A 288,358-nucleotide genomic window follows, 5' to 3' on the forward strand; every position below is an offset into this window, starting at 1 on the left:
CGCCATCCAAGCTGACGTTTGCTCTCCATCTTGATTTTCCTTTACCATCGCCAGAGAGGAGATGCCCCAGCACCTGCAACACCTGCTCCAAGTCCTCCCAGTCCTTCCCTCGCCCTGCCCTCCTCTCTACTGCCCTGACTTCGGACTTCAGACCCCGCTCCTCTGGTAGCAGGATTTGCGATCAGAAGGTGCAGGTGGTGCCCTTGGGTGACCCTCAGTCAGTCATCCATTCACGCTGGCGTGTTTCTCTCCGGACCTTTCCCTTCTACCTCTGTTCGTCTGTGTTAAATTGTCAGTTGGGTAGTTAGGTCAACGCTCCCGCGGTTACCAGAGCAGGGGAGAGAACTAGCAGATGGGGGGCTGTTTGGAGTCGTGAGGTGCCGGGCCTATGAAGCATTCCTGGGGGAGAGGCTTCTGTTTTCTGCGAGTCCCGCTTCTCGCCCCCCACCACCTCCTTTGTCTGGTGTCTGGTGGATACCACACATCCTTTAGGGAGTGATTCCAGTGTCCCACCAAGGAGACACGCTTTCCTCCGGGCTCCTCATTTCCTGGCCCCACCATGACATCTCCGCTCACATTCTATTGCACATTGGTTTTTTGTCTGCCTGCATGCCTCTTTATGAAGGTCTTTGTGTGGCTGTGATCGGTTCTTCTCCAGTGCTGCTGAGTTCAAGGCTTTTGGGAGAGCCGGCATGTAGGCTCTGGCTTGGGTGATGGCGACAAACACATGCAGAAGCACTTTGGGGGGCCTCACTGCAGTATTTTTTATTATCATTGGTGCGTCCTTGGAGACTTCGGATGTTCTGTCACTTGGGTCATTCTTACCGGTGTTTACAGGGCCATTCCTGCTGTGCCTTTAAGACCGAGCTCCTTTTCCCAGCGCCACTGCTTGCATCCTGACCAGTGGCACTGCCAGTTGTTTTTGTCATACTGTCTTCCTTGGTCTCTCAAGTTCCCGGGAATCACCCCACTTTCGCCCAGCCTCCTAAAATGCAGGAGAGAACAGTATTGCCCTGGGGTTCCTCAGCACTAGAAACATTCCGAGTGACATTCCACATAGTCTCAATAAACCCCCACAGTAATCTGCATGGAGATAAGTTAATGTCCTTTTCCTCGCTACCCGGCAATCCTGGGTCCTAAGCCATTGCTCTTTCCCCCAGGCCAGTGGGTCTTAAAGTGTGGTCTCTGGGCCAGTGCCATCAGCAGCACCTGAGAACCTGCTACTCCTCAGAGCTTGCCCCAGACCTACCGAATCAGAAACACTGGCGGCTGGGCCCAGGGTTTCAACGCGTCCTCCGTGTATTCCGGTGCATGCTTAGGTTTGAGAGCCACTTTACGAGGCCAGTGATTCACCACACGTTAGATTTATTTGTGAAGCATTAAAAAAAACCCAAAACTGTAATGCTGGGGCTCTACCTCCAGACCGATTAGCTCAGAATCTTCAGAGGCTCAGACTTCGGTATCATCTAAAAAAAAAAAAATCCCCGAGGGAGTATAATATGCCGCTAGACTTAAGACTCACCGCTCTGGACGATGCAGTCTCTGTTGCCTGTGAATTCCTTCTTAGTCCTCAAGAAGCATCCCCTAGGACATGAACCTAGTCAAGGACACAAATGTTCTTTGGAATTGTGGAATGCTGACAGCCAGCAAATAAAAAGGTTAATACAGCTAATCCACAGATAGGGGCATGCCTCTGTAGATACACACCTTACTCAACAAGCAATGCAATATTCATAGGAACCTGCACGTTTAGGTTTTGGATTCAAGGCACACTTACCATATGCTTAATGTTGCTAGGCATTGTGTTAGCCGCTTCATATTCACTGTTTCACTGACAATATTAGCTAAATCCTCCCCATAGAAAAGCACGAACCACCTGCATGAAGGAAATCACACGTACGCATTTGTTTTTTTGCCTCTCTGAACAAAGTGAAAATCGGCCCTGATACAGGGAAGGATCCTAGCTATGGTCACTCACATCGCTTGAATCCTAACAAGAAAAGGATTTTGCAGGTTCTGAATTCTTTCCACAAGCCAGGGACATTTTTTTTTTTTCTCACAAACAGAGGCAATTAGCTATTTGAGATAAACCAGTTTGGGTTCTCACGTACAGAATAAGCCATGCACAGCGCTGAGAGAAGAAAAGACGGGGAAAAATGAAGTCATCACATCAGACTCCATTTTCTATTTTACAAAGAACTTTCTCATACGTTCCTCCTTGGTCATATACTTTCTTGTGGAACTAAAAGGTTTTCACCTATAATCTTCATGGTTGGCTGTGTATGGTTCCCTTTATAACCAAGAGTAAACTGAGGCTCACAGTGTCTAAGTCACTGGCTTATGGTGACAAAATTAGTAAGTGCACAGGGCATGGGATTGCTGAGCCCAGGGTCTTTTTTTCTGATTGATTTTTTAGGCCATGCTTTAAAGATGGGGCTAGTGACAGCCCGCTTTACACACAGGGAAGCAAAAGTGAAGCAAACCCAGGGAAGCATTATCTTTCAATGATACCGTGGAACCACTGAAAACTACTTTTATGGTTTACTAACTACTGCCCTTAAAAAGCAAATATGCCGCCTACACTGCTAATGTGCAGCCAAGGCAAAGCTTATTCACTCGGAAAGATCCAGCATCAAGTGTTACTATAAATAACCTCATTATCTGTGATAGAAACTCATCTGTCACCATTTTAATTAGAATGTGACTTAAAGAAGTCAGTATTTAACAAAGGCATTTGTAACATTTAGTGATTGTAATAATGGCTTTGAAATTCCAGGGAAAAGTCACTTTTCCAAATTTCTTCCCATTTACGTATCTCTCACTCCCCATTATTCTCCGCTCTAAATAAAATTATTGGTATTGTTTCATAAACGGTTTTTAAAAATACATAATAATGGTGACAGACACTCGATGAAACTGGAAAAATAAAACAGCACAAGGAAGAAAGAAAAGTCACTATATGTGCTGCCTTCAGAGACAGAAAGGCACTGCTACCATTTTGGTATATGTCCATGTGTTTTCTGGGTGTAAACATTTTTACCCACTTAACACCATAATGTATAAGTTGTTTTATCCACTTTTATACTTAACATATTAGGACTATTTCCCTTATGAAGTTTGTATTTTATAATTTTGGCTGGTCGCATAGTATTCCATCTTATGTCGTTTTCATTAATTACTTACAAATTTCCCACTGCTGAGTATTTACTGTCTAAAGTTTTTCATTTTTATCAGCAACACTGAGCTACACATTCTTGTACATTAGTTCCTGTACAACTCTGTCTTGTTTAGGAAAAATCCCCATAAGAGGATTTGCTGGTTTAAACACTGTAAAAAATTTAGGATGTATTTTATTGATCCTACTCCAGACAAGCTACCAACTCACACCTCCCACCAGAAGTGGCTTTTGCTTTGCATCTTCAAACCTGGAATTAAAATGATGCTCTGGCCAAGTGCTTGCTGGTAAATTATACTGTGTTAAAATGTGCATTTCTTTGTCATTGCTTGTCTTCAGAGATCATTTTGACTTATTATTCAAGGGGAATAAGCCTGAAATTCAGGCAAAAAATATTCTAGCTCCTCCTTGTTTGGGGTGCTCTAAAAATCCATATACTATCTTGGCTGATAAGCTCTTCCTTAAGCTTACAATACAAGAACCTGGCCAATCTCTTAAAAGATTACATCTATCTCAAAGAAACATGACAGACTATTGTGTGTTCATGTGCGTGTTAGTAACCACACTTGTCAGGGAGCATTAGCTCCTTTTCTTACCCTTCTTCAATCAGCTCTGATAAACTATTTGTCAAAATGAAATGTAATTTTTGAGAATACAATTGTACATGCACCAATGGCCTGCCACAAAATGTAGTTTTTAAAAAGGGAATAATCCAATTTCACTTAATGAATAAATGCTCATTAAAACATTAGACCACCTCTACGGCAATCCAAGGCAGACACTTCTGACCACGGGTTAATTTACTGTAGTGAGAAAGATAAAAAAGCATTTAATGGAAGGTACATAAAACCCTCATGTGTAATTCAGAAGCAATTTTGGATCCATGTTCCAGAATCTATGTTAATTTTTAAAAAATTGCTGGGGTTGATATTAATAGCAAAATAGCTGTGCTAGAAAGAAGCAGAATTGAAATGGATTATATTAACTGTAAAAAAAAAAAAAAAGGGCTGAATTATCCTACAAGGTGTGCCCAAGCAGAAGGGACATGGTGGCTCTGTGAAATTTGAAAGGAATATAAAGAACGGGATGGAAAAATCTTCTGGGAGAGTGAAACTGCACAAAATCTCCACCTTGTTAGCATTGCCCTCAGCTCTCTTGCGGGGGCAGTGTACGTGTCACCATCAGCAGAAGTCCGTCCATCAATCTCAATGCTAAAGGAGGAAGGTGCCCACACAAGCTGAGGGCTCACCACCCAGGCTGAGCTCCATTTGAAAGCAGGAAGCGTTCTACCTAAAGGAAGGCTATTATCTGGACCTAAGAATTCACTCTATGACTCCAGAGAAAGAATCCTATGGATGGTCCTAAGCTTGGCAACTCCATAACTGATGTTTCTTCAGATCCCAGGTGATCAGCAGGAAAACGCTGGTTACCAATGGCTGCACCATATTGCTTTTAGGTTTGCAAGTTGTTTTTCTGCTCATTTGAGAGAAGCATAGATTCTTGTTTTCTAACAACCTGAATCTTAGAGCAAATTGAGAAGCAAGTGTTTCTTTTCTGTGGGGCAAATAGCTAATTAAGTGGCATTCTTCAGTTTCTGAAAGTGTAATCTCCAGGGTCTTTTTCCACCTAATGCAATGCTGCATTTTTCTGCATTAGTAGTCATGGCTAAAATTCTGAGATTACCTGAGAGCTTAGCAATGAGCATAACCCAATTTCATACATTAGTGGACTCTCTCTTTAAAACTGTTGAGTTAGGGAATGTTAGTGACTAATAATCTCCAAATCTAAATTTTAAATATGTTGGTGCTGTCAAAAGAACCCCATGACTTACTTCTAATCAACAGAATATGGCAAAAGTAATGGGAAGCCACTCCTTTGATTATGTTACGTTATAGAAGATTGTCTGGCTAGCAGACACACTCTAGAGTCTCCCCCTTCACTGCTGGTTTTGAAAAAGCAAGCTTCCAAGGCTCCCACAACAAGAAAATGACTTCTGCAAACAACTATAGAGAGTTTGGAAGTGGATCCTTCCCCAGTCGAGCTAGCAGATGAGACCCCAGTTCCGGCTGACACCTTGACTGTAGCTTTTCAGAGGAGCCAGGAGAACCATGCCCAGACTCCTGACCCACAGAAAGAGGTAATAAATGCATGTGGATTTAAGCTGCTAATTGTGTGGAATTTGTTATGCAGCAATAAAAGCAGATACTGATTTTGGTACTAGATGTGGGACATTGCTGTCATAAATAACCAAGTATGTGGGAGTGGTTTTGGGATCCTCATATAACAGCAGGTGCAGGCAGGAAAAATTACGAGGAGCATAATAGAAGGAAAGAATGCTGAAAATGTGCAACTTCTCTGGTAATGTAATTTTATAAAAATGAATAAGCACTTATTGCTGGGGACAGAGAAACATGAAAACACTAGCTCATGTTTCACTACACATGAAAACTTCAGCTTTGCTTTAAAACCGTGAACACGGACAGCATGGTAACTATAGTTAACACTGTATTGCGTCTTTGAAAGTTGCTAAAACAGTAAACCTTAAAAGTTCTCATCACAAGGAAAAAATCTGTCACTATGTATGGTAATGGATATTAACGAGACTTATTGTGGTGATCATTTCATAATATATACAAATATTGAATCATCATGTTGGACATCTGAAACATGTTATATGTCAATTATACTTATATATTTAAAAAATTAAAACAACAAACATGGGGACAACTTGATGGATATAAACTAAGCAGATTGGGTACAATCATCCTTGGGAGGCTACTGGCCATTTTCATATCAAAAAAGTGTTAATTTTTCTCAAAATTTGTTTTAAGAAAAAATTTAAAGTACAATTAACAGTGTTATATTAGTTTCAGGTGTACAATATAGTGATTCCACAATTCTATACATTACTCAGTGCTCACCATGGTAAGTGTAGTCTTCATCCCCTTCACCTATTTCACCCATTCCCCGCCGCCCCACCTCTCTGGCAACCCTCTGTATTCTATTTTTTGGTTTGTCTCTTTTTTTCTTTGTTAATTTCTTTTGTTTCTTAAATTCCAAACATTTGTGAGATCATATGGTATTTTTCTCTGACTTATTTCATCCAGCATTCTACCCTCTAGCTCCATCCATTTTGTTGCAAATGGCAAGATTTCATTCCTTTTTATGGCTGAGTAATATTCCTCTCTCTCTCCCTATATAAATAATATTCCATTATATACAATTCCAAATCATTCCATTATATATAAATATATATATACCATGTCATTATCCATTCATCTATTGATGGATACTTGGGCTGCTTCCATAATTTGGCTATTACAAATAATCCTGCAATAATCATAGGGGTGCATATATACTTTTAAATTAGTGTTTTCATATTCTTTGGGTAAATATCCAGTAGTGTGATTACTGAGTCATAGGGTAGCTCTATTTTTAATTTTTTTTGAGGACCTCCATACTGTTTTCCACAGTGGCTGCACCAGTTTGCACGCCCACCAGGTGCATGAGGGCTCCTTTTTCTCCACATTCTCGCCAACACCTGTTGTTTCTTGTGTTGTTTTAGCCATTATGACAGGTGTGAGGTAATATCTCATTATAGTTTTGATTTGCATTTCCCTAATGATGAGTGATGCTGAGCATCTTTTCATGTGTCTGTTGGCCATTTGTAGGTCTTTGTAGAAATGTCTCTTCAGGTCTTCTGCCCATTTTAAAATTGGATTATTTGGGGTTTTCTTGGTGTTGATTTGTATAATTTCTTTATATATTTCAAATACTAGTCCTTTATCAGATATGTCATTTGAAAATATCTTCTCCCATTCAGTAGGTTGTCTTTTAGTTTTGCTGGTTGTTTCCTTCGCTGTGCAGAAGCTTTTTATTTTGATGTAGTCCTAATAGTTTATTTTTGCTTTTGTTTCCCTTGCCTCAGGAGAACAGATCTAGAAAAATGTTGCTACAGCCAATGTCAGAGATTCCTGCCCATGCTCTCTTTTGGATTTTTATAGTTCAGGTCTCACATTTAGGTCTTTAGTCCATTTTGAGTTCATTTTTGTGTATGGTCTCAACACATTTTCTGATCAGCTTCAAACACAAAATGACGCTTCAGTACCTAAAATGAATACCCAGTACTGACAGTAAGAGCAACAGGTAACTTCTTCACAGAAGAATATATGTGGGTCAAATCTAATAATTCTTTGGAAAAAAATTAAAATTAGTTTAAAAAAAATCAGCAAGCTAAGCATGACACAGTAGTGTAGGCCAGCAAGTGCAGTTCGGCGTTAGACTGCCTGGCCTGAGGAGTTTCCTGTGAATGAGCTGTGGGAACACACTGAACGGGCCCTTCTAGAATGCTGCAGCCAATCTGTTCCACTGTGGAGCTGACGTGTGTGAGAGAGGTGTCTCTCCAGGAGATTAAAAGCAGCCAGAAACACTGGGTTTATTGGCAAACCTCTTTTCTTATAAAAAACCTAACTTAGAAGATGAGACTCTGTGGTAACTAGTTGTACTTTTTAAGGCCTTCCTAGGCAACCAAACATTTATGTGTATGTATTCTGTTTCCTGTCTCCCATACCTCGAAGGGTCCATATACTGTGTCATGTCACCATAGGCACATTTTGTCCTGTAAAAAGACAAACTCTATACAGTGCAGAGGAATGAGGCCTCCGGTGTCATGCGCATGGCCACCTCTTGGCTAAACACAGACAATACTGAAATTATCACACACGGAGAATCAGAGCTTTAAATGCATTTACCATTTTTATTTTGCTATGCAGAAACATACATTCACCATGGGCTGTGTGATGCAGTTGACAGTGTAATGGAGAATATATCTTTTTGAAGGCTATTTATAACTAAACACTAAACAGTTTAATTACAGTGGAAATTCTGTACAATTTAAGGCTTGGCTCTGAACTAGATTGTAAATATGGACCAGATTTGGAAATAAAACACTTTTTTCTTTTTCAAGTAAAAGAAGTAAAATCAACTTAAAAACACAAGGAAGAAGAAACAAAGAGAGAAAACAAAGCAACAGAAGCCCAACAGCTTTTACTGGAGTGAAATTTCGTAATATTGTAAACTAACAAAAACAGGTTTTCTTCCCCCAAATAATGACAATTTACATATTTAGGACTTGTTAGGGAAATCTTGGAAGCTTTCCAGGTTGGACACAGACCAAAGCAAACAAGGAAGAAATCACATTAATATGCTAAAATCAGTTCTACCTTATAACGAATCAAATTAGATACACAAAGCAGGATTGTAAGCATTAAATATTTCCAGAGGATTGAGAGTCGTTGCTGTGTATGGGTGATAATAATAAAACCAGGTGAAACAAGTACGAGATTCAAGTTGTTTACTGAATAAACTCGGTTATTGGCACATCTAATCTGGGATAAACCTGACACATTGGACCTAGACAGCTTCTAGCATTTTCGGGTAATCTTCATTTGTCTGTAAACAAAAGATCTGTCACCTAAGAAATTGTGATTTTGTTTAGACTTTAATAATAAACTATGAAAGGCATGAACTGTTTGTGTGTTACATGAGATCACGGTTTATACTGTTGGTTATGAACGTGCAGGTATAGCCGGAAACTTAGACACTTGGTGGAAATTAAAAATGCTACTCTTTTGTAATTTTATCGTTGCTTCATGCAATATCAGTTTTGTGATGCTGATTCGGATTGCTTTATTATGGGAAGATCTCTCTGCCAGTGTCTTTATTAATGGTCAAGATCAGTTCTCCTGGATTGAAATTTTCCATGGGCAGATACAAGTCAGTTGGGTTAGAAGAGGGAACTCCATATAGGCTCTGGTTCTCCTAATGGTTTGCATGACTGGATTCATGTGCAGGCTAAGTTATTCCTATAGGAAAGAGATTTGATCAGTTACTCCTTGGAAAACACCTGAGAGTCTTCCACAGATTAAGGCCACAAAAAGAAAAAAATGATCTTGCAGGTTATTACATGCACTTTTTGACAACATACTGTAAAATTCCTGCATAAGTCACTGATATGCGTTCTCTTACGTAACTACATCACCCAAGCGACTGAAGCTCACTGGAGAACCGTTTTTCTGCTTTCTGTCTTCCAAAGAACATGATTAATTTGAACATAATGAGTGACCTTTTTTTTTCCTTTAAGGGAGGCCGCTATTCAATCTATAGTTTCTAAACCAACATTAGAGAACTTCCTTATTTCATTTATACATGTAAAGCGTTTAAGAGACTTTTGTCACATAACCAAGTGTGCAAGTAGCTCGACGGTTGCATTCAGCATTCAAAGGCCTCTGGGGATGCTCTGGGCCCATGAGTTCTTGCACGGCAGGTGGTGTGCATAACAAGTCTGTGCACACAAAGAAGACGCTATCTGCTCCCAATGCCAGCCAAACAGCCGTTGAAAAGGCATGCACACACTTTCTAGAGAAAAGCAGGAACACAAGGCTGCATTTTTGCCTCCTCCTGAGACATGATGCTATACTAACAGGAAAAAAAACCGTCCCAAAGAATACAGAAAATATAAGACATCCAAAATCAAAGTGAATGCCCAGGTTTCAAATTCAGAATCAAAGCAAAATGAGAGCATAAACGGAAGCATAACCAAACATAGTTGCAGAGAAAGCTTACAATTAATGGGGTAATGTTGCTGTCCAAAGGAGAAAGGGGTACCTTTTATTTCCCTGGTATGTGGAACACACAAATTGTACCTTCCAGAACAAAGTGGCCTTCATTCTGCTTAGGCCACATGGCAAGTGAAATCAAATCTGACACTTCGAATTTGGATAATGAAGAGCACAGGGCATGAATGAAAAGGAAACACCAGCGAGACCATGCAAGCAAAGACTGCTTCTTTCTTGATCCTCTACCTGGCAGAATATGTAAAAAGTCCACAGTATGGAACCCCCAAATCTGAAACAAACCAGCACCCACAAACCAATTCTCTACCCCCTTGGTGAGCAGCCCTGCCAATGCCAGTGAGAGAAGAAAGGAGGAAGGGGAGGAGGAAGAGGCAGGGGAAGGACAGAGGGAAGTGGCCCCATGCTACATGCCAGCCAAGGTCAAGCCTAGAGAATCAGCGTTGCCTCTTACCTGGGGTCAATCCTCTCCATCTTCTGGTGTGATCTCTGTCTCTTTATGGACCACTACTTTGGTCACTGACATGTCAGGGTGCTGCTCTTTGGCCTCTTTAATTGCCTGAGCCAGCGCCTATCCCCAGGAAATCACAGAAGGGCAAAGACAAAAAGGAGGTAGAACATGCATGATCAGTAGCAAGGTGGAGACTTACGAGCTAGATCTATACACATAATTTACAAATGAGGTACAATGATTGCAAAAGGAATCGGACATTGCATATTGAAAAGTTACTTCAGAAAACTGTTTAGACTGCATGATGGACTAGAAGAACAACACTGGGAAGAGTGGGGCTGACCAGTGTCCCTGTTTCTCTGCCAGGGTATTGACCATTCTCATGCACACTACCTGGTCATGGTCAATGTCGGCATCTCCTGTGATGACTATCCGCTTTTCAATTCTTGTCTCCGAAATGCCTCCTTTCACAGTCTGCAAGGGACAGACAAACATTACAAAGTTACCCACCTGGAAAAACGATCATGGTTCAGTGGGGGAAATGGCTGGAAATGCTAACAGAGTTTTAACTAACAGCATTCATGAAGAGTTGAAACAATTCTTTGGCAATTACTTAAAATCGTTAATTTCAGAAGTGAAGCTAAAATGGAGTCCTTTGGGTGTGGCTGGCCAGTGTTTCTGGAACACCGACCATATGCTAAGGACTAGAGTCCGTGTTAAGCAAGAGATTTCAGAATGCATATTCCTAAACAGAAATGAGCACATAAGGGCAAATGCCCCAGAGACAGAGTGGGCATGAGATGCAGCTGTCTGGGCGTCCTGGCAGTCACGTAACGCCGCCTGCAGAGCCCAACTGGCAAGAAGTTCCATGTAAGTGCCTTACTTTTATCTGTCCCCACTCCACTTACTTTGGTGATGTGGGTGGTGGTCGTGGTACTGGTGGTTTCAGATGTGATCGTCTGTGCACTCATTAGCACGCCTGGCTCCAAATCCGCACCAGCATCAACCTACAGAAACAAAGGAACAGACACCACACTCAAATACTTATGTTGGGTCAGGGCATCACAATGACTCAGTCATCTCCCACAATCACTGTGTTGTCCAGTCAGCATACAGGAGCTGCGGCCCTCCGGACAGACTCACCCGAACATGGCCAGAGGTAACTGTCGTTAAAAAACTGGGACTTGAGAAATGTCAGTAGGGTATGCTTGAGCTAGTATTTTTCCTTATCTATGGCTAGAGAAATAGGTTCCTGAGCCTTATTCTACATTTTAAGATGTATGAAGACCTGTTTAAGTCACCTGATGTTTCTGGATCGGTAATAAAGTTTTAATTACTACCATTATCACTCTTGATATACACAGTTTAGCTGCTGGGTCCTCTGAGTCTCACGAATTAAATGTCATCTAGTTATACTAGAATGCAGTAAGCCATTTAAGGGGCAAAACAAAGTGCCAGGGCTCTGGCCTTCACAGACTTCTTACCTGTGATGATTCATATGTGATGGTTTTTGTTTCCGTGTGAACGACTGGTACTTCCTTGGTAGAAATCTCTAGCTTTACTCCTCCTGGTGAAACACTGCCCAAACTGATGGTTTCTGTCTTCACAGTTGATGACTGTACCAACGGGAAGTAGGCAGAGCTGCTCTTATAGTTTGCACAAAGACATGATTTTGGTCCCCCCCCCCCCCGGTGGGTATGGATAAGCACAGGTTAGTATGAAATAAATGTTTATGTATAACATGGGAAGGGTAAGTTGAGGAATGAGGCAGACACCAGGTCAGTCTTTCAGAATTCCATAGACTTTTTTTTTTTTTAACATGGGATGTTCCAGGTAAAGGAAAGCATTTTGAAGGAAATGTTTAATGAACTCTTTTTATACTCCCCCTCCTCTATCACCTAAACTAATAAGTCAAAAATCATCAATTAGCCTCTTATTTAATAACTTCTTAGAAAGAAGGAACAAATACGAAGACATCAACTGTTCCCTACTCCATATACTTCAGGAATCTCAGTAAAAGAGATAAAGAAGAAAGTTCTGGCATTTGGTACCAAGGCAAGCATGGTTTTTGGTCCTTCTGGGGAAGTACACTGATCAAATTTTCTATATCTTGGCTGGCCATGCATTCCCCGGGTCTACTGCCAATAATTACAATGAAGGCAGGAACTGTTTCCTGGAACCACACGTTATTAATAATCATTAAATATGTTTGCATGTGACCCCGAAGATGGAGACCAGCATGGAGACCCTATTGCCATGCAAGAGGGAAATGAGAGGAGAAACAAACTGCACTTGGAAAAGGCAGAAAATTAAGCTTAGCTCCCCCTTTATGCTTAACTAAATTTCGGGGACTCATAGATCAGTTCTACATCAGTGCGGAAAGTAATGTCAACTACTAATTACCTCAAAATGAGGTTTTTGTTCCCAAGTTTCAGAAACATGGATTGTTGCACTCTGCTCCTCCACTGGCTCGTGGGAAGCAGTGGCCGTCTCTTCCTGTTCGAGGACAGCTTTCTCGGCCACCTCCCCCTTCTCCTCCTTAGCTCCCTCCATCAGAGCAGAGCCCTCCTTCCCTTTCAAGCTAGAAGCATCAGCAGATGCTGCCTGGGCTGCAGCATCCAAGTCATCTCCAGCCGCGTAAGAAGCATCCCCACTCGCATGCACATTCATCACGTGTCTTTCCTCCACCAACACGGTTTCCTGCACAACCTTCTCGGTGCTAAGTGGCTGGGGGTGCTGGCTTGTTTCTGCCTCTACCTTGCTGGACCCAGTCTTGGTTTCCATTTGCTGCATGGGAAAAGATTGCGGTGTCAGTGTGACTTTCCACAAACCAAAGGTGAAAACACAAAAATCAAAAAAAAGCAGCCACTCACCAGGGCGCCTAAAGCCAGTGTCAAGTGCTTATGACCAGAAATGCTTATAGAAAATATAAATTAGCTTGCATCCCTCCCACCAGGGTCTCGGATGCATGCCCCCTGCCCCGACACCCTTCCCCCACCCCCCGAGCCTGTGTTGCTATGTTGGGATAGCCGCAAATGAAATAGGATGTGGATAAATGAAATAGAATGCGGATAAAATGCAATGAAAACAAAACAAAATAAAAGCACCGTAGTGTGTTCCCATTGGTTCTGGCAGCTTTCTGAGACCTGACAGGTGACATAAAATGTTTAAAAAAATTAAATGCTATGAAACTTTTTCAACACGACTGTTGAAAGCTGAATTTTGAATATCTGAAGTATGTTCTAGTGATGCAACTAAAGGCACATGACAGCTATGCCAAGCAGGCACAAAGGAAAACCACCAAAGATACCTCTGAGGTGTTTAAGGCAAAGCCACTTGAGCAAAACACACACACACACACACACACACACTCACTCGCTCACACATACGTGCACACACCAAAAAGGCTAAGAAAGGCAAATAGGCAGAGTCAGGAACACCAAAGAGGAAGCAATTGGCCACCTGAACCCAGCTTTGAGAAGTAGAAGTAACCCCTCCTATGAATTCTGTTGGTTTTCTTGCAGACTCTAATAAACTGAAGATTTCAGAGCCATCCATGAGCTTTTCAGCAGAAGACTGTTTAGGCTGAGTGAACAAAGAAACGGACAGTCAAGCACAGAGACAGGAACATAGGCGGGCACATTCACATTCACAGCTGCTTAGACAAAACTGTAGGGGAGGAAGGAGGGAGGAGGGAGGAGGGACTCTACCATACAGATTTTGGAAACGGAAAAGAATGGGAAACAAAATAGCAAATTGAGGCGACCATGAGCTCTGGTTTGGGAAAGCAGAGAGAGTTATTAGGATATGGGCGGTGCTGGTTTAAGCAGACCATTCTCCCTTCATTGCAAGCCCCAGGAGCACTACCAACCACACCTCGGGATCGGGGAGCTGGAAATAAAACAGAAAGTGTTTTAATGCTTACACGGTATTGATCTAACCATGAAAAAAAGTAAAAAGCTTGGGTCGGCTGTTCTCAACATAAAGCCAAACAGCAAGAGGAACAGAAAAGTTGAGGGTGGAAGGGCACTGCCTCAAAAAAATGTCATGCTGGAATCTGAAACAGTGGCCCAAACGAAAGGCACTGGTTACCACAGCTCGGGACGTGGCAGACTCAGTAACGTAATGAGCAGTGGCCACGGTGACAGCCGGTTCCTGGGAGTATCTCCACTCGGACAGGCTCTTCTGCCTGGGACCAAAGAATCCCACTCTCAAGACCTCGCCCTCGGGCGGCGGCTCCGTCCTGCCGAGGCACGTGCTGTCCAGCCCCGCGTGGGGCCCCATGTCCCGGCCCAGCTGTGGGGCTTTCTGTAGCTCTTCTTCCTCGGGACTCGGCCACCGGGACTCAGCTTCCTGGATGGGAGCCAGGGATTCGGACAATTTCCGTTTGGGGGTGTGGACCTCGGGTCCTCTTTTCGATTTCTCATCAGGGCGGGTGTCCAGGACCTCGTAATCGGCCATGCCTGAAATGATCTTCACCGACTCTGACAACCCTCTGTCTGTTTTCGGAAAGGCTTCCAGACTGCAGGGCTGCACCCCCTTCTCCCCCTCCTTGGCTTTTCCAGTCATGGTAACAATCTTCCCCGATACAGTGTCGTAGGATTTTCCTAAAGTGTATATTTTCTGTTTGCTCTCTCCTCTCAACTGCATTTCCTGGGCCAAGTCATCGAAGCTCTGCATTTCAAGGGCACCAGATCTTAACAGATCGGCGGGGATGTCACCGCTTCTACTGCTCATGGTCACCACCTTGTAAGTCACAATCTTTTTCGAATCACCATCAACTACCTCAGTGGGTACTTTGTCTACAATAACCCAATCCTCTGTGCCCTATATTTGAAATATAAAAGCTAAATTAGAAATTCTAATGGTCTCATTTCTAAAATAAGAATCCTTTAAGAAAACCAGGGCAAAAGCTACACTGTGATGTGACTGCACAGGGCTGGTGTTAATGTCTAAGGATTACGGTCACAGAGCTCTTCTTATCTGAAATGTACAAACTCTAACCTTCAACTTGGAATACAGTCTGCATGTAGAATTGCAATTGCAGATTTCTTTAAGCAGGAACATACCTTGGTGGTAAGTGTTTGCAAGACTCTATTTGACCTTACACTAACAGTCTGATCATTTTGTATTTCAAGAGTAAATGACATTACTGAAGTTGTTGTACGAGTCATTTAGCTTTATGGCCACAAAAAGACCATTTTCCAGGACAACTATAACACTGCACTTCCTATCTGCTGTTTTCACAAAGAACTCGCCAGCATCCCATGAATTTCTGTGAATACCATTTCTCATGTTTGTAAATTCTACCTCCTCATATAGGAGGATTGAATCCACTACAGTGCTTACTATTCAATAAACACTGAGCGTGCCCTATTCAAGGCACTGCCAGGAAGTCCCTCCTACCGCTGGGGCATTGTTGGAGCCTCTTATCAACAGCTCATGGTGGTCTGTACCGTGTTCCAATCTTATTTACAAGCGAAGTTCATCATCTGAGTAGTTTCTTTGCCACTTTTCTTAGTACTTAGTTCCAATACGGCAGAAGAAATGAAAGCTAAGAGACTTGTATTTGAGAAGGCTACTAGGATGAGACCAGGCAGCGGACTAGTCTAACAGATCAGGAAGGGAAGAAAAATCAAATCAGGGGCAATTGAGTACCTTGATTTACATTTTAAACTACAGCGTTTTCTGCTTGCATAGGAATCTAGAAATTTGTGTACCTTACGAACAAAAATTACAGATCGGTCTATGTGCCGGTGCTGGATTAAAGCAAATGAATTGAAAAATAACCTCTAGGGTCGATGGGACAGTTTTCTGGAAAATGATTTGACGAGAGGTAACCACAGAGCCTGCAGAGTCTCCTTCCTGCATTTTCTTTATCAGACTCGGCTAGTGGGAAAACCAATAAAAGTTCAGAACTTTCAAAATCAGTCAAGGTCATCTAAGTTAGTATCACTCTATGGGTAAAGCAGACAGTAAAAAGTCCAACAATATTATTAGAAAGCATCATCATAATGCTTCAATGACCACACGCAGCTATAGTCACCGAGAAGCAAGAGCCATAAAGTACTGATGGCTAACTGATAACCAAAATAGCAAGAAAATTCCTTTTCCCCTCCCCAGAATCTAAGCAAAAATGACATACCTACCTTAGTTTTAAGCGAGGCAGAGTTAAAAAGGAAAATAAAAACTAAAGACATTTCAATGACACTGAAAGCTGAAGAGCAATTCCCTTCTGGGAAATTCCTTTATGTTTGTTTTTTACCTGAGACTCAAGGAATGGAGAGCTTCCTTGCTGCAAAAATATAACTTTTTCAGAAATTTCTCTTTCTTCTTTGGTCTGTTTGAATAAAGGGGGTTGGGTTGGAGAAGAGGAAGTAGACAGTTTCCAAAAAAAGGCAAGTTAGGAAGAGAGTTCTTTTACTGTGTCGTACATATAATAGTCATTCATTTCTTTCTGAAGAAGTGAATTATTGCTTATGAATTTGAAAAGTGGTCTGAAACCATCTCAAAGTTTCATGATCATGTCCCCAAGTAACAGATTATTTTCTGAAGCTCCAGTGTTTGACTCACACGTTTTCCACTTCTATAAATACAAAACATGCAAGAGCCAAAGAAAGATCTCCTTGGCATTTGCAGTGTCTAGGCCAGTCATGTGCAAAACCGTGGAAGTGAGGAGTAAAAGAAAATGTGAAGATTAAAAAAAAAAAAAAAATTAAGTGAGGGAAAAAACCCTCACTCCTATATCTGACAAACTCTTGACTGCATTCCCCACTGAAGTGCTGGCTTCATCCCGGGCAAGGAAATACACACGGGCCACCGCCATCAGCTACTAGCTCGAGTAAACCCAGACCTAGATTGATTCCTTTATTATCCCACAGAAAACAAAGTATACTCAAAATTTATAGCTTTATTTGAACTTTCATAAGATGGTGAATAACTTTAAAAAGTCAATTTCAAAATATCTTTGTGAAAAATTAAGTATTTCAAGTCACGCTTAACATGTAACATTAAGAAACATTGAAGTAAATATGCCATGTTAGCAACTAGCTTCTTCCTTTTACCTACTTTCTAGTCCTTCCTTTAGTATTGAGTAGGAATAATTCAAGTGGCAATATACTAGCTACTGAGCCGATCTCTGTGCATAGTGTATAGATAGCTCCATGGAGTACTGACAGAAAGGGTATTCAGGAAGAGTAATCTAAAAAATCATAACAGAAAGCCCAAAGTTTCTAAAAGGACAGAGTTTTTAAAGTAAATCCTATTGCAAACAACATAATTTAATGAGAATTATTTACTATTCCTATGTGTGTACAAACCTATCAGTACTACTTTTAATAGTTTGCCTATAAGAGTTTGTAAGGGGACATCTGGAATATTCTCCTGAAGGACCTGCTGGCAAATTTTGATAGCATCGTTTTCCTGTGCCCCTTTTTCAATGAAGAACAAGTAAGATATTTCTGAAGGGGGAAAAAAAAAAATCAACCCTATCCCTCCCCATTTTGGAGAAAGGTATTGGAAAAGACAAAATGTAACGTGGTATCATTAAATATGGATTTTTGTTTTGTTTGTTTTACTTTCAATTGTAGCCTCTTTTTCATAGAGAAATAAGAAACAGGAAGGAAAGGTCAAAATTATAGGTACTTTTCAGAATACCACGGCCAGGCCTCTAATTATAATCACTGAGGTAAATATTATTCCTAAGATGAAAGCCTAAAAAAAAACCAATAGCAGGAAAACAGTGGTTTTTAGCATATCCTGTTATCTGACATCAACTAATTTCAAAATTTTCTTTGTCTATAATGAAAGTATCAACACTGTCTGCATTCTGAACTGTGTGTGTCCCCTGAGAGAAAAGGGTAATATAAGGGATAGGTCTTAAAATAAAATCCTATAGATGGTCAACCTCAATTCAGTTATTTCAGCTAAAGACAAATGAAGAGATGCTCATAAAGAAAGAAAAGCTGATAATCGAAATGTTCACTTTTATCACGGGTTAGAAGAGAGTCAGCTGTATACTCCAAACATTTTTAGTTACTTAAACATTTATCACTATATCATAATTGGGAAACAAGGCTCTTGTACTGGCATGCAAAATGTACAGAGGTATTACTCACTCTCAGGGGATTAGGGATTTGTGCAGAGCCATGGCCCTTGTTCCTCCCTGGGCCAGGGTGTTCTCAAACTGGGCTGTGCATTAGAATTACGTGGAGATCTTTTAAAATAATAGTACTACGTGGGGGTGCAGCTCAGATGAATGAAATCAGTCTCTGATTTAATAACTCCTAGGCCTAGTATTTTTAAGACTTCCCATAGGTAATTTTAATATGTACCTAGAGTTGCATGCACCCCAAGGCCTGATGGAAAGTCACAGAAGTCAGATTCGGAGAATGAAGATAACTCTCCCTATCCACAAACATGATCATAGTGAATGGTTTCCGCTCCCCGCCACCCCCCAATTTGAGACCCATACAAAACCTGACTAGCAAGAGTACAGCTGGAGTAGAAAGCAGACATATGCACAAAGAGAGTCGATTCCACTTATTCATGGTAATCATGTTCAATAAAATCCCCATGAACAGTGAGTTGGTGAATACTGAACCACTGATTTTATGGGAAACACATGGTTAAGGCTCCTGTGAGTCTCTGGTCATGATATTGTCATCAACTGTTCGATACATAACCTTGTTTTGTATGTGTTTTTGTTTAAAGACTCCTTATTTAATACGTATTATTGATCCGTTAACATTGAACTCACGCCCAACAGCACTCTAACTTATTCCTGAATGAGACTTCTCTAACACATATATTTTCCCAAAAGGCAAGTGACAGCCTTCTTGTGCTTAGGAACACTAGCTCACACTTCAGGGCTATGTCTGGGGGTCATCTGAAGTGGCAAAATCACCCAGGGAAACACAAAAACATGGCACTAAATAGGCCTGAAAAGCAATTTATTTACAGTATGGGAACTGAAACAGGAAGGCAGGGCCCTGCCTTGTGCAACTAAAACTGGGAACATGCATGGTTGAGACACAAAGTTTTCACCACTCTGTGTCTGTCTGCAGACGACTGGGAAAGTGCCATTAAGGTTGATTTTAGGGTTACAGTGAATTCCAGTGAGTAGGCTAACGTACAACTATGGAATCTGTGAATTGGGAGGATACCCCGTGCTAAGCTTACGTGCCCTAAGACTACCACCTGCGTTGACAAAGAGGCTGATATTGGCACTGCAGAAGCGCTAATGGGTATTGCATTTTGGTTGGGGTTTGGAAACTTTTAGTATTCAAGTGACCACAAGGGCATATAGCTCTAACATGGACTCAGTGTAGGAGCATCACCAAAGGCTGTCATGGGAAATATCTGTGGACAGAGACATACCCGGAGGCCTTCACGGACCATACATCTACCCTTCCTGTTTGGTGGGCCCTGTATACGGGCTTGTCTATGTTCCAAAGTATGCATTGCTTTGGGGCCTCCTTGCTACTTATCTTCTATTAACTCAGTATTTGAAAGTTGAAACCACTGGCAATAAAATTCCCATTTTATAGTAAACATACACGATAGTCTTAGAATATAATCACTACTACTAGCTCATTATATATTACTCAAGTCATCTGAATGAAACAGATATATAATGGTACAGGAATGCTTTGGCAACAGTACTTTTCATCTATTCTGCATAAAAGGGCCCTTTTCAAAGTAATTCAAATGGATTCATACCTTGTCACGTTTCAGCTGGGATTGGAATTATCATGAATATAGTGATTTGTGATCACTTTTGATAAATAGCTTTCAAGGGAAGTTTAGAAAATGATCAAAATGAGTGTCATTATATTCTTCTTTTCACTGCAAGGACCTAAACATTGCATATAGACTACCACTTAAAGGGTTTTTCTCTCATAAAGGCCTAAGTTTTGATTTTTTTCTGTTCTATCTCAGCTTTCTGGACAAATATGTTAGAACAACAGTCTTGATAAGAAAGAAGTTAATCAGTATAATGCTAGAAAGATGCAGTTATTAAAAAACTACTTCTTTTGAAAGACAGATAAAGCAAGATGATGTCTATCTAATAGCTGACAGTCAGATGAGCACCACTGATATTTGTGGGTCCCACAGTGGGAGCCCCGAAGTAGGATCTGCTGAATCCTCACAGTCTGGCTGTCCATGTAAAGAGAGCTTTCCAGTATGGAACACTCTTACTTAAAAAGACATTCTGGCCTCTACGTTCTCTATTAAAAACCAAATAAAAACTGATTATAAATCAGTTAAAATAATCAGTCATGTATATTTTAAAAAATCAGTTAAAATCGAATCAAACACAAATTATACCAGCAAAAGCCTGGTGTAGTATTCCCAGAGTAAAACACGTCTTGAAATTCTGTCAACTTCAGATCAGTGTTGAGTCAAACATTAGACAATCTCCCTACGCCTCATCTTGCAACTGATGAGAAACACTCATGAGTTTTCAGGGCACTTTTTAATGCAGCAGAAAAAAGCATTTTTCAGAAAAAGTGTCAGTTCATTAAGACAGTATCTCAATTTCTCCCAGCTGTGAAATCTAGGTTCGCAGTTAGAACAAACCAATTTGCATGCACTAGAGTTTCCCTGGGCCTCCTTGTTCATTCCAAGCACCCTGGGATGTAACTACTCACTCCTCAGCCGCCACATCATTTTACTTTGCAGCTTTTCTTGGGAGCCCAGAGTAGGTCAGTTCTGTTTTTACACAGACCAGTGGTGAGACTGCTTACTCAGAAGCTTGCAAAGAAGCACCGCCAGTGAGCACAGGACAGTGACAACCCAAAGCCCGCATACCGACCTCTTCAGGGACGAGCGGCTCGATCATAGGCGCATCCTCCTGCCTGGCGGCTAGTCGCACCGGGGAGGTAGAAAGCCTCTTTTCCCATTCATTCGTGATGGCAGTGTCTGTGGAGGTTTCTAAAAAGGTTCTTTTCAGCTCACTAATATTGGTTTGATGTTTCATCAGGTCATCTTGAGTTTTATCTAGCTCCTATATTCAGAACATAAAGAATCCAATAGTCAACATTTTACATTTGCCTTCCTATCTGTGCTTTTTTTTTTTTTTTTTAAGTAACGTCAATCTCATTAGTAGTCAAAATAAAAGAATTCTGATCAGGGCTCATAACACAACCACAAGCACTTTGGTGAAAATGTGACATTTCTAAGGAAAAGAGAAGAAAAAAAATCTAGTTCACGCAAGCATAAAAATCAAAAGAGTTTTGAAAGGCAAACTATAAAGAGTGTAATTCACATGTAACCAGAAAAAAATTAAAATAAATACACACAGGAAAAAGGATCTATATCTAGGAGAGAGGGAGGACCCAGAGTAGGCTGAGAAGGTATCCCCACTTATTCACAGGTGAGAGCACACAGTTCATGCAACATTGTATGAGCCCACAGGTATGCCACTAAAAGGGATGCCGACACACACAAACATGCACTGGTATATACCAATACCAACCTCTAACATAAGATTACTATGTTTGACATACACATTTTCACCCTTTATTCGCTTAATCAGACTATTCTGAAAAAAGTGGAGAAGAAAGGGAAAGGTAAGGGACACAGTAGTCATGGGCACAAATGCCATCCTCCACACTGCACCGACAACATGGGTAACTGCCTACAGAGCATGCTGGAAGACTGGAACACCGGAGACGCACAATGCTTATCACACGCTGGGTTTTGCTTTTGCTTTATTTTTAATTTTCTACCTGTGCCTTGAGCTCTGCATCTTCCTCCTGGTCCGACTGCCAGCATCAAGAAAGAGTGGGAAATAAAGTCTTACCATGTAATTGACTCTACGACTGAAGAACTATGGTCTATAGAAACTTGCTAGAAGGGGGCACTGGTTTGCTCTTGTATATGGATGCTATTTCTTTCCTATATGCAAGCCACAACACTCTCATGCGCAAATTACGATGCTTATTAAGAAGACAGGAGTAAAAGATTCCTTGCTCGGTGGGTCTTTGACACTTTAACCTGGGACTTCTGAGTGTGATGAGCACACACACATAAGTGGGAGGTGACAGCTAGGGGCTTGGAAGGCTGTCCTTAATGCACAGTAGAAATGGTTCAGGAAGTGTGGGGACCCACACTAAAACTAAAACTCACAAAAATGGTTAGGATTATCCAATAATGAGATCTCCTTTGGAATGTATGAATCTTCATAATCCTATGAGGTTATAGCTATTATTATCCCCAACTTGTAGGCCAGGGAACCGAGGCTCAAAGAATTTAACATAGAGGGTCCCACATTTAAGAATTTCTTGGAACCATGAATTTCTTGAACCCATATACTTAAAAATAAATCAACTTGGGAAGGGAGGAAGAGGATATGTTAAGAAAGTTAAAAAGAAAAAAAAAAAGGAATCAACTACCATCAACATTACCAGCATTTCTTTAAAATGTCAATAGGATCATTGTTGAGTTTTTAAAAAATACAACAGATTTATCTAAAAGCCACTTCATTATCCTGATTTTTCTTTTTCTTTTTTTTTTTTTTAAAGATTTTATTTATTTATTTGACAGAGAGAGACACAGCGAGAGAGGGAACACAAGCAGGGGGAGTGGGAGAGGGAGAAGCAGGCTTCCCACCAAGCAGGGAGCCCGATGCGGGGCTCGATCCCAGCACCATGGGATCATGACCTGAGCCGAAGGCAGACGCTTAATGACTGAGCCACCCAGGCGCCCCTATCCTGATTTTTCTAATTGCAAGGATCTGTTTAGTCCTTGGACTGGTGTCCAGGTACCAGGAACGAGGTAAGTAAGCCCAGCCACATGTGCAGGCAGTAGTAAAGCTGTGTGTCTCGCTGGTGGTACTCAGACCCAGGTCCACAGGAGGCCCACAGTGTAATTACAGGTAAGAAGAGGAAGACACCTGAGCAGGTGGCCTGTAACACATCAGTCTATCTTGGTCTCAGCCTCCTCATCTGCCCATGGGGCAAGACTGCCTACCCAGCATGCCTGACCCAGCATTACTATTGTCCTGGCTCCTGAGAGGAGATAAGGGAAAGTGTTTAAAAAGTGTGGGAGGGCACAGGTAAGTCTAACACAGTGCTGGCAACACACTAATTCTTAAGTGTGTGGGGCATTCACAGCTCTTTGTTTTATTTTTAAGCTTCACAGTAACTTATGTTGCATGTATATGTTTGCATGCTTCAAATGTTATGTAACAACCTTTAGAACTGCTATAGAAATTTAGAGTATTATTAAAATATTTTTCATTTACGGCACACATTAAGATTCTAAGGAAGTTTACTGAATTAACATATAGCTACATGTAACTGATAATTCTTATAAAATCAAGATGTAATTTTGTTATAATTTGACACAGAAAATTATTTAATTTGTAATAAATTTATACGTGATTGCTTAAAAGAATCTGAATAGTTGTTGTTTTACAATATTATTTTTTTAAATTTCTTTTTAAGTAGACTCTACGCACCCAATGTGGGGCTTGAACTCATGACCCCAAGATCAAGAGTCAGAGTGGCATGCTCTACCGACTGAGCCAGCCAGGTGCCCCTATTATAATAATAATAACAATATTATTATTATTATACTTTTCAATGCCAGTGCTGTTATTTTTAACTTTAAAAATTATGATTTCCAAACTTTGAGATGAACTCTGGCATTTCCCAAGGATGAAAACTCCATTTTAAAAGGTTTTTCTGAAGATACTTTCAATTAAGTATTATACAGATACTATTTACATTTTTAGTTCTTCCTGAAGGCCCTACTAGAAAAGACTGTTCTACCTGGATGATGTAAAAGACAACTCCACAAAGTAAAAAATAAATTCTGTGAGCACTTCAGGAAAGGAACATCTTGGCTTCCATTACTACACTGTTTTTACAGAAATTTTAGTTATTTGTAGAGAAGCTTCGAAAAACAACATAAGCACACACGTTTATTTATCCTAAAGAATTCATAAAGGATAAATGATAGCACAGTATGATCATCTTTTTTTTTTTTTGGAATAGAGTATTAACAGTAATTTGCTAATTTTTTCTTCCTTAGAGAATCCATTTCTTTTGAGTGACCTACGTTATATCCATCTTGTCTACAAAAATAAGAGAATTATTATTTTAATAATTATTATTTGACCATTTGGGATTTAAAAATATATCTGTATCTAGTAAATAAGCTAATTAAATTAATTGTGACCCTCCTCCTCACTGATCATGGCTATCACACACAAACAGCCTCTCATTTGGGAAAGGGGAATATATATATATATATATATATATATATATATATAATTATTATTTTTTTTAAGTATTATTGGTTTAGCCAAAGGTTCTCAAAATGTGATCCTAAAATGGCAGAGTCAACATCCCTGGGAACTTGTTAGAAAGGCAAATTCTGGAGTCCCACCCTAGACCTTTTTCTTTTGCACAAGAAACATGAGAAGGGGACCGTGCCAGAGGATTCTGATGCAGGCCAGAGTTTGAGAACCACTGGCTTAGGCAATAGAATATGTTTACTTCCTCCTTTCAAAGTAAGAATTTCTCCCCGCTCTTTAAAAGCTAGTATGCAAAGGCCCTAAAGGCAGAGCCCCGTTCATGAAGCACTTGCGCTGGGCAGCCACCAGCCTCCTGCCCACAGTGATGGTACCAACCTCAGTGGCCGTGGTCTCCCCGTCCGCCGCCGTGTCCGTGCGCTCACTGTCGGTCTATTGATCACAGAAGTGACCAGGGTCCGGGAGGAAGGCAGGAATAGAAAACAAACCCGTTCGGTCAAATAGGGCATGGCACAGGTCCAACAGCTCGCTCTCTTTCTCTGTGATCTGATTCATACTACCTTCCCACAAGAATGCAGGTTCAAGCAAAAGCCAAAGAAAGGCCAGAGCCAGGCTTCATCAGCAGAGCCGCTCGGAGGAAGACCAGAGGCGCACAGCCTGCGGGAACCGCAGGGACTGCATTTGCCAAGCTGACCTGTCTGGTTTCATGTCTCAGGAAAACCAAATTGTCCTTCTCCCCCACACCCCGTTTAACTAAAACCCCAAGAAAGATCTCTTAAGAATGTTCAATGCAAATAAAATTGATGTTTGTATATGTTTGTTATTCTACTGATATGTCACATTTGAAAGGTAAATTAAAATGTAAATTTAAATAAAAAGCTACTCTGTCACTGGACTTTCAGCCCCTCATTTATATCACGTTGATAATTTACACCCATTTATGACCATCAGGCTGTCTGCATTACCTATTACTTATAAAAAGCACATGCCAGTGACTCACAGGCATATGTTTTATATGTGAAAAATGTAACTCAGTTTTCAAGTAGCAGTGTTACCTAGATTTTTTATAGACTAACTGTTATTTTTCCCCACCCTCCAAGATAAAGAAGTATATCAAAGTAGGTATTTAAACATCTCTTTCCAAAACAACCATTCAAATGAAGCAAATTATAATAATAATAAAAAAATGAAGAGAGAAAGAGAGACATCTACTTGTAAACAAATAAAACAAAGCACAGCATTTGACAGAGCCTAAGTTTTTAAGGGAGAAATTATAAATTTCAGGACTGGGTTTTAAGAGGTTTCATAAAGGTTTATGGTTTAAAACAGAAACTATTTTCTTTGGAGTACAACAGAACCACAGCTATTGAAGATGGGACATTTAAATGCCGTAATATATTATTAACTGAATTTCCCTCCACAAATGTCAACTAATCACTAATAAAATTCCCTTGAGCAAAGATACGCGATTAATATTTTGAAAACAAAAATAAAAACTGGGAGCTGTAAGCCTGTGAACCTGCTTCTCCAAATTATCTTTGAATCCTAACAACAAGGAATTTCAAGAAGGATGACTGAGACAGGGATGTGCATATCAACCTTACTCGGGCTAGGCGGATTTCTTGGCACCATCCCAAATTTCCATTTTATATATGCCTAAAAGAAAATACATTAAAATTCATGTTTGGCATGTGCGCCTGAGGTGGCCAGCTACCATGCCTAAGTAGAACATAATTTTCAGTAGTTTGGTAAAGAATGTGCGCTGACACATTTTCATGACCTGACCACCTTCGCAACACCCGGCGGGGGAGGGGTGGCTATTAATTTTCTGATGAGGGTGATCATTGCTATGGTGTTAGCATGGCTTCCCCAACTGACAGCCTAGGGAATGGCCAATTTGACATAGGGGGAGAGAGACAGGTTATTGTTCAAGTGTATAATAACCCAAAGAAACCTTAGGCTTTCAAGAATAAATAGGAATGACTGGTGGTGCCTGGTGTGCTAACTCAATGACTGGTGGTGCTTGGTGTGCTAACTCATTTTGTGAAACACTTCCAAGGTGCTTGAAAGTATTTCTTTTCTTACATAATCTCCCTTACGGCTTTAAATCTACTAAAGCATCTTGGCTTTAGATTACAGTCCTGGTTAAGAATGAGGGCTCTGATGTCAGACTGACATGAGCTCAAATCCTTGCTACTGAAATCTGTGAGACACTGGACATGTTTCATGTTTTAATCCCCATTTCCTTCCAGCAAAATGGAGAAAAAATAACAGCCCTGACTGTATCAGGTAATGGACACTAAGTGCTTTCTATAACGCCTGACACATGCAGACCTAAAAGTGCATTTAATAACTGTCATATGTTGATGTTAATATATTAGTATCACATTATAATATTACAAAATTACTACTACCATTTTTTCTAGCTATATGAAAAAATAGCTTAGGCCTTAAATTCTTACTGGGCATGTAGTCAGTTATTCGACAAATACAGTGCATGATCAATAAATAATGAATGAAGAAAGGCTGAACAAAGTAGCTTTTATATATTATTTATATAATATACTACGACTAATCAAAACTACAAAATGTATAACAGGTCACAAACTATCATATTATTCTATGTCTACACAACTTAAAATTTTAAAAATTGGTTGATCGATTAATTTTTTCCTCCAAATTTGAATCTTTTTTGTATTATGAAAAAATTCCTCACAAACTGACACATAAATACATTCTACGGTATGGTGAACTAAGTTCAGCTTACGTTTCTTGACAGATGATTTAATATTCTGTGCCCCTTCTTATGTGACCATTCTTGAAGGTACAAAAGAAAAAAACATGATTGGTCAACAGTTTTATAGTTTGAAATGATTCTGCCTTTCCACCCTGGGTTTCACTCTTGAGAAAGGCAGGATCTAATTAAATCACTTCAACACGTAAGAAATGCAAGCATCGATGACAAAATATTTGAAAAGAATTACATTCATAGTGATTTTGCAAAATGAACGTAACAGAGCTGAACCTTATGTTACACAAAGTCACCCTGTTTAGCTGCCGAAGTGCTTGAAGCCTAGAGAATAAAACAGGCCATGTCAACAAATGGCTTTTTTTTTTTTTTTCTTTTTAATGAAATGACCTACATAGGAGTCCTCCAGCTCAGCCTGAACTAGAGAGCATAGCTCTTAACACTTGGGGTTAAGAGACGACATTGAACAGATGGCCATGCACGAAGTCTCGTGTTAGGAGAGCTGTCATGGGCGACCGGGGCTGGACAGGAGGGCGAAGACCGCAGTGGCCAGAGCTGGCTCACGGTCTCAGAGGTTTGCAATAACAGGGAGACTTATTGGCTAGGAAGCTCCAGTCACGTGGTCACCGGCTTGCATTGGGTAACTGCTGTGATTTGTTTTGCTGATGTAATGCAGACATGCCCAAATTTAACATTAATTTTCATGCACTGATTACAACAAGATGTATACCCTGGATTAGGCACAAGATCTGTGTGGTTTGCTACAGAAAAGTTCAGTTACTTAGAATTCAGAAAAGCAGAAAATGGCAATCTTTTTGCTTTATGTTAGCTGGATGACTAACTCCATTGCTAAAGGAAAAATAGATGTCCAGGTTGGAAACCAGCTAATGTTACGGGTCTTTGTAGATAATCTTGTGGTCTTCATGTGGTACGTTCTAGTCCTACGTTATCTGATCATATTGCCACTGTGAGAAATGGTGATGTTAAAGCCTAGGATTCATTCTCTTAAAATATTTTCCATGTATGGAAATAGTTTTATATTAGATAAATAAAGTCATATGGACTTTGGAGCTAAGTCATACGGCCCAAGAACCTTGCAAAGGGCTCTTATGCAATATCAAACTGAAAAGGGCAAATTTTTATTTAAAACATCTGAGGCCATTCCCATTTTTTTCCTTCTGCTGCTAAGAAATGGTCATAATATCACTAAATATAGATAAACACAATTCTATATACCCACAGGTGCAGCTCAAATTAGGATTTCCGACTGAGCTGAAAACTGAATAGACTTTTCCCTTTTTTTTTTTCAGTGTTGCTTTGACTTTGTGACCTTTTTTTTTTTTTTTAAATGCTGGGAGTACTGGGCTTGTCTCCTGCCACAAAAAGCCTTGTTTTGTGAGAACAGAAGAGCTGGAGGGGCCTGGGGAGGGTGTGGGCAGAAGGGTGGGTGACGGCCAGGCCCTCTGTTGGCAGCTTCTGTTCTTCTTCCCCTGCGGTCTGTTTGAAGGGAACTGCTGGGCTGTTCACACATCTGGAGAGTGGTGTGAAAGGAGAGCAGTGAAGAGGAAAAGCTACCGGGCTACCATGTCAACTCACCCACTGGCTCAGATGAGGGACAGGAGATGGACAGGTGGCATGTCTTCTCAGACAGAGGCTGAAGGCCCCAATCCTTTCCCCACTGAGCACATGCCTGGCTGAGAGCCGCAGGGGCCTACCCAGCTCCCCTGACCTTTCCAGACTGTCCACACGTGCGTGGATTTTTTGGCTCATGCTGGAGTTGAAAGGATCACTGCCCTCCAATATATACGTTGGCACTGGGACTGATGACCTTTCAGCCCCTTTTTACAGCATGAAGACATCTTCAAGGAGTCTTTTCCCAACAGTGTTTGAAAATTGCAGTTATTTTTGGTCCTCTCTGAGGCCCTTCCAACGACTGAGGTCACATGGGCCTTTTCATCTACTCAAGCGTTTTTTCTGACCCAACACAGCCTTAGGATCTGGCTCGCCTCTGTGAGTAGCAAAGGCAGTTTGGGGATATTTCGGAATCTCCAGGGAGGAGAGGCATCAATATAGCTGGGGGAAAGCTACCCAGCTGATGACGACCCACCTCCTCCGGCTGTTCATTCCCACCTTGCCGTGAGGGTTGTTTATCCACTGGTATCACCGCTGTGTACGTACCATGATGCCAGAAGGTGTTTGGGGAACACCCCATCAATCCGACTCAAACTTATTTCTCGGTCTTATAGGTCCCTTCCTTTATGAACCAGTAACTGACCAGAACCTTTAACCTAGCCCTGATTTTTAACACAGCTAATGGGTTCTTTAAAATGGACTTCTGAGTCCTTCGTCATGGTAGAGTCAGCGGGCGGCCGAACGCTTCTGAGCTGGGCGCAGCCTGCTCCATCCACATGGTGTTGTGCCTAACCCGGGGGCCGCGGGGGGGGACTCCCCGACACACAGAAACCTCTCACATGTCGGCACAGACAATAAATGAGGCTCTGAAAGTAGGACCACTATGGCAGTAGGCGCCTAACACTGTTTCGGACCGAAGCCCCGACCACGACAGGGAAGTGTGCTCTATGCCGAGGTACACACCTCTTCCTCTGAACTGTCACTCGGGTCATTGTCTAGTGAGGCACTCAAGGAGGCCGCCTTGGGCTCCAGGTAGCAGAGGCACATAGCCAGAGGGAAGGAGAGAGTGAGGGCATATGGCACTGAGAAGGAGGCGGAGAGCAGAAAGAAAAAGATGAAGAGGAAACAGGGCACAAGGGAGGGTGAGCGAATCGGGAGGTAATGCTGCAGGCTCTGGGGGAGGAGGTTGGTTTCCGACAGGCTGGGGAAAGAGAGGTACCCATCGTCATCGAGAAGAGAAGGGAATGACTCCGGGAGCTGCAAGGAGAAGGAAAACAGGGTGGTCCCTTTGCCAGTTTGCTGTTTGTAGCTAAAAGCCACATCCTGGTCCCCTAAGGATGGCTTTGCTTTGTGGTCAGAGTCCACGGCGGGCTCTCCGCGCGCACGCATGGTGCCTCTGGCCGGCTCCAAGCCTGGGGCTTGGTGCTCATTCTCCTTACACCTCCTACGGAGCTCTGGGGGGGATGCGGGGGGACGATGGGCTGATGGGGGGGACAGGGGACATGAGTCAGTGCCAAGCCCAGGTGACTGATGTGGAAGAGACAGAGAGAGACAGAAAGCAGCAAACAGAGGTGCAAAAGGACAAAAAGAAAACTGCAATTAGTTAATTTTCTTATGGGTATCAATACAAAATTGTAAAACAAGAATTTTAGCACTAGGGTTGTTCATACTTCAAGTATTAAAGCTGCATGCCAACGCTACCATGAGCGGCTACCAGGTTCCCATTAGGAAATACAGGGCGGGCTTTTTTATAAAGTCAGAACAGAAGATATCACTGGGCAATCTCAAAGTCTACATGTTTCACACCATCCAGAAAGTTTGTTTAGACCAATAACTCTAGAAAGTTGTAGGGTTTTGAGAGCAAATAGGACTCTCTGAGAACTTAAAATCAAGACTTTCAATAACGTCTCCTGATCTCCAGCTAACAGATCTGTTACTATAGTTTGGTTGGATTAAAAAAATAAAAATGAATCCAAATTTTGATTATTAAAAAAAATTTTAGCATTATCTTTCCACGCTTAGTCAATTATATCCAAAACAGGTGGGTTTCCAAATCAAGAAGTTTCTGGCCCCACTCCCATCTGATAAGCAGTGCCACTCAGGGAAGTCAACAATTAGCATTTTAGGAACTCACCCACCCCAAAGAATTGAGGTTCCTTCAAAAACGTCTACTTTGGCTCCTTTCTCCATGATGTAAACGTAACTTAAACTCAAATAAGGGTTTCAACAAGCTAACTAGCAAAAAGAATGTGCCTTCTTGTGATATGGCTCATAAGCATTTAGTTTGTATTATTTGTGGTCCATAAATAATAGAAAGGGACAATTTCCCAGCCTTCTGGTTTTTCTGAGCAAGTAATCGCCATATTTAACTCCCCTGGTTTGAATCCTTCACAGAATGATAAAGGCAGGCCTCGCCACAAAAGTGGTCCCTGTGAGTTCAGGCTTCTGGAGGGAAAGAGAGGCTCCTTCCACTCTCTGGGGCCCTGGCAGCCTCTCTGACCCCAGCCAGTTTGCTCTGCAGGGGGTGGAGGGATGCTGAGCACAAGGGGAAGCAGGGCAGCCAGCAAGCTCCAAACAGGCCCTGGCACAGCTCAGGAGGGCGGCCCCAGGACTTCAATTCAAGGTCACACAGAGCCTAAAGATAAGACTTCTGCTGCTCTCTGGGACTCTCTGCATGTGAGTTCGTGTGTGTGTGTGTGTGTGTGCGCGCGCGCACGCGCGCAAGCACGTACACGTGTGTTTTGCCTAGGGACTTGCTAGCGTGGAAACTACCCACACCCTGCTTTGAAGACCCCAATCCCGACTTGGTAAATATAAAGACAGAGGGTTAGAACATGTACAGGTAAAGCTGTATCGTGGATATTCTAGAATTTAGAAGTGTCTCTTTTTAGGTCTTAGACAAATACGTCTCTTTTCAATACTCGCGTCTGACATTAAGTGTTGTGTTTTAAACATGACCCTACACACATCTCATTCAATGGAGAATAATATAAAAGTTACAAGCTGACTTCTGCATGCAGACTATTGTCCCCTGGTGGTGGACAGCTGCTCAGTCACCTGGGGTGATCATTAGCCTGGGAAACAGGCCTCTTCTCAAAGGAATCTAGGGGACCAGTCTTTTAAGACCTATTTTCAGTGATACACTTTCATTTTGGTTAAAAAATGAGTACCCTCTTTGTTACTTTTTGAAGATGGAGAAGAATAAAATGAAGGTTTAATTTTCCATGCTGCTCATTCAAGTGGTTTTTAAAAGACAGCTGTGTACTGTGGAAAACAAAGACAGCCATCGACCTGCCTGAGCACTAGGTCTGGGCCACAGCCCTTCTGAGGGCATTTGGGTCAAAGTGTTGGCTTCTCAGAGATTCGGACAATGAGAGTCATAGTTTTTTATCTTTTTATTTTCCCATGCCATAAGTGGCAAAAGTGATATGGTTTAGTGCTGTATTTTATATAAATGGTGGGCTTTTCAAATTAAATAAGGAGAGACTGCCTGGGTGTATCTTTTGAGCAAACTAAAAGTCATTTCCTTTATTGTGCCAGTTTAATCACAGTTACACATCCATGAGAATTGTCGGTTCGCATGGGTGATTTCAGGAAATCGTGGAAATCATTAGCTTTTCGGGCATACTACCTTTTCCTTATGTCCTATTTAAACGCTGCCTTGACTTCAGTGGAAAATAAGAGTGTAAAAACGAAATTTAGAACAAAGCACGTTTTCACAGCAAAAATGATCCAAATATCCTTGCTGTCATTTCCTACCCTGTTTTCATTTGTGTTTGGTAAATAAATGATCTTATCCTAAAAAAATGGTGGGTAGGGTTTTATGTGGAATATTCTGACCTAACTACAATATGTTGTGTGTCTACCCTTCACTGTGTAACTCTTATCAAAAGGAGCATTTTTGTTTAGAGTCCCTGTATGTGAGTCCCTGCCACATAATCTATATTTAAGAAATAATATAGATAGAAGAACACTTTTGAGTCAAATCTAGGCAAGTTTTAGCATAATCTGTGAGTTATACAACATGTTTATTCTGTTATTTCTTTTTACTCTGTACATTCCAGGAGTCACTCTGTTTTTCCATTATCATCACACATAAACCTGTCAATATAGTTTTTTTTTTTTTTTAACTTTTAGGGAGATGCTCTGCTACGTATAATAAAACCCTGAACCAGAAGTAGGCTGTCTATGCCTTTTCTGACTTCCATTTTTCTGAAAAGTTGCTTTCTAAGTACCAGATTACCAAAAATAAACATACTGTAAAATAAATAAATAAATACTGGGATGCGATGAAGTTTAAAAATTTAATGAATAAAACACCTTGGAGAAATGGCTGCTAAATTCACTTTCCATCTTCCTTTGCAATGTTCTGCTTTAATATCTCTTTTCAAAACATGTCTGCTCGCTACTTTGATGATTAGATGATAATCCTAAGTCTAAGAGAGGAAGTAATGTATAAATACACAGGCTATGGTCACTCAATTACTTGCAGTCAGAGGAATGGCAATGTGATCACTGTATATCTAGAAAAATATACAGTACTTGGGTAGGAGAATGGGGCCAGAAACAAAGAAAATAGTTTTAGTGATAGTTCTGAAATGTGAGCCCAAACAGAAAAGTGTCATGTGGCACTAAATGTATTTTTAAGATCTATAGACAGGACAGCTGTTGAAAGTCTTACATAGCACATCAATTAAAATAAAAATTTTCAAGTTAAGAAGGAATCTTTCAGAAGAAAAACGTCAACAGAGGAAATCAGAATTTAAAAATTGATAATATGAATGTGACTAATGCTGAAATATGAACTACCTTAAGTCTTTTTTTTTTTTTTTAAGTAGGCTCCGCGCCCTGAGTGGAGCCCAATGTGGGGTCCAAACTCATGACCCCGAGATCAAGACCTGAGCTGAGATCAAGTCAGCTGCTTAACTGACTGAGCCACCCAGGCGTCCCGAATTACCCTGAGCCTTAACACATTCCTGGTTTATAGCCTTGGAATTATTAGTTCTTCAAGGTCTAAGCAAGCGCTAGGAGGGAGCCTGGGAGATGTACCTTTCCCTCGTGCCGTGCTGCCGCGACCGGTGTGACTTCTTCCACCCTTTTTCGCCTGTCCTCTTCCTCGTCCCGCTCCTCCTCGGCCTTTTTCTCCGGAGTCACAGTGGTGATCAAGTTGGTCTGAGAGATGCCCTTTGTTGTGGCGTACTGGCCAGTACCAACCTCTGCAGCAGACACAGAATCCTTCATGTAGATTTCATGGTTTTCATTCACTGACGCTACAAGCAAATACAATGGAAGAAAAACGTCTGAAATAGTTAAGGCAGAAGGCAGAAGAACACCACCGGTTGTCCCATTAGGGAAAAAAGTATCCCTACCCACGTCTGTCTGAAAAGGCCAGTCAGCGCTACAGGAGCCTGCATCTAAGCAGTAGCAGAGACTCATCTTTCTGGAGCTTCTAGACCAGTGTTTTAAAATGATTTAAATGGCTTGAAGCCACCAGAATAGCTCTCGGGCTCCCCGGTGAGGACGAGTGTGAGGGCAGATGCGGTGGAAGGGTGGGAGACCGGGACGCTGCGAGCCTGTTACCCTCCAGAGTAACTGGCTGGATGTCAGTACCAAGCACTGGTGGCAGGTCCCGCAACTAACAGCGGCATTTGCCACAGACAACTGCTCTCACCCACTTGACTCTGAACATATCTTTGGAAGGGCCATTCATCAAGAAGCACCGAATTGGGTTTTTCAATTACTCTTATTAATGATGGTTAAAGAGCCTATCACTCCTACAGTCTTTCTTCAGAAAGATTAGACAATCTGGATGGCAACTCTGTGCAGCTGGAGTGCAGAAATGTTTTAATTTCTACTGCACTTTAAACAGACCACCATGATATGCATAGACTTATTCATCTCTGATATTTTGGGATGATAAGACAAATGTTGCTAATGAAATTCATGCAAATGTAAAGCATGCAAACATAAAAGATATAAGACACAGCCTTTCATCCCAGCTAAAATGTCTTAGTGAAAGATGCTTAATTCAGTTACATTTTTAAAGCCTGGTACTCATTATTTTCGGTTTTAGATACATACAACTCATTTAAACTTATAAATAATGCTTTTCAAATACACAGTGGCTAATCACAGGCAAAATAGCATCAGCTTCATAGTTTAGGAAGTTTAAAGTATAAATGTATGAAAATATTCCAAAATCCTTTTATATTAGCTAAACTGTTTCACTAAAATATCTTCACTAAGATATTTTTATATTTCCTCATATTGATGAAAAAGCTCCTAGGAGATGCAAGTTCCCAATGGGCCAGCGAGGCTGTTCTGTGTAAGATGCAACCTTGCAAGAAGCAGTTGTGTTCCAGCATGCAGCCAGAGCACCCAGCTCAGCAGCACAGAAAACATACTAGAATTGGCAGGACCCCAAAGAGTGAGAGACAACACATACTAACATCACTTTTGGGCAGGGAGGAAGAGACAGTATGGTATTAGTACATTTATTTCACAATTGTCTTCCGTCTTGTCAACAATCATTATCACAAAAAGGTCATGAGGAAAACAACATTCACGACAAATGTGTTCCCTTGGATACACATCACTGAACAAAGTGGATGATGTCCAGGGAAAAAAGGTGTGACTCTACAACAGTCCCCCCAACACTGACTGATAGAATACACAGGTTACAGAGATTCTCTAAAGGAGAAAGAAGAATAAATGGAACAAAGCAGTAAGAAAAGCTTCAATGTTACAGTGAGTTATTTCAGCGTCTTAATTCAACCCAAAATGGTCCTAATAAACATTTTATTCCAAAAGTTTGGCTCCGAGTTAGATATTCCAAAAAGAAGCAACTATTGGAAGATACAGGATGGTAATTAAATTCCTAGGCCAGCTCACAAAAGCCTAGAAGAATAATTATGAATGTAATTATTATTACACCCATCAAGAATGCTGTCACACCTGTCTCATCCACTGTTTACAAATGGCTTTACTCCCATTTTAGAGATGATGACTAAAACCGAGACCTGGGGAGTCTAAATCACTCTCCATCCGCTGCACAGATGGACTTCAGTCTGGATTTACCTACCAGGTAAGTGTTTTTTCACTTCACTAGTAACATACATGATTCAGCACTAATGATACAATTTTGACTTCTATTAACTGTTTAGAAAGTATTTCATTAGAAAAATACAGCCTTCTCAATCAGGGGATTCAGGGAGCACATCACCCCAGCAGCCACGTTGGGGTACGGTGAAAGGGAAGAGAGAACTGGGACTATGGGGAGTGGTGGCAAAAAAGGTAAGGACGAAGGTGATCCCACATATTTGTAACTTTTTGTTATTTTTCCTTTATTTTTATTATTTTTATTTTATGTTTTTGATTATTAAAATTGTACACACATGCTAGAAACGTCTAATTCCTTTTATAAAACAACTAATCTCCAGGTGCTTGGAATGAGAAAACAGAGACTTGGCCATGGCTCACTTTCTAAGTGAAGTGTTGTTATTGTTGTTGTTGTTGTTGTTGTTGTTGTTGTTATTACGGCTGCCATGTGCGTAACTACGGACAGCAACACGAAACTGTTGCTTAAGACAAAAACCCAGGAGAGACTCACTATTATGTCATTCCTTAGAACTGTTATTTCAGTGATTCTCTCCTTGTTGAACTTATACATTTGACTTAACCGTGGAGAACATTTACATGGCAATGCTCTCCCAGGCCATCTGGGGTAGTAATTAATATTAACTATTAATAATAACCATATTATTATTTTAATGTCATCCTTTCTAATGGCTATCATGCATTGACTGGTAACAGTCACATTTTATCCATAAACATTTTGTAGAAACAGATACATTTAACTTACAGTCCTCCTTCTGAAACAAATTGACTGAAACAAACCCGATAATCATTTCAGATCTGCCAGCAAGTGAACCAAATTACTTACAGAGTATGTGACAACTATATTCAGAATGAGAGCATCTTTCTCCAAATTCGGGGTGCCGGCTTATGAACGCTATGCTCTTCATTCCCTAAGTACCATTCTTTTATGGAATTTTATATAAATCTACCAATAACAGACATTAGACTCACAAAGGCACTTTTTTTTTTTTGAGGGTGGGGGTTAAAAACTTGCCACTCAGCCATAGACCAGCAAGTGCTTTTCATTTCATACTATTCAAGAAGATCTACGTTTATTGAAAGCTTGTGATGGTTTCACACTATTTCTGGGTAGCCATTCCCGATTCTTATTACTAAGGGATCTTAAGTAATGCCTACCTCCATCCAAGCTGCGAGACATGGTATAACGTTTGCTGGATGAGCGTTCGAAGTAAGGGGCAGGGCGATCTATCAACGCGCTGGCTCTTCTTGTTTGGGCTTGTGTCCTGCCACTATAACGAAACTTGGAGCCCAAGGTCAGGAATTTCTTTGGAGGTGCTTCTGGTAACAACAGTCTAGAGATATTGAGGAAAAAATACCAGAGAGACGTTTAAGTCAAGTATTAAGAATGTTAACTTTTTTAGTCAAAGGTAAAGTGCTTTGTGTGCTAAAGGTTTAACACGTAACATGTTCAATGAATGTGATTTTATAGGAAAAAAAATCAATTCCCACAGTACATATCAACCAGGGAGTTGCAGAGAGGCTATAAATACCATGTGGGTTGGGACGGACTACATGAACTGAAGTTCATCTCACACAACTGAGGAGTCTATGGTCCTATAAGCCCAAAGAGCAGTTAAAGAGGTGACGTTAGTGAAGAACAACAGTGGTAAGTTGTTATTTTATAGACACAAATCTGGTAGTCTGAGTACTGTACGTAAGCAAAGGAGTCAAGGATGTTGAGAAATGACTGAAATAGTAAGGAATGGACTGAATCCCTGAGGTGGACATCTTATAAAAATAATGAAAAGACACTAAAGATAATAAAGTGGACATACGGCATATAAGCACCAGACAAATTAAGGAAGATACTTCAGTCAAAAGTTTTTAGGATTTCTTATCAAGAAATCTGGTGACCATGAACTTGAAGGAAAAGAAAGGATATGCTTCCATATTCTTCTTCCAAACAGAGTTTTGCAATATAAGTGATTCCAATCATTCTAATTCTTCCTTAGGAAGAAAAAAAATCATCTTTACCTACCTGAAAAATGTATGATGTTCAACACACACTTTCCATAAACGCTTGGCAGCTCGATGGTTTGGCAGCTTAAACCCAATGGTGCTTTCAAATTGTTCAAACTAAATTAAAAAACATATTGAAGAGTAAAGTCAAGTTTGCAATGATAAATAACATAAAAGCAAATAATTTATAAAATCATGTCCCCCACAGAAGTTTCCTTCACTCACAAAAACAAGTGCTATATGCAGAATTCATGCTAAACACCTTCATTCATTAAAAAACCACCCTGTATCTATTCTCCTTAAAATGCTGCAGCCATAGACAACCACACCATGGGTGTAGTAAATGTTTTATGGACAAGTATGGATTTTATGAAAACTAAATGCAAAAAAAGAGGCTATCTGGGTTCCTCCCAGAGACCAATTTGTCCTGATCTCATTTTTAAGCCTTATTTTCATGATGTCTCTGTGACATCATGATTTCAACTGGCATGTACAGGAATGAGCAAAATGTAGCATTCTCAGGGTGATATTTTCTCCCAGGATCTGGTCCAAGATGATGTATCTCCTAGGTATTTGATGAGTTGGTATCAGATATTGCTGATTTTGTTTGTGCATTCTACTCTGGATTATCACATTAGACACTAACATCTTTTGATTTTACATGTATGATCAGAGACTAGGAGAACACAATTTCCTATCTTTCAGCATGTATAGTTCAGATGATAATCTATCAGCCATTTGCATTCTCAAGGTAAAATATCTGACTTCCTGAGTAATGTATTTTAATTATTATTATTGCAAATGTTCGGGATTTTTTTTTTTTTAATTTTCTGAAGACAGTATGCATCAGGCCACCAGAGGGCAACCATTTTAAACAGTAAAAGCTTTCCAAAAGAGCATAAAACAACCAGACTACTGATACAGTCAATAGAAAAAAAAAAAGTAATTTATGTAGCAAAGAACCCAGGGGAGGGGTTCTATGCATGGCATATGAGAGATAACTATGCTTGACTTCTACTTCTTATTTGAGTGGAACTAGCGGGGTTGGCGGCGGGGAGAATGGGAAATATATCACAAGCTACTCCAACTACAACTAACTTTCCCAATTTTGTACTCACTCTGGATGTTCACATGTAGCGGTAGTCGTAGCAATTGCTCTTGGCCAAGAGCCTCAGTCAAACGACAAGCCAGAGTATTACGACTGTGACTAACCCGTCCTCCATTTCTTCATCCTGCATCTAATATGTACCACACACTGTGCTAAGGCCAGGGGTTTTAAAGAACAATCAACTTGCTCTCTGCTGCAAAAAGCTGGGAATATTTCCTTGCTGCTACCCTCCTTAGACCAAAGATGACAGAGGCTTCTGCACTTTTTGAATGTTTATCTATTTCTCTGTGCTTTGTACCAATGTCTTGACCTCTTCAGAGCCTTTGTGCCACCAATGATTTTTTCCTCATTCATTCTTCTCAAGCCTATGTATACGCTTGCAAAAAAAAGGGGGGGGAAGCCCAACTTTCTTTGAGCCTCCTTCTGCCTGAACCACAACCCCATCTTGCTCCTTGACAAATGTCAGGAAGGAGAAGCCATGGCTACTTGATTCCCCACCTCATCGCCACCTGGCAGGTGCTCCTACCACCTGCTTGAATTCTTCAATGTCGCAATGGGATCTGTCAAGCCCGAAGCACTTTTCTCAGGTCTTAGCCCACACGCCTTCCCTGTTAACATCTGGCCCTGCTGGTTCACCACGTACCCAGAGTTTGGTCTCCTTGTCATTCATGACTGTTCTTGCCCCTTTTCTTCTTTCTCTGGTGCTTTTGTTCATCTCCCTATGTTTCTCTTCTCCTACTCCTGCCTCAAAAAGGGATGTCACCCAGAATTTGTTTTAGGGCCTCTCTTCTCTAACTTGCCTTGTTCTTTGGGTAATTTATTTCATGCCCAAGGCCTTGAATACAATGGATACAGCTGATGACTCCTTCAAAACTCTATTTCTTACTATGCAAGAATCACCCCATGAAAATATATCTCAAAAGAATCTTTTTTTTTTTTTCCTGAAATTCTCCCTGTTTTCTCCCCTCATCTAATAATATCATGTCCATCAACTTCACTCGTGCCAACCAAAGACCTCTGATTATCCTGGACTCCCTCCTCTCTTCAGCCCCTTCCTCCATCCTGTGTCCAAGACCTACTGGCTTAGTTTCTGAAACCTCTCTCACATTTGCTCCTTCTGTTCTATTCCCATGGCCTCTGCCCTAGTTGAGGTCTTAGCACATCTCATCACTAATTGGCTGAGTTTCTTTCCAAATTATTCATCTAGTATATCACATCCTCTCTAAAACCCTCCATGGCTCACTGTTGTTTCCTGATGCATTTCTCCAAATTTCCCATCCGGGCCCTCACCACAGCATGCTTGCCCCAGAGTATTATATGTGCAAAATGTATCATGATGACATAATTCTAAGTACATGAGACTGTTTTTTGCTCAACAGAAAGTCCCTTAAGGACAGGAACAAGGTCATATTTATCTTTCTATTTCTAATGCCCACCATGGTGCCTGACAATAAGTAGATGCTCACTTGTAAACGTTTGATGAATCGAATATATATTGGTTATAAGTTTAATATGCAATTTTAGGGAATATAAAAAATTAGTTTCAGGTATTTACATGAAAAGCTTACAGATTATTTCAGTCTTCACAGACAAGTTTGATTTTGTATTTATATTAAACATGATTCCTTGCTTTATAGTATGATTTTTTAAAACTTTTTAAAAATTGAGGTACAACTGACATATAATATTATACTAGTTTCAAGTGTATGACATAATGATTTGATGTTTATATACATTGTGAAATGATCACACTAAGTCTAACATCCATCACCACAGGTTTTTTCTTGTGATGAGAACTTTTAAGATCTACTCTCTTAGCCACTTTCAGATATAATATAGTATTATAACTATAGTCACCATGCTGTACATTACAACCCACATAACCTGATATTTAAATTACATTTTCCACCAATGGAGAGGCTGATTTTGAAGACAGAAAATAATTCTGTACTGTACCAGAAAATGTTCAGAGACACAGATGAGCTGCATGCAACCTTAGAGTTCTGACCGCCTCCATTAGATTAACCATGCTCATTAGAAACTGGATATATTTATTCATCATCTGTTACACAGGTAATAGGAGATATTTACCACCTATTATGTGTAAACCACTATGAAGGATCTAAGATCAGGATGGTTTTGCCTAGGGAACAAGGATTAGTCGACAATTTTTATTTTTTTCACCAGTCTTTCTGATTAAAAGAAAAAGACACAAATGTACTAGGCTATGAGACATTTGCATAATTTATCCTTGGTGTCTCTTGGTCTAATCTTTCTTGTACTTTGATCACATTATCTCGAAGTTATTCATGCTAGGGTGCCAGCAGATTTGGAAGATGAAAAGGGCATGAGCTCATAAAACAGGGACAGACGGGAAGAAATCTATTCTTTATTCACAAAAGGTTTAGCACCTCAGAGTTTCTTTTATACAATGATTTGAGACCTACGAAACATTATTCATGTATCTTGATGTTATGCTAAAATCTGCAAACATAAAAACTTTTCCATCTATGCAGTGGGACAAAATTAGAACCAAACCATTAAAAAGAAGAGAATATTTTACTTATTGTTGCTTATCAAACAAACCTATAATAAATTCTCTTAGGCATGGACACATGACTCTCACCATGTCCTATGATGCTCAAAACCTGGGACTGGCAATTTACATTTTTGTTTGCTACCGGGTACCTTTCTTTCCGATGTCCAAATTGAGGGGCTACTTACCTCTCCCGGCCGAATCTTAATGTAAAAGTTGTTCCGTTTGTATGAAATTTTTAGAACCTTGGGCCAGGCAAATCTGTTGATTCTCAGTCGGTCACGATATATCAACAGACCACTCGCACAAACTCCTAACATAATTTCTACTCCTTCAGAATCCTGGAAAATGGCATCGAGAAACAATGGGTCAGTATTTCACTGATTTCCACTTATGGTGAAGTGTGGCATTTAATGCACCACAGTTTTCCGTGAAGGAACCTGTAATTGACTGCCGACAGCTCTAATTTCAGTACGAAAAATACTGCAGCAATTTTTTTTTTTAAACGTTGCCCCTAAATAATCGGCTTTTAGTGAAGATATTTATCACTATGGAGATCTGTCAGAGTAGAACTGGCTCACCCAATGTCTCATGACGTAAATACTGCACATAGAGACCGACCAGAGGATGTGTTGATGACGGTGCAAACGATAGAGGCAGGTCTCACGACTGAGCACCAGGCACGGCTCTCACCAGTTCACGCGTGTAATGTTAACTCCCTTCATCTTCACTAGGAGACTTTGAGATGGTTGCTATGACTCTTCCTAGTTTACAGATGAGGGAACTTTTAAAGCGTGGAGAGGTTAAGTGTCCACCCCAGTTGAGTATTGGCAGCCTGGTTCCAGAGGCAGGGCTTTCAACTAATACGTGTACTAATAGAGGGATCCTGTCCTTTCTAATGAGTGTTTTGGAGTTTGTTCCATTAAAAAAGAGCCTCGATCTTTTCTATACACCATTAGAGTAGAATTTAAATATAAAATAGGCTTTCAAAGTATGAGCGTACTTCCCCAACATGTCCCTAACACACCACTGCCCAGTCATAATTGGGACAGCTGTGTCACATACATAAATACAGATACATTTTCTATAGGTCTCTAGTTTTCTTTTTTAAGTGGGAGCTTGCTATATTTATAACATGCTTGTTTGCTACTTGCACGTTTCATCTTTAGGTCACTTCCTAGGGATGTGTGATGAGAAGTCTCAGAGGTCATCGGATAGGTCATATAAAGCTCAGGAGACGTATCGTGGACAGCTGATGCCCCTTAAATGCCGTATCGGGGTGAAATCAGGGTAAAAGGAACGTGTGGTGGTGAGGAGGGTAAAGGACAGAAGGCAGGACTGTGTGTGAGGCTCCATCTCCACCTCCTCGTCTTGTGGGTGTTGGAAGCAGGGGCCACCTAGGAGGCAAAGCTGAGGTCTTCTGTCACATTAACTGGCAGGACTGTCCCTGGCACTGAGTGACTCTGTAGCAGCAATGAGGGGAAGGGGAAGTGGAAGAATGCAAACAGGAGATTCTGACTCATCCATATTGTGGGAATTTACTTCCTGAGTCTTGTCAGTGCAAGGCATGAAATGAACATTTCCAGAATAAAAAATAAATACTTTGGTCCATCTCTGGGAAATGTAAGTCCACAAATACAATCTAACTGGATTAAACATGAAATATTTTACCATGGAAATGGATGACTCCATTAGATATGAAATTACTCTACAGAGGTGGAAATACTTGATGGCAGGATATTACAACATAATTAAATTTGAGGAGAATTCAAAGACCAGAAACTGCCCACCATTTATCAAGGGCTTTAATCTGAAAGAGCAATTGGAAGAGCTAGAGTCCGATGCTGACAAGTAGCTGGCACTATTGATCCTTTAGAATGGGCCAATCTGCTCCCAGGGCTGCTCAGAGGTGACCCCCTTGCCCCACGAGCAGAGATGCAGGCATGAGGGAGGACCGTTTGAGTAAAAGCTCCTTGATTCACTTTCTATTTTATCTGATAAATACAGAGGTAAAACCTCTTTCACTATTACCTATTTTAAAATCATCCCTTAGTGTCTTTGGATAATGAGAAGACAGATCCTTCACGGGGAAGAGCAGGAAGCCTCCACTGACCCCTCGTCTTCTGCTTGCCTCCATCGCACTCTTCTCTGTGTCCCCCCATATTGTTCTGTCATTCCAGCACATCCCAAGCAAGTGGTGTGGCAATGAAAACCCACTTCCTCCTCAAGCCTGGACGCTGCTTGAGAGCAGAAGCTCTGTTATATCCTTGTAACCACATGCTCCGCACAGCGTCTACCTAGCATGCCTTAAGCCATTACATATTTGTTAGAAGAGAGGGCAAATGAGGAAAGAAAATGTCAGGAATATGACATTTTAAATTGAATGAACATTTCCATTTCATTAATCCACAGCAACGACAAAAAAAAAAAAACACTTTGGATATCGAATCTTCTGCCACTGCCCATAGTCCTGACGTTAACTTGACAGATCTTTTGCATTGAAAGCTGTAATGGCGGTCTTTCTTGGGGACATGTGTGTTTCCCTATCAACAGACACATTTAATGCTCCCTTTAGTGGGGAGCACGGAAGGAAGATCTGGATAGTCTCAGTCTATCATAATTAAAATAAATGAGTGTATTATTCCCTTAATTTAAAATCACTTCAAACTTTGCCATCCTTCATTTATTACTTGGTCCATGGGACATCCAGTAGGGATTTAGATCTACATTTCAGAATCTTATATGAAATGACTCTGACAGTGCCTACTCGGGCTGACATTAAATGACAAACAAGAAGAGACAGTCTTTCTAAGAACAAAACCAAAGCATTTAGGATAAGTTTTCCAAAACAAGGGCCCTTCATCTAATAATATGTTATTTATTCTTTATACAGAGCCACAGAGTCCAATATCACAATTCAGAATTTCTAAATAGGCCCTAAAGCTTAGGGCCTTTCAAAACATCCACAGAAGAGAATCATCTCACAACCAGAAATTCGCTCTAATTTAATTCAGTAAATTTCCTTCTTGAAATGATGGACTGTGGCTGCACGAGAAAATGGGAATCCACAACGGAATATTCATTATACTTAATATTCAGATGAAATCCTGTAATAGGCTGCATTTGCGCTTCCTTAATTCTTTCTTTTTAATTGGCATGATTTCAAATCATATTAGTGAATGAAAAAGCAGTGATTTATTTGAATTTAGTAGCTACTGCGATGTTAAGTGATTTTATTTGTACTGATAGGAACATTGATAAATCCTGAGTTGCACTTCCCAAATGTATGCCCTAATCTTTTATTTGTTTTTTTCCTGGGCGGTAAGTGAATCATTGTGTATAATGTAACTCAAAAATAGCTTTCAATTCACTCAAATTTTCAGGCTACCTTCATTTCCTTCTTGTCTCCTTATCTGTTGGCCACCTAGGGAAAAACTCTAAGAGAAAAACGATCTTCGTGTGTGTCCTTGTTTTCTTTTTTAAATCCTCATCCTACCTTATACAACATAAAATACAAAACACTTTCTTATCTGAGTGAAAAATAAGTGAAGAAATATAATAACTAACTGGCAAGTAAATAGAGCTACACTTGCTGTTGTAATTACATACAAATGTCAAAGAGCTTGGCATTCAACATACGGGCACATCCCTAGGATGCTCCAGCCAAGTCTCTGAGATTTTGCTTGTGTTCAGACCTTCAGGCCTTGGAAGTGCTCATCCTGTATGATGTACAAAATGATCCACAGACCGTACCCATCAAAACCTTTATTTGTTTGACAGCCACCATTTTCTTGTTCAAACTCAGCGTGGATCAGTCTGCTCCCCAAGAGCCAACCAGCGAGTGGCCCCACTTGCAGTGTCAACAGAGCCTACATATCATAGATTTCCCTCCCATGGGTCCTCAGGGCTGTCAAGATGTTTGCTTGAACAGAGCCAGCTGAAACTCTCTTCATTTCTTGGCCCCAACCTAGACTGTGTCAGATACTCGCATGCCTGGAAGCCTGTAAACTGCACGTTCTTTCGGATCCCAGATCATGCAAGTGGTGACTACTCGGTCCATCAGTAGTAAAGGCACGTTCCTATACAGAAGTGATAGTCTCTTGACAGCCAAAATCAGAAGGAACTGCCCTTGAACTTCAAGCACTGATCTTTTTAAATGTTACTTAAGTACCAGAATCCATCCCTAAGAGCCTAACATATTTCATATGCTTTGGATGGAAGTTTTCAGAAAGTTTGTCTGTGCTTCTACCATACTTTTATTCACAGCTGCTCAAATAATAGACAAACAGTCCATACACTCATTCTCTCACTGCGGAAAAATAGAGAGATTCTGGGAAAAGTGTGATCTGGAGTCAAATGTTTTATGCATCCTCACAACCTCAACCTTACTACAATCCAATTCCAACTTCTTTGAAAGACTCTGTGGCCAAGATATAGCTTTAACATTTTGCCAATCACCAATCAACGAGGCAATCCTTAGCTTCGGGGCTTAATTTTAGTTGAACTTCAAAATCTTATTTCAAAGCACTGATTATGTGTCAGAGAACCTAAGTTCTAGAGAGAGTTATTTAAATTTCACGTGAATTTGCAGAGCGCCTGGTAAGCATCCAGAACAGAGGCATCAACAGTACTTGGCACATAAGAGATGTGTCAATTGGGTCTTGGACAACTGGCCAAGGTTGGACAGGTAGAGAGAAAGGAGGAGGACAGCCCAAAGACGGGCATATTCAGGGAAGAGGCAGAGACAGGATCTGGCAGAAGCAAAGGGCACGTGTTGGCACGAAGTGGGAGATAAAACTGTGACAGGGAAGGGGGCTGAGTTAGGAGCTTGTTATGTGAAGATAAATTTTTAACTGAATCAATGGGCAATCTGAGGCTTTGCCTACCGAGGGCTTTCAGTAGCTGAGGCAGGAGCAATGGGAGTTTGAGACAGGCAGAGCAAACCCTTCAGTAAAATATCAGAGAGCTAAATTTGCCTTATCATTGAGTGGGCCTTAAAGCAAACACAGATTTGAAGTAAAAATCACCAGCTTATAGTAATAACAACACTGAACTAAATAAAATTAAATAGGAAGTCTGGGGTTTAAAAAAATGCATACCTTGGCATGATGTAAATCAACCCCATACATGGACAGTTTTTTGGCATTTTCTAAGAAATGCATCTCTGCTTCTGCTGGCGTCATTCCTCTGATAAGAAAAAAAAAAATATGTTACAATGCTGCTTTTCTTTTACCTGGCAGGGCTGCAGTATTTCCCACTTAGCCTAGCTATCTCATAAGAAAGCCCCATAGAGGCACCAGCAGATTCAGGTTCTGAAGGGGGTGGCAGAGAATAACAAGAAAAATGGCTTTTATTTTTTAAAAAGATTTTATTTATTTATTTGACAGGGCGGGGGGAGAGAGAGAGAGCACAAGCAGAGGGTGCAGCAGAGGGAGAGGGAGAAGCAGGCTCCCCGCTGAGCAGGGAGCCCGATGCGGGACTCCATCCCAGGACCCCGGGATCATGACCTGAGCCGAAGGCAGATGCTTAACCAACTGAACCACCCAGGTGTCCCAAGAAAAATGGTTTTTAAAGAACAACTGAATGGGGTTCCTGGGTGGCTCAGTCAGTTAAGTGTCTGACTCCGGATTTTGGCTCGGGTCATGATCTCAGGGTCAAGAGGTCGAGCCCCATGTCAGGCTCTGCAGTGAGCGTGGAGTCTGCTTAAGATTCTCTTTCACTCTCCATCTACCCCTCCCACTCCTGCTCCCCTCTCCCCGTTCTTTCTCTTTCTCTAAACAACCACCACCACCACAACAACAACAAGAACACCTGAGGGAGAGTGTAACTACCCCAGAACCATACCAAGTACAGAACCTCACTCTGCTACGGTCCTAGCCTCAATGCCACTGAAAGTCGTCCTGGAAGAAGCAGGAAGCACAGGTGGCGCTCACCCATCAAGGCACCAGTAACACGTTCCCAGGGTTTCTGCCACTAACCTGTGGCTCTTGTGCAGCTCGATCACTTTATCTTCCAGTTCTTTCGTGTGGTTTGGCGCAAAGCGGAACTCACTAATGTAATCATTCCCACATTCATCTGGGTCATAGTCTCCAAGTTCGGACTGGACAGTGTAGGAGCCCAGCAGGGCCAGGGTGACAAAGGAGCAGGGCAGCCTTCCGGACACGATGTCATCTCGCAACTGTAGGCAGAGGTAGTACCTTCCAAGAGCCAAAAGACAAAGCAAAAAGCCAGCATGAGGCCATGGGAAAAGCAGGCCACTTGGTACAAACTGTGCTGTAAGCAACTCCTTCCTGTCAAGTAATCTCACTAGAACAAATTTTGTAGCATCTATATTTTGCTTTAGATCTAAGGGGAAAATACTTGGCTATAAAATACAATATTTTGTGTTATACAAATGTATTTTGTATTACACAAATAAGGGCATTTTGAGGAAGTCAATGCTCATAATAAAACAAGGTTTATTAATAAGGCACCGAGAAGAAGAAACCTCAAGACATATTTCCTTAACATCTTTTAAAATAACTAACATTTAAACCCAAATCAATGATTCTCCCCAACATACTCCCTGAAATCTCTGGTTGGGGGAATTATAATACAAAAATGGTGTGGTTAAATGCAATTACTAAGCTTCTTCCAGCCTTAAGGAAGTGTCATTTTGATGTCTTGGTTAAACATCCTGCTGGATGAGCAAGGCAGATTTTGGGTAACTCACTAGCTACACCATCATAAGCTGCTCTCAGCTGCCTGCGTTTCTGACGCAACGGTCTCCTTATAATAACAATTTCTCCTGTTGCCAGGCCTCATTTTTTTATTTGGAGAACTTCCTAGAATCCAACTGATATGAAGACTAACTAAAGAATTACTACTTTAAAACCTGAGAACTTCATCACTACAAGTAAACAGCTTTATACTCAAGGAATAGAAGACATTTTCCATATAATGTGGCCAAGATATCATACAGATATCTCCACTGATAGCTGACTTCTCTTCTCTGCTTCTTGCTTTTCAGGATTTACAGATATAATACTAACTGCAGGAAACTCCAAGGTAAGTGTTAACATTGATGACTCTTAATAATACCTTTCACGGCCCAGCATATAAGTATAATAATAAAATATATTTGCACCTTTCATGTAAGAAATAAATTGTTAATCTGTTGAAGATGAAGACGACGATTAAAGCCTTAAGGTCCCCTCTAAATGTGATTTTAAGCTGATGATATAAGTAAACTCCATGTAATACAGATACAGAAGTTTCTACACATTCCACAGCCCTCTACAAACATCGCACAAATAGAAAGCAACCATGCACTACATGGTAGATGTGGCTCTGTAACCAATAAATTAGCCACAATTAAGAGGTTCTTCAATAGTATTAAAAAGTGTCTTTAAATAAGAAATCATAAATTTTCCTTGATTTAATACAAATATAAAAGAAATCCTTTGTAACTGTTTTTTACCCTTCTCCTAATACGTCTGGTCATAGCCAATGACTGGAGCTTTAGCATGTGAGGCTTACACAGAAAATTCAGCGCGCACTGCACAATGGCACTCTGATTGGCTGTAAACTTACTACCAAGCAGGGCGAGAGAGTCAGCGGTTCCAAAGCAGGATGTGGAGAAGGCTAGAACAAATGGCAAACCCAGCATAGTCTCCTAAAGGCAATCTCCTCGCACACCCAAAGCTCAGTCACCGCACTAGAATATTTTTACATTAGTTTCCTTTCTTCGTGTCTTCCTTCCCCAAAATGAACGAATCATTTTCCCCGTACAGACAGGGCAGGGAGAGTCAACTCTTAGATGAGTCCATGTTTATGTGTATCTGTGTGCATTTTATGTCTGATTTTTTAAATAGCTGTTGAGTATCAGATTGGTTATAAAAAGGCATAAGCATCCAAAGACACATTTTTACTCTGAGTTTTAGAGCAGGAGCACTAGGAATTGCCGGATCATTTAAGGCTGAATCCCATCCAATTTGATGGTGGTGGGTGGATGACAGTATCTCAATTTTGCACATCTTCCCGCCAAGGTCAGACAGACGGAAGTATCAGCTTAGCACCAAAGATTCAACTGTGAACAGATATGATTTGGCAAATCTTCTCATCAGATGTTTGCTCTTGCTCAGTTGCCTTTGGCTTGCCATTTCTGGCATGGATGACTGAAAGGTTACCAGATGTAAGCAAGCTCTTCCCCGGAGAATAAAGAGAAGCCTGCCTTTTTCATAGCCAACTTTCAAATACCTGGTGATATCTTCAGATAGCTGGGCAGGGTCTGGTGGGTAAAATTTCACATTAAATGAAAAGTGCCAAGCACCACCTGCAAAGATGAGAGAAAAAGTAGGATCAAACCTTAGAAAATCCCTTTATACGTATTACTCTGATAGTGAGAACTGCCTTAACTCCAAGTACTAACACCCAAGCAACATTTGCTCCTCAGTGGAAAATGGGAAAGTCTCAAGTTCACTTCATCTAGTCTTTAATCTTTTCCCCAAATCCTTTATTGGTGCTTCCGACTAGCCTGGAAATTGACTAAACTTCCTCCCTTTCTCAGGGACAAAGGTAAGCCTTTGGAAGTGGGGGAAAAACCCCCGCAAATGATAGGGATAAGCCTCAATCAGACCAGTCTGGAATTGACTGGACCTACTGCTCTGAAATTCTGGATAGCTCACATACCAACAGTACAGACATAATCCCATTTCCTTTGTCCTTTCTGCTTTGTTATTACAGGTCAAATCCCATTATAATACATGCCAAGGAAATTTTCAAGATATTTTTATTTTATGGGAAGGTTTGTTGTAGTGGATATTTAAGTGAGCTGCTCTCTAAGCTGCTGAAAATTCTTTTTTTACTTGGCGAAACTACTGACTCAAGAGATGCCTGAATACATGACCTGTGCTTTACAAAGCTGCCCACCTCCTTATGAGCCCACGACTTGGACGGGTGCTCTTTACACGTCGCTGTTCTTTATCCCACAGCCTCTCCTTACGGCCTCCGCTCCAGCAATGGAAACCATCAGCCAGGTGGCAGCTCACAGTCACCTACTCTCCGTACTGCCCACACTTACACTTGAAGCATCATTAAGCTTTGCTAATTAAGCTCTCCATTTTATTAATACTGTCTCTATTGGTGGCTGGTTTATCATTATAAACATGGAGAAACATTTTCTTCTTTTCTACATTTCCTCTCTCTCTACCTGATCACTCCTTTAACTCATATTCACTTTGTTCTGTTCTTCTGTCCGTTTAATGCAGGAACTTATTAAAGTCTGGGTGTTCCTTCACTGGACGTTTGTTCTCCCCATGCAACAACCACAAAAGTGCCACAGCACCGACCCTGCTTGTATTCTGAATGCACTACTGAAACATTCCTCCCAGTCCCCTTGGCTTCTATACCGGAAGCCTTTCATCTATACCACAAGCCGTAGCCACTTCCTTTCACTCTGTGATTCTGTGACCTCATAGTCCAGCCCTTATGCCTCAAATATCCCCCTAAGATGCCCAAACACCCCCTCCTCCCCCTTAAATTACTTCTGGAAACTCCATTTTCTCCACAAGTCCTTTGCAAACATTCAGAAGAAAAGGGCAGTATTCTAAGTACCAGCTTCTTTCTTCAGGCTATTCTCTTGAGTATGAGGCAAATACTTAGCTGCCTTGGTTACCTACATTTCTGTCATAAGCAGCACAGGTACATTTATTAGTTCTAGTTTATTCTCAACACTACCATTCATAATATACTTAAAATCCCACACGGCAGGATCACCATCTGAGGTGCCTTATAAAGAACTGGAATAATGCCAGGTATCACTAGTTGCTTACTATCATTTTTAAATCACTCAGAAAATATTCCTGAAACACAGCCTATAAGAATTACAAGGTATCTCTCAATCCAATATATTTCTAGTGATTATTTTTCCAAGTCTTTTTTGTTATTCAAAAAATGGTCTGACCTGGTTTTACTTTCCTATTGATTCCTACGCACTTTCTGCTAAAATGGATCCCTTTACTGCTTGCCAATAGTGAGGTTCATAAATGAGAGCTGGCTTTCCCCCAAGCAACTGGAATGAAAACTAATGGATTAGTTATGGGAAATGGATTTACTGCTCTTTTATCATTTTTATCCATTTCAAAGTATGCCTTGAACCCAATGAGTAGTTTATCAATGTAATTACACAATCTCATAATAAATTCAAGATAAACTTAGACATAATAAAAGCATAAGAATGAGGGGTGCCCAGGTGGCTCCATTCGGTTAAGTGTCTGATCTGACTCTTGGTTTTGGCTCAGGTCATGATCTCCCGGTTGTGGGATTGAGCCCCACATCTAGATCCGTGCTTAGTCCTCAATCAGCTTCAAATTCTCTCTCCCTCCCTCCGCTGCTCCTCCACTCATTTAGCATGTGCACACACTGTCTCTAAAATAAAATCTTAAAAAAAAAAAAGTATAAGAAAGATATTTCAAAGCAAAAATTCTCATGGCAGGAAAAGAATTTCAAACTATAGTTGGCTGAAGCATCTGAGGTACTTGCTAAAAATGCCCATTTCTAGGCTCTACCCAGAGATTTTTATTCCAGAGATTTGGAATATGGCCAAGGAACTTGTGGTTTTAATAAACCCCCTTGTGGTCTGAGTACAGGTGGGCTTGGGGACCATAGTCTGAAAATCATTAATCCCAAGGAATCCATTTTCATGAGGTTATAACCCAAATAACTGCAAGGTTTTGTGGGGTATTATTTTTAAAGAGTGGGAAGTTTAAGAAACTACAATCTACACCCTAGTCAAGAAAAAAAAATCTAAATAAAGCATAAGATTTGAAATTAACGAGAGGCAGATTAAAGCTCAAATATATATCCCCATAAAGAATCTGATAGAAACAAATTGGGTGGGAAGCCATGATTATGTAATGAATGCGCTTGCAAGCCTGAATCTGCCCAGATGATGGCCCTGGTGAGACACAAGATATGAATGCATTAAAATGATATTCCTATAATGTTGATAGAGGATTTCAAATCACAAATTTATGATGGAAAACTATGAAACTGAAGAGTTCGTTCTTATAAAAAATTCTAATTTTAGTATTGCATGGCTGCCAAATCTTAAAAACTTTAAATATACTGCATTCACAGCATAAAATTACTATACACAGTATATAGATCATATACTTTATATCATGAAATTATTATATCATAAATATAGTATATTTATATCACAAAATACAGCATATTTAGAAATTTAAACATCTGGGGGGTGCCTGGGTGGCTCAGTTGGTTAAGCATCTGCCTTTGGCTCCGGTCATGATCCCAGGGTCCTGGGATCGAGTTCTGCATCGGGCTCCCTGCTCTGTGGGAAGCCTGCTTCTCCCTCTGCCTCTGCCTCTCTGTCTCTCATGAATAAATAAATAAAATCTTAAAAAAAAAATTTAAACATCTGGGTCTGCATAAAAATGACTAGAATTAATTTTTTTCATAAGAGCAAACTTTTCAGTTTCAGAATTTTCTATTTCTCATCAATTTGTAACTTAAAAGCTTTATCAGGTTGACTGACATTCTCTTGAAGACCTAGAGACCATCTATGCACCTACAACATGAAAAGAACAGAAACATCCTTTAATCATTTATATGTGTGTGTGTATCTATACACACACATATTAATCGAAGTATAGTTGACACTCAATGTTATATTAGTTTCAGATGTACAGCATAGTGAATTGACAGCTCTAGACCTTATGCTATGCTCCAAGTGTAGCTACCATCTGTCACCATACAACACTACAATACCATTGACTATATTCCTTTCATCCCTATGACTTATTCATTCCATAACTGGAAGTCTTGTATCTCCCACTCCCCTTCACCCATCTTTGCCCATCCCTCCCCCACCCCCGGCAGCCATAAGTTTGTTCTCTGTATTTGTGGATCTGTTTCTGCTTTTTTTGTTTGTTCAGATTCCACACATAAGTGAAATCATATGATGTTTGTCTTTATCTGCCTCATTTCACTTAACACAGTACACTCTAGGTCCATCCATGCTGTTGCAAATAGCAAGATCTCATTCTTTCTTATGGCTAAGTAATATTCCATTATATATATACCACATCTTCTTTATCCATTCATCTATTGATACTTGGGTTACTTCCATTATCTTGGTTATTGTAAATAATGCTGCAATAAACACAGGGGTGCATACATCTTTTTAAATTAGTATTTCAGTTTTCTTTGGGTAAATATCCAGTGGTGGAATTACTAGATCATATGGTATTTCTATTTTTAATTTTTTGAGGAATCTCCATACTGTTTTCCATAATGGGTGCACTGACTTACATTCCCACCAATAGTGCAAAAGGGTTCCTTTTCTCCACATCCTTACCAACACTTTTTTGTTGGGGGGGGGGGGGGAGGGGAAGAGGGAGATAGAGAATCTTAAGCAGGCTCCGCACCTAGGGTGGAGCACAATTTGGGACTCGATCTCACCACCCTGAGATTGTGACCTGAGCCAAAATTAAGAGTTGGACGCTTAACAGACTGAGCCACCCAGGTGCTCCTGTTGTCTTTTTGATATTAGCCTTTCTGACAGGGGTGAAGTGATATCTCATTGTGGTTTTGATCTGCATTTCCCTGTTATCATTTATATTTAGGAAAAGGAGGTAATGGTACAATAATTCCATTAGATATGATAATAGTTCTCTGCCTTGGTAGAATGTAAATTTTGTGGAAAGAGGGCATTTGGGTGCATGGGAAACAATGAGGAATATAGATAAAAATACCAAATTCAATTAAAAAATTCCAATTGTCCTTGTTTCCTCCTTTATTTGCAGGATTGCCACTTAGTTCTCTTTATGCTGCAGTCACAAATAGTGCCTAATCTACATGATGAAAATATCCTTTAAATCTCATGTTCTGATTGTCCTCTTTCTTCTCTTAGGAAGGTAGGAGGGGCGCCTGGGTGGCTCAGTTGGTTAAGCATCCAGCTCTTGGTTTCAGCTCAGGTCGTGATCTCAGGGTCGTGAGATCGGGCCCGCAGAAGGTAGGAGATAGGATAAATGGGAAGTTGAGGGGGGGGAAAAAAGAATTCCATTAAAAACAGATAAGAAAACTGACATTAATATAACTTTTCTTCCACCAATATTGTGATTTATCCCTGAATTTTTAATATATTTTCAAAGGGCTTTGCTATTATACATCACCCAAGTAAGAAACAGCATTTCATTAATTAGGTGAATACAGAGGACTTTATGTACACAATATGTTAGGATATATATTCAACACATCTGCTTTCAGTAAATCCACAGAAGGAGTCTTAGAACATATTCATCATCTTACATTTTTTATTAGGACTCTTGGAACAAAAAGGAGTGTTTTCACAACTGGAGCTGTCCCTGGTTTCAGTCCCAATTTATTTCTATCAAACTTGATTATCAAATTTCTCTCATAAATATGGTAAAGAGGGGCACCTGGGTGGCTCAGTTGGTTAAGCGGCTGCCTTCGGCTCGGGTTGTGATCCCCAGGTCCTGGGATTGAGCCCCACATCGGGCTCCTCACTCAGTGGGGAGCCTGCTTCTCTCTCTGCCTGCCGCTCCCCCTGCTTGTGCTTGCTCTCTCCCACCCCTCTCTGTGTGTCAAATAAATAAATAAAATCTTTAAAAAATATATGGTAAAGATGTTTTAGTTGTATACAGAATCATCAGTCTGTGTAATATCTAGAAGTAGAGTGGCTTTTTTTGAGATATTATCTATTAAACCATTTCAAACTGCTCACTACTAATTACTTTTTATTAGTACTCAATATATTTTGATATCTCAGCACATTCAAAGGCAATGGAAATACCTGTTCTTTTTTAATAGGAAACTGTTGAAAACTTCCATGGCCATAACATTCTTATTAATGAATTGGTCTTAAATTTATTCTTCAACTAGAATTAGTTGTTTGAAAAATTACCAATTTTATTGACAAAAAATAAATTGCTTTAAAAAATTAGTTATTTACAATTATAAAGACTATCCATGTCTACTATGGTAAAAGAGCTACAGAAAAGGTTTAAAAATAAAAATAAAAATAATTCCTCTTTCTCAACCCCCTACACTATGGTGCCACTTCTGGAGGTATTTACTATTGACAGTTTTTGTGCTCTTCCAAAATTTATTACATATATATGTATGTATGTATGTATGTATGTATGTATGTATGTATATATGTATGTGTGTGTGTGTGTATATTTCTTTATATGTGTATATACATATATATGCATAACTTCTTTTAAACAAATGTCACTTGTCTCACTAATGAGAACTAAGACACATTCTACCTGATTCTATTAATAGTTGCTTAGTATTTCAAGGTATGGTTATTCCATGAGTGATTTAATCAGTTCTTTATAAATGGATATTTAAGTTGCTTCTAGTTTTCTGCTATTGCAAACAATATTATAACAAACTTTCATGCATGTACACATATACACATTTTCCCCTCTAATACATATGCTAGATGAATCTGTACAAGTAAAATTAGGGGTCAATGAATAAGCACATTTTAAATTTTAATAAATACTGACAGAGTACCCTCTTAAAGGGTTGTGCCAATTTATACTTCTACCAGCTGTGTCCATAGTTGCTAGTGTAGTATATGAATAAACTTTTAAATCTCTGTTAACCCGAATACGTGAAAAATGTCTTGTTTTAATTTGCATTTAATGGTTAGTAAGATTCAGCAACTTGTCTCATACTTACTAGCTACCTGTATTTCAGTTTTGTGGATTGCCCTTGCAATTGTTAGGAAACATGGGTTTCTTAACTTGCCTTTAGGGACCAAGGAAAGAGGTTGTTACCAGATAGTAAACTTCAATCTGACTTGTTATTCCTTTTCTAAACCATTCAAGAACTATTACCTTTAGCTTGACTTTTCTACTTTTGTGGCAGTTAGGCTTAATTTAACATTAATAATTAAGTTGGGAGCTTATAAATGGCTGATTGCCAACTGGAGCATCACTTGATTAAATCATATTGCACATTCTGGGTGCAAGCAGGGTAATAGGTCAAATGTCATAGTCATTTCATTCCCAAGCTGTGATGATTAAAAACGGGTATTTAAGCTAGACCAACCTGTCAAAGATAAAATCTGAGAGCTTACTCTGTCTTCTTAAAAAAACTGTATTCACACTAGCCATGTGCGTATGGGCCACCAATTCAGACAATCCGGCTCTCTAAAAATCTTCACACTACCATGCAAAATAATCCAAAAGAACTTACTTCGAATCTGTTTTTTTATTTCCTTAGCAGGGTCCAGCCAATTCTGAAAAGGAAATGACAGTTTGAATTTGAACCAGAGAAGAATAAAAATAACTGGATGATGATCATGCACTAAAGCGTATTTGAAAGTGCATGGTAGCAGGCCCTCCAAGCTGGGTCCTTCCCCCACAGCTGGGAGTCTAATGAGTCTAATGAGAAAATGTGTGTGTGTGTGCACAATTCACGCGTGACAAAATTCTTTTCTTTTACAACACCACCTTCAAAGATTCGAGCTAGTACAGCAACAGAGGAGGGAAAAAAAATAGTGGATTCTATGTTCAAAGAAGTTACTAGAATAAATTAAAGATACATGATGTCCACTGATGTCCTAGCCATTCAGGCCCACAAAGTGACTTCTGTGATTATAGATTCTTAGGCACTTGCCTAACAAATGAATACCTGCTTGAGATTTATTATTTTCCTCATCAGAAAACTCAGATGTTTGATAACAAAGTTAGACATTGTTCAGTGAATTGAGTAGGTATTAAGCATGATTCATTGCACAACATCAAAACAAATAACATCTATGAGCAAAATTTCTGTGACTTAGTTCCTAGCACAAACACAAAGGAAACAGTTTCCTCTTCTTTATTTTTCAGGTACCTGTGGGCATTAGTGAGGCAAAGCCCCAAAGAGACTGCATTACTCAGGTGTAAGAGTCTACAGAAGTATTACATTAAACATTAAGTACCTGCTGAATACATTAGACAAGGGTCTGGTCAGCAAACGACCCATGTCATATTCTGATTTTGTAAGAATATGAAAGCATACTAAGATGATTTAAGAATAGGACAGCAGTCAGGGAACATGTATTCTACGTAAGTATCAATGTATTTGATTTTCATGGGCTCAAATACATTGAAATATATCATCCAAGAAAAGAACCATATAAAATGCTCTCCTAGAACCATAAATAACTCACGCATGAAAAACGGATTTACTCTTTCCAGAATATTCAAGATTAAAGGAAGTCGTCAATATCTTTCATAAGGAAGTAAGGTGATTAACAGCATTTAGGGACTCAAAGGAGTAAATATAGGAGTGGAAGCAGAGAAAATGACTTACCAATTCAGTTTTCATTCCCTTTCTTACAGTAATGAGTAGTTTGAGACATACATTTTGTATTGCTTTTAATCACTCACCTTCTGGTTTTCAGCATCTCGATACGTAAGCCCAAAATAGTCTTTTTCCAGCAAATTCAGATGTTCACATACTTTATCAAACAGCACCTGGCCTCTGGAGCGTTTCTGTGGAAAACAAAGCAGAACAACAAGTCAACACACATAAAGTTCTCTCAGTTGCCACGGATAAGAATGGGTAAAATTTAACATACTGCTTGCTGCAACTTCAAGGTTCAATAAAGTGGGCCGACACCTACAAAACCCTGTCCTTACAATCAACAGACAAACCCAAAACTCGCCTGTGCCACTGAGTAAGTACAGGCAACCCGAGGGTATTTTTTTAATTTTTAATTTTTAAAGATTTTATTTATTTGGGAGGGGGTGGGGCGAACACAAGCAGGGGGAGCGGCAGAGGGAGAGGGAGAAGCAGGCTCCCCGCCAAGCAGGGAGCCCGATGCGGGGCTCGATCCCAGGATCCCGGGATCATGACCTGAGCCGAAGGCAGACGCTTAACTGACTGAGCCACCCAGGTGCCCGAGTGGATGATTTCTAAACAGAAGTAGCTGAGGAAATGATGTGGGGCTTGGAAGTCTGAAACATCTTGTGAAACATAAAAATCTTGAGAGTCAAAGAATACAAAGGACCAGCAAAAGCTGTGTTTCAGAATGCCCTAACTTGGTCCCCACGCAACCAGATTCGGAGCCTGGGAAAAATCAAGCCTATTCCTTAGCTTAGGCAGACTTCCCCTGAAGACTTTCTATTCCAACCCTTACTTAGAAATTCTGTTAACTTCATTATTTTTGGTCACAAATTTCAGTTTTGTATTACAGTGTTCAACTTTATTTCTTTTTGAGAAATCCTTCCTATTAGACATAAAATGTTAAGTTTAAAGATTTTAGTTATCATTTATAAATATAAGATATAGATTCATGCTACATTTTTTACTGTAACACAGTCACTTGCAGAAAGGAAAAAGGTAGTCATCTGAGGAACAAAAATCTATCAGCTTAATTTACTGGAATACCCAGTATCACGTTTTCATGGAATCCTTCAAAGGTCTTTCAACCTGGCCTTGGGGACTGAGATGGATGGGCTGGCAACAATTAAATTAAGCCATGTTTTGTTTGTATCGTACAAACACTTGACACCTAATACAGTAAGCATATTTGTCTTTAAGATTTAATGTAATAACAATGAGAGATGTAAAAATTGACAGACAATGTGCATGCCAAAATAATAAGTATTCAGAAACCTGTAAGTGCTGTGTATTATTATGCAACTGTAATTACATTGGAAGTTAATTGCTCAGCCCCCTGAAGCACGATTATTTAGGAAAAAAGATAAATCTATGATAGAAAAGTAAAGCCTAAACTGTAGCTAGCTAAATAATCAATGATGTGTTTGAAAAAAGTTTAATAATGCACGAAAATAAATTACATATTAGCAAAACTACATAATAACATTGTTCAATGGATATGAATAAGTGGTAGGACAATGAAATGCTGCTCACCGGTTTAAATCTTTTATTTGTAAATAACAACTTATCACATCTGAATAATGTTTAACAGATTATAACGTTGTCATAAAAAAAATTGCTTCTTCTGGGGCGCCTGGGTTGCTCAGTCGTTAAGCGTCTGCCTTCGGCTCAGGTCATGATCCTAGGGTCTTGGGATCGAGCCCCGCATCGGGCTCCCTGCTCGGCAGGAAGCCTCTTCTCCCTCTCCCACTCCCCCTGCTTGTGTTCCCTCTCTCGCTGTGTCTCTCTCTGTCAAATAAATAAATAAAATCTTAAAAAAAAAAAAAATTGCTTCTTCCGATGGCTTCTACTGGTATTATCTTCAGTTTACAGAGAAGAACACAGAGGTTCAGAGAAGTCAGATGAGAGAGGCAGTATTATGTAATCGCGGAGTGGTGGCTTTAGCAGATCAACCAGGGTTTGAATCTTCACTATGTTCTTTGCAGCTATGTGAAGCTCTCTGTTTTTCCCTCTGTAAAATGGGTATGAAACTACCTTCTTCTTTGGAATGGATGACATTAAAATAAAACGAAGTATTCAAACTTGGGTCCAGTGATGGCACATACCAAGTATTCCATAAACATTAGCTATTATAGCCCAGGTGACCAACAAGTAGCAGGATCCGTAATGTAGAACTTACTATGTACGCATTTTTGCTGTTGGAGCAAATAAACAACTCCTCATGGTGCCAATAAGCAGTTCAGTATTAACATGTCCTGCTCTTTCTTTAGATATTAATTACCTGCTTACTACCTAACTGCTTTAGCTAGACTACAGTTTTTACACACACGTACACCACCCCCCGTACATACCCAAACACATACCAGTGTCTGGCCCAAGTACTTTCTCAATGAGTAAAAGTGAAACAAAACAAAACAAATACAAATAAGTAAAGTCTTCACTATTCTCTGACCCAGCAGCCCCTCAATTGTAGAATTCTTTCTGAATATGCAGCAGGCTGCCTTGGGCATTGTTTTAATTAGCTGTCTCCTGGCTGCTATGTTCTTCCCTTCGTCTAACAGGTGGCATGGACTAGCTCAAGCACAGACCACTGTACTGACTAGATCATACTTTTCTGGCTTCTCACAATTTGATTTCTATTAATGATTTGTAGCTCTCTTTTGAATAGACCAGATTTTTTCTTACTGAATATTTTAAACATATTTCGAACACTACAAACAGTTCTTAAGACAATTACATAGTGGTCCATTCTTCACACCAAAATTTGTTTTTTCCCTCCTAAGAACCAAGATCAGTAGTCCAGGATCTACCATAGATGGTTATACGTAAACAATAAAATTCCTACCTGCAAAATATCACCACAACCACCAGCTAGCTGGATCACACTAGAAAAGCCTTTTAAATTACTTGGGTCTTCATTTTCTCATCCTGGAGTGAGGATGTAAGATTCTATGGAGCAAGGCTGTCATGGGCTTGAGGCTATGATTGGGTCCCCTGTGTCACGGCAAACATTATTAACGATTACAAGGCTCTTTCTCATGGAGACTGGATGTGGCTTCAGCACCCTTCTGCACATGTGATGAGAAAGACTGCCAGTGGATGGAGTTGGATCTACTTTCCAGCCCTAGATAGCATCACTCCGAACTCTCCCAAATTCTTGATTCTTCTAACTCAGATTATTATTTTTTTGCACACTGTTCAACTTTTCAAGGCAATTATTTCTACTTATCGACATCTGTGTATCTTTAGGTAACAACATCTAACGTATTTGACTAAAGCTCAACAATCAGACGGAAACTTTTAAAGAATTTAGATTAAATATTTGGTTGCTGAAGACACGATATTCATTAAGTGATCAAATTTAGGTACTTTACTGTCATTGGGCATGTTTATATTATAGCCGTAATGAGTCAAGAACTGAGTAAACAATGTTGACAGAGGTTTTTCTAAATTAACAGATAATTTACCTAACCAGAGAAGATAATAATTTCTAGTCTTGTTTGCTGTTTCATGTGAGTTAAGTCATATCTCTCACTCAAGGACATTCATAGTTCATATATACCATTCACTATTAATCTCTGAACATCTAGAAAAGTCGATTTTGCTTTCCTAGAGTAACAAACTAATGGTAGACCACATTCTTTCTGCCCTCTTTTCTCCACTAAAAAATTAGGTTTCTGTTTCTGATAAAGTAAATGGGGATATTACAGTCCAACAAAGACTTTAAATATCTAAAGAACGGTAAATCCCCCAAGCAATATGAACTCTCCTTCTTAATGTTTTTAATTTAAAAATGTTCCATATTGACTCATGACAGTGTTGAATGTTAGGAAAAGTGTGTCAAAAGAGAAAAACTTTAAGAGAGAATGGGACACAGAATGGGACAAAATATTTGCAAAGACCTATCTGATAAAGGAATGGTACCCAAAATACACAAAGAACTCTTAAATTCAACAATAAGAAAACAACCAAATTAAAAACTGTGCAAAAGATCTCAACAGATACTTCACCGGAGACATAGAGATGTCAGAAAAACATGTGGAGAGATGTTTATCAAATACCATTAGATAATTGCAAATTAAAAGAACAAGGCACCACTACGCACCTATTAGAATGGCTAAAATTCAAAACACAGACAACACTAATTGCTGGCAAGGATGTGGAACAATAGGAAGTCTTATTCCTTGCTGATAGAAATCCAAAATGGCGAGCCACTTTGGAAGGCAGTCTAGCAGTTTCTTACAAAACTAAACATACTCTTAATATATGATCCAGCCATCATACTCCTTGGTACAAAGGAGGTGAAAATTTACGTATATACAAAAACCTGCATGTAGATACTTTTGGCAGCTTTATGCAACACTGCCAAAACTTGGAAGCAACCAAGATGTGTCTCAGTAGGTGAATGGATAAATAAACTGTGTTACAATCTAGAAAATGGGATATTATTCACATTAAAAAGAAATGAACTATCAAGCCATGAGGAGACATGGCAGAACCTCAAATACCTATTACTAAGTGAAAGAAGACAATCTGAAAAGGCTGTAGGTATGATTCCAGCTATATAACATTTTGGAAAAGGCAAAACTATGGAGACAGGAAAAAGATCAGTGGTTGCCAGGGGTTAGGGAGGAGGGAGAGGTCAACAGGTGGAGAACAAAGGATTGTTAGCATAATAAAACTACCCTGAATGGTACTATATGGTGGATATATGTCATTGTACATTTGTCCAAACCCATGGAATGTACAAAGAGTGAACCTTAATGTACACTATGGACTCTAATTAATAAAACGTATCAACATCGTTTCAGTAATTATAATAAATGTAGCACACAGATATAAAATGTTGAAAATATGGAAGGGGGGGCGGGAGAAGGGAGTTTGAGGGGGTTATATGAGAAGGCTCTGTACTTTCTGCTTAATCTTTCTATAAACCTAAAACTGCTCAAAAAAAGGTATATTAATTAAAAAGAGGAACACTGACAAAAATACTCAATGTCTTATTTTAAATTGTTAATAATTTGTTAAATACTTAAAGAGATTAATACAGTTAAGCTCCAAATGATTTTACTTTTATCATGAGTAAATGAAAACTTAAAATTTTTATTGAGAGCAAACATGTTGGAAAAATAAAAAACGTTAGTCGCAACACATACCAATGATAAAAGCGAAATCATTCGAGGAAAAGCTGCTATGCTTCTCATCCTATGTACGTACACACCAGGAACCCCGAGTCTAAAATGCCTGCAAGCAAACCCAATATGATCTGGTAACGAACAGAAGGTGGGTGACGGTTGAAGTGATTGCTCAAGATCTACATCACACAATTAGGGAATCCAAACTATGAACAACATGATGATGGAATAGCTAAGGTCAGAGGCTGTGCTTGCTTTGGGCACTAAATTCAAGAGGATACATCCACCATCACCACTCAAACACAGCAAATGAAATAAGCTTTTCTGTAGCATCAATGAAACTTCCCACAAGTCAAAGGTCATTCAGTATCTTTAACAATACTGTCTGTAAAACATTGGTTTTCAATGTACTGCTCATCAACCAGTATCACCTGGTAAGTCTGTAATAAAATTTGTTAATTTTATTTGTCCATTAGAAGAGTAATTTTAAAAAATTAATTTTGAATGCTTTAGTATGAGGGATTTCAAACATATACAAAAGTAGACAGGACAATATAACGAAGCCCTGCAAACTTGTCACCCAATTTCAACAAATGCCTTCGGAAGACCACAACCTTGGGTCATCTGGAGTTCCACTCAATTCATCCTTCCCCTGGTTATTCTGAAGCATTTCAGCAATAATTTTATCTCTTTATGTCTTAGTATGTAACTCTACTCTTTTTAAAAATGTAATCTTGGGGTGCCTGGGTGGTCAGTTGGTTGAGTGCCCGACTCTTGGGTTCGGCTCAGGTCATCATCTCAGGGTCCTGAGATCAAGCCTGGCGTTGGGCTCCGTGCTCAGCGTGGACCCTCTCCCTCCCCCTTTGCTCCTCCCCACTCTCCCTCTCTCTCTCAAATAAATAAAATCTTTAAAAAAAAATGTAATCTCAATACCTTTATCACATCTAAACAAAACTAGCAATGTCTTTAATATCATCAAATATCTAATCAGTACAGATCTTCCTCAGTTTACAGTGGGGTTGCACCCCATAAACTGAGTGTAAGTTGAAAATATCCTAAATTTAAAAAAGAAAAATAAATATTCTAAGTTTAAAAAAAAAAGAAAAAGAAAATGTCCTAAGTTAAAAATGCACTTAAGGGGCGCCTGGGTGGCTCAGTCTATTAAGCATCTGCCTTCGGCTCAGGTCATGATTCCTGGGATCGAGCCCCGTATCAGGCTCCCTGCTCGGCAGGAATCCTGCTTCTCCTTCTCCCACTCCCCCCTGCTTGTGTTCCCTCTCTGGCTGTGTCTCTCTCTCTGTAAAATAAATAAAATCTAAAAAATAAAAATAAAAAATAAAAATGCACTTAATGCACCTCTGTACTTTCTGCTTAATCTTTCTGTATACCAAACGTTATAGCTCAGCTTAGCCTACCTTACACATGCTCACCACACTCACATTAGCCTAGAGTTGGGCAAAATCATCTAATGCAACGCCTATTCTATAATCCAGCATTGCATTATCTCAGGTAGTTCCGTGAATAGGGTGCTGAAAGTGACAAACAGAATGGCCCTCAGTGTATCGGTTGTTTACCCTCGCGCTGGCCCGGCTGCCTGGGAGCTGTAGCTGCTGCCTGGGCCCAGCATCATGGGCGAGTACCTATCACAGATCGCTAGCCTAGGAGAAGATCCAAACTCAGAATCTGAAGTACGGTTTCTGCTGAACGCATGTCATTTTCTCGCACCATCATGAAGTCAAAAAATCGTAAGTTAAATTAACCACCGTAAGTCAGAGATTGTCTGTACTTTAATTTCCCCAACTGTTTCAAAGATTTTGGTTTCTTTTTCAGTTTGGGAAGTCCACACGCTACAAGTTGCTGACGCATCTCTTTAGCCTCAGTCTGCAAGTTCTCCATTTATCTTGGTTTTATCCTTGAAATTAATTTAAGAGACCAGGTCAATTTCCTGTACAGGTCTCTCAGTCTAGACCTCACTGTCTGCATCTCCATGGTATAATTTAATGTGTTCCTCTGTCTCCTGTATCTCCTGAAACCTGGCAGTTATATCTAGAAGCCTGATCTGATTCTGGTTTGACTGCTTTCCACTGAGTGATGCTGTACAGTTTCATCAGGAGGCATCAAATGACGCTTACTTTTTGTGTGTGTGTGTGATATTGGCAGTCACTGATGATCATTGCCCTAGATCCATTAATTTGAGGTTGCCAGATGAGCATATTTGAATCCTAATCATGCCTCCTGCATTTATTAGTTGGAGTATGTCTATGAGGAGATACTTCTCTTTGTCAGTATTATTTGTTGCATAAACACAGTTTGCTGATGAAAGTCAGGATCAATGCTCACTCCTTTTCTCCTTTATCCAATTTTAAGATAATGAGGTCCTCTCCAGCATCATCCATCCAATGTCACCAACTAGAAATTTTGTTTTATATGATCACTATGAACTCATGGATTTAAACGGGTTTGATGTGTTTCAATTCATTTCGGCCACTCCCCATTCTGATGCGCTCAATGTCCCCATTTGCTCTACCTTGCCTCCTGCCTGTCAAGTCTCGCTCATCTTCATGACGCTTCTCCAGTGCCACTTCTTTAAAGCATTTCCTGGGCGCCTGGGTGGCTCAGTTGGTTAAGCGACTGCCTTCGGCTCAGGTCATGATCCTGGAGTCCCTGGATCGAGTCCCGCATCGGGCTCCCTGCTCGGCAGGGAGTCTGCTTCGTCCTCTGACCCTCCCCCCTCTCATGTGTGCTCTCTCTCTTATTCTCTCTCTCTCAAATAAATAAAAAATCTTTAAAAAAAAAAAATAAATAAAAAAATAAAGCATTTCCTGTCCTCCCGGCCTCTCTCTCTCTCTCTGTCCTTTGGGCATCATGCATTACAGCACGAAGAGGGCACTTCCCATATCCTGCCTTATATCACAGCTGTCTCTCTGTGCATGTACCTTACATCCCTACTGACTATAAAAAAAAAAAGACATTCCCTAGAGGCATCACGCCTCCTGTATTTATCTTTTACGGAGTCTCATTTTGGTCAAATACTGTTAAGAGATTAAAAAGGTAACTTGATAAAACTTCATGAAAAGTTTTTTTCACTAGCATATCATAACCAATGTTGTAGAAGCAATATTTTAAACTCATGGTTTTCAACCATGGATCCTGGAGTATTTAAAAAATGCCAATGCCCAGAAACCCATCTTATCAAACCAAAATTTCTGAAGCTGGGCCCAAGGCATTTATGTTTTCAAGATTCCCAGGTGATTCATGCAGGTACAGTTGAAATGTTCACTTTAAGTTAAATTATTTTTATGACCCAAAACTCTTAAATATGAGGACTCTAAAGCAAGTTTTTTTTTTTGAGAAAATGTGTAACTTTTCAGATTGAGTTTAGCCCCAAAGCAGTGTCTTCTAGGCCTCTCATACTGACACTCATAGCTGCATTATGATAAAATTTATGTATATACACACACAATTAAAATCTAACCCAACATATTTCCTTAAGAAATGTAAGTTCTTAAGAAATTAAGTTCTCAAGAAATGAAAAACCAAAAAAAGGAAGAAATGATAAACCAGCCAAATGCTGAAATAAAACGATGCAAATGAGAAATGATAAACCACAAAACTATTAAGAAAACAAACTTGCATTTTAAGCCATGCATAAAATATGCAAAACAGAAATGTTTGAGTTGATTTTTAAAGGATGGCATTTTCCCTTTTGAGCTAAATATAAACTTGTACTCAAGAACCTGCCACATTACTAAAGAATAAGCCCAGGTAGGTTAACAAAGGTCTTGGTTTCCCCTTTTGCAATAGGGCAGAGGTACTACCCCTTCCCTCGCAGGTGAGGGCGGTAACTGGGAGGAGCAAACACACAGCCCTGAGCCCTGGGAAAGGCCAAGGGAGGAGCTTCTCACACATGACCTTCAGGTGACCTGCAAACAGCTACTTCTGCACGTGTTCCCTGAAATGAGCACGGCCATGATGCTCCGGTCTCCAGAAGGCAGTTCTTAACCTGTGCTTGAGACCACGTGCGCCCAAGCAGGAAGCACAGACTAAGTCTCACACGAGACTTAACAATAGGATTTGTTTTTTGCTTCAGTCTCACAAAGCTATGAATCAGCCCGAGTGAAGCTCTCCTCCAGCAAAGGCTAAATGCTGAAATTAGAGAAATTGGTGAAGTCAAATATAATCTCCTCACTCGGGAAGATGGTTATAGTTATTACCTCTCCGAAGCCGCACAATCATGAAGAAAATGAGGCAGGGCGAGTTGCTTTGCCTGAGAACAGGAGCTCATCATCAGTCCCTCTTTCTCAGGAAGGGGATGGGGACCAAGCCGGCACCAGGGTGTGCATGTACTTTAAGTCTCCTCAGAATTTATATATGCATTTTTTTAAGATTTTATTTATTTATTCATGAGAGAGAGAGCGAGAGAGAGGCAGAGGCAGAGGGAGCAGCAGGCTCCCCGCGGAGCAGGGAGCCCGATGCGGGACTCGATCCCAGGACTCTGGGATCATGACCCGAACTGAAGGCAGATGCTTAACCGACTGAGCCACCCAGGCGTCCCAATATATGCATTTCTTTAAACTACCGCACTGAAAAATGGGGGGGGGGGGGGCCTCTTGTATCGGCTTAGGCTTAAAACCACTTGTGTTAACATAAGGGAAAATGTCTGATATTGAGAACTTTTAGGAAAACTGACACTTTTGTACCTCATTTTAGCTATTTTGAAATTTGAAGGTGTGTCAATGCTAGAAGTACTTTATTCTTTCTACCATACATCTTCCTCAAATAGACCACTAATTTTCTTTTGGAAATTAAATTCTTCCATGTATTGTTACATGTTGTGAACTTGTATTTCCACTCCCAAAGACAGCAAACCGTCCATCTTTTTAATGCTCCTGATAACACTGTTCCCCGATACAGCAGGCATTCAACATATGTGCCTGGTAAGTGCTAATGGCATGATTTGAATAATTTTCCCTCACATTATCTTGGATTAACCATGAAGCAAAATCCCATTTTTTTTTTCATGCTTCCTTCCCTAATTGCATTTTTCTGCACTGAATGCTTTTCTATTTCCCTTCCTTCCAAAGGTCAATTAGAATTCTCTTTATTTCTAACTGACTGCATCACAATTTACCTGAGGTTCAGGACCATCTGAAATGTTCAGCCAGCTAGGCCAGGTCTTGAGCCCAAAATCAGACACCTGGACTCTATGTAAGTCAGCTTTTCCTGGGTTTTCCTTTTCTTCTTTTGAACTCTTGATAGAAAAACACTCTAACACTGTCTGCCCTGAAATTTAAGTGGAGAATGGATTTTTTTTTTTTTTTTTAATCCACACCTGGAAAATACGAAGGGCTGCAGTCAATGTAGGAATAAAAGATTATGGTGTCTGGTCAGTGACAACGGTCTATAAACCCTCTCGAGAGATGTGTGGCTGGGAAGGTCTAAGAACCAAGAGATGACACCAGCTGCCTTATGTGCATCTACTTCCTTTTTGGGCTTCCTGGCTTACAGGTACATTCAATGCCCAGTTTAGTAATTAGTAAGTATTATCCACATTGCTACTGCCAGAATCAATTCCCTCAGAGCAGGACTTAATGGGATCTTCCAGCCTTTGTACTGATCCCACATGTGATTCAGGCAGTATTCTCAGAGAGGGCTGACACAGAATTTCTTCTGTCCGGATGCTGCATATATTGCGAGCCTTTCTTTAAATCCACGAGCAGTCAGCTTTCTCAGCAAGCCATGATGGTCATCTCGTTCAAACCAACGTTTCTCAATTACTGTATCACAATCACCCCATCAGTAATTATTCTGCCACATTCTTGCTCAGTTAAGTTAGCAATGATGACCTGCAGTGTTCTGTTAAAATATGAATATGAAACTCCTTCCTGGTCTTGGTAAGTTTTTAAACAAAATAGTGATTTCCTTCCCTGCCTTGGTTGTCCAGAGATTGGAATTCATCTGGCATTATTGAAACATCTTTAATGTGGGGGCATCCCTAACCTATTTGAGTTTCTTTTCTTGCCATTCTAAGTGAGGAATATTAAGTCAGCCCTGAGGCTGGACCCTGGTTCTACAGAGGCTGGCTCTGCAAGGTTAGACAAGTTATATTAACCTTTCTGAGCTTCACTGCCTTCATCATAAAATGGAAATAATACTGATACTTAAGACAGAACATAGGAAAGCATATTGCCTAGCTCATGGAAAGCAATAGTCAATGAATGCTGGTGACCATGAGTAGACCCTTTTGATAGGGAGCCCAGTACATCTGGGGTTTCTCATGCTGACATTTGGTGTAGAGACTGACATACTGTTGAAAGCCTATTCCTTCTGCAGTGAAATCATCCCATTTGTCTTATGAAAAATAAATCTCATCATACAGGTAAAACTGAGAAATTGTTGAAAAACAGTATCATTATCCATAAGCTGAGCGAACATTCAATAATCACATACAAACACACACAAAATGTTTAATATATATTGGGTATACTGACATATTTTGGTGTATGCTAGGCCGAAACATAAGATAGTTATATATAATCATACACATTGCATATAGTCCTGGCAAGACCAGAATGAATTGTTCAAATGCAACAGAGCTGTCCTGTGTTTTGACTGAGATTCAGTACACAGATACTTTTAGCACACTGGTGACAAGAGTCCCTTTCCTGAACAGGAAGCCTCTCCACTTTTGAAAAAAGAGCCCTTTTTCACTCAGCCACAATCTGTTTCTGCCTTCATTTGTTGAAGCAATTTCAGCCTCTATTTGAAATCAGACTTCTGTGCTCAGAGACATGCACTGTGGTAGATAATAGCTTTCCAGTGAAGCATGCTTCTTCTTGGCCAGCAAAAACATCGGGCTCATTTTTTTAACAAAGAGTTTCACATCGCACATATGAGATGTTGGCAGTGAACTATCAGACCACATTTCCTGCTGTTAATCTGCTAAGGATTCAGGTCACTAAGCCAAAGTGTGCAAAACGAATGCAGGAAAGGAGACCTAAGAAAGAGGAATGTCTGAAAGAGAAACACATCTGAATCATGTAAAATAGCCAGAGGGTCTAATTCTGAATGGTGTGGAACTTTGAGAATTCCTTCCTGTGAGAGAAAGTACTTAATCTCTTTCCTAAGCTGATTCTTGGGGGAAAAAAAAAAATCAAACAAAAACCCAAATCATGATTTATAATTCATGTGGTCAAATAAGCAGCCATAGCAAATGCAAATGTTGACAATGAAAACACGTTTTAACAGTATCAATTTAATGAGTATATATGTGCAGCACGGTCACTAACTTTTCAAATCTAGAAGGCATCAATGATCAAAACAATGTAAGAACATACTGTCACTGCTTTCAACAAATAGGGTAGGAAGTGAACCTGTGTCCCTTCTGTCAACTATTTTAGCCTATTAATAGGGCGAGGCTGGAAGCAGGATGAGGAAGGATATCAGCATTATTATATAAACTACTCACGTAATTGTAAAATGTGATAATATCATTTTACCAGTTAAATACTAGTTTATTTTTTTAGTTTGGTAAATATTAGTTTATAAATTAAAATGATCTCACAATGTATGAAAGACATATAATGAACTTTGAATAAACCTCTGGAAAAAATAAGATTGATGATCTCACTGTAAGTGATACTTAGAGCAGTCTTATCTTCATGTGAGCATGTAATTTGGATTAGTACTTAGAAGCCAGTAAGTGGGGGGGGAAGCCTTTTCAGTCATTAAATATCTTGATTTTATATACATTTCTTTCAACTTTTTCTGCCGTGTAATTGCCACGTATGTAGCACATTCTGGCTCCACGTGTCAAAGGTCGGTACTGCTTTCTGACACCCTCTACCGGGGGCATCCTGCTTTCATACTGCCTGAGCTCACAATCCTCAAAGGCCAGCACTAATCCTCTTTGCCTGTCAGTCACCACTCCTGTGAATGGGGGCGGGGAGGAGGCTGCTCAGCCCAGTTAGGAAGGGAGGCCTGGTCCTAGTTCTAGAACCAGACCAGACGGCCCGTCTCCTCGGGTCTGCAGAGTTAGGAAAAGCTAGAAGGGCAGGAGGTCACCCTCACTGCAGCCGTTCTAAGTGCTCATTTAGCCTCCAAAGAATGCTAGTCACTGCCGTTCATTGAATCGAAGATGATTATTTAAGTTTTGTGGTTTAAAAAAGAAAGTGAGAGTAGTATTAGCAAATGGTAGTAAATAACAATCACATAAAAATTGAAATGATCCGGCAAACTGAATCAAGAAAACTTGTTTTTGTTTTTTTTTTTAAAGATTCTATTTATTCATTTGAGACACAAAGATACAGAGAGAGAGAGAGCATGAGCAGTGGGAGAGGCAGAGGGAGAGGGAGAAGCAGACTCCCCGCTGAGCCAGGAGCCCGATGTGGGGCTCGATCCCAGGGCCCTGGGATCATGACCTGAGCTGAAGGCAGACGCTTAACCATCTGAGCCACCCAGGCGCCCCAAGAAACTTGCTTTTAAGTTGGTACAGCCACTTTGGAAAGCAGTGTGGAGGTTCCTCAAAAATTTAAAAATAGGGCTACCCTATGACCCAGCAATTGCACTACTGGGTATTTACCCCAAAGACACAGATGTAGTGAAAAGAAGGGCCACATGCACCCCAATGTTCATAGCAGCAATGTCCGCAATAGCCAAACTGTGGAAAGAGCCGAGATGCCCTTCAACAGATGAATGGATAAAGAAGATGTGGTCCATATATACAATGGACTATTACTCAGCCATCAGAAAAGATGAATACCCAACTTTTACATCAACATGGATGGGACTGGAGGAGATTATGCTAAGTGAAATAAGTCAAGCAGAGAAAGTCAGTTATCATATGGTTTCACTTATTGTGGACCATAAGGAATAGCATGGAGGACATTAGGAGAAGGAAGGGAAAAATGAAGGGGTGGGGAATTGGAGGGAGAGATGAACCATGAGAGACTATGGACTCTGAGAGACAAACAGGGTTTTAGAGGGGAGGGGGGAGGGGGGATTGGTTAGCCCGGTGACGGGTATTAAGGAGGGCACGTACTGCACGGAGCACTGGGTGTTATACGAAAACAATGGATCGTGGATCACCACATCAAAAACTAACGATGTATTGTATGGTGACTAACATAATAAAATTAAAAAAAAAAAAAACTTGCTTTTAGAGTAGGTATGTACAGGTTTTTGCTCTAATAAGCAACTATAACATCCTTTTTTTTTTTTAAACAGGAAAATGAAAAACATTCTATTCAAGCAAAGAGTAAAATACTACGTGCTCATTCCGATTTTTCTGCTTTTTCTTGAACTCACGAGAAAGCAGCTATGTTTTTTGGAGCTTACCGGCACTCAGGGTTGAACTGGGAGGTCTGGGCTCGAGAGACTTTGAGATGTTCCCAGGGGCTCACATGATGCTGTTCCCCCTTCTTTTACTGTTGGCACTCTAAACCAGCCCCACCCACACTCACCTGGCTTAACAAGGATAGATGAGCAGCAAAACGCCTGCGATCCACAATGCACCGTAGGATGCGAAGTCAAATTCCAGGAGCTCACCCGGGAGATATTATCTCATTTATTTTAACTTCTGTTTTTACGTTAAAAATCTCGGGGAGAATGAGTCCATGTGGGAATACCAGTGTTCGACTATCACATTCAGAAGTGAGTGATGCTCTGGGACACAGCCAGCCCAAGTGTGAAGGTGGTAGGACCCTATCGCAGCCTGGGATGCCCTGCCTGCCTCTTCAGCTTCCCCACCAGAGAGCCCCCCTCACCTCCACACTCCTTCATACAGCCTTCCCTCAGCTCCTTCTCCTCCCAGGCCTCCTCCCGCCAAACGAAGTCTGCCCAAGCCATCTTTGTGTCTTGGAATGTGCTACACGCCTGTCTCTTACTTCTCTTCTCAAGCCCTCCTCTAGGACTCCATCCCTGACCTTCAGGACTAGCTCCAATGCCAGTGGACATGCTCACAGAGCTCCTGCACCACATGGGTCAGGGTGAGAGTTTGAGTCTGGTTTCTTACGATCTGAGTCATATTAACGTCAGCCCCTCCGGTAAGCAGCTTTACCTCATGACTGGATTCCCCGCACATATCACAGTGGCCGGCATGGAGAAGAATTATTTTTTCTTAATAGGAAAGAAAATAAATGAAATAGAACATCTGGGGTTGATTTCTTGTTTCAAAATTCTTCAAAAACTGCTCTGATCTTCAAAATTCGTTCATGACCAATTTATTTATATTTTTCTACCATGTGGGTATCATCTGCTCTGGCCAGACCTTGAGTGTTAGATTTTTTTTTTCCTCCTATTTTTGCATGAAGGCCGTGCTTTATTCCCACAAATGAAAAACCTATCAGTTTTTAAAATCCCCTTCAAATGTTGCAGGTTTACTTGCTAATAAATTTCTCAAGTTTTCCTCAAGAAGCTGTGGATCCACTCCATTCCTTTGATTTGATACATACTTTACCCCTCACTCTGAAACAGAAAAACATAAGGTGGATCATGGTTTCTAGGGACCTCTCTGACTCCACTGTATTAGATCCAGCTATCAACAAAACTGCATCTTCACACCATGTGCACAAGAGGTATGGTCTCGCGATGAATGTGGACAGCAATCCATGCACAGTAGAGGGATGTGTTCTGGATTCTCTTTTTAAAATTTTATTTTAAATTCCTGGAAAAGTAGGAAGTATAGTCTCTTCTCCCTCATCTAACGATAGGAGAGGAGAAAGATAAACGTAAGTAGCAGATTGGAGAGTTCACTCTTAAGTGTGCAATTGGTCTTGCTTTTAGAACAGTTCTAAAAGTGAAGTCAGTATTTTTGTAGCAACTGCAATATTTAATAGGCTTACAGTGAATAATCCAATAAAGGAGATGATTAATATTTACATAGCTGGGCACACAGTTGGCTCTGAGGTTATCTTAAAGAGTGCACAAGAAATTCCTGAAGCTTTCAAGGTTTTCTGAGCTGAAATCGTCGAAGTCATGCTCTGTAAAGTACAGTGAGGGGCCTGGAGCATTTTTTGTCTCTACAATGGCCTAGATCTGATATTAACCTCAAATATTTCCTTAACCTCCGGTACTTCCACGGCCCATGTCCTTGCAGAAGGAGGGCGGTGTCCTCTTTGTGAACACGTTTATGAAGCTCTCCTATCTCCTGAGAGATGTCAATATCACCCCTAGGCCTGCTACTAAAAGTACAGTTCTGCAATAAACTGACAACGTAAAAAGCACTGAATCTGAGAATAATTAATAAGAAGCATAATCTCAAACTGACAAATTATTACTTATTGCTTACTGAAGGTGAGACTGAGAGAAATAGCAATCACTGAGACTTTCCTGATTGGCTGCTCACGATCTACTCCTGGAAGAAGCCAGCAGAGAGCTGCAGTAGAGTTTCTCTCAAACACCTGGACTCGGAAAAAACATACTTCTTTGGAAACTTTTGAAACTGGGGTGTTTTTATTGTACAGACACTGAGCGCCCAGGTTTCCTCCCCAGGGCATGTTAGAGAGCTCAGAACATGTGTTTCTGGACTAACCTCCTTCCTTTCTTGTGCTGCTTTCTGTGAATTTATTTTCTTCTTGTTACATTCTGTGCACTTAAGGGATAAATAATAGAAGCCCCAAGAAAAACGTATCTTTGGGGAAAAAAAATTACATTTCCAATTTTGGTGGTTTTTTCCTCCTTATAATGAATTCTTCACCATTGTACTATTAAAGAAGGTCTGCAGATCATGACATTCTGGATAGTTTTTTCCCTAAAGGAATCATTGGACACATTAACTGAAGCATTCTGCTTGGGGTGATCATTTAAAACCATTCATAAGCTTGACACGCTCAGTCCAATGGCATTTCTCTGAAGAAGGTGGTGGCTCTTTAGTGACTTTATTTGCTGTCACCATGGCATTCCATAAGAAATAACAAATCTCTTTATTCTTTCCAGCTTTCCAAACACCATAATAAGAAGCAATTCCTTGGCCGGCTGTACATCTGCACACCATCACTCGTTTCTATAGGCAGCAGCAGGGAAAATGAGGTGCATTCCTAAGTGGCAACAGGACTGAGAGAGAGGATTTTCTTCCACTCTTATTAGAAAATGATTCTAAATGTACATACCAGTTAAACACAGCTGTCTGTTACACTGAAAAAAATACATTCCCACATGGCAAGGATGTCTTATTTGTTGAAAAGAAGAAATCTCCACTGATCAAAGCATTTCATGAATTAATATCTAATCTGGCCATTTTAATTTGCCATTTGTAGAGATATCCTGGACTAAGATTTCAGGAAACAGTCACCAGGCAACACTAACAAAACAGAGCAGCCTTGGCAGAAGCAGCAAGAGAAAGACCTCCATTTCATTTATCTAGAAATAAAATACTCATAATAGTCATTGCATAAGAGAAATCATGCCAACAAGCTATAGGAAGCTAACTTTATTGATGGAAATGTAATGTGTTCCAATAAAAAGCTCCCACAACTTGGAATCCACGACCTCTTCTAGAAAAACAAATAAAAAGCTTAAAGTGCACTGGCTGGTCAACACAACCCAGAGGTTGGAGAGGAAAAGAATCCTTTGCTTCCCTGCTGTAAAGAGAGCGAAGCCAACCCAGAGCTCAGCAGTAGACGCCCTTCTTCCCTGGACCAGGAGGGAGGGGGCACAGGTTGGGGAGTAGTCGCTGAAGGAGGAGCAGGGCATCACCGCAGTCCCAAATAGGACAACTCCTGGAGGCTGTACGAAAGGGTTTGATTTTTTTCTAATTCGAGATAAAAATTTTAAGAGAGCTTTCTGAATGACACCACTGCCTCACAGTTTATAATTATGGTACCTTTAGAACCACAACTATTCAGCATTCCAGTGTAAAATGACTCCTAATGGTTGTTAAGTTGTTCAAAGAAATCAGGGATCAGCCATTCCTTGTAAGAAATGTAATGTTATGGTTCTTACCACTTTGTGTTAATGGAAAGTCTAAAGTATAAAAGACAGCCAAAAGCCAAATTAAAGAAATAAAAGGAAAATCGACAAAAAATTGCAGGGAGGCACAACAATCAATTGCAACAAATGAGAATCTGAATTTTCTCTCAAGGGATGGTACCTCAGACAGCCTCCAGCTTCCTGTTTTCTACATTCAATAGTGCAACCAATGCCTTAATGGCATTTAGAAAATGATATCACAAATGCTTTCCTACATAGATTCCGTCTTTGGACTATTTGAAGGATACTCAGCCAACCATAATCACGACTTAATGGCCCCGTGGGCTCAGGCATACCCAGTGCATAAGCTAAGGGTATGGCAAAAAGAGATCAGGACTGGGTGTAGGGAAGAACCTGAGGGTGGGGTGAGGGGAGATTTGACAAAGCTCTCCCCACTCCCAACTTTAAATGTTCCCCAGTATTCCCCAGGGCTCTGCTATTCATGCTCTTCTTAGTCATTGACTATCCACACAATCTCATTCACTCCCGTATCTGATTTAGTATAAAAGATAATGGCTCTCACAAAGCCTACCAGTCTGCCTTCTCTTCCAAATGCTGAACGATATATCCAATTGCAGTAATAGACTGCTACTTTCATATTCCAGGCACTTTAAATTCAATAGTTCTGAATTAAATTCATTATCTTCCCCTATAAACTTTTCTCCTTATATTCTACATCCATCTATGCAGTCACTCAATCCAGAAATTTGGAAGTCATTATAAGTTACTGTCTCTTACGGCTATCCCTATCCCCAACCTACATCCAATTAATCAACTCTGCTCGTTTTCAGATAGTTCTTTAAAATCCATTCTCTCCTCTCTATCCCACTGCCCCTGCCTTGGTTCTAGTCCTTAGCATCTCTTGCCTGGTTTGCTGTAAGAGCTGCCTAGTGTCCCTGTTTCAAGTCTCTTCCTCTTCAATTACTATTTCATAGAAGTATGTTTTAAAAACACAAATGGGGCACCTGGGTGGCTCAGTCGGTTAAGCAACTGCCTTCGGCTCAGGTCATGATCCCAGGGTCCTGGGATCGAGTCCCGCATCGGACTCCCTGCTCAGCAGGGAGTCTGCTTCTCCCTCTGACCCTCCTCCCTCTCATGTGCTCTCTCTCATTCTCTCTCTCTCAGATAAATAAATAAAAAATCTAAAAAAAAAAAAAAAAAAAAACACAAATGGCCAAATAGCTCCCCTATATAAAATCCCAGAAACGCCATCACTTCTTGCAAGAGGCAGAATTCTAAGATGGCCCCAAGATTCCCTGTCTCACTGCTGTATACACCTTGCACAATCCCTGGGACCATGAATAGAGTGGATCTCACTCCCACGATTAGGTTATAGTCATCAGCTATATACCACAGTTGACCTTAAGATAGGGACACGATCTGGGTGGGCCTGACCTAATTGTGTGAGCCCTTAAAGGCAGAGTTTTCCCAGGCTGGTAACATAAGGGGAGGCAGACAGATTTGAAGATCCGGGATTCAAAGCGAGGGAGGTTCTCTATTGCTGAGACAGGGAGGCTTCATAGCAAGCACCCAAGAGCAGACTCTAGCCAAGAGTGGTCCTCAGCTGACAGCCAGCGAGGCAGTGGGGACCCCAGGCCCACAACCAGGAGAAAATGAATTCTGCCAAGAGCTCAAAGGAGCATGAAGGTGGCTCTTCCTTCATTCAGCCTCCAGATGAGGATGCAATCAGTGAATAACCTCATTTCTGCTTTATGAGACCCAGAGCAGAGAACCAGCTAAAAAATGTGGGATGAAAAGTATGTGTTGTTTTAAGTTGCTAAGTTTATAGTAATTTGTGACTCAGCCAGAGAAAATCAAAATATCTAAACAATACCCAACCCAGTTAGCACATCAAACCCATCCTCCCTGATGGGTCTTTGGTCTTCCTTTCCAGCCTCATCTGTCTCATGTGTCCTTGATATTTCAACTATATTCGATGCTCACTCTTCACATTTCTTTACCTGCTCAAGCTCTATCTAGAATTATGTAAATATCCTGAGCATAATTAGAATTACATTGGAAATTCAAAAATAAATAAGATAAAATACATAAATGCCATTGGTCTTTCGGTTGCCTTACAATACCACCACAGGGACGGTCAGCCAATATTCTCTAATAATTAGTATCTACCTGCCAAATAGAGACACACATGCTTACCATTTTTTTAAAATATTTTATTTATTTATTTGACAGAGACAGAGAACAAGAGAGGGGACATAAACAGGGGGAGTGGGAGAGGGAGAAGTAGGCTTCCCGCCAAGCAGAGAGCCCGATGCGGGGCTCAATCCCAGGACCCTGGGATCATGACCTGAGCCGAAGGCAGACGCTTAACGACTGAGCCACCCAGGCGCCCCCACGTGCTTACCATTTTTAACAATATGAACCAGCACTGAGAACAACTTAACTCCTAAGGAGGTATTTACAACCAGCTACAGGTTTGCAGTTTTGCTTTTTATCAACAGCCCTGTTTCAAAACCTAGATCCTGAAAGAGAAAGAAGAGTCCAGGAAACATTCCTCAAACAGCCACTCCCAATTTCTTCAAGCAAGAGAGAAGTTCTCGACGGTAGTAGAGGATCTGTCCCAACACGAAAAGGAAGTGAGCTGGGTAGGTTCATTTCTCTCCTTCTTTCTGGCTACTTCTATTGTGTCCTTAGTTATTTAATTAAAACCCAGCATACCACAGAATTCCTAATATGATAAGAAGCAAACAAACAAAAAACCCTCTCATACCCTATACTTGCTACAGAAGGGCAAAGAAAGGATGACCTGAATATTTGAAGACACTTAAAATAAAACTGAACAGTAAAGAAGCCTCCTGAAATACATCACTCAGAGTCACTAGATAAGAAATCAGAAAATACAGTCAGTTGAGGCTTAGTCAAACTAGAAAGAATGTTCTGCGCCAACTTCCAAAGGGACTCGAGATGAAGGAAGAACAGGGTGATGTTGTCAGGCCCCTTCCATAACAGACTTTTCCTGCCTAATTTGAGGGAGTTCATTACCAAAGCCAAGGAACACCACACCTCCTTGCTCACCATAAAATGTGAGTCAGTTCAGGATAAGAGACTAACACTGAAAGCCAGAAATGGAGTGTGTATAATTATTTTCAGAACATATTCAGGCTTGTAAAACAGCTACTGATTTCTGACACCACAGTAACAGCACCTTAGCTGCGTCTTCCATCTATTCTCAGCAGGTTCAAGCCGGGCAGTGGGAGAAAAAGCAAATTTCCTGTTTTCCAGGTCCTTTCTCATTCCTCACAAGCTTCCAGGTAACTGGTTTAGTTGTTCTTGCTGTTATTTAAGACTGGACTTTTTTTAGAGCGGTTTTAGGCTCCTAGCAAAATTGAGAGGAAGGTACAATGATTTCCCACATACTCCTTGCCGCACACAGGCACAGCGTCCCCCGCTAGTAATATCCCCCACGAGAATGGCTAGCTCGTTACAATCAACGAACCTACACTGATTCATTATCACCACCCTGTCCAGAGCTTACATTGGGGTTCACTCTGGGTGTTGTACCTCCTGTGGGTTTGGACAAATGTACAGTGACGTATCATGAGGAATACTCTGTCCTCTGTGCTCTGCCTGTTCATCCCTCTATGCGCCCCTCACCCCACCCCATCCTCTGGCAACCACTAATCTTTTACATTCTCATAATTTTGCCTTTTCCAGAATCTCATATAATTGGAATCATACTGTACGTAGCTCTTCCGACTGGCTCCTTTCACGTAGCAAAATGCATTTAAGGTTCCTCCATGTCTTTTCCTGGCTTGATAGCTTATTTCCATAGCACTGAATAATATTCCATTGTCTGGATTACAACACAGTGTGTTTATCCATTCACCTACTGAAGGACAAAAGCAAATCTCTAAACAGTAGAGAGATTTCCATTTTTATATTAAAGTAACTACCACTCTACAGAGTATTTTTAGTTATATTCTTATAGACAAGGCCTAGAAGGATATACTTTATGCTTGAGGGGGTGGAAGTTCCATAAAGTTAGGGAAGCTTTCGAATCTGCTGACCACTATAGGCCTGACAGGGTCCCTGAAACCTGCAAGCAGTCAGCATCCACTTGTTACCACTCCCAACCACCCTGAGAGTTCTGGTTTGCAGATGAGAAAACGGAGGACTTCAGGGGATGAGTGACTTACAAATGGCAAAGCAAAGATGTCACAGTCTATTGCTAGCTACTATGATATGGTGCTCCCCAAAGTTAAATACCCTTAGGCTCTAAATTCAATTCTTTATAGAGTCGATTGTGAAAGCTTATTCCACAGTACCACAATCCTACAGTCTGATTTGATTCATGATACTTCCACAGATATTCATATGTTCACTACATAGCATCTACACCTTATGCGTTTCACCAACACACTTCTAAAAGCCTGCATGAAAGTGATCCTTTTAACTGATCTGCTGGTTCCACGATTCAGTGAACGGATTCAAAGGAAAATTATAGTTCAACATTTCTACTGTTCTGTCTTTAATGAACCCTCACGTTTTGAGTAGCACAGCATAAAAACTGACAGGGCAAGTTTCTCGGCAAAAGTCCCCAGCTATTTAAGCAAGTTAAAATTTGTCAAGGCTGAATCTAATTTTTCAGTTCACATAAGAATTTTTAAATGGCCCTCTCTTTATTGGAGTGACTTGTACTAGACACCCTGAGCACATCTGTCTGATACGGAAAACTTGAGAGAATGAGTAAATGTGAGAAAAATATAAAACCTTGGCAAGAAGGACGAACAATTTGTTATTCACGTATTGGTAGCCTCAAATGGGGCTTACATTCAAAGCTAAATGCACTATTAGCCTTGAAATAAGTGCCCAAATTGGCTGCTGTAATTTATTAATTGTGGCTGCAATAAAGATTAGCCACAGTGTATGTCACTAACAAAAAAAAAAGAAAGGGCATGTATTCAATATCACTATGAAACATCTTAGCAGAGCTTTCTCCCCTATCTCATTATTTTTCCCATCTCCTACTGAATTATTTAATTGCCATATCCAAACAGCAAACATGACTGAGCTGAAATACTACTGAGATTTTCCCTTCTCCCTCTGCTATAAAAATTAACAAGATCACAACAATAATAACAACACAAAAAGGTATTTATTCACAAATACAACTTAATATCTCCTTTTGAGTTGAAATTCTTCAAAGTAACATGGCACCATATTGACCTCCCTTCACATGCTAATGGGACACTGGACCATAACACACACGTACCAGCCAAACCCTGAAACCAGGCACTGCCTGACCATGTGCTTCATTTTCTGACTGGATCAGCCAACGTGTAGATGCCAGGAGTCATGTAAAAACTAGTTCATTATAAATAATTTACCCTGTCCCTACAAAAGGCCTGCATTCTCATACTGTACTCCAGTCTTCCCTGAACCTACTTCTATATTTTGTTGGAAATGTGGATGGGCACACACACATGTGCACACACTCACATTTTGGGGCACTGAATTAGAGTTCATGTTCTCCTTCTGTACTCTAAGAACCTAGGATTCTACTGGTCTTCAACTCTGTATTCAAAAAGAGGTCACAGGTGCTGTTCTTAGGCCTCTGACCTAGGAGACAAGGTCAAAAGACACCTGCCTCTGAAACTGAAGGTAATCCAGGAAAGTGGTATCAAATTCAAGAGACTATCACACCATGTAGAAATGGTCCCAGGTTATTACCCATCTATGAAAAGATTTTCTAATCTTGTGGCTGATACCAGTAGTCTCCCTCCTAAACTTCCTTTAGGGCCAAGACTATTTCCATGAAAAGAAAGCCATCAATTTAAATGCTAACTAAGGGGAGACGGGCTATAATCTTGAAAATTATAACCTGTCTTTCACGGGGGAAATGCTATAATTATAAAATGAACTGGCAACTGATCAGGAAAATTGAACAAAAATCACAGTAGAATGAAAAACTGCTTCTCTCCGGAAGGGATGGCGAGGGTCTTCAGTTTCAACTGGCCTTTTCACTTTGAGCTGGACTGTGGTAATGGTAGAACTTACCTAAAATTATTCTATATTAAGGCTAAGAGCTGAGCCAAGCCTGAACTTTGTTCCATATACCAATTTAAAGAGCCTCTGTATTATATCTCCAGCTCCTTTCCTCTTCTTCAAAAATGAAACAATGTTGCTTCTAAGTCCTACACTTCACATAGTACCTTATCTCATGAGAGTATAACCAGAAGCAAAGGCTTGGCAATCGCTTTCAGAAATTAGGTTTAAGAAGTTTTGAGAGAATGAATTCTTTCCATAGACTCAACCTGTCTCTCTCGGACAGGATCTGTTCAAAGCCTCAGAGCCCTTTTGCTCCCAGGGAGGCCTAATTAATCCACTCCAGGTCTAGAGTCAAGCTGCCAGTTTATTAAAAGAGACACCTATTAGGGTGTCTATTGCAGATGTGCTTCACGGAAGTTTCAAAGCCTTCCAGCCACCACCAAAGGGGAGGGAAGGAGAGAAAGAAAGGAGACAAGAAAGTGAACAGAGGAAACACTTTGGTGGTCTTGTTTCCCAACTTACCCCAAAACCACATACATTAACTACAAAATTTTAAAAAATCAATTTTGATGTCAAAAGCTTACAGAATTACAAATAAAAGAGATATTCAAGAATCTGATGTATTATTAAATAATTTGAAAAGTAGATCTTTCTCCTTCTTTTCCTCTTTTCATCCCACCATTTCTCAAGCCCAAACTGGAGGTAAATACTATGTTTTGGTTTGCTCCTTCTACAGCTATAGACTTGGAATGTTTTTGAAGCCACAGTGAAGAGATCTCTGGAGCAGAGGGAAGGAGATCTGGGTTCTTGGCCTTCTCTACCCATTCTAGGCTGTGGGTCCCCGGGCACACCATTAACTCCATTAACTGCTCTGGGCCTATTTCCTCATCAGTGAAATGAGGTAGAAGACAAAGTCATTTCCAAGGTCCCTTTCAGATTTAAGATTGTGTGACTCTATGAGTAAGACAATCCTCTTTTAAGCTTCACATCTGACTCATTTGGTTTCCAGTGCCTGGAACATAATAGGCCCTCAAGAAATACTTTATATGAAAGCCTCTGCAAAATTAACAAAACTCCCTGGGAAGGGGGGGCGGTTTGCACACAGTGTGATGTTAGTTTTACAGATTGAAATGGTTATAAACAAACAGAAAAAAGAATTTGCATTAAGGCAAATAATAATTAAAACTCAAATGATTCACTTCCTTTTTTTAAAAAAATACTTCAGTGCCTACTCTGTACACACTGATTAATGTATTCTGGAAAATACAAGGACTTTAATGAGGTATCTAAGTGATATGTCGAAGCTGTAATATAGGTCCACGGCTAGGAAGACCCCTGAAACAGCTGGGCCAGCTCAACCTATGTGAATGGGAGGTTGTGGTCACCACACAAGGGACCGACAGTCCACCATATCGGGAGACTCGTCCTGAGGAGGGAAATGAGCAATGTCTTGGTCTAACGTAAGGAAGCACTTTCTTAGCTTTCAGGGCCAGGACTGAGTTACAGGGGGCGTGAGCTGCACTCAGCATGTGGAAGCACACCGGGTGCTAGGTGGGATGGCTGTCCGTCTGTCACACCCAAGAATGGCACTTGGAGTAACAAGTGTTCTCTCTTTTACATGGTCTTTCCCTAAACCTCAAATAAAGCTTAAACCTAGTGTGCTAAGGGGAATTACTTCTGGAGAAGCAGCGAAGAGAGCAAACCTTCCCCTGAACTCAGAGAAAGGTGTCAGTGGTTGACCCACCATCTCATAAGGGTCTGTGGCCATAAGGCCACAAACAGAATAAAGGAAGTTAAAAGATTCTGTCCAGAGCACATGTGACAACTCTCAGAGATAAAACTGGGGAAGATTCGGAAGGAGGTGACATTTAAGCAAGTAAACTAGACACAAGAACATGAACTATAACCTGAAATTTTAATCACGGGCTGGGAGAAGTAGAAAACTAGGATTATTTTTCAGCCTGAAAGACTGTTTCCTTCATTAAACAACAGGTAATGAACATCTTTGTCAAAATCAAGCCCTGTGGGGTAAGCAGCACAAGATACCCAAGACTGCTCTCCGGAGCAGGTGAACGGCCCGCAGAGTGGCGTGCGTTGTGCTTGTGACTCCCACCTGCCTGCACGCAGAGCAGGCAAGCTTATTTCATCAAATCAGCAACACGAGGGGATCAGAAAACACAGTGGGAACGTGAAGAGTGAGAGAAACAGTAATGTCAAAAAGCAAACCTAGCGTTTCAGCATCACAACATTAAGACCATGGACATGCACCAAACGACTCTCTCGTCAGGCCTTAACTCCACTGACAATGGGCAGTAAAAGCCAAAGAATTCCTCAGTGATTTTTCCCTTTGACACAGCATCAAACCCCCAATGTGTACAGATGCTCAGATTCCAAGATTCACTCAGCTTCCGAACCCCCACCTGGTCCAGTGACATACTGCAGGGTTTGATCACTCGATTTCTTCACATTCATACTCCTAAATTTTAACCTTACTATTGTTTAGAGGGTTTAACAGACCATGTCTACACTGATGATGGACTATGAGAATTTATTACTTTTTAAAAATGAAAACCAGGAGAAAAGATTTAACAATTTTGCAAGCCTCAATGAGGACAAATCTGAACACCGTGGAAACATTTAGTACTGGTTATGCCAGGTAAATGAGAAGGTGTGTGTTAACAGTGCTTGTGTTCCTACAGCTGCACCCAAAAGTCATCACACAAGGAAACCAAGTTAATTAAAGTCTTTTCATCCTCAGGAGTCCCCAGGGGCATTGGTCTTCAAGCAGGAGAGCTGCTGCCCCTGGACTGAGGCCTTCAGTTGCAGCACATGACAGATGGTATGATGTGGTAAGGTATTAAGTTGAACAGAGACCCACTGAGAGGTTAAAGCGGAATTTACACAATTACACAGACTCAAAAATTCTGTGATTTAATGCAGTGTTGAATGAATGATACTTGTATGTACTGGTTTGGAAAAAATCCTTATTTTCTACTTTTTCCAATTAATTATTATTTCTTAAAATCTGTGAAAAGTAACAGGTGCTCTGATCAGCTTTGTTGGATTATGGCAATTCTATTTGCTGTCCAGTCAAGGACTTCCAAAGCAACTATAAGGTACTTTAATCACATAACCCATACAAATTGGAAAATTCAGACCTTGAATTTGTTTTTCCAACCAAATCCCAGTAAGTAGAAATATGAAATAGAAAAATGAATTGGACAGTTAATTGAATCATGGGCAAGACAGAGCATTTGGAAATTTTTTAAACAGTCCCTTCCTGACAAATGGTTAGAGGGTAACAAAAAGCACATTTAGGACATGGTGCCATAAATTTTCTTACCCTCTCTGGTTCCTTAGAAGCATCTCTATGGCATCAAGAAATGCTTGTTGGAGCTAACTGCCCTGTGTCTGTGCTTGCTTGGGATTCTGAACCATTCTGGAGTGACCTGAATGATACTCAGTCATGGAGCCCATTCAACCAGTGGACCTCTGGACACAGCCAAACCTGGGGGGCAGGCTTTTATGGTTTCACCGTTGCACCTAAGTAGCTCCATTTGATTTGCCCCAATCTGGATAGAAACCTCTCTCCAGTGTGGCCGATTCACTGGCATTTTCCCTGGAGGTATTAGTTCTGTGTGGATTTAACTGGGTCCATAAACACTAAGTCTCCCTCACCATTGGATCAGCAATATTTAGGGGCTAAATGGAGTGAGGTGGAGTTTCATATGCATAGAGAAACACAGCAGGTTCCTCGTAAGTCACACCTGCAAGGTAAACCCTCTATAGCTTGTCCAGTGATGCACTAGACTCCTCGCCCAATTGGGGTTTCTTGGGGGAAAACAAATCAAACTACGCCATAAAACAGCTTGAACATTTTACGAAAGGAGCAGCAAACTTGTATTATGAAATATGGTCCCAAATTTCAGATCATGTCTGACTTATTTTCCTAAAACCAAATCAGACTAGATTAGAACGGTGCCCAAACAAGAGAAAACATTTCTAATTGGATGGTCATTAGGAAATACATTGTGTGCTAATCAGTCAGACCGAAATGAGTCCACAGAACACAGAAGCAATGTGACTAAGATGTGGTGAGCACAATTTCCTTCACTGCATGTGACTGGGATATTTTTCTTTATTTTCTCTTTTAAAATTCATGTCCAAGAAATAAACAGCACCCATGATAGTAAACTGGCTACAGGAAGTTGCTGGTGTTCTCTAATGGGCCAACAGTAGTAAGAAGGGAGTAGCAGTATTAGTAATTCTGCTGGGCATACATGAAAATAGGGTAGCATGTAAACATTTGCCAAACATATATATCAAGATGCTTAAAAGATGGTCTTCTCAGAAGATCTTTTCTTCTATTTTACTCATAATAAAATTTTCTTATATTTTAGATGATCAAGACTTAAGAGTTTGAAAAAAATTATTGAGGAAATAGTCAAATGGAAAAACACTGAGTGCTACAATGATCTAAGCCTACTGTTGGAAGGGAAGCATGAAAAAGCCAGCATGATTGGAAAAGGCTTCTATCTCTACATGAAGAGAGAGGAATTGAAGACTTAAGGGTTCAGTCACTGGGGTCAGACGTCAACCAATCCTGTATCTTGCTTTTTCAGGTCGCTGGCTCTGTCCCACTGCAGCACCATGCGGTGAGGGGAAATGCTACCCTGTGGTTTCAAAAAAAGAAGAGAGAACAGGGCTGTGCTAGTCGTGCGTACCCGCATGCATATGAGAGTGTCTGTGTGTGTGTGTGTGTGTGTGTTGACAGGGGGTCCTTTATATGTGACTATAAATTCTCATGATGAAGTCATGGCAGAGGTGAGCTTTGTTGATTTTGATGGTGTAGTCATGAAGGCATCAAATAAGCCATGGGGGAAAACACTTAGGCATAGAGATTTCATTAAAATGCCTTTTTTGATGCCTTACTAAATGCCAAAAAAGTTACATCTGTTACTTTAACATCTGTTAACTTCCTTAATTCACCTACAACTGTATGTGTTGGGGACAGGAATTAGGGAGCAATTCTGCTTTTTCAATTCAGATTTTTGTGTGTCACTTCTCTCCATGAATCTTAGATAGGAAGGGGCACTGGAAGTTGTCTGGTCTGAGATTGCATCTGAGGGGCTGATGGTTTCCATAAATGCACCTACAGTTTCTGCTGGAATCCTCCTACAGAACACACATCACAAGGTTGACAGCAATAATTTAAAACATTTGTTTTCTGTTTGCTTAAAAATCGGACCTCCCATAACTTCTACCTTAGTTTTACTTTCTATACCTTAAACAATGTATGTTAAGACATTCAATGCCAACTTTTCCAACTAACTGGAAGTAGCTATCCTCTCCCCTCCAAATCTAGAAGGGGACAAGTGGAGATTTTTTTATTTAACACGTTCTATTTCTCTAATCATTCTTCATACGAGGTTTCCAGATCACTCACCATGCTATAACTCTCTGCTGAAAAAGCTCAAGAGTTCAGTTATTCCATTAAATAGCTACCACTTATTAAGAATATGTTATGTTGCAGAAAGGGTTTAAATTAAGCACCTGCTTTAATCTTCACAATAATGGCTTTTTGAGGCAAGTATTTCCACCCCCATTTTTCTGGTCAGGAAACCAAGGTTCAGAAAGCTAAAGTTCCTTGAAATCACATGGGTTACAAATAGATAAATCTGTTTTCGCACCTGGGTCTGGTGGCTCCAAAGAGCGCTTTCCCGTATGAACTCATGAACAAGACGCAGGGGATGGGATCTCTCTGGCCCAGGATCTGGGCACTGGCCACATTCAGGGAAACCACATGTGCTGCTTTTCCACAGAAGCCACTGTGACCGCATGGAAGTTTCTGACAGCTACACCACACCGCTGGTTAACGCTGAGTTTGTAATCGACTTGAACCCAAAGATTACTTTCACCCAAGCTGTCATTAAGTTTGACCACCCCTTCCCCCAACACATTTACAGAGTGAAGTCTGGCCTCCCGTCCTGCTAAACATTATCTTGCTACTTTGTTTCCATGTCACACACTGTCCACTTCATGAGAAACCCAGATTTTGGCACATGGCCTCTTAGTCACTTAAAAATACTGTTCAGCGATTTGTTATGCATGTGCCTTCATCCAAGACGTTGATAAAAACTCTGTGTAAAGGGGAGCGAAACTGAAGGACACCTTCCCTAGGGCAATGTTTTTCAACCACCATTTACCTACTATACCCCATGTGCCCTGCCAGCCAAGGTTTTATGTTCCACAGTTTGTATCTAAAGTCCACAGGCACTTTGAATATGCGTTTTCAGCTATATCTTGTTGCCACCTTGAGAACCATATAGCTGATTCACAATCCATTTTTCTTATTCAACCAGTCATTACCATGCCCAAATTTCTCTATTTTCTCCACAAGTATGCCAGTCAGTAGTGACCACATTTTCTTCAACTACCAATGTCTGTTGTAAAACTGAAAATACTCTGCTGGCCAAGGATTTTGTGTCCCAGAAAAAGATTCTTCTATCAACTTTAGGGTGCCTGGGTGGCTCAGTCAGTTAAGCGTCTGCCTTTGGCTCAGGTCATGATTCCAGGGTCCTGGGATCGAGCCCTGTGTGGGGCTCCCTGCTCAGCGAGGAGTCTGCTTCTCTCTCTCCCTCTCCCCCCTGCTCCTGCTTGTGCGCTTTCTCTCTAATAAATAAAATCTTAAAAAAAAAAAAGAATCGGGTGCCTGGGTGGCTCAGTTAGTTGAGCGACTGCCTTCAGCTCAGGTCATGATCCTGGAGTCCCGGGATCGAGTCCCACATCGGGCTCCCTGCTCAGCAGGGAGTCTGCTTCTCCCTCTGACCCTCCCCCCTCTCATGTGCTCTCTCTCTCATTCTGTCTCTCAAATAAATAAATAAAATCTTAAAAAAAAAAAAAAACCTTAAAAAAAAATCTGTAAACTTTATAAAAAATTATTATAAAAGAAAATAATACACACAGAGCAGAAGAGGTGAACTGTGTAGACATGTGATGGGAGGGGCTGGTGGGAAGGGCTGCGTGATGTCCCCGCGTGATGAAGGGCAGGCGGCTGAAGCAGGAGGAATAAGCTCTTGCAATGAAAACGTTCAATCTGAAGCTGAATCACCTTGCTGAAAGAGCAAGCTGCCCCCTCCGAGCTGTGGAGAGAAGGCGCCGTGGCTCCTGCACACCCAGACCCACTCTTGTGGTTTCAGTTCACGCCCTGTGTGTGTGTTCTCCGTGACACGTGGAGAATCCACCCGTCTCCACTGCTATGGACAGGTTCGTGTTGTTCTCATCTGTTAACTTGGTCTTGCCAAGCATTTCTGACAAAAGTCATTCAACTGCTCCTTCTCTGAGAGGAATTTTAGTTTTCTTTACGAAAAGAACAAAGGATAGTAGACCCCTTTACACTCAGGCTGCAATGCCCACCGTGATGTACATTTAAAAAATTACTCTAAGAGGAGGACATTCACCGTTCAAATGATCCTACCAATCTACCAATGCTATGTACAGAAATTTACAAGTTCATACCAATTAAAAGTTGCAATGATTCAAATACAAAAGATATTAAATAATTTAAAATAGAAAGAGTAAAATTATTTGAATAGAAAAAGTAAAACTACTCAAGTAGAAAAAGTAAATTCATTTAAATGATAGCTCATAAGATATTGAAGAAAAGCCTGATTTTTAAGGCCCCCAGCTTTTTTTCCTACCATGGAAAGTGTTAGAGATTTTTTTTTTAAATTAAGATCACATTTTTCTTTTGATTGTAACATTTTGGAGACATTATAAGTACTTTTAGTAATTTGATCTCCTGTTAGAGACTTTGGAAAGAATTTTGTATTTAGAAACTGGGTCTGAATAACTTTCCAGAGTTCTGAAAACAAGAACGCATCTTGTATGTCTCATACCAACATTCTCCAGTTCTCAATACCTGGGACAAAAAAGATTTTTAAATATGCGCTCACCTCCACGTCACAGGTATATTCTGATCCATCCAGAAGTATCACTTTGCACTGCATGCTTTTAGGCTTTTTGACAATCTTTAATGGAGATCGAGATAGTTTACTGCTAGATGATTTCTGAGAAAGTTTATCGTCTTCCAATTGCTGATATTCGAGCTGTTTTGCAGCCCCAGCAGCGAACTCCCGTTCCTTGTCAGTGACCTGTGAAGAGCAAACAATGAACAGTTTTCACTGCAAGACAGGAAATAAATATTGCATTGCTCAGGCAAGAGCAAAACCCTTCAGACATAGGCTTTCCTATTTGCCAGAGCAAGAGAGATGTCTGCATCAGGAGACTGAATGGATAAGTATGCATACATGGATATTTATAATGCTAATGGTTTCACCTAAACAACTTCTGCCATTTAAATGTACCAACGGGGCTGCATTTCAGTTTGACTTGAGGGTTTAATTTAGAAGCACGGAGTTAGCAAATGCCAAGACTTCACTAAACAAAGGAGGATACAAATGGACTCCTGACATTTGTAAAATGTAAAAGGCATTAGACAGTACAGGTCTTTAAAATAAATCATTTAGATTTTATCTACTGTACTCTATTTTCTTCATTCACTGGATCCTTCTGTATTCTATGACCCACAACACCCCATATACATATAAGGTATCTTACAAACTTTAAGGCCTAGAGAGCTTCAAGTATTAATCTTCTCAGTAATTTTACAACTGTTACAGCTCTAAATCAATTCAATGAAGCCAGCAGCACTGAAATTCATCACAAAGTAATCCCCTTAATCTGTTTCCCCCCTCACTGTAATGAGCCAGTGTAAGAGCAGATCACATCTGTCCAAAAGCTTTAATCTGCTTTCAAAGCACAACAATGTAGTCCAAGCTAGACTCAGAACTGCAGAATATGTCCTGAGGAACAGTTAATTCTCCCTTGAATCAATAATTACTTGGAAATCTCTCTGTGCAACTATTCTCTTTATACCCCCCTGGCTTTATATATGTGTGTGTTTACATACATATATTTCATTGAAGTACAGTTGACACGATATTACAAATAGTTTCACCTGTACAAAATAGTGATTAAACAACTCAATACATTATGCTGTGCTCACCGCAAGCGTAGCTAGCATCTGTCACCATACAATGCCCTCTTCTATTAAATGACCACCAATGGTATTAATGTGCAAATTCAACTCATGGACCAGACTATCGTTTCCACTAGTCTGCAAATGCACACTGACAGACCAAAGAAAGACATGTTGCAAAATTCAGTTTAGGCCTCTTGAGTGAGCATGAAATTTCTTCTCTCACAAACATACTATCTTCCTAGTAGCTAAAAGCACATGACCTTGACAATAAAGGTTTATTTAGATTTATCCCTTCAACTTTCCTTTCTTATTAGTGGCTACAATTTTATGACACTCTAATCACAAGGTTATCTTCTGATATATTTATTTTGGATTTTAGGTATGAATTTCTGCTTTTATAAAGTCATTTTCTATCTGGTTTTCCCTCCAAATTATAAATACAGTCCTTTCCTCCACTACTTTACACAGGAATTCAGGGCAAAGTTGTGAGACATTCTGCAGAATAAAAAGACCAATTTGCTGAGTGAAGAGACCATGAAAAAATTGAAAAAACAACTTCAAAGGCCAAAATAGTTGAGAAGGCTAGAGGTAACTAAAACAAATAAATAAAAGAAAACCTGCTCTGGCAACTTGGTCCAACTTTTTTTTTTTTTGACTATTAGTTTTTCATATCAAAGTATTAAAATGGTGCTGCAAAAAAGTCAAACAATTCTGGTCTTAAGCTAGTTGAAGAAGTTTAGTAACCTTGGAATTTTTTTTAAGATTTCTTTATTTTACTGAGAGAGAAAGAGAGAGGGAGCGTGCATGAGCAAGCATGGGGAGAGGGGCAGAAGGAGAGAGAGAATCTCAAGCGGATTCCCCACTGAGGGCAGAACAAGACACAGGGCTCAATCTCAGGACCCTGAGATCATGACCTGAGCCGAAATCTAGAGTCGGCCGCCTACCTGAGCTACCCAGGCACCCTGGTAACCTTGGAATTTTATATGATATATTTGCTAAGTGCTTATAACTCTTTAGCTCTTTTTTTTTTTTTTTAAGATTTATTTATATTAGGGAGAGAGAGTACAAGTGGGGGTAAGGGCAGGAGAGGGGGAGAGAGAATCTCAAGCCCCAAGCCTGGGGGGGTGGGGGCTCGATCTCAGGACCCTAAAATCATGACCTGAGCCGAAACCAAGAGTCGGATGCTTAACCAACTACAGTGCGGTGCCCTAAGACTTTTGCACTTTTAATTCACATTTTCATTTCATTACAGGCAAAGTCAACAGAAGCTACGTTTTTATTTAAATCTCACTACCTGGAATCAACTTTTTCTCTGTATTGAGGAAGATGAAATTTCATTTTTCCTCTAATAAAATAAAAGTATCTGTATGAGACTAAGCTTTCTGGGCTACTTAGAGGTCAACTCCAGACACCCCTGAGACCACCAGTATTCAAAGGAAGGTGTTGTTTCCAAAACATTTAAAGCAAGAACCCATCAATGAGCCTCTCATGCACATATTTTCAACAACTTCAGAAGAGCAGACCAAGGACCTCAAATGAAACATCCATTGTAGTCACATATAATTCATTACAATTTAAAAATATCAGTATCGGGGCACCTGGATGGCTCAGTCGTTAAGCGTCCGCCTTCGGCTCAGGTCATGATCCCAGGGTCCTGGGATCGAGTCCCGCATCGGGCTCCCTGCTCTGCGGGAAGCCTGCTTCTCCCTCTCCCACTCCCCCTGCTTGTGTTCCTGTTCTCACTGTGTCTCTCTCTGTCAAATAAATAAATAAAATCTTAAAAAAAAAAAATCAGTATCAACCCTTTTGGTAAATCCTCTGTTTCACTGAATCCTCATGACAGCTCTGGGAGGTAGGTATCTAGGTCTCCTTACCCTCATTTACACATGGGAGAGAAAAGGACAAAGGGTACAGTCTCCACAAATTTCCTCCATAAAACTAGTACCCTGGAATTCAAATCCAGCCAAGCCCATGTTTTCATCGTCATGGACTACCAAAATGTACTTCATTTTACCTCCAACATAACTGGGCTCCTAGCCTGAATCAAGGAGACAAGAGCAGAAGAACCTGAGAAAACGATCTTTTCTGATCTCTTCATCTTGTGAACAAGGAAGCTGAGGCTCAGAGGCTGAATGTGTTCTTGGAGATCCCTAAAATATCTAGGGAAGAGGCAGGATTAAATAGTTCTCCTGGCTCCGCAGCCAGTTACCTTTCCCTCAAAGGGCTTTAGTATCATTTCTCTCATTTTGTTTCAGACATCTGATTTCCAGAAGATAAAACACATGTATCACGTCTCGGCCCAGAAACTCTTTCTTCTGTACAATTATCTCCCACTCTCACATTTATTTCATTTCAGAGTTAAGAGGAAAGAACGGGGAAAAAAAAATCCAGTCTAGTAATTTTAAATTGCTGAAGGTTTAAAAACAAAACACCACAATCCTCACATCTCCAAAAAAATAAACGGTGAAGGAAAACCATGATGACAACAATGGCCCCTTAGATTTTGTTTAATAAGCTGGAAGGATAACCTCCAGCTCCCCATCATGAAACATTTTATATCAGACACAGCATCTATTTACAGAACATGAAAATAAATGTTATTTTTAATACTGCTTAAAAGCAGAACATAAATACCATGGGAAAAGAAATGATCAGGTTGTAAACATAGTTTAATGTTATAATAATGTGTTGTGCCTTCCAAAGAATTTCACTAACATGCTGATTTCGTGTCTCTTCTCTCAACATCCTGTACAATTTCTAGCTTGACACATATACTTCCAACCTAGAAAAAGGTCAATCGTTTGCAGGGACTCCCAGATCTGCTTACCATAGCATGAGTTGGTACCCTAACACACGTTGATTTCAGTTTGAAGTTTCAAGCCAAAATAATTTAAACATGGATTCATTCAAAGCCCAAGTATAAACCATGCTTTATATTTTGTATGAAAACTTTTAAAAGAAACAGTCACATTACATGTGACAACTTAAGTATGTCTAGATAATGGAGCTGAACATACACGCACATCAGGGAGGGAAAGAGACCCACCTGAACATTCACTAAAAGTAGGGGGCAACATTAGGATCAGAGTGACCCCTGGGAAGAATCAAAAGAGCTCTAACGCCTAAGCATGAATAAAAGTTAGGAGCCTAATTAAAGCCACTGGTGTGGTGTCTAGCCTTCCTGTAAACCCAGATAAAACCAATAACCTGCAGTACAGATTTCAGGGTGGGTGTAAGTGTTTTAATCAAATGAGGGAGTTACCAAGCAAGGTTGTGGAATGTCATTCACTGAAAGTCTTAAAATAGCGTAAATTTCCATCTGCCTGGGACCAGAAGGGGTAAACAGATGACCCCTCATAGTTTCCTCTAGTGCTAAGAGACCAAGGTCGGCCCCGACCCTGGAAAAGGTCAGTAAACATTCCTGAATTGGGTTTCTGGGTGATGCTAGCAGGTGCGGGGGAGCCGGTGGCGGCCTGGGTCCTGGGGCTCACCTCCTTCCTCACAGGGGTGCTGTGCGCCGCGGCCTCGAACTGCTCTAGGGCCTGGTGCTGCTCCTCGCCGCTGGGTTCAGGCCCTGGGCCCTGCGGCGCCCCCGCGTGCCCCTGCGCCCCCGCCGCCTCCTGGGGCTCGGCCTCCTGCTCGGGCTTGGATTCCGAGTCTGAGCCAGATTCGGTCGTCATGGTTGATTGTTCTGCAAACAGAAAATGGCAAGGTCCCATCACTCGGTGTAATTACCTTCGCTAGGCACAAAAACTAGGATGCTACCTATGGTGAAAGGCTGCACAGAACCACAGTAAAAAAAAAAAAAAAAAAAAAGGGAAACGTGCATGCAATCCAAATACGGTCCGACTGCACGGCCCTAATAGGCGACTTCCATTTACCACAAAGATGGTTCAAAGTGAACATTTAACTAGAAGCCAAAACTTATTTGTAATGATCACAGGTTTTATTCCTATTAGGTTTTTTGCCATAGATGGCCATAAAATGACATTAAAGTAACGGCCTAATAATTACATAACTTAGACACATTTAATTTCAGAAAAATGAATCTTCCGCATCAGCTGGATCTATATTTTAATCTCTGGGAAAGATGATCTAATAATGGAAGTGGATTTTTTTTTTTTGTAAGTGGATTTTTTTTTCTCCTTCCCTCTCCCTTCCTATCTCTACCCAGGGCCCCTGCTCCGCCTCCGGAACCCCTGAATCTATCCATTCTTCCATGAGCAAGAGCCCTTCCTCTGCTTTCTCAGAATCCTGTTAGCCCCTTTTGAGTGAACAGTGACAACTACATTAGAGGCTTCCTCGGTGACGTGGGACGGGTCCCACACTGGACAAGCCCTGGGCGGGGCTGGAGGGAGGCTGGGAGCCTCATCTCTCCCTCCTTCACCAGTGAAAAGTCACAGCTTCTTGCTGGCTTCCTCCTGTTTCCCCCTGACAGTTGAAAGAGGAGTTTGTCTCGGCTCATAAGGGACTCACACAACAGAGTTTAATATATAATAGTCTTCTCTTACACCTAAAAACACCTTCTAAAATAGAACCACCACCTTGTAATGGTTTGCTAGTCAAGACACGTAAATATTTTGTGCCTTAGTTTCCACAGCTACCAAATGAGGGAATTGAACCTGACCATATCCAAAGAACTTAGTCTTTCTCCCCCTCCTAATGGGCATGCTGCTATGCTTAAAGCAGTTTTGTGCTCGAAACAGCAAAAGAGGAGCTGTGCCAGCTGCTACCATGGCATTTTAAGTAATTTCTTATCTTAGATAGATGGTAAATTATCTCAAACCAAATATCCCAGCCTGTCCTATGATTTCCCTTCCTAATTCTAATTTTATGGTAAAAATACCAGGAACAAAGGGCTAGTGTAATACTCTAAAAATGATATGCCCGTTAGTATAATACAGAATTATGCAAACTACTACTCCATAGTAAAATCACCATTTAGTTCTATCTTCACAGCACGCGCTGGGAGTATGTTTAATAACTTGAAGAAGAGGGAACATACAAATACCAATCTATGTTATAAACTAAATGCTACATCCATGTTTCCTATCTAGGGTTCCTTTTTACAATCACCAGCTATTCTTTCTGTTGAATAAAAGACATATCAACTTGGCATGTGCTCAGGTGCCCAAAGCATATGTAAATATCAAGACCAAACACTGAACAAGATAGTGATCCAAATAAAAGGAACACCTTTCCTTTTTTCCTCTTACATTTTAGATTTTTAAGCAAATCTTGAAAGTAAATACTATATTCTCTTTTGTATGATTTTACTAGAAAGTGTTAAGTCCAGAGAAAAGACAGAGAGGAGGAAAGGTGGTGTTATGGTGTAATCCAGAGCCTATAATCAAATTCGACCTTTTAAAGGGAGAGGGTCAATTTTTATTTTATTATGTTAATCACCATTTTTGGTGTAGTGTTCCATGATTCATTATTTGTGTATAACACCCAGTGCTCCATTCAGTATGTGCCCTCTTTAATACCTATCACCAGGCTAACCCATCCCCCCATCCCCTTCCCCCCTAGAACCCTCAGTTTGTTTCTCAGAGTCCATAGTCTCTCATGGTTCGTCTCCCCCTCCAATACCCCCCCTTCATTTTTCCCTTCCTACTATCTTCTTTTTTTTTTTTTAACATATAATGTATTATTTGTTTCAGAGGTACAGGTCTATGATTCAACAGTCTTACACAATTCACAGCACTCACCATAGCACACACCCTCCCCAATGTCTATCACCCAGCCACCCCATCCCTCCCATCCCAACCCCCACTCCAGCAACCCTCACTTTGTTTCCTGAGATTAAGAATTCCTCATATCAGTGAGGTCATATGATACATGTCTTTCTCTGTTTGACTTATTTTGCTCAGAATACCCTCCAGTACCATCCACATCGTTGCAAGTGGCAAGATCTCATTCCTTTTGATGGCTGCATAATATTCCATTGTATATATATACCACTTCTTCTTTATCCATTCATCTGTCGATGGACATCTTGGCTCTTTCCACAGTTTGGCTATTGTGGACATTGCTGCTATAAACATCAGGGTGCAGGTACTCCTTCAGATCCCTACATTTGTAGCTTTGGGGTAAATACCCAGTAGTGCAATTACTCAGTCGTATGGTAGCTCTATTTTCAACTTTTTGAGGAACCTCCATACTGTTTTCCAGAGTGGCTGGACCAGCTTGCATTCCCACCAACAGTGTAGGAGGGTTCCCTTCTCCACATCCCCACCAACATCTGTCGTTTCCTGACTTGTTAATTTTAGCCATTCTGACTGGTCTGAGGTGATATCTCATTGAGGTTTTGATTTGGACTTCCCTGATGCCGAGTGATGTTGAGCACTTTTTCATGTGTCCGTTGGCCATTTGGATGTCTTCTTTGGAAAAATGTCTGTTCATGTCTTCTGCCCATTTCTTGATTGGATTCTTTGTTCTTTGGGTGTTGAGTTTAAGAAGTACTTTATAGATTTTGAATACTAGCCCTTTATCTGATATGTCATTTGCAAATATCTTCTCCCATTCTGTCGGTTGTCTTTGGTTTTGTTGACTGTTTCCTTTGCTGTGCAAAACCTTCTTATCTTGATGAAGTCCCAATAGTTCATTTTTGCCTTTGCTTCCCTTGCCTTTGGCGATGCTTCTAGGAAGAAGTTGCTGTGGCTGAAGTCGAAGAGGTTGCTACCTGTGTTCTCCTTTAGGATTTTGATGGACTCCTGTCTCACATTGAGGTCTTTCAACCATTTGGAGTCTATTTTTGTGTGTGGTGTAAGGAAATGGTCCAGTTTCATTCTTCTGCATGTGGCTGTCCAATTTTCCCAACACCATTTGTTGAAGAGACTGTCTTTTTTCCATTGGACATTCTTTCCTGCTTTGTCGAAGATTAGCTGACCATAGAGTTGAGGGTCCATTTCTGGGCTCTCTATTCGGTTCCATTGATCTATGTGTCTGTTTTTGTGCCAGTACCATACTGTCTTGATGATGACAGCTTTGTAATAGAGCTTGAAGTCCAGATTGTGATGCCGCCAGCTTTGCTTTTCTTTTTCAACATTCCTCTGGCTATTCGGGGTCTTTTCTGGTTCCATACAAATTTTAGGATGATTTTTTCCATTTCTTTGAAAAAAGTGGATGGTATTTTGATAGGGATTGCATTAAATGTGTAGATTGCTCTAGGTAGCATTGACATCTTCACAATATTTGTTCTTCCAATCCATAAGCATGGTATGTTTTTCCATTTCTTTGTGTCTTCCTCTATTTCTTTCATGAGTATTTTATAGTTTTCTGAGTACAGAGTCTTTGCCTCTTTGGTTAGATTTATTCCTAGGTATCTTATGGTTTTGGGTGCAATTGTAAATTCTTCTGTCTTGTTGTTGGTGTATAGGAATGCCACTGATTTCTGTGCATTGATTTTATATCCTGACAATTTACTGAATTCCCGTATGAGTTCTAGCAGTTTTCAGGTGGAGTCTTTTGGGTTTTCCATATAAAGTATCATATCATCTGCAAAGAGTGAGAGTTTGACTTCTTTGCCAATTTGGAAGCCTTTTATTTCTTTTTGTTGTCTGATTGCTGTGGCTAGGACTTCTAATACTATGTTGAATAGCAGTGGTGATAGTGGACATCCCTGCCGTGTTCCTGACCTTAGGGGGAAAGCTCTCAGTTTTTCCCCATTGAGAATGATATTCGCTGTGGGTTTTTCATAGATGGGTTTTATGATATTGAGGTATGTACCCAGGAGAGGGTCAATTTTAATAGTCAATTCAATTTGCTGAACTCTCAATTAAGTGCCAAATTTAAGTCACGTATTGCCCATGGTTTAGAAACACAAATAAGTATGTTGTAACCCCCCTCCTCACCCCAAGGAGTGGAAGAAATGGACTCTTCTCAGAATCCATTTTCTCCTTTTTCTTTTTAGTAATTAAACTTTGTTTTAGCTGGTATTCCTTCACCCAGCTTGAGACCACAATGAGTTGAGGCCAGGTGATGAAGTCTGGACCAATGAGAAAAGACAGAATATGTATCCAGTATTTAGGTCATCTTCATAAAGGCAAGTACACTTGCCCTAGGCTTCCTCTTCTCATTGGCTAGGGAAAAATGATCGACATGGTCACCACAGACTCAGTCATGGAGGCCCCAAATTCAGGAGGATGCCAGGGTCACCCCTTCCAACCTGGGCCCCTGCTGTGCTGCTCCAGATTGTTCCACGAAGCAGAAATTCATTTCTGTCTTCCTGGAACCGCACTACGCTTGCTCAGGGCCATTCTAATACATATTCTTCAGACTAAAATTCTACCAAAATATAGTCATGCTCTAGCGGTTCCCATCTCAGTAAAACAAGGTAGCCTTCCCTCAAGCCCACATCCTCCATCGCCTATGACCATATTTCTCTGCTTTCTACTCCTAGCTTCTCAAAAAATTGTGTTGACCCTCACTGTATTCTACTTCCTCCCTTCCCCTCTCCCTGCAAGGACTCCAGTCTGACTCGCACTGAGGTGGACAGTGCCACAGACTACGCACTCTCTTCTTTTCCCATCTCATCTCACCTCTTAGCAGCCCCACCCCAACTTGTCAGCATGTTTCCCTCCCTTGGGGTTCAGAACACACCACACCCTACTGCTTTTCTCCTATCTCTCAGGCTACACCTTCTCGTTCTCTTTTCCAGGCTACTTCCTACCCAACCTCTACATGTGGGATTCTTCTGGAAAATTCAGTTCAGGCTCTCTCCTCTTCTCACTTGACATTTTCTCCCAGCTATTGCTATGCTTTCCCAGGGCTTTAAATACTTCCCAGAAGCCAACTGCTTATAGACTCACATCTCTGGTCTGAACCTCTTCTCTGGGGTTTCAAACCCAACTGCCCACTTGACATTTCTCCCTGATAGCTCACAAGTACCTCTAGAATTTTCTGTCTCAAGTCTGTTCCTCCCCTCCCTCTTCTTCCTCACCCCAATAAATGGCAATGCCATTCTTTCAAGCCAGAATTCCAGAAATCAGCCCTGACATTTCCTTTTCCTTACTTTCTCTAATAGAGGACAAATATGTATTTTGCACATACATATACAAATACCTATATAAAAACATATTTCCAAAATATATCTTCAATTGGTCCCCTGCCACTATGCAAGCTATCACTTGTTTCCTGAACTCCCTAATAAACCTCCTCTTCCCTGTCTATTCCTGCCCACTTCTATTCTGATCTTCATAACACATAAATCTAGTCCTAGCACTCATGTTAATACCTTCCTGATGTGCTTGAAGAAAAATCCAATCTCTTAATTGCCATGGCCTTCCAGCACAAGCCTAGGCCTCAACACCCAATCCATGCCCAGTGGCATTGCCTACCCCCTCTCCCACGACGATCTGGCCACGTGATCTCCTTTTGGTTGGCAAAGCCCAGCAAGGTTTTCTGCCTCCAGGTTTTTTAGACATGCTGTTCTCTGTGAGAACATTCTTTCCTCTGCTCTTCAAGTGGCCAATTCCCCATTTCTCAAGTGTCAGCTTGAGAAAGGCATTCCCTTCTTACATAGCTACTCTATGCGTGGTACCAGTACCAATGTAGTACCTGGGCCACAGTAGGTATTTGAATAATTATTTGAGGAACAACTAATAAAATCAACCCCATTATTATCATATCCACCTACATATGTGAATGTGTAAGAACTGTTCCTTATAGTCTTTAGCAATTGTGAAATCTCTCAAGTGAGGAAAACGTAGGTATTTCTATGTTTAATGGAAAACAGAACTCAGTTACAACTTTCAGAGCTGATATCTCCCTACAGGTAATAGATGCTATCGGTCTAATCACACGCTTTTACCAGTGGGTCAAAGGGTTTTCCAAAAACTCAAAAAGAAAATGTTTAAGTGGTTTAGATAATCTCTGTAAGAGTAACCAGAATTACTAGATCATGAAATCAAAAATAAAATACAAACGACTACTAAAAAAAGTACATTTTTAAAAGATGCTTAGGGGCACCTGGGTGGCTCAGTCGGTTGGGTGTCAGCCTTTGGCTCGGGTCATGATCCCAGGGTCCTGGGATTGAGTCCCGAATTGGGCTCCCTGTTCTGCGGGGAGACTGCTTCTCCATCTGCCTCTATCTCTCTCTCGCTCATGAATAAATAAATAAAATCTTAAAAAAAAAAAAAGATGCTTAATTTTCTTCCCAGGCAGGGCAGTTCTTATAAATATATAAATATAAATCATATTTTAAAAATGTTGGATACCTTCAGTATCTATTTTCTATGAATATCATATTTAAGATTCTCTATTATCTGTGTTTCGGCAAAGAGCTCTAACTTAATAATGAGATGTCAAAATGGTTACTGAAGCAAAACCAGAATCATATCTCAAAATATAAACATTTCAGTTCATTTCACTTTAAAATCTATGTACAATCTTTATAGATCTAATACATGAAAATAATTAGCAGCAAGTAAGCTGTCATGTGTGAGCCTGGACGACAGACTTAATTTCTTTGGTCTCCTGCTTCCTCTTCCATAAAACAAGGGGTTCAGCCTAGAAATTAGTGATGAAGGAGTGAGGTGGGTGTGGGGAAGGGAGTGAAAAATGCCAAACTTCAGATCTTCTTACAGTTTGTCTTCTTACAGAAGTCTCTCACCTCTTTCACCACCTTCTTTCAGACTCCTTGTCTTTGTAAACATAAGGAATTTTTACACAAATGTAGTTTTAGTATAGACTCCATTGGAGTGGACATATCAATGCAACCCAAACATTAAAAAGTTGTCCAATGTGTGTTAAAATAGGAATCTTTCTAAACACATGACCTTAGCCCCTCGATAAACATGAACTAAAAGGGAAAAATTAGTATAAGAACATCCCAATTTTGGGTTTCGGTGTTATTATTCTGGTCATGAAACCATTTTGCGGCCTGCTTTTCTCTTTGATTTCATGATTTGTCCCTAAGGCAGAGAGCCAGCTCTACAAAAACCGAATAAAAATGCAAAATAGAACCCAGCAACCACCTATCAACTATTTAAATAATAAAATAACCTACCATTATTTTCTACCTACAAATATACCATATGATACCTTACTTGTCATAGATCACATAAATCACAGAACCTCAAACCTTGAATAAACTCCTATGCATTTGTCAAATATTTCTGAAGCATATTATTTTCCCCAGCACTACATGCATAATATAATGAATGAAAATTGTTGCTGTTTCTTGACTAATTGTAATAAAATAAAACTTTCATTGCTGCTGAAAGATAGTAGAGCAATAGACCTTAAAAATGTAAGGCTTTGTAGTTCTGGAGTCTCACTAGAATCAATATATAACTCCACATATCTGAAAGGGCGTTAAGTTCAACTGTACCTACGAGTAAACAGCATTGACAGCTTACATCAGTAAATCCAGCTTCAAAACTTTTAAGTCTTCTTCCCTACCCACATTGCCAATACAAGCGAGTGATGAACTGATTTTTAAATGGCAAACAATTAAAAGCATAAGCATCTAAATATAGTACTTCTAACTTTAACTCCTATTTTCATAATTTTAGAGTGTGCACTCACTTCTGGTCTTGTACCCAAACGCCAAAACATTTTCTTAAAGCAGATTTGTAGGATATTTGCATTGCTTTGGCTTTTCTTTTTTCTCATGCTCATTCCTTGCTTTCCTGGATGAACCCTGCCCCTTAAAGTTGCACACTTCCCTTTCCATCTCACTAAACTCGACTATTGTCCAACACTCCCTCCTCTTCTGATATATTCACTTCGGACTAAACATAGCTGTCAATGATTTCAGTTACTAGAAGTGAACACCATCACTTGCAATTCTAAACAGAAAGCGACACAAAATGCTTTGGCTTAAACTCTGCCCTTTCTTGAAACTAAATTTACCTTATCAGCTGTGTTCTACTTCAGCTAAAAAAACAAAGGCTTAGACTTCTAGAAACTCTGAATCCTAAAAGTTGAGGTAAAGACTTTCATTTGAGTATTCCAGTGGAATGGCAAGAGGAATCCTCCATCTTTTCAAGCAACAGGAACTGCATTCATTACGCCTCTCCCAGGGAGAGATTTAGTAAATGACTAAGAAATTAAGAAATAGTGATGAGCCTCCAAGGAGGCCCCGTGCAGGTATAAATGAAGTCACGGTCCCAATCCCCAGTCCGTTTCACCTATAAAAATTGGTCATGGCTTTGTTCCTTTTCAGCTACAATTTTCTATTCCATAGAAGAAAAAAAGTCAATTTATCCTCATCTTTTCCACTTTTAGAACTAGCATTTTAAAATCTCCATCTCCTAACTAAATGACTGCTTAATTAGCTTCTCTATTCAAATTTACCTCCCTCTCTTGCTGATATTAAAATTCAGTCATATTAAAAGACACCAACCTACCAAGGACTTCATGCAGGAAAATGCTCAATGTAAATCTCTGTCATTTACGCATAAAACAGGATTCCTACTGAATAACCAAGCACTTTGTTAAAAAACACACAAAACAAAACAAAACAAAAAACCCTTTATACCATTTACCTACCTTCAGGGATGTAAGACTAAAATGGACAATTTTTTTCTAAAAAAAAGCAAGTTTTTTTCCACTTATATTTCAAATATAAATTCATAGGAGAAGAGAAACTAGTATATAAATGTCAATATTTGTGACTATGGAATAGTATCCACCATCAATTGTGAGCAAACTATAAGATGGTAATATCTCCTGGCGTTTCTACTGGATTCTGCCTATTTGCATTAGAAGAAGGGGGGGAAAAAGGCCCTAGTACCATCCATCTTAGAAAAAAACAAAAAACAAAACCAAAAAAAAAAACAAAACCAAAACAACACAGAAAACCAAGTCAGCCTGCTCTAGGGCTCACTCACACTCTGTTCTTCCACACCCACCATCCCTCCCGCTCCAGTACGGTCCTACCTATTTAGAGCCATGCTTACGGAAGGAATCGTCTTCCCATGTGGTCACCACACTCTTCCTCCCACTCACTCTTCAGGGTGTCCCCCGTTATTCTAGTACACCTCACCAAGGTTACCAATGACCTCCCTACAAGCCAATAAATCCCAGGTGACATCCCTTCTCATCTTTGGATTCTCTGCTTTGGGCACTCTTGATTTTCCTCCTATCTGTTCTGGCTACTCTTTCTAATTTCCCTTGGCTTCTTCATGGCCTGTTTCCTATTTTCTCTTTCTAAACTTGTTAGCTCTCTAGGAGTCCATCACACGCTCTAAACCCTCTTTCTTGGAGAGCTCCTCCATCTCACTTCAAATAAAATTACAGCTCCAAAATAGAAGTTCCTCAGTTTGGAACCTCCCTAAGCTACAGATCCTTATATAGCATTCGACTTCCCACCTTGCTTACCTGGATATCTCAGAGGCACCAGAACTGAACATTTTTCCATCCAAACCCTTGATGCCCCCACGCTCCCAGCCCATCTGTTCTACTGCGGCGGTCTTCCCCATTTCAGTAGGTGGGCTTCCATCTGTCCAGCTGCTCATGCTAGGGACTGGAACAGCACCCCTCTCCTCACTCCCAACTCAGTCTGTGTCATGCCAGTCTACTGCACCTCTTGAGTTGTGCGCAAAGGAGGAAGGCAGCAGAGAGTTCTATCCAGAGGTTACTCATCAGACAAGGGCAGAGCAGTGTGAAAAATCAGCTGCACTTACTTGTGCAAGAGCATGCAGTCTGCTGCAGCTGGGAAATAAGGGGTGTGCGGGGGGTGGCGAGGGGCGATGAGACGAGCCAAGCAGAAGTCAGGTCCCGTGAGGCTGTCTGAACAGGCCAAGGAGACTTCGTGGCATTGCAGAGACCACCACGCTGGTGGCCACAAGGACGACTAACACCAGAAGGGGTCAGCTGGACTTTTTCATTGTTTTGGCTCAAAGTTAGACCAACCTGATAAAGCAAGGAGGCCTCGATGGGGCAGCAGTGGACCGGTTACTCCTCAAAGCACAAAACAGGGGGATTCGGGACCGGTCATTACCAAATATCTTTGAAAACTTAACAACAGAAAGTTGAGATGCTAAGTATTTCTGACCAGCAGCAGGGACGATGGATAGTTTTGTTTTCTTTTCTTTTTTTCAAATAAGCTTCTGGGCCATACTAACTTCAACTCTTATAAGGCAATATACCAACCCCTATTGGCTGACTTTACGATTACAGAAGCAGAAAGCTGGAATTTCTACGAAGATGACGCGATCATTCAAAATTTACTTTCACCATGACGACTGTAAACCTGCCAGGATTACCGATCCATCTTTATGGAGACCAAGATTTCATGACAGCACAGCACATCTACAATTCAGAGTTGGGAATTTAAAAAACAAGACCAAAAAAAAAAAAAAAGACCACAGTCTCCTGCTTCAAAGAGTGTACATCTGACAGGTGACCCTGAGAAGCAAACCAACCACAGCGCCCAGGATGTGAGAAGCAAGCCCAGAGAAGGGGGCTTTCAACAAGCCTGCAGGGGCACAGAGGGCTTCCGCGGGAAATAACCCTCCTTTGATGGAAAAATCATCAGGGCAAACCTTCTGTCGCAAGTGAAATGACTCGTTTTAAGCATTAGGTGCAAGTAAAAATCACTGGCTACTTCAGGAGGACAAAGGGAAATCAGGGATAAATCAAAGTGCAGGAGAGGCACCCTGCTGGGCCAGAAGGACACAAACCAGACTCAAGTGGGCCACGTGCTCTGTGACCTCAATGGAATGCATCTCCTCTTCTGTTCTAAAATTCTGAAATTCTAGTCTTCCTGAGGGCCAGAGATACTGTTGTATTAATAGCATGAAATCTACAGAAATTCTGTCCTTTAAGATAAAAGACGACGGATACTGATTTTCCCCACTGGCCCCCAGGGCATAATGCAACTAGGGCAGGCAATCATGGCGTGCTAGCAAGAAAGCCGGCCTCCCCACCACCACACGGTCAGCTGAAGGCTTCATTAACTGACTCAATTACAGTTTTATGTCACGGAAGCAATACTTTACCCAGATCATCCAAAAAAGCTGAAGGAAAAACTCTTAGTTTATGTAATACATTGGAAAAACCTGGTTAATTTTTGGTAAGCTTTTAGCTTTTCAAGCTTAAAAATGTTTAGAGCTATGTGTGAAGCAGAATAGTTAACAAATGCAGTTTAGAATATAGACAGAGATGATGATTATGAGTATGCTCACCTTAACAATATATATTCGTATTTTCTAATACAAGGGGTGCCAAACACCAGGGCATAAAATCCCACGTATCTTTGAAATAACAAGAATATTTGGTTGTTCCCACAAGCCCCCCAAATACTTTTCAATAAACCAAGGAAGCAGCTGATTGCTATATATATGGGGGCTTCAGTTGGTGAACAGAGTTCAGTGACAGCACTAATAAGACAGGCAAGTTCCTGAGGGGACAAACCACTTGCAAATTAAATCAATAAGAGAGAGTGGCAGAAGAACCAGTTCAGGCTCTGTTCTAGGACATCTGCATTATGATCACTCTGATAAAAGAAGCTGAGTTCCCAGACTGGGTTTCCTGAACTCCAGAGGCTGGGGAAGAGTACCTTATAGGTCTGAGAGTTTGTTCTGCTATTTTAAAGGAAAGTATACATTTATGGCAATGACACAGCTGCACACACTCACCAAATTTCCTTACTTTTGGTTGGAAATTTATTGGTTAAGGCTAGTAATACTGGCTACATCATTTCTTCATGCATTAATACATTCCTCTGACAACATTTCCTAAATAACTGTTATGAGGCCTGGGGATACATCAGATAAAGACAAATGGGTCTCTGCTCTACTGGAGCCTATATTCTAATTGAAGGAGAAAAAAAAAAAACCTGTCAACTACAGACAGATGTTATTAGATAATTCAATCTAAAGTAGATGGCAGCTGCTTACATTGGGTGGTCAGGGAGGGCTTCTCCAAGGAGGGGATATTTAAGCCGACATTCCAACATCGAGAAGCATCTGCCCCATGAAGGCGCAGGGGTTGGGATAATACCTTCCAGAAAAGACTCGTGTCCAGGTCTGAAGAACAAAATGAGCTTGGTGTGGTCAAGAAATGAAAAGAAGGTGGAAGTAGCTGGGACCCAGCAGGTGCAGGGAAGAATGTAGTAGAAGATGTGAGCAAGGGCCAGACTGTGAGGGTCTTGGGTAAGCTGGTTTATGTAGCTGGATTTTATTTTAAATGCAATGGAGCATTTCAAGGTGAGGAATGATCAGGTCTTACTGATATTTTAAAAGACCACTCTGGCCTCTAAGCAAAGGAGTAAGGGTGGGAGGAGGGAGAGTACTTAACAGCTCTGGCAACAGTCCAGGCAAGAGAACCCGGAGCAGGAGAGGAGATGGTGAGGAGGGGCACCCTTCTAGTGCCAGCTGAAGCTCTGACTGGAGCTTTGAGAAGACAGGGGAAATGGATTATGCAGGCAGGAAAACTCTCTTAGAAGCCTTAGGTCTCTTAGAAACACAGGGATCCCTAAAGGTGAAAAGATCACACAGAATGCATTCCCCAGCACGGAGGGAGCCTGCCAACCATCCCGTCAGGTTTCCATCATGATTCCTCTAGGCGGTGTTCCGTCACCTTCAACAAGGGAAATTCTGTCCTCTGTCCTCTGAACCCCATACCATCAGCAATCATCTTTAAAAACATCTCATTCAGGTGAGAAGCAATGCCTGGCTTTCCTTACAACTCAATGTATTCTAGTGGTCTAAGTGACAGCTCCAGTTGAAAAAAGGAAGGAAGGAAGGAAGGGAAGAAAGAAAGAAAAGGAAGGAGGAAGAGGGAGGGAGGGAAGAAAGAAAGAAAAGGAAGGATGGAAGAGGGAGGGAGGAAGAAAGAAAGGAAGGAAGGAAGGAAGAGGGAGGGAGGAAGAAAGAAAGGAAGGAAGGAAGGAAGAGGGAGGGAGGAAGAAAGAAAGAAAGATAAGGAAAAGAAAAAAACAAACAGATGAACGGAAAATCTTTGGCCTTTATGGGTACAGAATGTGTTTCTAGACTTGATCTGAGAACCCAGCTAATGGCTAAATGGCATTTGTACCTATACGTTCTTTTCACACCCAATCTGCCAGAGAATTTTAGTCTCCATGAAACTTTAACATGATCACCACTGAGATGCTGTTATTATCAGGAACCTGAAGAGGTGCCGGTAGAGTTTTTATAGGATTTATACAAGAATTCTGCTAATGCTATGAAAGGATTTTATTTAAGTTTCTAAATTGTGCATCCATGAATTCTAACTTGGTCTGGGTTGTACGGAGAAAACAGCCACCTTACAAAACACAGGGTAGTGTTCCCCCACAGCATATTTACATGTTTGTCACTTTGACAAGAATTTTGTTTTTTTTTAAGATTTTATTTATTTGAGAGAAAGAGAGAGAGAGAGCACACATGCGCACAAGTGGGGGGAGAGGCGGAGGGGGGAGGGAGGGAGAGAGAGAGAGAACACCCTGGAATCATGACCCGAGCTGAAGGCAGACACTTAACTGACTGAGCCACCCAGGCGCCCATTGACAAGCATTTTATTTTTTCTTTTTTTTAAAGATTATTTACTTATTTATTTGACAGAGAGAGAGAGAGAGAGAGAGCACAAGCAGGGGAAGCGGCAGGCAGAGGGAGAAGCAGGCTTCCTGCTGAGTAGGGAGTCCGATGCGGCGCTTGATCCCAGGACCCTGGGATCATGACCTGAGCCGAAGGCAGATGCTTAGGCATCTGAAGGCAGACTGAGCCACCCAGGCATCCTGACAAGCATTTAAATGTATTATTTGCTATCCACCGAAAACACTCTACAGAGCTGTCCCTGGGATAGGAAATTGCCAAATACCTATCTGTTTTCAGGAGTTAACATGAATACTTGAATTCAGTTTCCTGATAGCTATGTTTATAGCAGTTCATTAGTGTTCCCTATCACTAAACTAGAGTTCAGAATGGATTATGACTTCATTTCCCTTAGCCAAAGGCATTCCCATAGTATTCTTGAGGTTTCAAGCAAAAAATTAAATCCAAAATGAACTTTCAGATCACCAATGAAATACAAAAGAGCATAGTGTTCAGCCTTTATGGCAAACTGAATCCTAGACAGTGGGAGGGAATAAGCTAACCATAGGAACTATTCTCTCCACTTTCTGTTAAACATAAATCACTCTTTTGGGGCGCTGGGATCCAGCCCCACGTCAGGCTCTCCGCTCAGCATGGAGTGTGCTTCTCCTTCTCCCTCTGTGCTCTCTCTCAAATAAATTAAAAATAAAAATCTTTAAAAACATAAATCACTTTTTTTTAAAGATTTTATTTATTTATTTGAGAGAGAATGAGATAGAGTATGAGAGGGGGGAGGGTCAGAGGGAGAAGCAGACTCCCCACCGAGCGGGGAGCCCGATGTAGGACTCGATCCTGGGACTCCAGGATCATGACCTGAGCCGAAGGCAGTCGCTTAACCAACTGAGACACCCAGGCGCCCCCATAAATCACTCTTCCTTAGGAAGAAACTGTCATTATGTCCTTAACATGTATATCATAATTCAAACACAGCATTTTTGCTTCTCAAATGAACACTCCACAAAATACTGCCTATATGGCTTCCAAAAAGCAAAGTTTATTTTCTAAAATGCATAGGATCTTCATGAGTTTGACAGCTGAAATAATTTCTCATAAACGTTTTGTGCTTTCACTTATTATTTTTTTAAATTAACAGGGTATGGTGCTTGAGAAAGTAAGGAAAGCTGGTCACAGGTCACCCACAGGCGTGTGGCACTAAGCTCCTCCCTTACGTTCTCTCACACAAACTCACCTCTGACCACAGAACAGGCGGGCCCAGTGAGGTTAGTGCATACCTTGCCCAAAGTCATATACCAATAAACACAGAGCCAAGCATTAAATCTGAGTTTCTGCCTCTAACAGCAAAAGCTCTTTCTTCCACACAAGTTTATTGGGTACGCCCATAAAATCTGCTCTTAACTTCTTATTCCAGAACTGTACAGCTTTCAAAGTTATTATTCTTTATGATCATCTATAATTCCATATTGCTAATATGCTATTTCTACTTAACGTAAGTCAAACAATAAACTATAAAATTATATTTTGTTTTAAAGACTATATTTCCCACTATTTATAATTAAATACATATATATGTGTATATATATATATATATGTATGTATGTATAATGACAGTACTACTTTCTTCCTTAATAAGAAGAGGTTTCTAATCTAGTATGAGCCTTCAGGATTTAGTCCCAGGTTGCATTTTATTCCTGGAAAACCAAAAGTAAATGATCATTGTCACTTCTAGAGAAAATGTGAATGGTACTGACTCTGCTTCTCTAGATTCCTAACTATTTATAACTTCCCACTGATGGTGGCTAAATTTAAGCCTCAAATGGACAAGCCTAAGTTTTAATCAGTTTCAACTTTGCAAGTGTTGGTGCAAGGCCTCAAACTGACAAGAAGACAGTAACATACGTTTCAAGTGTATAAACGTCCAATGCCACTGTTTAAAATTTTCAAGAATTTCACAGCTCAAATCAAAAGAGAGTAAAGGAGATAGTGTATTTCTTCTGCACTGTTGGCCAATTCTATCTCTGGAAAGAACATATTAGCAAAGAGAGATCTTTGGCACCTTAATGCAGGAGCATATTTTTCTATTACCCAACATCTGACTCTGCAACTGTGAGAAATGAGGTGTGAACCATATAGACAGTGAATAAATTAAAACAGTCAGATTCCATACAGTCATCCACCAGCAAACAGCTCTCCAACTCCTTCTGAAATGGGTCTCTCTCCCACAGTACCCACAGAACCATTCATTTTAAAAACTAAGGAAAAGGTTACAGCAAAAAACTTCCAACCTTTGCACCTTAGTAAGGGGCAAGATAGCCCCTGACATCTGGGGCTACCGGCCAGGAATCCACACTTCAGGTTTCTCTTTACAGGTGTCCATGCCAGAGGTGTGAGGACAGCCAGAGCAAGAAGAATGGCAATCTCAAAATGACCCAAGAACAAATAACCTGTCCTCCAATTCCCTGTCTGTCCAGAGAAATGTTGCATACAAACGGATGGCAAATAGTGAGTGAACAGTTTGCGTTTCTGAGTTTCACGAATACAAGACAGAACAGCTCGTCTCACTTCTATCTAGGAGCCCTATAAATTCAGAGGAATGGCAGAACAAAGATCTGGCCAGTCCATTTTCTGTAACTGCATGCAGGACTCAAGGCTTTTCTCCCTGTGGTTCACTCCTTGCAGCAAGGTTCATGTAGGCACCCAAAACTCGTCACAGAAGGACATGTGGTGAGTGTGAAAAAGAAAACAAAGGGGGAAACGGACCTTTCAAAAACCCAGAAAGGTAGACTGCCTGTAGATATTTGTATCTTTACAAACAAACATCTTCAGATAAGCCCTGAAGACTCACACAACAGGAATCACATATGATCAAATCAATAAAGAAATATGGGGTGAAAAAAGGCATTTCTATTGCTAAGAAAAAGAAATCAAATATATGGGAAAATTCTAGGAGCTTTCTATTATTGCTCCCATTTAGTACTTACAAAATCATACAAAGTAATGATTATTGGCAACCTAGTGTATATATGTATACATGTATGAATGGTTGAAAACATCAGCCTCATTGAACATAAATGCGCCAAGTCACAAATTTACAAATGAGGTCTTGGAAAATCAAACCCAATTGAGTCTGACCCCTAAAGCCCTTGGCCGTTTTGTGGTACCGTATCTACTGCACTGAACAGAAATGACCATTAAGTTAATAGCTCTCAGCTTCTCCACATAGAAGATGCTAAATTTGATCATTTTCCCTTTTTAATCTTGACATTTTCTAGGACATTTCGTACTCCAAAACCAAATAAACAGAATTTGTTTTTTTCCCATAGTTAGATAGCACGGCATCTCTGCCACCCCACAATTAATTAACTAAACATTCAGAGACTCTTATCACAGGTCCTACAGAGACTGGAAATGGGAGCTCCTCTGGAAGTCTGGATCCTCCTATACTTTGGGGTTTTGACAGACTGAATTTTTTCATCCTTCAATACAAATGCGAGGCCAAGTATTTAATTATTCTGTTTTTACTGTAATGCATCGGTTTTATCCCTAGGCTGGTAATGGATGAAGACCGCAAAGAATGTTCCTAGAAGATCTCACTGGCACACAAATGAGCTGCTTGAGAACAATGCCTCACCACGTTCTTTGAAGGTGCCTTATGCCAGGGCTGTTCACTGGGTGCCTGAAGCACTGATAGATTTTCCATTTGCTACTCAAATTCTTTGTAATGGAAGCTTTGGGGCCCAGCTCAGCCACCATCTTGCCTCCTGCCTCCGAGGTGACTCAGCAGATAAAAATGCAGCAGCGGTGGGAGCTGCCTTCAGATATTCTGATTACGGGGGTTGAATTTCCCACACAATGTACTAAAAATGACTGAACGGCTACAGGTGTGATGTTCCATTTATATTCTCTTTCTCTAATGGGCAACTAAACCAATAAACAGCTCTTTCAATTTTTAAATCCACATATTTCCAGTTCAATGGAGATTAGCTTAAAACCCTACAGACAAAAATAAATTTGAAGAAAAACTGAAAGGCTGAAATGCAATTCATCTTAAGAAAATGTTTACAGGTTCTTTATGGTCTAAGTTTTTGGGTTTTTTTTAAGGGGTTAACTACAGCAATACGTGCTTCACTTCCTATGTTGACAATTTTTTTTTAATTACTAAACTTCTCACAATAAAATTCATTTTAAATCCTTCAACCTGTCCATTTAAAATGGGAGCAAAATAACTCTAGGTGAAAGCTTTCTCTGTGAAGAAGCCATACTAATTCCTTTGCTTTCAAACTCCTCGGCTCAGAGGGGTCCTCAAACAGGCTGGGAGAGGGGCATCTGCTCCCCCAAAGTGGATTTGGGCAGTCAGGTGGAGAAGATGAGAACAAGTTGCAAAAGCAAAATTGGGACCGATAAGAAGAGAGAATGATGTTGATCCTGACATGTTTACCAGGGGAACTCCTTCCTGGATAGGGTCACAAAGATTCAGGACAGATAGTTTCCCGGACACTCACTGGTGTTTCTGATCTAGAGGAGGACAGATGAGGACAGACAAAACTATTCCCTGAGAGCAGGGAGGCCATTCTTCCCAATGGAAGGGATGGGTGACTATCAACAGGGGCCAGACAGCTGGAGAGAGGAGCGCTAACTATGAACTCCAGAAAGGCTGTGGATTCAAGGGCCAGACTCACCATGAGAAGACAAAATATAAGTGATGAACCAAAACATTAAGAGTGATCATTTCTGGAGGGTTGACTCTCTTTTTTTAGATTTTCTACAAAAATATGTTTTAGAAGCAGAAGGCAACAAATCAATAAAATAATCTCTTCGTAAAGACACATTTATCACTTCTTTAAAATACTCTTTCAGCTGGGTGACTTCCCCATGCTTTGCCTTAAAATTTTTTTACAGAAAAAAAGGATTAATTCTAGTATTACACTTCTGAAATGCACCTATTTATACTCCACTAATATAACTTGGTGCCACCACTCAATGGATGGAACAAACCAGTGAAGGTTTCAGGTTGCAGAGAATGATACTCAGGCCACTTGGATCAGAATCACCTGGGGCTCTGGTAAAATTGCATATTCCCCAGACCTAGCTACAGGTGTGGAGAACCTCTGGCACAGATGCCTGGGCTCCACCCCCACCGATTAAACCAGAATCCCTGGTGGCAGGTCACAAGCATGGGTAATTGTTAAAAGCTACTCTGGATTGAGAACAGTAAGGGACAGCATTTCTGCACTTTTAATGATCACCCAGGGGATTCTTCCACTAAAGTCTGCTAACCACTGCTCTATAAGGAAATTAAAAGTCCCAAAGCTATGGATCAACTGCACCTGGAGACAAAAATGACAAGTAGATAACAAATCACTGACACTGGTCAAGGCTTATATCAATTTGTGCTTATTTTGGTTACTGCCACCAAATCGAGTCAGCGGTTCTGTTGCTTTTTGCATTTCATACACACATATACACACACACACACACACTAGTTTGGGTTTTTGCTGGTTTATGCAAAAGATGTAGGCAGACTATATGTTTTTGCATTTTAAGGTCTTCACTTTAATAGTATGTAATACTCATTACCAGCTATATTTCAAAATAGATATATTCTTCTGCCTCAGTCCTGCTCAATCTTCTTCCCAACAGAATATTCAGTAATAACTGGTGGAAGGGGTATTATCCACCTCTATCAGTGATGATTATTACTGAAGTGAGGTTGAGAACATTGTATTTCTTCAAAGTTGAAAAAAAATCTTATTTGCTCTTCTCTCCAAGAAGTACCTCTTTTAAAATGAAACTGGTTTCCACTGAGGGGAGGAAGAACAGTAGAAGAGGGGAAGAAAGGAGCGAAAATAAAACCCTGCTAATTATAATTCACAGGACACCTTCAGTTTTTGCCTTATTAGCAACTCCAATCTGGACACCCAACTAGCCCTTACACAACACCTTTAATTCAATTCCACAAAAACTGCTGAGCACTTGCCAGTGAGTCAGGGTCTTGGTCACCCAACACAAGAAGTAACAGATACACCAAAATCTTCTTCTTTTTTTTTTTTTAAAAAAAAGCCCTAATGGCCAAACCTCTTATTTAACCAACGCTGGATGTCAAACGGTCATATCCTTTTCTGATAACATCTTGACTATATTCTTTTCATCCTGGCAGCCCTGTTGAGCTGAGTAGGATGGGAATGGAGCCAGCACTGGGTCCAAGGAGATTTCAAGCGCCTTTCACCAAATTCAGTCTGTGATCTACTATCCCAGCTAAGAAGTAAGAACATATAGCATTTTTATAGCTTGAGAAACATTGCTTATGAAAAGAGTATAAAATAGTAACAAAATAAAGCCACAGGTTATAACCTACTTGCTATTGTTTTCTACTGGTATTTGTCCCTAGTTGGGTTCTTACAAGTTTGGAATTGAAAGGCTATTTCTTTCTATGCTATCAAGTATTTTCAATAGCTCCCCATCCCTTTCTTCTCCCTGATGCCACCCTAAGGGCAGCTACATCCTGAGCCTTCCTGACCCTCAAGCTTCTCTTTCATCCTCACAACATGAGCTTCAGCAATCATGACCTACTGAATGATTGTCGTTCTTCAAGAGCTCCAGGCCCTTGAATGTGCTGCCCCTAGAAGCTTCCAATCCACCCACTTTCCCCAAGCACTACTGAACCTTAAGCTTTGGCTCTGACCCCACCCCCAACTCGGATGCTGTTTCCCTGTCCCCAGAAACAGTCTCGGCTGGGTGACCACTGTGCTCGTGCACATTCCCACCATTATGTGACTCTCCCTGTATTTGCAGCAACATTTGCTTCTGAGAGTCTCTGCTAACAGACACACGAATCTGAAAGGCAAGGAATGGTTTTCACTCTCATTCTGTACTAGAAGTCGATCTCAAACCAAAGGTGTCTAAGAGTGAACTCCTGAATTTTCTCCCCTGAACCACATTGTCCCTGACTCTTACTCCACTGGCCAGTCTATCTTGCAAGAGGTCTCAGGCCAAAGAAAATACAATTGCAAAAACTAACAGAGATGTCCACATTAAGTCCTTTCAGTAAATCCTGTGGCTCTACCTCCACGACCACACCACCCCTCCACCACTATGGCCACGCCTTCACCTACACCACTGGCCCTCCGTCCGGCCCACCATCTTTGCTTGCTAGTTACTCCATTGGCCTCCTAACTGCTCTCCCTACCTCCGCACTTGTCAAGAGCCAGGTTGATCCCTTTGGAATATAAAGCAAATTGTGTCAATTCTCCACTCAAACTCTTCCAATGACTCCCCATTTCATGAAGAGTAAATTGCAGTCATTATGTCCCACCTAAAAAATGATCCACAGGTGCTCCCTGGTCTTCTACTTCTCTCCCGCTTACCTGCTCTGGCCAGCCTGGCTGACCTCTCCATCATTCCTCTGAAACAGCAGGACACTCCCCTCCAGGGCCTGCTATTCCACCTGGAATGTTCTCCCTTCGCTCACTCCCCCACCTCATTCAAGTCTTTGCTTAAATTAACCACCACAGTGAGGCCTTCCCTATTAACCCCCTCCACTACCCTCTCCTCCCTTCCTGCTCTGTTCTTCTCTGTAACATTTATCACTAAACCAATATATGAAATATTTCACTGATTTACATTGCTCTTTATCTGCTTCCTCCCACTGGAGGCTCCAAGCCCCAGTAACCCCATTGTCTAGAAGAGTGTCTGGCACACAGCAGGTGCTCGATGAATACTTGTTGAATGTATGGACTCAGCTTTGGATTTCTAGGCCCTTGAACAGTGAGTGTCAGGCACTTAACAGGCACTCATTAGATGATGCTTGCTGAATTAGGACACCCATCTGCTAAATTCCTAAAATGCTATTTGAAATTGTGCTGTCTGTTACAGTCATTCTAGACAAAATGGCACTACAGTCAACATGTTTATTGAAATTCTTAGAATCATTTCTCACAGAAAGACAGTATGACCTAGTGAAAGGAGCTTGGGTGTTGATGTCAGACAGATGTGAGCTAGAATTCTAGCTCTACGACCTATTAACTGAACAGTGTGACCTTGCCAGTCTCAGGCTTTTCATCTTTAAATGAGCTAACACCTACCTCCAAAGGCTACCTGGAGGGCTGGAGATAGCATATATAAAACATCCAGCACGTAGCAGGTCCCCAATAAACTACAGCTATTGTTATCACTGTGATTATTATTGTTTCCCTTACTAATTTCTTGGAATGCTCTTGAGAAATTGCCCAATGTGGCCTACTCTTTAATAGAACAGGAGACAGGACAAAAGTCTAGAGGGCTTGGTCCACTATGGAAGAAAGGCACATCCAGGTCCTTGACCAGAAAAAGCAAGTCACTGTTAATCTCTACTGCTGACACCTTGGCAGTCAGGGCATAAGCGCCTGAGCCTCCGGACACACTCAGTCACAGATGTTTCCTCAACTGGGATATATTCGTTTATTAGGGTCTCTCTAGAACAGAGCTGAGAGCATAAGGGTCTCCAGATCTTGGGCCCTAAGAACTATAGCAAAACACCCTCCTCAAGTCTACCGCTAAGGACGGCCCTCAAATGCATGGAACCTGCAGGGCAGTTTGGATACTGGGGCTGAATGAAGCCAGACCACAAGCACACCCCAGGAGTGGGGCCAGAATTAAAAGTACTTATACACTACTACCTTATCCCCTATCTCATGAAGAACACATCTATTCCACATTGATCTAAGAGGAGCACTCCATTAGGTGTCAAATCAAAAAGGCAAAAGTGTCTATTACCCAGAAAAGCACTTCAAAGAATGATGACCCATCCATCCCTCTCCTGACCCTGATGTGCCTGACAGTGTCTCCCTTGTAATGAGGCTCTGCTACGGCTTGTCCAAGCTTGTCAAATAACAGAGCAACCAAGGGACAGGGAAAACGTCAGTATAAGATCCAAGAGGCCCAAGTTAACCTCTCTAGCTTATACTTAGCATTAACAATTTGGCATGACACTTGTCTCTTTTGAAAGGGTATTAACAATAAAAGCCAAAAGGACATTATTTGTAAAGATATTATGAGAGACATTAATAAGAGCTATTAATCACTTCTGTCAGTTGGTATCAGTCACTGATCTCCTACAAAGTGCTAAACTTTAGCTGTCACTTACCAGCTCTGTGAATTGAAGTCACTCAAACTCTCTGAAAATAAATTTTTATCGATTGTAAAATGCAGTTAAAATACCTCTTACAATAGTTGAGAATTAAGTAAAATAATGCACATAGGGTAGCATTTAATGGAGTACAGCACACATAGGAGGCATTCAAGAAATGGACCATGATTCTTTTTAAACCAGTGGAGCAATTCCTTTCCTAACTATCTCCTGGCTAGAATTTATTCTAATGTTAGTGAGGGGAAAAAATGAACATTATGATAAAATCCAATGATGATTTGGGCAAAGTTCCTAAAGCTTATCAAATATTATCTCCTCCTTTCGAGCTTTATAGGCCTTAAGGACTGCCAGTGTGAATATAATCATATTTAATAAACCAAATCAAAGGGCAGGTTGAACTCACTCCTTGCCACTGTCAGAAAACTCACAGCAGCATCTACCATGTCCGTGGACTTGCCATTTCCAGTAACGTTCTTACGTGAACTCTGTTGAAAATCAGAGCTTGTGAGATAATTATCTTATTCCAGGGCTCTCTCAAGAGGGAGATAAAGAAAAAGAATTCAAACAAAGGTTACATGGAACAATGGTGCCCTTGGTTAGCCAGGAAGATGATGAAAATAAATTTTCTGGGGATCAAGGAACCACAATTATAAAATCGTAATTACTATAGCCTAATCCTTATCTGATCCTATAAATATTTTGTATTCTTCGTTTAGCTTCCAAAAGGCATAAAACAAACAAACAAACAAAACATACTCCACTTTCCAAACTATGTTCTTCCCCTGGTGATGGGGAAAAAGACAACAACTAACTACAGTAAGATTTCTATGTTAATATTATCCAGTACAGAAGATCTACCTCCCACTGGAATATCTTCTGTTTATTCTAAAACTTTTGCCAAGTATTCATTCCTGTTTCCATTTTTCTATTTTCTCCACATATTCCCTTATTCCCCATCACCATGTATCTGTTTCTTATGCATAACAGCATCTAATCAGAATCACAGCTATTTGATCTGTTTATTACTTAAGTCTGATGCCAACACCCAGAGCCCCACAAGGGGCTCAATCTCCCAACCTAAGCCGAAACCAAAGAGTCAGATGCCCAACCGACTGAGCCACCCAAGCACACTGTGTTTAATCGTGAGAACAAAGATGATATTTAGAGACTTCAACTCAAAGCCATCAGCCTTGGAGTGCTGAGCAGTCTCTCCTGTTAGGGTCACAAAGACCAACCTAGAAGAGGTCAGACTTCAGAGTCAATCAGGCAAACACACTTAAAGGTAACAAAAGCAACAGTTTTCATAATCAGACACTGTATACTGCTGGGAAATTCTTCATGAGCACTCAAACTGGTTTTGCATTTGCCTGAGAAGATGCTTTAATACTGAGATGAGAAAATAAACCCAAGGGGACTTAGGACTAACCTCTAAGGAGGCTGGACCTGGCGGCACTGGTGGGCTCAGGTCCTCATCTGGCCCAAACCAGCCGCCTCATGACCTCCCCTGGTGAGCATTCATCACCTTGAGTTGAGGACAGTCTTAAAGGGCCACCACACCCATTCCTGGTCACCAGACAGTGGTCGCTGCCTAGGACAACAGCAATCTGAGAGAAGAGAGTTAAATGTGGTAGGAAGAAAGAAATGGTTGGAAATTTAAACCAGAGTGAAGACATTAATCTTCCTATTGCACGGTTTGCTACCTTAGAATCACACTAATCTAAAAGGTTAAATTGAAGGAGATCAAAAAGTTAAGTCTGCAGGCCTCTAACCGGAGGTGCTTAAACCAAAGGTACCGGCTCACAAAGAGAAACTGGAATCCTCCTCAAATTGTTCTGCTTTGCCTTTTTTTTCCAAAGCACTGTAAGTAAATTTCTCTTATAGGATTTTTGTTGTTTGCCATTATTCTGCTTTGTTTTGGTATGTAAGAGAATTATTCTGATCTTTCTCTTTATAATAATCACCCTTGATTCATAACCATTCACTCATTTGATCCATCATTCAATAACATTTATATGCTATATGTGGAGTCCTAAGGATGTGAGACTCTGGTATCTCACTTTTGATTTGGCCTACATTGTATTTTTACCACTGAACAACGTGTTATACACTGTAATTATTAAAATAGCTAACATCAACCTGGACCCAGGTCGGGAGGTACCTACACTCCTAGAACACACGTATTCACCCCATACAGCAGATGCATTATTTCGATACAGAAATCGGGGGAAACTAGTACTGCAACATCAGTTTTCAAATAATACCTGAAGGCTTGTACTTCTGAAAAAGAACTCTTTGGCACATCTGGAAAGCCATTAAAGTGACACGACTACACATGTACTGAATAACTTTGTTACAGAACTAGGATTGTGGACCTAGAGAACTCCTACCATCTGTAGGATATCTGGTCTATCAATGGGCCCCATATCATGCAGTCCAAGGGGTTGTGGTCTGATACACTGTGCCTAGTCATGGTGATAAGAGCTCCCAGAGGTGCCAATTCCTTCCTTAAGGACCCAGGTGGAGCATCACCCCTTACATAAAGCCAAGACCAATTTTCAGGCAGTTGGGCAGCCCCAGCTGAGCATCTGTGCTCAGAAGCAGTGCTTACATTCTTAGACACGAGCCACATTGCCCTGCTGTTACCCATCCAAACTGACCATAGGTTCTCCTTCAGCAGGGAGCAAGCAGTTTCTTAGCTTTTTATTCCAGTGCCTAGCACATGGATCACGTATTTGTTCAACAAATGTATACAGAATAAATTTATCTAGTAGTTATATTTTAAAGGTATATTTTATTTTTTTAATGTTTTTAAGATTTTATTTATTTATTTGACAGACAGAAAGAGACAGCGAGAGAGGGAACACAAGCAGGGGGAGTGGGAGAAGGAGAAGCAGGCTTCCTGCTGAGCAGAGAGCCTGATGTGGGGCTGGATCCCAGGACCCTGAGATCATGACCTGAGCCAAAGGCAGATGCTTAATGACTGAGCTACCCAGGCGCCCCTTAAAGTTATATTTTAGTGTTATGCCCCATTACCCTCAAGTTTTATCTGATAAAGATTATTAAATTTGTAACAGTATTTTTTACTTAAATACTAGTTCCATTTGCCCATTTAGAAGAGGAATAAATGAGGAATAAAAAATTCATCAGAGGCATCAATTTCCTCAAAAAGAGTGTTTGAAGTAACCATACTTGTATGTTGTCCCTTCATTCAAGTAAAACCATTTCAGAAGTTTTGGGATACGAGTTACATGATGAAAGTACAAAGAATGGAATAATCTATGTTGATCAAAGACTTTCATTCCCAATAAACCCAAAGACAGGCAGTGGATTATCATCCATGTGCCTCTCACTTCTTGCCTGTTGTGAGCCTTTTGTTAAGTTTGATACACTTTAGGACTTCCAATACAAGGGAAGGAAAAACAGAAAGCAGGTGAAATTCAAGTGAATTAATTTGACTTCCTTTCAATATCTCCTTAGAAAAACGGAGTTGAAAAAAAATACTAAGATGGTTAAAAGATCTGAATCTCACTCTTTCTTTTAATAGCTGTGGCTTTTTGTCCATATACCCAGTATTCACTTATTTGTAAAGGTAACCAAAGGCTCCAATTTTGGGTTTTCCCATCTTTGAAGAGAGGAGACTTGGCTTTGGCCCTGAATAATATATATATTTTTTTTTCCAATAGGGATTCAAACAAGATAATTTTTGGTCAAATATATAGTCTCTAGTTCATGATACTAAACTGAAGCTTTTTGGGGTTTCTTTTCTACAATTACCATATAAAACATTTAGAGTAATGTTCAAAGTGGTAATTCCCAGTGCTTACTTTCCAAGGGTCCTCAACATCCCAACCTTTCAGACATACACAGAACACCTCCTGGGCAGAAATGTACACCAGGGATAGGGCTGAAAAATCACAGAGGGCCACCCTGCTAGAGATTAAGAATGTATAAGCAATAACTGTTTCCTAAATCATTCCAAAAGGTTTTCTGAACAAAGCAATATTTGAGGATAGATTTCAATAAGACAAAGAGATGAGGTAGAGCTAGAACAAACTTTCTGGTCAAATTCAGCAACACAAGAAAATAGGTACAGATTTGGAAGAAGAATCATAGGGCCATTAGTGTGGATTCTATTGCCTTGTTGGTTGCTCCTTCAACTAACACAGCACAATGTGTTAATGCTAGGGATGTAATGACACACAAAAAAAGTCATGGATATAAATTCCCACCCTCAAAGATGTCATGGTCTAGAGAGACCACAGACAAGCAACTAGTTCTGAAACAGAGCTGAGAAATGCCAGGAGGTGTGAAGTCCTAGATGCTAGGAGACGGAGAGACGGGGCACTCAGCTTTGACTGGGCAGACCAGAAATTCCTTTCAAGAGAAAGAAACATCTGAGGCCCAAAGAAGATAGCAAGGTGGAGAGAAGAGTGTCTGGGTTTGGGTAGGGGCTTGGGGACAGTAAGACAGAGGAGGCTAATGGGGCAAGTAGGGATCCAGTCACAAAGGGAACTCAATACATATCAGGAGCACCTGAGGACACTTTAGTGGTTTTGAGACTTGGAGTAGTAAGGTATTTTAGACACATCACAGTGGCTAGAGAGGAGATAGTGAGTTAGGGAGTAGACCTGGGGTTGAAAGACAGGGAGAATTGGGAGCTGGCGCTCTCCCCCATTATGTCGATCGGTTATAACTTCCACCATAAACCACCTCTCCCTATGCCAAAAAATAAGTTAAAAATGGCCAGCTACGCAAGTGCAGGTGCCAGACAGATCTTCTAGTTCCCCACTCCCAAATAGCCCACCGGGCAAAGACCCACCTAAATAAGAATGCTGGAGCTGCCAGCAAAGGGACAAGAGTGTGCTCCCCAGAGAGGGGATCCGCTGAAGGCAGTGGGTCGAGGGTAAGGGCACTGACCAGGGTGCCTGGGCATCGGTGGATGGTGTGGGAAGTTCTCCTGGTCGGGGAACATGTCTATTGACTGAGGTAGTTAACAGTGGTCTCTCCCAAGTATTTCTGGTTCTCCTTGTCCTCACATAGTAGGTCCACATGTCCTTGTTAGGCTGGGTACGTCGGTTAGTACCATGAGTAAAGACCCCTTGCCAAACCACAGAGCACATATAGTTCATGCAAGAAGTGAAGCTTTGCTGTTTTAAGCCACAGAGATTTGGGGTTTATAGCAGCATAACTTCATCTATCGTAATTGAGTGAGCTGGAGAAGGCCACATGGCTAGTGTAATGAGAGAAGAGAAAGCCTGGTATGTTTGTGCTGTGTTTGAAGGACCTAGAAAAAAATTTAAGGATAGGATGAGCAGATTAAACTGAAGGTGGCAACCTGGAAAATGGACAGACTTTTCTCTCATTTAAATATTTATGGAGTATCTCTTCTGCGACTATGTCAGGAAACTGCTCACACCATTCGTTGGTCTCCCTCTATTATAGACACGGTACAAGAGCGGGTAAGAGCATAAACCCTACGTAGGAATCAGAGCTGAGGTTCAACTGGCCATGATTAATCAGCTGTGTAACTTTGGGTAAGTTACTTAACCTGAGTCTTCTCACCAGGTTATGAAGATTAAATAAAATAATCCATATAATTTATAGCCTGGCACATATAAATACATAGTAAGTACTCAAACATTAGCCATTATTCACATATATTCAGATTCCTGGACCCTATGTGTACAGGATATATCAAGTTATAATCATAACAGCTTATCCAAAGTAGAAAATCATAATTTTCATGTATTTCCTAACAGAAATCTGATGATAAAAATGATACAGCAAAGCTAAAGTTGCATTTTAAACTTGAAATTCACTTCAATAAAAAATAATAATGACTTTGGTTAACACAGAGGCAAAAGCATAATTATAAGGTTCCAAAAGTAGAAGAAAATGAGCATTTTCCTCAGTATGTCTTATGTATTAAATTACAACTCTCAACAGCAGGATAGCTGACATCAACCCTTATGCGATGATTACTTCAGTATGGAGCACCGCTTCTTCCTTGTGGCCCCAACCTAGCTGAAACAGAATGCCAGAACAGCCGTTAATACCGTACAAACCTCACCACTGATTACGGCGGGAGGTCCATTTTTCCTTTACAGGATAAAGCAACAACAAAAAAGTTGATATACATTTTTATATGCAATGCCCATCATGAATGGCATACATGTTTTTGCTTTCTTTAGAAGAGTAATTTGAAAATACAACCAAAATAAGATACCACGTTATGAGTGCTGAAAATCTAGGTTACAGGATTACTCTTGAAATAGATTTTTTTCCTCCATTTATACATAAGAATTATAGCCCATCTGTAAATACTTGTTATTTTTTATTTCAAAAGTTGTTTCTGCCTCTTTCAAAGACAAGCACACAGACCTAGCTTTATTTGCATTGAATACTATTATTGTATGTAGAAATATCAAGAAATGTCAAAATATTAATGAAAGTTAAAAGGAATCTATATTTTCAAATGAACTTCTTATAAAAAATGCTGTCTGAGAAGTATATTTAGAGGAATCATTAGCACTTTCTTGGTATTACTTTGGTTCTTGAGGGTTGTTTTTTTAAAAAACAGACGGAATATTTCTCATGCCATATGTTTCTGACAAGAAGGTGGGATTTCCTCAGTCCTAGAATCCATTAGTCCAACAGGGCACAGCTGCACCCAGAATACTCTGACAGTCCAAATTACAGGTATATAACACTTAATTTCTGTGCTATCTTTAAGTCAACATGCACTGAATAGTCAGATTTTTCAAACACACAATTATGATCTACAAAAGGAATGGACATGTTCTCTTCCTCGCAGGGCTTTTTAAGCCAACACTATTACACTGATTGGCCATCAATTTATTATCACTAAGTAATTTATTATCACTAACACTTTTCACAAGTATCTAAAACCAACATATGCTGGACGGGACACTTTATTTTTATTCTGTGTGCACTTCGGCTCCCTGGTGCCCCAGGCAAACCGTGCCATTTACACGCAGTCCTCCTGCTAACACTTGATGTAATTCCTAAAGGGCCCCAGCCTATAATTAGACCTTCCAGCTGCCACACTTTTCACTGCTGGTGGAACGGGAGAGGTTTTGCTTTACGGCACTCCCTGAAAAGTCCTCTTCGAGATGGTACCGCTGGAATAGCACAGTTCAGAGAACAAACAGAGGAGCTCTTCAACCATTTGCTGTGACTAGGTCTGTTTTACACATGAGGTTTGTTTTAGAATGAACTCTCGAGCCAACCACATGAGTAGGAAATTGAGACTAAGCATAAAAAAATGGGGAAGTTCAAAATGATACTAGAAACTTCCTAATTCAAAGCTGCAGAGAACATCAGTATTGAACCAGTTACAACCGCTCTCCTAGCCTTTTACGTAATTCTCCTTTCCAGGCACCACGAGCAGGATGAACCCAATTGACACAGCAATGAGGAACTAGGAGCAGGCAACAATGTCACTGTTTCAAAATCCTCAAGGCCAACAGTCCCCAGAAAGATAGTTGCAAGTCAAAGACAGTAGCAAGTGAAAAAGTAAAAGAGGAAGCAAGCTTTAAATTGGAGTGTTTTTTTTTTTTTTAAGATTTTATTTATTTGAGAGAGAGAGAGTATCTGAAGCAGACGCCGCTGATCACAGAGCCCAAGGCAGGGCTCGATCCCATGACCCTGAGATCATGACCTGAGCCGAAACCAAGAGTCGGAAGCTTAACTGACTGAGCCACCCAGGCGCCCCTAAATTGGAGTAAGTCTTTAAAACAAAAAGAAGTCTGATTTTTAAGAAAATGAAAACATTTTCAAAACACAGAGCAATGTCCACCACCCCTCTGATTCTGGTCCCGGTATTCACAGGAAACAAACGTACAGAGGCAGGTTTTTCTCCCCAAGGAAGGACCTGCTACAACTGCAGTGGGAGATCAGCCTCAACCTCAGGAAATCATTTCTCTGACTCGGAAAGTGACTATTGTAAGAAACCAGACCTCAAATGTCCATAAAAAGTCAGATACCCCATGAGCTAACAACTGGTACAGACACCTCAGGATGGTAAGATGGTTTTTACTAATAAATGTTCCAGGAACTACAGATGCCTTTGGTCTGTGGATCACACTTGGAGCCCCAACCCGAGGCAGAGGTTCACACAATCTATGGATGCACTCCTCCTGGGCAACAGACACCTGGCCACATCTGGGAACATGTTCTTCTACTTGAAAGAACATGGTAACAACGAAGACCAAGGGCTCATCTATTTTGTGGGCTTTGAGATGTCAAAATTTAGACAAAATTAAGAGGATACTTTAAGGAAATATTTAAGGAATGGATGTGAAGACCAGCTCTCCCAACCGAGGGCTCCCCACCACCTTGGTTATCTGAAGCTGCTTTTTCCTCTTATTCATTCTATTGACCAGTGAGAGAATTTCTCAAGCCAGAAATCACATGGTCAATAGGGGACTAGCATGTCCCATGCTAGTTCCTGACATTATCAGTTGGTTCCCATGTGAATTTTTCATTAAACTGGTTTATTTCTTCCAGTACCAAAAAAGGGCTCTAAAACCATCTCTGATGGAGGGGTGCTTGGGTGGCTCAGTTGGTTAAGTGTCCACCTTTTGATTTCTCAGGTCATGATCCTAGGGTCATGAGATCAAGCCCTGCATAGGGCTCAGCGTGAAGTCGGCTTGAGATTCTCTCTCTACCCCTCTCCCCCATGCTCTCTTAAAAAAAAAAAAAAAGCAAAACCATCTCTGATAGAAATGTCACTGTTTCTTGCACCCCCAGGACTCCTTAAACCAAAAATGCTCAACACTGTGAACGTCCAGCATTTCCGTTTCACTGCACGTGGCTAGATTACCGTCCTGGGTGTTAGTACACATTTGAGGAATATAAACTCATTTTAAGATAAGCCTAAGCAAAACAATTAGTGAGACAACTTTGATTCTTTTTTTTAAGGCAGGAGTCAACATACATATATTTACTACATATTTCTATTAGCAGACATAAACAAGAGTTGATTATTACACAAAATCTTCTGACAGAAATACTCAAGAATGCCAAGGAAAGGAAAAAGAAGGGGCAGGAAGTGGTTGCTCTCAACTGAAATGTCCTTATATTGGAAACAGCTTCTACACACTTAAAAATTAACTATGATTTCTAAACTGCGAAAGCCTCCCTCTCACCTTACTGGAGCCCCACTGCGCCTCTACAGAGGACACATGGTCAGGGTTTTTGAGCATTCCCTCCCCTCCCCCGAAATGTTCTGGGCCTAGTGAAGCACACCTATGTATACAAACACCCTGTTTTAAACAAAAGGGAAGCATCTTATACACACGGTTTCACACCCTGCCTTTTCCATCGGCAGCACAGGGCACAGGCACCACCACCTCCCCCTTCAGATGCTTTCCCCTTTAGGATTCCCGACCCCAGGCTCCTGGTCTCCCCCTGCCTCACCAACTGCTCTTGGGTCTGCAGACATGGATGTACGACAGCGCTCAGTCCTTAGAGCTCTGCTCTCCTCTCCCACACTCAGTCTTGAAGAGCTTACCCAGCCTTGTGGTTCTAGACACTGTCAGGATCAGCCCCCACCCAGATCACGGTACTGAGCTCCTGACAGTTCTCTCAGGCCTTCCCTCCTCCTCCCCGCCAGTCTCTTCTGTACACATCTGCTAGAGTTCATCTCCTGAAATATAAGGTCAGGTCAGGGGACTGCTCTGTGCCATGCATGTTCCCATGTCTTCTCTGACCTCCCCTCTCATTACTCTCCCTCCCTCCACTCCAGCCACATTTGCACCCTTGTAGCAACTAAAGCTGCCAGGCCCATCTCCACCTCACACTCTAGGCTGCAGTGCTCTTCCTGCCGACACCCACGGCCTCCCTTGCGCCCCCTTCAGGGCTCTGCTCAAACGCAGCTCCCTCCCTCAAGCTGGCCTTCACTGCGCTCTCTAAAATTTCAACCTGCCCTTCCTATTCCTCTTCCCTGCTTTCTTTGCTCCATAACACTTAGCGGGCCCTGACCAGATTCTGTATTAGTTTATTGTTTCTTTTCGGTTTCTCACTTCTAGAGTATAACCTCAGCAAGGATTTTTACTGGCTTGTTCACTGCTCAATCTTTAGGTTCCCAGAATAATGCCTGGCACTCAGCGGCAGGCACTCAGTAAATATTTGTTGAATGAGCTAATGAATGAGCAGAATATTTTGAATTCTATTTCTTAACAGTTCCCTTATTAGAAGGCTAAAATGATCTCCTTATATTTAACACGGACCAGTTGCCACCGTAGGGATGTAAACACTTACGCAACAGGCTGGACACGTAGGGCTTCCCGTGCTTTCTAAAAGGACTCAGGACAGCAACAAACATCCGTCTACGTGGACTCATATTTGAAGATGAAAAGGATTAAAAGGGAAAGATTTGAGCTTTATCTTTTGGTACGAGGATCTCAGAAGTTAAAAAGAATAAGCAGAAGCTCACGAAAAAGTGTCTGAACCCGTTTATTTGGCAAATTAGCCAGCAATCTGTTTGCTCAGCAAAGACGTCAGCTCAGATGTGTGTCAAGTGACATCCCACAGTGAATTATTACAATAAAATTATAGGGTTGATAAGAGAGAAAAATTTCAGGGAAAACGACTCACGCTAAGCTTTGAGGAGAGGAAAACATGACTGAAACAACAACAAATCCTCAACAGTTGTTTTTCACGGAAAGCACACATCCCGTTCCCAGCAAAGGCCGTCCACGCGGCACAGAGCTGCACGCGGCCCTACCTGTCAGCGTGGACAGATGCAGAAACGAGTGAGGACAGTCGGAGATGGTACAACAGCTCAGCACGACTGCCAGTAAAGGGAGGGGAGATCGATTATGATGAAACTCTTTCATTTTTCAACCCATCCTACATCCCAGTTACTTCTGATGTGTCCATCTTGGTTCTCGTTCTTCTCCTTTTCAAAAATTCTCAGGGAAATAGTCACTTAGCTATCGCCTGTACCCAAGAATTGCTGTACCTCAACAAATCAAGTGCCACGTAGGTTTTAAGAGCAAAGGTTGGTTCCTATGGAACTGGTGAACGCCCTTCCCAAAAGTGGCCCCCAGCCCTGGAATCGCGAAGGGGGCTCTGCAGAGCAATGCTAAGGACACCTCTGCAGTGTCCCTCAATGAGCTACTGTAGAATCTCTACCAGAGGTGACAGTAGGATCATCTTACTTTCAACTGCAAGGTCCCTCCAACACACAGACAGGCTTTGTTTTTCCATAGAAAGGCTTTACCTTCCCTCTCCCAGCCTTTGAGGTACACTTAGCTGAGTAATTATGGTAACTTATCCTCTAGGAGTTGGCTATTCCACAACTTTACACTGGTCCGTTTTCATGGAAATCACTAGAATGACATAAATCCTTATCTATACAAATGCTGGTCAGGACAACCAAAACCCAAAACATCTGTGTGGATCAAAGTAGCAAATGCTGCTCAGCAGTGAGATTGTTCTGTCCTGTGAGGCAAGTCAAAGATCTTGTCTATGATACATGGCTGCATCTCTGTCTTCATTGCTGGGCTCCATGACACAGTGACTAATAGCAATACACAGTAATTGACAGCATTTCAAAGGTGTCAAACCAGATGTGCCCCCAAAAGAAATATGCCTCAAATCATGGAGAAAATAATCAAGGCCAAATAAACTAGGTCAGTAGATTTATTTCTGAGTTGTGTAAGTTGGACATGTTTCTGAGCCATAAAGTATTAATCTAGGAGAAACAATTAAACTGCCTCATATTAGAAGGGAAGGGAGCCAGGTCGGAGTGGTTAAGCACCTCCCCATGAGTTAAAATGTTCTGGTTAGAAAAGGCCAAAGTATAATAATCTATCTTCTGCATGAGTATTATTTTGTTGCTAAGGTCGCTGCCAATCAAATAAGAAATTAAAGATAAATTATAAACTTGTCCTCCACTTAAAATATTTTCCAAGAATTTAAATGCAATGTTTCCATGGTTAAAATCCTACTTTAAAAAAATATCTAAAAACTAGCATATGAAATCTGATTAATCGTAAAACAGGTATAACACTTTAGTTTCTCTCCACTATGTTACACAGCATAACACTCTTATTGACGTACATTATATTTAGGGGAACAAAATTAGAAAATGCAACACTAATTAACTTTTGTTTTATTTCTCCTCCAGGTAACATCACCCGTACAACCCTCCCCACCCTCCCAGGTTCAAAGAGTATAAAGCTCACACTTGCACTAAGAACTTAAGGACTGGGCATAATACCTACCTAACAAAGATGCTGCAGGCTTAGAAATAGCAGAAGATCAGACCAGAGCATAAGCTCCATGTGGGCAGAAATTTTCTGGTTTCCACTCACTGCTATGTAGTAAGTGTCTGGCATATAAGAGGTTCTCAATAAAAATTTGGTCAATAAGTGAATGAATATAAATAACTAATTTAGCTGGCACTCAAAACATTATTGGATTAACTTAATCATAAGATTAAGAAGGCTGAAATATGGACAGACTCAACATTAGCCATTAAAAGCCTTAATCCTATTATATAATATTAACAATTAAAAATTTAACTTGTAGCAAGAACGCAATTAAACATTATCAGACAATGCATATCAGGAGTTTGTTTACCACAAGTAAAAGCATTATCTTTGTAGAACAGAAACATCTACTTTTAATGCCAAACAGGTATTTACAGTTACAGTATAATAATAATATAACCAATGTATTTCTGTAGACATAAACAGTGATCTGGATAAGAGAAGGTATTTGCCATGCAAGGCACGCACTATAGACTACCTTTTAGAGACTGTATGTTTCACTGTTTTGTGCTCTACTTCAAAAACACACAAGTGCAATTCATCAGCCTGTTCACCATAAAATGTCATTAGAGTTTAAAGCCTTTAGAATACATCTCTCTTCCCTTGGTTATTGACCCATGTCTACATTCAAGGAGCTGAAACAGTGAACAACTAACATTGTTCCTAAAAGTCATCCTAATAGCCAAATGGTAAACAACAATACATAACAAAGCAAAGCAACAGATATAAAGTAACAAACAAGTTTTCCATTTCACTACAATGTACCATACAATGTACCCTAAGTTATATTATACTGACTGTATTTCAAGATTGAAAGAGAAGAAATATCAAGGACCCAGTATCAAAAACATCATATGTCAAGTAAATGGGGATATACGAAAGGAGTAATTCCCATTGAAACTTCCGTGAGGACAGACATATATACTGTGTACATTACACAAGGGCCAAAATTACGGTAAAAGCAGTGGTTTCCATAGTTTTAGATTTCACAAACTGGTAAACTGACATTACTGAACATGAAATGGTGTTAGATTTGGCTACTGAACCAAACGTTATCCACAATGGTTTCTGAATAGAAGTATTCAAAGTGGATCGCTCCAAGTTCTTCTGTTTTCCCCCACGACTTCCTCTCATTCTAGACCACCACAGCTTCCTCCTGATAATTCTTTTTTTCTTTCCTCAAACTATTTAAATCAGGTTTTTTATCAATTGAAACAATAAGCCAACACTCCAAATCAGAAACAGATTGATACTATCAAACTGATAGAAATAAATTTATGGGATGCCTGAGTGGGTCAGTCAGTTAAGCATCTGCCTTTGGCTCAGGTCATGATCCCAGGGTCCTGGGATCGAGTCTCACATTGGGTTCCCTGCTCAGCAGGGAGCCTGCTTCTCCCTCTCCCTCTGCTGCTGTCCTTGTTTGTTCTCTCTCTCTGTAAAATAAATACATAAAATCTCTTAAAAAATAAAATAAAATAAATTTATACATAAATTTATACCTAAAGGATTAGGGACAATCTTTTTGCAAAATAAAATGTGATTCTTCTCCATTTAAATTTTCAAAATATATTCAATTTAAAAAAATTTTAATACCTGTTAGTTATAAGCCTGACTTCTTTGAGAAAGGGTGTCCAAGATCACATTCTTACTAGGTTTTTTTGGTTTTAAAAACCTTTTGTTTAAAAAAAGATTTAAAAATATGCATATATATTTATAATATCCTACAAATAGATATTTAAATACACATTTTAAATATGATTTATATGGATATATGTATATACACATATATCCCTAAAAATATTAAATCTACTTAATTCTTACAACAAACCTATAAAGCAGGTACTATTACTATTCCCAATTGAAGAAACTGAAGCACGGAAAGTTTATTTAACTTTCCCCTGGTCATACAGACAGTAATTTGCTGGGCTCTTAACTACTATATTATCCTGCCAACAGCTGCTTTCTTACTATCTGTAATTAACAAATATAAACAAAATATTTCCATTGTTCATTTTCAGGAAACAGGGCAGATCAGGGGTTTTACATTGCTAAAACAAACTCATCTCTCCTTCTGACATCACGCTCTATGGGCCAAGCAAGGAGGCCACATTCTTCTATCTCAACCACTCAGAAAGTTAAGGTCCCTTCACTCTATCTATGGACGAGTCCCGGGGAGGATCTGCTGAGCTGGCCTGGATCACACGGGTGGCATGGAAAAGCGTGACTGACAAGGCCTGGGTACCTAGCCTGCCACTGTACCCAGGGAGCAGGCAGCCTGTATTGGCAGCCCCAAATAATCACAAGAAAGGAGTCAGGAGCAATTCTCTAAAGCAATAGGGAGCAGGTGCTGGTCAGACTGAAAGATGCACACAACAATGTTAACACTGTGAGATCACTTGTCTAGCTTATTTCAATTGTTCACTTTTAGTCATGCATTGCAGAAAACCCAGTTTTAGCACAGATAGGCCACACTCATTTCATTCCATTCAAAATGATATACAAGTAACAGGAAGTTCCCCTTCTTCCGTGCCCTTTCAACATTTGTTGCTCGCCAGGCCCAAGGAAGAGCAGGGCTGGACAGCCCAGGGGCCTGAGTGGTTAGCATAAGAGGCCCAGACAACCACAGCAAGAAGGAGTTTGTCCAAGAGCAATTGCATGGCCTAGGAAAGCTTTCACGTGCATCGGCACTATTCCATGGACTGGCATTTTGAGTCCAACTCTATGAAGTATTAGTAATATTAATAACCTGTATAGCAACATGATGAGGTCAGCTTTACTACAATTCCCATTTCGGATATGCACTTCGCATGTGCGCAAATGTCACATAAACCCAAAGCCAGTATTGCCATCCACACTTTGCAGGTGAAGAAACCGTGGTGAAGGAACTAAAGAACTTGCCAATGACTGCACTGTTAAAAGTGCCTGAGCTGGGATTAAACATGCAGACTGTATCATATATATGGACAACTAACTGCCTGTCACAAATCTGATCCAAAACCCCCACAATAATTATAACCCATATAAATGATAGGTATATAGTATAATCACAATATGTATGCATGACTGTTAAATAATACAAAACATGAAGATTCGCATCTATCTTCTTAGAACTTAAAGGCATGAGGAGAACTCTCAGAGCACACAGGCCTTCTAAATCTGCCATTATTAGAGAGTACCTAAATTGACATCTTTACCACTCAATCAACTTCTCTTTATCAGGCAGATGCATTAAAATCATTGCAGTGTCCCTAGTACCTCTTCCAAAAAGATACTTTCTACCGAAGAAACAGCCAATGCATATTTAATGCTTATGAGGATCATAATGAAGCTGGTATTTCAACTAACATGTTTTCAACTTCATCCTCTTTTCAGTATAAAACACCACCAAGAAACAAGACTGTTCCATCAGGCAATTCCATTTCACCAGAAAGCCATAAAAACAATTATCTTTATCATCACAGTCTCTTTAAAGAGAGCTACAAAACATCAAATTTGCTGATCTGGGCCTGAGATGGAATCCCGACTGCTTGTGGTAAAGAATAATAGCTTCAAGCTGAGTCATTGTTGTTATCAGACATCTAAAATCTGTGAGGCCAACTACAGACGGATCCTAGGATGTGGAGCACCAGCAGGTCTTCAGCAAACCTATTCCTGTGGGCCATCAACTGAAGTACTTCATGAGGAATGATCATGGAGGGTGTGGGTCTCCCACATCTTCAGTTATTACAGAACATCTAATCTGGTATCTTCTTTATCAGTCAACTCCCCTTTATCAACCCAACATGTCCAGCTCACACTGATCTTAGAGCCTCATGCAGGAGTAAGTCACTGTTGGCACCAAGAAAAAAAGGAATATACAGTTTATACTTTAACAACATAGGGATCATGGACACCAACCACTCCCTATAGTCGAATATCTGTGTAAAACTTTTGACTCCCCCCAAACTTAACTGCGAATAGCCTACTGTTGACTGGAGGCCTTTCCAACAATGTAAGCAGTCATTTAACACATATTTTGTAATACGTACTATATACTGCATTCTTATAATAAAGCCAGAGAAAAGAAAATGTGAAGAAAATCAGAAGAGAAAATACATTTACAGTACTCTACTGTATTTATCAAAAAAAATCCGCATTAAGTGGACCTGTGCAGTGTTGTTCAAAGTTCAACTGTAATTGAAAACAAATTTAAGAATGAAGAGAGACTATTCATCTTCACTGACACTGAGTACCTGGAGCTATTTAAATAGGGAGAAATTCTGTATTTCTACCCTCCTGAAGTCTAGACATGATACTTAGATTTAGAGAAAAATGTAATTTCCTATAAAGAAACAGATATAAGGCAGTAATGAAAACTTTCTTCTGGATAAGATATTCTTTAAAACTAAGTTAAAGATGATTTCACATATGAAAACAAAAATATCTATCTTTATACCTCCCAATAATTTCCTTACTGTATTCCAAATGAAAAATTATCAGTTTTCTTTAATTAGAACGCATGCCTAATCAAAACCTCACTTATCTACTTGATATTTCACTGGAGAGCTCAGAATTAAAAACCAACTACTCCTTGAGTTTCCCAGAAGAAAAATGAGAGATGTAAAAATTATTTTCTAAATTACAAGACAATAGAATATTCATTGGTAAGAATAAAAACCCTGTTTACCTTAGACTGTGCTAAAACTGGAAGGGGAAAAAAGGGGGGTTGGCCAGATGGTATGTCTGGGAAGATATTGACAATGTGGAAGTGTTAATTCTTGGAGAGGGGTAAATTACTATATTCTAACAAGCATCAAGAATCCCAATTGTTAATTGAAAATGACTGGAACCCAACTGTCACTCTGGAAGCATGACACCGCTCAGTGACGTATGTTTTGACTTGGCACATATACCAATTCTTTTATATCCCAAGAAGATCCCGCAGGCTGTACAAGCAAGCTTTCTCAGCAGGGAGTCTCACTTTTTAAGGTTATATTGACAACTTAAAGTTAAATCACTTTTAACGCAACCAGATCTACTAAGTGTTAAAGATTGACTTAAGATTTTTCCTTCATAAATTCATGGGATTGTCTCCCATTCTATTTTAAATAACTCCTTCATTTAAATATTTCTTGGGTACTATCATGTGCTTGTTAGCACAGTTCTAAGAGCTGGGGTCTATGGCAAAAAAGCAAAGCTGATATTCTCTGTGTGGGGCAGATGGCAATAAACATAAATAAGTACATTTAATACGAAGAAATGTAAGCAGGGAAGGGGGACAGGTAGTGTTGAATGGGGTGGGAGGTGGTGGGGGCTTATGTACAAGGAGCAAGCTGTGTAAATATGCTGGAGGAGACCGGAGTTCTAGGCTGAGGGGACAGCAAGTGCCACATCTCTAAGGTGGAAGCATGACCCTGTTCAAGGATGAGTAAGGAAGCCACGAACCTTGGCTAAAGCATCCGGTCTTCCCTAATAAGAAAGACACCATGGAATCCTGCAGATGTCAATATACATGAACACAAACATCATGAACAAAGCAAGCTGCAGAAGGATATATATGGCACACCACGTAATGGTTTTGAGACATCGAAAACAAGACCACAAATAATTTAGTGATATGATAGTTACATGGAAAAGAATAAAGAGCTGTTACCATGATGAGAAACACAAATCCAGAAGAGCGGCTGCTCACAGGAGGGAGGGAGGCACCGTTGTGGAGGAAAGCTTGGGGAGAGACTGCACGTTTGACTCATGTTTTATTTCCTCAGCTGGATGTTGGGTATACCGGTGGTCATTACACTATTACTCAACTTTTTGTGTATCGGAAATATTCTGCACCATTCCTAGAAAGGAATCCTCAAACCTATCTCAGCAACCTCCGCTTTCTTCACCATCTGTGGGTCATCCTGACATTTACCTTTGAGTGACAGACAAGACAGCATCAGTATTTCTGTTCAGCTATGATCAAGAATATTTTATCCCTGGTAGAATCATTTGTTATCACAAGGAGAAAGGGAGCAAATTAAGGGAATGAAAAAGCTGTCATCATGTTTCTAGCACTCTGTAAGTACACATTAGAACCTTTTACGGTCTACAGAAAAGGGCTGCATAAAGGAAAATACAGTAAGTCTATTAGTGCTTTACACGAAGCTGCATGTCACAATTTTAAATTCAGCCCCTTCTCTACATAGGAGGTGAGTGTTTTTAGTGATGTCACCTTTGCTTCTCTACATACCTTATTTTTTTTTATTTTTTTAAAGATTTTATTTATTTATTTGAGAGAGAGAGAGTGAGAGAGAGCATGAGAGGGGAGAGGGTCAGAGGGAGAAAAAGACTCCCCACTGAGCGAGGAGCCCGATGTGGGACTCGATCCTGGGACTCCGGGATCACGACCTGAGCTGAAGGCAGTTGCTTAACCAACTGAGCCACCCAGGCGCCCCATACTTCTTTAAAAAAATAAAACACTGTGGATAAAAATTCATACTGCACTTCATACCTCACTGCCCATACTTCCAGTCTTCCTATGAGCGTCCAGGTATCCCAGCCATGCACGTGTATACATGTTCTATTCCCTTACCTTCCTCTCCTCCTTAACACAGTGCAGTTTGCACCACCCTCAGGATGCCCTGGGCCTGGGAGAGAAAGGAGAGCGGGGAAGCGGCAGGACGGGTGGGCATGTGGGGAAATGAGCACCTCTCTGAGCTCCTTACTGAGAGCTGGTCAACCTGGAAGCAGTTAAATGCAAAGTTGTCTCAGGAACAGTATCCCCTGGGGACTGGGGTGGGGGTGGGGGGGGGCAGGTAACGCTCCTTCCTGAAACACATTTCCCCAAAGTCCTCTCTCTAGGACCTCATCTTCCCCAGCTTTAATGCCCTTTGTATTTTAATGACTTGTGTCTCAACCCTGAAGCTGGACCTCTCTGGCTGGCTGATTCCTGTGTAAAGCCTCCTGGACATCTCTCCTTGGATGTCCCACAGGACCCTTGGGCCGAACTCCTGATGTCTGTGTCCCCGTCACCAACCCCACCATCAACCCAGGCCTCCTCTGCTGGATGTAAGCTCAGGGGCAGTAAGTGGGGCCACTCCCCTCTCCCCTACCTCCCAAACCCAGACACATCCCCAAACCTCACAAATCCACCTCCTAAACATTTTCCCAATGATTTATTTCCCTCCGTCTCTACCACCACATCCTTACTTCAAACTACCCTGAATTCCTGCCTGGACAGTAATATTGCTGTGAGTACTTACTATGTGCAAAGGACTTATACACAGGGTTGCTGGAAAGTCTAATTTATTGTGAAATGTGATTATTTTTAGTTTACAGAAAAAGGAAGTGAATTTTTAAGGTTAAGTATTTCCTGAAGTTATAAATCTACACGGCTATGGAATCAAGACTTATTTTTTTTTATAAAGATTTTTATTTATTTATTTGACAGAGAGAGAGATAGCCAGAGCAGGAACACAAGCAGGGAGAGTGGGAGAGGGAGAAGCAGGCTTCCTGCCGAGCAAGGAGCCCAATGTGGGACTCGATCCCAGGACCCTGGGATCATGACCTGAGCCGAAGGCAGACGCTTAACGACTGAGCCACCAGGCGCCCTGGAATCAAGACTTATTAAATAAGTTTACAGAATCATTCATTCACTCAAACAAATGACTCAAAAACAGTCATTTTAACAATTGATATACTGTCTCTTACAAAGGAAATTCCCTAGATTAATACAAGAGCCAAAGTAACTTTTCTGAAAATCACATTTGACCACATGTTCCAACAGGGCAATACTCCTCATTGCCTCTGCATCTCCTCGAGGCAGCATGTTTCCTGGGGCCCTGAGCTCTGGCCCAGTGGCCTCCAAGGCTCATCTCATCATCTCCCCACTGTGCCCGGATCCCATCTTGCTTCTTAGCCAGATGCAGTTTCCTTCCTCGTTCCTCTCAGCCTTTGTACACACCGGCCAGTCGTTGCAAACATGCCCTGTAGCCTCGACTCAGTCAGGCCCTCCCCTGTGTCTATCATGCGCTGATGCTAGGTCACTGCTCAGGTCTTAGGTCTGACATCTCGCCCTCTCCTTCCAGGACCACACAACCCAAGTCTGGGTAGGAGAGCTTCCTGGGTCTCATTCATGGCCCCAATGCCCCTATCACTGCACTAGTCCTGGCGGACTGTCACTGCCAAGCAGACACTGATCTCTGTGCCCTGGGTGACAAGGAGGCCCAGGAGAGCGGGCACTGCTCGTCATTTTGTTCGCCACTCCACTGTTGGTACCTGCATTAGTGCTGGCACTTAGTAAGTACTCAAGACATACTCCCTTGTGAGGAGAACAAACCGAGGCACAGAACTGGGAGAGTAGAGCATGAAAGAAGTCAGACATGCTCCTTCCCCCACTCATGCCGTCTTATCCCTACAAAGACCCCCGATTATTATCGTGCGCATCTTTACAGCTCGACAAGTGCTTTCCCATCAATTACACAATTGGTCGTCGCGATAATTCTATAGGAAGAAGAATGAGGTTGCTCTGCAAATTTAGATCTCTCCCTCAGAGAGGCTCGGTGACTTCTTTTAGCCAACTTGCAAATAAACACGAGTCTTTGGTCTTGTCTGTCGTGTACACCTGCGGGATCCTTCAGAAGAACATGAATGAGTTGGGACACAGTCAAGGTTCTGGATTCTGGTGAACTAGAGTTGCAGTCAGACCTCGGAAAGGGGCAGCTGAAACTGAAGTAGGCGCAGGGGGCAGATGTAGGCTTTGTAAGCACCAAAGCTTTTACAATTTGGGGGGCATTGTTTAAGAAAAAGGATTATAAAATTAAGAATTCAAACGTAAGTAACAAGTGTCATTAGTTTCACAGTCCACATCAGGACAGCAGGAGAAATTAAACTTACACGAAAAAAAGAGGAGGTGTATTCAGTCAAAATAATATCACAAGAAAGGTAAGGCACAGGAAAGGGGGGGCAAGAGTAAAAGCTCTTTATTCAGCGGTGACAGGGGATCACTTGAGGCACTGTACCAGGCCCACACACACACAATGATTACAGATGTGGTCCCTACCCCGGACCACGTACAATGGAGAATTAGTATCACACCTGAAGAGCAGGGGTACAATCAAGAAGGACTTAGTAAAATGTCAGAAGTCCCCAAATGGCAGTATCTAAAGTAGCCCTCTACACCCGTGGTCACTGTCATCTGGTCCTGCTTCAGAGCATTCATCCCCCTCTGAAATCACATCTATTTGCTTATTGCCTATCCCCCTGCTTAAACTACAGGGCGAACAGGAAAGCAGAGAGGTCTGCTTTGTCCTGTTCACTGCTGTCATCCTAGCACCAAGCAAGGTACCAGGTTCACGAGGAGCCTTCCAGAAGTATTTGTGGAATAAACAAATAAATGAGTAAAGGAATGAACAAAGGAACCAAACCTTACAAAGGCTCAAAGTGCCAAGCTTTAGTACATGTCATTGGTCTTTACGGTCTAAATGTGTATTTTGGTATCCTTTAGTGAATCTTTTAAAATGAACCATCACTGTTGCCAAATGAGCATCCTGCTTGGACAAATCATAATTTCAAAGAAGCCTGGCTCAGGGCCAAGCAGCCGAGGAGAAACACGGGCTCCAAGCTTGAGGAGGAAGCGGAGTCAAAAGATGGGGTTGGTTTGTTTCACTTCTTTCTTTAGTCTGACAGACACCTGAACCAGAGTCGTTTGGAGAAGGGATAGCTGGGACAGAAGCTGGCCTGGGTGGAGAAGACCTGGATTCATCATGGGGGAGAGTAAAACGTTCACTGAGACAGAGAGAGTGGAAGCCAGCCACGGGCAGTGTGTAGAAGCGTGTTCGGGCGGCTCCTCAGTACACTAGGTCGTTTAGAATTCTAGCCAGGAGAAGTTGCAGGCAAGGAGAGCACCAGGTTGAAATCCAACTCTTAAATAAGAACATGTAGAAATAACAGGTATGATGGTAAACAGATAAAACCAATAAATGTTTCAAAGGCACACTTTGCTGGAAATTTAGTAGAAAAAGAGATTATGAAAATTTACTAATATTTGTATATTGCATCCTTTACCCTTTACGTATATTGTCTGAATGTCAAGGCACTCATACAGGTGGTTCCAAGATGCAGGTCTGGTGATACTTAGAGACACTGCAGTGAGGAGAAAAGCCAGTGTCTGAGGATGGTTAAGTCACTCATCTCGCTCGCAGTCTCCCCGTACCAAGAGCCCTGCGGTCAGGAAAGCCGCTTCAGGCCTGCGAGGCTGCCCCACGGCTACAGCTCCGAGGTCTGGAAGCTCCCCCTGGAACTCACCTGTAGAGACTAAGGAACTGATGTAATTCAAAGATTAAATACAAGTGACTTTTGTTTTGTTGCCTCTCTACATAGAGAAGTGAGAAGTGTGTCCTTTTCGGATGGAGAACAGAGAAAATAAAGCTAATTAGCATCCATCATAATGTAATCCGGCCATTTACCATTTATATAATATCACCAAGAATACTAACAGCTGCAAAGAAAACAAAGGTTTTACTCATTTTCATCTATGTAAGAACTTCCTAACAATTTAAGAATATTTGTAAAACCCAAATAGCTCAGTATGATTTTGATCAGCAGAATCACCTTTACCCATAGAGGCATTTCCTCTTCACAGATTATACTCCATTTTTGGATTATTGTAGAGAAAACTAACCCCAACTGAAGGCATACCAAGCCACGTATTTTCACCAATTTTTTAAAAAGATTTTATTTATTTATTTACTTACTTAGTTTAAAGAAGATTTTATTTATTTACTTACTTACTTACAGCGTGGGGGTGGGAGGGCAAAGGGAGACAGAGAATCCCCAAGCAACACAGGGCCCAATCCCATGACCCCGTGACCACAATCTGAGCCAAAACCAAGAATCAGACCTCAACCAGTCAGCCAGGCTCCTCTCTCGCTTACTAATTTAATACTCCTGACCATTATGCTACATAATTACTATCATCCCTATTTAACAGATAAGAAAACTAACCTTTAATCCTACTTCCTTAATCTTTTAAATTTTACTTAATTTCCTAGAAGGGCCACAAAAGGGATTAACTGATGGACCAGCCATAGTGAAACCAGGCAGGGCTCTTTATGCTGAGCATTCTCTCAAACATTAGTACTATTTATTGACAGGGTAGTATCTTTCCAGATTACATATTTACCAGACAGTAACCAGTAAACTAGAAAGTTGTCGAGACAAGATTCCTTAAGATAGCTGTCTCAAAATGTGGCCCAGGGACCACAGTATCAGAATCCGCTAAAAGCACCTGTTGACATACAGATACCTGGACCCAGCTCCAGACCTATTAAGTGAGAACTATGGATGGGTCCCTAGAAATTGCTTTTTAACAAATTCCCCAGGAAATTCTGTTACACAAGAAAATGTGAAAACCACTGTGGCTAATTCCTTGCAAACCTCTATTACCATCATTTGGAGTTTCAAATTTGACAAAATTCTATATTCTCATTGAGGGTCATCTTTTGGATTATGGAGTTTGTGGTAGAATGTCCCAAAATTCCATACTCCCCTTGGGGATTTTTCTTTGCAACCTCACAATTCCTAACAGGTCTCTAGGAACAAGCAAAGTAGGCAAACAACAGAGTAGCTTAATTGGGCAAACATTTACTGTGTGCCTACTCTCATTACACATGGCTCTAGAGGTCTTCGGATATATAAGTCTCATTTCAACCTGCCCGTTGGCACCATCATTGCCATTTCACAGCTGGAGGACCTGGCCCAGAGAAATGGAGCAAGCTGCCCCAAGTTACCTAGCTGAAGGGGAGCAGATGTTTCAACCCATATCTACTCTAACTCACTGTATTTTCTCTATTCTACAACATAGCTCCTCCCCCATAAATTACTGCTATCTAGATTTCAGGATTTAAGTGGAAGAACTTTCCAAATGTCTTGAGCAAACTGGTCAACTTCTATACCTTTTCCAACCCCATACTTTGTCCACTAACAGCATTCCTCTTAAGCTCAAGTTAATAAAAGTTGCCACCTATAGCACAAAATAATGGCATAAAGCAGACAAAAATCAAGAATTCTCTCAAATGAAATTACCAAACACTGTAGCTCCATGATGTAACTCTAGATACAAATTACATAGAAGCAAACAACTCCCAGGCCCATCCTTGGGCTCAGGCTCCATCATGGCAACCTAGCAGTAGCCTAGGTCCACCATGCCAGTTAGTGCCATCTTGGGATCATACAGCTATTTTCCTCAGCCACATGAATGTAGGAAAACAACATGGATTTCAAGTAAAACTAACAGTCAAAACCATGGGCTTGTCTTTAACATAACAGAGTGGCCCATATCCCTGGAGAATCTGCATGAAATCTGTGAACAGAGTTCGACATTTGCTAACCCTCTACTGCTGAAGACAAAGGCAAGGTTCAGAAATCAGAACAAGACCCAGGGCAGCTTTTTTTTTTTCCCCCTTTCTCTGGAAGCCCCATGCCTCCACACCTCCTAAACTATCCCAGACTCTGAAGTGTCTCAACTCTGAATTCAGGGTCCAGTTCAGTTACAGGCTGTGATGTCTGCTACCTGCTGGGGATGCCGCGATGCACGAGGGGAGACAGTGGGTACCTGGGACCTCAAGGTTAGGCTGTGCCAGGGGAGGTCCTCTGTCTGTGAATACACTCTGGTCACAGTATGAATTAAGAAATCAAAAAATATATGGTGAAAGCCTGGTTTTAGTTTATTAAGACTAAGTACACACACATTACACTGAAATGCACGCAACTGCCATTAGATATTTTAATTTTGCTTAATGTCCTGTTTCACCACAGCCCCCTGATGTGTGTGCTACAAGACAATGACGAAAAGTACAAGCAGAAAGAAGCAGGAGGAGGAGGGGCTGGATAACAAGATTTCAAATAATCACCATCGTTAAGGTAATGATCCTTCACCAGTATTGCATGGGGCCCAAAGAAAATATTTATTTCCCATTAAAAATAATGATGTAGATATAAATTTGTATACATGAGAAAGCTTCCCAGGACATACTGTTACATAAAAAAGAAAATGGTTACATACAATGTTTAAGCTAGAAATCTGTTCTTGTAAAATATTATGTACCTATGTGAGTCCCTACATACACAAAATAAAGCTACTGCTATTTACTAGGCACTTAGGAAACATCATCGGATACTGTCTTCAGTGGTTTGCATGTATTGTATCACTTAATCCTCATATCCTTGAGATGTAAACCTTATGGACATTTTAGAAATTAGCAAACAGAGTCAAGGAAGTTGAAAGCTGATCCAGGTCACAGAACGATTAAATAGCAAGACTGGGAGCCCAACCCAAGTCTGTCTGATTCCAGGACCCACTGCGGCATATTAGACATTCCAAGAGATAGCTTTGGAAGGATGTTTGCCAAAAATATTAACAGCAGCTGTCTCTAGAGCTTTTTGTTTTTCAGTATTTTAGAATATATTTTACTTCATTTTATTATTATTTTTTATATATTATTTTTTAGGGGGGGTGGGGAAGGAGAGGGAGAGAGAGAATCTTAAGCAGGCTCCATGCCCAGTGGGGAGCTCAACACCGGGTTCAATCTCATGACGCCGAGATCATGACCTGAGCTGAAATCAAGAGTTGGACGCCTAACCCACTGAGCCACCCAGGCGCCCCTAGAACATATTTTAAAGTAAGCATGCAATATTTTTTAATATCTAAAATAACAAAGATGTTTTAATTGGAAGGATAAATAAGCAGCATGAAAATCTTCCCATCTTCCATATATCTAATCTTCCACTCTAAACAGCCCCAGAACAACAACTAATCTCCAACTGAATGTGACCACAAAAAATATATGGAGTTGCCAAAATACCAATCACAGAGAGGAGAAATCATTACAATCAATTTCTGAAAAATTCTGGATTAGGCCATTAACAAAAGATCATCTATCTCCAGACTCCTATTCTTCCAATACAGCCTACATTCATCACCAGATAAACACTCTTCTTTCCTATTCAATTACCTTCATTGGCTCCCTACTATCTAGTAAAGTCCAAAACATCCTTTCGTCTCATATCCCAAAACCTTCCACAAGCAGGCCCCACACTTCCTCCTTTGACTTGCCTCCTACTGCTCCCTAGTGTAAAGGCTACATTCCAGCTAAATTTAGGCCTGTTGACCTCTGAAGTACCAGGACTAATCTCCAAGTCCAACCATCTTCCAAGGACCAAAATAGAATACAAAGACCATTCAATAGATGTGTCCTATCAAGTAATGCACAAAAAAAACATAATTACTGGGGCACCTGGGTGGCACAGCTGGTTAAGTGTCTGACTCTTGGTTTCGCTCAGGTCATGATCTTGGGATAGTGAGATCAAGCCCCTCACTCAGCGGGAGTCTGCTTGAGATTCTCTCTTTCCCTCTCCTTCTGCCCCTCTCGCCGCCTGTGTGCACTTTCTCTCTTTAAATAATTTTTTTTAAATCTTAAAAAAATAATTACAAATACACAGAATGGGCCATATAAATAAGAACTGATTATAAAGTATTCTTCATAAAAAAAATTTGCACATCCAAGTGACAAACCATATTCAATAAAATTCATGACACCATTCATTGTAAGAGACACAGCACTCTGCCAATCAAGCTATGACTCATACATCAGAATTTTTCTTTTCTAGTTAAAGAATTCTTAGATTTATTTAGGTATTCTATGCATAAATAAATACACAGAAACAAAATAATTTGGCCGAGGTCAGACTCTGCCTCCTTTGAATTGCAGGCCAACTCAGTTATTACTGTCCATGCTTTCCCACAATGCCATCCCCTATGCATCTTTATCAGTGAGGCACCATTTCTTACCAGTGCCCGTTACTACTCCACGATTATCTTCCAATCACCTGACATCCAATCTCCAATTTTGGATGCATGCTCCAATCAGTGGAATCAGTTGCCTGCTTTCTCTGCCACATGGCTGAGAGCAACGGTAAGTCATATCTCTAACTCAGACATGTTAAAATGCAAAAATATGTTTGTTGTAGAAATGATGACATTGGGGTTTGCACAGACACAGAGAAACTCACTGTTTGATAATGTAAGCACTATGTACAAAAATGACCAAAGAGGAGAGACCTACAATAGAAAATAGTTTTTCTCTTTTTAGTCCAACGTCAGGATCAATATCATCACCCAGCCCTAATCCATTTTCAGCTTCTGTCACACACCAGTCCAATCCCTCTCCTCATCTTCTGAGAATTCCCGCTCTACTGATGTCCTCCATGACACCAATTAGAGACAGCAGGAAAGGAAGCAGGCCGCCTGCAGATCTTCCCTTAAAGAAGCCATTCTTGTTTCTCTAGGTACCTGCAGTATTTTCTTCTCTGATATGGCAAAACCTCCAGAACCTACGTCATTCAAGCTATGGGCAGAATAGCAAGCTTGTTATGAAGAGGATCATGCCATTAAAAATAATGACTGCAGACATGGGTCCAGTAATTCTCATTTTTAAATAGAGTAGCAGTGCCTTTGAAGCCTTTTCAAATATTTCTTGTAGTGAACCATAAGTCACAAATGGCCTCATTTTTCATTCAAGTCCATAAATATTTACTCAATGCTGTAAGTGTTTAGACCTGTACTTGGTTTGGGGATGAAACTCCAAGAAAAATAAGTTCCTACTCACATCATGCACTCAGTCACTCAGTAAAACTGGAGAGAAAAATAAATACACGAAGCAGTTAAATATTGCATTTTTTCCTAGGTCCAGTACAGACCTTTCTGCTGTTTTTTTTTTTTTTTCTTTTTTAAGTTTGTAAGGAAGAGCTGTAAGAACAATGTATCAAAATGTCAGCAATCTAAAAATTAAGTTGTCAGCTTTTTCTCTGCACTGCAAATTACAAAAGAATTAGAGGTTTGGTGCTAATAGAAGCTTACAATTCTAAAGTGTGCAATTTAACCAATCACCGCAAGGTCTAAAAATGCAATTCGAAGGACATTTCCACCAAGTGATCTGCAATTTCAACTTCTTTACTTGTGTCATTCTTCCCATTTTCCCCCTTTGCTTTGGAAATTGTTCTGGAATCGCTACACAGTGAAGAACTGCCCAGAGCCTCTACATGCATAATACACTCACATGAAAAAAATGATAGTCATCTTGACCAAGGAGGTATAGAAAAGACAATGAAGATCTGCAGCTATTCCAGGAGTCTTCATTTCTTCATGCTCATGTCACATTACATGCAGAAATCAAAACATGAAATGTACTTTACAGTTTCAGAATTTCAGACTTCCTTTTGTAATTTATTCAATACTAATTTGGGTGAAACATGCCTGTGATCATCTGTGCACTAGAAATCTAAGTTAGGATTAAAATGTTAAATTATAAAATAATTTGAACAATTTGAATGGAAATCAATTACCCCAAATCACTGCAGATATCTTGTAAACTTGTGAGATCTCTAGCTTTTTCCATCATTGCCAATTGCCATCACATCACTCAAAAATAAATCGGAAAGAACACTGCCTACCCAGAAAACACACTATCTTTATAGACAACACATACTTTTAAAAGACAATACTAATAATCTAAACCAAAAATTTAGCAAGAATGCTATTTTAGTACAAAGAAAAGTAAAAAAAAAAAAAAATACTGGCTCTGTGCATAAACAAAAATATAGACTCATTATTCTTGCTCTCTGGATAATTTTTTAAATGGCCCTTTTTAAAGATTACGTATAGTGTTTTACCCAGTAAAAGGGAAATTCAATGATTTCTACTATTTCACACACACAAAAAAAAACCCAAAACCCTCTTCTTCCTTGATCTATGAAACACACTTTCCTATGCAGCCTTGAATTCACATCTACCTTCCCATCCTCCAAACAATACCTTATGGTGCAGTTCAACTTGCGAAAGGAGAGTCTCGTTCATTTATCAGGCAAAGTTAAAGCCAGCAAGATGCTTCAGACCGTCTGGTTTTGCCTGCCCCACCCTTGTTTCCTTTGAGCCATAGTGATGTCACAACACCAGGCAGGGCAATGACTTCACTGCTCCAGTCCTTGCTTCTGAGCACACAATTCTTTGCTGCCAAGGCAAATCAAATGACAGCAGAACCCTCCAAGAGTGCCTGATGAATTCCCAACAAATTAGCGCTAGCAAGCCTTTTGAAAGAAATAGATGCAGCAATTGCACCACTAAAGATCTCTCTAAATGAAGTGGTGCTAAAGATTAATTTGATTCATGGTTTTCAATAGTAAGTCTATATCCCATAATAAAGCTGACATTCAGGACAGAACGGTGTCTGGATACTTGGAAGGCACTATGGGAACCAAAGATGTCCAGGACAGTCAAGTAAATAAGTAATCTCTCTCTTCATTATAGCCAAATTCTCACAAATTCTCTCTCTCAAACATATAGTTTTCGGCTTACTCCTGAATGAAGTTCTACTTCACCAATTGGACATGAATTCTAATTTGTGAATTTTAAGACTTTTTTTAAAGCACTAACTTAAAAGATGAATATGTATATTACAACATGTAAGACCATACCCTGGACAAAAAGTTCCTGCCATATTTAATCAACATAGAGTAAATCCAGAAGAGATTCACAAACTGATTACAATATTACATCTCTCAGTACATGAAGGGTTGCTTGTCTTGCACCTGGGCAGCCCCTTAATGCATTTGACCAAACAGTTCTAAAAAAAACCAATGTATACATAAAATAGTTTCTAATCAAGTAAAAAAAAAAAAAAATTCTCTGGTCTCCTATTTCAACACAATTCAAAGTTGGCCAAAGTCCAAACCCTATACAAGAACTGGCAAAAACTGCCTCTAACCTAAAATCACATTCATGCAGAAGAAATGACTTGAAAATTAAATGTAAATACTTTGCGGAGACACTGACTTTTGATCTGTATCTTCTCAATCCTTCACCTAAAAGGGGTTCACAAATTAAATAATGTGGCTACTTTTATTACTGATAAATCATTCACAAAACATGTTCTTTTTGCAAAAAAGTATTTGTCTGAAGTGGATTAGCTAGCTGAACTTTATGCAGTACCTTGTGCCTCATACATTTTGCTTTTCTAAACCACCAAATTATAATGCAAATAGAACAGTATTCAGAGATTTTTTTCATCAGTGCCTTGTGAAATTAACAAAGTAAAGTTACTGTTTCTCAATCTCAGTTTATTTCCTCTCACAATTTTATTATTCCAACTTAAGTTTTAAAAGTTTGAAACCAAAATTAAGATGCATTTTTAAAAAACCCTGTTAGAGCCAAGGTATAAATCGCCTCCCCATTCCCCAGAGTTTACTCAAGCTTGAGGTGCTCCCCTTTCTTAATGGGGCTTTTTTTGCTTAATTTGCAGTAATCGGTGCTGGATCCAGGGCTCCCAGATAGAAGTGGAATTTTATAATTTTGGATTTCTTGAGGCTTTAAACATCAGACTAAGACCCCCAAAAGAATGTTTTTAGCACTTAGTGTGATGACTCTTCTACTAGGAATGTTCACGCTTCCAAGGGAAACTCCAGGACACCTGGCTGCCTCTGAGAGCCTAAAATGGGCCCCCAAAAAGGTCAGGCAGGATATCTGCAAAAGCAGTTCTGCAGGACTGCAAGCCTAATGTAAAAACACTGAAACACCAACTTAAACACGTAATGGAAGCACTGCATTAGCAGGACTGCCTTGCCCTCTCGGGATTTCCCAGCCCAGCCTCCACACGTAATTAATACCACATGTTTTCTTTATCATTCTGTTAGTTCTCCAACAATCTCTTTCCAGCTTTAACCCTGGGCTGCAACTGGAGGAGAAAACCCTAGAAAACTTTGGATCCGTAAATATAAAACCCCAAAAGGAAAGACTGCTCCCACTGCAAGGGACCAGTTACAATTTACTAGGTAACCACACCCACCGCATTGCAGAAGCCATGAACTTGGAGGAGGTTGGAGGGGAGAGGGGAAAGGGGGAGGGGAAGAAGTAGGGCAAGATGAGAGGGAAAAGCCGAGAAAGCCAGCCCCCGCAGCAGGAGCGGGGAAACACCCGCCTGGACTTGGCCGAGACCACGACTCCCGCGGTCCGATGGCCCGGCCTCCCCACCCCCACGCGCCGCAAAGCCGCCCTCGCAGACACCTCCCGAAGCAGCTCACAGCCTCGCGGGCGCCAGGTGAGCAGTGCCGCTCCCCGGCCCCTCCGCCTCCCCGCGCTCCGGCTTTTGTGCGGGGGGCCAAGGGAGCGCAGGCTGGGGCGAGGAACGCCGCAGGTGCCGGGCCAGGAGCAACCTCTCTAGGACGCTCCCTCCTCCCTCAGCGGCCGGGCTGCAGCTCCCGCCGCCGTCCGGGGGGACGCCGCCCCAGTTCGGGGAAGGAGACAAGTTACATAAAAGCGGCCGGCCCGCTGCCGAGCCAGGATGCTTTGTGGCGAGCGCACCTTACCGGCCCCGCGCCGCGCCCGCCCGCGCCAGGCACCCGGGACGACCCCGCAGCGGCGTCGCGCTGAGCGCAGGGCCCCTCCCGCCCGCCGGCAACCCGCCCCGGGCGGCGCCGCAGTGTCGCCCCCGGTCCCCCGCCCCTCCCTGCGCAGCCCGCCTCGCCCTCGCCCCCGGCCCAGGGGTAACTTAAAACATGGCGCCCCAAACGGGGGATTTGGGCAAACTGGCACTGAAGGGACGCGGGGGCCGCGCCGCCCCTCCCTGCCAGGGCTCCGGGGAAGGCCCCCAGGCCGGAGGCCGATGCTCTGGCTCCGCGCGCCCGCCCAGCCGATGCTGCAGCGCTGCGGGCGGGCGGAGCGGGCACGTCCCCGGCGGGGGGCGCAGCGCACCGGCTTGGCCCGGCCCAGCGGGGGTCCCGGCCGGAGGGCGGGCGGGTCCCAGGGCCCGGCCGGGTGCTGGGCTCCCGCGCTTCGGGCGGCCGTGCGGCGCCGGAGCCACGCGTCAGCCGCGCACGCCTCGCCCCCGGCCTCCCGCTAGTCCTCCGCGCCTAGCAAACCGGAGACCCCCTCGGATCCCCGCCCCCCTCCGCTCCGGCTGCCAGAAAAGTTACCTCGGCTGGGCAGGCAGCCCGCGCGCCGGGGCGTGGGGACGAGGCTCGGGCTGGCGTCCTCCCGGCTGTGCGCAGGAGGCTCGGGCGTGGGGAGAAAGCCGCAGACGCGGGCTGATCGCCGCCGCTCCCCGCCCCCCTTTGCAGGCGGCTCGGAGGCTCCGCGGAGCTGCGGCGGGGGCACACGCCCAGAGCCGGCGCAGAGAAAGCCAACCCTGTCCTGCCGTCGCCTCCCAGCTGCGGGGGAGGGGGCCACCGCAGCACTCCAGGACAGTTAGGTTGTAACAGGCTTCTCCATCCTGGCGCAGGGTCTGGCTCAGGGACAACGCCTCGAGACCGTTGCCAATAGCATTAGACTTTGGATTTCCACTTTAGATTACAGCCCAGGCTTTCTGTCCCATTCCTTATGCCTCCCAGACACCCCCTGTAAGGGGGAGGGCGGAGGGTGTTCCTGGCCATCAGGTGAGTAATTTACTGGCTCAGGGGCTGCAGTGTTTTTTTTTTTTTTTTTTAAAGAAAAAAATAATCAAATTGGCGGCGTCTTGCGCAGGGTGGGTGTTCAAGAAATATCAAGTTAGTAGGGAACACCTGAATTAAAGGTTGAAGGAAGAGGTTTCCTGTCTTTCGGCAGCGCCCTCCTTCCCATTTTCTCCTTCCTCTCCACCATCAAGATCCAGTCACAGGTGGTCTCCCAAGCTTCCCAGTCTATCAGGGGAGTAAGTCATTGATCAGGCTTTCAGCTGAAATGGGGGGGGGGGTGCTCACGCTCTGATTTACAGGTGAAAGAAATTATTCCAGGTCATCTCACAATAAGCTCTAATCAAGTAACCAACTCATATATATTAAAATGTTTAAGGCCCTCTTTAAATAGTCCTGATCACCCTTTCAGGAGCTCAGCCACTCAAGGTGGCAGGATGGATTCACAAAAATAGTGCATTTACTATTGGGTGCCAAAGATGTGGTGCAGAATAGGAGGCAGAGATTAGTAGGCTGGGTCTGTCAGTGAAGCCTCTGGAATTGGGGAGACTTGGCCTGGGTTTTTAGGACAGGGCAAAGGCAATAGAAAAGGGGAGGGGGCATTTTTCTGGTTGCATGGGAGAGAAAATTGGAAAATCATGGTTACTATGTTGCTATGGAGTTTGTGAACCTGTATTCAGTAGAAGATGTGCACCTTTGGGACATTTTAAGCAAGAAAACGTGGCTGAAGTTTTGTTAAAGGAAAAATAATGTGGTGACTTGGAGAATGGAGGGGCAAATACAAGGAGCTGATATAGGAAGGGATTGTGGCATTGTTCCAAGTACCACAGGTAACAAGGACCCGAACTGTCAAGCGACAGATAATGGTGATGGTTCAAATACTGGAAGATAGATTTGGGGATTACCTATATTAATTTTCTATCAGGCCACAGGAATATTACAGACATATATACACATCTCACATTTGTACCTATATGGCTGTGTGCGTGTCATATAAGATCTGTGAATGAAGAAAGGGTTTTTTTCCTTGTTTGTGTGTACACTTAAATATTCTCCTTTAAAAGTGGACTTGAACGGGGCGCCTGGGTGGCTCAGTTGTTAAGCATCTGCCTTCGGCTCAGGTCATGATCCCAGGGTCCTGGGATCGAGCCCCGCATCGGGCTCCCTGCTCCTCGGGAAGCCTGCTTCTCCCTCTCCTATTCCCCCTTCTTGTGTTCCCTCTCTCACTGTGTCTCTGTCAAATAAATAAATAAAATCTTAAAAAAAAAAAGTGGACTTGAACAAACTGTATTGTTTACAACAAACACTAAGCTGGCATTATCATTTCAGACACAGATGGCTTCATATTTTCATTCATTTTATTGCCATATTTTTGCTACTTTTTTTTAATTGAAAGCAAACTGTTTTCTCCCTGATTCATGAATCTTAATCTTTCTGGTGATGGAGAAAATCAGCAAAAATGTACAGATGTCTATTTTCTTGGGAGAAAATGTTAGAATACTAAATACTATTTTTTACAAGTTAGAAGTACCTCACTAATTATCTGAATATTCCATGAATTCAAAATTTGGAGTAAAAACCATACTGCTTCATAGTTTAATAGTAAATCTGGGAAGTAATACTATGAAAATCTTTGGGCTTGACCAAGGCTTTCAGCTCTTCTTTTTTGACTTTCCTGGCACAGATATGGAGAAAAGAAATGCCAAATAAAAACTTGTGAGCAGCACAGAGCTCTACCAGTAACTTGCTCACATCTCTGTAATAAATCCTTTTTCTTCTACCTTATTAATATCATGCAGGAGCCTCTCATCGTCATCTCTGTCTCCCCACAGTGCCTCACTGAGTACATTGCAAGCCAAGCACTGAACATTTTCGCTAAATGAATGGATGTTGGCTAATGAACTAAGTTGTCACTATATTTGAGAGTTGAGTTTCCTCTTGTATAAAATAAGAGATTAATTCCGAAATTCTTATGCTTCAAAAGTACTAGGAGTCTATAAAATAAAACGACATTATCACATCTCTACCTGCTGAGTAAAAGCAATAATGAAAAACCTTTTTAACTCTTATCAGGAAATTTAATTATGAGCTTTTCTACATGGAAAAGAGAAGGAAAGTAACAAAACTAAGTAGAAGGCAAGGTGATGATCCCATTACAGTTGGATTTGCTTTCTTTCATAAAGACTAATTCCTCCCTGCATTCCTCTCACTAACAAAAATGAAGCCTCCTATAGCCCCAGAGAATTCTTTATTCTTACCAGTATGAAACCCCTTCTGGTGCTTTTTCAGTAAGTTATAGAAAAGTAGTCCTTGGGTCAAGGGAATGCTTTTCACACAGTCCTAGAGCCAGTGCAGATTGAACCCAGTTCATCAGATTTCTGGTTTACTATATCTACATGGCAAATACTGAAATAATCCATGATATGTGGGGAAGGATTCCATGACTCCAGCCTAGGTCTCATGATGCCCTTTCTGGTCTCAGCCACCGTACTAAGGCTTACCTTACAACATTATTCTTATTTATGGGCTTTCTGAAATTATTCTGTTGTATACAAAATATATTACTGAAGGCCAACAAGCCATCTAGAATTCTAGCCATGGTACAGAGAAAGGGAGCATAGCTAACTTCTGGTAAGATAATGCATGTGTGGAACTTCATCCTGAACCACAGAGACAGGATGTCCCCCAAAGCTCCACCGAGCCCCAGGTGCCAACAGCGTGCTGACTCATTGATACTGGTACTCTGCTGCCTGCACAACAACGTAATTCCCACCTGATAGCCAAGGCAGAGGCAGAATTTGCAGATTGTGTTATATTGTCAGCCTCATCAACAAGACTCCAGAAAGAAATGGTGCAGAATCTGGCCAGTGACTACATCGGAACTTTGCCTTTCAGCGTCAGCATTAGAAGAATATCTTGAAAGCCTAACCAAACCCTACAAAGGTGGCTACCTTAATAGGCATGCAACACTCATTTGCCCTCTTTGACAACCTCAGACTACTGTCACATAAAGCACTGTGGTCTTTTTAAAAATGTCCATATTCTCCAGTACTTTTAAGTTGATTGTTTTTCAGCCTAAGATGCCTTAGTAGGATGTTAACAACACTTGGAGTAACTAGTTGAAACATCTTGTATGTTCAGGATCATGTCAGGCACCTCCATTGCATATTAAGTCCTTGAAATCGGGACACAAAGTCTTTCACCACGGCCTTATGGGGACCATAAATAAGAAAAATATGGGGATGAATGCTTAATTCAAAAGTAGCAAGCTTATTCTTATGAAATAAAAATATGTTTAAGAGTTTCTAGGGCTTGAGAATACTGTCAAGTCTATAGCTCATTAACGCTTCCAGATGCTCTCTTCATTCAGGGTCTGTATACATCATTTCAGGGGTCTGTATACATGCAGAGCACAGATGCAAAATGAAGTAAAAAACCACCCATAATTATAAACGCAGCATAAAATGTACAAAAATATGTACACATGAGAGGGAACAAGTTTAGACATGCCTACACATCATTTTAAAAAATCATTCCTATTCATCAGAATTTCCTATTTGCCTCCTCTCTCTCTTTAGGTTATACTCGTATAAAAATACAGGTCATAAAGGTGGGGCAAATACATATTGTATAAATTCCACTGTATTAAAATATACACTTACTGGGTTTTTAAAAATTTTTTTCCATTTCAAGTATATTTTAGAAATCTCAGCCCTTTTAAATAGAATAATTTTAACAAAAAAAATTAAGGTTATTCTAATCCTCAGTTCTTTATAAAGTTTAAATGCTCAATTCTCTTCTCCCCTTGAGTAAAAATAGAAATCCATTAAGACTATTTTATATTTGGCCAGTATATATATAATGGCAAAATACAAAGAATGGAAGTTGGTAATCTATAAAATTACTAAATTCAACTCCCAAACTGTTCACCACCTGAGACCACAGTGATATCCCAAACATGATCAGTATTAGGTTTTACTAAGACACTTAACATTTCAATCACTTTCCCCCAAAAGACATAAAATAAATGCCAGCAAGCCTCTCATTCTCCTATAAAGTTGTAAATAATCCTAACCAGCTATTATATTTTGTTTTAACAGCAATCAATAAGAAAGAGCTGAAGAAAAAAAAACAAAAGAATTAGCTGAAGAAGAAAAAAATGGGTAATAAGACACATTCAGATGTCTCGTTTATTAACTCTCTCTTCAGGCAAACATGCCATAGTTAACCTATAAACTAAGAAATGTACAGCTATGACTACACCAAAAAAAATTGTCAGCTTTGCTTCTTAATTTGATCCCTACTTTCCAGCACTTTTTTTTTCTTTCTAATTACCTCACTGTACTTGCTTACTTTAACAGTGTGGGTACAACCTGCAAATGTGATTCCACTCTAGTCCACAGCTTCCAGAATGTTCTGGGAATCAATGAAAATACCATCTAGAATATCTGTGTTCCTTGTAATAAATCTGGCATTTAATAAGTCAAAGCCATTTTGTTAAAAAGCTTCCTCTACTGACTCTTTTCCTGTTGAAGATGTTTATCAGGAACTTGGAACATGCAAGGTGGGCTTATCTGCAGATGATACAAATCTGAGAAGGATGTCAGGGTTTCTCAATCCAGGTTGTTTGTAAAGAGCTTCAATTTTATATTTCCATGTCAACAATAATCTTGGAAAGTGATAGAAGTATTCACACCATTTACATCAGAATCACTCAGAGTGCTTGTTAATATAACCCATTCTTGGGGTCCAGCCCTAGACTAAGCAAATCAGAACCTCTGGGGTCCAGAGAGCAGGCACTTTTAACAAGGTCCCCAGGATCCAGGAGACCAGTGTACAACAATAATCCCACAGGGAACAAAGTTAGTGTACTCAGATGTTTCATAGAAGTTGGAACAGAGACAAGTGGTAGGAGGTTAGCCTCATTCAGCCATATAGGTAGCAGAACTAAAGGGAGTCTACACTACAAGTCAGTATACATATTGCAAGAAGAGTTATTGCTTGGATCCTGTCGTATGCATCAATTTGCAACAGCAGTTCATTAGCAGTAAGTATAGTAATAAATAACAATGAAAGATTGTTCTGTACCCAATTCCAGCAATAATTGGATTAGATGCCCATTTACTAAAGATTGCAGTAAAACTACAACTCTGACCTTAATTTCCAAGTGCACAAAACATCTTTACAAAGTTGCCAAGGGATGTCTCATTAAAACAGGAAATGGAGAACTAATTGCTGGCAGTTTTGGTTAAGTGTGAGATTTGACAATCTCAAACCCTGCAAATAGAGACTTTATTAATACCTTTTGGTATAACATACATATGCAAACAGACACCCCCTTAGAGGAGGAATTTTGTTCAGAAAAACAATATCATTAATCCCATTAAATTAATGATAATTTTATTGTAAGGGTCTTACATTTTTCATATGGATTTGTAAGGTTCTTTTAATTTTATAGTTGATGAGATCTATAAGCATGAAAAAATGTTATTCTAGCATTATGTCTACATATATTTAAGTAGCAAGACAACATGGGGGCACGAGAAATAGTTTCTTTGGTTAAAAGGATGTTAAAGAACGAGATTTCAGCTCAATAAAAGGACTGCTATTGTAATATGGACCAGGTTGTCTTATGCGCAGTAGGCTCTCTACCTAGAATGTTCAAGGAGATACCATAATGTCAGTATGGCCCTAGAGCAGAGTCCTCTATCAGGTGGGCACTTAGGCAACGTCATATTTAAAGTTGTGTCCAACTCTGAGATCAAATTGCTTTCCATGTGTTTGCCACTCAGGAACCAGGAATTGTCCACAATTCTTCACTGTTGAGGTAGAAACTCAAACGTTGACTTCATTAAGATACACTGATAGATGTATATTTACATGTTACAGAATAGCCTAGAAAACTTCTTTGTTATAGTTTGAGATTGATTTGTCATTGGTTTAGTGCTTTTTCTCTGTAAATCTGATGACAATATCCACCCCTATTCCCCTCCCACGTGTTTCTCTGATCCATCAGTCGAATCTACTTGTCCCACCCTTGCTCATCAGACCTTTCTTATCTCTGAGCCAGGTTTTACTGAGTGGCCTTAGGTGGCTGAGAATGATGTTGAGTCAAGGTATAAAGATTCTGAATAGGAAACCATTATTTTTTCAAGCCTTTTCCTAAATTTTTTCCAGGTGTTCCAATGCCCATTTCCAAATTATTCCACTGTTCAACAAAATCAAGCAGGCATACACCTACTGTATCACATATACGTTCATGGACACCATTAGAGCCCAATGAACAGAGTACTAGACGATAAAATCATTATGTGGCCTTGGGCAAATTTTAGCTGTTCTTGTTATCAATATCCATTGAAATACTCCTTCCATTTTCTATTTTACTAGAACAACATGATGGTTCTCAACCATGGCTGTACATTAGAAGAATCACCTAAGGGAACACTTAAAAAAAACCACAACTGAAGGTGAGTATCATGCCTGGGTGATAGATCTTTATGGGCTTATTATTATAATTCTCTTTACTCTGTATACATTTGACATATTAAAATATAATTTTAAAATGCTGATGCTTGAGATCTATCCCAATTCAATTAGATCACAACCTTTAGAAAGAGGCTCAGGTATCAGTATTTGGTGACCTTTTCCAAGTGGTTTTTGTGTGTAGGTAGAGTGGAAGAACAGGAGTACAAATCACAAAACTGAACATTAATAATTCCTCAAAAGCAAGACGCCGTAAAAGTAAATGTTAATAGAATTAATATAAATTCTTAATAAAAACCAATTAATAGATATTGACTACCTATTTATATCCTTAAAAAAAAAAATTGCCTGAAGTACTTGATAGCAGCCATTGGATTAGGCATGCATGCACCCATCATCCTCTATAAAGCTAGCTGGTGTTTGAACACACGTTTGGTTTCCTGGGCAGTGCCCGCCATCAGATTTGTTGGTACTCACACTCCTTAGGGGAAGCCTATTACTGTAGCTGGCTGCCCACTTCATTGTAATGTGTCAATAAAATGATGGCATATTTAACAACAGGCATAAAGAACTCATAACACACTAAATATCATGACTAGGATTTCAACAACTCTTCAAACTCTCCAGAGGAAAAAATATCATTCATGGTTTTATTCCAAGTTCTTGTGTGAGATAGAGAAAATGCACATACGCACTCAGGTTTATCTTAGGTAATAAATAATAGAAGGTCCCAGCATGTACTTTTTGATGAAACAGATAAAAATACTTGAAAAAATTAGAGGGGGTCTATAGGGAATCATGTCTAAATAAACCTAATCTTAATGTTTTATGAATGGGAGCTAGCGACTTTCCCCCCGGGCGGGGGCGGGGGGGGGGCGGTTCAGACATTGAGATAGGACATCATGGTGCCCAGCCCAGGGATCATTATTTCTACTCAGAGTCAAAATGTATTGATCATTTACTTTGTGCGAGGAGCTGTTTTACGAGCCCTTGTTCTATGAGACTACCTCATTTTACCATCACAAGAACTTTGTGAGATAGATTCTATGATCACCCCTATTTTACAGAATGGGGAAATGAGGCAGAAGCAGGTTCAACAATGTGTTCAAGGAGACACGATGACTGGTAGAGCTAGGATGGTCTGGGGTGATCTGATTCCTCAGCTGGACATGGAAGAGCTCTCACTAGAGAGCCAAACACACACACACACACACACACACAATTTTACAGTACAATAGTGCACTGCAACGAGCAAACATTGCATCAGCTCAGAAGGCAGAGTAGCACTGAGTTAAGGAATGACTTTCCATTACCATGGGCATTTTAGAGAACTAAAAAGTCCCTAAGAATACTAATATAGAAAAAATATTCAGGTCATTTATAAGTTTAAGAAGCCACTAAAAGAACTTAGGGCAAATGCTAATAAAATCATTATTATTAATTTTTCTTTAATACACTATGAACCACACATTTTTAAGTGCTTCATATGTATATTTTCTCTTTTTCCTCACAGTTTTATGAGGCGGGAACTCTTATGATCCCCATTTTAGAGAGGATAAAACTGAGGCAGCTGAGCCGCTAACTAACTTTTCCCTGGTCACACATCCGGGACCAGTCAATTTTATTCTGCAGCCTGCACTCTTAACCATGATGCTAAGTTGTTCTTATACAATTCCATATGTTCAGCTGGAATTTCCTCTACAGGAAAGGAAATACTACATTTAAAAAGTGGTAGCATGTGTGGAATCCTTATATAAATATGTATCTATTTTACTAGGAAGACTATTCTACCGTTTACAACTTGAGAAAAAGACCAAAGGGGAATGTTCTGACCCACTGGTAAATCCTAGTGGCCCTACCTTCAACATATATCCAGAATATGACCACTTCGCTTCACACCTGCCACTAGCAGTCTGGTGTAAGCCATCACCATCCCCCGCCTGGTTCCTGCAACAGCCTCATCACATCTCTCTCTTCTGCCACCGTGAGTCCTTTCTAGTCATTCTCCAGACAAGTGTTGTGATCCTACTAGAACTAGCCAGATCACATTAGTCACATATGTTCAAAGCCCCCCCTCCGGACCTGCATCATCCAGCCTCAGGGCATCTGACCCCACCATCTGGGCACATCTCCCGGCCATACTCCCTGTCTCTCTCACTCTGGTCTTGCAGGTCCTCAGACAAGCCGGGCTTCTCTCATGCTAACATCCTCATCTCCTTCACGTCTGCTCATGTGTCACCTTCTCCAAGGGGCCTACCCTGATAATCTTATTAAACCTGTGACCAGGCTACCCCAGCACTCCTACCCCCTTATCACCTAACATACCTGTCGATTCCTTATTTATCATGTTTATTGTCTGTCTCCTGCCATTCAATTAAGTCCCACAAAGGCAGGGGTTCTGGGCTCCTCTTCACTGGTGACCCACCTGCCTAGAATGGTGCCTGGCAGAGGGAAGGCATTCATTGTACATTTGTTGGATGAAAGGATGAAGAAAGCAGCAGGGATTATAAAATGTGAGACTCTGAGAAAATACAGAATTGAGGAGTTAGGTGCCCAGGATTGGGATGAGACACCAGAAGGAAGAGATTCAGAAGGAAGAAACTATAAGAACGGTGGGCCTATGATAAAAGAATGTGCATGGTTCTATGCAGTATACCTCCTCCACAGCCACTGGTGGAACTGATTTGGGCAAAATCTCCCAACCACCCTACAGGACTCCCCAGCCTCACCCCTGAACCAACACAGATGATGCCAGCTGGGTGCATCTCCCACCACATCCTCAGAGATGAAACAATGGTAAAGCCACCCCTCCCAAAATGCCACTGGGTCATTTCTTAACATCAGGGTGGATTTAACCAGCACTCATCTTCTCGGGACAAAAGAAATTATGACAGGATCCAAGCAGGACCCTCTTTAGTCATCTGCACAAACAATGAAATTGACCACTGCAGCGGAAAATGTCAGATCAACCGAAGCGGAAGTGTCCAGGCTAATATTATTTTTCATATCAATGGTTGCCATGGTGATACTTATAAAGATTTAGCAACAATCAGGCAGTGAATTTGAGAGGCTGCTGGAGGAAAAGAAGTTGTAACGTACCCTCTGTCTTCACAAATCACTCTCATCCCACTTGTGCCCAATAAATGGCTCACTTCTTTTGATTGCACTTGGCATGCCCATGAAAGATGAGTTTTCGATTCTGTAATTTCAAGCTTGAAGCCCATACTGTGTTTTTCCATTTGGTCTGCATTAAGGATTTATTCAGTGTTTCATGGTGCCTTTCCAAGGTCACCAGGCCATTCCCTCATCTGCCAAGAATGTCTCCTCATCCCCAGCCTCTTCCTCTGCCAGAGCACCCAAGTTCTAAGGCCTCCCACCCCCCGGAAGGAGTGTCTGTGTATTTACCATTGCCAACTTTATGCAACAGCCATAATTTAAACAAATTTTAGGAGATAGAATATCTAAACCACTCCCTCCAACCCCACTGCTAGATTGCAAGCCCTGTGAGGGTGCAAATTATCTCTTACTCATATTTGTATGTCCCAGAATGAGTAGCATGGCACATTAATCTTTAAAAAAAGAAAAAGAAAAAATCCCTAGCGCTAGGTACTAGAGAGCTTAGTGAATGACACCACCAATCTTCAGTCATGGAAGTTAGAAACCCTGGTATCTTCCTGGCACCTTACTTTCCTTCAACCCCTTTATCAGATCTATTACCAAGTCCTTTGCCTTCTACCTTAATCTCCCGGATCTGTCCACATCGCTTCCTCCTTGCCCTCTGTTCTATAATAAATTCTTGTCTGGTCTCTAATCCAGCCTCCCCTCCCCCACCTCACTCCACGCCCTGCCCGGACATGGGGATGTGGGACATGTGTAAACTCTCAGAGATGTAAGACCGATGCTGTGGCCCCTGCTTAGCACACTCCCTTCCCACTGTTCCCAGAGCGAGGACAACACCTTCTTAGTGCAGCTTCAACACCCTGAGTTCTCTCCAGGATCCTGAACCAGACCCCTCCCCCTGCTCTGGGCAGACTGGTCACCTTTCCACCACCTAACTAGGTCACCTATCCTCATCAGGGGCTCTGGCGGTACCGGTCCCTCTGTGTCCCAGCACCGCCCCACTGCAGGTATGCACTGCAGGTGTGTGACTATTGGAGGAACCCCCATCTCCCTTCATAAGACAGGACTGGGGTTGCTTCTGCTCACTAGTGTGTCCCCAGCTAGCACACCGCCTGGCATGCGAGAGACACTCAGTGAACATTTATGAAAAATAAACACCTGTGGACTGTCATCACTGGAACCAGTACCATCCATAATCCTTAGGCGTCTGCCTACGCAGGTGGTGGCGAGGGGCTCTCTACGTCTGCGGGACACAAGGGAAAAGGAAAAGCATAGATCCCAACTCAACAAGGCTTTTCTGGCCTCGGACACTTAAGTAAGGCTCGCGGAGGGCACTCAAATATTTATCTGTCTTATTTGTGAACATGGACTGAGGAGAAACCAAAACCTTGCCATTTTCCTAGCAGTGTGGCTGGGGTAGGGGCATCTGACACCAGAAATGCTACCAGTATAGGAGGGAGAATGACCCAACTGTCCCTCAGAGCAGAGCATCAGCCTCTGGACTTCACCACTAGGTCTTGTTTGCTCTCTGCGTGTCAGTGATTAATCCTGTTAGAGAAATTAAAGGGCAGAAAAACGAGACTTTTTCTACATCAGACATCAGGGATGGGCTGAGGGAAAGCCAGGCAGACTGGGAGTCTCTCTGTCTGCCCAAGGCCCCACGTGGGGGACCGAGCGGGAGGCCTGGAGTCAGCCCACTGGGTCTTCGGTGCGCCAGTGCCTGAACCTTGGCTTGGGCTGCGTGGCTTCATCTCCATTTATCTGCTTTCTCATCTCTAAACTGAATGACTAAACCTGCTTCAAGGACTATTGAGAGGATTAAATGAAATAATTGATTTAAAAAGCACTTAGTAAGCCTAAGTGTCATATGATGGTGTTGCAGTTAGGAGGGCAGCTCACAATAATATACTTGGCCACTGTCCTCAGCTGCTGCCGCCCGGCGGGCCCTGAGGCCTCCTCCCTCCGTCTCACCTCAGGGGACTCCAGGATGCAGAAGCTGAGCAGGGGTGCCCTTGGAGACCCAGCCCACTTGGCAAAGTGAAGGATGATGGCTCTCAACCCTGGGGGGTGGGAGGGGGAGCGGTGAACGTATAAATCCGATTCACAGATGGGCTGGGAAAGAAGCATCCAGGAGCCCTTAACAGCTTATCTGCTAGGGCTGCTGACTTGGTTACCCTGCCCAATGGAAATGGGGCAAGTGCAGGAACCCGCATCTGTTCGAAGGGAACAGACCTCATATTTTTTAAATAAAGAACATCTATGTTAACATGTGTGCTGGTCCTAATATGTTATTTTTTTTTTCATTCCAGTCTTGCAGCCATTGCTAGAAGCATTTTTTAAGGCACTCATTTGAGAAGTTCTTTGAAGAGCATATGCCTCATTATTTGGGAACCACTTCAAAAACTGCAAGTACTCATGTTGTTGAAGATGGATTGGGCTTTTTGAAGGAGACAAGATGATTTCGCACAAGCTAATGAATAAGGGGGTCGGCCGGAGACAGAGTCATCGGGTGTCAAAAACAAACCAAAACAAAACCCTGAGTTTTAACTATAAACACACTCCACAGAATTCTTAGAATAGTTTAACGTGCTAATTTGGAAGGAAGTTTCCGAAGTACTTCCAAAAAGATCTTGAGCAACAGAACCATCTCCACCCACAAAAATAACTGTCATTTATTGAGTGCTTACTATCTGCCAGGCACTCTTCTTGACACACATTCTATCAAGATTTTGTTTGCTCTCTGCATGTCAGTGATTAATCCTGTTAGAGAAATTAAAGGGCAAAAAAACGAGAGTTTTTCTACATCAGACATCAGGGATGGGCTGAGGGAAAGCCAGGCAGACTGGGAGTCTCTCTGTCTGCCCAAGGCCCCACGTGGGCAATTATCCTTAAGTCTATTATACCCATCTTATAAGAAGAGAGGTTAGGTAACTGCCCATGGTCATAACCAGGTAAACAGTAGAACTGTACTTATCTGCATAGAGGTATTTATTGGAAAATCTCTCCTCTCCAAAAAGTTAGCATTCCTTTGAATGAATGCACTCTGATATATTTGGTTTTTTTGAAATTTATCATAATACTCAAGCTTCTCTTAATTGATACAAAAACAGAACACTGCAACAGATATGCAGGATCAATGGAACCTGGGGCCTAAACCACTAGGAACAGGGCTTTGCAAATGTACAGAAATCCCCAATGCCTAGGGGAACCATTATGAGACCCTTTCAAATAGGAAGCAGAAATGAGCCTCATAAAAACTTGGAAATGAGCAACAGATAATGGCATTCATATCCAGATACCATTATGCTTATGTGGAGAATTTAAGCTGGTGATACATAGAATAATTATGTATTATATTTAATTATATAAAAGCTGCCCAGCCTAGGTGTTTAAGAGCTGAGTTTAAACCTGGTTCTAGAATCTGCTGGCTGTGTAGTGAATTATCCTTCAGGGCCTCAGTATCTTAGTCGCAAAGTGGGGATAACCACATCACCCTCTTTATGGGGTCACACAAGAATCAAATACATATGTTAACCTATTCCAGTGGTGCCCAGCACACAGTAAGCACTTTATAAATGTTAGATATTATTAGGGGCGCCTGGGTGACTCAGTGGGCTGTGTCTGACTCCTGCTCAGGTCATGATCTCAGGGTCCTGGGATCGAGCCCCGTGTGGGGCTCCTTGCTCAACGGGGAGCCTGTTTCTCCCTTTCCCTCTGCCATTCCCCCAACTTGTGGTCTCTGGCTCTCTCTGTCAAATAAATCTTTAAAAAAATTTTTTTAAATGTTAGCTATTATTATTAATATTTATGTACAAATATATTAATTTTCTAAGGGTCATTATCTGGGAGAGGGCACAACAGGACAGAGACATTCATATTCTACAAGTGTTCTTAGTCTTTGACAGTGGTGCTTTAATTCAATTAGACTACATCAGGTATGAGTTTTTTGAGCTTTAGGAGGATTTTCCTTGCCAACATTACACAGTGTCTGAAATTAATTAAATGATAGTTGCTAAAGTGGAAAGTTTCCAGGATCATTTCTGTATAATCCCTCAAAAAAGAATAATTTGGCATAGACTCCTTATGAAGATGAATAAACACTTTTTTTTTCCTGTACAGAACTTTGTGATCTTCAAAATATTTGCCTACAGTTTTATTTTTATGACATGAGGCAGCCACAGTCTAAATTTGCAGATCAATAGAATAGATGATAATGTTTTCCACCATGGAATGTTCTCATATCATTAAGTCTGGACTTATTAACAGCCCTATTTACAAATTAATGGAGAGGGGAATTTTCCCTGGTTTCCTAATTTAGAATGCTGATTTCATACAAAATGAGAGAGACTATGTGATGGGGACCCTGGAGTACGTACCAACAGTGGGAAGTGTCTGCTTTTGCCAGCCCTGCCTTTGCCCCTATCTTACAATGAGAATGAGGCCAGAGAATGTTCCACTGGGGCTTTCTGTAAATTCCTAGCTAACTCAATAGCCACCAGAAGTAGAACCCCAAAGGCAGAGCTTCACCTCCCCAATGCAAAAAAAATGGCAACTGGGTATCATTAACATACTACAGTTTATCCAGACGTTAAGTGTATTATGGATGAAATAGGCTTTTGTCCAATTACCTGGGAAGCCAACCACTAAAATAGTCTTTTCTGTGGGACAATATCTGCCGAGTTCCAAATAATCAATCTGCAAATGAACTTCTGGATGTAAGTGTTTATAAATTCATGGTTATTTGGTTTAATTTGAAACCCTCTTGCAGCTCATGCCAATCATGCAGCTTTTACTTGGTTACCTCTCCAGGAAAACCTGTGAAGACCAAACAGAATTACTGATGGTTTTATTACTATCTCAGATTCTTTATATGTGATCTAAATAAAATATTTTTCATCTGCCACATAACTGACAGCTTTTCTAGTAAGACCAGAGAAAATTCATTATACTGCACCTGTATTATTACAACGTTTCTTATATTTAAAATTTTGCCTTTATGGGCTTTAAAGCATGAATATGTTAGTTAGCCTAACTTTACATCAATGTTTCTTTTCATCTTATTTTGATCTTTGCCTCAAACACTCTGATACCATCCCAATGTGAAAATATATGTACCTCCATTGGCCTTCCCCAAAATACTCCTCTCCCTACAAATCCTCCCAGAATCTATGCACTGGATTAGGTTTTTCTGCAACTCTCGTTACAGAGATGCTGAAAGTAATCTAAGGTGTTTGTATAAATGGGCGATAGAAAAATGGAAATAGCACAAGAGCTGATTAAAGCTAAATTTAAAATTAGATGGGTTCCCTTGATTAATGGCATAGCAACAGTGATGACTGATAGGTGGAAAACATCCCAATCCACACTAATCTAGATTCCGGAGCTCTGAGAGTGAAGGACTCTCATCCCTACCTTAAAATTAATTTTTCAGAAAAAGCTCCCCCAGAGAAACATTTAGAAAGACTAAACAATTCTGGCAGCACGATCTACCTGATAAGAGTAACTTTGTAATTTTAACTTTTTCAAACCTAATTCACTCTGTAGGAAGAGACAGCCAGTTACTGAACTAAGGCAGGGCCTCAGGTAAAGTACAAGTTCATCTAAATAGGGGAATTAAGCACACAGATCCTAAAAGTTTTAGAGAACACTGCAGGATGCCCTGCTGCACCATTCCAAAAATCTACATTTGTTCGGGTACACTGATCAGGACAAGGAACATTTGCACATTTATTGAAAGGAAATTAAATGGCAAGCGTCATTATGTGACTTGAATGTTACATTCTACACTTTACATAGTAATTTCCAAGACTTTATATTGGGGGGAAAAGAAAAATAGAGAACTTACTATCTTCCGTGGTTTTCTTAGGGCCATACAAGGCAAATCCTTCATAAGAAGTGCCAAGCTTCTGACAGGCCAGTGGTAGACTGAATGAGATGTCCAATGAGAAATTTTATTTTTCAATTGTGATACATAGTTGTAAATAACTTTTTAAAAATTTGCTTCATGTGTTAGCCTGGAGCATCCTATAGCGCTAGAGGGGGTTGGGGTGCATAGAAAGAACACAGAAGCCAATCTGAACGAGCTCCTGATGGCCACGGCTGGAACCATTTAAGTAAAACATTAAATTAGGATAGTATTGGATTATAACCCAAAGAATAAAGTAAGTATCTATGAGACCATATTGCTATAAATAAATGACTGGATAAATAAATAAAAGGAGGAAAAGGCACAACTGTGCTTTACAGAAGAATTCCAACTCATGATTGTAGGATGAACGAAGGAAATAGAAAACTCACCATTACAGAACCACAGGAATAATTGCTACAGCCAGGATTCCCTGGAGAATGCTCAAGTTAGTGGGTGAAAGTGTAAGTCGCATGGTTTCAAAATATCTCCCCCCAGATGTTTCTTAATTACAAAAAAAAAAAATCTCCAGCAGAGAAACTACCTTAACCAAGAAAGTTGACATCATCAGTAACAAGTCACATAGCTGTGAGCCTGCACAGAGAGGGCACATCACCTATGTGGATTCTCCCCCAAAATGCATAACCCCAATCCAATCATAGGGAAACAGGAGAAAAACCCAAATTGAGGGGCATTCTACATATCACCTGATGCATTACCCTTTAAAAGTGTCAGCGCCAAGAAACACAAGATTAGAAGACATTAAGGAGCTCCCAGCAAGTCAACTAACATGCAAGGGCGGGATCTCAGAATGGATCCTGGAACAGAAAAAGGACATTGGTTGGAAAATTGCTAAATATAAACAAAGTCTGTGGTTTATAGTATTGTGCCAATGTCAGTTTCTTAGTGTTGATCATTATCCCACGCCTATGTAAGTTGTTAAACTCAGGAGTAGCTGGGTGGGGGCTATCCTCTCTGTATTACTTTTACGACTCCTCTGTTCAGTTGAAAATCATTTCAAAATAAAAAGTTAAAAACCACATAAATCAGGGCGCCTGGGTGGCTCAGTTGTTAAGCCTCTGCCTTTGGCTCAGGTCATCATCTCAGGGTCCTGGGATCGAGCCCCACATCGGGCTCCCTGCTCCATGGGAAGCCTGCTTCTCCCTCTCGCACTCCCCCTGCTTGTGTTCCCTCTCTCGCTGTGTCTCTCTCTGTCAAATAAATAAATAAAATATTTTTTAAAAAAGACACATAAATGATTGAAAAATTGCCTAGCTGCTGGCTTTGTATCCAAACTGAGTTATATCTTGAAGGATGAACAGAAGTTAAACAATGACAGTGAGAACACCTTGATCTTCCTAGCCAGCATGGTGATCTTTAATAGATGTTCTTAAGTTCATTGACTTGCTAACCTTCCTTGTGTATCTAGAAATCTTATATTCCTTTCTAGGAGGAGAAAAGAAAGCCCTTGCCCATCACAGAACAGGAATTAGATCTCTTACACAATCCTCAAGCACTGAAAGCTATAAATAGGCACCACTAAATCTACACAGAATCAGCAAATGTTAGAGGCCACTGTGCCCCTTTACTGATCAATGACCCCCTCACCCTTTAAAGCCCTCTTGGCAAGGCAAAAACCACAGCATTGGCTTTTGGGCAAGAGTCAGGCTTGCCCCCGGGTGGCCAGCCTCCTGAATAAAGCTTATATTCCTTTCCAGTCAACACTCGTCTCTTGAGTATTGGCTCTTCTGGTGATGGGCAGCTGAACTTTGGATTCAGTTACCAAAATGGGGAACATAGCCAACTTAGATAAAAGAAGAATGAATTGTGGGGGGGGGGGAAGATGGCAGAGGAGTAGGGGACTCTATTTTAACTGGTCCCCGGAATTGAGCTGGATATCTACCAGACCACTCTGAGCACCCAAAAAACCAGGCTGAGATGTAAGAAGATCTGGATCTCTACAAACAGAATATCGCAGGTGGTTGGTTTTGAGGTACGAAGCGGAGAGCCGTGATTCTGCGGGCAGAAATCGGAGGATAAATGGCAGCAGGAGGGAGCCTGGCTGTGGGGATCCTACACCACCGGTGAGTGACAGCCTCGCGCTGCAGAAGGGCACAGACTCGCAGACCGGTAGCAGCAGGGAAAGGACTTTAGGGCAGCCCCCAGGGCAGAAACCCGGAGCAGCGGGGTCGCACGCATGCAAACTGGGAGCGGCTGGCGGTTTTAGAAGCACAAAGGGCAGAGATGTGCCCCGACCTGGAGGCAGGACTGGGAGCACTGTGGGGGGGCGCACAACCCAGGACGCTGCAGTTTATCGCAGCTCGGACAGAAACAGAGACAGTGTGGCCTGGAGAGCTCACTGAAAAACAGAGTGCAATCTCTCTGCTCTGAGGCAGAGGGTTGGAAATGGTCTCTTCTGCTCTGACTCACGGAAGAGACGCGGAAAGCCGCCAGGGAAAGGCACCAGAGAACAAAAGCCCCAAAAACTGATTCCCGCTGAGCCCATCCCCCGCCACAGGGGGGTAGGGCAACTCCAACTGAACAGGGTTGCCTGAGTAACAGTGCCGCAGGCCCCTCCCGCAGAAGACAGGCTGGGAAAACAAGAGGCCAGCAACCCTAAGGTCCCAAGAAAACAGGTGCATCTTGCTTGGGTTCTGGTCAATAATTTGGACTCTGTACATTCCCTCAAACACCCATCAACAGAATGACTAGGAGGAGGAGCCCCCAAAACAGAAAAGACTCAGAGATTATGACTTATGCTGCAGATTTACAAATGGATGCAGATATAACCAAGATGTCGGAGATGGAATTCAGGCTAGCAATTGTGAAGACAATGGCTAGAATGGAGAAATCAATTAATGGCAACATAGAGTCTCTAAGGGCAGAAATAAAAGGTGAATTGGCAGAACTTAAAAATGGTATCAATGAGATCCAATCCAATCTAGATAATCTAACAGCTAGGGTAACTGAGACAGAAGAGAGAATAAGCGACCTGGAAGACAATATAATAGATAAAAAGGGAAAAGAGGAGGCCAGGGAAAAACAACTCAGAATCCATGAAAATAGAATCAGAGAAATAAGTGACACCATGAGGCGTTCCAATGTCAGAATAATTGGAATCCTGGAGGGAGTGGAGAGAGAGAGGACTGGAAGATGTATTTGAGCAAATCGTAGTTGAGAACTTCCCTAATCTGGGGAATGAAACAAACATTCGCGTCCTAGAGGCAGAGAGGACCCCTCCCAAGATCAAGGAACAAAGGCCAACACCCTGGCATGTAATAGTAAAACTTGCAAATCTTAGAACCAAGGAAACCATCTTAAGGGCAGTTAGGGGGAAGAGATTCCTTACGTACAGAGGGAGGAACATCAGAATAACGTCAGACGTCAGACCTATCCAAAGAGACCTGGCAAGCCAGAAAGGCCTGGCAAGACATAGTCAGGGTACTAAATGAGAAGAACATGCAGCCAAGAATACTTTATCCGGCAAGGCTTTCATTTAGAATGGATGGAGAGATGCAGAGCTTCCATGACCAGCAGAAACTGAAAGAATATATGACCACTAAGCCAGGCCTACAAGAAATATTAAGGGGGGTTCTATAAAAGGAGAAAGACCCCAAGAGTGATCTACAACAGAAATTTACAGGGACAATCTATAAAAACAACATCTTCACAGGCAACATGATGACAATTAATTCATATCTTTCAATAATCACTCTCAACGTGAATGGCCTAAACGCTCCCATAAAACGGCACAGGGTTGCAGATTGGATAAAAAGACAGGACCCATCCATATGCTGTCTACAAGAGACTCATTTTGAACCTAAAGATACATCCAGACTGAAAGTGAAGGGATGGAGATCCATCTTCCATGCCAGCGAACCTCAAAAGAAAGCTGGGGTAGCAATTCTTATATCAGACAAATTGGATTTTAAACTAAAGTCTGTAATAAGAGACACAGAAGGACACTATATCATTCTTAAAGGGTCTATCCAACAAGATCTAACAATTGTAAATATCTATGCCCCCAACATGGAAGCAGCCATCTACATAAGCCAACTGTTAACCAAAATAAAGAGTCATATTGATAACAATACGTTAATTGTAGGAGACCTCAATACTCCACTCTCAGCAATGGACAGATCATCTAAGCAGAAAATCAACAAGGAAACAAGAGCTTTGAATGATACATTGGACCAGATGGACCTCATAGATATTTACAGAACATTCCACCATAAAACAACAGAATACTCATTCTTCTCGAGTGCACATGGAACTTTCTCCAGAATAGACCATTTACTGGGTCACAAATCAGGTCTCAACTGATACCAAAAGATGGAGATTATGCCCTGCATATTCTCAGACCACAATGCTCTAAAACTGAAACTCAATCACAGAAAAAATTTGGCAGAAATTCTAACACTTGGAAGGTAAAGACCACTCTGCTCAAGAATGTTTGGGTCAACCAAGAAATCAAAGAAGAACTTAAACAATTCATGGAAATCAATGAGAACGAAAATACATCGGTCCAAAACCTATGGAATACTGCAAAGGCGGTCCTAAGGGGGAAATACATAGCCATCCAAGCCTCACTCAAAAAAATAGAAAAATCCCGAATTCACCAACTAACTCCACACCTTAAAGAGCTAGAGAAAAAGCAACAAACGACGCCTAAGCCATGCATTAGAAGAGAAATAATTAAAATTAGAGCAGAAATCAATGAATTAGAAACCAGAAACACAGTAGATCAGATCAATGAAACTAGAAGTTGGTTCTTTGAAAGAATTAATAAGATTGATAAACCACTGGCCAGACTTATCCAAAAGAAAAGAGAAAGGACCCAAATTAATAAAATTATGAATGAAAGGGGAGAGATCACGACTAACACCAAGGAAATAGAAACAATTATTAGAAATTATTATCAACAACTATATGCCAATAAACTGAGCAATCTGGATGAAATGGATGCCCTCCTGGAAACCTATCAGCTGCCAAGACTGAAACAGGAAGAAATTGACAACCTGAATAGGCCAATAACCAGTAATGAGATTGAAGCAGTGATCAAAAACCTCCCAAAAAACAAGAGTCCAGGGCCTGATGGATTCCCTGAGGAATTCTACCAAACATTCAAAGAAGAAATAATACCTATTCTACTGAAGCTGTTTCAAAAAATAGAAACAGAAGGAAAACTTCCAAACTCATTCTATGAGGCCAGCATTACCTTAATACCCAAACCAGGCAAAGACCCCATCAAAAAGGAGAATTTCAGACCAATATCCCTGATGAATATGGATTCCAAAATCCTCAACAAAATCCTAGCTAATAGGATCCAACAATACATTAAAAGGATCATCCACCACGACCAAGTGGGTTTTATCCCTGGGATGCAAGGGTGGTTCAACATTTGCAAATCAATCAATGTGATAGAACATGTTAATAAGAGGAGGGAGAAGAACCACATGGTCCTCTCAATTGATGCAGAAAAAGCATTTGACAAAATACAACATCCTTTCCTGATTAAAACTCTCCAGAGTACAGGGATAGAGGGAACATTCCTCAAGCTCATAAAATCTATCTATGAAAAACCCACAGTGAATATCATCCTCAATGGGGAAAAGCTGAGAGCCTTTCCCTTAAGATCAGGAACACATCAAGGGTGCCCACTCTCACCACTGTTGTTCAACATAGTACTAGAAGTCCTAGCAACAGCAATCAGACAAAAAAAAGAAATAAAAGGTATTCAAATTGGCAAAGAAGAAGTCAAACTCTCTCTTTTCACAGACGACATGATACTTTATGTGGAAAACCCAAAAGACTCCCCCCAAATTAATAGAACTCATCCAGCAATTCAGTAATGTGGCAGGATACAAAATCAATGCACAGAAATCAGTTGCTTTCTTATACACTAACAACGCAACTGTAGAAAGAGAAATTAGAGAAACGATTCCATTTACAATAGCACCAAAAACCACAAGATAACTTGGAATAAACCTAACCAAAGAGGTAAAGGATCTATACTCTAGGAACTACAAAACACTCATGAAAGAAATTGAAGAAGACACAAAAACATGGAAAAATATTCCATGCTCATGGATCAGAATAATAAACATTGTTAAAATGTCTATGCTACCCAGAGCAATCTATACCTTCAATGCCATCCCGATCAAAGTTCCAATGACATTTTTCAAAGTGCTGGAACAAACAATCCTAAAATTTGTATGGAATCAGAAAAGACCCCGAATCACCAAGGAAATGTTGAAAAAGAAAAAGCTGGGGGCATCACGTTGCCCGATTTCAAGCTATATTACAAAGCTGTGATCACCAAGACAGCATGGTACTGGCACAAAAACAGACATATAGACCATTGGAGCAGAATAGAGAACCCAGATATAGACCCTCAACTCTATGGTCAAATAATCTTTGACAAAGCAGGAAAAAACATGCAATGGCAAAAAGACAGTCTCTTCAATAAATGGTGCTGGGAAAATTGGACAGCCACATGCAGAAGAATGAAACTCGACCATTCTCTAACACCATTCACAAAGATAAACTCAAAGTGGATGAAAGACCTCAATGTGAGACAGGAATCCATCAAAATCCTAGAAGAGAACATAGGCAGTAACCTCTTTGACATCGCCCACAGCAACTTCTTTCAAGATACATCTCCAAAAGCTAGTGAAACAAAAGCAAAAATGAGCTTTTGGGACGTCATCAAGATAAAAAGCTTCTGCACAGCAAAGGAAACAGTCAACAAAACAAAGAGGCAACCCACAGAATGGGAGAAGATATTTGCAAATGACACTACAGATAAAGGGCTGATATCCAAAATCTATAAAGAACTTCTCAAACTCGACACCCAAAAAACAAATAATCAAGTCAAAAAGTGGGCAGAAGATATGAAAAGACACTTCTCTGAAGAAGACATACAAATGGCTAACAGACACATGAAAAAATGTTCATCATCATTAGCCATCAGAGAAATCCAAATCAAAACCACACTGAGATACCACCTTACATGAGTTAGAATGGCAAAAATGGACAGGGAGAGAAACAACAAATGTTGGAGAGGTTGTGGAGAAAGGGGAACCCTCTTACACTGTTGGTGGGAATGTTAAGTTGGTACAGCCACTTTGGAAAACAGTGTGGAGGTCCCTCAAATATTTAAAAATAGAGCTACCCTATGACCCAGCAATTGCACGTCTGGGTATTTACCCCAAAGACACAGATGTAGTGAAAAGAAGGGCCATATGCACCCCAATGTTCATAGCAGCAATGTCCGCAATAGCCAAACTGTGGAAAGAGCCGAGATGCCCTTCGACAGATGAATGGATAAAGAAGATGTCGTCCATATATGCAATGGAATATTACTCAGCCATCAGAAAGGATGAATACCCAACTTTACATCAACATGGAGGGGACTGGAGGAGATTATGCTAAGTGAAATAAGTCAAGCAGAGAAAGTCAATTACCATAGGGTTTCACTTACTTGTGGAACATAAGGAATAACATGGAGGACATTAAGAGAAGGAAGGGAAACATGGGCGGGGGAATTGGAGGGAGAGATGAACCATGAGAGACTATGGACCTGAGAAACAAACCGGGCTTTAGAGGGGAGGGGGGAGGGGGTATTGGTTAGCCCGGTGATGGGTATTAAGGAGGGCACGTACTGCATGGAGCACTGGGTGTTATACGAAAACAATGGATCGTGGATCACTACATCAAAAACTAATGATGTATGGTGAATAACATAATAAAATTAAAAAAAAATAAAATGCAAATTCCTGCGGAAAAAAAAAAGAAGAATGAATTGTATGACCTAGTTCCATTTCTCACTCAACCAATTATGGGCTGTGTGACCTTGGGCAAGTTACTCAATTTCTCTAAAGCTCAGTTTCCTCATCAATAAGTAAGGGACAAGGCAGGATACCTACCTCATGGAGCTGGAAAGAATGACTAAATGAAATAAACCATATGAGGAGAGTAATATGCCTGGCATATTATACAAACCCAATCAGTGTTAACCATGCTGATGGTGATGATGGCAACAACATTGGAAATGATGATGATGAACAGCCTATGACTGGCCACTTGCACAAATCTTCTCCCTCCATAAAGCCTACAGAAGTTGTCAAAGCTCTGGCCTGCAAACTACCAATTTGGATTCTTTCAGACACCCCCGATACCTTCCTGGCCCTTCCTACCGTTTTGTTCAGATGTTTATTGAGCACTCACTGTGTGACTTTGTACTTCATTAGAGTAGCAAAAACAGATAAAAGAGAGCTGGTCTCTGGCTTTGGAGGGAAAAATAGACATGTTCCTGTCTAATGGGAGAACAGACATGAACAAATCATTTAATACAGGGAATGCTCTGCTGGAGGTAGGCCAAAGTACTACTACAAGAGCATCTAACACAGCCTGAGCTGAGTGTTTCTGGATGAACAGGAGTTTAGACAGCAAAGAAGGATGAGATGATGATGGGGAAGGGGATGGCAGAAGGAATAACTGAATTAGAAAAGGCACAGGATCCTTGAAATAGCCAGGAGTATGGGGAACTCTGTGAAAAGAGAAGATGGGAAAAAATTGAACAGAGGTAGGTAAGGCCTAAGTGACTGACGACTATGTATATCAAGGTAAGTCCTTGATTTTAACCTGTTGGTGATGGTTAGTAGTGAGGGGAGCAACACGGTTAGATTTCTATTTTAGAGCTATTGTTCTGACGACATGTGGGAGAAAGGACCGGAGAGACAGAGGGTCGGTTAGTGTCAGGGCCACCAAGGAGAAGAGTTTTGCTATCCTTTAAGCAAGAAATAAGAACTATTGATACTAATAAATTAGTTATTATTCTTAAATTAAGTAATTAGCAGGGCACTAATAGTGGGGATGGAAAAAACGAGAGGGATTTAGAAATATGCAGAAAAAAACCTGGCAGGACTTGAAGTTCCATTTCTTTTTTTTTTTTTAATTTTATTTTATTATGTTAGTCAACATACATCTTTAGTTTTTGATGTAGTGTTCCATGATCCATTGTTTGTGTATAACACCCAGTGCTCCATTCAATACGTGCCCTCTTTAATACCCATCACCAGGCTAACCCATCCCCCCATCCCCTCCCCTCTAGAACCCTCAGTTTGTTTCTCAGAGTCCATAGTCTCTCATGGTTCGTCTCTCCCTCTGATTTCCCCCCCTTCATTCTTCCCTTCCTACTATCTTTTTTTTTTTTTAACATATAATGTGTTATTGGTTTCAGAGGTACAGGACTGTGACTCATCAGTCTTACACAATTCACAGCGCTCACCATAGCACATACCCTCCCCAGTGTCTATCACCCAGCCACCCCATCCCTCCCACCCCCCACCACTCCAGCAACCCTCAGTTTGTTTCCTGAGATTAAGAATTCCTCAAATAAGTGAGGTCATATGATAGATGCCTTTCTTTGATTGACTTATTTCACTCAGCATAACAGCCTCTAGTTCCATCCACGTCGTTGCAAATGGCAAGATTTCAGGGGTTTTTTGATGGCTGCATATTATTCCATTATACACACACACACACACACACACATATATATATACATACCATTGATGTCCCATTTCTTGACACAGTTTCCAGTCAATGCACAAAGTTTGACTAAGTTAACTCACAATGAAAGGAAGGATCTGTAACGGATCTAGATTTCTAGCTTAGGTAATACCTCACTGAGTAGTGGTGCCATTTACCTATCAAGGAGACGTGGGGCAAAGAAATATGTTGTGGGGCGAGACAGGAAAGAGTGTTAGATAAATGACAGATTCTGTTGTGTACATGTTGACTCTGCGTGGTGAAGGGGGCATTTAGTTCATATTTCTAACAATTAGTGAAATACTTGCTTGAAGCTCAGGGAAGGTTGGAATTATAAAGTTATGACCACGAGTCAGTATAAAATCCCCATCCAGAGACAACATGGGTAAAAATAAGGACTTGGGCCAAACATGGAGCCCTTGGTCAGGGTTGGGTACAGAGAGGTTGCCAAGAGGAAAACCAAGAAGGAGCTGTCACGGAGATTGACTGAGTAGAGCTCGCTAAATCATCCAGAAAATAAGGACTGAGAAGAGTCTGCTAGATTTAGAATATAACCATCACAAGTGGCCTTGCCAGAGCAATCTCAGTTGAGTTTTGGGGATAAATAATTCAGTGGATTGAAGAGAGGTCAAAAAATGCAGACATTGAAATATCAATAAACGTGGCCAATGATAAGAATTACTAACTTACTGCCATCTTGCAGGGGAAAATAGGGCTCTATATCTTGCATGTATCATTCTCTCAGTAACTCTGTAATGTAGCTACTATTATTACTGCCATTTTAGAAGTGAGGAAATAGATGAAGGAAGGAGAGAGACAAAATGCTAGCAAGAAATGGATAAGGGAAAAGGTTTTTATTAACAAAGGATGAAACAGACTTGAGTATAATCATACTTAAAGGGGAAAGAATCATAGGGAATTGGAGGTTGGAATGTGGAACAGATGGTGGGTCTCTGGGCAAAGCTCTGAAGGAGGTGGGATTGTGAACACAGGTGAACCCAGAAGGACCTCTCCTTCTCAGAAATGAGAAGGAAGGACAGAAGATGAGCTTAGTTACAAATAAGTTTGGGGGCGCCTGGGTGGCTCAGTTGGTTAAGCCTCTGAGTCTTGACTTTCAGCTCAGGTCATGATCTCAGGGTGGTGAGATCGAGCCCCACACTGGGCTCCATACTGGGCAGGGAACCTGCTTAAGATTCTCTCTCTTCCTCTGCCCCTCACCCCCGCTAAATATATAACAATAAGTTTGGAAGTAATGGGTCAGAAAGTAGCGATAGCTCACTTTTATCACCTCAGTTTTTCATCTAAGTTCCCAAAGAAATAAAAATTCTCCCTTCTTTTCCCAGCTGCTCCACTCCTACTGAACTTCCTGTCACCAGTGGCACCCCATCCCCTGCAGCCACCCACAGCCCCTCTCAAGGCCTGTGTAGTAAGGGAAGAGGGGAGACATCAGATAATGTGGGGTGGGACATGGACATCAGAACTCTTCCTAATGGGGCTTTTTTTTTTTTTCCAAATAATGGTGACATCTATAGGGCAACTAAATTGATAACCTGAACTTTTCCCTCAAACAAACCATCACATAGCAAAATATTCATTATCTGCAATAATGGTCTTTAAACTGAACTATGGATGCCTCTGGGAGCACACAATTTTTTTTTAAGGAATATGCTGGCACTTATCTAGTTTTAAGGGACTCGGTTTCCAGATTCTCAACTTCTAGACCCTAAAACTGATCTGCCTGAGAAAGCAACAGCCATCTGAGGTTCTCCTTTCTTACCTCCCAGTTAGCAACCCCTTCCTCCCGTTAGCAGTGCAAAGGCAAACCAGCCCCCAGGCCCAATCTCCACAGTGCATTTTTCCAGGATAGCAAACCTTTGGTTTTGGACAAAGGAAATTTCTTCAGTGGTTGGAACTGCTTCAGTAACGGATTAACAAATATTCTGCAACTCAAGTAAATTCTAATTTTCTCCTTTCAACCAAATTGAAGGACAGAATGAAGTAGCTAATAGATTAGTTCCAAGAATTGGGGGATATTTGCCATAATATGGAACTTCTGCCATTTGCATCCACTTTTGTACCTCAATAATTTTTTCTGTATTTATCTAAGAAATAAGATAGATTGATGGAAGGAAGGAAGGAAGGAAGGAAGGAAGGAAGGAAGGAAGGAAGGAAGGAAGGGGAGAAATAAAGAAAAAAGAAAGGGAAGGTGAGTTGGAGGGAGGGAGGGAGGAAGGAAGGAAAATGTTGCTCAGCCATGTCTCATTTTAGCAATACATAATATTTACCCACAAATACATGAACTAATGGAAAAAAATGCTCTCTTTGTCTTACTAAGAGATTAATTTGCAATAACAGATTACTTTTTATGTTTAGTATTTATCATAGTTTGTAAGATATGTGTGTTGTTTACACTAAAGTGTTTACTGCTAATAATTGTACTAATCGCTTAGTCCAGAAAATAGTTCTAAGATTTAGAATATTATGGCCACATAAAATGAAAAATGAAGCTCAAATTTCAATTGATGCACCCATTTTATTGCAGAGAATTTTGATAGGTAATCAATAAGATACTCTCAAGCATAAAAATAATACACTAGGGTAGGATTCTGTGCAGGAAGTAGAATGGAAATAGAAGTTTAAGGAGGAAAAGAAAAGACACAAAATGTCTGTAAAAGAAAAGTCTGTCCCTGTACTTGTGAAATAGATGACGGATAGCCAATTGCTGTGGTTTTTAAAAGATACATATAAAAAAGTGATGTATTTATTTGATTATAAAAAGCACAATATATGCATGATATCTGAAATTATATCTGAAACCATTTAAATTTAAGACAAAGATTTTAGATGTGAGCTTGAAAATGTGCAAGGGACACCTAGTTTTCAAATGTTTTAGGTGGTACAGAGCAAAAAGCGTGAAGACCACTGCTCCTTAATGGAGTACCATCCCATCCATACCCAAGAGCTTCCCTTTTCTCTCCACTATGGTTTCTGCCAAGTCCTCTGAATAGTTTAGAAAAAAACATCAGGTATGAGAAAGGAAAGGCTTTGTTGACATATCAAAGGATGTTTTTGAAACATTAAACATGAAATATGGATCCAGATTTCTCAGAGGTATAGCCACATTTGCTAGCTGCCCCCATGCTCAAGCCTTGATTCAATGCACAACATCTGTGGGTGATAAGGATTGTTTGTCAACAGGAGAGACTAAGGAAGCTGCAACTTTCCCCAAGGCATCTTCAAGCAGTATCATTCAAATCATTCTCAGGCTCCGCGATGGCGGAAGCATGTTACAGATTTCACTCTTAAAATCCAAATTTTCACCCCCGAATTTCCAAATTAAGACGTTGTTATTGAATGTTGTGCGCTCACCACTTCTTATCAGACACTTCCAAGAGCCCTGGCATAGCCCCAACATGCCTTGAACTTAAGGAATTCTCTAAGAAACTCAAACTGAAAAATTAGGAAAGGAAATCAAAACTTTCCGGTATTAAAACTTGAGGAACTGTGTAAAGATTAAGTTAAGTGCTGGCTATGGAATCTCCCAAGGCACATTTCCATAAATACAGTTTTACAAAATGTATCTTGATTATAATCTGTAGATCTGATTGGGCAACACTTCCTTTCAACAAGACTGCATAGCATTTTGGAACAATTTTCAGTAATCTGGAACAGGAATACTCAAAATTAGGCCTGCAGATATAGAAGCACACTAGAGGAAGCAATAATGAAACCAAACAGTAACGGCAGACTCCATTTTGGTAAGCAGAACATTTTTAGTTAGATGGCTGCATTTTAAAGAGGTGGTGGCTGCCTCCAGATATTTTTAGCAAGTATTGGCAATTACTGTGTGAAGTTAACCCAACGCTTAATACCAATCACTCACCTTTTAATTTGGAATTACTGTCACTGCTGTGTGCATGACCAAAACAGCAATTAAGAATCAGCAGGGCTCGTGAACAATAGATTAAAATATTGCTGAGGTGTAATATATAAATTAGTCCTCAGATTAGGGATATTCCCATTGTGAATGAGCAGCCCACCTGAGGGATGGCGGGGGGGGCACGCTCTTGGCCTCTTTAGGGGCAAATGGGTTTTCTACACAGTTCACAACACCCTGGTGACTAACCGAGAGACGTGTGTTTCTCTTACAGAAAGGTGGAAACATTTCTCTTTTCTGTATATTTCCCAAGAGCAGATAGTTTTCTATAGCTAAATTTCAATGCCTCTGAGTGGGGGATGTTTATCTGCTGTCTCTAGTTGGAATTCATAATATGTTTCCCCATGGCAACATCTCATACATCATATGTCTAATTAAACTGCTGCATTTCTATAGTAAAGTCAGCTATACAGAAATCTCAGGTTTTTGTTACTCTAAATGAGCTTCGCTTAGAGCTGAAGATGTATCCCTTCAAAACTTAGAGTCAGTGCTGTTTTCTTGCAAATGTTAACTATTTATGATTCCAACTTTCTAAAATGCGCAGATTCATTCATCTTTAAAAGGGGTGTTATTTTGGGCGCCTGGGTGGCTCAGTTGTTAAGCGTCTGCCTTTGGCTCAGGTCATGATCCCAGGGTCCTGGGATCGAGCCCCGCATTGGGCTCCCTGCTCACATGGGGCTCCCTGCTCAGCGGGAAGCCTGCTTCTCCCTCTCCCACTCCCCCTGCTTATGTTCCCTCTCTCTCTGTGTCTCTGTCAAATAAATAAATAAAATCTTTTATAAAAAAATAAATAAAAGGGGTGTTATTTTGTTGGTGATGGGATGGTTACTGTAATTCTTACAAGGAGGTAAAACACAGTGCGAGATGTCTAGTGGTAGATGGAGCTTAGGACCTAGTAGTACTCAGCAATAGCAAGCTTGCTTTGAGTTGTCTCAGATTTTCTCTATCTTCCTCTGCATTCAGGTGGTCAGCAATTGCTTCTGAATTTTTGTCCCTGCTCCTCCTTGTATCATCCTTTCTCACTCTTCACATCAAATAACAAGATCTGTTAAAATTATATTGAAAAAAAGAATACATGGTATTCTTGTGCATGGCTATATATTCATCTGTTTCTCTGACTAAGATCATGCTCTAATACAAGGACTTTGTAACATCCATTTTGGCTGTTCAGTGGCATTTTCTCATATCCTGGAATTTGGCATTTTGGAGACGAGAATCATGAAATTATTCATTCTGGATAGGAATGGTGCTGCCTTTCAACACTTCATGAGCATAGCGAGTAGGCTTACAGTGGCTGGTCTGGATAATCAACTGCCATTAATATTTTTCACATGAAAAAATGTATTTAGAATTCTAAATAAGTGGCTCATGAGCTTCTAGCATACAACTCATTCTTATGTTGGGAACTTTCTTTACTCACACAGGTTTTATTGCTTCACTGTTGCCTGGCAACAGAGATGTGGCAGACGATGTCAAAGGTTAAGGAGCAGACTAAAGTCATTATGGAAAGCGAGCCTTATCAGCATTTTCCATCTAACTTTGTAATCCTTGAAATAAAATAGGTTTCATTGTATTGAACAGTCTGTATTTTGTTTCTTATCAAATGCCAAGGTTTTTTTTAGAGACTTTTCCTTCTGAATATAAGTCCAGTACCAGGGAGAATTTTAATATGTACACTGCTTTGTAATGGGCTTCTCTATTACACTAGCACATTTTAAAGGTTAAAGTGAAAAATTTCTGGCATTCTAAAGTCATGTACTGTGCAGAAAGTGGTCATGCACATGTTTGGAAGCATTCCAAGAGGTATCAGAAACATACTTTGGCTCTCTACTTCCTCACTTTGAAGCACTAGTTAATGTTGAATAAAATTCCATTTCAACTACATTAGCCTGCTTATTAAAAAATTATTCCTTAGAGAAAGGAATGCAAAATGTTCTATAGGTTTGTTTGTCTCTATTCTGAAAGAATAAGGAATGTGATCAAAATTTAAGCATCATGTCTGGGGTTTATTTCGTTCAGTCCGTTGTGTACCAAATGCTAGTCCCCTAAGGATTCGTAACTCGTGGATAGTTAATTACATTTCAGCATGATGCATTTTAAGATTTCTTTTCCAGTGGGCATAACACATATGCTTTAATGGTATTTCCTTTCTAGGCAATGTGGTTGTTCTGTGACTCCTAACCCAAATTTTTTATTTTTCCAAATTACTGCTATAGAAGTAAGGCAATTATTAGAATTAGAATCGCAATCCACGTTGGCTTGAAGTGGATCCAGAATTATTTCTGGAGGAAGACTTTTATCCCTGCTTGTGGGTCCTCCCTCATCTCTGAGCGAAGCCACAGTGGCCATCCATTCAGGGATATGTCCTTAAATTTCATTAGAGAAAATGAACTCAATCCTTCCTTGACTGAGTCCCAAATACTTTGTCAACACTGCACTCTCTGTTTTAGTCAGAGATTATAAACCAAGGGTCTGTGTTGAATAATTCTTATCAAAAGCCCAGTTGGGAGAAATACATCCATGAATATAATTGCCTGAAGGATATGAGGACTGCCTAGTCTTCTAAATTTCCTTTTGGACAGAACTGTGTATTTGGAATCATTGTATTTTAGAACTGCAGCTACTCAGTGAGGCTTGTGCAGCATGTAAATAAGTACATATTGATGAGGTCATTAGCATAGCCATGTGAGTCTCACTACCTCTGTTACAAGGTTGATGGTGAGATCATTGTCTTTTATGTTACCCTGTAAGAGCACCCACAAAAGAAACTCCTCTTAGGTTTTAGTATTAGAAAAACTTAGGTTTTTATCTTACAGATGTCTCAGATCTGTCACTGACCATGTTTCCCTCTTCACTTTCACTGCTAGGAACGTAAGAACCAAATCTGCAGCCTACCTCTGTCCACTGCACGAGGCCCTGAGGTATGCATCTGTCCCGCTCAGCTCGCGCTGGCTTTATTTTTCTCTTCCATATTGTCTTCTAACCCTGACTTTCTCCACCATTTATTCTATTTTAATAACAGGCATGGCTACCTCAAGTGTGCTTTAGAGCAATGCATGCAGGATATGAGGTTTAACAATCCACAACACATAAGAGAGTCAAAGGAAGATAAAGAAGATAATCCTCTTATGTCCTTGGTATTCCATTTTGTGAGACCATGTGGCATGAAGGGTTCCCCCAAGCCATCCCCCCACTTGTTGCCACCGTGAGTCCTGACATCCAGAAGAGATGGCACGAGCTCAGGGGGACAGGAGCAGGTGGGAACTGGGAGGGCACAGACAAGGCAAGGGGAGAAACCTCGCTCCTTGGCAGCTAGGAACTGAAAACAAGTTTCTGTGGCTACAGGGTCCCTTCTAAGGAAAGTCAGGAAAATGCCAGTCAGGAACTTCTTGCATTAAATCCAAAGGTGACATTTAAAATTCTGATGCATCCAATTTGTGTAACATAAGAATGTCATCTCCACAATACATATTTATGAAGTAGTTATGTTCATATTACTGTACAACCACCTCATCCCCATTTGTCCCACACACATATGCAATTTTAAAAATTACCCAAGGGGCACCTGCGTGGCTCAGTCAGTTAAGCACCTGACTTTTGATCTCAGCTCAGGTCTTGATCTCAGGGTCATGAGTTCAAGCCCTGCACTGGACTCCACACAGGGTGTGGAGCTACTTAAAAAAAAAAAAAATTACCCCAAACCTGTTACTAGATTGTCTACCCCCACAAATAAGAGAGAAGCTTCTTTTAAAAAACACACACACATGAGGAATATAAAAAAAGCTGCTTTGGCTAAATAAAATGGTGCCACTTCTGATCAAAAGCAAAAATCAGGATTTGAATATTTAATTTAATAACTACAGGAAGGAAATATAACTATGGATTCTTGGAAGCCACTGTGGGGCTAGAGATATGGCATGGATACTGCTACATGGCTGAAATTTGCCCAGATTATATAGATAATCAGTGAGAAAGAGATTTTATGTTAGGATGTTTAGAAGCCTGTATACACACACTGTTTCATTGGTTTGGTACAAAGACTGACAGGCTCCACAGTATTTCACATTACCCTCAAAGACATCATTTCCAATGTTCTCGTGCTAAATCTATACCCATCAGGACCTTTGTCCCATGGTGGGGGGGGGACTCTAGGGAATTCTTTTTTTTTTTTTTAAAGATTTTATTTATTTATGTGAGAGAGAGAATGAGAGAGAGCACATGAGAGGGGGGAGGGTCAGAGGGAGAAGCAGACTCCCCACTGAGCAGGGAGCCCGATGCGGGACTCGATCCCGGGACTCCAGGATCATGACCTGAGCCGAAGGCAGTTGCTTAACCAACTGAGCCACCCAGGCGCCCGACTCTAGAGAATTCTTGTTATAATTCTATTATTCACATAATACTTACAAACAAATAAGGAAAAATTAGCTACTTATGTGTTGTTGGCTTTTTTAAATCAAGACCAGGTTAAACAACTTGGGTAAAGAATTACCAATTTCAACGAGTGGTAAGTAGAAGCTAATTCAGGTCCTTAGAAAAAACTGCCTAACATATACACTTTTTAATAACCTTAATAATATTTTCATGTTAAAATTATGTCTTTTAACAGCGTGTCCTTCACAGCTAATACAAAGTCAAAATTCCCTCTTAACAATAATTCTTTAATTATGTGATTTACTCTAATTCCATAAGCACGACACAGGAATGTATCATAGACATGAATGTCATATTAGAATCAGTTTTTTTGGGCACCTGGGTGGCTCAATTGGTTAAGTGTCTGCTTTCAACACAGGTCATGATCCCAGGGTCCTGGGATCGAGTCCTGCATTGGGGTCCCTGCTCCACAGACAGCCTGCTTCTACCTCTGCCTCTGCTTCTGCCTCTCTCTCTCTAGCTCTCATGAATATATAAATAAAATCTTAAAAAAAAGAATCAGTTTTTTTTAATGTAATCTACCAATATCTTGAATGTATTTCATTTGTGGTAAAAAAAAAAATTCTAATTTGATTCCTCTGTCATCTCAGAGTTAATATATTCAGAATGTAGAATGTTTCCCCTTCCCATACAGCGCTCTTCCTAAATAATCCTCTTCTGTCTGGGGAAACCCCCCCCCACACACACACACAGGCCCCAAAAACCTTCCCATGTATTTCATCTCCGAGACTTGAAAATATCTTCCTATTCCTTCATTCCTTACCTCCAACCTGTTTATTCTTCCTGTCAACTCTCTCTGATGAAATCAGATTATATTTTGAAACAATTTAACTACCCTAGCTCCTTGTAACTGAGTTACCACAGCAGGCCTGAGATGCTGTCCTTAGAGAGTCCCCCTTGCAAGGCTGACCCTTGGCTGCTGTCTGGAAACTTGGATTTGGGGAGAGTTCCCACTGCTCCCCAACTGATGGGGGTGGCTCCCTGTGCCTAAACTGTTAGTACAAAATGATGTGGTCTATGCCAAATGTGTGCTTTTCTTCTGGGAGTCTGGAATTTTGACAGGTGCACAGCAGAGGCTCTCTATGTGACCAACCCCCAGTAAAAATCCTGGGCACTGAGTCTGTAATAAGCTTCCCAGGTAGACAGCATTTTACATGTGTTGTCCCAGTCTGTCGCTGGAAGAACGAAGCACATCCTACGTGACTATCCTGGGAAAGGACTCTTGGAAGCTTGCAGCTGGTTTTCCCAGGACTTTGCCCTATGCACCTTTTCCCTTTGCTGGTTTTGCCTGTGTCATTCCACTGCAATAAATCTTAGCCGTAAGCACAACTGTATGCTCAGTCCTGTGAGTCCTCTCAGCAAACCACCGAATCTAGCATCTGCAACACAACTCGTATGGCCTGTTCTATCATTTCTATCCTCTTCTGTCCACCTTGTAAAAGCCCTTCAGAACCTGCCTTTGCCATTATTTCTCCAGGCTCCTCCTGGATTCCAGTGCAGGCCCACTACTTCAGGTAGATCAACACCAGCAGAGGAGGGATGGTGGTTTATAGGGGAAGTTCCCAGCTGCTGTGAAGACACCTGGTTTCTGTTCTTAGTTCCCTCTGTTTGTTCTGCCATTTCCTATTCAATTTGGAGCAATTCACAACCTCCCTAGGTCTTAATAGCCTTACACATAAAATGTGAGTAAAACTACAGATACATATCATATCCAGGTGCAAGATTTGGGCTTTTTGGACAAATAATTTCTTACTGATTTGCAACTAAAAGGTACATTGTATCAAAGTTCATTGTAAAGCAAAACTGCTCTGCTAAGGCATGCTTATTTTCTCTGCAAAAATTTCTGGATTCACCGGAAAAAAATGTGAGAAATGTTTCAGAATTAGAGATTTAAAGGAAAATATACTACAAAAATTGGAATAATGCTCCCAATATCACACCATAATCTCCTGGGTAATGAATGGTATTGTTTTTGAAAGTTACTGTCAGAAAAGAAAAGAATCAAGAGAAATTAGCAACCCAGGAGTTGGCTGGAAAGGGTTGGGATTTCTGTTCAGCCAGGGCTCATGTCCCTCAGGATGAGACAGCTGACATAGAGAGAAAACAGCCCCTTCTCAAACATTAGGGACTCCCTTTGTGAAAAACATCAAGATCAGAAAGTTTCAACAGAAACTGAAAAATCTCTCTGAGTTTACCTCTGTGTCTGTATATACACCTTGCTCATTACTCACTTCCAGTACCAATTACTGAAATTCATTTCCCAACGATGAACAAAAGGCCTACAAAAGCCACCAGAGGAGACACACCTAAGAATCTTGAGCCTAAAATAGGTTCCCAGGTTGACTGATGGGCAGCTCCATTCTTCTGAGGTCTCATCCCTGTTCATGTTTTAATGAAGCTGTTTTTGCAATTACTTACAAAATATATTTAAGTTATATTTCAGTATTCTTCTGTGTAATTCTTGGCACAAAGGAAAACACATTATCATTTGTGAATTGTGAATTGCAAAGACTATAAGCATAAGTACCGGGCATTCTTGTCTTTAGAGAGCACTCAAACTTTTCTCTTAACCACTTCCTAAGTTGAAGCTGCCATCACAGCTAAAAGGTATTTCCAAACCCTTAAGCATGTGTCCTTAGGGCAAAGAATTTCAGAGAATTAGTCAGTCAGACTGGTGGGTAATAAGGACAGAGGGAAAGGTGAGATGACATGTAGCTAGCCTGCATCTGCTCTCAATTCCAGATTTTCCTACAAAAACTGCAAAGCAGAGCTTTCAAACCAGAAAAAAAAAAAATAAAACAACACCAACAAACAAAAAAAACAGAGAACAATTAGCATAGCATTGAATGAACAAACATTTTAAGAAGCATCCTGCACAAAGAATCATTTCCATATTTCCCTGGTTGAAGTTACACATGGTATTGCTTAAATATTTATTGAATTCTGGGTTATAATCACTAAAAACGGTTACTTCTCATAGGTATAATTAACATTAGGAATACAGAAATGTTACCTCCAAATCCTAAGAGGGACTTTGAACACAGATAGAGACAGATGATAGATGGCATGCTGCAGTGCAGCAATTTCAAAGGTACTGGAGCTCTGACAGTCCGGCTTCCATTCCTCCAGGAATATTCTCAATGAGACACAGAAAGATCCAGGGCACTAAAAGTGATTCTTTTACTATTGCATCCAGATACTCTCTTTGAATTCAACACTCAAAAACACAAGGCAGGAACAGGAGGCAGGAACTGCATAGCATCTTATGGTGTCCTTCAGGTTCTTCCCCTCATAGTTTCCCTGGTTCCCAGTGTAGCTTCTCCGCGTGACCATGCAGCAGTCTCAAAAGGGCTGTGGAAGGAGCTTCCAGCAGCAGGCAGACAGAAAGCCTAATGTGGCATAGGGCTTCTGGACCTCTGGCTCCCAAGCATCATCAGAGACTCTTTTGCTTGCTAGCAAATTTTCAGTTTAATTATGCATACGGGGAGTTTTTAAATCCTTAGCTTTCCCGATTGCCATGCTAATACACAATCCAAACATCTACAGGCAGAGCTATTGAGACCAACATTATAATTATACTGACATTTTTTCCCCCTTCATTTGGCCAAGGACCCCACTGAAGTTCTTCACTTCCACGGTCTTTTCCTATATTTCCTCCCGAAGAGTCGGGGTTCATTTAACTTGCTTTAGTCCCTAAGGTACAACATTAGCAGGACCACACTGGCCACACCAATAAGCAAAGATTCTCCACTAAGCAAACAGGGCAAAGTCTGACAAAGCCAGTCCACCAAATGCAAGCTTCAGAACAAGTGAGGCTGAGTAGGGGGGTCAGAACTAACATTTTTTTGAGTATCTATTATGTTATGTGCCAGTATTCACGGTGCTATAAGTAAACATCAATTTAACCCTAAAATCAATGCTATAAACACTGTATTATCATCCCCACTTTTATAGACGCAGGAATGATCCCGAAATGATCAAGTAATTTGCTTGACGTCTCCTACAAACCACTAAGAAAATCACAAGCAACCCAACAGAAAAGTTATCAAAAGATATGAATATACATTTCATGGCAGAATGAACACATGTGCCAATAAGGATGAGAACAGGCATTTGATGTCATTAGTAGTCAGAGCAATGCAAATTAAAACCCCGATGAAATAACCATTTTATACCCATTCAACTAGGAAAAATGAAAAATCTAACAATTCCAAGTGTTGAAAGATGGTGGATCCACATTCCAATGAGAGTTAAAATTGGGGAAACCAACTTTGGAGAATTTAGAACTATCTCCTAATATTGAACATTCATACATTCTATGACCCACTAATTCTACTCCTACCCAAGAGAGATTCTTGCACATGTGCGTGAAGAGTTATGTTCAATAATGCCAAAACAGCTCTTTTCACAACAGTAAAATCCTGAAAACACCCAAATGCCCATCAACAAGATAGGATATAAATATAGTATATTTTACACATTAGAATATTAAATAGAACAGAACAGATGTAGTACAGCATATCACAACACAGATGAATCTTCTCAATAAAAAGTTTCAATGGATTACACACAACATTAGGTCCCTTTAGAAAGTTAAAAACAATTATAATTAAGTTTCCCTTTCAGAATACTAATGAATGGAATAAAATTACATATAAAGGAAAGTAAAGGAATGACAAACATGAGACTCAGGATGAGATCAATGTAGGTAGAAATGGGATGAAATGCGGGGGGACCCAAATGGTTATACGAAGGTTACTGTCAAAATCCTAGCTTTGACAGATATAGTCCATGATGGCGGAGGAGTAGGAGATCTTAGTTTTGTCTGGTCCCAGGAATTCAGCTAGTTATCAAACCATTCTGAATACCTGAGAACTCAATTGGAGATATAAGAAAAGAACTGCTGCAACTCTACAAATAGAAAAATGACCACTTTCTGCAAGGTAGGAGGTGCAGAGAGGTGAGTCTGAGGCGATATATGGGGAGATAGACAACGCGGGGGTGGAGGGAGCCTCCAGAAGCTGGCTACCGGAAAGTGATATAGCAGCAGAGCCCAAAGTCAGAACTTTTAGAAGTCTGCTCCATTGAGGGATGTCCTTGACTGAATGGTGCTCAGATGGTGAAGCAGGGCAGAGTCCTAGGTGGGATAGTGTGGTCTCAGGATCCTCGGGGTCACAGATAGACCGGGGATGCCTCAGTGCAGCAGAGTTCCAGGTATCAGAGCGGGGAAGCCGGCTGCAAAGACTGAGCCCAGGAGTGGGCTCTCAGCTCAGAGTTGCCATAAACTGCAACTGGTAGGTTGGTTGGGCAACTGCTCTCTGAGCAGGGGCCCATCAAGCAGCAGAACCAGAGAGATCCCCACATCCTCCCCTGAGAGTAGGAGCACGGGTGTGTACCACATGAGTCTGCAGAGTTTGGAGACTCGAAGCGGGGTCACAAGGTCATGTGCCTGAGATAGAAACAATCAGTCACAGGCTGGGTGAGCACAGAGTGCAGACCGAGACCAGGGAGACAAGGGTGAGTGACTGCTTTTCTCTGAGGGCACACTGAGGAGTGGCGGGGGGGGCACGGTCTTTCAGCTCTGGGGCCAGAGATTGGGAGGCCGCCATGTTCATTCTTATCCTCTAAAGCTGTGCTGAAAGCCTTCAGGGAACAAAAGCCACATAGAGCAATAGAGAGTCATTTACACTTAGCCTGGCCCCCTGCAAGGGCAGTGCAATTCTAGCAGGGGCAAAGACACCTGAGAATCAGTGCAACAGGCCCCTCCCCCAGAATACCAGCAAGAACATCCAGCCAAGACCAAGTTTACCAATCACACAGAACTACAAAACTCCAGCTAGGAGAAAATAGTATATAGAATTCATGTTTTTTCCCCCATGATTCTTTAGTCTTTCAATTTCAATTCTTTTTCTCTTTCCTTTTTCAACCAATTTCTTATTTTATCAACTCTTTTTTAAATTTTCATTTTTACAGTTACATTCTACCCTTTCAGTGTATTTTTTTTATTTTTATTTTTATAAAGACTTTATTTATTTATTTGACAGAGAGAAACACGCGAGAGAGGGAACACAAGCAGGGAGAGTGGGAGAGGGAGAAGCAGGCTTCCCGTGGAGCAGGGAGCCTGATGCAGGGCTCGATCCCAGGACTCTGGGACCATGACCTGAGCTGAAGGCAGACGCCCAACGACTGAGCCACCCAGGCGCCCCCCTTTCAGTGTATTTAATTTTATTTTTGCATATATGTAAGTTTTTCTTTCTTTACAATTTTGGGATGTAGTTTCTTCTAACAAACAGACCAAAATACACTCAGGATATAGTGTATTGTTCTGTTCTGTTCACCTGTCTGTTTATATTCCTTCTCTTTTTTATTTTTGTCTTTTAATTTTTCATTTTTTTTTAAAGATTTTATTTATTTATTTGAGAGAAAGAATGAGAGAGAGAGAGACCATGAGAGGGGGAGGGTCAGAGGGAGAAGCAGACTCCCCGCCGAGCAGGGAGCCCGATGCGGGACTTGATCCCGGGACTCCAGGATCATGACCTGAGCCGAAGGCAGTTGCTTAACCAACTGAGCCACCCAGGCGCCCCATTAATTTTTCATTTTTAAAGTTACATTCTATCCTTCCATTTTATTTAATTTTATTTTTGTACATATATAATTTTTTTTTCTTTATAATTTTGGGATCTAGTTTTCTTAAAAACAGACCAAAGTACACACAGGATCCAGTGTATTACTCTGTTCTGTTCACCTGTCTGATTATATTCTCTTTTTTTTTTCTTTTAATTTTTTTTTTTTTTTTGGTTTCAAGTCCCTTCTCATTTGTTTAATGTATATTTCTCTGGGGTCGTCATTGCCATTTTAGTATTTTGTTCTCTCATTCATCTATTCTTCTGTGGACAGAAGGACAAGATAGAAAAACTTGGCAGTACTGACTGCCAGGGACCTAATCAGTATGGATATAAGTAAGATGTTGGAACTAGAGTTCAGAATAATGAATAAAAAGATACTAGCTGGGGGCGCCTGGGTGGCTCAGTCATTAAGCGTCTGCCTTCAGCTCAGGTCATGATCTCAGGGTCCTGGGATCGAGCCCCACATGGGGCTCCCTGGTCGGCAGGGAGCCTGCTTCTCCCTTTCCTGCTTCTCCCTCTCTCGCTTCCCCTGCTTGTGTTCCTGCTCTAGCTGTCTCTCTCTGTGTCAAATAAATAAATAAAATCTTTTTTTAAAAAAAAGATACCAGCTGGGCTTGAAAAAAGCATAGAAGACACTAGAGAATCCCTTTCTGGAGAAATAAAAGAACTAAAATCTAATCAAGTCAAAATTAAAAAGGCTACTAATGAGATGCAATAAAAAGTGGAGGCTCTAACTGCTAGGATAAATGAGGCAGAAGACAGAATTAGTGATATAGAAGACAAAATGATGGAGAATCAAAAAAGCTGAGAAAAAGACATAAACAACTACTGGATCTTGAGGGGAGAATTCAAGAGATAAGTGATACCATAAAGCAAAACAATATTAGAATAATTGGGATCCCAGAAGAAGAGGAAAGAAAGAGAGGAGCAAAAGGCATATTGGAGCAAATTATAGTGAAGAACTTCCCTAATCTGGGGAAGGAAACAGGTATTCAAATCCAGGAGGCACAGAGAACCCCCCTCAAAAATCAATAAAAATAGGTCAACACCTCAACATATAATACTGAAACTTGCAAATCTCAGAGACAAAGAGAAAATCCTGAAAGCAACTCAGGACAAGAGGTCCATAACCTACAAGGTGAGCAAAATTAGACTGGCAGAAGACCTATCCACAGAGACCTGGCAGGCTAGAAAGGACTGGCATGATATATTCAGGTTGCTAAAGAGAAAAATATTCAGCCAAGAATACTTTATCCAGCAAGGCTGTCATTCAAAATAGAGAGATAAAGAGCATCTAGGACAAACAGAAACTAAAAGAATTTGTAATCACTAAACCAGCCCTGCAAGAAATATTAAAGGGGATCCTGTAAGTGAAGAGAGAGCCCAAAAGTAACATAGACCAGAAAAGAACAGAGACAATATACACAAACAGTGACTTTACAGGTAATACAATGACAGTAGAGTCATATCTTTTGATAGTTACTCTGAATGTAAATGGGCTAAATGCCTTAATCAAAACACACAGGGTATCAGATTAGATTAAAAAAAAAAAGCAAGACCCATTGATATGCTGTCTGCAAGAGGCTCATTTTATTTTTATTTATTTTTTTCATTTAAATTCAATTAGCCAATAAAGTACATCATTAGTTTCAGATGTAGTGTTTAATAATTTATGAGCTGAGACTCATTTTAGATCCAAAGACACCTCCAGATTGAAAGTGAGGGGGTGGAAAACCATTTATCATACTAATGGACATCAAAAGAAAGCTGGGGTGGCAATCCTTATATCAGACAAAATTGGATTTTAAACCAAAGACTGTAATAAAAGATGAGGAAAGACACTATATCATAATTAAAGGGTCTATCCAACAAGAAGAACTAACAATTGTAAATATTTATGCTCCTAAAATGGGAGCAGCCAATTATATAAACCAATTCATAATAAAATTAAAGAAACACATTAATAATAATATAGTAATAGTAGGGGACTTTAACACCACACTCACTACAATGAACAGATCATCTAAGCAGAAGATTAAGAAGGAAACAAGGGCTTTGAATGACACACTGGACCAGATGGACTTCATAGATATATTCAGAGAATTCCATCCTAAAGCAACAGAATACACATTCTTCTCAAGTGCACCTGGAATATTCTCCAGAATAGATCACATCCAGAGTCACAAATCAGGTCCCAACTGGTACCAAAAGACTGGGATCATTCCCTGAATATTTTCAGACCACAATGCTTTCAAACTTGAATTCAATCACAAGAGGAAATTTGGAAAAAACTCAGATACATGGAGGCTAAAGAGCATCCTACTAAAGAATGAATGGGTCAACCAGGAAATTAAGGAAAAATTTTTAAAAATTCATGGAAACAAATGAAAACGAAAACACAACTGTTCAAAACCTTTGGGATGCAGCAAAGGCAGTCAAGAGGGAAGTATATAGCAACATAAGCCTTTCTCAAGAAACAAGAAAGGTCTCAAATACACATCCTAACTTTACATCTAAAGGACCTGAGGAAAGAACAGCAAATAAACCCTAAACCCAGCAGGAGAAGAGAAGTAATAAAGATTAGAGCAGAAATCAATGAAATAGAAACCAAGAGAACAATAGACCAGATCAACAGAACTAGGAGCTGGTTCTTTGAAAGAATTAAGAAGACTGATAAAGCCCTGGCCAGGCATATCAAAAAGAAAAGAGAAGGGACCCAAATAAATAAAATCATCAATGAAAGAGGAGAGATCATAAGCAACACTGAAGAAATACAATTATAAGAACATATTATGAGCAACTATATGCCAACAAATTAGGCAATCTGGAAGAAATGGATGCATTCCTAGAGACATATAAACTACCAAAACTGAAACAGGAAGAAATAGAAAACCTGAACAGACCCATAACCAGCAAGGAAATTGAAGCAGTAATCAAAAATCTCGCAACAAACAAGAGTACAGGCCTGGATGGCTTTCCAGGGGAATTCTACCAAACATTTAAAAAAGAATTAATACCAATCCTTCTGAAGCTGTTTCAAAAAAATAGAAATGGAGTTTTACTTAAAACTCCCAAACTCTTTCTATGAGGCCAGCATTACCTTGATCCCAAAACCAGACAAAGACACCACCAAAAAGGAGAATTACGGACCAATATTCCTGATGAATATAGATGCAAAGATTCTCACCATGATACTAGCCAATAGGATCCAACAGTACATTAAAAGGATTATTCACCAGGATGAGGTGGGATATATTCCTGGGCTGCAAGCATGGTTCAACATCCACAAATCAATCAATGTGATACACTACGTTAATAGAAAAGACAAGAACCATATGATCCTCTTAACAGAAAAGCATTTGACAAAGTACAGCATCCTTTCTTGATTAAAACTCTCTACAGTGTAGGGATAGAGGAAACATACCTCAATATCATAAAAGCCATATACAAAAAGACCACAGTGAATATCATTCTCAATGCAGAAAAACTGAGAACTTTTCCCCAAAGGTCAGGAACACAGCAGGGATGTCCACTCTCACCACTATTGTTCAACATAGTACTATAAGTCCTAGCCACAGCAATCAGACAACAAAAAGAAATAAAAGGCATCCGAATCAGCAAAGAAGTCAAACTCTCACTCTCTGCAGATGATATGATACTTTATGTGGAAAACCCAGAAGACTCCACCCCTAAACTGCTAGAACTCATACAGGAACTCAGTAAAGTGGCAGGATATAAAATCAATGCACAGAAATCAGTTGCATTTCTATACACCAACAACAAGACAGAAGAAAGAGAAATTAAGGAGTCGATCCCATTTACAATTGCACCCAAAACCATAAGATACCTAGGAATAAATCTAACCAAAGAGGCAAAGAATCGGTACTCAGAAAACTATAAAATACTCATGAAAGAAATTGAGGAAGACACAAAGAAATGGAAAAACGTTCCATGCTCGTGGATTGGAAGAACAAATATTGTAAAGATGTCGATGCTACCTAGTGCAATCTACACATTTAATGCAATCCCTGTCAAAATACCATCAATTTTTTTCAAAGAAATGGAACAAATCATCCTAAAATTTGTATGAAACCAGAAAAGACCCCGAATAGCCAGAGGAATGTTGAAAAAGAAAAGCAAAGCTGGCGGCATCACAATTCCGGACTTCCAGCTCTATTACAAAGCTGTCATCATCAAGACAGTATGGTACTGGCACAAAAACAGACACATAGATCAATGGAACAGAATAGAGAGCCCAGAAATGGACCCTCAACTCTGTGGTCAACTAATCTTCAGCAAAGCAGGAAAGAATGTCCAGTGGAAAAAAGACAGTCTCTTCAACAAATGGCAATGGGAAAATTGGACAGATAGTGTAGAAAGGCAGGAAAGACATTACCAGTCTCACAGATACTTGTGGGCAATATACAGACTGACATAGGCTGGAACCCTGGACCTACTCTGTACTGCCAATGTCCCCAGAGGGGAGAGCTTCGTCCTCCCAGCCTCAGGTTCCTCGGCAAATGAGGACTGGAGATGACAAAAAAGGTGAGATCATCATGACTGATACTTTTAGTTGCTTATAAGCCACAGTTTTACGAACATCATTTAGTCTGATCTTCACTATAGTCTGAGACATGAATTATTATTATTCCCAATTTAAAGGTGAAGTGATTGGAAGAAAAATAGGTTAAGAAATTTCCTCACATAGATCCATTATATCTCAATTAAAAAAAAAAAAAAACAGTGAGAAATTCCCCCAAGGTCATACAACTATAATGGAAGAGTACTGAACCCAGCTCTTCCTGCTCAGTCACCTAAGCTCTTAAGAGCTAAGATATACACACATACACATACATATAGACACCACATATATAACCACAAAACCCATATATGAATAAATATGCTTAGATAAACACATGATATATACTTATGTGTATAGACATGCATGTATATAGATACATTCATACACACATGCATAGCCACACTCATACATACACCTCTATACAGACATACATACTCCAACACACAGGTACAGATGCACATATGTATAGACACATAATATAGAGATACACACTCAGGCACACATATATGTAGACACACACACACAATGTACAAACACACCCACACAAAATGTTGCCTAGCTTTTCCAGCACTGCTGGAGAGATTCATTAACTATTGTTAAAACCTTCCTGTCCCTTTTCCCATCAGCACCCATCCCATACAGTTGTCCGTGTGAGAAGCAACTTGACTTCAAATAGATCTATTTCCCTTGAGCACCTGACTTTCATCCAGGGGCTCCTAGGTATAGCCCTGGTTCCCTTTCTCAGCATATGCTTCCCAGCATGGCCCATCCCTCTGCATTAGCAGGCACAGGAGCCTCTGGCTGGACCTCACTTCCTACTCCTCTGGAGGGAAATGTCCACATCGAAGACTGGCCTCACAGAATGAGCCAGGTGGAAGCTAGCTTGTCAATATTTGTAATCAGATCTCTCTAAATTCAGAAAAATCCACCAAGCCTTTTTGGTGTGACACAACCAGGTGAACAAAAATCTAGTTTTACTTAGATTGATATACAGTGGATGGAGTCTGGAGTGTAACCAGTGCTTAATGAATGGTAGCAACTGCTATTATAAAAAAATAAGACTCACTATTATTACTTATAAAGAATCAAGTTTTCCTAAATTTGGCTTTTGATTGGGGATTAACATAAGAATAAAAATAAAATAAAAAATAAAATAAAAAAAAAATTTGGCTTTTGATATCTTAATTCTGGGGCTTTTTAATGCCTAAATACAAAGTTCTGCAGTGAGTTTAGGTTCAGTTATAAGAACATTCTCTCAAATTGGACTTTAAGAGGCTAGGGACTCTGGAGAATGATGGAACAGTAAATAGGTTACAATGTTCAGCATTTTCTGTTGATGTAAATAAGTGAGATAGATATAAGAGTTGGAAATGGGATACAGAACCCACTGAACCTCTCAAATACGTGAGACCCGGGTGTATCTATTACTAGGGGAAAAGTGAACAGGGCTCCCTTTCCCCTCCTCAAACACACATTCCATGATTTAGTTCTGCCACATCCTATCAAACACCACTCAGGTCTTCCAAGCACAAAATTTCACTTTTTTAAAAGACGAAGACATTGTGGTTTCACCTATACCTTTCCGATAAAAGGGAGAAAAGGAAAAGAGAAACAAAATAAAGATTTAGAATGCTGAAATTTTATGTCAAACTAGGAAAATTTGCTTTTTTTGATGTCTCAGTGGAAAGCCCCCCAGTGATTTCAAATCCAAGGGCCATCGGGACTGGCTCTCAAATTGAATCCCAAGGCAGTGGGGCTCCAGAGTCACTAAATTTTGCTCATCCATCAGAAAGGAGATGCAGTGGGAGGCTGTAATGTGATACCAGGCTAGAAAAAGTGCTAAACACAGAAGAGACTGGAACAACTTCACAAATCTTCATCCCACAGAGAGTAGAAAGCAGGTAGAGGGGCAGGTGGGGAGGGCGGGGGTCTTGGCAGCTACCTTATGGCAGCTAGGGGAGCTACGATTGAAATATCTATTTCCACAGAGAACAGATTCACATCTGGAGTCCACCATTTAATTTCTCCCAACACTAAACAGATGCTTACTTTTTATTTTTTTATTTTTTTTTTATTTATTTATTTTTTTTTTAAAGATTTTATTTATTTATTTGACAGAGAGACAGCGAGAGCAGGAACACAAGCAGGGGGAGTGGGAGAGGGAGAAGCAGGCTTCCTGCCAAGCAGGGAGCCCGATGTGGGACTCGATCCCAGGACCCTGGGATCATGACCTGAGCCGAAGGCAGAGGCTTAATGACTGAGCCACCCAGGTGCCCAGATGCTTACTTTTTAGATGCTAAATAATGTATGCTTAAATATATTCTAAACCTAACGTTTTCTAAATACAACAAATGCAACTCGGTATTTTTTACAAGGGCCAAAATGGTTCTAACAGGGAATATTAGTGCCAGAAAGGACCAAAGAAATGAGCTCTCATCGCCCTCCTTTTTAGGAAGGAAGAAACTGAGTCCCAGACAGTTAAGCGACTTACTGATTCAACACAACACAGTCTTCGACTGACCTGGAAGGAGGACCTCAATGGTGATTTTCACTTTAAATATTTTAAGCTCAAATGGTGATTTCACTTTAAATATTTTAAGTTCATAAAAATGTACATGTTCCGTGGAATTATAGGAGCTGTTAAGAAGGTGTAAGTGCCAACTAAAAGCATTTCCCAGGGATCCCTGAAGGTCATGAGCTTGGGCCGCACTGATGCTGCAATTTCAGCAGGGCCAGGAAAGGGCTCCCCGCGGGAGTCGCTGGCCTCTCCCAGGAATGGGGAGCCACTGTGGACATCCTGGCAGAGAGAGCAGCACAGAGGAAGGCGAAGAGCACCAGCCAATGAGATGCACCTGACATCTTCCAGAGACAAGCTGGTGAATAGAGGAGAACCTGGAAGGATTCTGGAATTCCCGAGATTCTGCCAGAGAGAAGAGTCAGGGAAGTAATATTTTCGGGCTATTTTTAGTACACTGTTTAACTCCCAGGCAGGATGGCTGAGACCAGCAGGTCATACAACCACTGTAGCAAACACATAGTAATAGTCTTGACCCGCTTCTGACACAGGGGAAGGCAGCCCGCACAGGTAAGTTCTTAGGAACTTCCACCAGCCTCACTCGCTAGGCCTTCATGTACCCACCGCATCAGAGAAGCTCGGAGAAGTTCCAAGACCCGTGGTAGCGTTACAGTTTTATTCTGGGTCTACTAACTCGGGAGCCACCCTGGGAGAGTCACTGGCCCCGTCATGACCCATTTTCCCAAATCACTATCTAAATGGGTCATCCAAAATAGCACAGTTCAAAATCAACGGGCATTTTCCTTCCTCCTTGTTTTCAGAACATCATCTGGATACAGCCGACATAGGAGAAAAAAAGTTTATTTCAAGAAAATCATGTCCCAAGCTTTTCTCTGAACATTTTAACATTTCTGAAATCGGGATGTGAACTGATTCATATATTCAATGTGATCGTGTTTTCTCCCCTGAAAAGCTGTTATTAAATTGGTGGGGTAACAGCACCTGAGACTCGAAGAGTGATCTTATTTATTTTTAGGGGATAAATGCCCTTGAAAATCTCAGATGAACCATTGTAAGGGGTGTGGTCCTAGAAAGTAATTCTTAAATGCTTACCTAACATGTTGCTGGCCTGAACTGTGCCTTCTCTATATAAGCTTTCTATCTATAATGCAACTGGGAATGAGGGTCCAGCAAAAGGCGCTGAAAATCTGGGGTCTTTCTTTCCTAGACTCGGTCACTAAGGATCAGCTTGGGCCTATCTGTGGCAGATCCAAAATTCCTTGAAGGGCTCGGATGCAGCAGAATGTCACTGCATTTGATACAGCTGCGATCTGAAGGCATCCAATATGGGGGGCGAGGCATACTTTGTTGTCGTGGTATTGAGTTTAAGATTAGCAGATAATCTAATTTTCTCTAGGGAGTCATCAAAGTTTAACTTAAATATTGGGTTCACTTCATAGTTTTACAAAATCAAGCTCTCTGGATCTTTCTCATCTATAAAGTAGAATTAATAACACCAACAGCAGATAGGTACTATAAAGACTGTTGCCTGTTAATAAAAATTATTCCAAACCTCTTTGTGAAATAAAATGAAAAGTAAAAAAGATTGTGGCATGTAATAGATGTTCAGTAAGTGTTAGTTACCTTCCCTGAGTAATATTTTATGCTTCTCCCTATCATAAAGAGGAGAATCTCATCACTCTAATCAATACATATATGAAAATAACTTGGAACCACCAATGGTGAGACATCCCAAAATACCAAAGTATTTCATCTGCTTCAAAAGCTGTAAAGTGAAAATCTGTAGTGAATTAAAACAAGAGGTACACAGCTTCAAAGAGAAGGCTGATTTGAATGGGAAAAAAAAAGTTAATATAATGCTAAGTCCAGCATGAGACGATGCCTCAGAAAACTGGACTCCACTACCATGTGGACTCTTACCGTACCAGTCAACGGCTGCCTTGTGTAGGGAAGGGTGAGATTTCCCCAAATTAATAGAATGATCCTTTCATGCCTTCAGGAATTGTGTGTAACTTTTCAAGAAACAAGACTCACCAATGAAAATTAAAAGAGGAAAATAAGTACATAGGCTAGATGCGGTGGTTACATTTTAGTTTTTTTCCTTCTTTTTGAGCTCCTAATAATTTCGCCTGATTGGAGCATGCAGTTGTCAGTTACAGAAAGGAGACTCTGCATGTTGGTTGTGGTGAAAGTATCACCAACCTGTGATCATCTCTCTACTTATTCCTGCTACTGAAATCATACAGAAAGGTATTGAATACATATTTTTGAAACAAGTAATGCAAATACAGATTTATTTAAAATATAAATGAGTCTGTGGTATACTCCTCTGACCGTGTTTATCCTCAAAGGGAACCTCACAATTCTGCCATGCTGCTATTGTCCATTAGGAACCCAGATCCTTTTTCCACTTTGCTTTGCTCTGCTCTGTCCTAGGGAGTTGGATGGGAGGGTCTATCCCTATGAACCACATCATTCAGGCTGCCCGACCCTCTCACTTGGGTTGGCTTTGGCCATTAGGAGGGAAGAAGCAGAGGAAAGAGAGGGAGGTGGTATTTTCCCCAGGCTTCCTCCCTGCTTTAGTGTCTGCCACTAGCCGCATCTGTCTCCAGGACAATTCCTGTTAGATGGTCTCCCTCCTCCTATTTCAGTTCACTGTGGGCTCTGTTAACAGTTTCCTCCCCTTACCATTTCAGCCTAGGAGTGGTGACAGCTTCCTGCTATTCTGGTCCTAGTGACTCGACATTCTGTAACATTCCCTGCCTTACATTTTCCAAAACTCACAGCTGAACATGTCTCCTGCTTTCTGTGATGGTTCTGACTGATATGTCCACAAGTAAGCTAATAGGTATTAAAATTTGTTCCTTGCTTCCAATAATTCAGTTAAAGCAAAATTCTATATTTTAGCATATGCTGGGTTTCTTTTTTTAAATTCATTTATTTGACCAAGCCACACTAGACAGAGAAGCGGAAAGACTGAAGGATCATATAGTATGGGTAAGTTGTCTACATATTTTATTTTATTTTATTTTTTTAAAGATTTATTTATTTATTTATTTGAGAAAGAGAGAATGAGAGAGAGCACATGAGAGGGGGGAGGGTCAGAGGGAGAAGCAGGCTCCCTGCCGAGCAGGGAGCCTGATGCGGGACTCGATCCAGGGACTCCAGGATCATGACCCTGAGCCGAAGGCAGTCGCCCAACCAACTGAGCCACCCAGGTGCCCAGTTGTCTACATATTTTAAAAATATTGGGGCACCTGGGTGGCTCAGTCACTGAGCATCTGCCTTCGGCTCAGGTCATGATCCCAGGGTCCTGGGATCGAGCCCCACATCGGGCTCTCTGCTCGGCAGGAAGCCTGCTTCTCCCTCTTCCACTCCCCCAGCTTGTGTTCCCTCTCTCACTGTCTCTCTCTCTGTCAAATAAATAAATGAAATCTTTAAAAAAAAAAAATCAACAAATTTTATTGCATTTTGTTTTCCTGTGTGTGGCACTGTTTCCGATAAACAGGATGTTGTGTATGGTAATTTAAATTATTTCCAAAGATAATGATTTGGCAGCTTGGTTATTCGGTGTGCTCCATGAAGCCTGACAACATGACACATTTACAGGCAGGTGTTGGAAAAACAGAGCTGATATTCAAACTCTTGGTGTCACAGGTAGTTATAGTCATCATTTTGTAATCTGTTCCGAACCCTCACAATGATTTTGTCCTCTACCTGCACATGAAGCAGCAGTACGACCTTAACTCATTAAAATATCCTGAGTGGATATGAATACATTACATATTTCAGTTTACAACACTTAAAAAACTCATTAAAATAGGTTTTGATATGTATCTTAGAAATGAAATTTAACCCATATAAGTCACTATCCCTGTCAGAAATTAATTAAGGAGAATAATTTCATGCAACTTTGAGGAAATAGCAATGATCAGGAAGAAGCAGGAAAGGGTAGGAATTAATTACATGACCATGGGCCTTGTAATTGGAAAAAGACCATCCCAGACAAAGTACACTGGCAACACAGACCTAGAACAGACACAGTATTCTATTCCTGTCCCTTCCTGCTTCTGTTTCCTCATGACATCCACAGAAATTTCCATATGATGTAAAAGCAACCAAAAAAAGCTTCAAAGGATGAGAGAGAGAGAGAGAAAATGGGAGAGAGAGACACAGGGAATTTTAATTCTGAGGAGGAGCGAGGCTCTTATAATCTATTAATGCCCTTAATGTAATGAAATAAATCTCTGAAATAAATTTCCATATGACATGAAAATGAGAACAAAGATGAAAAGAAAAACAGCTACAATTATCACAATAATTCTCCCCATATTCTGAATGCGAGCCTATTAGAAATACCTGCCTGCAAGAAATACCGTAAGAAAATACCCATCCTCAACCTGACAAGAGTAAAATGCAGCTCCCACAAAGGAGCACTAAAATTACACACTTTGAAACAATATTCAGCTTTATAGATAATGAACGGAACACACATTTAAATAAATATAAACTACCATCTCACACTTACTGACCGAGGAAACAGAAATGAAAATAATCTAGTGTTGGCAGGAGTTACAAGGATTCATACAAATTCCTGTGAATGAGTGCAATGAACTTGGAGAACAACCACACAATAGTCAACAAGAGTCAAAACACTGATCACAGCCTGAGACCTAATAATTCCAACTTTAGAGTCAGGACCCTCAGATGCAACTCGAAAGGAAAAGAAAGTCGTAGGTTCAAATTGTATGTATGTTTTTTAACATGCCTTCAATAATGTGGAAATAGCCTTTTTCCAGCTATAAGTGAGTAAGCAAAAAATGATATGGTATTATGATCAAATAAAATACTTTGAAATTTGAAATATACAAACTATGTACATGTTAGAAAAGTATCTCTAAAGCAATCTTGAGTGAAAAAAGTAGAAATAAAATGATTGAGCCATTCACTTATTCAATAAGTATCTGTTAAATGCTTACTACTTTCTCACATCCCTGAGATTTAAGTACTCATCCCATGTTCATTTATCATGAGCATTTCCAAGTACACTGGCCAAGGTCACAAAGGTTTTAGTGGTGAGCAAATGTCAGGCGTCTGTTACTGATACTAAGCCTCTAACAGCAAAATATTGTCTCTCCACTGGAATTAAAGCGATAGGTTCCTATTTCCATAGGCTTTATGATGAGTTGGAAAAAGAAAAACAACAATTTAGCCAAATAAAATCTTGAGACTTGCAAAGTAGAATTCATTAACAAATATGACGACTTTATTTTTTGAAGAAAAATGAAGGATGGGAAAGTCATTACAAGAGGTACTTCTAGGCACCCAAGTATTTATGACTTCTTTATTCAATAAAAAATGTATTACTCTGTAGACAAGAAAGTGTATTTAATTTGAGTGATGGGTATTTAAATACTTGCGCTATACTGCACTTAGAGGGATGTAGGCACACTATGTTCCCATAAATAATTAAATGGGTACTATAGCTAAAGACATAAAAAGAATGGATCATAATTCCCTCTATCCATTGAGGAGAATTCAAAGCTGTCTTTATGGTGTCAACTCATTACACAGTGCACTCTTACAAATGTTAATGATTCTAGGAGACCATTAAAATATTCATCAATCCATATCGGACTTCCTTTCCTGTCAAACCCTCCCAGCCTCCCCCACCCATAAAAAACTTACTATAAACATACTTGAGTCTCTTGTAAAAGACTAGTAAGAATGGTGTTTGGTTTATAATAATATTGTTATTTATCTCTTATTCGAGGTGATCATGACTTGACAACATAAAATATAGCTATACAGCGAGTAATGTAATATATCTTTTTTGATCATGTAGCTGTAAAGCATACAAAAATATGGAGCTCCATTAGGCACATTTAATTATGTTTAGATGACTCTTTAGCTCTGTGGAGTCTCATCCGAAGTTGTTATAAAAAGAAAGTGTATTTGAACAACAGCAACAAAAACCTTTCTAGGGTTTGTATGTTCCCCAGTTTTCTCTGTTTTAATTATCAATTTCCCAAATCCTAAATTTTGCCAATGTTTTCGGGTTTTTTTAGATTATTTATTTACTTATTTGAAAGAGCGAGAGAGCACAAGCAGGGGGCAGGGACAGAGGGAGAGAGAGAAGCAGGCTCCCCACTGAACAGGGAGCCCGACCTGGGGCTCAGTCCCAGGACCCTGGGACCATGACCTGAGCCAAAGGCAGATGCTTAGCCACCCAGGCGTCCCTCTTCCAATGTTTAAGAAAAAAGTTTTTCCAAAATAGGTATATCTCTCCTCAAGTCTATGTACACTTTGCTTGGTTTGGGGGCTTTGGGTGGGCTGCTGCTGTTCTAAATGAGGATTTCTGCCAGGAGAGTGACTCTCTGATGCTTCAAGGACATTGATTCACATCTGGTGGCACAGTGATCTGGATAAAAAGACAGAGATCCTTTGATTATTTCAACTTATTTTTGCTAGAATTTTTTTCTTCCGTCACTGTTCACTGAAGTAAAATGTGTTTTGTCTTCCTCGGGGTAGGCATCAATTTGAATTAAAAGGAGCAACTTGCAAGACCCATTTATTTTCCACTGCAGAGAAAGGAGGTAGGGGAGTAGCAGAAAGAAGGCACAGAAGTACAGAGAAGGAGGAGGGCTAACGCAAATTGCTCCATTCCTTTGAAGCTGTCTCTCACACTATCCCTCCCATTCTCTTTCTCATTCTTCTTGGGCTTATCCAGCTGGGTCAGGAGGAGACCAGGGCTGGCATCCCTGATGGAAGGAGAACAGTTCCCAAGGACATTGCTTGAGGACCCCAATGCATCTCTGACTCTGCAGAGTGATGCAGAGCTCAGGCAGTACCAAGGGCCCACACCTCCCCCCCATAAAACCTACAGCTGGATTACCTCATGTCTATTGGAATGGCTAAATCAAAAGTACCTACCATACCGAGACTGACAAAGATTCGGAGCAACTGGAACTCTCATGCATCGCTGGTGGGGATGCAAAATGATAGAGCCTCTCTGGAAGTTTGACAGTTTCTTACAAAGTTTTTACCATATGACCCAGCAATCTAGACTCCTGTATATTTACCTTAAGAAGTGAAAATTTATGTTCACATACCAAAAAAATTATACATGAATGCTTATAATCACCAAAAGCTAGAAACAACTTAAATATCCTTCCAGGGGAAAATGAATAAACACACTGTGGTTTATCTAGAAAATGAAATTGTATTGTATGAATTATATCCACACAATGAAATAATACTCAGCAATAAAAAACAACATCCAACAACATGCAACAACTTGGATGAATTTCAAAGACATTATGCCGAGTGAAAGAAGCCACTCTCCTATGGTTACATAGGATGTCATATAAATGACTCCATTTATATGACATTCTAGAAAACACAAAAATAGAGTGATGGGGAAAAGATCAGAGGTTGCCAGGGCAATGGGTGGGGGAAGAATGTGACTACAAAGGGACAGCACAAGGGAGTTTTTTTTATAGTGGTGGCACCGTTCCATATCCTGATTGTGATGTTGGTTACATGAATCTATACATACTCAAAGAGTACATACAAAAATTCAAATTTATTGTATGATACTTTAAAAAATAAAAAATAAAAGGAGCTTTAAAGACAGAGAAAGAGGAAGACAAAGAAACACAGAGAGAGAAAATCCCTCCCTGGAATCAATAAAAAATCAAAAATGAAAACACTATCCATCCATCCTTTTCTCTCTCCTTTCCATTCCATAAACATTCATGGAATCTCTACACTCTAACACCTTACTTTTCAGGCTTAGGAGAGGGAAATATCATTTGCTAGGGTGGGGTTAGAAGGAAGAAATATGAGGAAAGTAAAATTTCCAACAGCAATGCAACAATGGCTAAAATTTGGGGTGTGTCATTTTTCTTTTGTAAAACTTGTGTGGGAACTCACCTTTATTCTGACCCCTGAGTATAGGGTGAAAAAAAAAATTTCAGGAGTGAAAGAAAAGCAAAATCAAACAAAAAAACTTTCAAAGTATTTCAATATATGGTTGCCAGGAAAGGGAGACCATCACAGAATAGATGGATGTGTGATGGAATCCTTTACAGCCACGCCCTTCCCAGAAAAAGAAAAGAGTTGTCAAATAATCACCAGGCCCACTGCTGTCTGAAGGGCACTCTGGATTTCTTTCCTACGAAAGAACACTAAGCTAAGCACGCTCTGGACTTAGAAAAAAGTGCTTTCGACAATGGTGATTCTCTTAGTGTCTCTCATCTTTGAAAAACAGGAAAAAACAATGAGCTAATCAACAATTATGATAAATAACTTACCTAAAAACTTATGCCACAAAAAAAACTAATTAGAAAAATTATCCAAAGCCTTAAAATGGAAGTTAGGTAAACCACTAATTGGCCTTTGTAGGAAGGGTCCTTATGTGGTTGGGGATCCTGGCTGGGCTGGCTGAGGGATGCCTCCAGGAGTTCCTCCCTCAATCCAGCAATACACACGCAGGAATGTGTTGGGGCAGGGCGGTGGGGGGTGTCATGGTGTCACATAGGCTATTTGCTCCCTGTGAGTAGCAAACAAGTAACAAGGCTCCTCAGAAGAGAGGCAGGGCGGCAGGCAGAGGGATGAGGAGGCAGGAGCACAGACAGAGTTCAGAGTGTCCAGTGATGCCTGCCACCTGCCCCCTGGGAGACCCTCACGCCACACAGATGTCATCAACCACAGCTGTAAATCACCATGGGCAACTTCGGGGGCCTGGAAAGTCATGTCTCTGGAAAGATCTACATCTATATCTTCTAGCTCTACCTGTTGGCATCTTTTCATCAATCATGTCACTGCCAAATGTCACAACCATGCAGGTGTCATGAAGGCCAGGGCACCTCAATTCTAATTGCACTTGAGACTCACCTGGGAGCCTTCGAAAACCAACACTACGGCCCATTTTCCAGAGATACGGACTTGGCTGAGGTGGTCCAGCAGCAATACTAGTAACTCTCCTGGTGACTATAATGATAGAAACCACTGACAACACCACAGACCTTTTACTGTTTAGCTGACATTTCAGCATTGTATAGATATGGCTTCAAGGCATAATTTACCCCCACTACATTTTAAACATCTGTTACCCACTGTTCCTAGTTGGTGCTAATTCTTCACTAGGGAAGACCTTTTGATTACCCTTTAATGCACACAAAGGAAGACTGTTGGACTTCCTGCGTGCGTTCTGTCTGACCTAGTACTATCAAGCAGAGAGGAAAACATTTTCTCTTTAGGCTTTATACTGTCATAAAATGTACAAAAAGATGTAATTTGTATTTTTCATAAAAGTTCATTTCATAGGTGATTTTAACATGGGCTATTTAACTGCTGATTATGTCATCCTGAATTCTGATCATGGATTGTGTATCTTCTACCTTCAGACTAGGCAATAGCCTCATTTTCCTTCACCCAACTTTTTAGAAGGTAGCCTCAAAAACCAGCTTGTAAATTGTTGGTTCCCCTCACAGTGAACAGAAGCAGTCTCTTTTGGTAGTGATGTCCTGATACAGTCTAGCAATGAATATGAAGAAAAGATTCTATAGGATCAGAAAATGCTTTCCCATGGCATTCTTTCTTCTGAAATTAAACAACCAAGAAAAAATGTCAGGTTGCATGAAGTAAAGACAGAACTATTATAATTATAATTGGAAAGGTCTAGAAAATTATCTTTTTTATAAGAATTAATTAGAACCTTGTTAAAACCCTAAAAGACAGTGTCTTATGATCACCTACTAAGTCTACAGAATTAATCAATTTACACTACGCACATTGAGAGCATGCCACCTTGTTACTAGCTCTCTAAAATGACCCATCTTTGGCTTCTTTAGAGTTGAAGAAAAAGTATAGCTCGAACAGTAGGAAACGTCTTGTGGGCAAAAAGTTATAACCTGCTCTGTAAGAACAGCCTAGTTGTTTAAGATTCAATACCCTTAGTTGGAAGAAATTTTTCATTTCCAAGAGAATCCTCGGAGATAAAGCAGACACCTGAGAACTTCATATGTTAGCATAAGTGTGGGAGAAAGGGATCCACTTCACCTCCTTCTAAAGACTTCTGTGTGGCTCTTGAAGAAAGCCTGGAGGAAGATACAGGTTCCTCATGGGAAGCTCCTCCATCACTTGGGCTTCCTGAACAGCCCTTCACCTCTAGCCTTTCCTCACACCATCCTCTTGGCTTGCAAATGCTCCTCCAGCTCATCTCCAAAGACCAATCTCTTTTGAGAATTTTCCCCAAAATATTCCCTGGCAAAAGAAATCTTCTGGCTCATTTGGTATTTGTTCTGTCCACTTTCACAAATAATTGTGTGAAAGCTCACAGAAAGTAGGCTATATCCCACCCTGGGACCTAACACAGCACCTTCGCCAACAGTGAGTGTGTGAACAAATGGAAACTGGAGAAAATTTATAGGATGCTTTGGAACCCCTGGAAATGTGCTTATTTTCTTTAACAATTTACCAAACAAATTTCTTCATTCTTCTTAACCAAGTCCATGAGGACCATTACAGAATCTATGAACCTCTTGAAATTCTATATAAATTTAAAGTATGTCCCCCGCCCCCTGCCAACTACACAGACCCTGGAGAATCTTTACAGCTCCTTTTAAGTCTTTAAGGTAACTGTAATATAAAACTCAATTTGAAAAAACTCACTGCTCTGAATATATTTTTGTATAAACAATAAGGTATAAGAGCTTCCTGAAATGGTTAAACAGTGAAATGAGCCACCTAAGGCAGCCTCTATCCTCTTGATATTTACAAAAGAACAGCAATTCTCTGTTCTGATTGCTCCAGACAACAACCTGCCTGAGAGCCAGAATGAGCCACATGACTCAGAATATGAAAGCATTTAAACTAGAAGGTGATCAGAGATCATCTAGTCCAGTGGCTCTCAGACTGCAGAATACACAGAATCACATGGAGGGCATATCAGGACACTAACTGCTGGGTGCCTCTCCTACCATTCGTTTATGCTTCTGTAGGTCTGAGATGGGGCCCAGGAACATATTCCTAAGCAGTTCCCGGTGATGTTGATGCTGTTGGTCCACAGACCACACTTTGAGGACCACTACCCTAATATTATTTCCTCATGTTATAAATGAGTAGACTGAGACTTTCAGAAGGTAGATGTGGCCTATCCAAAGCAACACAGCTGAGTCAGAGCCTGGGTTCTAACTGCACTCTGATCAGCAGGGTCCTCTTAGGTGGGTCCCATCTGAGTCTCTGAAACTTGTAGATGACTGCCACAGACACAAAAATGTCACAGCTGGTGACATTCAAACTACTTGGCAATACTAGTTTTACCTGATACCTGATATGAAGAGAAAGGAATCTCTCATTCTGCTCATCCCAAGCAGAGAGTTGAGAAAGAGGTTTTGTTTTGTTTTGTTTTTTCCCTTCATCTAAATGATAAATCTCTTGTTGGCAGTTTTATTGTTGTGGCTAAAATGTTCTTTTGAAACAAAAACATTATGTCATCCTTCTGACAAGGCAATAAGAAGATTCTTTTCATGGGGCCATGTCCATAGTGTTCTAATAAAGACATATTTTTTTTCATAAACATGTTGAATAAGTTTTTAAAAGTTATTTTGAAAGAGTATATTTTCCATCATTTTGGAATCTCTCTACCAGCTAGCTCTATGTAGCAAGACCCTACATAAAAGCATGGTCAACAAGATTTGGCCTCAACCAAAGCCTTTCATACTCTTACCTTGCCCCATCCCAGACTACTCAGGGTCTAGCTTCAGTCTCCTATCTGTTCCTGACCTCCCCTCTCATGGCATCAGGCTCCCCCCAACGTGTGGGTTTTCACACATTGATCTTCTTGCTTCTCAGATCTCTGACCTATATTCTGGACCTGTCTCATAACCTCCTTTCTGACTCAAAACATGAAAATTCATCACCCTGTAGTATGACTTGGCTTCAGTACCCTCCCTTAGGAAGGGCCCCCATTCTCCTACTTCATCCTGCCTACAAGCCTTTCATGTCACATATCAGACTGACTGAACTGTGGCCAAAGTATTATAGAAAAAGTGAGCACAACACAGGTTATAGATGATATGTGTTTACTCAACATCACAATGCATTAAATTACTTAAAAGCATTTAAAAAGACTTCCTAGACTTTGTGTTTTTCTTTTACTTTTTTCAATATCATGGAAATAATTTTCTACTTTTTTAATGAAAGATCGCCATTATCGATTATACTTTAAACAACAGGTTTCATATTAAATATAAATATAAAATATAAAACCCCATAGCTATTACATTTCTTCCTATAATAACCACTATAATTGGTTCTCTAGTATAGTGTAGTCAAAACTGAGGAAGGTTGTACAAATCCTGAAAATCCACTTGATGCTGGGTGGGAAGGACGGAAGACCTGATGGACTCAAGCCATGTAAACTAGGAAGGAGATGAATCTCGCCTTGTTAACAGTTTTACTCCTAGACACCCTCAAGCTGGATGGGACTTCATTTTCTCACTCTGACCTTCACACCACCTAAGACCAATGGAACAGCAGCATTTTATCGCTGATAACCACAGCGGCATCATAAAAGCGTTTATTTGAGGCCCTTCTCTGTGCCAGGTCCTGCATGAGCATTCTTTCTGATTTTTGCAACAGTTTTGCCAAAGGTTTAGTAACTTCCCAGGGCTTCACAACTTGGGAAATGAAAGAGCTGAGATTTGAAACTGGGTCTCAGATTATAGTCTAGCAGTTCTCAAAGTGAGGTCCAGGAACCCCTGAGGTTCCTCAAACCTCTTTCATGGGTCAGTAAGGTCAAAGAATTATCTGAAAAGGCGACTGAAATGTTACTCCTTTTTCCAACAATATTTTGGTGTAAAGCTGGATTTTCTTTTTTTTTTAAGATTTTATTTATTTGGGGCGCCTGGGTGGCTCAGTTGGTTAAGCGACTGCCTTCGGCTCAGGTCATGGTCCTGGAGTCCCAGGATCGAGTCCCACATCGGGCTCTCTGCTCAGCAGGGAGTCTGCTTATCCCTCTGACCCTCCTCCCTCTCCTGCTCTCTGTCTCTCATTCTCTCTCTCTCAAATAAATAAATAAAATCTTTAAAAAAAAAAAAGATTTTATTTATTTGTTTATTTGTCAGAGTGAGAGAGAGAGAGAGAGAGAGCACTAGCAGGGGAAGCGGCAGACAGAGGGAGAAGCAGGCTCCCCGCTGAGCAAGGAGCCCGATGTGGGACTCAATCCCGGGACCCTGCAGTTATGACCTGAGCTGAAGGCAGACACCCAACCGACTGAGCCATACAGCTGGATTTTCTTACTGTATTCCAACCAAAACAACATATGGCCACAAACTGAAAGCAGACACAGAGGAGAATCCAGCTGTCTTCTATTCAGTCAGACATTAAGGAGATTTGAAAAAAAAATGTAAAGCAATGTTACTCTTCTCACTAAATTGTTCTGTTTTGGAAAACGTAGTTTTTTTTTTTTAATAAAAAATATGTCATTTATGTTAACATATAATGGGTTTACTAATATTATTTTTAAAAGGATTAATACATATTTTAAAATATTACTGGTTTTGATTTCTAAAATGGTAAATACCCATAGATATAGCTTACCTAAAAAAAAGCTCTTTGTGGATCTTCAGCGCAAAGGACTATCACAACCTCAACTGCTGTTCTTAGGTATTACAACTTTGATTCACTGTATCACCTCCATTCCAGAAGGAAAGTTCTCCTTGCTGGAGATAGGCAGGTGGAAAGGAACACCCCTTGCTCTCAGAAAGCAGAACTCTTATTGTACCTATTATTTATACCATACACATGGCACTTAGCTAAATGTATAAGTGAATATATGATTTTAGAAAAGACACTTGTGTTCAGTCTCCTCAGTTAAACTGAAAGTTTCTTGAGGACATCAATATTACTAACTCCCTTGGAATCTAGCACAGATTGAGTCTTGAATAAAAATAGTGATTAAGGAAAAGTAAAGAAGAGTTGGCATCATGAAGGAGAAGTCTTATGTAGGTGAGTAATACAATGTAGAGGGGGCAAAGCACATATAATGGAGAGACAGACTTAGTTCAAATCCAAACACAATGTTGATAATCTACTGGATTTCTCTGAGCCTCAGTTTCCTTATCTCAGAGTCCCTAATTCAGGGGTGTTAGGAGGAGTAAACATATTATATACGTACAACAACCGTCATGCAGTAGGCATACAAGAAATATGACTCCAGATGGAACGATGACGATGACGGGTCAGTTCCAGCTCAAAGGCTGCACATCCAAAAATCCAAATGCTTGAGGGGACACTTTTCTCAAGTGAATTTCTCAACTCTCTGCATCTCCTGGCTACTGATGTCATCATTAAATTCACTCATTTTCCTGTATGTGTCACTTCAGTCTAGTATTTAGTCCTTTACAGATACACATACGTTCTGTTCTTGGAACTCATTGGCAATAGATATAAGTACTGGAAATACCCCCTCTATGAGAAAAAAAAAAATAAAGAAATCGAATACCACACTATAGTGATACTTTCAAAGTTGTAAAAAAAATTACATTATCAACAGTAGTACAACTCCACTTAGTGGCTGCTGAGTAGAAAATCTGCCTCTTCAAGTTGGAAGCAATATAAACATTTTCAAAAATGTGATTAGAGGATGTTATGAAAAGTATTAAGTAAAAATGTCTATCTAAAATTTAAGCCCCTGTTTAGCAAAACAAAAAGGCAAAAAACAAAAAAAATTTTTTAAATGCCATTTCAGGCAGTAACTCTAGGTTTATTAACTGTGAAGGCATCCCAAACCATTTCATTTAAGATTCTTGTTTTGTTACACCACCAGAAAATTGGCTCTAAATCCATCTACCATAGGCCGAGAAAATGTTTACAATCTAAAACTGTATTTACACACATATGTAATGTAAATTTGCCTTTTAAAAGGTTTAAAAGTAAGAACTTGTGGAAGACGAGAGTTACATGAAATATCTGAGCCACAAAAGCATTTTATGAACTATCATTCTTTTGTTTTGCATTCTTTTCATAAAGGAGTATATTCTTTTTAAAAGCAGTAATTTTTGCCCTTTCTTTAGATCCATCCTACTTTTTTAACCTAAAACTTACACTAGGTGGAGCCCCTTGTCCAAGATTTGGAGTGATTTTTGAAAAAGGAAAGGAAAAAAATTACCAATTGAAAGCTAAACCAAAAAGGCATTTTTATCCTTTCATTTCTTTTAAGGATTTTATTTATTTATTTGAGAGAGAGAGAGAGAGAGCAAGAGCACAAGCAGGGTGAGGGGCAGAGACAGAGAATCTCAAGCAAACTCTGTGCTGAGCACAGAGCCAGACGCTGGGCTCGATCTGACAACCCTGAGATCATGACCTGAGCCAAATCAAGAGTCCACCGCTTACCCGACTGAGCTATCCAGGCACCCCTTATCCTTTCATTTTTAAAATGTATCCTCAAAATCTACAGTGCCACAGGAAAGAATGTTTCTTTCTAATAATTAAAACCTTGACAATGGATAGGACCATTAACATTTGCTACAGAGAAGCACCAGTTAGTTGCAAACCTGCTGCTACACAGTCAACAGCCGTAAGTTTCTGAATTCAATGCAAATATTAAATTTTATTTGGAAAGGAGGTATGGAGGGAATGAGGAGTCAAATCCTTTCTGGATACCTGTAGAGATATTTTAACAAGGGTAATGTTCTCCTGTGTCTGAAACAGACACGTTACTCAAATAATTCATGACATTCCAATTAGAGATACATTGTTATTAAAAGCAAGCAAAAGGCTTAAAAACGCCAGACAAAACATCCAAAATATGTTCCAACCTTGAAGTTTTCCATGAGGCAGAAATATAGGAAGCCCTAATCAGATATTTCAGGGTGCCTGCAGAGGGAGGGGTTTCTGAACTGAACAAACTGCATGTTTAATTATGGGTTCATAGGACTTGCAGTTAAAAATAGTCTCTAACTGTACTCTTGAGCCTCACAGTGGACTCTAGCAAGGGGAGATAAGCCTTGCGAGATAACCGCCAAACTTAGTGATCACTCTTTGCTGCAGGATAAAAGCACCACTATCTGCCTACTACTATCTCCCTACACCGTTGCTAGCTTGGCTCCTTCTGTGCTCTCAGGGTTTGTCCTTCCAACCCCAAAATGCTTGAAATGCAAAGTTCAGATCAGCAACAAGGAGAACACTTGCCTAATTCCCAAATGCTTGTGCTGACAGAGCCACAGGGATCTGTCAGTTTCCTGGACAATAAATTTTGGGGACTCTTTTTTTTTTCCTTTAGATTTATACAAAATCTTGGACCAGGCAAGACATAGTTCTGCTGACAGCTGAATTATGTAGCAGAGTAACCTTTGAACAAGTACAAATCATTGACCTCACATAAATTCTTCCCAGAAAGTCCAAGAAACTGGTTTAGTCAGGGTCAGGTAGGTATGAAGGCAATCCAGTTCTAACATAGTGCGATTTACACCTGTTTAACCAAAACAATTATAAAAAACAAATATTCTTTGATGTTTTGCCTCATATTTTCCATAGGCAAGCTGATTTTTTTTTCCCTTTGTGAGCTTTCATTAAACTCAAATTACTGCTCTGCTACCATAAATTATTTCTAGAAACAAAACTAGTAGGGGTAAAGAAGAGTAACACTTAGGAGTGGATAATCTTCTTTGATGACAGAGGTAATTTTTTCAAAAGAAAAGAAACTGAGCTTTGGGTCCTCAAGCCATTTGGCTAAAACAAAGACCAGGCAAACTGGGCAAACTATATTTAAAAGATACCCTTGGTGAATATCTTTAATATCTTTAATATCTTTTCATATAAAATTAGTCATTAAACTTTATATTAATTTTCATACCAGTTTCTCAAGGTAAAGCAGTTTGTCCTTTGGCTATGCTATAAAGGAGTTTTCCAATTAGTTTTTCAAATGGGGGGTGGGAGTGGGGGTAGTGCGGTGGGGGCTGGCACCTGTCCTGTGGCATAGAAAATACACATTTACACATTTTCCCCTCAACACTGCACTTTCTCCATCTCTCCTGTCAGCCTTGTAGCCAGCATCGATAATATGGTAATAGAGTCTTCCAGAGTAAAGCTTATATTCAAATTGTTCTCTAACAGACAAAGGGGAGCCAGGTACCACCTATCTACTCCTGGCATGATGCAAGAGAGGTGATGTCAAATCTAGTGGGAAGGTTCAGTGCAGACCCACCAGATTTATAGTTCTCTGCCCTCCCCTCTTTATCTCCAGAGTAACCACCTCGGAAGAGTCAGACGAGGAGAATGGGTAAGTGAGGTTTTAAAAATTTTTTAGGGCGCCTGGGTGGCTCAGTTGGTTGAGCGACTGCCTTCGGCTCAGGTCATGATCCTGGAGTCCCAGGATCGAGTCCCACATCGGGCTCCCTGCTCAGCAGGGAGTCTGCTTCTCCCTCTGACCCTCCCCCCTCTCATGTGCTCTCTCTCTCATTCTGTCTCTCAAATAAATAAATAAAATCTTTAAAAAAAAAAAAAAACCTTTAAAAATAAAAAAAATAAAAGATAAAAAAAATAAAATAAAAATTTTTTAAAATAGGACTTTAGGACTGACAGGAAAAATGGTTGATAAAGAAAGTGATCAACCAAAATAGATTTTAGAATAACTTTGTCTAGCTAAGAATCTCATTCTCTATATGCTAGGGAGAAAAGAACTTGATGAATCAATTGTTTTTCCTTTTGCTGACACTCAGTATTGGTCCTGAGAACAATTCCTTTTAAGCAAAGTAATGTTTAACCACTTCCTTATCATCAACCCTGCCTCATAAGCATAATTGAGAACTTTGCTATTGTAATTCAGTATGTTTCATTTTTTTCCCTTTTTACTAAACCTATGAGAGAGAGAGGAAGACATAATGTCTTACTGATCAGCACTTGTCATCATCCTGGCAATTCTTTAGGTTCCTTTCTTGAATGCAAGTTTGAGTTGGTTTCACCCATTTTGAATGGTATCTATCTTCAGCTAGCCCCCATTGTTCTGTAAATATATAGCATTTAAAATTTGTATGTCCAAAAAAATTAAATTACATTAAAAAAAAAGATAAGGTAGAGAAAACAAAGGAACTATGTATATATAGAAGCCACTAAAAGGAATGAGGAGCCCTTCTCAAGGGAGAGGAAAGGGAACAAAGGTGCTTTCTTACAGATAGAGTGGAAATGAGCTGAGACACACCTCCAGGCTGCACAAAGCTCTGAGTGACACAGGGGACAAAGGCCCATAGGGGGCCTGGGCAACTGATGACAAGATTGTGTCAGAAGGCAAGACCTATGGGAGACTGTAGCCCAATCCTGGAATTGAAATAGAGCGCCATGTTTGGGGACGTTGTTCCCCAACAGGAACCAAACCTGAAAGGCACAAGGGTCATTTTTTATTTGGAGTCTGGGCATGAAATAGAGAAGGAACAGCCATGACTCTGATTTCAGTGGCCACAGTTGGGTTTGATAAGAATGCTCCTCCCTCCATTACATAGAGGTCAGCGGTTGCAGGCCTATAAAAGGTAAATGAGATATTATTTCGGGCAGAAAAGTAAAAGCTAATATTTCCTGGAAGAGTCGGACTCAAGTCTCTGGAGGTTTCAAAGCTCAGCTCATATGCCAGCTCATTCCAAAGTTGCCTTCGACTTTGTATTATGATCAATTGCCTCCATGTCCTCATCCTACCAATGGTTTGAAATCTCCTTGATAGCTGTCTTTTTATTTTTTTATTTTTTTTATTTTTTTTTTCGGTATAAAACATTTAATTTATTGGTCTTTTTGGGGTATCTGCTGTATCTCCAGGGTATTACAACTGAGCCATTAATCTTGTCGCTTCATCAACATTAACTGGTTCATTTTCATGACACTGCTGAGGAATCAGCTGTTTTGCAAAGGTTCAAGGGAAAGGCCTTTTGAGAAATGGGCAAGTTCCTTTTGTATATCTACAAAAGCTTTATTCACTCTGTTAACTTTTTCATCATTCACAATGTTTATCTTCTTAAGATTAGTAGTAACTGGTTTTTTTTTTTTTTAAAGATTTCATTTATTTATTTGAGAGAGAGAGAATGAGAGAGAACACATGAGAGGGGGGAGGGTCAGAGGGAGAAGCAGACTCCCTGCCGAGCAGGGAGCCGATGCGGGACCCCATCCAGGGACTCCAGGATCATGACCTGAGCCGAAGGCAGTTGCTTAACCGACTGAGCCACCCAGGCGCCCAGCAGTAACTGGTTTTGCTTTGTTTTTAGACTTAAAGTTTTTTTGGCTGGCTATATGAAATACATTCCTGGACTTCTGCCCTCTTAGTTTGTTCTTGGCCATTGTGCTCCGGCCGACACCATCTACACGCAGAAGATCTTCAGCGATAGCTGTCTTTTTAAAAAATTTTCTGGTCCCACACCAACTACCACAGGGCTGTGTGCTTTTTGGGGAGTCAATAAACGTTTACAGAAAGAGTAGCTGGAGTTGAAATACTTGGAATAGTCACAAACAATGCATTTGCTGCTTTAAGGTCGGAAGGCTTAAAGTTTAAGGGGTCTTTAAAAATCCTATCTCCTTATTCAGAAAGAAATCCATTTTTTAAAATCAGTAGTCTTTTTGTTATTATTTTTTTTACAAACCAATCTTTTGAATATGTTTACCCATAAGGTGAAATAATAGACTCACTAAAATCTAAATCTTTATCTGTATCTAGGATGACAAGCTTTTGAGAAAATGAACCCAGGTCACAGCCATACCAATAAAATGACAACAACTAAAAAATTACTCTCAAATAACATAATTTATAATATATAAATACATGGGTGCATTAATTTTACATGAAATATATAAAATAGGTGTTATTGGAAATTATGTATTATCCTGGGTTATTTACATCTCTGTGTCATAAATACTATCTTTAAAAAATAAATAAATGGAACTAGGTGGCTGGGAAATCAATAGTAATTTTTAGTAGACAATTTAAAAATAATATGTATCAAAAATATAAAGTGGGGTTTCATATATTTTTATTTTGAAATAGTTTCAGATTTTTTAGAAAATCTGCAAAGATGGTACAGGATTTCACAAGTAGACCAGATCAGTTTCCAATCTTAATACCACCTCTATTATTATACTAAATCATTATAATTAATGAACCAGTGATGATACATTGTTATTAACTACAGTCCAGAGAGAAATCCATTTTATTAAAACCATTTCTATTAATAGGGCAGATAGAAGTTATCCACTGTTTAATTTCCTTCTCTCATCCCCAATTCCCCTAATTCACAGGCATTCTGCTCTTCAGTTAATTTCACAAAAATAGTTATGGTTTCCTATTATTAGGACCTGATATTAGGATAAAAATTTTGTAATATGGTGGACACTATGGTGTACTGCCTAGATTCCCTTCCAGGGATGAAGAATTTATAATCCTCCAGCCTCTGGAAGTGCTGCCAGAGGGTCCTCTTTGTGGACTGTCTCTACTGAAGACAACTGCCTGGCCCATGTCACACCTTCTACCAGGAGCAGCCCAAATCCCAAATGTCCAGTCAGTGTGGAGGCAAAAATGCTAAGGCCCTCTTGCTCTAACTAGAAACAACCCGAAGGTCACCCCAACTCCAGATTTCCCAACAGGGTGGGCTGATGCCTTTGTGGGAAACACAACCAAGCCCAACTTCTCCCTCTGACCAGTCTTGCTTTCTTGTGTGGTGTTGGTCCCAGGAGTACTTGTGAAGAAACACACTGGCCAACCAATGTCCATTTCACAGTCTACTTCTCAAGAAATACAACCTGTGACAACCTACCAAATTTCAGCTGTTAGGCATAAAGAAATTATTAAGAGAATGAAGTCCCAGTTCTTTCTGATTTTAGAAAACATCAGGGGAGATATGAAGGTAAATCTATCACTCCCTGACAATATGCAAAGATATGAGGGAGACACATGCAGGGCGCTGTCTGAGTTCGAAGGGTTCTTACACCCAGTAGGGTAAGGGGAGAGGAAAGTTATCAGGATAGCCCTCTTATACAGCTGTGGGTAAAAGAGAAGCAGGAGGTACTATATAAAAATGAGGTAAAGAGTTTGAGTCAGGAAGAAGATATGAGAAAAATCACAGATACCTGAGGGTTTCTGGGATGCTAAAGGCAGGCCACACCAGCTAGCATAGCAGAAGTGACAAGGGTGGGGTCACAAGTGAAATAGCAAATGCAGCAGTAATTGGATCAGGGAAGAACTTGCCAATAATCCTAACTTCAGTTTTGACTTTCCCTTTTCAGACTGAGACACAAGACAGATGTCTTTTCCATGTAAGTTACACTTCCAGATTTTTCCAAATCCTCATCTCTACCAAGATTATTTGGGAAACTAAAGCAAAAAGCAGCATAGACATTTTGGGAGAATAAGCACAATACCGATAACACCTTCATGTCACTACATAAGTAACAACATTATCTATGATACACTAAATCAGTCATTTTATAAGAAAAATCTTCAACGCATAAAATGTTTCAAAATATTTTGCTTTATTTTGAAAACGTTTTTTCAGACCTCCATTACATGGGTAATATCAAAAAGGTAAATAAATATGGACCATTGAAGAATAAATGTTATTTATTGTTATTAAAACAAATGAACTGTACATATTTTAACTTTTTATTTATATGACTCATCCTATTGCAAGTTTTACATTTATCATCATTTTGCTGCTTATTTCATAATCACAAACTATTGTCATTATAGGTAAGAATATTCATAACATCATTACATATTATACAAATGTTGGAGCTTTCCTCATCTGTCCCTGCCTTCTTTCTTACCTAGAAATTACCCATGAGTAAAATTACATAGACAAAGTTAATAACTAAAAATCACAACTCACAAGTGCTACAGAAACTCTTGATAAACAGAATTATTAGCTGTACACCAGGAACCATTAGGTGATGGGACTGATAAGCAAGGCTGATGATTTTACACAACCCCCAGGACCTAGTCAGTCAGGGCATCCTTCCTCTTTGCCCCCTCCCACCCACAAAAAATAATACAGAATAAAGGGCAAGTGAAAACAATATTGTCGTAGAGGTAAACTTGAATCTAGTCTATTTTACTTTTAAAAATATATACCTTTTGTGAATTTCTATACACCAATAATGAAGCAGCAGAAAAAGAAATCAAGGAATCAATCCCATTTACAATTGCACCAAAAACCGTGAGATACCTAGGAATAAACCTAACCAAAAAGGTAAAAGATTTCTACTCTGAAAACTATAGAATGCTTATGAAAGAAATTGAAGATGACACAAAGAAATGGAAAAACATTCCATGCTCATGGATTGGAAGAAAAAGTATTGTTAAAATGTCTATACTACCCAAAGCAATCTACACACTCAATGCAATCCCTATCAAAATAACACCAGCATTTTTCACAGAGCTAGAACAAACAATTCTAAAATTTGAATGGAACCAGAAAAGACCCTGAATAGCCAAAGTAATGAAATAGAAAACCCAAACTGGAGGCATCACAATTCCAGACTTCAAGCTGTATTACAAAGCTGTAATCATCAAGACAGGACAGTACTGGCACAAAAACAGACACATAGATCAATGGAACAGAACAGAAACCCAGAAATGGACCCTCAACTCTATGGTCAACTAATCATCAACAAATCAGGAAAGAATATCCAATGGAAAAAAGACAGTCTCTTTAGCAAATGGTGTTGGGAAAATTGGACAGCCATATGCAGAAGAATGAAACTAGACCACTTTCTTACACCATACACAAAAATAAATTAAAAATGGATGAAAGACCTAAATGTGAGATAGGAAACCATCAAAACCCTAGAGGAGAACACAGGCAGCAACCTCCTTGACCTCGGCCGCAGCAACTTCTTACTAGATACGTCTCTGGAGGCAAGGGAAATGAAAGCAGAAATGAGCCACTGGGACTTCATCAAGATAAAAAGCTTCTGCAAAGCAAAGGAAACAATCAACAAGACTAAAAGGCAACCTAAGGAATGGGAGAAGGTATTTGCAAATGATATATCAGATAAAGGGCTGGTACACAAAATCTATAAAGAACTCAACAAGCTCAACACCCAAAAAACAAAAAATCCAGTTAAGAAACGGGCAGAAGACATGGACAGACATTTCTCCAAAGAAGACATACACACGGCTAACAGACACATGAAAAAATGCTCAACATCACTCGGCATCAGGGAAATCCAAATCAAAACCACAATGAGACAACACCTCACACCAGTCAGAATGGCTAAAATTAACAAGTCAGGAAATGACAAATGTTGGCACAGATCTGGGAGAAAGGGGAACCCTCCTACACTGTTGGTGGAAATGCAAGATGGGGCAGCCACTCTGGAAAACAGTATGGAGGTTCCTCAAAAAGATGAAAATAGAACTACCCAATGACCCAGCAACTGCACTACTGGGTATTTACCCCAGAGATACAAATGTAGGGATCCGAAGGGGTATGTGCACCCCGATGTTTATAGCAGCGATGTCCACAATAGCCAAACTATGGAAAGAGCCCAGATGTCCATAGACTGATGAATGGATAAAGAAGATGTGGTATATATATATACACAATGGAATATTACTCAGCCGTCAAAAAGAATGAAATCGTGCCATTGGCAATGACGTGGATGGAACTGGAGTGTATTATGCTGAGCAAAATAAGTCAGTTAGAGAAAGACATATACCATATGATTTCACTGATATGTGGAAATTAAGAAACAAAACAGATGAACGCAGGGGAGGGGAAGGAAAAATAAAATAAGATAAAAACAGAGAGGGAGGCAAATCATCAGAGACTCAACTATAGGAAACAAACTGAGGGTTGCTGGAGGGGAGGTGGGTGTGGGGATGGGGTAACTGGGTGGGTAATGGGCACTAAGGAGGGTACTTGTCTTAATGAGCACTGGGTGTTACATGTAATCCAGGAATCACTGAATTCTACCCCTGAAACTAATACTACACTCTATGTTAACTAACTTGAATTTGAAGAAAATCTTGAAAACATATATATACCTTTTAAACTTTAATACCTGATTTATGAGTCACACCTTACCTGTGTCACCCACACAAGTGGTCAATACTGAGCAGGGTGTGGAAATCCTATGGAGAAGCTCTATGAGAAGCAATATGGAACCACCGGAGTATTTCAAACAAGAAATTTATAGTTTGGATATGTCTCTCTGAAGCCAGATTGAGGATAGAATAAAGATGAAAAGGAGGGCTTAGCAAGCTGTTGCAAAACCCAAGTAAGATAGGATGGGAGCAACCGGAAATATCAGCATTCCAGCCAAACATTTCCATAGCTTGGCTCCATTAACTTCTGCATTGTCAATGGATACCTTGAAAGACACAAGCAAGGTGAACTAGCTGACCAAGATAACTTTTTGCTTTTCATGTCTCTCTGATTTTGAGAAGGCCTTATTACCCCAACTAATAAAGCAGAAAATTAGCTATTAGAGACGTACTCATGATTGGATTAGGGTGTTCAATAACACTCAAAAACAAGAGTTGGAAATCCAAATGGAATTTGCAGGTACAAGGTTAAGTGAATTTGGAAAAGTGTTAGCCTCCGATTTTCCTCCAAAACTACTCCTAGTTCTATTAAAATACGATTATCCTGTCAGATGCAAAAGTATCAACTTCTCTAGAAAAAGAAATCACTTTCACAGGGCAAATCACCATACTAAGATGTCTTTTTTTTTTTTTTTAAAGATTTTATTTATTTGAGAGAGAGAGAATGAGAGAGAGCAAGAACATGAGAGGGGGGAGGGTCAGAGGGAGAAGCAGACTCCCCGCCGAGCAGGGAGCCCGATGCGGGACTCGATCCAGGGACTCCAGGATCATGACCTGAGCTGAAGGCAGTCGCTTAACCAACTGAGCCACCCAGGCGCCCGAGATGTCTTTTACTATAATCACTCTTGCCCCCCAGGGCCCTGCCACCACAGGATTGTCACTTTTGACTCAGGAAAGAGCTTTATATAACTGCCAGATAAAAGACACATTTAGTTGTACATGACAAATTATTGTCTGAGATGCATCAAAATTCCATCTTCAGGGGCACAGAAGAGTCAAGAAGTATATTAAACTGGTTAAAAGACAACGTGTCTAGTGAAAACATTTTATGAATTAATGACCCCGGTGGTTTTTGGCAGGTTAAGTTGTCCCTCGGTTTGCTCAACCCATAAAATTAGGTGATAGAATGTCCCTGTATCATAAGGTTGTTACGAAAATTAAATGGGACTCAATGTGAAGTCATTAGCCCAGTGTCCGGGGAGAAGAAGTCAGAATGTGTTGCTCAGTGTGAAGGTGGTGATGGTGTGTGATCGAGCACATATCATCCGAGCAAGGGAAGTGAACTGTGTCAGTGTGCAAATCTACCAGCTGTTTTATGTGTGTTTTTGTTTTTGTTTTTGTTTTGTTTTGTTTTGTTTTAGAGAACGGTCCCTAATTGACCAAACCAGTAACCCTTCAGACTGCAAAGCCAGCCTATCTCCCTCCCTATAAGTGTAACAAAAACAAATAAAAAACCCTCGAATGACCCCCCCAAGTCAAAAGAGTCTGGTGGGGAGAACATGCATGTACTGCTACAGAGTCAGTTGAAAAGTAATAGGAAAACAGCCTTGCTTGTACTTTGCTACTTTTAGGATCAGAGATTTATGAAGATTTTCTGAGCCTCTCACAAATAAAGCATTATCTTCAGAAGGCTTTCAAGGTCCCAGACAAAAGAATTCACAAGATTTAGATCATGACCAATTTAAAATAAGGAGGTTTTGGCTACTGATCATTCATTACTGGAAAAGAAAATGAGATTTGAAGGATGATTGTCTAGCTGGTTATTGTTTCTGAGAAGGAGAGAGATGAAAAGACCTGGAAAGATACAAAGAGGAAAACATACAATGTGAATCCTGGAAGGAGATATTTTTAAAAAGATTTATTTATTTATTTGAGAGAGAGTGAGTGAGTGCAGGGAGGGGCAGAGGAGGAGAATCTCAAGCAGACTCCCCGCTGAGCACAAACCCACTCAGGGCTCAATCTCATGACCCTGAGATCATGACCTGAGTCAAAACCAAGAGTCAGACGTTTAACTGACTGAGCCACACAGGCTCCCCTGGAAAGAGATTTTAATATGGAGCAAAGAATCATAACATAACCCAATAGGCAAAACAGCTGATTAGGTGGTAATTGTGTCAAATCAACTACTCACAAGTCACAGATTAAACTCAAATGACACATATTCCTAAGGATATTTATGGGCAACTAAATCATCTAAGATAAAGATTCACAAATTACTTACACCAGAATAGAAAATCTTACAAACCTGGATGCCAAATTTCATGCTAACACTCAATATAATTTTAGAAATTTCAGAAATAACAGATTGCAACAACAAATGTGTTTGCTCCCAGCAAGTGAAATCCTGCTACTTCAACTGGCTAAGACAATGACACGGCAGTTTGAAATTTGCTTAGTGGGAGACTCAATATAAAAGTGGAATTGATAATAACCAAGACAATGATTTTCCTACGGAGGTATACCTCAACTGATTTCTTTTTTCCAGGAATCAGCCATGCTAAGTACTTTAAGAAAGGTGTAGAAGCTATTGGACCAGCCACTTCTATAATATCATGCTAATCAAAGACTTTTCTCGGAATCCTGCTTCCTACATGCTTGAGAAGTAGGAAAAAAAAATTATTTAAGAATCTATTATTTGTATTTAAAATCTGCCTGCTTTTTAGTCTCCATTCCATAGCAAGAAATCCACCAGTGGACTTAAACCCTCTCTCCCAGCCCTGGTCCTACATGCAGAAAAGCTGAGTGCCTGTTATATTCTTATCACCCAGTTTTGGAACAACGAAGATGAAGTTTGATATTTAACAGTTTTGCTACCTTGACTTTGTCCATCTACTAAGGACCAACTCAAGTGGGAAGTTTTCACGTCAAGATTCATCAATCATTTAATGTAAATACATCAACAGTGAACAATTTCCACTGTGTTGTTTTCCAATGCATTTACATTAGAAACAATGCCAGCACTGCAAAAATAAATACACTTCTATCTGCCATAACTGGTACCAATGAGTATTTGAGGTGTGTGATTTATAGAGACAACTGGACAAGAGCCTTAGAAAATTCCATGTCAAACTACGTGTGATCTTTTTGAATTGCTTTGTTATAAAGAACTATTATTCAAGATTATATTAATCCCGCAAAAAAAGAATTCCAACACAAAAGTTTAAATACCAACTTTTGTCACTGAATATGATTGATCCTTGTTTCATTTGAATTTGGGTGCTCCTAATAATACACATCAGGATTTCTCCCCTTTAATGCAGAAAGATTAACTCTAACTGCAGGCACATGGAGGTACACACACATGGGCACTGGGAAGCTGAAGGTATTTTCCCATCAAACAATTTCATTTGGCAGTTTTCTTCTTCTACAAACAGAGAAACCAACAACTTAAACATTAATTTCAGGACTCACCCACATAATCAATGTCCCATGGCGCCGAGATAACATTTTTCCAGATGATGGCCAGATTCACATTCCATGTTCCAAGAGGCAGTGAGACAGGAAGGGTGGGCAGAAAAAAGAAGAAAAATTGTTTAGGAATAATTCAAAAACTGCTGGTAACTTACCCCCATACTAAGCATGATAATTAGAGTTCCCTCCTTTCCTGAAACTGCCCCACTGCCAAGATGCTGTGGATTAAGGAGAAAGTTGCTGCAGAAAAACAAGGTAGATAATTGATGAGAGAGCCAAAGGGATCTCTCATTAACATTTTCATTTAGCAGTTGCAAATAAGAGAAAACACATGCAAGCCACTTTTGAATATGTAATAGATGTTTCCAGAAAGAGACTATGAAAGAGTTGTATGAACATATAGGGACATAAAAATAATTAAAGCAAGTCTGAACTAGAATGGGGAGGGGGGCGGGGAGGACTGCTACAAGGTAAAGACTTAGCTGACTCAAAATTATAATCAGAAACCCAGTAAAATTATTTGCACATCCCAACAAGCATTTGACTAAAATCATTCTGATTATACATTTTCAAAGAATATCAATTATAACCCATTTTAGACGTGCTACAGGTCAGAGCCATAGACCAGAATTTGATTCTTCAGAGAAAGGGCCAAGGAAATAAGTTCTTCCTTTCTTTTTATAAAGACGCAGAAAAAAATTTTTAAATGGCATAAAAATTCTAGCATACATTGTTTTTCAATCCTATAAGCCATGATAGTTGCTTTATTAGGGAAGAAATTTTACAGTATAAAATCACATAAAACATCGTTTCAAGTAGATGGAACTCCCCAAACTGAGCCTCCATTGAAAACAGCTCATCTGTCACAGGCTTTCCACATGAGCAGTCACCTTGGAAAACCAGGCTGTGCCAAGGTCATGCTGGAGGAATTCTGTGATCCTTGGGTATTCTGGGGCCTCCTGGGCCGCTGCCTTACACTACTAATCCATTCCATCAAAAGCTACTGTTAACTCAAAAGAATTGAAAGCAAGATCTCAAAGAGTTATTTGTACAACCGTGTTCATAGCAGTATTGTATACAACAGCCAAGAAGTGGAAGCAACCCGAAAGTACGCTGATGCATAAATGGATAAACAGAATGGGATATTTCCATGTAGTGGAATACTATTCAGCCTTTAAAAAGAATGAAATTCTGACACATGCCACAACATGGATGAATCTTGAGGGCATCATGCTAAATAAAATAGACCAGACAGAAGATGACAAATACTGTATGATTACACTTATATGAAGTACTTAGAGTAGGGAAGTTCATAGAGACAGAAAGTAGAACGGTGGTTGCCAGGCATTGGGGGTGATGGAGAAATTGGGGGCTATTGTTCGGTGAGAAGATGAAAAGAGTTCTGGGGGTTGGTTGCACCACAACGTGAATGTGTGCAACACTACTGAACTCACACTTAAAAATGGTTAAGACGGCACATTTTAGGTGATGTGCATTTTACTACAATTCAAAACAAAAAAGCTAGTGTCAGAACGGTTCTTTGGAACCACTTGGCCACCCTGTGTAGACCTAATCTTCAAAGGAAAGAATGAATATAAGGATATAAGTCAACTCTCCATGTCAAGTGTTAAAAAGATTGCAGTTTGTAGTAGAACAAAAGCAGCCTAGCTTGCTGAAGAAATGTTTCCTGAAGAAATTTGGTCTTCCTCCCAGCAGATGGTAAGATGAGCGTAGTTACTTAAAGGGCACTGGTTTTCTCAGGGTTATGGTAGAAATCATGGCAGATAGGCCTGCAAAGACCAGAGATGAGCCAGCCAGTCAGCACTCAATCCACAGCACCCTTCCTTAGCATCCAAGTCCAGGACACCTTGAAAAGAGTCCATACAAGGTCTTCCTAATGTTCTTTGGATATTTTAAAAGTTTAGTAACTTGGCTTGTGGATAGCATTTGTTTAATCTGCTCTCACTGGTCCTGGTAATGAATGGTGAATTTTCTTCTCATCATAGACATGCACACTTTAATAGTACTGACCAAAGGATCTAGTTGATCCTCTCGCATACATTAACTATTTTTGTTTGCTGAAGAATCAGAAAAGAGAATACACTGGTATCTGTGAGTCACTACAATTGAAGTAAGCTTAAATATCTGCTTTGGATCACTTTCTATCCATGATTTCTGTGTACATGCGTAGACCTCGCAATAAGGAAAGATAACTTGCACAGGGAAGGCCTTAGGGAATCAAGGAGTGGGTTTGGTCGTCCTTGAAGGAACTGGATGACGTTAAGAAAGCCACTAAACATCTCTTTCCTTGGGTGGAAGAGGAGATTAACAGTTGTATTGGTTTCCTCACAGAGTTATGGTAGAGATCAAACAAAATGATGCCTGAAAAAGACCTTTAGGAAATACAAAGCTATGTAAATTTGGGGGGGGGTGCCTTTGGGATGTCCCTAATTGTTGTCTGCCTCTTGGGCAGGAATGCTCAGTTCCTTCCCAGAAGATGGGGAATATCTAAATAAGGTAGGATATGCTTTAGCCTCAACTCAATTCTTTAACCTTATTTTCTGTTATATGGCAGTCACTCTATTGACTTATCTCCAACCAAATGAAGGCCCATGAGTTTGGAGTTGTGGTTCTTAAAGTATAGTCCAGGGTCCCCGGGAGGCCTCTAAGACTCTTACAGGAGGCTGATGAGGTTAAAATCTTTACCTAGTCATACCAAGACATTATTGGCCTTTTCACTCTCATTCTCTCAGGAGTGAACAGTAGAAGTTTCCAGAAGCTACATGATGTATATCACACCCTCAGTTTCTTATATAGAAGTAGACTTAAGAATCCACTCTCTTGTCTTAAGCCAGACATCAAATAGGTTTGCAGTGGCACTCTACCCTAAATTTTTTTTTCATTTTTTTAAAAAGATTTATTTATTTTAGAGAGAGAGTGCCCGTGTGTGCACACATGCGTACGAGGAGAGGGAGGGGCAGAGGGAGAGGGAGAGAGAGAATCTCAAGCAGACTCCCTGCTGAGCATGGAGCCCTACATGGGGCTCAGTCTCACAACCCATTAGATCATGACCTGAGCCGAAACCAATAGTCAGACGCTTAACTGACTGAGCCACCCAGGCGCCCCTACTTTAAGTTACTTTTGCTTTCGAAAATATAGTTAACTTTCATAAAAATATTTATGTTAACATGGAATGGACTAATTTTATTGTTCTTTTTAAGGACATTAAAGTAAGTATTTAAAAGTGTCTCAGTTGTTATTTCTCATGTAATACATGTCAATAGGTATAACATGCATAAATAGAAGTTCTTTGCATTCTTCAGTCATTTTAAAGAATGTACATAAGTCCTGAGATGGAACTGTTTGAGCATCTGTGTCCAGAGCAGACAGCAGGAGGGCAAATGATATGAGGCAGGCTGCAGAAGGATGGAGAAGTAGACCAAGGAGCAAGGAACCTTGCTCCATGGCCATGTGCAGGATTCTGGTCTTTATGTCAGAACAATGTCAGGCTATTCCATACATACTGGAGGCTGCAGTTGACGTCCCTTTCTCTGTATGGGATAGTTGTATGGAATTACTCATTTTTCAAATTACTTTGCCACCCTCTGATGACTCGCTGTAAAAAATGAATTTACAAAGCTCCAGCAGAAAGCTTCATCACCCTATAACGAATCTCCAGGTTGTTTTCTGAAAGAATAACTGTTTCTCCTACATGGTCAGATGCAGTGTCTGTGCTGTGCTTATCATTTAAAACCAACTTTATGGTTCATATGGAAGTGGGAAATGTTAATAGACCAGCTTACTTTTATCTCCCAGTATCGGCAGGTAACCTACATTCCAGTGGAGTGAGAATCAGGGACAGAGCTTGCATTCTGGGGATGCTGCGTGGAGCCGGGGTAGGCAGCCCTTTCTAACATGGTGAGGCCCTCCCATGCTGCTTGCAACCCTCTCTGCTGTGCCTCGTGGGCTGTTTTGTCCCTTCCCCCTCAGAAGTTGTTGCAAACTTTATCCATTGTCAAGTCCCTTCTGCATTCCATTCACTCTTAGGAAACAACCTCACAACTCTCTTCACTGAGAAGCTACAGGCAGGACGCTATGGAGTTAATACCCATGCACAATGACTATAAAATTTATGAGTTGTAACTTTACTGTCGGGAAGATAAAAATAATTACCTTAATATGCAGTTTCCAGAAATAAATAGCAACGGAAAGCGTGATTATGATTTACAATAACAAGAAAATAATTGTAGATTAGTAAAATCAGTGAGAAAAGACAGATCTGAGCCATGTCAAGGTAAGAGGGACCATGGAATGTAGCCAGGGGACAAGGCTCGTTACAGCAAAACATTTTATCAAAGTACATTCTCCAGGGACCTCTGTTAGAACAGCATGACTGAAGGGGCAGCCTGTACCTTAAAGCAAGCAACTGATAAGGTGTTAGAACTTCCATCAAGACTGGGACAGGAAATCATCGAGACGGGGGGCGAATCTTTAAAAATGTTAGCCATCTGAGCACAAAATGCATGGGATTAAACTTTGCAGTGTATCTAATCGCAAACAAATTTTTAAAGATGCTTCTTTTTTTATTTCCTTTGTTTCTCTCTCCTTTTTTCCCCTTTTTTTCTTTTTTTTGGGGGGGGGGCTTGTGAAGGAGGGAAACTATGATTTCACAGAGATAGTCTGTGTTTTTTGAATCAACTTGGTTTTTGGGTGAGTCATTCCCCCTGTGTAAGCTTTGATTTTGCTTCTCTTCACGTTACATTCTGCAGAGGTGTGGCGAAAGCCAGAAATAAAGACACTACCAGCCCTTGCAGCAGAACACTTGGCACACATGTAGGTGCTCAGTAAATGGCCGTTCTTTCTCCTTATATCTTCCTTTTTTTTTTCTTCCTATCTCAGCTGGCATCCAAGGTAACTATGATGTATATGTATACACAAAGATATTTTCTAACAGACAGAAAAACAGAAAGAGAGCAAATGTATATATTGGGAAGATGGATGCCCGTAGTTAATAAATGTATTAAAAATAGAATCCTGTATCCACTGACGTCTGACACTGGGTGTGGTAACTGGATAGGTGTAGATTCTATAGACTTCTTTAATGTTAATGTTTGTCTAGAATCTTTCTGAAATTTCATACACCTTTCTCTTCTTTTTTTTTAAGATTTTATTTATTTATTTGACAGAGACAGAAAGCACAAGCAGGGGGAGGGGGAGCAGCAGAGGCAGAGGGAGAAGCAGGTTCTCTGCGGAGCAGGGAGCCCGATGTGGCGCTTGATCCCAGGACCCCGGAAATCATGACCTGAGCCGAAGGCAAATAGATGCTTAACCAACTGAGCCACCCAGACACCCCATACACCCCCCTCTTCTGATGACTTTTCCTTATTCTCTTTTTGCCAAAAGACAACCTCTTTTCTGTGCTATGGAATCCTTCCCTCCATGGGTCAAATCCCCTTCTGCCTGGGATGTCCTGGTTCTGCGCCCTCTGGTTCTCCCTGAGGATCTCAACCCTTCCTTCGAGACGTCTTCCTGGTTTTCTTTACCTGGGTTTCCTGCCTTCTCCACACCACCCTCTCCTACCCCCTGTTCTACCTGTGGCTTCTTTTTTCATTCCAGGCATGGGTAATCTCATAGGTTCTTGAGGAGGGTGATAGGCATCCTGGTCACCTGGTTGCCTTGCATAGAAATACTGTGACATAGCCCCTTCCTCACCCCATCCTCTCATAACATCAGCTTTTATACCCATAATTCCCACACAGCCCACCCATGTGGCTCACACCCAAGCCCACCATGTATGTGTGTACCTCTCCCTCCCTCTCTCCCTTATCACTTTCCACCTCTCAACATTTGTCTGACCCCTGAAGCCTTACTATTCCTTCATGTCCAGGGTAAACACCACCTCCCCTGTGAAGGCTTCCCAGTCTCCCTGTCACAATTAACTGCTCCTCTTCAGTGTTTCCACATAACTGGGGTGGCCACTTAAAAAATGTGCATAAAATGTTTTATTATGCAATCATTTCATACATAGTGTCAGCTCTGAAGCACAATAATAAAATGCATATCTGTGAACCCATCACCTATCTTAATAACAAGAATACTACCAATATCATTGCATCTACTTATTCGGTCCTCCTGCCTCCCCCCTAGGTTTTCCTAAAGAATGCTGTTAAGTTTTGCATGGTTTCAAGCCTTATAAAAGTGGTATTATATCATTCAATCTCCTGTAACTTTTTTTTTAATCAGCTGTGTTAAAGATTCATCCAGGTGGTTGGCTGGAACCTGAAGTTCATTCATTTTTGTGGCTGCATAATATCTTATTTTGTGAATATGCCATCATTTATTTATCCAGTCTCTTGCCCATAGACATTTGTGTTGTTTTTCAATCTCTTGCTATCAGGGATATTTTTGAAACATTTCACGGTGCATATGTGTGACAATTTTTCCATGGTTTATTGAGATATTTAATGTCATATCAATTAAATATTAAATTAAATTAATATCATATTTAATGATAAGCAGAAGTTCTATGTTGGACAGTGTGCATATCTTTATAAGATAATGCATAATTATTTTTCAATACTGTTGTATCAGTTTACCCACTTTCCCCATGTATAAGATTTGACATTTTCATAAAATTCTCTTTTGAAACTCATCATTATCACACTTTGTACCATGTTTATTGGTATTTAAATACTCATCTCCCAATGATAAGATGATAAACATATTTGATTCACCTGTTTATTCCCATGGCCTACATCAGTTATTTAAAAATGCTTATAAAAGGGCGCCTGGGTGGCTCAGTTGGTTGGGCGACTGCCTTCGGCTCAGGTCATGATCCCAGGGTCCTGGGATCGAGTCCCGCGTCGGGCTCCCTGCTCTGCGGGGAGCCTGCTTCTCCCTCTCCCACTCCCCCTGCTTGTGTTCCCTCTCTCGCTGTCTCTCTCTCTGTCAAATAAATAAATAAAATCTTTAAAAAAAAAATAAATAAATAAAAATAAAAATGCTTATAAAAATGATAAATGAATACCAAACTGAAATAAATACAACTTCTATTTGATTTGAGTTATAAGATTTTCTGCCTTTTAATGCAAATAGCATGGAAGGATTATAGTGTTATCACTCCTTTGTGCAAAAATTATTAATTCAATCGGATTGCTTTCCTATTAGATCAGCAGAATGAAGAAAATGATAGTTTTGTTTGAGAAAGAGAGAAGGTAATAAATTTGAGGCAAGGAGAGAAGAAAGCCTGACTATAAGCATAAAAGTGTGACTCAGGATGTGGGCACTGGAAGATAAATAAGAGATTTAGGAAGGGGATCACAAACCACTTGATACTTGTCCAAAGATTTTCAACTTAGGCTCTCTATGGGGCTTCCTGCTCCAAAGTCTCACTACTGATGCTAGTAGTTCTAAAAAAAATTTTTTTTTTATCATATAGATTGAATATAGTTGTCTGGGCTAGTCTGGAATCTAGCCATAATTTTTAACATTTTCTCTCAGGGTAAAGAACTCAAAATTCTAAACAACTACTGACGAATACACTCTTGGAAAAATGACTCATCTGTAAAATGGGGAATACCTATGTTCAGAAAGTAGGTCTCTGCCTTTTATCACTCCAATCTTTCCACCCCTAGGGCTGAAAAGCCAGAGGCTAAAGAAAAGCATTTCCATGCTCTTAAAAACAAAATACACAACATCCATTAAACTACTCTTTGATCATTGCTTGTCTTCCGCTTTGAAAAACAACTCAGAAAAGGGGTGCCCAAACCTCCCAAAGTCTGAGAAAGGCAGGCATTCCTTATGGGGGGAGATGTAAGAAGTTTAAAAGAAGACCACTGGCTCAAAAAAGAGGAAGACTACGTCAGCATCATTGCTCAACCTGTGTCTAAAGGGCACAAGACACTCCTGCAACCCCCCACGTGATTACAGTTGAAAATAAAAGGCTTCAAAACATTCAGAGGTCATTGACCTGGTCCTGCCCGCATCTCTGATGCTGGCTTTCACATCACGTGCAAACTGATTCTTTAGTAGGTCAATGCCTAAAAACAAATTCCTGAATTCAGCGTGTCTCTTTGCAAATAGAGAAGAGTCAACAAAAAATGGGTAAGAACTACACCATAAATCTCAAGCAAGCAACCCCGCATGGACAAATTCAGCTTGTCTCTACAACAACAAAACCATCCAACCATCAAAAAGAGAATGCATCTGGTACAGAACTCAGTGTTTTCAGCCCAGGTAGAAGGCATATGCCCACAGCACTCTGTTTGGTGTTTAAAGGGATAACCAATGCTTCCTGAAGTTACAGGGAGAAGTTTAATAGAGACAGAAGTCTTTAAAATATTACTCTGATTAACTCTGACACTTAAACTGTTTTCAAAAATCCACAAACAGATGTGTTTTAATTTCCATCCTAGTTCACAACGCTAAGCCACTAAACACCTACTATGTCAAAAAATCTGGCTCTTGGCTATTAAGAGAGTTTGGGGTTTTGTGGGGCGGGGAGGGGTGCTAGGATGATGTTCAGGGGCAATGGGTAGAAAAAGAGGAAGAGCACATTTATCTGACTCTGATTAATTTTCTGTGAACACAACACAACCTGCCCTCTCGAGCCCATGGTACTCGGCATTCACTTTCATCCACATCCGGCACAGTGAAGTGTAACGTGAGGAAATGATGCTTTTCCCTTTTTCATTTTTAAATTCTCAACTCTTTTCCTCAATCTTGCTGAAATTATACTTTTGGTCAAAGCGATAATTTTAGAGGTCAATCACTTCTTTTCAAGTCAACTCATTTCCAAGTAGTAAGTTACTTGCATTTCCATGGAGAGCTACTCGTCGTTCAGTCCAGCTGTTCTTTGTAGGATCATGTAAGCAGCTCACAGTGAAAGCCATTCGCTACATTCCAGCCCTTCCTGGTGGACTTTTATCTTCCACTAGGCAAACAGCTAGTCAGATATAACCGACACTCCCTTTCCCTATGCCAAATGGAGGCCAGGAGGAAGCATTATGAAAGATGGGCTATACATTAGCCCATATTTATGTTATCAATAGATTTTAATGGAAACTACACAGAGAAAGCATCTTTTAGGTTTTGTAAAGATGACTCAGAGTAACTTTATTTTTTCAAAAATTTTATTTATTTATTATGTATTTATGTATGAATGTATGTATGTATTTATTTAAAAACCACCTGCCCTTCCCCTCCTGTGCCTGGAGTTGACCCCCAGCCCCTGGAGCATTTCCCCTCAAGAGGCTCTACCTCTTCTGCACGTGCTCTGTCTGCTAATAGCCAGCAATCTGAAAAATGCTGTCAAGCAAACAGCAGAGGAGAAAAAACCAGAAGGAGGGTTTGATCCTGTGGCTGATTCCTTGGCCACTGCTGCTCCCCACAGCCCTCTCGAGTACCCAAATTACAGGCCCTGCACCCTTCATCCCACCTTGCACTCTTTGGCCTCCTGTTTCCAACCCTGGGATTTTTCTGACAGAGTGGGACAAAGACCTACCCAGAATATCTTTAAAATCACCCAAATTGGTGAGGAGAGGTAAAGAAGAGGAAAAGAGGAAAATAAAATGAAATTCTAGGTAATGTGGTCAAACAGGGAAAATGCTGAGCCAGTTCAGAAAAAACAGGTTAACTGTCATCAGGCTAATATTATCAATTATCTAGAGAATTAAAATTATATTACTTGTGCTAATAATAATGAACCATTCTCGTTAAAGAATTCTGTAGGATGTTTATACAGCAAAGTGCTCTTTTCATTTCCTTGTGTCAAATTGTGTTTCAATAACACTGACCTGTAAGAACTATCATGGTGCTTATGCAGGTTTATCAGGTTTGTGTTATTAGGTTTAAAAAACAAAAGGTTTTTAATCTATCCTGATGCTTTAGGATTGTAGATTTGAAAGCTGAAGCAGCTATAACTCCATCATAAAGATGAGTAAACTGTCATCCAGGGAAATTAAGTGACGATGAACCTACAATCTGGAAAATTATACCAGTGCTTATTTTTCCTGAAACACATTTGGTTATCCCCTAACCGTATTCTAGGGAGAGCAAAGCTACACTGAAGACAAAATAGGACACCACAGGGTGGCTCAGTCAGTTGAGCGTTCAACTGTTGATTTTGGCTCAGGTCCTGATCTCAGGGTCATGAGATTGAGCGCCACATTGAGCCCTGCGCATAGGGCTCTGCACTGAGCTTGAAGCCTGCTTAAGATTCTCTCTCTCTCTCTCGCCCTCTGCCCCTCCCCAACGTGTGCATGCTCTCTCTCTAAATAAAAAATAATAATAATAAATGATTAAAGAAAATGAGACAAAATAAAACATGAAGTAACCTGAAACATAAGAGTATAATCATATGTGAGGCGCCTGGGTGTCTCAGTCAGTTAAACATCTGCCTTCGGCTCAGGTCGTGATCTCGAGCCTCCCATCTGGCTCCCTGCTCAGTGGGGAGTCTGAGTCTCCCTCTCCCTCTCTACCTCCCCCACCCCTGCTCATGCTCTCTTTCTCTCTCAAATAAATAAATAAAATCTTAAAAAAAAAAGAGTATATTCATATGTTAAAAGTACAGGACATAAAACAAAAAACAAAACAAGACATCATGATACTTTTTTACTTAGAAGGTCTGACAACTGGGTCACACATACAGCATTACTCATTGTTGCATTACCTAATTCATTTTCATCTTTAATATGTTTTTCAAATAGCTAAGAATAGCACAAACTACTCATCCTTTATAAATACAATGCAGATGATGTTGTAACACGATAATATTCCCTGGGATTCATAAATTTGGTGACAGAAAAGTATCTAAGTCATCCAACCTTTTAAAAAATAGGATCTTTTGTTTTTCCAGTATCTAACCATAAGAGGAAAAGTGAAGTCTCCTGAGAAAGGACCCAGGTCAAGGGAGGAAAGAATCAAGGTACAAACCTTGGTCTAAGATCAGTGTGGTTACACTGGTAGATGAAAAGCCTCCCAGCTGCCCATCTAACTTCCCGTCCTCTTGTGCCATTAAACTTTGTCCACTCGCAGCCATGGTAATCTTTCTATGTCTAACCTCCTCCTATCCCTCTTCTGCATAAAATCCCTCCTTGCTTCCCCAATGCCTATCTGATAAATTCCAAAATTTCATATGCTTACAAGTTGGGTATACTTGTGCAAGCACTTACCATGCACCCAGCATTTTATATGAAAACATAGAAGCAGTAACAGACTTGGAGTATGATACAGAGTATGTCTTGTGCCATCCTCCATCCAAGCACCCCGATGCTCGTGTCTGAGTCCCGGGTGAAAGAGCTACTTGTCTGCAATCACAAAATCCACTAAGTGGCATCATTGTGTGGTGGTGTCCCTAAGGCGAGAGGTGAATCCTGGACCTCATGGGGCCAAAGGGTAACAGTGCCTTAAGCAGTGACCCACAACCTGCACCCAGTCCAGACTTGAGGAAGGCCAAGGCACACATCACTCACTGGCAGTCCTGGTGACTCCATATTAGGTTCGGGCCACAGCAAGTTTAGCAGCATCCATTGGTGCCTTTGGGATCTTTGATATTCAATGTCAGTATGGTGGCCGGAATAAGAGCAGGTAAAAAGGGTGCCTGGGTGGCTCAGTCGGGTAAGTGGCTGCCCTCGGCTCAGGTCATGATCACGGGATCTTAGGATCCAGCCCTGCATTGGGCTCCCTGCTCAGCAAGGAGTCTATTTCTCCCTCTCCCTCTGTACCTCACCTCATGCTCTCTCTCTCTCTCTCTCTCAAATAAATAAAATCATTAAAAAAAAAAAAAAGCAAATAAAAATAGTAGGGTTCAGGCTGCAGAGAGAAGGCTTGGTTTTGCAAGCAGGGGATTCCCAAGGGTTTCTAAAGGCTGGTCAGGAGAAATCTGACTATGTTTAGAATTACCATTGATGCAGGCGGTAACAAAGTCAAAGAAATAGAGTTGTGCTACAGTTATTAAGCCGTTTGGCCTTGGAAACATGGGTTACTCTTGTATCCACTATAAATTAAAGTGCTCTTAAAAAAAAATCAGATCAGCTCTGTCCATTTGAAAAAAATGAAGTACAGCAGTTTTACCTAATTATCTTGGTAATTAAATGAGCAATGTAGATCACTTCAAGATCAAGGGGCCTAAATGAATTTGCCACAGATTATTTTAGTGTAGACAGAGATAAATGTCCCTGATACTCACTATTTTTCCAACATGAATGATGCAGCTACAGAAGGGTAGCCTAACAAAATAATAATTTCTATTTGATTTTGAAATGCAGAAACATTTTGCAGTAGGATTATCAGGTTTATCTTCCTAATTGCATGTTGCTTTGGTTGCTATCAAAAAAACAAAAAACAAAACTGAAAACCCAACAACTTGAAAAGTGGCAAAGAGAAAATTGCATTTAAATATCCTAAGGGTTAAGGTTTATTTTTTTAAATGATTAAAAAATAAGTAAACATAGTCAGGACCAAAAGCGTGAGACATAAATATTGACAGTAAAAGTCAACTGGTTAAATATAAATTTTCACACTGAATTAAGTGTTAAGAAATATGCATCATATGATACAAAGGGATGGGTGTATTTCTTTGAGCACTTACTATGTGCCAGACATTCTGTAAATATTATTTCCACTTTTTATAACAACGCTGCTAGGGAAGTATTACTAAACTCGTTTTGCAGAAGAAGAAGCTAAGGCTCAGAAAACTTAGGTGATTTGTCCCCAGACTCTCAGCGAGAACCCACCGGCAGTTGGATGATTGTGGCAGTGTGACTGCCTCCTACTTGCTCCCAAATCCTTATCTCAGGGTCTGTTTCCAAGAGAATCCAGACTAAAATAACACAGACACCAACGTGTGTGTACGGGTGGGGAACAGAAGCTTAGCTCAGAGGAACGCAAAGGTAGGTGAAGGCAGGGAGAACACTCTCCCAAAATGACAATCTTTCAACAATTTTTTAAGGATCCAGGTTAAAAATCATTGTTATGACTGAGATGAAAGGGAATTTGTGAAATTGGCATGAAAGCAAAACACTGAGACATAGAAAAGAAATAGGCAAAAGGTGGCACGTTTTATTTGCAGCTACCCACATATGAACATTTTCCTCTTTGCTCCAAAAGATACTTCCCTTAGACTCCTTACATGTTGGGATGGGTACTGAACTTATGTTCAGGCCACTGCACTCATTGTGTATCTATCATCATGTTTGTTCTGCTCTTTAGGGTTTTAAATATTCTCATGTTGTATAGGTATTTTTATTTACAATGTGAATTAAAAAGGGCGCCAGCATCCAAAGAAACAACTATTTTAGGTGGAATGCAAATATATCTTATTCTCTTTTACATCAGACCTCTAGCTTATCCAAGTGGTCTTTGCCCACATGGACTCCTGGTTTGATGATTTAGCTCTGCAGAATTTTGTGGCTATTGGGGGAGAAAAATAAGTTCTCTAGGTAAAGGTGAATATGAGTCTCTGGTTAAATATTTGCTTGTATTTGAATTTGTTCTCGTGAATCTTCCACAATGTACTTTTATATTGAAAAGGTTACAGAGATGGAGAGATTTGCAGATTTTTTAAAAAACTATCAGGCTAGTAATGAAAATATTGTGTCTCACTTTATGATGTTATTCAGTTTTTTTATCCTCTGTGGAATGTAGAGATAATAATTCTCTATTATGTCCATTTCCCAGTGAGGAAGCTGCGGTGGAGAAAGGCTGAACAAGCTGTCAGGGGAGCTGGGTTTGGAAAACTGTCCTGATAGGACTCGCATGTGTGTGGCCAAATGTTTTCACATAGTGGATGACCAATGTCTTTTCCAGTTTGAAACATATTTACGTAAACTTTATAAACATGATGTGTCAAAATCTATATAACATAGACCCAACAACTCTTGTTCACTTAGATCCATCTAATTTCGCATTTTCCAGAAGAGATCTGAGTATATAATTCTAACATCCTAGTAAAGTGTGTAATTCCCAACTATTCAAAACCTTGGTACCTGATCATGCCCGGTTTTGTTCTACTGGCTCATTCCTCATGGGCAACGGGTACTTTATAACTATTTGATGAGGCGGGATTTATACTCTCAAGTTTGAAGGTTGTATATTTAAGACTGTTTGGAAGCATTTCCATTCCTGGAATATGGAAGCTGACAAGCTTTTTACAATAATTTGTTTCTCCACCTGTCCTCAAACATGTCGTATACACAAGAGGAATGGCTGTCTTTTCATTCTTCTGGATCAGAAACATTGGAACAACTACCCATGCTAATTAACAAGGCATGATTATAGTTTGTGAATCAAGGTGCCATGATAGGAATCAGATGAAAAGCTTCCTACAAGAGATTCTAGATCAGACAAACTCAGGAGCCCAGAGCCAAGAATTCTCGCACATATTTCTGGATGCTTCAGCACTTGAGGGGCGTCTTGCCCAGCAAGCCTCATTTTTCTTTCAGCCCAATTACTATGGGCTTGGCTCTCCACATGCAAGTCTGCTTTGTCTCATCATTTTCTCACCTCTACTATGAAGAATATTAAGAATTATATGAATCCTTCCAGCTACCAAGGCTTAAATTATTTGTGTAATTAAACAAAAATGAGGTAGAGGGTGGTTCGTGAAGTTTCCAGATAACTGCTTCTTTCCTACATCGCCTATAAAAGCCAGCTCAAGGGATGGGTACTTGCTATACTGCCTTGACTTGGGTTTAGAACATCTTTCCCCTGTCTCTGCCCTTCTCAGGAATCCCTATGTGATGGTTCACTCAGTGAAAAGTTACAGAGCCCCCACTTTGGGCACCCCTTAGCGGTGAATACAAAGATGAATAAGTTCTCAATCAACAGGAATGCACTGGAGAAGAAATACATGGGATAAGCAAAAGAGCTACAGAAGGAAAGGTGAGGCAGAGAGACCTTCTGAGCATGACCAAGAAAACTTCCCGAGGAAGGTGATCTTTGAGCTGGGTCTTGAAACACTGGTAGGATTTCAAGGTCTAGGGTGAGGAGGGGCATTTTAGTTGAAGGAATTGGGTGAGCAAAAAACACAAAAATAAAATCTATAGATGCATCAGAAATGGTGACAGGTGTTATGGGTTTCCTGTTGGAGCCAGTGGGATATAACACTGAACGTGTAAAGTGAGGAGAGAGAACCAAGGGTTCTGAATGCAGATCTAAAGGTTTTAGGAAATAGGAAAGACCTGAGGTTTGGAGCTGGGGAGTGATATAATCAAAGCTGTACTATGAAAGGATTGAAGTGCATGCAGAAGTTAGGGGAAGTGGGAGGTCCAAGGGAGGAGGGCTAGGCTGATTAGCACAATGGTCCAAAGAGCAGGAGGTGGCAAGGGCCTGCGGCAGAATGGGTAGCAATCTGAAGGGTGGGAAGTGACAGTAGAAGCCACCACAACACGGCCTCTGACATCCATGGTGTGTCTGTGGGGGAGCAATGTGAGTAAAGGAAAGCATAAACAAATGGAGACCCAGCCCCCCCGCCTCCCGCCCCGGGTGACTCAGGATATGTTGCCCCAAGATAAGGGAGGAAAGTATGAAACAGATGGATGAGTTTTAGACATCTTGAGATTAAGGTGACCAAGGAACAGCTGGGTAGATATCCACTTGGCAGGTAGAAATGCAAGACTAGATTTCTAACGGATGCTGAAAAGTTAAGATCTGGTAATACTCCATTCAATCAACCTCCACTCCTACTTCTAGAAAACAGAAGCTTGGTGCCAGGGCAGCTAACCTAAAAGCCAGTCTGCATGCTAAGAGTTTACCTGTTCCTGATCTCTCCCCAGGAAGCATTCCCATCCCTATTTTACTAGTGGGGATGTTGCAGCTCAGAGACTTTACATAAGATGGAGTCAGCAGTAAAGTGGCCAAGTTTTGATTCACATCCTTGTCTGCACGTTTCACATCCACACTAAGAAAGGATAGCTCTTACCCTCCTTTTATTTCAGGGCTCCCAATATAAGTACTACATGCATTCCTTTGTCCATTAATATCTATTCTCCTCTTCTGATCTTCATTCATTCTACTTGACTCAAATCTCTCCTGTTCAGCCCCAATTATATTCAGTGCCATTCCCTATCCCATCACTGCTCTTAACCTAGTTAGCTGCTCACTTGCTCATTATAGAGGATTCCAAGATAGTATAATTTCAGCTCCTATGTTCATGAATTCTATCCACAATCCCACCAGGTACGATCCTTTGGTAAGCTTTGGGCTATGTGACCCACAGCACTTTAGAACACATGCTGGGCATCTAGCAGAACTGCTTTTTCTAATGGGACATGTCATCATGGCACCAAATGCTCCCAAACAAAAGCCTCACATGCTACTCAACTAAAAAGAAATAATTTTCTTCTCTTCAGCAATTTGGTGGCTACCCTTGATTTCTATATTGCAATTTCTTTGACTCTCTGGCAAAATGACAAGTCATAAACTTTCTAACAGCTATCTATATTTCTCCATCTTTACTATGGAGATCATGCTAAAGTGGCTTTTCAATTTCTAGCCTCTAGCTCTCCATTGATTAATCATGTGATTAACTGGTTATCTAACTGTGATTCTTGGTTAACTAGTTCTGAATCAGAAAATTCTACGCTCCATGTGCTAGGTCTCACACTTTCTTCCCAGTACCTCTGATAACCCTGAAGTCATAAATGAATTCTCACAGTGTGGCAGGTGAAAATTATTCTTCTTCTTCCAGATGAGGAAGTGGCTGCCCAGAGTGGGCTGTGACTCATTTGGCTCCCTGGATCTTTTTAATGAACCATTCACAGCCAACTGCCCTGGCCTCAAGAAGAGAAGAAACAGAGAGACATACAGACTTCTTAAATAAGAACGGTGGGCATGTGGGAGAGATGGAACTGGAAGGAATGAGTAGCTAGGCAGGGTGACCTTCAGGGAACTTGCTATTGGTCTGTTTATATATAGTCCTGGGGGAGAACTTCTCCTTCAAATCCAAACCACAGGACCCTTCTTTAATGAAGTTTCTTTTGCTGTTGCTGCTCAAAGCTGGGGCTCACTTTGCCAAGACCTCTTACCTTTCTCACCTGCCTATACAATAGCAACAAAATCCATGTTTTCTTTTTGGCCCACTAAGTAGAATATGTAGGCAGAGGCCATGTTATGTTCGCCTGTGTGATCCTAACATTCAAATAATGAATGTATCTAAAATAGATAGAATACTTGTTAAAGTAGTGAGATACCTGTTTCTAGAGGTATTCAACCAGACTAGTATGGAGGAACTTTGACCACGCAGCTGTCATTCTGTTATTTCTAAGTTTCCTATATTTTAAGGGCATTCTTATTCAAAGAGATTGCACCAATCCCAAATAGTTTAAAAACAGATGTGACTAAACAATGCATACTAGTCCTCAAGTGACTATTACAATTAGTTTAATATTCTGATTTTAATAATGATTGATCCTAGAAATTATTAAATGTCTTCAGGCCATTGTTTTTAATTACAAGCACCAGTCTATAAATGCTAATTGAACACCTACTATATGCCAGACCCCAGGGATAAAAGGATGTGAAACACAGAGCCTGCCCTCAATAATTTACATTCTAGTGAGGGGGAGGTCTCCATTATTGGGACTGAGGGGTCACAATCTAGTTATATAATTTCATGTTGTACCTCTGCTCCTCAGAACAGAGAATGTTTTCCAGGGGTTACTATGGGTTCTAAGAAGCCTATGTAAAAGTCCTCTTTGGAAACTTATGTTAGGAGAGAGGATCTTTAACCTCTGATGTCACTCAAGTCTCTACTGTAATTAATCCAGCTGGGAAATGCCTATGGCAGAAAAAGGAAGGGGAAGAAGGAGGCCTGCAAGGTCACTTCAAAACCAACCTGAACTTGAACCTTCCTTGCTATAAATTAAGTGTAGACATATATACACCTTCACCCTCACCCCCACCTCCACTCCCACCTCCACACACAGCATAATCCCGGCGGTAGGAAGGTCAAACCTTGCTGGGCCCCTTAGTAACTGTCATTTGGAGAAATGCAATATAGGGGCCTCCACTTAGACCCTGTTCTACCAGATTAGAGTCTGTTTCTAATCAAATGGAATTTAGGTTTAAACCGGAATTAGATTTGGGATTTACAGTCATTTCGACTTTCATTCATTTCGTGGATTCCAGTCCTCCTCTCTCGGCCTAGTTTTAATCCAATGCACTTCGGAAGGAATTACACAGGAGCCTGGGGGCGGGGTGGGGGGCTCTAACGCCTGAGCCCCTCCGAAAACCTCCCGACTGGGTCAGTCTTGACTTGCCTAGGGATCTTTGGTGCTCCCCGCCACCCTACAAGCGACTGCACTATCCGCGGGATCCCGGCGTTTCCCTTTCTCGCGTTTATTGGACGCCGCCCCTCTCTCCCAAGAGGATTTCGCCATCAGCACCCCAGGCTTTCCCCGCGCAAAGGCAGAATGAAAAGCGAAAGCCGTGGCAGGCGGGCCGAGGGGGCGGCCGAACGTGCCGCGTGCCTGGTGCTCCTGGATCCGCAGTGGCCGCGAGAGCTGTCACGGCACAGTGAGGACTCCGTCCTCAACTTTCAGCTCAAGTCGGGTACACCGGAGGCCGCCGCAGCCCCGCCGCGCCCTCCCCTGCCGGCCCAGAGCCCTCTGGCTCCGCGGCCCAGTGGCGCCCCCCCCGCCCGCAGCGGGTCCCCGGCCACCCCACCTCCCGCGCAGCGCGCCTCCAGCTGGCCCGCCGGCCTAGCTCCCCAGCCTCGGAGCAAGACGCGCCCCAGGGAGTTCGGCGGCTCAGCAGCCCCAACTTCGGCTTCCCAAGTGACACGACGCCCTCCCTCCCTCGAGCGCCGCCAGCCTCCGCCAGCCTCCGCCAGCCTCCACCCGAGGTCCTTACAGTCCAGCAGCGGGAAAATGAAATGCCCTGCAAGGGGCGCTCCCCCGGATTTTGAAAAACCGCTTCATTCGCCCCGGGAGCGCCTTGATCCTCCACCCTCAACCTCTTGCCAGATGATTTTCACCCTGGGACGCGCCCAGGTGGAGGGGCCTGGGAACTGGGGCGGGAGCAAAGGAGGCAGCAGCGCTGAGTTGCTGGGATGCAGCTGCGCGCCTCTCGCGGCGAGGGGCTGAGGGCCCCCGGCTAGACTGAGCAGGGGGAGCGGGCCCCTCCTGCGCCTCTGCCTCGCAGAGGATCGCACACGCTTACCCTCATACACACACACACACACACACGCACGCACTGCCGCCAGCACCCTCACCCCGCGAGCCCGGACACGGAGGTCGGAGCCATTGATCACTTTAAGGCAGGGGCTGAAACGCCCAGATAGAGGCAGAGGCTCTCCCCTCTCCTCCAAGCTTTCACCATCCTAGGAACTCCCCTCCACCGCCACCACAAGCACCCCCAATTTCCCAGAGCAAGAAAGGTCTGGTTTCTGAGATTCCGCTCCCTGAGCTAGCGGTTCAAGCTGCAGGGGGGCGGGGAGGGATAGAGGGAGCACTGGAAAGCGAGCCCGCGCTCACCTCCGCCCTCCGCGCGGAGAACTGGCCAGCCCCACTCGCCTCTGGAGCACAACTAGGCGGCCAAGGCCGGACAGTCGGACCCCGGGGTGCTCCAACTCCGGCGACGGCAGGGAGCGTAGCGACAGCAGCAGCCACTTCGCGCGTTGGCAAAGGCACGGAATCTCCGAATAGGCTGAGCCGCGGGCGCGGAGGGGTGGAGGCGCGAAGGGCGGAGGAGGAGTTGCCGGGGCCGAGAGGGATGACGTCCTCCAGAGCCTCAGGCTCGCAGGGACTGAAGATTCCTGCTCTCGCCTGGCCCAACACGCTCTCTCCAGGGCTTCGCAGAGGCGCCGCGCCCGGCTCGGCTGCGGCTCCCGAACTGCGCGCGTGGGGGCGATCCCGGCCAGCTTGAACCAGGGGTGCAAGCCCTCTGGCCCTCTCAGAGCACCTCGCCGCCTGTTCCTCTCCTTGGGGTGCCCGCCCGAGAGTCCCTGCAGATCTAGGCGGGCCCGGGGAAGGCAGCCCCCCGGCCCGGCCAGCCTCACCCCTTCCCCGCTTTCTCCCTCATCGACCTCGAGCCAAGGGCAGGCGCCCGCGCCCCGGCCCCTGCCCCCTGGGCGAGCCGGTGTCCCGGCCTTCGCACGGCTGCGAAGAGGGATGGGGCACCGGAAAGGAGGAGCGCTCACCTGGGTCACCCGAAGCCTTCCTCTCCAGCCCCTCCAGGAACCTGCCCGCAGCCCCCAGGCACAACCTTCCTCGAAGAAAAAAAGTAGCGCAAGGGCAGAAGAGAGGTAGTGCGGCTCACAGGTCCCTGCGCAGCGGCTTTTTCCTTCGGAATCTCCCGGGTCCGGTCTCGGGTTCGGCGGCGGGAAAGGGCTGTCGGAGGTTGGAAGGGGCCGCCAGACCCGGGCTCCTCCCGCAGCGGCCGCGGCCGCACCGCCAAGTTGCCACCTGCAGCGCGCGTCCGGCGCCTGTGACAGCCCGCGCCACTCGGCCCGCTCCGGCCGGCCCTCCCCGCCCGCTGGTTGGCTGCGCCCCGCTCCTGGGCGGTCCCGGCGCTCGGCTCCGCCCCGCTCCCCGCCGCCGCGCGGCCAGTTCGCTGAGTGGGTCTCCTTCCAGGCCTGCCCCGGGTTTAGAGCCAGCGAGTTTGGGGAGCTGCTCAGGCTTTGCAAGCAGGGGAAGAATCCGTCCCACGAACGAACACACACACACAATTTTGTGTAGGTTGCGTATTGGAGGAAAGAGAGAAGATAAGAGAAATGCCCTTCGTGTGCCTTAAGGGGACCTGGTTACTTGGTGGTTTGTTTTTTGGTTTTGGTTTTTGCTGGTATGAAATTTGTGCAATCTCCGAAAAGAGTTAACCTCATAGCGGCAATCAGTGTGCGGGGATGTGAGCTAGAAAGTGGCTTGGGGATTGTTTTCGCATAAGCTTTACACAAAGTTCACCCGAAGCGCTAAAATGTGGAGATAAGTCCTGGAGTCCCGTCGGATTCCAGCACCTAAGAAGCCATCTACCCCTGCTGTTGCCTGCAGTCCTGAAGGGCCAGTGTGCCAGCGACGTGCTTGCACGATGCTGAGGTTGCGAGTACAGGCCATGAAAACTCACGCTGGAGCATATATGAAGCCTCTGTTTTGCACAACTCTTGGCCTTTTAAGTAAACAAAGGAAACATTATTTTTCTTTCTCCTTCCTCTCGTTTTCAAGCGCACTCTTCCCTCTGCCTCCGAGTACCACCTGAAGTCATGCTTTCTGGAAAGCTTTGGCAAAGTCTTCCTTAGGAGAAAAACTATAAAAATACGAAAAGTACCAGTCTGGAAAGCCATCCAATCACCCAGAAACGTCTCACTCCTGGTGAATCTATGTGAAAGAGGTACATTGCCAAGTACCTATTTGTTTGACAACATTTCAAGATTAACTGCCCAAATAGCACATTTTATAGCCCATTAGGGAAACATCTATGTTTTGTGAGTGCAGGGGTGGCACTGTTAAGTGTGACAAAGCATGCACACGCAAACTTAACGTCTTACTGTGCTTTGTAGAATCCTCAGCAGGGTAAGGCAGGAGGAAAGGGACTTTCCTAAAGGAAGTCTGAAGGTGGCTCTTCACAGAGCATACTGGGGACAGTTGCAACCAGTCAAGAGGCCATTCCCTGTCAATGGTTGCTAAGTAACTTGGGATGCTGCTTTATAGCACCTGTCCAGATCCTAACATCTTGAGTCCACTTTGGGGACGAATAGCAAATCTTTTTTTTTTTTTTTCCCCTTTGTAGCCAGGTAGCACAGTTCAGAGGCAAAGCATTCACTGAGATATTTCAGTACTCCAGATTAAGTGCTTGCTGAATGAATTGTACTTTGACCTGGACTGGGTGAAACAAGGAGTAGAATGGAGGTGTGGCTCACTCAGATTTGAATGCAGGTTGACTCAATAACTGGAGGAGTACTTGATCAAGATTGGGGGGGGGTGATGAAGAGCGGGACCAGTAGTGGTCCTTAACCCAGATATGCTTCTGATGTATTGTCAGCCAGGTGAAGCACAAACAACTGGACAAGGTGCATTTTCCTAAGAGTAGGGAAGGAGCTATGACTCAAGTGAATGAGAAAGCATTATGTAGGAAAGAGGAGAGGAATTAGAAAGAATTGAAAGAGAAAATTGGAGCATCTATGGACAGTGAGAGAAATCAATGGGCATACTTCAAGATTCTGAAGGGGGAGATAAGAGAATTGCTGAGACTGACAGGTGGTAAGTGTAGAAGCTGAGAATCCTGGAGTAGTGTTATGGTTTCAGCAAACAGAGGGCTGAACCCTGGTCCCAGCACTTCTGTGTGTGATATGTCTGCTTTGCATGTGGGACACATGGTTTGAGCTTCATTTTCCTCATCTGTAACCAAGAGATAAGGATGCCTACCCAAGAGAGCCATGGTAAAGATGAACTGAGATCATGCATCTGTAATGCTTGGCACAATGTTTTGCATGTAGTAAGCATTCAATAAATAGTAGCTATTATTGTAAACAGTGTTTTAAAAGAGCCCAATGATCCTCTAATCCCTTTGATATTTGTTTCTGATAGAATATTTCTATCAAGTGCTCCTCCTGCTTGTGCATTCCCTGTGATAAGAACCTCACTAACCCCAAGTCCATTTCATTTTCCTTACTTGAAGATGAGATGAGTGACACTACCTTTTTTTTCCACTGGTTGGTTCTGTTTTTATCCAGGGTTGTCATACAAATGTCTAAAACCTATTTCATAAGAAAGCCCTCCAAATTGCTTAAGACAAATAATAGATCCTCTCTGTGACTTCTTTTGTCTGAGCCAAACATGTCCCGCTCTTCAGCCTCTCCACAGTGCTGTGGTTTCACAATTTTTCACCATCTTACCCCACAAATTGCCTGTGATCTCTTTAAAATAAGAACACCACTCTCCAGCCCAGTCCTTCCAGCAAAAAAAAAAAAAAAAAAAAAAAAACAACCAAAAAAACCTCTTTTTCCATGTGCTGCTGGTATTGCAGCCCCAATTGTTGTACACATTTTGAATGGGCGATTAACTCTTGAGACATACTGAGATGCCTGTTAACTAAAACTCATAAATCTTTTTCAGATGTTACTGTTTGTTCAGAACTTTGGGGTCATGGTGTTGCTGTTCACTTTTTCCTCTCTGTAGGATAGGATTAAGACTCAATGACCAATGAAGTCACTTTTTAATGGTTTGTCTTGAAATAATTCCAAACCTACAAATATATGGGAAAACAGTATAAAGAACTCCTATGTCCTTCTCTTCTAGTTTCCCCAATTGTTATCATTTTACATTTGACATCTCTCACTTTCTCTCGATAGGTAGACAGACAGACAGAGAGATACTCATGATCTATATTCTTTTACTAAGCCATTTAGGAGCAAGTGTAGACATGATTCCCATCATTTTTAAATACTCCAGTGTATATATTTCTCCCAAACCAGGATTCTCTCCCACATAAGCACAATGTGTGCAACCAATCCGTAGAACCCATTCAGATTTCACCAACTTTCCCCAAGATCTTTCTTTTTCATTTCTGGTTCAGAATGCAATCCAAGATCACACATTACATTTAGTTGACATGTCTCTTTCCCTGTCTTCCTTGCCCTTCCTTGACAGCTTTAAACACCATATGACCTTCATTCTATAGATTTCATGGATCTCAAGCTCGATCCACCTGATGGTTCTTCATGTCCAAAGCAGGTCATGCATTCTTGTCAGGAATATCAAAGAAACAATGATGCTGTGCTCACAGTACATTTCCATTAAAAGGCAAATGATGTCAAACCATCCCACCATTGTAATGTTAACCTTGATCACCTGGATTGGTGGGCACTGGAATTCTCCTGTATCAAGCCACCATTTTCCTCCTTGGCAATCAGTGTCCTTGGCATTTTGTAGGAATATAATCCAAGGCTACACCAATATTCTGTTCCTCATCGAATCTTCACTGAGCTGTCTTAGGAGACATTGATGACTCCCACCTGAATCAGCCTCCACTATGATGATTGTCAAATGACAGTCTTCCATTTGCATCATTCCCTCTGCATTTATGAATTGGCATTCTTCTGTAGAAATCTTTCCCTTCTCTTCATTTATTTAGTTATGTCAGTGCAGACTCATCAATCCTATTTTATTCAGAGTTGTATTCAGCTACTTTCATTATTTATATTGATGTTCAAAGGGTCCCTGATTTGGCCAGAGGGTGTCTCTATAGCCTGGCTCTTAGGTCCCTCTGCCCCCATTATTCTTGGGCACCTTTTTACTTTCTGGCACATCCAAATGTTCCAGGCTCATTTTGTACTCTCCCTGCCCCAGCCCTGGAATCAGCCCGATCTCCAAGGAGCCCGGGCTCCTTTTAATGGAGGATGACATTTAGAAACAAGATCTGGGCACCCAACATGCTCACTGCTACCAGCCTGTCATAACCTCTAGGCTCTCTCAGTGGATAGAACAAGGAAATAAATAATACATGTTCACACACAAGCACACACACACACACATTTATGTCTATTTATCTGTGTATCTCTGTGTATTCTTTCTTTATGGATCCATCTATAAATATATATCCATGTGAACACACAGAGATATATCTTCATCTCTATATCTGTGTCTATACCCGTATCTACATCTATATCATGAGTTCACACCAATACCTCCAATTCTAACCCAACACATCAGGATTCTTTATAGCCCTTGTCCTTTCTATATTTATAAATCTCTTCTCTGATAGAGAGAAACCTGACTCCCAGCACCCTCAGAATATTGACTTATTTGCTCCAGCTCGCCTTCTATAACACTCTTCTGGCCACATCGGCCACCTCCAGCCCCTGCCCTAGCTGCTGCCCCACTGGACTTGCTGCCACCTGGGCTGCTGGACCCACAGCAGCCTCTGCTTTCTTGGTCTCCGGGGCCCCTGCCGCTGCTGGCAGCTCCTGACTACAACTCCCCAGGACAATGACATTTCTTTCCTCGCAGTTGTTCAGGTCAAACCCCAAAGTCAGCCTTAATAATACCCCTTCTCTCACATCCCATATCTAATCTGTAGTAAATTCTATTGGTTCTACCTTCAGCTAGGTCCAAAATCCAACTCCTTTTCACCACCTCTGCCATGACTACCCTGGCTCAGGTCAGCCTTATCTCTGTCTTGATTACTGTAATAGCTCCCTAACCGCCTCCCCTGCGTTGGTCCTGGCTTTCCCAAAGACTACTGTCAGCCCACCAGCCTCAATAATAACTTTCAAAATATAAGTCATATTTTGTTTCCTTGCTCAATGGTTTCTACCTTGTAGAAATAAAAAGCCCAAATCCTAACAGATCTGCCCTGTTGGCCTTGATACCTCCCTTTCCTCATCTGCTGCTCTCCACCTTCAGCCCCCACTCCATGCTGCTCCCGGAACACGCCAGGCATCCCCCTCCCTCTACCTGAGCCAGTCTTCCTCAGGTATCCCTGTAACACCCACCACTTCCAGGTCTCTGCTCAAACGTGTCTTCCTCCATTAGGACTTCTTTGGGTACCATATTTAAAACTGCACTTCCTTGTTCCCACCCACATTCTCTCTCTCACTGCTTGGTTTTTCTCTATGGCATGTATTACATACAATCCAACATTGTATTTGTTGTCTTTATTTGTATACAGTCTTCCCCTTCCCGCTGCCTTGACTAGAAGCTCCATGGAAGGGGGTTCGCCTCTTTAGTTTAATGTTCCGTCTCCAGTACCTATATCAGAACTGGTAAACAACAGAGTGTCAACAAATATTTGTTAAATGAATGGATGAAATGACAAAAACACATAAATATATTTACGACCAACTACAGACACGCCCACATGCTAAAAGGTTGCCAATGTAACTGATGAAATCGAAGCCAGGGAGCTTAACTTAAAATGTCTCACAGTCATTAAAGGTGGAGTGTAGCAAGAGGTTATCAAAAATATAAAGACAGAGAAAAGACTCTGGGTTTGATGAATATGAAGTAGAGTAGGCAATCTGGAAAAAAAGTGTTGTTAGGTTTCAATTGACCATTTCTTGAGCAAATGACTAGATTACATACCACTAGGCCTTAAAATTAAAAGTCCTACAAATATTTCCAAATATATTCTTTAAAATCAGTTAGTCTAGTAAAAGGATTTTAGACACTTCCTCTTGTGAAACAGAAGCCTCTTGAAGCAAAAAGAACTAGTTAAAGGAGCTCACAATAGTTCAAACAGAGCACCTTTTTTTTTTTTTTTTTTTTTTACGGTGGCAATTTGGCTCACAAGGGAAATTAATCCCCTTCTTGTATTATTGAAACCCTGTGTCCAGCTTGGTCCTTGATAAGCCAAAAGTCCTTAGAAAATGTTTATGCAAAATGAAATGGAATCCCATACACATGGGACAAACTTTCAGCATCAATTTGTCATCGTATTTTTAATGTACCTTGTTTTGCATACTTTAGAAGGCTCAGTGCACATTTGAGAACTGTTTAGGAAGCAAGTTTCACCAAGGCCAGTCCTACAATTATTTAATGACTGAGCTTGGAGACAACGCATAAGATATAGTGATTTAGGGGCGCCTGGGTGGCTCAGTTGGTTAATCAACTGCCTTTGGCTCAGGTCATGATCCTGGAGTCCCGGAATCGAGTCCCGCATCGGGCTCCCCGCTCAGCGGGGAGTCTGCTTCTCTCTCTGACCCTCCCCCCTCTCATGCTCTATCTTATTCTCTCTCTCAAATAAATAAATAAAATCTTAAAAAAAAAAAAGATATAGTGATTTGTATTTGGAGTTGCAGAAATAATTGTTTTCATTTTCCATAAATTCCCCTCCACATTTCTAGGTAAATATTTCCATAAGACTCAGTGAGTTGAATGAAATATATAACTCTGATAGAAATGTTAGGTGTTCTAATTTTTAAAAGTTTTCAGCACATCCTGAATGGAAAAAGGAGATAGTTGGAAAGAGAGTTATTTCTTTTAAATTTATCTCATTAGTGTGTAGCTTTCAAAATGAATTTTTGGACTCTGCAAAAATAGCTATCTGGTTTATGCATTAAGTTTCTTTTGAAAGGAAAACCTTTCCATGTTTTCTCGAAGGAGCCATCATTGCTAACACAATGGCTGACAAAACCCATCGCTGGCATCCCATGCCTACTGATGCACGACCTGGAGACTTCTCTTTGCAGGCATAAATTTTCTCTTCCTGATGCTGCTCTTCTGCGGCTAAAACTTCAAAATGTTAAGCAAAAAGTCAAGTACAGTTATGATTTCTTGAAATGCCTTCCAAGTTCCTCTCCAGTGCTGTTTCTTTACTCGCTGTGTGATCTCAACATTAACCTCTCTGAATCTCAATTTCCTTATATAAATTGGGAATGGCATCGACTAGGTCGGATTAAATGAAATAATTTGACAGAAGGGCTTTAAAAACGATAAAGAGCCATAAGAACGACAAGGCCACCATCCTTCTTCTTATCAAGCTACTTACATAGCATGATGGCAGAAGTTTAAAAATGGTGTTGATGTGAAGCCTGTCCTTTTCTTTTTTCTTTTCTTTTTTTTATATATATATTCAGATACTCGTATATTTCTAACCAGCTTTCTCCTAAGTGAAGCCCTATTCTAATACTTAAAACTATTGAATCTTCAGTGATTTCTTGGTACTCCAGAACTTGTTAGAGTTGCCATGGCATGAACTAGCCCCAGAATGATTTTCTTTCTTTCCTTCTTTTTTAAGTATCTCTAAATTATAATAAAAGTTTAACCAAGTTGCTGAGAGCAGAAAGTTCCAGAGTAAGCTCTGCCCTTTGCAGCAAAATATCAAACCACAGTGACTGATCAATAAACCTTCCACATAACTGCAAATCATAAACTCATTGTAAAGATTTAGGGCTTGATGTTTCCTTGTTCTTTGCTTGATGCATGCCAGCCCATGAAAAAGAACACTCTAGATGCAGAAACTGTTTAGGTTATTTTCTGATCTGGGGCGAAGCATGCAAACTCAGCAATAAGCAGAAGTTAATCATCTGAAAAGTGAATTCTTTGCCAAATTTTATAAAGCAAGAAGTTTTCAAAATACAGTATAAGACTGATTTAAAGTTGGCTGTTAACATCTATATCACCTTAAGCCAATGCTGATAACTGGACTGAATATTAATCTGATTTCTATTTTTTCTTTAAAATCAGAGCCACATTCTCTGCTATGAAGATGCATATATTGGGGCTGGTTAGTGATATTTATTTTCATTAACTGAGATTTAGTGAATTTTTATTTTTACTATAAGAGATCACTAAATATCTTCCAGTCAGCTGAGCACTAGGACCAGAGTCCTAGTTTCTAAAGAAAGTAACCCTTTCTTCAATTAATTTGGAGTCTATTGGCTCCATTTTTGTTAAGGTGATGGGTAATGATCTTATCGTCTATTGTATTTGAGGTTTAAGTGCAAGGCCACTGCTAACCCAAAGGCTGCCTTTCCTAAAATCTAGGAAAAGACAATCCTTCCAGCAGAACACATCCTGGCAAGCACACAGCTCTCTTGTACCAGGGCAAGAAGTTGGCTGAATCCCAGCACTCACTGGCCACCTTGTGCTGCTCGGGGCTTGAAAGGTTAGTATCTGTATGTTCATGTCCTACTGAAATCTAAAAGAAATGAATTATGCTTGACAGGTCTCTGCTTTGATTGCCTTCAGGAACTCCATCCTGGCTAATAGCCCCTGAGTTCGTCTATGGTAGCAGCAGCTTGAACTTCCTCTACCTCAAGTCATGTTCAGGGAAGAGAGAGAAGAGGAAAAGCTTTGCAAAGTAGAATGGGCTAGAAAAGGGCTTTGTGGTTGGATAGACTTTGTGTAGATCAAAAACAGATATTCTACGGGTAGAATTATTACCCGTTCAATGCATATCTAGAATACTCTCATGGAATCGGTTGTGGTCCGTTCAAACCAAGGCAAATGACTGGCCAGTGTTGATAGGACAGAATTCTATAACCTTGACCTTGTGGCTCCAGGATCTTGCTAGTCTCTGTCTCTGGCCTAGCCCTGGCTCGGGCTCACACAGAACTTTGCCAGACCCGAGCTGTCACGAGAAGGGATCTGATAGAGGGATGGCTCAGACATCTCTGAAATATGAAGGGATTCTTTGGAACTGTAAGGACCTAAGTTATGAGCAGTTCCTACATAGGTACTATACAAGTGATATTTCAAAAGGAAGGATTTGCTCCATCATCAGTTTTTTTTTAAAGATTTTATTTATTTATTCATGAGAGACAGAGAGAGAGAGAGAGAGAGAGGCAGAGGGAGAAGCAGGCTCCCAAGGAGCAGAGAGCCCGATGCGGGACTCGATCCCAGGACCCTGGGATCATGACCTGAGCCGAAGGCAGACGCTTAACCATCTGAGCCACCCAGGCGCCCTCCATCATCAGTTTTTAAGCAAACTTGTTAGTGTTACCTCGTTTCCCATGTCATTGAGCCATAAAAAGAACCATGCTTATTTTAAAGTGTAACCCAGGATTTAAAATGTGTAAGAAAAGGACATTGCTTCCAGCGTTTCAACTTTTATAAACCCGTGTGGACGCACATACAGCAAGGATTCCGCACATACAGCAAGGATTCCTGTGGGATCTTGAGTCACCTGGAGACCTGTCAGGTGTGACCAGATCCACTTCCAGATACACCTTGAATGCACCCACCTCTTCCATCACCTCTAGTTTCCACACCTCCATCTGCCCTTGCCAGGCTATCAGAGCCTCCTAAATGCTGTCCTGCTTTGTTTCCAGCCCTGCTGCCTTCCAGCACATTCCTCTCATACCAGCTTGAGGAATCTCTCCTTTGCTTAATACTTTTCAATGACCTTCCATTCACCTCAGATAAAATTTTAAAATGCCTCAGGGAACCCCATCTGGGATTGCCACTGCCTACCTAGCAACTGCACCCCCTCCCACCTCGCTTTGCCCCAGTGGTGGCCTCGCTTTGCTTTCAGGATTGCCATGAGCGCTCCCACCTCCAGGCCTTCCTCACATGCTGTTTTACTTCCCAGAGGGGTTTTTCCCACCTCTTCATCTAGCTAAAGCTTATTTATCCTGCAAGATCCAACTTAAGATGTACTTTCTCTGAGAAGACTTGCCTTTCTTTGTACCTCTCCATTCGAATTAGATTCCACACTATCTTCGGGACACTCCTCCTGTCCCTGAAGACAAGGACTGGGAGGGTTTTCTTGACTCTATCCACAACCTAGAAAGAAGCTATCCTGTGCGGTTCTGTTGCTCAGATCTGGAGCCAGATTGCCTGGGGTGAATTCCAGCTCTGTCCTTCTGACCTGGGATAAGTGACCTAGCACCCTCGTTTGTCAACTTCCTTGTCAGCAAAAAGGGGCCACTGAAGTACCGACTCCATTGGATTTCCTTATCTGTAAATGGGAATTCTGGTAGGTTCTTTCCATAGTGGGAAATCGTGAGGCTTTACTTAGTCCACATGTGTATAGTGCTAGAAAAATTCTATGATAAACAACGTTAGGGACGCCTGGGTGGCTCCCTGCTTAGTGGACAGCTTGCTTCTCCCTCTGCCTGCCATTGCCCCTGCTTGTGCTCACTCTGTCTCTTTCTCTCTGACAAATAATAAGATCTTAAAAAATTAATAATAATTTTAAAAAACAATGTTAATTATTTTAGCAGGCACTCGATTAATATTTTTGATAGAATTACTTCATTCATAAAGCTTTGGTCACAGATTTCCTCCTCACTTTGGGACAATTCTTCCTTGATTTAAATGATATAAAACAATACCGAGAAAATAAAATGCTCTCGCTTAACATAATTAAGAATGACAACTTTCCCTTCATCAAGAAAGATATCACAAACAATATTGAAAGTGCCAAATCTGCAACATATGCATATTCAGAAGTTGAAATGGATATTTTTTGATACTTTCTTTGCCTTTCCTTCACGATCCAGGCCCATAATGATGACTCATGCAGGATCCCAAATTTGGCACTTCTTTTTTTTCCCCCAAGTTTTATCGAAATATAATTGACATATTACATTGTGCAAATTTAGGGTATATAACGTGATGGTGTGATACATGTACATACTGTGAAATACTTACCACAATAAGATTAGTTAACATATCCTTCATCTCACAGAATTACCATTTGTTGTTGTCATGGTGAGAACATTAAAAGTCTACCCTCATAGCAGCTTTCAAGTATACAACACAGTACAGCTAACTATAGTCACCATGCAGTGCCTTAAATCCCTGAAACTTATTCACCTTATAACTGAAAGTTTTTAACCTTTGACCAACATCTCCCCATTTCCCCCACCCCTCAGCTCCTGGCAACCCTCATTCTGCTCTCTGTTTCTATATTCTCTTAGTTCAATCTTTTAAGAGTCCACATATAAGTGAGATCATACAGTATTTGTCTTTCTGTCTGATTTATTTCACTTGGCATAATGCCCTCATAGTCCATCCGTGTTGTCACAAATAAGAGGATTTCCTTCTTTTTAAATTAGTAGAATAATATTTCAATGTCAGTAAATATGGAATACAATGAAATGTGCATATATTTATAAGATATTATATATATAATATTATATATATTTATTTCTTTATCCATCCGTCAATGGACACTTAGGTTGTTTCTCCGTTTTGGTTATTGTGAATAATACTGCAATGAACATGGGAGGGCAGATAGCTCTTCAAGATAATAATTTCACTTTCTTTGAATATATACCTTGAAGTAAGATTGCTGGATAGTATGGTAGATTTTATTTTTAAATTTTTTGGGAAGCCTCCATACTGTTTTCCACAGTGGCTGCACCAACTTACATTCTTACTAGCAGTGTACGAGGGCTCCCTTTTTTCCACATCCCAGCTGACATTTGTTCTCTCTCATCTTTTTGATAATAACCATTTTAATATGTGAGTTTCCCTGATGATGAGTGATGTTTAGCACTTCTTTATGTACTTGTTGGCCATTTGTTGTCTTCTTTGTAGAAAGGTCAATTCAAGTCCTCTGCTCATATTTTAATCAGAATTTTTTTTTTTTTTTTGCTTTTGAGTTGTAGGAGTTCTTTGTATATTTTGGATATTAACCCTTTATAAGATGTATGGTTTGCAAATACTCCCATTCCATAGGTTGCTTTCTCATTTTTGTTGACTTTTTTTTTTCTGTGCAGAAGCTTTTTAGTTTGATGTGGTCCCACTTATTGATTTTTGCTTATTGTCTTTGCTTTTAGTATCAGAATCCAAAAAATCATTGCCAAGACTGATGTCAAGAAGAGTTTTTCCTTTTTTTATTCTAGGAGTTTTCTGGTTTCAGGTCTTAAATTCATGTCCTTAATCTATTTCGAGTTAATTTTTGTGAGTGGTCTAAGGGGTACAGTTTCACTCTTTTGCATGTGGATATCCAGTTTCCCCACATTTATTGATGAGATTACCCTTTCCCCATTGAGTGTTCTTGCATTCCTAGTCAAATATTAGTTGGCCATGTAAGTGTAGGTTTATTTCTGGGCTCTCAGTTTTGTCCCATTGGTCTACGGTCTGTTTTTATTATAATAACCATGTTGTTTTGATTATTATAGATTTGTAATCAAGTTTGAAATCAGTAAGCCAAACTTGGCACTTCTTTTGAAGGAATAATTGAAGAAAAATCTGGAAAATCTCTGTTAATAAAAAGATATTTTGTTCTATTTTCCAGTAATTTTTGTTGTAATCACAATGTATTTATTAGGGATATGGCCATAGAGAAAATGTAAGAGTTGCCAACATCTTGACTGGTGTCAGGAAAACTTGCCTCAAGTAATATTAGCTACCTATATGTTTGGTCTCTCTTTTTATTTAAATGAATACACCTATAACATGAATTGAAAGAACAGTGACAAATAATGTTTGTTTCTATTCAAACCTTACCTCTCTGTGGTTGTAATACCTTTTTTTTAAGCTCACTGAATCTTTATGGTTATTTTCCATACTAGCCTAACATTCATCACAACAGATTTATCATTTTGTGCTTCACAAAGTTTAGAAAAATAATTGTGACCCTGATGCTAATATAGCCTATTATGTTAGAATGGCTTTTCTAATAATATACTGAGCCATGATTTGGATATTTAATTATTACCTTAGAATTGGACAAAATAATAGAGAATTTTGTAAATGCGAGTATACCATATCCTAGATTCTTTTTATTATTTTATAAAAACCATACATGTGTAGACTTTGCACTGAACATTGAAGAAAAATAATATCTGGTTTAGAATGCAAATAGTTTACAAATTCTCTCAGGGCATGAGTTAGTTGCCTGCTTTACTGAGTTTTAAAAAAGCTTTTGTACATAAAATTACACCTTAATTTAGTGAATCAAACCCATACCTATTTTGGTGAGAAGATTGGAACATAATTAATGTCTTGAGTTGTTGGCTGGTTTATCCTTGGCAGACTAAATTTAGATGCATAGAACCATTTTATACTAAAGGCCATTTTATTTGCTATTTGATAAGTTCCATTTCTTATTTAAAATAAGCCTGTATATCCTGGGGGCACCTGGGTGACTCAGTCAGTTAAACATCTTCCTTAGGCTCAGGGCCAGGTCATGATCTCAGGGTCCTGGGATGGAGCCTTGGGCAGTTTCCTGTTCAGCGGGGAGCCCGCTTCTTCTGCTTCCTCAGCATGCTTCCCACCCCCAGTTGTGTTTTTTTTTTCTCTCTCTCTCTAATAAATAAATAAAATCTTTTAAAAAATAAAAAGTAAAATAAGCCTGTATATCTTTATACAGCTTCCCACTCCTCATTCCCAGGTTACCCTACTAATTCACTGTTGTAAATTTCTGACAAGCTTATGCTTGTATATATATTTTTAAATATAAAAATAGAGTCTTATTGCATACACTGCTCAATAACCTGGTTCTTTTCACTTAATAAGTATCGTGAAAATCGTGCCACTCAATAAGTACAATTTTTACTTATTTTTTAAAACTATAGCCCTGTTTCTGAGGTCATATTTCTCAAGGGCTCAAGTGCTAAAATACTGACTCTGCAAATTAATATCTAGGTATGAGTCCAAACAGTTCAAACAGCTGCACAAATGTGGCAGTCAAACATGGATATTAAGTATTAGTCTTGCAAAGTGCTAGGTTTTGCAAATAGCTCCCCAGTAGCCAAGGGCAGTCCAGGGTGCAAAAGTCTGTTCATAATTTGATCAGTTTTATAACACCTACACATATAGTGATTAAAATAATCTTCGTGTTCAAAGTACAGATGTATATCCATTTTACTGCCCAAGTATAGATTCCCACTTGCTGAGATCAGGCCATATCAAATGCAGTTTGGCACATTCTGTCTGCCTAAGCCTGGAAATTATCTTGATTTGGAGAGCAAGGTTGGAGTGGTTTTTCTTTACTTCAGCTTGGACACCCTCCCAACCCTACTTTTTTATTCTGATATTATATACAGGCATATCTTGTTTTATTGTGCTTCATGTTATTGTGCTTCACAGATATTGTATGTGTGTGTGTAATATATATATATATATATATATATATATATTTTTTAACAAATTGAAGATTTGAGGCAACTCTGCATTGAGCAAGTTTATAGGTGGCATTTTTCCAACAGCATTTACTCACTTCTTGTCTCTGGGTCACATTTTGGTAATTCTTGCAATATTTGAAAAGTTTCCGTTATTACATCTGTTAAAGTCATCTGTGATCAGTGATCTTGGATGTCACTATTGTAGTTATTTTGTGGCACTGCCCATATAAGACCGCAAACTTAATCGATACACCTGTGTGTTCTGACTGCTCTACCAACCAGCCGCTCTCCTATCTCCCCTCTCCACAGGCCTCCTTCCCTCTTGAGACGCAAGACTATTGAAATTAGTCCAGTTAATAACCTTACAATGGCCTCTAAGTGTTCAAGCGAAAAGAAGAGTCACATGTCTCTCACTTTCAATCAAAAGCTAAAAAAAAAAAAGCTAGAAATGATTATTAAGCTCAGTAAGGAAGACATGTCGAAAGCCAAGAGAGGCTGAAAGCGACGCCTCTTGTGCCAAATAGCCAAGTTGTGAATGCAAAGGAAAAGTTCTAAAGAAATTAAAAGTGCTACTCCAGTGAATACATGAATGATAAGAAAGCAAAACAGCCTCATTGCTGTATGGAGAAAGTTTAGTGGTTTGGATACAAGATCAAACCAGCCACAACATTCCCTTAAGCCAACGCCTAATACAGAGCAAAGCCCTAACTCTCTTCAACTCTATGAAGCTTCATAAGCTTTAAGGAAAGAAGCTGTCTCCATGACATCAAAGCGCAAGGTCAAGCAGCAAGTGTCGATGTAGAAGGTGCAACAAATTATGCAGATCTAACTAGGATGAGCATGAGCGGGAGGGGCAGAGGGAGAAGGAAAGAGAATCTCAAGTAAACTGCACCAAGCACAGAGCCCCATGAGGGGCTCAATCCCAGAACCCTGAGATCATGACCTGAGCCAAAACCAAGAGTCAGAGGCTTAACTGATTGCGCCATCCAGGCACCCCAAATAAATAAATCTTTAAAAAGAAAATAAAAGAAAAGCTTCCAGAAAGGATTTGCCATTCTAGATGCTATTAAGAACATTCATGATTCATGGGATGAGGTCAAAATATCACCATGAAGAGGAGTTCAGAAGAAGTTGGTTCTAACCCTTACGGTTGACTTTGAGGGGTTCAGGACTTCAGTGGAAGAAGTCACTGCAGATGTGGTGGGAATAGCAAAAGAACTAGAATTAGAAGTGGAGCCTGAAGATGTGACTGAATTGCAGTAATTTCATGATAAAACTTTAACAGATGAGGAGTTGCTTCTTATGGATGAGCAAAGAAAGCAGTTTCTTGAGATGGAAGCTACTCCTGCTGAAAATGCTATGGACATTGTTGAAATGACAGCAAAGTATTTAGAAGATTCCCTAAACTTGGTTGAGAAAGCAGCAGCAGGGTTTGAGAGGATTGACTCCAATACTGAAAGAAGTTCTACGGTGTGCAAAATGCTATCAAACAGCATTCATGCTACAGAGAAATCATTCGTGAAAGGAAGAGTCAATGGATGGGGCAAATTTGATGTTGTCTTCTCTTAAGAAATTGCCACAGCCACCTAGCCTTCAGCAATCACCACCCCGATCAGTCAGCAGCCACTAAGGCAAGACCCTCCCCCAGCAAAAAGAGTACAACTCACCAAAAGTTCAGATGATGGTTAGCATTTTTTAGCAATAGGCATTTTTAAAATTAAGATATGTACATTTCTTAGGCATAATCTTATTGCATACTTACTAAATTACAGGATAGTGTAAACATAACTTTTATATGCACTGGGACACCAAAAAATTCATTTGACTCACTGTGTTGTGATATTTACTTTATTATGGTAGCCTGGAACCAAACCCTCAATATCTCCAAAGTATGCCTGTACATAACATAAAAGTTACCATCTTAACCATATTTAAATGTACAGGTCAGTGGCATTAAGTACATCCACATTGTTGGGCAACCATTGCTTGAGCTCTTTGGAGCTAAACAGCAAGATAGACTATACTTTTCTTTAGATGCCCTTCTCTGTTCAGCAGTGAATGATGAGAACCTATAGCTAATCAGAAGTACCTGGAATTTCTGGGTACTTGAAATTTTATTCTACATAAAGTGCTTCCTGATATTGTCTTGAATGACTGTTTAGAATGATTTCGAGTTTTTTTTAGCTGTTACTTAAAAGTATAGAGCTTTGTATAAATCTGCTAGTACTAAGTATAGCAATCAATACCAGGACATGACTTTCTCAGAACCTGGCCTTCGAAAGTGGACACTTCATTCCTTTCAACTTCCCAAAGTTCTGAAGGATATCAGTGCTACTTCTTATTGTATCAGATAATTGCAACCTTGGATGCAGAGAAAACCACACAACATGGTATTTGTGTGGTTTGATTACACAAAGAATAATCAGACTGCTTTTGCAAGGCCCACAATGAGGCAGCTTTGAGACTGCACCCAGTCACTGGTTCTAGGAGTTCCATCCTTGACAAGATTGAACAGGTGGGCTCTCTGTAAAGCCCACATTCCTCTGCCTCTGTCATTTGGCTCCAAGGAGAGTCCATTCTAAGCAGACATGGCATTTGCCTCTGATTTCCTTTCTGTACTCTTCAAGGAGTGCAGGCAGACATTGTAGATTAGACCAGCATGTCTTAGATTGCCATCCATGTACTTGTGCTTGGCCAGACGAACCCGAGCAGGTAACCCAATGTGGGAACACCAATTCTGCTTGAATTTTTCTTTTGAATTCCCCACCTAGGTCCACTCAGTTTTGCTGTGTTCATCCTGAATGAGTGCGCAAAGCATGGCTTGACCACTGCTCTTTTTTTACTGTCCCTTCGTTTTGCTACTGTACATGCAGAGTTTGCAGATGTGTGCCCTAGACTGATGTCCTCAGAGCAGTCTTTGGGGATAGTGGAACTCATTTTTTTCCCTCTTGTTACCTCCTCCATTACCATCACCATCATGGTAATGTGGGACCTTCTTTCTGCATATTTCATGAGATACTAATTTCAGATGACCAAGTATTTCTTGGAATAGAAGCTCTCAGACTTTCTGATTTCATGATCTTTTTTACATTCTGAAAAGTTATTGGGGCATAGAGCTTTTGCTCATGTAGATTATATTAATATTTATCGTATTAAAAAGTAAAAGTGAGATTTTTAAAATATCAGAATAAAAGTGTCAGAGCAATTATATCATTACATGCCACATAGCCTCTGGAAAACTCCACTGTATTCTCATGACAGAGTAAGATGTAAAAAGGCAATAATGTCTTAATTTGGTTGTGAAAATAGTTTTTCACTTTGCAGCACCCCTGCAAGGATCTCATGTACTGTCCAGGGCTCCCAGGACCACACTTTGAGAACTATTCTCCTAGAAGAAATCTTTCTTAAAGAAGATCTTCTAAAGAAGATCTTTAACACATTACTATTACACAGAACCCAAAGGACGTATTTTAGGAAAAGATATTTGGTAGCATTCTTCTTGACTTGGAATGTAGGTGGGAAAGGTACTTGGAAAAAAAGATTTTTTTTAAACTCTGAGATACTTTCCTCATAGTTAGATTAAGTCTATTTTTTCCCACCTCCTACATCTCACAAAGTTAGTCCTCTGTCAAGACTAGAATCTAGAGATGTAGTTAAAGAATTCTAGCATAGAAATAGATAAAAATGCATATAAAACTAAACTTTCAACGACTGTGTTGAAGTTCAGTTAACGGACTTTGTGGCTCTTTGAGCCCTGTGTTTGAAATGTATTTAAAATAAGGACAAAAAAAAAACGCTTCCCTTGGACGCTAATTCTGTAAGAAATGGGGGTGGGGGTGGGGGTGGGGGGACATTGATGGCATTTCTGGAAAATGCTATCAAAGCTACTTGCTGCTGGAGATTTTAGGGGAAACCACAGGGAACCAGAAGAGACTGAACTGTCACAGGAACAAAAACAAAACGGAAAGGAAAGGTCATGATTTAAGAATGAGAGGGGTTGGGCTAGCATTTGGGGAGATATGTGCATAGAGCTATATTTATACACAGTGAGCATATAATAATTAGTAGTCACCCTGCAAGGCAGGCAAGAAGTAGCCCAGTGAAGTGGAAAAGGCTGGGTTTAGAAGTCGGGCAGTCTTGATGTCTACTTACTACTACTAATTGTGCGAATCTGGGCAAATGACTTCATCTCTCTGAATGTATTTTCTCATCTGGGGAGCAGTATTCTAATACCTGCTTTGCCAGGTGATCATGAGGAGGTGAGATAGTAGTTTCTGCACATGTAGTTGATTAATAAGTGATAGCAGAGAAGATAGTTAGGAAACGAAAAGTCACATCATGATAACTACAATGAGGATGATTGCACACTCTGTGCCCCACGGAACCCCCAAGGTCTAAGGGAAAGGAGAACATCAGCAACTTTTCTGCCAGCTAAGTCTCCAATTTGGCCTTGACCTCCTGAGATCCTCCCATTATCCTGCAGGTGCAGCTGAGTTCCATGCTTAGCGGACATCTGACTGGAGGATCATCAGGGAGAGCTCACACTGTGGAATTACTCCAAGATCAGCTTCCCAGGGGCCAGGAGCATGGTTCTTTCCTAGCCAGATTCTGCTTTCCAAAATCATATGCAAGATCACAGTAGTGGTTGGTAAATTTCTTTCATCAAAGGTCAATAAAAGCATCCATTGCCTTCCACTGAAAGTGAAACATGGCAATCCTGCTGGCATTTTATACTAAGGAATATGGAAAATAGGTTTGCTGATGAGTTTTGTCTTCCCTGCCAGTATTATTGCATGTGTAAGTTAGAGTATTAATGCTTCAGATGAATCACTTATGGCAATGGCTAGACATATTCTCATTATTTATTAAGAATGGTGTGACTTTTTATGTCCGACCCAACTTCCCTCCCTCTCTTTGAACCCTTTGCAACTTTCTAATTTGTCAGCACTGGCAAATTTCACTTATGTGCTACTTTCTCCATCTCTCAGATAATTACCAAAGGTGTAAAAGATGAGGGGAGAACAGAAGGTGATGAGACATGTTTCAGAAGTCTTTAATAACATAAGACTACATTTAAAGTTGTGAAATTGACATTTAAGAAAAAAAACCCCACACCTTAGTAATAGGATTCTCCACCCTTCCCAACCAAGGTGATTATTCTGAGCAGTGATAGACTGAAACTTTTATTAGAAAGAAAGAATGATTTTGAAACATTGTATTGTTCACTAACTGTTGCTCAGGGTGCATGGTGTCACCTTTCACTTTGCTAGGTGCTTCAGGGGATGCCGCCTGCCCTCTGAGTAATCCAGGGACATCTATACAGGATTCAAAAAGAGGCAGGGAAGAGATAACAGTTGATGAGGATGTGGAGAAAAAAGGAACTTATGCACTGATGGTAGGAATATAAGTTAGTGTGGCCACCATGGAAAACAGTATGGAGGTTCCTCAAAAACCTAAAAATAGAACTACCATATGATCATCCAACAATCCTACTCCTGAGTATGTATCCAAAGGAATTGAAATCAGAGTCTTCTAAAGATAGCTGCATTCCTATGTTCATTGCAGCATTATTCACAATAGTCAATAAATGGAAATGACATAAGTGTCCATGGATGGATGAATGGATAAAGATGTGATATATACATAATGGAGTATTATTCGGCCATGAGAGAGAGAAAAATCCTGCCCTTTGCAACAACTTGGATGGATCTTGAGGGCATTATGCTAAGTGAATCAAGTCAGACAGAAAAAGACAAATACTATATGGTATCACGTATGTATGGGATCTAAAAAAGCTGAGCTCAGAGAAACAGAGAATAGAGTGGTGGTTACCAGGAGTTAGGGGATGGAGGAAATGGGGAGCTGTTGGTCAAAAGGCACAAACTTTTAGTTATAAGATTAACAAGATCTGGGGATCTAAGGTAGAGCAGAGTGATTATAGCATATAATATGGTATCATATATTTATGTGTCTTAAACTTACACAATGTTATATGTCAATTATATCTCAATAAAGCTGGGAGAAAAAAATTTAAAAAGAAGAGAAGCAAGAAAGATGGGAAGGAAACAAAAAAGTCACACCATTTTCTACTTGCCAAGACTCAGTGAAATATTTTATCCTCTCTTGGGCTGCAAGTCGGACTATTCTTTTGGAAATCTCTAGTTTTGCAGGAAATGGCCAAGTGACACCAGACTCATTAACTGTCAGGCTTTCCTTTGAAGTTAGAGAAACTTAAACCACTTCCATCTTGTTTTACACAATGACCAGGAGCTATGATCCAACAATCACCAGCAGCCTTGAAAGCTTAGCATGTCAGCTGAGTGCAGTGAACATCGATGAACTTGTATCAGTAATGAATTGGGCACCCACTCTGTGATATTCCATCTTAGCCAGCAAAAGCAGAGTTTGTTTCCCTTAAGAACATACAATATATTTTTTAAGAAGACAAATTAGAGGGCCACAACAAACTGACACAGAAAGCAGGCAGCGTTAGCTGAAGTGGCCACATGAGGGAGGGCCTAGAGACTCCACAGGGGAGGCGGGTTTGCGCCTTATGGCCCCTCAGGATGATCTTTTGAGGAGAAGGGAGGAAATACCAGAATCTTTTAATTTCTATTTTTGTGGCAACTGGAGTGTTCTCACAACCTTAGGGAACAAGGTCCCTCTCAGTGAAACATTTGTGCAAGTAGATTTATATACTACATAAATGTACTACTTTATGGATATTGTAAATGTGCATCTTAAAGCTTCACAAAAATAGAAATTAAAATATTCTGGTATTTCATCTAATGCTACAGACACACAATTTCACAATCTCTGAGAAATTTTCTGTTTCTTATGAGTACTTTTATAGTATTCTGTGTTATTATCATACTTGATAATAATATCTACATTTTTAAATGCCTTGTATGTTACAGGCTCCAACCTTTGCCTAAGGATTCTACAAGGAGCTATCAGTCTCCGTTTCCAGAGAGGAAGAAACTTAGATTCAGAAAGGGTAAGAAACTTATCCAAGACCACACAACAAAGAAGGAACAAAACTACATTTAAAAATAACACAACTCTTTAATTGCGAAGATCATGCAAAGTCTAGCAAAACTGTCTTTTCACTTGTTCATCTTCCTCATTCCACTGTGAGCTTTTCAAAGGCAAGGAAAGTCTTATTAATTATTGTATCTTTTAACATCTAGCAGGGTGAATGATTTTTGTTCAGTGAATGAATTGATAGATAAAGGGATGAATAAATGAATGTAATCTACGAACTGAAAAAGCACAGCAGCCTGATGGCGTTACTTGAAGGGATCAAAAACCATACATACCTGATCAGCTTCAGTGGCATGATGTCCTTAAAGATGAACACAAGTCATAAAGGAAAGACTAAGATGTGTTCATTATATTCTTATCTGGATGATAAGAAAAATATTTTAGGAACATTGCTGTTTTGTAATTGAAGTTTCAGTTACTGAAAACTTAGTTATGTGGAACATCTAATTCTATATTAAGACCGGAAACATAAGGAATTTCTCTGACAATTTTACCAATTCCCAAGTAGAACCAAGACTATAATATTTACTATCATTTCTTTATGCCAAAAAATTGAATTAGTTCTCAGAGACCCTGCTATATATATGGACATCAAATGAATGGCAAATTGGGAAGTACAAAATGCTCACCTAGAGGTAGAAACTTCATGGCATCCATTTAATGTGCTGTAAAGCCTTATGGAAAGAGCCTTTGGATCTAGCCAACTGAGAGAGTAACAAATCATGTCATGTCACAAGTCTTACTGCACATATTTATATGTATTTTAAAGAAACAAAAAATAAGAATGTATATGTGTGCGTATCACTACAGATATATAGAGATATGGTATTTTATTATTACCCACATATTGATAATTTACAATGATCTTTATTCCTTCCTTAAATCTCCATCACTATCTGGTATTGTTTTTCTGTAGCCTGAAGAAATTTCTTCAGTATGTTTTGCAATGGTGTCCGTTGGTAATGAATTCTCAGTTTTTATATAAAAATATCTACTTCATAGTCATTTTTGATAGATAGTTTTGCTGTATATAGAATTATGGGTTGACTTTTTTTTGCTTCCAATACTTCAAAGGTATCCTTCCATCATTTCTGACCTCCATTGTTGCTGATAATAAATCACTATGATTCTTATCATTGTTCCCTCATTATCATTTTTCTCTGCCTGCTGTCAAGATTTTCTCCTCATGTTTGGATGTTAGTAGTTTGACCATTTGCCTGAATAGTGTTTTCTTTGTACTTACTCTGTTTGGGGTTTGTGGGGATTCTTAGATCTGTCATTTGATATAGTTATAAAATTTAGAACATTTTTTGGCCATTATATTCTCACATTTTTTTCACTCTCATTCTCTCTGTCTTTTCCTTCTCTAATGCTTGATTATCCCACTGGTATCTGCAATTCTATTCATTTTCTTCAATCTTTTTCTCTCTGTTGCTTACAATGAATATTTTCTTCAAAATCATTAGCTCTTTAATTGCCATTATGTCCATCCAGTGAATTTTTGTACAGAAATTTCCATTTCATTCTTTTTTTATTCTATTTCTTTGCTAAGATTCCACATCTGTTTATTCATTATTAATATGTCTTTCTTTTTTTTTTTAAGAGGGAGAAAGAGAGAGAACGCACGCAAGCGGGGGAAGGGGCAGAAGGAAAAGGAGAGAGAGAATCTTAAGCAGGCTCCACCCACAGTGCGGAGCCCGACAGGGGACTCAATCTCACAACCCTGAGGTCATGATCAGAGCTGAAATCAAGAGTCAGACGTTTAACCAATGAGCCACCCAGGTGCCCCTCATATATCTTCCTCTAAGACTCTGAACATATTTATACTTGCTACTCTAAAATCCTTCTCTGTTAACTAAAATATCTGGGTCACCTCAGTGTCTGTTTCTATTGATTACTTAAAAAAATGTGTGTCACATTTTCCTGTTTATTTGAGCTCTGGTGAGTTTTGATTAGATAATGGACATTATGAATGACATTGTAGAGACTCTGGATTCTGTGGCATTTTCTGAAGAGTAGCTTTTGTTCTAGTTGGCAGATGACATGGCTAGATTTGAATTCCCAACTGACTCCTATATAGTAGGCAGCAGATGAAACCTCTGCTCAGTCCTTTCAATTTCTCTCTCTTTTTGCTTTGGGCCTTCCTGTGATCTCCTCCATACATGCTTCATTTGGAATTCTGCTAAGAATTTAATCAGATTTTTGAACACAAATTTTTGTGTTCACCTTCTGAGATTCCCTTCCTTCCAGGAATTGGAAACCTGCTGGCTCCTCTGTGAGCCTCTCAGTCTGTCCTCTGGCACCTTAAGTCAGTAAGGTTGCAGATTTCTGCTGCCTAAGTACACAGAGATTGAGAAGTGTACTCAAGCAAAAAAAAAAAAAAAAAATCACAAACCTGTAGATACCACTGCTGCCATTGCTCTTTCAAGGGTAGATTCCCTTCTGGTTTCTGCTTGGTTTGTCATTTCAAATAGTTCAAATAGTTGTTTTATTTTCTACTTGTCCAGATTTACAGTTGTTATCTCAGGGAGGGTAAGTCTGATCAAGTTACTTCACCATTAACAGAAGCTGGAAGACTCTGTACAATACTGGATTAAATAAAGAATTTTCTTAGCTTACATAAGGATTGTACATTTCAATTCATTTTAATGCTGTAAGGAGTGAGAATTCTGGCAAATATTTTCTCAGTTTACTAATCCTCTAGTATGGCATAGGTAGACAATAAATACTTTGTAATTTCCAATTATTATGCCCATATGTTAAGCTCACTTTATACTTTTCAACCTCATTGTGATACTCCCAACCCCCACTCCAACAACCCTCAGTTTGTTTCCTGAGATTAAGAATTCTTCATATCAGTGAGGTCATATGATACATGTCTTTCTCTGATAGACTTATTTCGCTCAGCATAACACCCTCCAGTTCCATCCACGTCGTTGCAAATGGCAAGATCTCATTCCTTTTGATGGCTGCATAATATTCCATTGCATATATATACCACCTCTTCTTTATCCATTCATCTGTCGATGGACATCTTAGCTCTTTCCACAGTTTGGCTATTGTTGACATTGCTGCTATAAACATCGGGGTGCACGTACCCCTTCGGATCCCTACTTTGTATCTTTCGGGTAAATACCCAGTAGTGCAATTGCTGGATGGTGGGGGGCACGGGTGACTGGGGTGGTCTGCAATGCCTAAACTTCTCTAAAAATTGAATTATCTATTCTACTTTTAAGAAAGTCTACACTGTTGGGAGGCTAAAGGCTCCTATGATTCCTATTTCCCAGGATCTCGGAGCATCTTTGACAGTTTCCAAGCATTATTTGTGTGAAATGGGAGAAGGAAAAAGTATTCCTTTTAAGACAACTGCTTCAAAAGCCAATGATGTAATATGGAATTAAAAAGAAAATCTATACTGTATAGAACATTTTTTTAAAAATTTTTAATTGTTATGTTAATCATCATACATCATTAGCTTTTGATGTAGTGTTCCATGATTCATTGTTTGTGCATAACACCCAGTGCTCCATGCAGAACGTGTCCTCTTTAATACCCTTCACCAGGCTAACCCATCCTCCCCTCTAGAACCCTCATTTTGTATTGCAGAGTCCATCATCTCTCATGGTTCGTCTCCCCCTCCGATTTCCTCCCCTTCATTCTTCCTCTCCTGCTATCTTCTTCTTCTTTTTTTTTTCTTAACAGATAATGTATTATTTGTTTCAGAGGTACAGATCTGTGATTCAACAGTCTTGCACAATTCACAGCGCTCACCATAGCACATACTCTCCCAGTGTCTATCACCCAGCCACCCCATCTCTCCCACCCCAACCCCCACTCCAACAACGCTCAGTTTGTTTCCTGAGATTAAGAATTCCTCATATCAGTGAGGTCATATGATACATGTCTTTCTCTGATTGACTTATTTCGCTCAACATAACACCCTCCAGTTCCATCTACGTCATTGCAAATGGCAAGATCTCATTCCTTTTGATGGCTGCATAATATTCCATTGCATATATATACCACCTCTTCTTTATCCATTCATCTGTCGATGGACATCTTAGCTCTTTCCACAGTTTGGCTATTGTTGACATTGCTGCTATAAACATCGGGGTGCACGTACCCCTTCGGATCCCTATTTTGTATCTTTCGGGTAAATACCCAGTAGTGCAATTGCTGGATCATATGGTAGCTCTATCTTCAGCTTTTTGAGGAACTTCCATACTGTTTTCCAGAGTGGCTGCACCAGCTTGCATTCCCACCAACAGTGTAGGAGTGTTCACCTTTCTCCGCATCCCCACCAACATCTGTCATTTCCTGACTTGTTAATTTTAGCCATTCTGACTGCTGTGAGGTGGTATCTCATTCAGATTTTGATTTGGATTTTCCTGATGCTGAGCAATGTGGAACACTTTTTCATGTGTCTGTTGGCCATTTGGATGTCTTCTTTGGAAAAATGTCTGTTCGTGTCTTCTGCCCATTTCTTGATTGGATCATTTGTTCTTTGGGTGTTGAGTTTGATAAGTTCTTTATAGATTTTGGATACTAGCCCTTTATCTCATAGGTCATTTGCAAATATCTTCTACCAATCTGTTCATTGTCTTTTGGTTTTGTTGACTGTTTCTTTTGCTGTGCAAAAGCTTTTTATCTTGATGAAGTCCCAATAGTTCATTTTTGCCCTTGCTTCCCTTGCCTTTGGCGATGTTTCTAGGAAGAAGTTGCTGCGGCTGAGGTCAAAGAGGTTGCTGCCTGTGTTCTCCTCTAGGATTTTGATGGACTCCTGTCTCACATTGAGGTCTTTCAACCATTTGGAATCTATTTTTGTGTGTGGTGTAAGGAAATGGTCCAGTTTCATTCTTCTGCATGGGGCTGTCCAATTTTCCCAACACCATTTGATGAAAAGACTGTCTTTTTTCCATTGGACATCCTTTCCTGCTTTGTCAAAGATGAGTTGACCATAGAGTTGAGGGTCAATTTCTGGGCTCTCTATTCTGTTCCATTGATCTATGTGTCTGTTTTTGTGCCAGTACCATACTGTCTTGATGATGACAGCTTTGTAATAGAGCTGGAAGTCTGGAATTGTGATGCCGCCAGCTTTGCTTTTCTTTTTCAACATTCCTCTGGCTATTCGGGGTCTTTTCTGGTTCCATACAAATTTTAGGATGATTTGTTCCATTCCTTTGAAAAAAGTGGGTGGTATTTTGATGGGGATTGCATTGAATGTGTAGATTGCTCTAGGCAGCATTGACATCTTCACAATATTTGTTCTTCCAATCCATGAGCATGGAACGTTTTTCCATTTCTTTATGTCTTCCTCAGTTTCTTTCATGAGTATTTTATAGTTTTCTGAGTACAGATCCTTTGCCTCTTTGGTTAGATTTATTCCCAGATATCTTATGGTTTTGGGTGCAATTGTAAATGGGATCGACTCCTTAATTTCTCTTTCTTCTGTCTTGTTGTTGATGTATAGGAATGCCACTGATTTCTGTGCATTGTTTTTATATCCTGCCACTTTACTGAATTCCCATATGAGTTCTAGCATTTTTGGGGTGGAGTCTTTTGGGTTTTCCACATAAAGTATTATATCATCTGCAAAGAATGAGAGTTTGACTTCTTCTTTGCTGATTTGGATGCCTTTTATTTCTTTTTGTTGTCTGATTGCTGTGGCTAAGACATCTAATACTATGTTGAATAGCAGTGGTGATAGTGGGCATCCCTGCCGCATTCCTGACCTTAGGGGGAAAGCTCTCAGTTTTTCCCCACTGAGAATTATATTCGCTGTAGGTTTTTCATAGATGGCTTTTATGATATTGAGGTATGTACCCTCTATGCCTATACTCTGAAGAGTTTTGATCAAGAAAGGATGCTGTACTTTGTGAAATGCTTTTTCTGCATCTATTGAGAGGATCATATGATTCTTCTTCTTTCTTTTGTTGATGTATTGTATCACTTTGATTGATTTGCGGATGTTGAACCAACCTTGCAGCCCAGGGATAAATCCCACTTGGTTGTGGTGAATCATCCTTTTAATGTACTGTTGGATCCTATTGGCTAGTATTTTGGTGAGAATGTTTGCATCCATGTTCATCAAGGATATTGGTCTGAAATTCTCCTTTTTGATGAGGTCTTTGTCTGGTTTGGGGATCAAGGTAATGGTGGCCTCATAAAATGAGTTTGGAAGTTTTCCTTCCATTTCTATTTTTTGGAACAGTTTCAGAAGAATGGGTATTAATTCTTCTTTAAATGTTTGATAGAATTCCCCTGGGAAGCCATCTGGCCCTGGGCTTTTGTTTGTTGGGAGATTTTGATGACTGCTTCAATTTCCTTAGTGGTTATAGGTCTGTTCAGGTTTTCTATTTCTTCCTGCTTCAGTTTTGGTAGTTGATACATCTCTAGGAATGCCTCCATTTCTTCCAGGTTATCTAATTTGCTGGCATAGAGTTGCTCATAATATGTTCTTATAATTGTTTGTATTGCTTAGGTGTTGGTGTGATCTCTCCTCTTTCATTCATGATTTTATTTATTTGGGTCCTTTCTCTTTTCTTTTTGATAAGTCTGGCTAGGGGTTTATCAATCTTGTTAATTCTTTCAAAGAACCAGCTTCTAGTTTCGTTGATCTGTTCTACTGTTCTTTTGGTTTCTATTGCATTGATTTCTGCTCTGATCTTTATGATTTCTCTTCTCTTGCTGGGTTTAGGCTTTATTTGCTGTTCTTTCTCCAGCTCCTTTAGGTGTAGGGTTAGGTTGTGTACTTGAGACCTTTCTTGTTTCTTGAGAAAGGCTTGTATTGCTATATACTTGCCTCTTAGAACTGCTTTTGCTGCATCCCAAAGATTTTGAACAGTTGTGTTTTTACTTTCATTGGTTTCCAAGAATTTTTTAAATTCTTCTTGAATTTCCTGGTTGACCCATTCATTCTTTAGTAGGATGCTCTTGAGCCTCCATGTATTTGAGTTCTTCTGAACTTTCCTCTTGTGATTGAGTTCTAGTTTCAAAGCATTGTGGTCTGAAAATAGGCAGGGAATGATCCCAATCTTTTGGTACCAGTTGAGACCTGATTTATGACCTAGGATGTGATCAATTCTGGAGAATGTTCCATGGGCACTAGAGAAGAATGTGTATTCCGTTGCTTTGGGATGGCATGTTCTGAATATGTCTGTGAAGTCCATTTGGTCCAGTGTGTCATTTAAAGTCTTTATTTCCTTGTTGATCTTTTGCTTAGACGATCTGTCCATTTCAGTGAGGGGGGTGTTAAATTCCCCTATTATTGTATTGTTGTCAATTTGTTTCTTTGCTTTTGTTATTAATTGGCATATATAATTGGCTGCTCCCATGTTAGGGGCATAGATATTTATAATTGTTAGATCTTCTTGTTGGATAGATCCTTTAAGTAGGATATAGTGTCCTTCCTCATCTCTTATTACAGTCTGTGGTTTAAAATCTAATTTGTCTGATATAGGGATTGCCACCCCAGCTTTCTTTTGGTGTCCATTAGCATGGTAAATGGTTTTCCACCCCCTCACTTTCAATCTGGGGGTGTCTTTGGGTCTAAAATGAGTCTCTTGCAGACAGCATATCGATGGGTCTTGTTTTTTAATCCAGTCTGATAGCCTGTGTCTTTTGATTGGGGCACTTAGCCCATTTACATTCAGGGAAACTATTGAAAGATACAAATTTAGTGCCATTGTATTGCCTGTAAGGTGACTGTTACTGTGTATTGTCTGTGTTCCTTTCTGGTCTATGTTGCTTTTAGGCTCTCTCTTTGCTTAGAGGACCCCTTTCAAGATTTCCTGTAGGGCTGGTTTGATGTTTGCAAATTCCTTTAGTTTTTGTTTGTCCTGGAAGCTTTTTATCTCTCCTTCTATTTTCAATGACAGCCTAGCTGGATATAGTATTCTTGGCTGCATATTTTTCTCATTTAGTGCTCTGAATATATCCTGCCAGTCCTTTCTGGCCTGCCAGGTCTCTGTGGATAGGTCTGTTGCCAATCTAATGTTTCTACCATTGTAGGTTACATATGTCTTCTCCCGAGCTGCTTTCAGGATTTTCCCTTTGTCTCTGAGACTTGTAAGTTTTACTATTAGATGTTGGGGTGTTGACCTATTTTTATTGATTTTGAGAGGGGTTCTCTGTGCTTCCTGGATTTTGATGCCTGTTTCCTTCTCCAAATTAGGGAAGTTCTCTGCTATAATTTGCTCCAATATACCTTCTGCCTGTCTCTCTCTTTCTTCTTCTTCTGGGATCCCAATTATTCTAATGTTGTTTCTTCTTATGGTATCGCTTATCTCTCGAATTCTGCCCTCATGATCCAGTAGTTGTTTATGTCTCTTTTTCTCAGCTTCTTTATTTTCCATCATTTGGTCTTCTATATCACTGATTTTCTCTTCTGCCTCATTTATCCTAGCAGTTAGCGCCTCCATTTTTGATTGCACCTCTTTAATAGCCTTTTTGGTTTCGACTTGGTTAGATTTTAGTTCTTTTATTTCTCCAGAAAGGGTTTCTCTAATAACTTCCATGCTTTTTTCAAGCCCAGCTAGTATCTTTAAAGTGAGGATTCTGAACTCTAGATCCGACATCGTACTAATGTCTGTATTGAGTAGGTCCCTGGCAGTTGGTATTACCTCTTGTTCTTTTTGTTGAGGTGATTTTTTCCATCTTGTCATTTTGTCCAGAGGAGAATAGTAATCTATTAATATGAGAGAACAAAATGCTAACAGGGTAACAACATCCCCAGAAAATATACTCTAAACAAATCAGAAAAGACCTGAAGCAGGGGAAAAAGAAAGGGAAAGAAAGAAAAAAGAAAAAGAAAAAAAAGAGAAAAAGATAAAAACAAAAAAAAAGAACAAAAGAGAAAAAAACAGAATATGATCAAATATGATCAGGCTGGTGCATAGATCAGTGCCACACACTAGATTTTGGGTGTATTTTGGTCTGTTAGAATAAAGTGCCTCCCAAAATTTTAAAGAAAGAAAAACTTATATATGTACAAAAATAAGGGTTGATATGATGAAGGGATGGAATATGACTGTAAAGATAAAAATTATAAAAAATTTTATAAAAGGAATTGATAAGAAGTTGTTTGAAAAAAGAAAAGAGGATTTAAAAAAGAAGAAAGAAAAAAAAGGGAGAGAATGTGATCAGGCTGGAGAGTAGAAAAAAATCATACAGTAGAGATTTAGGGTATATTTTGATCTGTTAGAAGAAACTATCTCAAAATTTTAACGAGAGAACAACATATGTATATATGCTAAAAATACGGGTAACTACTGTGAAGGGATAGAATATGACTCTAAAAATGAAAAATAAACATGTTTTTTTAAAAAAGGGATTGATAAGATGTTGGTTGAAAAAGGGTAAAAGTGAAATTCAAAAAAAAAAAAGAGTTAAAAAAAAAAGAACTTTGAAAGACTAAAGAATCATGGTAAAAAAACCATGGATTCTATGTGCAGTATTCCCCTAGCGCTGGAGTTCTGCCGTTCTCATTGATCGGTAAACTTGGTCTTGGCTGGCTGTTCTCGCTGATCTTCTGGGGGAGGGGCCTGTTGCCGTGGCTCCCAAATGTCTTTGCTGGAGGCGGAATTGCCCCGCCCTTGCCGGTCGGGGCTAAGTAATCTGCTCGGGTTTGCTCTCGGGAACTTTTGTTCCCTGCAAGCTTTCCGTACAGCTTTGGAGGCCAAGAGTGAAAATGGTGGCCTCCCAATCTCTGCCCTGGAGGAGATGAGAACTCGGGGCCCCGCTCCTCAGTGAGGCCCCAGAGAAAAGCAGTCAGTCACTCCCGTCTCCCCAGGCCACACTCTGTGCTCACCCGGCCTGTGACCGAGCATTTCTACCTCTGGCACCCGACCCCGTGGAGTCTCCAAACCCAGCAGACCCCTGAGGTGCGCTCCCACGCTGCTCCTCCCGGGGAAGGAAGATGAGTCTCCCCAGATCTGCCACTTGTTGGGTCCCTGCTGGAGCAGCAGTGGCCCGACTGTCCTGCGGATCACAGTTTATGGGAACCCCGAGCTGAGAGCCTGCGCCTCGACTCTGTCTCTGTAGCCAATTTCCTTGCTCTGATTCCTGGGAGCTCTGCCACACTCAGGCACCCCCAGTCTTCCTGTGACCCCGAGGGTCCTGAGACCACACTGTCCCGCGAGGGTTCCACCCCCCGCTTAGCCACTGGAGCGACGTCCCTCAGCGGAGCCGACTTCTAAAAGTTCCGATTTTGTGCTCCGCGGCTCTATCACTTGCCAGAAGCGGCCGAGGGAGGCCCCTCCCCCACCATCTATCCTCCCGAATATCGCCTCAGATTCACTTCTCCGCACGTCCTACCTTCCAGAAAGTGGTCGCTTTTCTGTTCAGAGAGTTGTTGCTATTCTTTTCTTCGATCTCCTGTTGAGCTCGTAGGTGTTCAGAATGGTTTGATCCCTATCCAGCTGAATTCCTGAGATCAGATGAAATCCAGGTCTCCTACTCCTCCGCCATCTTGCCTCTAGAACATTTCTCTAGGGTCCTGTTCAGAGAATTTGGAAGCAGTTTTTAAGGAGATTTTAAGAATATATTGTATGTCTAAACTGCAAACAGAATCAGAAATGGGAAAATAGACATTGGGGATACAAGTGAAAAGTGTTCATTTAGTCATACTGAAAAGCAGTACTGGGCTTTTAAAAATGTCATCACTCGGGGCACCTGGGTGGCATAGTCATTAAGCATCTGCCTTCAGCTCAGGTCATGATCTCAGGGTCCTGGGATCAAGCCCCGCATCAGGCTCCCTCCTCGGCGTGAGGCCTGCTTCTCCCTCTCCCACTCCCCCTGCTTGTGTTCCTGCTCTCGCTGTCTGTCAAATAAATAAATAAAAAATCTTTAAAAAAAAATGTCATCACATCTTGAACTAGAACTCTAAGGAAGCAGATATATGATCGCAATAGAATTCACATATTGTTGTTTATTTTCACATGCCAGCAGAAGAGGCATGGTTTATGTGAAAGAGTTGAAATATAATCTTACCATTTTTCCATCATCCCCCATCATTTATTTTTTTTTAAATGTTTAATTTATTTATTCATGAGAGTCAGAGAGACAGGCAGAGGCAGAGGCAGAGGGAGAAGCAGGCTCCCCGCCCAGCAGGGAGCCCAATGCAGGACTCGATCCCAGGACCCTGGGATCATGACCTGAGCCGAAGGCAGACGCTCAACCATCTGAGCCACCCAGGCGCCCTCCATCATTTATTTTTTTTAATTTTTAAATTTTTTTATTCAGTTCAATTGGCCAACATATAGTACATCATTAGTTTTTGATGTAGTGTTCAATGATTCATTAGTTGCCTATAACACCCAGTGCTCATCAGATCACATGCCCATGTTAAAGGTTTTTTTAAAAAATCTCATTATTAAATGCATTCTGATTAGCAGGTGTTTATAAATGCCAATGATTTCACCAGGATGTTCATCAGAATTATGTTGGGTCCTTTTTCAAATATACAGGCTTGAACTTCACTTCTAGGGATATGGATTCAGTAGAACTCAAGTAGGATTTGGGCATCTGTTGTGTTCTAATGCATTTTAAATTTTTTTTTAAATTAAGATTTTGCTTCTTTAGAGTAGTTTTAAGTTCAGAGCAAAATTGAGGGGATGGTGCAGAAATTTCTCATTTATTCCCTACCCCCACATGCACAGCCTCTTCCATTGTAAACATCCCCCACCAGAATGGTACATTTGTTAACAACTGATGAACTTACACTGACACATCGTAATCACCCAAAGTCCATAGTTTACATTTGGGTTGGTGGTGTACATTCTATGCGTCTGAACAAGTGTATATGGCATGTACCCAGCATTTTGGTGTCATACAGAGTATTTTCACTGCCCTAAAAATCCTCTGTGTTCCATCTATTCATTCCTATCATCAGCAACCCCACCCTCCATCTGGCAACCACTGAGTTTTTGACTGTCTCCATAGTTTTGCCTGTTCCAGAATGTCTATAGTTGGAATCACCCATTATGTAGCCTTTTTAGATTGGCTTCTTTCACTTAATAATATGCATTTAAGGTTCTTCTATGTCTTCTTCATGGCTTAATAGCTCATTTCTTTTTATCACTGAATAGTATTCCATTGTCTGGATGTAGTAGAGTTTATTTATCCACTCACCTTCCGAAGCACATCTTGGTTGATTCCAAGTTTGTGCAATTATGAATAAAGTTGCTATAAACATCCATGTGTGGGCTTTTGTGTGGACATAGTTTTCAACTCTTTCGGATAAAGACCATGGAGGGACATTGCTGGATCATATGCTGAGAGAATGTTTCATTTTGTAAGAAGCCGCCAAACTGTCACCCAAAGTGGCTTGTACCATTTTACATCCCAACCAGCAACAGATGACAGTTTCTGTTGTTCCACAGCTTTGCCAGCATTTGGTGGTGTCGGTGTTCCAGATTTTGGCCATTCTAATAGTTGTGTAGTGGTGTCTCATTACTGTTTTAATTTGCAATTCCCTGATGACATATGATGTGGCACATTATTTCATATGCTTGTTTGCCCTCTGTGTATATTCTTTGGCGAGGTGTCTATTAAGGTTTTTGGCCCTTTTTTTTTTTTTTTTAACTGGGTTGTTTGTCTTACTGTTGAGATTTAAAAGTTCTATGTATATTTTAGGGAACAATTCTTTATCAGATGTGTCTTTTGCAAATATTTCCTCCCAGCTGGTGACTTGTTTTCTCATTCTCTTAACATTGTGTTTGAGGGAGCAGAACTTTTTAATTTCCATGAAGTCCAGCTTATTGATTATTTCTTCCTTGGACCATGCCTTTAGTATTGTATGTCAAAAGTCATTGCCACAGCAAGGGTCATCTAGGCATTCTTCTATGTTGTCCTATAAGAGTTTTATAGTTTTGCATTTTACATTTAGATCCATTTTAGGCTAATTTTTGTGAAGGGTGGAGGGTCTGTGTCCAGATTGTTTTTCGTTTTTTTGTTTTTTTTTTTTGGCATGTGGATGTGCAGTTGCTTGAGCATCATTTGTTGAAAAGACTGTCTTTGCTCCATTGCTTTGCCTTTGCTCTTTTGTCGAAGATCAGCTGACTATATTTACGTGAACAGCACCTGTGTTTTGAAAAGGGCCCTCAGGGATTCTATGAACACCCTTCAGGAACTGCAAAGAAAAGTCTCACCAATAAGAACCCAATAATAAATAGTTGCTCACAAGTAAGGAAATCATAGAAAGAAGAATGTTCGCTGTTTCACTGAAGTCCAATTTGGAATATTTCAGGGCATAAAAGATAGATGCAGTGATGCTATATGCTAGGTTTAATGAAGTTGAGCAAATCTAAGGGCATAAGTTTTATGGGTTATTCTTGGTGTCATCTTTAAATAATTATATAAGGTGCATTAAAATATTCTTCTGATGACAGATAAAGGATTTAAAAATCCAAACATGCAATTTATTCCCTTTCAGACCCAGAAAATGGGAAGCAGATTTCAACCACATACAGAATTTAATATGCACAGAGCTGCCTTCACTCCCTAGAGACAAATCTAGTTTCTGGTTGAAATCATGTCACCATTGTAGCTGTTCCTGTTCTGCTTATTGAAAGAGCCCTTGCCATGATGGTAGATTCTAAAATAGACTTCTTAAGAACTGAATCACAGTCAGACAAAAGTCATAGAGGTAGATAAAGTCCTTGTGAAAAATGAAGACGAACATCAACTCTTGACCTATTTCCCACATACCTTCTTCTTCTGGAGTCTGCATCTCATTTTTAGTTTAAACATTTGTAGAATAGCACTCTTCGTGAAGTTTTTTGAATACAAGAACCAGCTACATGAGTTGGTGCTTTTAGTTACTGGCTCCTTTGTAGATAGTCAAGTGCAAACCAAGGAAAGGAGAAGAAGGGTAATGTTCTTGGGGGCAATAAAGATGCCCTTGTGTTCCAAAATTGTCATTCCTATTGCTCTCATTATAGAATGCCCTAACAAAGTCATCATTCATGCCTGACAAAGTGCTTCCCCAATGACATCAAAGACTAATATCCTTTATATTCATTCAGTGCTTGAGACGAATGAGCTTTTCAATGTAGTGTATTTGGAAAGTACTCTAAAGTTAAGATTACTGAAAAGTTCAGAAACACAGGTAATTCTCAGAAACTTCATAAGTGTAAAATAATATAGCTTTCAAATATTCTATAGTATGGAAAAATCTTACCTTATAGTTTTTCCTCAGTTTGCAACTTTTCCCCAGCAACCTTATATTTTCCAGTGTTGAGTGTCTGGTAAATTTGTTATCAGGGGAAGTAGAGTACTAACACTGGAAGATATTATATAAACTTGTATCAAAATCTCCATGCAATCTTGTGAAGCTGAATTAATGTCTTTCAGGCCATAAGTTTGATTCTAATTGCACAATGGTTAATAGTCCTCTGAGGACAACATCTATGACAAAATAAAAGATACTATTGTCTTTCATAATCAAAATGACATTAACAATGTTATTATGATATTTGTGAGGCATTTCTAATATTAAATCAGTACTCATGACATCTAGGGAAGCAAAACAAAATACTTTTAACTGCTATATGTTGCCCACTAAAAGTGGGTATTCCCCCCAAATGTTGAACATGGCTAACTAACACTCTCTATATTGAGCTCATTCTGTTTAAACCGAATTTCAATCACAATCTTAGAGGGGTTAGGTCACATGTTCTCAGGCATTTGAACCCATAGCCTTTAGAATGATAGATGAGGGAAATGAGGACCACCTTGTCATTTTTACATTGACCAGGAATTATCTGCTTATCATTAACACTCTCCCTTGACTTAAATTCTATGGCAATGATCTGAGTCAGGCCTCATTATATGGGATTAGCCAAAAATCCAGATCCAGAGACTTTTCTCATTAGGCTCAGAAGAACATGACGTAGTGTTAAAAATGATTTCATAGCAAGATTTAGCATATTCTATCATCTGATTCATGCTCTGAAGTGAACTGGATATGTGCTTAAGGTTGGACAGTTTATGAAAGGAGTAAAGTGGATAACCCTGTCAGCTTCAGCTTCAAGGCATCCTCCTCCTGGAATGAAAACCATTCCTAGACCAGAGGGAATACAATGTTAAATGGAAAAGGGAATCGAAGTAAAATAAAATCGATAGTTCACATTGTTGGTACAGCTAGTTAATGCTGTTATCTACCCAGAACATGTGCACAGCATTTCTTTCTGTATATGCTAGCAGTGATGGTGAGTTTCCATCCCTCCAGCAACACTTGGTGTGCTCAGCTTGCCCAGATGCTGAGTCAGTCATGGCCCAATCAACCTGACTCTCTCTAAGCCACCGGGGGGCTGGGTAGGGGAGGAGGGAAGGATGGCAATGGCGAGTCTTGAATTTGGAACCATCAGCCCAGTGCTGGAGCATCCCTGGGGTGACTCTGTGTGCATTGAGCTGTGGCCATTTTCTGAGCCTCCTTGACGTTTGCCCATGAGTCAGGATAGCCCAATGATTACGATCCAGCCTCTGAAATCAGAATCCCATCTTTAAAGCTCAACTTTTCTTGTTACTGTGTGACCTGGGCAATTTACTCAGCCTCTTTAGCACTCAGTTTCTCTATCTGTGATGCAGATAAGCATAGTTCCTATTCCTGATGTACAGGATTATGGCTGTCCTATGCTTCAGTTTCCTTTTTTGTAGAATGGTGTTAATAGGACTTACATCTCAGGTCATGTGAGTATTAAATGAGTCCATCTATGGAAAACCATTAACTGCATGGCACATGCTAAGTAGAACGTGATAGCTATTATTAATAGTGCAAGGGATTAAGTAAAATAAGGAATATAAAGCAGACAGTGAACATTCGAAATGTTAACTGCTTGAGCTTCTGTTTTGGATCCTGATTTCCATGCAGCTCCTGTTGGGGGACTACAGCTCTCTACCAATCCCAGCAAGCTGGGAGTGAGCTCTGATAATCATACTCCCTCTTCCTGGTCCCTTCCTAGTGTTCAACCCTGCCCCAGCCACTACCTGGAAACCCCAGAGCCACACTACTCACTGCCCCCTGCCAATCTTTGGGGCTGTCTATTACCTCAAGATTCTGCTACCGTGTCCCATTCTCTCCTGCCTACCCCCTTGTACGTTGACGCTTGTTTGTGTCAACGTTAAGTTTGGCATACCCGTGTTTGAACTTTGTGGTTTGGACGGTGCTGACTTCCCTGGCAAGGACACACAGATATATCCTCCCCTGACCCAGGCTAAACCAGCCCCGCATCGTCCTCCACCAGCCTCTGCTTCCATCCCAGCACATCCTGCAGGCATGCTCCCTTGGAATAGTACAATTCCAGCCACCAGAATAAGGCAATATACCATCTTAACTATTTTTAAGTATACAGCTCAGTAGTACTGTGTGCATTCACATTGTTGTGCAAGCATCACCACCATCCAACTCCAGACTCCTCATTTTGCAAAATTGAAACTCTATCCCCATTAAACAACTCCTCATTCCTCCCCTTCCCCCAGCCCTTGGTAACCACCATTCTACTTTCTGTCTATGAATTTGATTATTCTAGATCTCTTGTATCAATGGAATCATACAATATTTGTCCTTATGTGACTGGCTTATTTCACTTAGCATAATGTCTCCAAAGCTCATCCATATTGTAGCCTGTGTTAGGATTTCCCTCCTTTTTAAGGCTGAGTAATATTCCATTGTATGTGTATACCACATTTTGTTTATCCATTCATTTGTTGGTAGACACTTTGGATGCTTTCACCTCTTGACTATTGTGAATAATGCTGTTATGAACATGGGTATACAGATATTTCTTCAAGTCCCTGCTTTTAATTCTTTTGGGTGTATATCCAGAAGTGCACTTGCTGAATCATATGGTAATTCTGTTTTTAATTTTTTGAAAAACTGTTACACTGTATTGGAGGGAAAACTTTTTTTTCATAAAGGTTATCTTTGTGTTATTTTATTCCATGTTTCACTTTGATATGAGTTCTATAACTATATATTGCATTCCTACCATCCCGATTTCAGCTTAGATGCTAATACTTGAGCTCCACCTTAATTTTAATTTTTGTGATCATTTCATGATGGAAGAATTTTGGTCGTAAAAACCTAAATACACTGAAGGAAATATTAAAATGCTGCATCAAGAAGAGAGGAGCCACCAGGACATCTGGAAATCATTAGCATCAATCAAGAAATTGTTGCCTTACAAATACTGCTATGAGTATTCCTTGTTAGGTATAAAAACTAGCTATCTGGGAGAAGGAATGAAAAGGTAGTTTTGCTGAGTAAAGAGTAATTAGCTTAGACCCCAAGGAGAGCAGATGTTAGCTTTCATTTCTTAAATACCAGACTGGAAAGTTTTGTATTATGCTATCAGATTGTGATATTCTAGGCAAGGCACTGCCAACTTTGTTCTCAAGCTTAATTCCAAGTGGAAACTCTACCACCTGGGGTCTCATGGTGACACATAGCCTAACTGGAAGCATGTAGTAATGGGAAGGCGCAGAAACAGAAAGTCCATAGAGAGGAAGTATTTTTGAATTCTTGGGGAAAACACCCAATGTCCATCAGGGATGAAGCCAATTGATAACGAAAATCCACCATTTTATTTTCTCCCATCAAAAATTGATCTGAAGGAGGAGAAATTGGAGGGGGAGACGAACCATGAGAGACTATGGACTTTGAGAAACAAACTGAGGGTTTTAGAGGGGAGGGGGGTGGGGGGGTGGTTTAGCCCGGTGATGGGTATTAAAGAGGGCATGTTCCGCATGGAGCACTGGGTGTTATACGCAAACAATGAATCATGGAACACTACATCAAAAACTAATGATGTACTATATGGTGACTAACATAACATAATAAAATTAAATTTAAAAAAAGAAATTGATCTGAAATTTCATCATAGTGTTGAAGTGAGGTACTGCCTACAAAGAAAGACTGGTCGGCTCCATCCTCCTTAGTGGTTTTCTACACCTACAGGGGCATTTTAAGTTCACATCAATTTTCATTAACTCCTTGGGTATTTTATTCTGCAGAAAAGAAGAAGGTAGAGGATGAACCTTTCCCAATTTCTGGTGAATATATATTCTTTAAAATCTCAACTTCCAACTTCCAAGACAACCTAATGACTTTTCAAATGGCTTTGTAACCCTTTGACCTTAGACAAAGACCTTTAGAATTGATTTCTCATAGGAGAAAAATGACCAAATGGAAAATGTTTCTGTTAAAATCACTTGTAATACAATAAGCCATTAGCTTGCTTTGCTTCTGGATGGAGGAAGACATCAGTGAATAAATTCTGGTTGCAATGTGGGCCTACATTCAGTTTTTATTGGCTCACCAGATCTCTAATACCATCACTTACAACACTGATGCAGAATCTCAAAATTCGGCCCCAGATCATACACAGCCCCATCATCTCTTCTGGCAGTTTCTTTTCTGCAGAGAAGGTCTACAGGACTTTGGTGGTCAGAGAGAGAGATTTCACAAAGGATTTTTATTTGACATTTCAATTCTCAGAGATGCAAACAGAATATTTAATAGGCCAAATACTAAAAGTATTGGCAAAACATGTTTTGTAATATGTGTATTCGTACACACACCGGTGCTATTCTGCTAAAATACTAGAACGAAGGGGTGCTGGTTTCTGTTTTGTGTAATTACTGCCAGTTCTCATTAACCATCAAATAGAATACATTTCCTGTGTTTTGCTTGCAGTTATCAAATAGGATTGAAAAATGAAGGATTTAAAGATATTTTGGGGGGCACCTGGGTGGCTCAGTCGTTAAGCATCTGCCTTCAGCTCAGGTCATGATCCCAGGGTCCTGGGATAAAGCCCCGCATCGGGCTCCCTGCTCAGCGGGAAGCCCGCTTCTCCTTCTCCCACTCCCCCTGTTTGTGTTCCCCCTCTCACTATGTCTCTCTGTGTCAAATAAATAAATAAAATCTTTAAAAAAAAAAAAAGGTATTTTTTGTTGTTGTTTTTTGCGTATTCCATCTTAAAAGTTGGAAATTTCATCCTTAGGTTGATTTTACATCTTCAGTGCTTCCTTTACATCATACTTCAATGGGAGTCTAGCTAGAACAGTCCTTCTAATGAGCCGATGGGAGGGAGGGCGTCAGTTGATTGCTGACGCAACCTCACGTAGCCACTGCCTGGGTGAACCTTGCAGGCCTCCTGCTCTTCTAAGCTGCTTGTTGATTGACCAGCCACTTGAAATTATTTATTGTGAGCCTGCTCTGTCCTAAACACCAAGCTAGATGAACATAAGAAGAACAGAGGAGGAACCATGCCTGCCTTCAGGGAGCTGGAGGTGGACAGATACTAAGCAAATAACCAGAGCACTGAAATCACATCCTTCACTAAGTGCTTTGCAGGAAGAGTTTGGGGTGCTACGGGGTCAAAAGTAGTAGGTGTCCAGTGCAGAGAATGGATTGGAGAGTGAACACCAGTTGGGAAGCCCAGAAAAGAAGGCCAATGTGTTGTTAAGGGTTTTGGAATATAACTCTTCTTGAGCTATTTGCATCTTTAAGGTGAATCTCCTGAATGGAAAGGCAGAGGCTAGGAGGTACCCCAGGACAGGACAGCCTTCTATCTGTGTTCTTGCCCACAGCTCTCTGTCCTACCCCCTCAGGCCACCAAAAAAAGCATTGCATCCACCCTTCTAAAGGTCACCCACGTCTGCTCTAGACCCAGATTTTTTTAAAAAAAATCACTTTATATCCTTTACATAGTTGAATGCTTAAGGTCTGTTTTCAGTTTTGGAGTGAATTGTTACTGGCAAAGCACTAGAAGTGAGCACTGTAGAATCTCACAAAATCAGATTTCTTTTTTTTTTTTTAAGATTTTATTTATTTATTTGACAGAGAGAGACACAGTGAGAGAGGGAGCACAAGCAGGGGGAGTGGGAGAGGGTGAAGCAGGGCTCCCGCTGAGCAGGGAGACGGATGCGGGGCTGGATCCCAGGAGCTGGGATCATGACCTGAGCTGAAGGCAGATGCTTAATGACTGAGCCACCCAGGCACCCCCAGATTTCTTTTTTCTGATGAGACTTATTTTTTTTACTGTGGTAAAAAAAATACGTAACAGAGAATTTACCATATTAACCATTTTAAGTGCACAGTTCAGTAGTATAAGTACGTGCACATTATTGACGACCCATCTCCAGAAGGCTTTCCATCCTGGGGAAAACTGAAACTCTGTCTTCATTAAACAAGAACTCCCCTTCCCCTACCCCCCCTCCCCACGCCCCCCCACCCCCACCCCGGCAACCGTCATTCTACTTTCTGTCTCTACGAATTTCACTTCTGGAGGTTGCTTACCGAAGTGGGATCATGAAGTATTTGTCCTTCCCTGACTGACCTGTTTCACTTAGCAGGCGTACATGCTTAGCTACCTGTTGCCGCATGTATCAGAAATTCACTCCTTCGGAAGGCTGAATAGCATTCCACTGTTGGTATCTAGACCCCATTTTGTTTATCCATTCATCTGGGCTTGTGGGTTTGCTTCCGTCTCTTGGCTATTGTGAATAATGCTGCTATGTATGAAGGTAGACTGGCTTTTGTTTTTAAACAGTAATAGGCTGGAATGATTTTTCACCTGTACATATAAATGGATAGGATAGAACTAATTGTGGGTGAAAAGACTCAGGAAACATGAGTGTGAGATACAACTGTATCTTGTCTTAGTGTAACTTTGGGCAAGGCTTGTCCATCTTGGGTATTTGTTTCTTCCCTATGAAAGCACAGGGATGTCTTCCATCTTCAAGGCCCGCATGTGATCCTCACCACTCCCGGGAAGGCCTCCTAGGCTTGGAGTAAATTAAGGGTTGGATTAATTGGATGCCATATAATATCTTTTATTAATTGGACAGTCCTAGATCTTTAAGTGGCCTCGTGAATGTGTGAAGTTTCTTACTTAATCTTCTCATCCTGAAAGAGAAGGGGAAATTAAGGTCAGCAACTTTCCAAAGGAATTTAGAAGGGGGAAAAATAGGAGGCTTTTTCTATGTGGAAACCTATGAAAAGAATGCTAAGTGCTCTCCTTAGCTTCCCCTTGTGAAGTGACACATGCTTAAGAGGGTCTGTCTAATAGTAAAGCAATTTTCATTGGAATAGAAGTGGAATCCTTTGTCTCTGTCAAATGCAATTTAGGGAAATGGCTACAAAAAGCCTGTATTTCGAGCACATTACAGTCCTAGCTGTAGACTCAGCTAGGATCTTCCTCACCTCAGAATTGTGTGAAATAATGCCTGAACATTTGAGTGATTGTAAAAACTTAAATCTAGCCTCCCTCATGACCCAGAATATTGGCTCCCCATCCTGTTTCACATGTCGTGAGTGAAATACGGAGGGAACCATCTATCCATATGTCCCCAGAAACTCCTATTTTTCCTTTTATTTTTTAATTGTTTTAGCATTTATCTCTTAAAGACGGTCTATATGCTCATTTACTAAAAGTCTGGCATGACAGTTTCCTGTCAAAAGCACTCTGTAGATATACATAGAGAGGGGCTATTTTTCCAAAGAAAATATTCCAATGGTTGACATTCTTCAGCAAAGACATGAAATGTCAAGGAAGCCAGGGTTATTTGGTTTGTATGTTAACCCTCAGTTTATAGGTTTTGGTTTACCAGATAAGAG

At 40.7% G+C, this 288,358-nt stretch overlaps 2 protein-coding genes across 4 annotated transcripts; both read right to left on the minus strand.

Annotated features, from left to right (window-relative positions):
* Positions 1–7,911: 7,911 nt before the first annotated feature.
* Positions 7,912–150,212, minus strand: EPB41L3 (erythrocyte membrane protein band 4.1 like 3). 3 transcript variants are annotated; one of them, XM_021686038.2, is made up of 23 exons: positions 150,101–150,212; positions 94,679–94,878; positions 90,100–90,297; positions 58,079–58,183; positions 56,898–56,940; positions 49,902–49,977; positions 47,642–47,860; positions 46,763–46,850; positions 41,852–42,004; positions 38,039–38,136; positions 37,177–37,352; positions 33,952–34,172; positions 29,866–30,429; positions 24,900–24,953; positions 21,991–22,026; positions 21,075–21,266; positions 13,721–13,843; positions 12,662–13,045; positions 11,743–11,874; positions 11,167–11,265; positions 10,652–10,732; positions 10,262–10,378; positions 7,912–9,039 (listed from the first exon to the last, which is right to left on the minus strand). In XM_021686038.2, exons 2-22 carry the CDS (start codon positions 94,865–94,867, stop codon positions 10,268–10,270), a joined length of 3,342 nt encoding a protein of 1,113 aa, XP_021541713.1. In that variant the 5' UTR covers positions 94,868–94,878; positions 150,101–150,212; the 3' UTR covers positions 7,912–9,039; positions 10,262–10,267. The 3 variants fall into 3 exon arrangements, with proteins under 3 accessions (XP_021541713.1, XP_021541709.1, XP_021541712.1); XM_021686034.2 differs by lacking the exons at positions 13,721–13,843; positions 21,991–22,026; positions 29,866–30,429; XM_021686037.2 differs by lacking the exons at positions 10,262–10,378; positions 13,721–13,843; positions 21,991–22,026; positions 29,866–30,429.
* A 66,354-nt stretch (positions 150,213–216,566) lies between these two features.
* LOC110576966 (ribosomal biogenesis factor-like) lies at positions 216,567–217,083 on the minus strand. The gene is made up of 2 exons (XM_044921215.1): positions 216,959–217,083; positions 216,567–216,641 (listed from the first exon to the last, which is right to left on the minus strand). Exons 1-2 carry the CDS (start codon positions 217,076–217,078, stop codon positions 216,567–216,569), a joined length of 195 nt encoding a protein of 64 aa, XP_044777150.1. The 5' UTR covers positions 217,079–217,083.
* Between the last annotated feature and the right edge of the window lie 71,275 nt (positions 217,084–288,358).

Source organism: Neomonachus schauinslandi, chromosome 14 (assembly GCF_002201575.2).
Source record: "Neomonachus schauinslandi chromosome 14, ASM220157v2, whole genome shotgun sequence".
Lineage (NCBI taxonomy): Eukaryota > Metazoa > Chordata > Mammalia > Carnivora > Phocidae > Neomonachus > Neomonachus schauinslandi.

Bases quoted from the DNA above. Each gene is read 5' to 3' on its own strand.
- LOC110576966 (XM_044921215.1), bottom strand. From the start codon at position 217,078: ATGGCCAAGAACAAACTAAGAGGGCAGAAGTCCAGGAATGTATTTCAT. The intron at 216,642-216,958 runs GTCGGTTAAGCA...TTTGCAAAACAG, and splicing joins CTGGGCGCCTGGGTGGCTCA to CTGATTCCTCAGCAGTGTCA.
- EPB41L3 (XM_021686038.2), bottom strand. From the start codon at position 94,867: ATGACGACCGAATCTGGCTCAGACTCGGAATCCAAGCCCGAGCAGGAG. The intron at 58,184-90,099 runs GTGAGCGCATAT...TGTTTTCCACAG, and splicing joins AATATACCTGTGACGTGGAG to AAACGCTCCAGAGGCCAGGT. The intron at 37,353-38,038 runs GTAGGTAAAGAT...CAATATCTCTAG, and splicing joins GAACATCATACATTTTTCAG to ACTGTTGTTACCAGAAGCAC.